The sequence below is a fragment of the Prosopis cineraria genome, unplaced genomic scaffold (assembly GCF_029017545.1).
Source record: "Prosopis cineraria cultivar Desert tree isolate PC_DT_omini unplaced genomic scaffold, ASM2901754v1 PC7, whole genome shotgun sequence".
Taxonomy (NCBI): domain Eukaryota; kingdom Viridiplantae; phylum Streptophyta; class Magnoliopsida; order Fabales; family Fabaceae; genus Prosopis; species Prosopis cineraria.
Window position 1 is genome coordinate 36,278,655 of NW_026555338.1, and position 228,342 is coordinate 36,506,996.

Below are 228,342 nucleotides of genomic sequence, written 5' to 3' on the forward strand. Positions count from 1 at the left end.
CAGGGACGGCTATAGAGTTTAGTGATTGGGGGGCTGAGTGAAAAATAAAATGAAGAATGTGGGGCCAAAATCTAATTTAGATTATTTTACAAATGAAAAAGGTAATTTTTAACAAGGCCATATGTTTTTTTAAATTTTTTGTTTGGGCGGGGGGGAGGAACCCCTCCTTGCCGTGGATCCGTCACTGCATATATGGTTGGTTTATAAACAAGGATCGGGTTTCCGACATAGTCATGGCATTGCATTATGGAAGTTAAAAACAATGAAAAATAAACACACGAAACGAACTAAATAAATAAGTATTTGCTTTCATCAGCATGTCAATATATATATATATATATGTCAAAAGAAAAATATAAAGCAGACAATATTATTTACCGTTTAACTCGTTTCAGACTTTATATAATCTATATACGAGGGCTTACGTTTAATTTTTAACTTCTACTTTGAATTACGTGCAGATACAAATGGTTTTTGCTCTCAATTATAAAACTTGCTTTTGGGAATTTCTCACAAGCTAATCCGAGCTTTATCAACGATTGATTTAGCTCTGCTGATTAAGTTTTTGTGCTTTTTCAATACGTCACATGACTTAGTCTGGAAAAGGTGAGATTATTTTAACGATCGAGATCAACTGACTCATCGGTTGGAATGAAGGACGAAGAGGCTTTGATTATTTTGTTTGTTTTTTGTTTTTTGTTTTTTATGAAAAAGAGACTTTGAATTTTATTCTTCAAAAAACGCCGAAGTAATGGCTATGCCTATAATACTATGAGAATTTCTTGGGTACCGTATCTCCCTTCCGCATGTAAAATGGATTAATCGATTCGCAGTTGACTCTAAGCCATTTTAAATTCTTACTTTTACGGAATCTGAATTTTACTTTTCAGTTCTGACCTTATTAATAACATATTCATATTGGCAGTATCATTACAATGGTCGTCACGGTGGCACTGGAATTGTATATCAGAGCTCGTTTTATATTCACAAGCACATCAGAGTTTGAGGCGCTAGTTATCTGATGCAATATTTAACCATCTTAATTTAGCCATATAATTAATTGATTTATTTTTATGTTAAGGATTCCGTCAACCTACGAGCTCTAAATGCTTCATTAGTTTTTATTGGAAAACAAAAAGCTTAATCGAACATCTGATGCTGACCGACAATTCCCTTTTAGCTATAGAAAGACGAATAACTTATTAGTAAGCAGGCGTCTGAGTCTGACCTATGATTAACAAGAGTAGCTATTTTTTTCATCCATTCCCGTGGGTCTTCTTTTCACGTCGTCAATGGTTTTCTTTCCCCATTTAGCATTTAGTACACTGAACACCTAATCAAGAATAACTCCTCTGGGAATTCATTCTTTTCCTTTTGCGTTACGAAACAACCGAATAATGATATTATTTAAAATTTATATAAAACCACCCGTTAGGCAGTGGAAGATAGCGTAATTAGAGTGCCTCATTTTGGACAATAATCTGGGTGTCCTGGACAATTAATGACTTGTGCACGTATATGGGTATATTATATACTAAATGCCTGTGAAAAAAGAATGAGAATTTCCCAGACAAGAATTTTACAGTTTCATGCTTTAATTTGTAAAACCTTGCCACACAATATACAATCAAACTAACGTTACAGTTAATCCTAACTAATGCACTCAACAGAGAATGGCAAAAGCCTCTGATCTCGTAATTCAAATATCAGTTTACACGCATTCAGCATTCTGAAGACTGACAGTGACTAAAGTTCTACTGATTAATTGATCAATGCATCCATACATATATAGTTAGTAGAAAATAACCTGTCTGCTATAAGAACAAATTAATACATAGTTTGTAGAATATTAATAAAGTTATTTAGAGGAAATGATACGTCCATGGAGTATTAAGAGGAATGGTAATGAAGAGGAGAGAGGGGAAACGAGTAAGGGAAAGAAGGCACTAGTTGGGTGAATAAACAAATGTCAGAAAAAGAGAGACCAATGGTTGTGGAAGATATGGAAAGCAAAGCATATGGTTCTGTCCCCATCCATCCAATTCCTCCACTTGGCCGCTCCTTACATGCAAACATAGTGGACATTATTCAATGTCTTTCTATCCACTGTAATTACCTGCACACTCCCTCACCATTTATACTTTCACTCCAATTCCCTTTGCAGTGGATTGGATTAATTTGGATAAATCTAAACTTGTAATGAGAAATCGAAAATGAGAAGCTGAAGTGGACAGAAAGCTAATCTAAAGTTATAGCAATTAGTGGCCATTGAGATTATAATGTTAATTAGTTTCATTTAGATTTTAAATAAACTAGGTAATGGCATGTAGTATATGTATAGAATTGAAAACAGAGTCTTCGAATAAGGTTGAAGTTCAGTGCATGTAGAGCAGTCATGATCAGCTCACGGTGACAATCAGCGATTCGTATGAATCAATCGTGTATTTCTTTTTTTATTTTTAACAAGGATGGAAAGAAAGTTTCATTTTAAGACATATTTAATAAGTTAGCTATCATTTCTTGATTCTAGAAAAATTGTTAAAAGCGTCTTATAATAAGGATCAAAGAAAGTACTTCTTATTCAATTTTCGGTCAATATATTTATTCGCTGAATGAATTTAATTTTCTTTTTCCAAATTATTAAGCTGCTCTCAAGCTGTGGTACTTGATTGCTCTCCCTAAATTTAATGGACTTGCTAAGGAAAACCCAAAGGGCTTCTGCTGACTGCCAATCTTTGCTCATCGATCCATGAATTGAAGTGAATACAAAGGTTACTTAATCACTCCAAATAAAACAAAAAAAAGGGGGATTGAAAACAACATGACAGGAGAAGAATAACCAATGATCTCACGCTACTTGTCCAATTTGAAGACTGCATTCTGCATATATCTAAATCTTTTAATTTTACGATTACAAATATACCCAAATATTAATATATATATATATATATATATCCTTCCCACTCACCCGCCATCATCTTATGAAGTTCGGTACTTTATGACATTCAACTTAACTAATTAAATTAAATTGTATATCAGTATACATAGAAACATCAAATTATTTATTTATCATCTACCACTCAGCCTTAAAGGCCGTAATTTATAGCCCTTCCATTTTTATATCAATTATTAAGAAAGTCATCTTCTGCACTCATTGTAACATCTTAATTTTTAATTTGAGATTTTAATGAAGGGATTGTGTTAATTTGAGGTTCATTAAGGTCAATGAATAAGTAGGAATCTAAATTTATTGGTTGTTTGGGACTTATAATGGTTAAGTTGATATTTAGTAATGAATTAGGTGATTCTATTCATCACCACCCCTGGTCAAGCCTCGTGGATTAACATAAGGCTCTCTGTTTGGAATTGTCTGGGGTTGAACAAAGAGGGTTGATTGGTTTAAGTGGCTTTAACATTCTGTGATTGTGAAATATATAGGATATGACCAGTCGTAGTTGAAAACATAAATAAAAGTTCCTATTTCAAAAATTAGATCAAAATGCGAGAGAGGGAGAGGAAAACACATAGAGATGCAATTTTGCTTTGCTAGGGTACAATTTCTTGGAGCTTTAGAAGAGTGGAGAGCTTGAAGATCACTTGTGGTAAGCTTTTGGCCTTTCCCTCTACCATTTTACTTATTTCTTTAGAGTTTGAGGATGATTTTCCTATGGGGTAATTAATCAAAATAGTTATGATAATTTATTATGTTTGTTGAGATCGTTGGGAATGTAATAAATGCTATAGAACATTTCTCTAAGGTTGAAATTTAAATTTTGAAATTTTGAGTCAAACACTAGACCTATATGTTGAGTTATGTTGAATATGAATTATTGGGATAAATTTTTGGCTACTACATGTTTATTTGAATATGAATAAATGTTTCTAAAACTTTGAAATGATGATTTAAGATTTGAGGATAATTTTTGAATTTTGAATGTATTTTTGGATGAATTTTTAGAATCTAGATTGATGAAATTGTGATATTATAAATAATTTGAGGCTTAGTTATGGTTTATTAGTGTATGAGAATTTTAGAAAAGAGTTTGAAAAGGTCATTTGAGGCATTAATCTTAAATTAATGCTAATATGAGTTTTTAAGCCTAAACTTTCTAACACTAAAATTAGGGTTACTTATTAATTTTAATGTAAAAATAATATTTAGTATTATGAAATAATGGTGTACATTATATTGACAGATAGAGTAAAGAAAGAGAAGTTGTGAAGAAAAACTTATTGTACCAACCATAAGGTAACTACTATTAATGTGTGATTATATATGTGTTATAACTAATTATGTATAATTTTATCTTGTTTGAAAAATTATATTATGTTTGAAAAGCATGTTTAATGTTTGAAAAATAATTGACAAGTGGGATACTGTGTATGAATATTATGTTAATATAAATATTGTTTGAAAGCATAAAAACTATTTGGTTATATTTTTGTCTACATAATGTTTGTTTGAAAAAATGTTTTGTATAACCCACTTGGTAATTACATGATTAGTTACATCACATACATTATTACATATTAATCTTGATTATAGGTATATTCGTTTCCCGTGGTTTAACATTTTTACAAGAAATGATTCAGCTAAAGAAGCAATGAATGAGTAATGCAATGTGTATTGTCACACCAGGAACTATTTGGCCTATTTTTATAGGGTTATATTTATATGTGCTAACTAGGGCATTTTTTAGAGTTATATAAGGATGTAGGCTTATTATTTTAATTAGCTTCTCATTGTTTGCCATGAGAATTCTTTCTGCTTCTCATGGAGATAGTTTAGACTTTCTATTTGAAAAAAAATATTCATTTACTAGCTATGAGACTTTTATTTGCCCCTCATAGCTTTGGTTGATTAGATTGAATATTTATACATGTGATTTGAAGTTTATATTGAAATGTGATATTTGCTGTTATGGTATTGTGATTAAGTGTACGCCACAGAGGACTTTGGTTGGATTGTAACTATGTGTTGAGAAAAGTGTTGTTCGGGCTTGAAATATGTCTCAATGGTTAAACTCATCTTTTTAAAGTATTGCTTGATCGGCTAAGATCTTTTATTCATGTCAAGGGCGTACACTTGACTTACTTAATTGATAAATATTTTAAGGATAATATGTTGTTTGGAAATAATCTATCATGAGAATCCATGCTTCAATAGTGTTTGTAATTTTTAAAAAATGTATTGAGTTTTAAATAATTGCTTTTATGATATCCTACTAGGTACACTTTAATGTAAATATTTTTTACATTACTATAGTAGAGTTATTTTATCATGTTTAATTCTGTTCTATCAATGGTAAAAGGTTTTTAAGTAAGAAAAGCTCTTTCAATCGTAATAATTTTATGAAATAGTTATATTTTTTAATTATCATGACAGCCTCTTTTTTACTATAACAAAGTTTTAAAATAATATATTAAGTTACTTTCTAGCATAGTAATTCTTTATTTACCATGTTAGTGTTTTAGAAAAGTAAGTTTAAAAGAGAATACTTTATTAAGACCATAGTAATCATTTTAATTGATTTAAATCTTTTTATTACCATGGTATTTGGTTAAATTTTTAGTTAGTAAAGTTATGATGCTACAAGTTTTATTCTTTATTACTTTGGTCATGATAAGAGTTTAATAACTTGAGTTTAATTAAATAAATCATAAATTTGAGAAAAATTGGTATGAACATTTTGGGCATTACACTCATGAAGATTGTGCTCATCAACTTAATACAATATAGCCATCCAAATTTAATCTAGATAGTCCAGATTTAAATTTTTTTTTTGTATTTTCATTTTATATGTATTTATTACAATAGAAATATACAAATTATAATATATAATAAATTTTTTATTACCAATTGGACGATCTATATTTTATTTGAATTGTTTAAACATAATATTTAAAAATTTATAATTTTATAAATGTATAATCCATATTTACTTTGAATAATTAAAACTTAAAATTTTAACCTGCAATTTTTCAAAACATGTATTTTTTAAAGTACCAGTTAGGATATTATCTTTATTTTTAATCTTATATGTATTAAAATAAAAAATTAATATTAAATATAAATTGTCCAGAGTACTTTTGCATAATCAATTTATAAAAATTATAAAAAACTTAATACTAAATTAGACCATCCAGGTTAAATGTACACTGTCCTAATTAGGAACAAACTATTTATTAAGAAATATAAATGTTTATTTTAATAAATATAAATATAAATATAAATATAAATAATAATTAAAAAAATAAAACCGGACCATTTGTATTAAAATCTATACCATCAGATCTCATCACTGTGAATTACCACGATGAGCATTGAGCACGGAACACGCGTTTTTAAGGGTCTGTTTGTTTTTTATTTTTAAAAATTATTTTTTATTTTTAAAAATAGAAAAATTTTAAAAATTGTTTGAATCTGTGTTTTTCGTTTAATTGTTTTCAAAACCGTTTTCATTTTTTATTTTTAAAAACAAAAAATGGAAACAACTTTAAGTTGTTTTCATTTTATTTTTTTATTTTTAAAATACATACATTTAATTATTAAAAATTATAATTACCTTGATCAATTTCTATTATTAATTGTTATCATTAATTATCTATAACCATCCCTATCAGTCTATTTTTTAATTCTAAAACTGTTTTTTAATTGACATATCTAAATAAATTTTCATTTTATTCTATTTAAAAACAATTTTAAAAACTATATTACAAAACAGTTTTAAAAAACAAAAAATAAGAACAGAGACCGAACGGGTCCTAAGTCACAGGGGTTTCACAAACCAAATCAAGTTCATTTACATTTGATGTCCTAACAGCTCAATTTACCAAAACCTTTAAGAAATATTATTTCAAAAATGGGAGGTTCTTACTACTCCTTATCTTCCGCGCAGTTTGCCCAGTTCCCAACTCATTGCATATTTAATGCATGTTAAATTTTTATGTTATTTATACGGCATACATATTTTGTAGATAATGTTCTAAATTAATTAAATGAATTTCATCTTGCTTTGGGTCTTAGTGCATACTCCATCTAATTCTATTTATAAGTCACTTTTCAAATGTTTTACTGAAATTAAGAAAAACCTTAAACCTCATTAAATTTATCTTAAAATTTAATAAATTTTTACCTTTATCCTTAATAAATATTTTTAAGCCTCATTGCTATATTTTCATTCGAAACATTTAATAACGAAAAAAATATAAAAAACAGTATTAAAAATTATCAAGTGTTCTATAAATAAAATTAAATTTTTTCTTCTCTTTTATCCTAAAAATAAGATTAGAGGAATACGATAAGAAATTGTGAATGACGAGAGGGAATAAACGCTCAAAGAAGCCCAAGTAATCAAGATTCGCGTTTATCAGAAATATCACCGTGGCTTTTAAATTAAAAATAAAAATATAATGCACGTCAGGAGATGCAGCACCTCTACTTTCCGAAACAACTTTCTGAGAAAGTAAATTTTAGCGGGAAAAATAAAACAGTGAACGTGAGAGGGAATTCAAGGGTGGGAGATATTCGCTGCCAGCAAATTACATTGTTGCTTTTTCTACAACACATTATTAAAGAGAGCAGAGTTATTCTCATCTGAAGGGGAAAATCTTCCCCATTATACCATTATTACAGTGATTGGATAATACGTTATGGTGGTGGCACAGAAACAAAAAGAAAGGGATAATTAAAAAGCGGAGAGAATATGTTTGGAAGCATTCCGTTTTCCTTCGCGGCCTTTTGCGTGCTGAATATTAGCCAGTGAGGCGGTGCCACGTGGTGCAATGGGTGAGCAGACACGTAGGTGGGTATAAATATCGCCGAGCCAGGTGGTCCAAGCCCCCGGAGCCCATTATATTGGCGCAGCTATGATGGTGAGACCAGCGGTGGCTTAGGCTTTGCTTTTATATTGATTGGATTATGGGAATGAACCACCACTCATGGTATTGGTAGCCAACCTAGCAGCATTTTTCATCGCATATTCCTACCCTTCTTTTCTGTCTGGACGTGCATGTGGATCTTTATTATTATCACTTTTTTTTCCCTTTTCTGGGGCATGATCTTCTGTGCTGTAACATTTCAAGGATGCATAAATCCAGATAGCCTCGAAAGAGAAAATTATAATGTGTGAATTTTTTAGCGTTTCAATATAACCCTATCCCTCCAGACTGTTCCTCAACGACGACTAGTACTGTATTCTCCTTTATTCCCCACCTGCTCTCTCTTCCCTTCTTGTGAGCACTGCTTCTCCAGCATTAATTCCTCTGTGTGTGTGTGTGTGTGTGTCTCTCTCTCTCTCTCTCTATTATTCATTCATTCATTTATATGTATGTATGTGTAATCCATTGCCTCATACTTCGTGTCACCTCATGATGAATTAATTGGGACTCCTATCAATCCATCACAAGCAAGCTTGCCAAAAGCATTTACATCATATTTTTAGTTAATATTAGCCTTCAAGAAGAATTATGAGAAATTTTATTCCAACAGTATTTTTGTCATGTGGAGATTTAAATGAATTTTTTTTCATCTGTTCTCCTCGATACAAACAAATTAAGATGGTTCAGGCTCTGTCAAAAATGATTCAAACTCTTTACATTAATTACATACACCACATCTTATGAATTACTAAGAAAGTACAAGTATTAGGTTTGATGAGTGTAATGAAATGTTAGACAGCAGGTGTGAATGAGTACTGGCTAAGGTAAGGAAATCGAAGTGGAAGAATATAAAGACATAATATGTCTGCGACAATTATAAACATGCAAGGATACGTGCGTCCACTCATTCTACGTAAGGCTCCAACTAGTTCGGTTTTTGGGTAAAAGGAGCCAATGTGAATGATTAAATATGCTGCCATGGATATGGGGATTGGCTGACGCAGGCAACATACGAAAAAGGTGGCCGACATTAGGAATGAATGCCCTCGCAATAAGCCTTTTTAGGGTTGGAAAAACATATGCTGGCTTATGGATTTGAGCCTTGAATGTGAAAGTAAAAAAAGGAACCAGTGATAACGAATATATAAACCAGTGGTTCACAAAATTGGTGTCGTGATATATACAACATGTGCTACGTCGATTTTGCACCGACTAATCAGGAGGAAATTAATGCAACAGGCGTACGGGAAATCCAATATTTCATGCGGAACGAAACGGTGCTACGTTACCTAAAATGGTGGTGAAAGAGAGACGTACATTGTTCACGGGAAAGTCCAGCGAAATCTATCATAATTGACTCTCTGCACAACAACATAAAACATTATCCGACATTCGCGACAAAGCCGTGAAATGACCATTCCTTGGGTACAGTGAAATGAACAAGAGGCGCTAACATGAACATTCATCGATGCTCAAAGGTATTGGATGGACGTTATTGCAGGAAGTAATAAATGAGCCGAGGTAAATAGATTTGTGGTACACGTTAGGGTTGGCAATTTGAAGCTAATAATAAGTTGGTGCTTGTATATTGGACGCCGCTTTAATTTGCTCTGCTTTCCGCAGCTTTTGGCTCTCACAATAACTACGCACGAAAAATTCATTTTAGTTTTGTATTTTGGCCCTCCCGTTAAGTTGATTCTATTTCGAGATCCATCCCTGCGTGCGTCTCTGCACCGCAGTCTCACACACACACACACACATTTAAAATACAAAAAACAAATAATGGAATAAGAGTCAGTGTTTAAACATTCTGGAATTTGGTCTTCTGCTATAATTAATATTTGTGGAGTAAGGCAGAAAATAATAGAGGTTCATACAGATGACGTTGGTTATTGCTCTTTTATTTATGGTTTAGCGGACAACAGAAGTTAGACCCAGAAGAAGTAAAAAAAGGTACAACAGGACAGGACCCCGAACAGCCGCAGTGGGCACACCTGGAGAAAGTTCTGATGACTAATTTAGCCTTGACACATGGATCTTTTTTTTTTTTTTTGGGGAGGGGGGGCGGGGCAGCAAATTAAAAGAAAAGGTATCCATGGATATCGATTTTGATTAAAGCTTGAGATGTACTTTTGTGTGTGTTTGTACAAAATGTCTCATTTTTTTAGGCCCCTTCTGTTTCTCATTTGATGCTTGGATTGCGAGAGGGAATAAAGTCTAATGGCTCGGAATTTTTTTTTTTTTTTTGAAAAAGCAATGTGATGCTCAACTGTGTCGTTTTGGATCAGTGTCCCGAAGGAAGGTCCATTGTTTTTTTTTTTGGATGTACAAGTAGGAAGTCCATGTACAGTTGGTAAGCCAGCTCAACCTGCAAATAAAAAAAAACGTGTTAGTTTTTTTTTTTTTAAGAAATGGTTCACTTATATACAAGGAACCCACGAGTTGATGGGTTGATCCGCTTATTTGGAAAAAAAAAAAACAAAAATCACATGATTGTTCTCTAAGTTATCAAACCCTTGCCATTATTTAAATTATGTGCTTATTATCTATTATCGTTATTACCTGTCACATTTAATTAGATGAAATAGTTATAAATCCATGATCAGTTGAGTGTATTAGTAATGTAAAATAGAAAAGAGTAAAGGGGAAGATAGATAAAGAGAAAGAAGGAGGAGAGAGAACGAGTGCGGGAGAAGGTTGAAACTATTATTCAATAATACTCAAAATCTAATATAAATAAAAACCTAACTATACTTACAGAGATCTAAAAATAATAAAATAATAATAATTTAAATTTCAATCACAAATCCTAAATTTAAATCAAATATTAAAAATATCGATATCTAAGATAACAATAAAATGAATAATCAAAGCTAAATTTAATAAATCAATATCCTTATTTAAATATCTCTATTGGATAATCCTAACATCCTAAATTAAACATAATTATATTTTATCCCATATTACACTAATTAGTATAGCATGTACCTAATCAAAGACTTTTTTACAATTTACTTTGAGTAAAATGTTTTCAAGCAGGAATAAGTAATACAGCCATCTATTTGATTCATATCAAAAGTTGAAAACTCAAACTAACACCAAGCATTGATGTGCAAGATGGTGGTCTAACGGAGAATCACCAGTTGAGCGTTACCTCATTACTGTTTGATTAATATTTCCTATCTCAAATTATAAGATATTTTTAAGAGAGATTTGTCTTCTCAAAATATAAAATACTTTAAGAAGATTAAGGTTTTATTAAATATTCTAATTTCAATAATACACTTTCTCTCTCTATTAATATTAATCAAGTGTAGAATCAAGGTTATTAAATGAAGGATGTTTTTGAAAGTTTATATTTTTTTTTAAAAAAGTTTGTTAGGTGTATTTAATGATATTTATTAGTGTGTGAGATTTTATCTAAAAATATCTTATAATTTAAAAGAAAAGAAGTATTTCTTAGGATGATGAAACTTATAATTTGTTTAAATTATCAATTTGATCTCTTAAGTTTAATTTTTATATTTTTTTAAATTATCATGTGAATCTTGAAAGTTTTAACACAGATATTGATTTTCAAAATAATATAATGTGAAAAGTATATTAATGATTTAACATGTATATATAATTAAATAATAACAATTTAACTCTCAAATAAGTTTAATTTTGTCAGTATAATCTCTTACAATTCGTTTTATTCTCTTATTTTTTAAGACTTCAAAATCTGTTTTTTCATACATAAATAATCATACTTATTTTTATTAATATAAACCGTTGCCATCAACATTATGTTATCCAAATTATCATATTTTAACAGTGTAAAGTTTTTTTAAATAATAAAGACTAAATTAATAATCAAAATAAACTTAAGAGACTAAATTGATATAAATTAAACTGGAGGACTAAATTAATAATTGAGATAAACATGAAGGATTAAAAATTACATTATTTCATATTTCTAATTCCATGAAATTTAATTCCTAGCATTTTACATTTAACTACTTAAATAATAACAATATTATTTCAAATAGGGGGAACTCCCGGCAAGTGCTTACACCAAATGACACTCTCTTCGTTTTAAATTACAAGACATTTTTAGATGCACATATCGATAAATCTCATTAAGTACACTCAACAATCTTATCTTTCTTTTAAAGATACTCATCATTTAATATATTAAAATAGAAGGGACGGAAATTAATTATAAAAAAAGAAATGATAATATTAAAATTAATGTATTTAATGAAACCTTAATATATTTAAAGTACCTTATATTTTGAGACAAAAAAACTCATTTAAAAGTGATTTACAATTCGGGAAAGAGAGAGTATTCAAAATGATGAACAGGGAGCATATCTTGTGGACAAATTTTAAATTCTTTTAAAATGGTCTGATTAGATGATGTTGAAACTTAAAAATCCAAGAGCCTTGCAATCTAAACAAAGACAGCTAATTACAATAATTTAATGCTCTGGAAATATGAGCAGCATTTTCTATCTTGTTCCCTAGCGAACTGAATGAATGAATGAATGAATGTGAAGAGCGCCGCGGGAAGCGGGCGAGAAAGCCGAGAATAGATAAATGTGCATCCATTCGTTGAAAACTGGGGGCGGCGGATCACATGCGTTGCCCGCCCCTGCTGTGATTCATTAAGCTACCAATAATAAAATACTAAATACAGATTCAACTTCCGGATCCATAGGTTATAGATAACGTTTTCACTTCTCAGTTCTCACGCAATTCATCCAACCTTTCCCCCCATATTATCTATACGCCCTCTACATTTAGTATGTACATACCAATCCCCTATAAGCAAAAAATTAAGAGTAAAGTATTCTGATTTCTCGTCTATTCTACCTTAATTACATAAATATTCCTTTTATTTTTTAAACTTATATGAACTTCCTCTAATACGACTATTTATAAAATACAAGCATCTACTCTATTGTTAATATTTTATTTTCATTCATCCAACCATTAATTAATTGTTAAATAACATACAAAATACCATCTTCAAATATATGTTGTTTTAAAATCATTTAAATTACCCAAAAAAATTAATGTATATTTTTCTACTTTTTCATTTATATTTTAAATTTTTTATTATGAAAAGTATTTATTTAGGAATAATTTTTAAAATATTAAATGCAAAAAGATGGATAAAATAATATTCAAACATAGTTTCAAAAAATTTAAGAAATATTTTCATAAAAAATTATGAAATGAGAATTTAATATAATAAATTACTCAATATAATTTATATGTTTATTTAAATATTGACAATCTTAATTATTTAAAGTATTTTTAAGGGATAATGGAATTTTTAATCTCTCACATTTTTCTCAATTATCCATTTGGTCCCTTAAATTTAAACTATGCCAATTTGATCTCACATGTTTTCTTAAATTATTATTATGTGAGTCTTTAAGTTTTAAAATACAAATTGATTATTAAAATAAACTAACGTGTAATGCATATTGATGATTTAAATGAGAATAAATCAACCATCAAATGTGTTTAATCTTTATCAATATAACAATGTGTTTTATTCTTTTATTTTTTTTTTAAATTTTAGATTTTTTTTCATATCTAAATAATTATACTCGTGTTCATTAATTTATATGGCTGTTATTATTATCATGTTATTCAAGTTAGCAAATTTTAATAGTGCAATGTTTTTTTAAATAATAAATACAAAATAAAAAATTAAAGTAGATTTAGAAGCTGAATTGATAAAAATTAAACTTAAATGATTAAATTAATAATTAAAATAAATTTGAGAGACTAAAGCTACATTGTCCTTTTTAAAATAAATTGGGAGAGAGGGTAGATAATTTTAAATTTGTTAACATAATTACAACTAAAAAATTAAGTATGTTAGAATCTTCAAGGGAATATGATTGGATTAAAGTATAGGTTTTGAATATAAAAAAAATCTGCAATTAAAACAGAAGGAGGTTACTGTATTTTACTCAAAAATTAACAAAACAAATCAAATTAATTAAATATGACGAGTTCTTTTCATGCGATAAATTCATCTCATTCCCCTGCTAGACGTTGCCACCGCGCGCGGCGCTGATCTGTTTTGCTTTCCATTATGTGCCACATTTTATTCCATTTCATTCATATTCAATCTTTTTTCTAATATATATATATTTTCATGTAAGTTTAATTATTATACAACAGCGATGCCAGCAATCAATTTCTTAGCAAAATAAAAAGTTGTACTTTAATGGAAGCCTGTATACTACAATTTTAGAGTGGGATGATGGACCCAGCATCTCGATGATTATTTCGATCGATAACCCAAATAATTTTATTATATTGAAGAAAATGCAAACGTGGAGATGGACTAGAACTTTCCGACTGCCTCACTATGAATAAGCTAAAAGCTTAAAAATCAGGGATGGAGCCAAGAATTATTATTAAGGGAGGCCGAAATAATAAAGTATATATAATAATTGAAAAAAAGTTATATATATATCACTGAGATAATATATAAATATTTTAATATATATATTATATTTATATTTAATTTTACACATGTATAAACAATATATATACATGCACATTAAGTTTTGCTCATTGATTTTTCATGGTATAAAAATCATTAGTTATCATATCTATGATAAATGTTTTAGTAATTTCTTTCTCAATAAATTACTATTAAATTTGTGAAAATTTTATCATGTCTATAAGCATTGAATGATTTAAGTACATTGAAATCTAAAATTTTGTTAATATAATAAATTATATTACTCACACGTTGAATTTATTATTTAATTCTTTCAATTAATGTTGTAATAAACAAATATAGCAACACATTAATAATGATCAATTATCATAAAATCTTTATGCCAGCGAGATCGAATTATATTAGAGTAAAAATTATTTATATAATAAATTTTAGTAACTTGATTATTTTAAAAAATATTTTTTTTACAAGAACATCTTCACCAAACCTCTTAACTTTTGGATAAGTAATTTTATGATAGATATCAAACACATATCATTTAGTATATCTTGAGATTTTTATTGCAATGTTTGACAAAGATTGTTAGTAATAATTCTCACAATTTCTTTCATTAAATATAAAATGAAAGTAAAATAAAATGACATCAATATTTTAAGAGTATGTATAACATTTTTGTTAAAAATAAGTAATTCTTTGACAATCATATATTTAAACTATTGAAATAGTTGGTCTAAACATACATAAAAGACTATATATAGAATTACAATGAAATTTTATTTAATATTTTATAATTTTTATAATGTGTTAATTCAGGGAAGTCAGAAATATATAATCTCTATATTTTACTAAAAAAAATTAAAAAGTTAAAGAGTTGTGGCTCTTGGTTCTCTCGCTTTGATATATACAAGTGGTTTGCCATTTTAAATGCAAATGAGATTCAGGCGGCGGCGTTGTTAAAAATAGTCGCGATCGAATGGCAACAGGAAGTGCTCATGCCTGGATTGTATTCTAGCTAATTGCTTTCGGGCGAAAACAGACGCGTCTCCAGCCAGTTATGTGGTGTGCGAGCGTGTTGTTTCTTTATCACATCTCAGCATCTCACAGCTGTGCCCGAGCAAATAAAAAGGTTGCTGCATTCAGATCTGGTGCGAACTGCAGCGACAAAAGTCCAGATTGATCAGCACTCTTTTGATTCACACCGGTCACCATCCCATTGATCAGCTGCTCTCAAAACGGAAACACGGAAAATGACACCCATAGGATTATAATTTATAACCCTTGCAGTCTAAAACGGCAAACTAAAGATGAAGAGCTCAGAAAATTAATTTAATTTATAGGATTATCAATCAATTATTTCCCATTACTAATGCGCCACTAAAGACCTGTAGTATAATTTTTAATTTTTTTTGGCAAAGAGCGCCTTGATCATAAATACTCCTATAAAATACTCCTTCCATCTCAAATTATAGAAAATTTTTGAAGGAGTTTTTTCATTTTAAATATAAAACGCTTTAAATAAATTAAGATTTCATTAAATGTATTAATTCTAGTATTATCTTTTTTTTATAATCAAGACGCTTTAAATAAATTAAGGTTTCATTAAATGTATCAATTCTAGTATTATTTTTTCTTTTTTTATAATTAATTTTCATTCTTTTTTTTAATGTATTAAATAATAGGTATTTTAAAAAATTTATATTTTTTATTTTAAAAATATAAGGTTGTTAAGTATATTTAATAAAATTTATTAATATATAAAAATTTTATTTAAAAATATTTTATAATTTAAATGAAGGGAGTAATTAAAAAGCGGCTAATTAAGCCCACAGTTTACAGCCACGCGTGGCAGCAACAGAAGGGAAATTGTAGGATGAAATGCTAGCAATTGAGAATGGGATGGGGAAGCAAAACGGTAAAAGAGGTAGGGTCAAACACCATAATGCTGGGGAAGCAATGGCCAGCTCCCACACACGCCATCAATTCTCGGGGGTAGAACCAAGGGGAGCATTAATAATTAAAAAGCGGCTAATTAAGCCACAGTTTACAGCCACGCGTGGCAGTAAACAGAAGGGAAATTGTAGGATGAAATGCTAGCAATTGAGAATGGGATGGGGAAGCAAAACGGTAAAAGAGGTAGGGTCAAACACCATAATGCTGGGGAAGCAATGGCCAGCTCCCAACACACGCCATCAATTCTCGGGGGTAGAACCAAGGGGAGCATTAATGGTGGAGGCCGAGAAATGCGTGAAGAGAACATCAGAATGCATGAGAGTCATCAGAAGCTGTCGCTCCCTGCCATGCATTAAAGCTATTCACGTCTCCCTTCACACTCCCTCTGATCTTATTTTATAAATTATTTTTAATATTTTTATTAAAATTAAAAAAATTAAACCTCATTAATTTTGTACTAAAATTTAATAAATTTTTAATTTTTTTCTATTAAATATTTATTTTAAAATAAAATATTCTAATATTTAATGATATTTTTAATGTTAGACAAAAATAAAAGAGTAAAAATAAATATAATAATTATTAAAATGTTTTATAAATAAAATTAAAATAATTTTTTTTTATATTTTATAAATAAGATAAGAGGAGTAACATATTTAACTCTCCAAAGTGCAAGTCAAAAGCCTACCAATTCAAGGCTTTAATTGCACTCCCCAACTTGCAACTTAAACAAAGTCAGACTCTAAGCTTGTCTCCTCCTTCCCAAACTTTGGAAAAGGTCCTTATTATTATATCCAACTCTCCTCCCTTTCTCTCTGATCTCAATTTCCGTGTGTTGACTTCATCGTTTGTCACTCCAATTCCTATTAAAAACCGTATCCCTTCCCGCTTCTTTCACAACATTAATGTCCCCTTCATCCCCTTTCCAAATTTCACTTCTCTCTCAACCACCCCACCACTTTCCGGTCTCTTCTTCCTCCTCCAAAAATGGATGAAATCGATGTTCCTTCCCATTTCCTCTGCCCCATTTCCCTGCAGCTCATGACGGACCCCGTCACGGTACGCACCGGAATCACTTACGATAGAGAAAACATTGAACGATGGCTGTTCTCGTGCAACAACAGAACCTGCCCTGTCACGAAGCAGTCCATCTTAGATATGGATCTCACGCCGAACCACACGCTTCGACGTTTGATCCAGGCTTGGTGCACCCTCAATGCCTCGTCCGGGATCGAGCGTATTCCGACTCCCAAGCCTCCCGTTGATAAAATCCGGATCGTCGAACTCCTCTCCGAAGCGAGCCGGTCCCCGCGCAGCCATCTCAAATGCCTTGGAATGCTTCGATCCATTGCTTTCGAAAGCGACAGGAACAAGATTTATCTGGAGTCTGCAGGGGCGATAGAATTCTTGGCTTCGACCTTGAAGTTTAGTAGTGGACACGCCCGAGTGGACGACGACAATGAACGCAGCGTCATGAGCATTGAAGCGGCACTCGAGGTTCTGTTCCATCTAAATCCTTCAGAATCTCACTTTAAAAATCTGGTCAGCAGCGAGGGAATTCAATTCATCCAGTCCTTGATCCGAATCTTGGGGAATGGGAACTACCAATCCCGAGCTTACTCGACAATACTATTAAAATCAGCGTTTGGAGTGGCGGATCCAACCCAATTGATGAATGTGAGAACAGAATTGTTCGCGGAACTCGTGAGAGTGTTGCGAGATAAGATTTCACAGCAAGCTTCAAAGGCAGCGCTGAAGCTAGTAGTGGAGCTGTGTCCGTGGGGGAAGAACAGAATCAAAGCGGTGGAAGGCGGCGTGGGTCTGGTGCTGATAGAGATGCTTCTAGAAGCAACGGAGAGGAGAGCGTGCGAGCTGATTCTCGTAGCGTTGGATCAGCTGTGCGGATGTGCGGAAGGAAGAGCAGAGTTGTTGAAGCACGGTGCAGGGGTGGCGATCGTGTCGAAAAAGATTCTAAGAGTATCACAAGTGGCAACTGATAGAGGGGTGAAGATATTGAGCTGGATCTGTAGGCATTCGGCCAACGCGAGGGTGCTTCAGGAAATGTTGCAGGTGGGCGCAGTGTGTAAGCTGTGTTTGGTGCTTCAAGTGGAGGCGAGCTTGAAGACGAAGGAGAGGGCCAAGGAGGTTCTGAAATTGCACTCCAACACTTGGAGGAATTCCGCCTGTATTCCTGCTCCTTTGCTCCAATCCTATCCTTCCTCTGATTCACTAGACAAGTAGCCATGGGCATCTTCTTTTTCTTTCTTTTATTTTTTTGCCTTTTGTATACGTGATACTTGGTCAGATTATAATAATTACCGTGGTGCCAGATAAGACATTTTTACACAACTTATTTTCGGAGTTGCGTACTCGCGAACGAACCTCAAAATCGATTTTTTTTTTTTTTTATGTTATTGATGTCGTTATTTGAGCTATCAGGTTATCAAAAAAAAAAAAAACATCGGGGCGATTAATAAACACTACAACAGCTATATATGCATAAGAATGTATGTAAAGTGTAAGAACAAAGACGTGCCCAGTTTGTGAATATCAGAGAAAGACGAAGGAAGAAAACCGGACGCCTTTCAAAAGCCTTCAAAGTAAAATTATAGCAGTGAATAATTAATTCTAGTATTTTTATTTTCTTGGCTACCCTTGAGGTTATATACAAAGGAAACGTTGGGGATCGCGGGTACCTGGCTTTGAAAAGAAAACATTTGTTATTATACGTCTATATAACTAACTAGAGCAATTGAATATTTGACTAATATATATATATATATATATATATATATATATATATATATATAAAATCTGTGTGTTGATATGCCCCTGAGAGAAGCATGATCCTGAAAGTAAGGATCTAACCCGGTCTACTCGTATTCGCCATGAAAGGCATTCTTTAACACGTTGGGGAGTATTAAACATTGTTTGAACTTTGAACTAATTATTCATGAGAGAACGTGGATTTGAATTTTATGATTGTATTTAACTCAAACACTGAGTATTTGTACTGTTTAAGTCATTAAAATTTAAATTAATAGTTTTAAATTTATATTCTACTAGAATTAATGAATGAGTAAATTTATCAAAATTATTAAAATAGGTTTTAATGGCTTAGATGATATAGTTACTTAATATCTGTATTAAATACAGTCACTAAATTCAAATTTAAAAGTACGTGCCTTTTATGGTTGCAGTAATTTAGTGACATGTGCATTAATTATTGCACCTTTGATTATTTCACTGCTGAATATATAGAACTGACCAGAACCAGCCAGAGGCAGCGTCGTGAGAGACTGAAAGGAGCGAAATGCCCGTGAAGGAATTAAAAACAGCCCTTCAATTTGTTGTATTAAACTTTTAAGTTTTAACAGATCTCTCCGATGTTTATAGCTCCATCTTTACAATATGTAAATAATATACTCGTGAGAGTCTCATGCAGCTACATTGATTTCCCTGAGTTCCAGATTAAACTATACTCCTTCATCTAGGCCACATAGTATATATCATTGATAATTAATTCACGTTATGTTAGTTCAAATTTTATTTTCTTAAAAATGTTTATATCTTTACAATTAATACTCTTAAATTTTCCTAGTAACACATATATGTTTTTAAAATATGGAGCATTTAAATATAAGAAATAAAAAAAGTAAGGGTATAAATAGTAAAAAACATAAAATTTATCCAATATCTTATATTTTGATTCAAGGTGTGTTGTTTGAAAGTGAATTATATTGTGATCCAGAGAAGGGAGTATATTATTTGTACATGGTTTGTGAAAAATATAGTTTACCACCCCAATAACGTGCTCGCGCGCGCTTTTTTTCCACACCAAAGGAGACATTTTGTTAGAAGGTAATGGGGGCAACATTAACCCAATATACCGATACTAACTAAATTCACCAAAAGCTCAAAGGAACCTGGCCATCGGTTCATATAAAATCAATTAGTTAATTAAGAATTTCTCGCGTTTTCGGGGACTCTTGACAAAATAAACTGACAAGACGTGGATTCATTAAAAGCCTTTAGATTACTTGAACAAACAGTAACACCGTTTCTAATTCATTGAACAGAATTATTTGAATGCAGGAACATCTGGTTGACGCAATCCGATATTGTGAGGATGAGATAACTAAGTATATGGAGATGCATGAAGAGTTGACTTTGGAATGTAATAAATGGCATTTTGATTAAATCAACAGAAATAACTGTGATTCAAACCAGAGAAGCGCGTTATTTGTGTGGTATTCTACGAGGGAGCAACGTGCTTTAATTATTCAACACATCACCCCCTCCGCAGAGAAAGCAAGAGTCTTGAATGTGGCCCAAATTTGATTGGCGGCTAGTTGGGCCCCAGTTCGACACTATCGCTTATATTTTGGGAAAATAACACTGAGGACCACCAAAGGTATTTTATACTCAAGAAGGACCTGAAATTTTGATTTTTCACGCCACCCCTTGTCCTTGACCTGAAAATATTTTTTTATAAAAAATAAATTAATTGCCCCTCTCAATCAAAGAGAAACAACTTAACAAGAATTGGTTGTTAACATTTAAATATGTTGTTATCAATCATGAATTTATTATTATCAAAATTGTTCCATTAAACATATACCACTAGCTTTTCAATTTTATCAATATTCAAATGTATTATTATTAATTACAAATTTGTTATTATCAAAACTTAAATTACTTATTGTTTATACAAAATGAATATTTGTTTAATTAAACTTGCACAATCATCAGTTTTTTAATAGTGTTAAATTTTAAATGTATTATTATTAATTACAAATTGGCTATTATTAAAACTTGAATAGCTTGTTGTTTATGCAAAGTAAACACTAATTTTATTAAACTTATGTTATATTTTAAATGTATTATTATTAATCACGAATTGATGGTTGTCAAAACCTAAATGATTTATTGTTTATACAATATTTGTTATTTTAAGCTTCAGAGATAATTTGGTTATTTCTCATAAAAATTATTTTCAGCCAAAAACCAAAGGGGTGCAAGGAAAAATTAGAAATTTAAGATCCTTTTTTGATATAAAATACCTTGGATGGTCATTTGGTGATATTTTCCCTTTAGGCTCATGCAGGTTGGTTCGTTTAACAAAATGAATTAACATTGCGCGACATTATTATTTTTTGAATACATTATATTAGACATTTTTTTTTTTACCAAAGAATACATTATATTAGACATTTATTGATTAAGTTTCGGGGGGGCCCCGGGGGTGGTGGTTGTAGGTGGCCGGAGGATGGATGGTAATCAACGTTCAAATGTTCGTGATCCAAATAAAAAATATATATACAAGAGTTTCTGTTGGGGGAATTTATGTAGAAAAGTTAGCTGGCAAAGAAATTAACATTATAAATTATTTATAAATTATAGATAGTGTATCTTATCTCAAAGTCTCAGACTTTAAATAAAACACTGATCCATGATCTAGGACTAGTTTGGTTTGTTATCTATTTTTTATGTTTTTAAAACAACTATGTAAAATAGCTTTTCAAATGAGTTTTGGAAACAAAAAAGGGAAAAAATTTTGTTTAAATGATATTTTGAAAAACATATATAACTTGGTCAAATGAAATGTGAAAGAATAATTTATTTTACTAATATAATTGTCAAAAATAAAAGCATGATATTTTCTATTTTTTCTCTAGTTTTGTAGAATAAAAGTAACAAAACATTTAAAAGATATTTTGGTGTTTTTAATTGTTTTCATAACAACTTTAATTTTTTTTTTAATTTTTCAGAATAGGTCATAGAAAAACACATTTTCAAACAATCTTTTTTCTTTTTTTTTCTCTTTTTCAAGGATAAAAACTGTACTGAAAACAACAGGTTGCTGATATCTTTAGTTCTTTACCATATATACATGGGAGTGATGATCATCAATGATCTCTATCACTATCTGTACATGAAAAATTAAAGGACGGTGAAGATCAGGGAGGGAGTGGGTTTGATCCAGGAATTAATGATCCATTCGTCCTACAAGTCGGCGGTGACTGCCGAAACAACCGGATTAATCTCTTCTAAAAGTCATCAGAGACTAATTATGCGATGATCATTTCAAATTAAGGAGTAAGGACAAATAAGAACAGACAATTATTGTTGTTCTATTATTTTCAGTTTACCACTTATTTGGTCCCATCCATGTGTATATTTCTTCTTACATATAACACATGACAGGCTTTGTATGACTATTTCAATTAAAATAGTCAAACTCAAACATAATTAAAAGGTAGGTACAAAGGCAAGACAAATATTTTTAAACTTGCTGATGATAGCCCGATAAGATTTAACAGGACAGAGTGTATGAATTCTAGTTTTTACTTTCGTTGAATAAATCATAATTTAGCGTATACAATTAAGTTTTATCCCCTTTCTAATTACTTTTACAATCTACTACTTGAATTTTTTTTTTGATGGAATAATACTTAAATTTTCTATAAATTAGATTTTACTTAAAAGAATCCTGAGACTTATTTTTCCCCCTATTGAATGCATGTAATGCAGACGAGATCAAATTTTCTTTACCCGCAATATAAATAAAATCCATGTGATATTTAAAAATTCAAATTTAAATCTAAACTGGAGATTTTCCAGTCGGAAGAGACTTGGATAAAAGGAAAAGGCTTGAGGAATCCATGAAATGAAGATGAGACAGGAACTATGCATTCAATGGGGGAAAATATGAAAAAATAATAATTTTTTTAATTTAAAGTTTATTAATAAAGAGGTCCTCAGTGGATGTCAGAGGAATTATGACATTTTGAGGGATTGAATTATCATTTATATAATTCAAAGAATTTTTATTGTCATTTTTTCAAAAAACAAATTGATTTTTAAGGCATGATTATATATTATTTAATATAAAAAAATTAGGAGTAAAAAATAATTAAATGCATTGGTATTATTATAGAAATATTTACTTATAGCTTATTATATTGAAATTTAATTATTTTTCTTGATTCTTGATATTATATACGCACAGTACGGCTCTTTATTAATTTTTTTTAACATATTTCGCAGAGTTATAATTTTAACCTTTTTCGATATTAAGATCACATGCGGAATATATTGTTATCTTTTTCTTTTAATTATAAACTTTTTTGGCGAGTATACCTTACAGGTCCTTTTCTTTTAATCATAACTTATTATACTACTGGTTTTCAGAATTATAGTGGCACTGATTAAAATATATATTTTAAAGGGGAAATCACGTCTTTAAGACTTTAAACCTCCTAACAAAATTATTTGTTATTAAAATGGTAATGGCAATTTTTTTTTTAATAAATGGTGACTTGTTGTTAAGTTTTATCTATGAATAATTTTTTTAAAAGATTTTTTGAACATGATTCTTTTGTATTTTTTTTTCAAATAGAATGACTAAAATGTGTTGATTCTTACCTTAGTCCCCAGTCCCCACTCCCAGGGAAAAAAAAATCACGTTGATTGAAATTCGAGCACAAGGGTGGAAAAGTTTAGAAACAAAAAATTGATGAGTGTGGAGCATAATTGGGCCCCAACCCTCTTGAACAGCGCTTCGTGACATGGGCTATGGGCCTTCTTTGGCGCCGCAAAAGCCGACTTCCGTTTGATTAGTCACGACTGGTTTGGTCTTTTTTGGTACAAGTCTGATTATACTTCGTGCAACAGTAGTCAAGGTGAGATGAAGAAAAAATAAGTGCAGGTATAGAAATAGAAGAACAAGTTTCAAATATCTCACTCAGCTTTATCCAAGCTTCATTATAATTACTCTTCAATACATGACATGTTTTTAGCGTTAACACTGGTACAGTTTTCCACCTTGGTGGTTTTTTCTTCGTGCTAAATGGCAATGCTATGTGCGAAACTGTCCCGTTAAAAAATATATGATATTTTTAATTCAATTACACTTTTCAATAAATAAATTAATTATTCTTAAATTGACATCATTTTTCTATGCAAGCCGTGTCTAACATGACGTCCCACTTAAAGGTGAAGGGTTCAGCATCTATTAAGAGTATTTTTTAAAAAAAAAATTAATTACATGTTGGAAATCAAAAAATGTCTTATGTTTTTCAACATCTAATCTCAAAAGTATAAATTTATATTTTTAAATGGATGAAGTATACGTTAACTATCACCATGGCATTAAAAGTCTTGTTGTTGATTTTCTTTTTCACCAAGTGCAGTTAACAAAAGAGTATTCATCGCGAGGCCATGCATAATGAGTGGTAAAATGTTCCAGGATCAATCGATGATTGTCTTTGTTAATTGTTATGAGGACGGTATTTTTGTAACATGATTATCGAGAAACGTTTTGCTACTGTTGCTATATTCGAAAAGATGGAGATTGACTGTCACTAGTCAAAGGCATGCCACATTCCGATTCCAAAGTTAACAAGAGTTCAATAACTCCAAACATAAGAGAACAAAAATGAACGGGAATCAATTTTTTAGTTTTCCAATAGAATAAAATTATTCACAACATTTTCCTGTTTAAAAATGATAATAGCTTTTGAAATAAGTGATGATTTAAAATTATTATCATCAAGAAAATTACAATGTATGTAAGAAGACATTTTTTTATTATAAAAAAATTACCATGTACATATGCGTTGATGTGAACAGGTTAACAGTGGCTTCGGCAAACTCAAGTTTATTTGTGAAAGCTTAAGATGGAAGGCTAGCTATAGTGCTAATATATGTGGATGATTTGATCATCACTAAAGACGAAAAAGAAGAAATTAATCGAACAAAAGTACATCTATCCGTCAGCTTCCTGATGAAGTAGCTTGGTGAGTTAAAACATTTCTTAAAACTCGAAGTAGATTATACCAAGGAAGGGTGATTCTTGTACCAGCACAAGTATGCTAGACATGTGTTGCAATAATTTGGCATGCTTGAATGCAAACCTATCTCAGTGCTATTGGAGCCTAATGTAAAGCTGTGTGCATATAAAGGCAAGAAGTTGGAAGATGCAACTATAGATAGGCAATTAGTAGATAGTCTTATCTATCTCACTCTAAGAAGGCATGACATATCCTATGCAATTAGATTAATCAATCGATTCATGCAGCACCTCAGGAAACCACATTTGGAAGTAGTGCGACGAATACTATTATATATCAAAAGGAAATCACATTTGGAAGTAGTGCGACGGATACTAATATATGTCAAAGGCACTATTGATTATGGCATCTTATACAAGAAAGGTGTTACATGTAGATTAGAAGGATATTGCAATGCCGACTATGTTGAAGGCTATGATACAAGGCATTCAACAATTGGGCACATCTTTAATATTGGATTTGGAGCTATCTCTTGGTTAAACAAGAGACAACCAACTGTGTCACTATCGAGTATAGAAGCAGATTATAGAGTAGCAATAATGGCAGCATAAGAAAGTAGCTGGTTAATGTAAATGATGAAAGACTTGCACCAAGAGATAAGTTATTTAGTGAAGCTGCATTGTGACAACCAGTCTACTATTCAACTTATAGAGAACCCGGTGTTCCGTGCTCGTACCAAGCATGTAGAGGTGCACTATCATTACATTAGAGAGGAAGTACTCGAAGGTGAGATCGAGATGAAAAAGTAGGTAGAACCAACAATCAAATTGCAAACATGTTTACAAAATCACTTAGAGGAGCCAAGATCAAAGACTTCATGAAGCAATATAGAATGATGAAGAGATCGAGAGAGTAGTCATAAAAGGGGAGTAAAAAATTTTCACCGACTCTCTCTCTCCCTAGAATTTTCCTTCTCCCTCCCTCTATATCCTTATATTATTTTGTGGACAAACATATTTCAAGGCGGTGAAACATATTTGTATGCCATTTCACCATTGTTAATTCCTCATCTATAAATAAGTGAGTGTGTGTCATTTGCGTGTGTGTGCAGAGAGAAAAAGAAGCCAAATAAGTAGAATTGAGCGACTGAAGTGTGTCGGAAACTTTGGTTGGGTGTGAGAAAAGACATTGTGTGGGTTTATCACGTAAAGGTGAAAAAGAAAAATGAGGAATAGAAAAATCAAAGAGTGAAGTGTGTAAATTATTACTAGAAATTGAAATAAAAGGTTTCTTGCATTCAAGTTCTTCATTTTTTATCCAAACCTTGCATCAATTACTTGGAGGTTCCACTCCAAATTCTAACAAATTCTCCAGATGATATTTCTCCCCATTTAAACGTATGACATTTACTCCTTGTTTTTTTTTTTGGCTTTTGGTTTTGAATAGACCTGATAACATTTATCTCTTTAAAAAAAATAAATAAAACATATTTTCCCTGTTCCTATATATATGATGTTTTTTAATCAAATTACGCAAATTAATAAAAATTAATTATTTAATTAAAAGCACAACAATATTTTAATTTTATCTTTAATTATTATAAATAAAAAATAAATTTTTTTAAATAAATTAATAAGAGTACTTATATTTTATCCTTTCCAACTTAATAAAAGTTTAACAGTCAATTCATTAAAAATATGTTAATAATTTTTTATAGTTAAAGATAAAAAAAAATTACAAAATTTTTTATACATAAAGACAGAGGCAGCGGACGGAGGAAGTACAATGGAGATATCCCTCGCGACCGCATATATTGCCAACTGTCCCGGCTCAACCGCAAAGGGACGGGTCAGGGACTTACTGCCATGCGCTCTTAATGACGTTTTTTGAATTTTAGTATCCAAAAAATTGAAGATACTAAACAGACACACTCTGCTGACACTCACACACACGTGCTGTTGCCATTTTAACAATTAAAATATTTTTTTAAAATTATCACCAGCCATGATAATATAGTTTGCGTCTTCATCAACACGAATTATGCTGTATAGTGTATGGAGAAGGAGAGAGACATTGGATAGGCCTCTGATGGTGGCTATTTGACTTAGACAGTAGGAATTGTTGAAGGGAGAAAAATCAACGCAGGGGAGGGAGCAGAGCAGCAATCTTGGAATAATGGAATGCATGCTTGGACTGAAGAATAACGAAAACAAACAAATTAAAAGGGGGAGTCGCTATCTCCAAATTAAAATGCTTCAAATGGAAAAATACTTGCTTCTTTAACTCCCCTCTGCACCCATTCTGCTTTGTTTACCATCCACTGTTGCCATACCATTCACTCCAACAAATCTAAAACTGACCAATAATTTTAATTAGTCAAAAAAAGCGAGTGCAGGAAAAAGATCGGCGTTAGTTTAATTTGAAGGGGGGATATTATTTATGACGTGATAATGTAATTTAAAAGATATAAACTATAAAGTAATGTTTCATTTTATACAAAAGAGATAACCTTGTTCTATAGGAAAAAGATGGGAGGGATACTATTCAGTTGGGTTTGAAGGATAATTTTAAATATACTTTTTAAATATAACCTAAAATATCATATCATAACTTATAAATAAGATTGAATGAATCTCTTAAAACATGTTCTATAAATAGTATAAGAGGGGATATTATCATTTGAACTATAATAATTGTCTGGTTACAAATTACTCACTTGTGTGCATTGCAAGGATTCGGTTTGGGTGCTCATTACAATCAAAGATTTGGATTATCCAAATTTTGATATAGATAGTCTAGATTTAACCCATTATTATATATTATATTTTTTAAAATCAAAATTTATACAAATTATAAAATAATTTAATAATTTTTTATTTTTAAATTTGACTTAAATTTAATCTGGAGAGTTTAATTTAATATAAAAATTTTTATAATTAATGTATATTTACTATTCAGGTATATTCTGGACAATCTAAATTTAATACGGTGTTAATTTGGACTGTGCAATCTACAAAGTACATCTAAATAATCCATATACATCAATTATAAAAATTTTAATATTAAATTAAACCCTTCAATTTAAATTTAGACCATAATAAAAATAAAAAATATTAAAATTATTTTATAAATTTTATAAATTTTTATTTAAACAATAATATATAATAATGGGTTAAATTTGAACCATCCAGATTAAAATTTAGATGATCTAAATCTCTCACTACTGTGATGGGCACTCAAGCTAAACTTGTGCCTCCAGCAACCACAATAAATTAATCTCTTTATTTCTATTTATAAGAGAAACTATGCCTTTTCACTTATTTTTTTATATAAATAAAATCACATATTTTAATGAATATTTATTACACATTTTTTAAATCGTCTCTTATAATTTATATTAATAAAAAATAATTAATATATGTTTATGTTGATTAACATGAAGTATTTTAATTTAATTTTTTTATTTTTAAATATTATTATTATTTTTAATTAATTATTTTTTTAAAATTACGTGATACAATTTTTTTATATATGTAAAAATGAAAGGAGCCCATGGCATCTTTGTTACTGAGAGAAGAATAATCCTAGCCTAGCTAGCTAGTGTGATACTACCACTCATCACATCGCTAGCATTGCACTTTTGTCTTTGCAATCAATTTGAATACCAATTCTAACCGTGCGTTTCTCTACCAACCAAATGCGCACGCTCGCTTTCTCAATCCAATAACATACCATATTGCAGTCTTCGACACTACTTCTGGCACTGCAAACAAACCTTATAAACTACGTATGGGCTACCGTATATAGCCGAGGGCTGTATACGAGCTTTAGATTAACTTTTTAATTTTTAATTTTTAATTTTCAATTTTCAATTTCCAATTAAATCAAAACAATTAAACTTATTCTCCATTATCTGGAACTAACTCGCATTGTCACGACTTTTAACTGATTGTTTTGATTTTTTTTTTGGATTATGATTGTTTTGAAAATAATTAGGTTAGTTATTTTTTCTCTTTTGATTGTTAACCAGACACCCTTTTCTAATAACGACACATATACTTAATTTAGCTTTTTTTTTATTGCATATGAATAATACAACTTTTTATAGTTTTTCTATTTTATATTAATTGAAAACTTAAATCACATATATTTCCATGCATGCCGGAAGGATTAGAAGTATTACCTATCTTTCAACCATAGAAGTGTTTAGATCTTTAAAGAGAAATATTAATAATTATATATATTACTTTGATTAGAGGGTAGCACACGAACTCATGAGCAAGGTTGTTAAACTTATAAGTTTAAATAAACTCATGATAGAAATATAAACTTGGATTGTAAATTCATAAAAGTTTGCCTCTATTAACAAATAGCCTTTAAAATATGATTGTAATTTAATTTAAATATATTAAAAATATAAATTATTGAAATTAAATCCATATATATGGATAAATCACCATATACAAGACATAAATATTTTAAAATAAAGGAACTTATTTTTTTGTATTTTTGTTTGCTTTTTTTATTAATATTATTTTTTACATTTTAAGTTTTTTTTAATCAGATTTTACAACTTTTATGAATTGAATTCTTTATAGTATATAATTAACTCACTCGACCAAAAAAAAAATTGACAAGCTTAATAAAGTTTAATTAAACTTACATCTAATCTAAATTTATAAATTAGTTGGCACGATTTTGTAAGTTAGAAGTGTAAAAATGGTAAACTCAAAAGTAAACTTGTGAGTTTAATTAAGTTTGTATCTAGTTCGAGTTCATGAAATGAGTTGACATAATTTTGTAAGTTAAAAATATAAAAATGTTAAACTCGTAGGATCAAGTTAAGATTACAAGAGCTTAATCCTCAAACGTTACGATTGGATCGCAAGAGTGAAATACCGACATATACATTATCAATAATATTCAATAGAGGACAAGATTATTTATGTTCTTAAGATTGTATACTTAATATAATTTTTATCCAATCAAATTAAGACATATATAAATTTTAATATATTAATATTATTATATCAAAATTTTTTTAAAATAAATAATTTATGAAAGATTCACATATATTAATTCAACTAAAAATAAGTTAATTAAATATATAAAACTAAGTACTCCCTTCATTAAAAAATGTAAAATATTTTTAACCGAATCACATTTCTCAATAAAGTTATTACCTACTTGTAAACTAATTCTATCTTTTTATATTTATCCTTATTAAATATCCTGCAATCAATCACAGTCACTATTGATAAGAATACTTTTGAAAAAAAGATAATAATTACATTTTAAAAGATCAAAAATATCTTATATTTTTAAACATTTAACTCTTTAAAAAATGTCACATATTTTTAAATGAAAGAAGTATATAATTATTTTTGTTTTCAAATTTTAACCTTCAATTCAAACAATTCAAATTTTGAAATTAACCACTTTATCCTCAACATTCTCCTCCAGTCATAGTTGTCGGCTGCGCATTTGCCTCTTAGACAGTACGCAAGTGCCTATGTTTACAGCAAAGTCAACTATAGGTAAGGGGCTGATTTATACAACATATTACGGACGCCAAGAAAGGTTCCGTTCTTGATGTACAGTGTCGACCAGCAAGGTGGAAAAATAAAGTAAACCAAGAGAAACTAGAGAGCAAGAGCAGACAAGCTATCTAGTCCTTCCTATAAAACTAAGCATATATTTTAGGGATGAAATTGGGTATTTTCACAAAAACAAAATAAAACGGAGATATATATTTGAGAGGCAAGGATCACCTTTGGTGCCTGGTCAGCAAATATACTTGAATGCAGGGAGAATTGTTCCAAGTTTTGGAGTGTAACCTAAGGATGCTTCTTGCTTTCTCCTTCAAATACGAAGCACAGTCAGCTTGCATCACCATGCAAAGCTTGGACACAGCTCCCACCCTCAACATCTCCAAAACGACATCATTCGATGACGAGTACTTAGCTATCAACGAAAATATTTGAACAGCTCTATCGTCAGTTGCATTCGAAACCCTCAGAATCCTCTTAGACATCACAGCGATTCCCGCTGCGTGCCGCAGAAACTGTTCTCTACCATCAGCACACGAACATAGATTTGCCAGAAGGTTGAACACGAGCTCCGTTATGTTCTTTGTCGGTTTTTCTAGCTCAAGATCAATTAATACAAAGACCGCTCCTGATTCTACGATTTTCATTCGGTTTCTTCCTAAGGGGCACGTTTCTATGAGCACCTGCAAGGCTGATTTGATAGCCTGCTCCGAGACTCTTCTGTTTTTTAGTACCTTCGTTATTTCTCTGAAAAATTCAACATTTAAGTTTCCCAGAAGGGTTGAATCTGCGGCTCCTGCGGTCGATTTCAAAATAGGCATTGTTTCGTTTACTATATTAACGTTGTTTCTCACGCCAATTTGCAATGCCCAGGCCAAAGAGGTGATAAAGTCCAAGTTTTCACAAACCAGAGGCTTCACGTGAGCGATGGACGATGCAGCCCAGAGTAAACGAAGAACTCTCAAAGCTTGTTCAAGGCAACTTGTTATACCTTCCTTGAATTTCTGGGTAATTATGGAGACCAAAGCTTCGAGTGCTCCAGATTCCACCATGCACCTTCTGTTGCTTTCGCTGCCTGCCAAAGCATCCATTTTTCTCAGTGTCGTTTGACACAGATGAGGAATCTGAAGATGAGAGATAAGTTTGTGAACGTGGATGGAGGAGAGGAGGGGTTTCGGGGCTGGAATCCGAACTGCGCCGTTGCGAGCCTTTTGTGAGGACCAAGCCTGGATTAGCCTGAGTAAGGTATGGTTGGGGGTCAAGGGCGAGTCGGTGGGCAACGGCTGCTTGGTGACCGGGCAATTCCTCTCCTTCGCCATGAGCAACCACTGCTCGATGCTCTCTCTGTCGTAGGTTATACCTGTTACGGTCGTCACAGGATCTTTCATGATCTCCAGAGAAATAGGACACAAGAAATATTGAGGAACGTCAATATCGGCCATTGATGGTGAATATGGGAGGAAAAAGAAGAAGGAGAAGGAGAAGGAGAAGGAGAAGAGAGGAAGAGGATGAAGCAAAGAGGGAAATTAAATGATTACTTGCTTTAGTGGGTAAAATATGGTGGCTATATTATATATACTAGGACGTTATACATATACAGGGTGAACCAGGGCCGAAGACATTTCTAGACGAAGTTAAAAATTGTTGGGTTTTCTTTTTCAGTCTTTGTTTTTCCCCCGGTTGGGTCCCTCGCTGATTCAATGAGTTTACCAGTCAGAGATATTGGTCAAACCGGCGAGCAGTAACCTTTTCAAATACGTTAACGTTGCTTTTGAATTATGGCTAAAAAGAATATAGCTAGCTTTTGAATATTGATATGTGAGCGGATGCTAGGCACAGTTTGAGTGCGTTGTTTAATTTTATTTTTCTGTTTTTGTCTTTTGTAACGTTGGTTAGGGGTGAAAAAGAGAGCAGACAGATTAGAAACTTCAGGAGTGAGTTTATATGGCGCCGTATATATTATTTTTTAAGAGTTTTATATTGTGGATATTTATGTTCAGATACTTTTAAAAATTATGTTCTCTGAAACATTCTCACAGACTAATTTGATTTTTTTTAAAAAAAAAAAGCGTATTCCGTTAAGTATTAGATATGTTTAATTTAAGATCGCCACTCACACATCCCTCTCGGCGGATCATATTTGGAAATAATGCTTGTATGTTTCGAGCTCAGTAACGGGGCCAAAAATAAAAAAAAGGGTGGCGTGTGAGCGAAAAGAAATACTGGTACAGTAATCAGTATCATATGACGAGGGGAAAATAAAATCAAATAACATGTCAACGCAACGCAGGTATTTTGTTTGGCTGGATTTGCATGTAATTATATGTAAGAAATTGAACATATGAGGATGCGGTGCGGGGGTGATGACTAAGTGGTGCATTTAATTACGGGCAGATAACCTCAGAGCATTTGACTTGAGATTTTTGGCTTCAAAGATTTTTTTTTTCACGTCTACCACGTCAGAATCAGAGTGGCATCCTTTGATTTTTGGTCTGTAACACAGATAGAGTATAACAAATAAATGATCAGTTTGTGGTGTGGTGTATTCTCATAAATGATCCATTTTAGTATTCAAAAAGTCCAGGACTTAGTTTGCCTGTAGTCTAAATAAAACTATACACCTGTCGCAGCACATTCAAGTCGTGGTTATCGTTCCAGCTAAATAATGCACCGGTCCTTTTTATAATAATTATTTTTTTGTTTGTAAATTATCTGGTACCTATTTATAAGAAACACCAACCACAGGTGTTTATTAATTTTTTTATATCCTCGTTAAAAAAGAGTCATTTATTAATGAGATCAATTATTAAAAATCACCAATTAATTATTAAATAGGGTATTTTGAATAAGAAATTAGCATTTGTAACGTAGTTATTAACTCAACTAACTTTAATTGCAATTCTTGATATTTGAAAATTAGTTATGTCTCTTATAATTAGAAAGACTGAAAGGAGTAGTATTAATTTATAAATTATAAATGCTTGGAATTTTCATCGTATAAATTCATTTTCTTTTATTATTTTTTTCGTTTTTTGGAAGAATCATGAATCATTTCATTAATTCTGAAATTAAGGGCACGTTTATTTATGCTTCATGAATTAAATACTGCATATCACTTGATGGTAAAAAAAGGGGGGCAAGACTTATGCAATTAATCTTATATACTTAATATACTTCTATCAAATCAAATCATGACATGTGAATCTTTATGTATTAATTTAATTTAATCAATAATAAGAATTTATTATAGAAAAAAATTATAAAAAATTTATATATCTTTGTTTGTAGTTGAACAACAAATACCAAAAGTAACGTTTCATATTTAGCCCAAACAATCTTAAAGCACATTGAATATATAAGTTTTTTTCCTTTGAGGGTTCACTCTCGAATTTTGTGAATGTTTTAATTTAAGATATTTACTCTCTAGTTTTAAAAAGCTATTATACGCGCCTAATATTTAACTTTAATTTTTATGATTTACGACCCCTCCATCAGTTTTGTTCTGCCCGAAATGAGACATCATCTTTTCAAATAGCTTAGAAGAAATTTAATTAGCAAAATACACGCACTCGACGGCATGACAAGTGACCAAAAAAAAAAAAACAAAGGAAATGTCTGGTCATTTTTATGATTTGCATGAGGCATGTATGGTCAGACCTATTGGGAACCTGTTGTGAATCGAATAGGGGTTGTGGGCTCAAGAGCAAATATGGGCCAGCCCCTTCAGTGGATGAGCCCAATAATTGCCCACTCATTTATTCAACATGGCTGCATCCGTATTCCATATCATGCCATGCATATTTTACTTCTGAATTACTTACTTCTTACCGTTATGTTTGAATTTTTTTCAAAAATATTTTAGAGTTGTTTTTTTTAATTTTTAAAATACATTACATTTGACTATTGAAAGCTACCGCCCACCAATATCAACTCCATTGCTAGCTATCATCAGTAGTCATCACTAATCCCTATCAAATACTATTATCCATTGTTGCCATTGGTCATTACTATTAACTAATTTTTTATTTTTAAAATTAGTGTAATCAAATAATTTTTTTGTTTTGTTGTTAAAAAAAGTAGTCTGTAGAACAGTTTTCAAAAATGAAAAATGAAAACGAAATTAACCGACTCTCAAGATAAAATAATTCATGTTTCATTCATTTATTTATTTGCCATTTAGCTCACACAAACACACGATACAAGTCTCAAGCAGAGAGAAGGGGCGGGAAGGCAATCAGTGAAAAGCATTGAAGCATGTTCTCACTCCAATTGATTAATTATTTACGGAGAACAACTTGTAGCTGCGCCTATCAAGCTCTGACTCACTTATGATGATGCAGCAACCTTTCTTCTTGATAACAAAACAAAACTGCTTCTCCCTTGACTTCTTGCACATCCAATAAGCTAGATAGTTCTTCAAACCATGTTGAAACTCGCTAGCTAATGCCAAAACCTGTATAGATATTTGCCGACTGATCGGCCATGTTTTCCACCCCTCTCTCTTGATTAATTCAAGACAGCTTTCATCATTCGTTCCTATTTATTGAAGCCGAGTTGTCTGCTCATCAGAAAATATTATCCTAACATTAGCACGTTTTGTTAATCAATTTCTGCCCATTGAAATTCAAGCATAGCCTTTTACTTTTGCATGCATGCACTGGCAAGTCCGAAAGCGAGTACCAACTCAATTAATATCCAATTCCTCAAATATTTTATATGCCCACATCGAAAGTCACGCCCATGACCGGTCATAAATAATTAAATCGACGCAATTAACATGCAAGCGCAAAACCCTTCAAATTTCAAACAAAAATAACAGAAAAAATACCCTAATTTTTTACAAACTAATTATTAATGCTTCTATATATACCATGCATATAAAATATTATCCCCTCCCCAACTATATAAATTCTATAAGCTGCTTGGCAATATATTGGCTGGCTACAACTTATAATATTAGCGAACGAAAATAACAAAAGGGATAGTAAAGGATCAACGCGCGGGTGTGCTAGCCGAGTGTTGTGCTAAGTCAGTGTGGAAAGAACACACACGGAAGCTAAGTGAAATCAGTCGTGGACGCGTCCTAGCTAGCCTGCCACGAACGGTCATCAGGCCACAAAATCTGGCAATAACTGGGCAGCAAACCTCTTTCTGCTCTGAATGGGATCCATATTGTCATAATTGGTGTTGGAATGAGGTTGTGGAGCATTGATTGCACAGAAGTCGGTTCCTTCAGCTGTCAAATTCATATTGTGCGACAGAAATCCATGGTGGGGAAGATTGTCAGTACTGTGAGGAAGTCCAAGAGTGAGAGACACTCCATTTCCGTGGAACCTCGGAGCCAGGTGGTCAGCCACACTGTACCTTCCCATGTCTTCCATGGTGAACCCTCCATATCCTCCTCCATTCCCATTACTTATCAACGGGTGCCTTTCCATGCCAAACTTTGCGGTGCCTTCTGATCTGTCTGTGTCTCCAGGCTTCATTTCCATGTCCACCGACAGGATACTGCTTGGAGAGTTGTTCATCACTTCTGAACTTCTTGGCTTTTTGGGGCTTCTTATTTGCATCTTGTCATGATGATGAGACGACGACCCTGCAGCTACTGGGAATCCTGAAGAATGTGGTTGAAGGTAGATTGAGGAATTTGAGGTGTTGGTTTGGGTAGTTATTTGTTTATTGAAGCTTTGATCTGGATTTGATTGGAAGCGTCTCATCTGATGTTCAAGCCGAAACCCACCTGATTCTTGTGGCTGTGAATCCTTACGGCTTGACCCCACCTCCTTATTCCCTTCTTGCTGATCTTTCATTTCTTCCACGTACATTTCTTCCACCATTGGTTTCCATAGCCGAACTCTTGCATTTATGAACCAGTTTGACACCTGCATTCATCCACCCACCTCTTTTCGCGTTATTCTAGCTACTACATAGGTGCATGTGAATGTGATCAATCATAAAAAACAAGAAATACCAAACCAAATGTACGTTGTCGTCTACATTGTTTTTGGAAGCATATATGCATAAGCTTTTCGATTTTTTCTATATTCCAAATTGGGTACCATCCCCGTCCTCTCCAGTAATGAGACGCCTATTGCTTTGTATTGATGACAAATAAACAGTTCTGATAGAACTAACACCTTAAGTATGCTATCGAGAACGATATCCATTATAGGCACATTATACATATGTATACCTGGCTACGAGTAAGTCCAGTTTGTTTTGCGAGCATAACTTTATCGGAGTCCTTGGGGTAGCTGCCAGCCACAAAAAGAAATGACTTGTTAATATATCTAAATAGAAGGCAAGAGGGATAATCATATCTGGAATATTGTAGTATCAGCGTGGAGAGTTTCTTACGGGTGAAGAAAATGCTCGAAGAGCCAAGCACGAAGAATGGAGACAGCTCGTTCAGGTAAGCCTCGTTGGGGTCTCCAAGCGTTGTGCTGGATCATTCCCAGCTGCTGCAAAGCCCGTTGCTGCCGAAGATGGTGGTCCACGAACCTCAGCCTCGAACCTTCTACCTTAGCTCCCAAGCAATCATCCTCACCCAAGGTCTTGCTTGTTGCTCTTATTTGTGAAGCGATTGCGTCTCTGAGACATCGAAACTGCTTTGAGATGGTCTTTAAGGCAAGGGACGTGTATGTTTTTGCTGCACCATATCCCGCTGCCTGCTCGAATGACGCTATCACTATCTGCATTTGGTGGTGATACTGTCTGTACCTCTGTTCCACCTGCAAGTTCAAAACAAAGCTGTCATTAGAAAGAAGAATGGACCCATCTGTATCTATAAAGTGCTTGTTATACTTTGAACCTCATTGCCCAATGTCAATCAATAAATATGGGCACTGCTGTGTTCTGAAATTCTGCAACTGACCAAATATGGGCCCAAAACCAAATTATTCTCTGACACCTCTTATACCATTCAGAATTTCAGGAGAGGATGGTAAGAATTGATAACTGAGAGACAGACTTACGCCTGTCAATTTCACAAACCCCTCTTGCAGTGTCACATTCTCAATTTCTATCCCTGTCACAGTTTTCCCAAATTACTGAATTTATAGCCCAGTCTGAATAACTGACAAAACCGGACCCCGATTAAAGTACAACGAGAAGATCGAACACAATTGCCTCGTATAATAGCTGATGGACGTTATATCTAAATCTCCTTGGCTTTAATTTTTTTTCCCTTTTAAATAGTGTAAAGTTAATTCTGGAAGTTGCATGTGTATATATAACGGTGCGTGCGCATAATATACCGTACCTCATCAAGTATGGCGACAAGCTTGGACTTCTTCATCTGAAGTTCTTGTCTCTGTGCCGCACCGAGCTCACTTCCTTGCTTCCCATTTTCACTATTTTCTCCTCCTCCTCCATCACCACCACTTGAACCGTCACGATGCCCACCAGATGTTGATTGTTTATTTGGTTCCGTCTTCTCTTTCACAGCCACCTCTTGGTTGATTCCCTTACCCACATTGACAACCTCATCCAAAACCTCCTGAGCTGCTTTCAAATACTTGGATCCCAAAACAAAACTCTGCACGCTAGAAATTCCATTTGAAGAAACATGATTACTCGGAACCAGAATCCGCACATCATCACAGTTCGAGGTCGATATGGCAGCAGCATGATGAGGGTGTCCGGGAACGTCAAGCTCGCCGGAAAGCGACCTATAAGCTGTTTGTTGAGACGAAAGGCTGAGGGACAGACCCTGCTGAGAAGGCCTCCTGAAACTCAAATGGGGCGACGCGTCTAGGGCGGCGGAGGCGGACTGAACCCCACCGGAACTGCTAGACGCTGTTGCCACGGCTGATGTCGGGTGGGGATCAATCATGGAGCCCCAGAGGTTGTAGTGGACCCGAGGAGGAGCAGCCGGGGCGGTGAAGCCGTGGAAGGAGGAGATTTCGTGTCCAAGAAAGGAAGGTCGGGAGGGATCGTGGTCGGAGGATGAAGGAGGCGGCGCGTTGGGGAGGGCGGCGAGGTTGAGGGCGTTTGGGGGAGAGCCGGGATTGAGAAGAAGCACGCCGGCCGTCGATTGAGGATGGGGGTTCGAACCGGAGTAGGGAACGTAGGGGCCGGCGGTGGCGGGGTTGAGAAGGTAAAGGGTGTGGAAGCCGTCTCCGGCGGCGGCAGGAGCACCAGAGGGTTGGATTTCTGAACTGCCTCCATGAAAGAACGTCCCCATATCTCACTATCAATTCCCACAAAGAAAAAGATGTTGAGTATATTATAATCAGTCTTCTCAAACGTCTACGCAAGCTAGACGACGACAAATCAAGTTGCTTTTGCGTGTTTGTCTGCGGAGAGCTTAATCAGCCCATGTGAAGCTGAAAGGGAAGGGAATTGGGAAATAGCGAGGGACACAAAAAGCCAGGAAGCTAGGAGAAATGAAGAGAAGAGAATTAGGAAGAGAATGATGAAAGGGATGGATGGATGCAGAAAGGAGCTCAGGAGCGTCCGTACGGAGGCCAATAATGGATAAAGGAGGAGACGCACGAGAGAAGAAGCGATGGCGGATGAGGGTATACAGCTTGCTGTCTATGCCCCTCCTCTGTCATTTAATTCTTTTGAAATAACCTCTGACTCCCATGTATATCCGAGTGCATGTGGTCCATTTTCTATCTCCTGTTCCTTCTTATTTAGTTCTCCCTCCTACTGTGGTGTCATTTTATATTATCATATATAGTTCTATGCATCTACTAGTTGCCCAGTAATTTTCTTGTTCTGCTGTACACACTCTCCCGCCAATCGTAAACACTATTTGGTGTTTGGTAAGCACGGAAACACATAGCTTCGGGATCACAAAGCCTCTTCTCCATCTTTTATGCAATCAACGACGCCTTCCTCACGCGCCCTAATAGGAGCCACCAAATTCAATTAAGATCGTCCAAATTCAGAGCGTCTACGTCTCCTTCCAGTTGAAATCGTCTAGGGATTCGAGAACCGCGAGCAGAGGAAAAGTGGTAATTTAGTAGGACCCCACACACAACAACACTCAAGAAAAGAGACCAACACCAACACATGGTGATTCAACAATGAGTTTAATTATTAAAAAATAGTTACATGTAACACTCATTCAATATAATTAATTATTTTTAAGTTTATTGATAATTGAAGTAAAAAAAAATATATTATTTTTTAAATTTAATTATTAATGAATCTCTGAATAATTAATTATATTGAGTGAGATTTTAAAATAATTACTCCTGATTCAAGTCTGGCCTTGCATTCCATTGCCATTCCTGTATCTAACCTAACCACGATACTCTGTTCCTCGTCTCTACGTACGTTGCTTCTACGTACTGTACATACATGAACCCTTTTCTCTTCTTCTTTTGACCTTTAATTTCCTTTTTCCCCCCATCATGGCAAAAGTCTCTTGTTCATACTTCGTTTTCTTCTTTTTCTTTGTCTGCAGGTCGATGTAGAGGTTAGGAAATAAAGCACTATAACTGAGTCTTAATGTTAAGATCTAGTGTACATGTATAGCAGTGCATAACCATCTGGAGAGGAATAAACAGCCCCATAACAATCATTAATATCTATTATTGGAAATTAAACTGTCTTGTCATGAATTGATTTTTAACTTTCGAAGCTGTATACATTTCAATGTGCAACGATCAATGATGTTGTAGACGCACTATACAGACACCACTAAGGCGGTGAACATGTACCACCCAAATTATATTGAAAAAAAAATTATGCAAAACATATCATCCTAAACTCCGAGGCCGTCCCCACCACATAATGTCTCCGTCGCTACATGAACGATCACACCCACCAATGAATTCTTATCTTTGCTTGGAAAGGTAAAATAGAAAGTTGGTTTCAATAAATTGCGATGGTTTAGGGCCACATCTAATAATTAATTACGTTGTCGGTCTCCACACAATAACATTATTGCTTATAGGTTTTGACGATGTGGGCACGTTAATTATTAGCTAAATTGAGTTTTTCTTTTCATTTGCAAGTGACAAATATAGTAGCATGGTACGTGATGATGATTGAACTCAAATAAATTAATAACTTAACGATGAAGATAGTAATTCATTAGAAAATAATACTCTTGCCGCGCATCATTATCCAGGTGACACCATGAAAAGTAGGGGAGCTATGTATGCATAAAGCTCACTGCTTGCTAAAAACTTTGCCCGGCTTATTGAATAGGGTGCCTTTTTACTGGAAAGCGACGCCTGGAAACCAACAGCAAAATATGCACTGTATAGAGTATAGACTCACATCATTCTATATACCCTCAGTCCCCTCATAAAATATACACAAAACCTTTCCTAATGGCTACCTAATTTTATATATATTAATCACGAGCTAGGTGCTGAGGTTAGCAAATCCATAATTTTACTTAAGAGCAATTTAAACTTTAAATTATAAGTTTTAAAATAATTTAAATTCTAAACAATTGAAGTTAAGATAAATTATAAGTTCTGAAATAATTCGAACTCTAAATAACTGAAGTTAGGATAATTTTTTTCCGATCATTAACATAAGATAAACGTCTTCAATATTAACCAGTGGGGCCTATCATCACCTGATATCTTTTCTTTCCTTCTCTCCTTTTCCACCCTCCCTCCCTCTCTTGTTCCTCTTTCTCTCTTGATCATCGTTCTGCTCGGTGGTGCGGCCAAGGAGCAAGCAACCCAATACCTGGAATGCCATTACTCCAAGTACATTTAAACGCCGAGATTAGCTACAGTCGCCTATCATAAAAACACAATGAGAGAAATCATGAACAGGTAATTAGAAAAGAAAAGAAATTGTAAACTGTAACTTCAAAAAGTCCTATGCATTTAAAAATCTACAAAAAAGAAAATATTGAGAATGGTAAAAATGACTTTCAACTAAGAAATTGCAACACCCATCTTGCTCACAACGAAAAAGATAACATGCAAGAGAAGTAAAATAGAGATCGAAGCAGCATACTAAATCATTGAGATCAATGCCTCCTTTAAGGTTTTCTCTTCCACTTTGCGAAACCACCAACACCTTTATCTTCAATCGGAAACAGCCCCGCTTAACGAAGCAATGTTAGCAACAAACTCAATCAATCTGTGAACAGTTCAACACGATCCTTGAGAAGCAATAGTTGGAAATACAGAATACAAGAAAAAAGATTCGTAGCCCAATGAACGAAGCAGTGGAAATACAAGCTACGCCGCACACAAATCTTAACAAAATATTTCTCCATCCACATCGCTCACATCGTAGAAATCATGCCCTCTGTTTTCTGCCACAGTGAGCTGGGCTAGAGTTGTCACACGAGCGAGCAAGATGATGATCATGAGAGGGAAGGAGGAGAGAGAGCGAGAGAGCAAGGAAGGAGAGAAGGGGAGAGAGGAAAATTAAGATGGGCCCGGTGGTTATTGAAAATTAACTGACGTTTATCCTATATTAATGGCAAGGAAAAATAATTCTAAATTTAATTGTTCAGAATTCAAAATATATTGAATATTAGTTTAAGATTCAAATCGTCTCTGAATTTAAATTATCATTTAACCCTTTTATTTATATATCAAGTGATTAATGTATATGTACTCGATGGCATTAGGCTGGGGTCTCACATACACACACTCGTGCGTGTATGCTTGTAAAGTGACATTTTGCTCTTATAATTTATAGTCGCTAAATACTCTTAAACCTATGAGAAATGTTTTGTAATTAAGATGTATATATGGAGTGTTGACAACAAACTAGCAATAAGAAACTCGAGTCCAGTTCCTTACGAGGGGGAAAAGTTTATAGCTTATACGTCCTAAGTAAAATCGAATGCATAGGTGGAGATGTGACTTTCACATTACAACAATCAACATGATTAACATCACTTATATTGGAAAACATCTAATCAGGAACCAAAATGGCTCATTGAGAAAAGGCATGTGTGAGTAATTATTAAAAAGTGGGTTAGAGAATGTGATTGAAAAAGAGAGACTCATGGAGGTATCGCATAATTTAACTTGAGATGCCCACGATGGGCACAGGGTACCTTTGTCTTTAATTTTCCCCCCTCGTTAAATACAACTTACCCATCATTCTCATGGATTCTCATTTATTTGCATAATCACCGATGCTGTTCCATTTATGATTTTATAAAATCATCATTGGTTCCTTCTTTGATATTTGTAACAATAACTTTTCTAATTTTTTTCCCCTCAAAAGTCTCTCGCTCTCTCTCCGTATTTTCTATTATTCATCATACAATCAACTTTGTCTCTCTTACTCTTGTTTACGCACTGATCTAGATAGGGTTCCCAAGCTAAGCAACCTTTCTCCTATTCACGCATGAATGAGGGATTATTAATGTAGAGGGATATTAGACTTTTTAGGCGTGTGTGTGTGTCTCATGCGTACAGCCCGCGGTGAATCAAGTTTCCTCGGCTCTTTATATATAAATCATGTCCATATTGAATGTCAATTATTCTCTAACAGGTTTATGTTCTGGAACCATTGAATTATTAGCTTAATCTCAAATGTTCCTGAAAGCATCCCCCTTCCTTTGAGTTGCTAGACAATCATTCACGGCCGATGTAACTTCATTTACTTACACAAGGGATTTTCTATATTTTCAGCCAGCCACCAAATTTATTAAACCGAGATGGGAACGATATACTGATCTTATTATATAACTTCTTCAATTTTCCTTTGAGGAAAATCATGCATGGTCCTTTCTAAATTATAAATGGACAGAGTGTTTTTTTATATAAATTAAATCACATTTTGTTAGAAACTGGAAAGGATCGGAATTAAAGAGAGTTCCTCGAAGTGGTGAAGTGGATATCTTGAGGCGGTGGCAGCAGGAAAAAACTTAAAATTACATTAAAAATAAGAAAAGGTTTGTATAAAAAATAGTTAAAATTAAAATTTGGGGCCAGTATAGAGGGTTTAAAATCATGGGAATAGGAAAATGTTAAAGTTATATTTACATATAACATTTTGGTTGACGATGGAGGGCGGACCCTGACGAAAATGCATCCCAAACTTTTTTGAAGTCGCGGTAACAGGAAAAGGTGCGGCAAGAGCAGCGAGTGATTGATAATTATAAGATTCCATTCATGATAAGTAAACATTCAATAAATTAAAATTGAAATAGATAGGCGTGCAAGACATCATGCAATTAGTAGTCACTTAAGTATAGAATTGAGAGGGTCGGGATGATGTGTGCAAAAACTCGAAAATGCGGATGTGATTGGGAGCAAAATGAGCAGTGAAGAAATCAGGTGCGATTGCAAAAAAATTAAAGAAGACTAGGGGGAGAGCCCAAAATAATCACTGTGTTATACATGCACTGGTCCACCAATTAAAGCGAATGAACAAATTAAAACAAACGCCTCTCTCTATATTATCTATCCCGAGAACAAGGACGCATCCACCACGCTTCACTCCCAATACACACACACACACACACACACACACACACACACATATAATGCAAGTATATGGATATTAGATTCTTCCGTGAAAGTAAATAAAAAAGAAAGAGGATTTGGGTCGGACAGCACTTGGGCAGATGGACCACCAGGTTAGTTGTTGGCTTGGCTCATTCATTGGCTACAACTAGTGGGTCTCTCTGTGGGGACGTCTATATGTATCTCATGTATGCCCTATAGGCCTACCCCTTTATATATACCCTTAATTAATTCCGCTCTTTGACGTCATTGAAGCTCTCATGAATGAGTTCTAATTGCTGCCGCTGCCCTATCCAGTCACGGTGGCAGCAACGAGAATGAACCCCATTTTTGTCCATCTGGTCTGCGTTACATAGCGTGGGCCATCTCCCTCATTATATTATTGTGCCCACCAGTGTTTGATAGGTCGGATTGGCGTTACCCCCCCCCCCCCAATAATCCATCTCTGGAGAGAATGAGAAAGCGCCTTCATTAAGCATGGCATCAAACAGCCTTCATCAGCTTCTATTGTCCCATAGTTATCTCAGACAACACGCATTTATAGGATAAAGGTTCGCCGGAGATTGCAAATTCAAAAGAAACCCCATTTTACTCTGCCCTTGGATTTACCTAAATCCTCCATACATGTGTCCCGTGTCCTGTTGCTACCTCCGGTATCTGTAAACTTTTAATTCTTCATTTGTATATATGGAAGTTGGCACATTGCTTTTTCGTGCAATCAACTTTGGAGAAACTAGCAGTAGCAGTAGCACTAGCTAGCCCTAGCCCTACAGCAGAGAATCCATTTTATCGAAGTTAGAAAAGGGTAAAGAAAAGTGCAGGAATATCTGCGTGCATGCGGTAAAATTCTTACCTTTCTGGAGGGAAGTCGCATAATCGTACCCTTTGGTTCCTCAACACTGACATGTCAGAGAAGCTGAATTGGAAAGCCATGTTCCATTTGGCTTCTCTTCTTCCCGTCTCCTCCTTCGGAGTAAAATTGTCCTTTCAGAGAGAATTGGCTGTTATCAAGTCCAGAGTTGGAAAGCCTCCCTGTACTGATCATTATAACTGGTGGCTTCATGTGTTGAAACGGGGATAAGGCTTCTGTTCATTTGAGATATCAATTGCACCGTTTTTTTTTTTTTTTAAACCACACAGATCAATTACAGTTATTATCCAATTTGATGATGTAATGAGAAGAACTCAAACGCCGCCACGCTCAAATACTTGGACCTATCACTTCATAGGGCATAAAAATGCAATTGAAAACGCTGATATTTAAGGGATTAATTACATTTAAGGATATCCTAAAATTATAAAATTTCACGAAAAACATACATAGTCTTTAATTGGAATTACAATTTTCTGATCGTTTCTTTTAATACTTTTTTTTATATTTTTAATAATAATCTTACACATTTTTAATGGTCATCTTTAGTATTATTAGTTATTTTATTTTATTTTTTAGTTTTTTAGTAGCTAGTCACCTTATAATTGTGTTTTCTAGACTCTAAAGAAATTATTTAAATATTTTTTTAAGTACTGAAAATATGAAAGATGAATATGGAAAGCATGTAGCATGATTGGTGAAAGATTGAAAAACTGAATACTGAAAATATTTAAGTTGAGTACTGAAAAACATTATTCACCAAAAAAATTTTTAATTCCAATTTAGGATTCTAATTAGTCCATCTTTAAAATTTCAAAATTTTAGGATCCTTAACTATAAATAATATCCTTAAGAGCTTTTTAAATATCATTCTTCTAATAAAATATTAAATTTAGGAAAAAATTAATATTTTAGTCTCTTAATTTTTAACTTACTTATAACCCAACCCTCAATTAGTTGCAACTCAATCTCTTAATTTTTGACTTACTTATAACCCAATCCTTCAACTTTTCAATGTCAATAAAGTTTTTCCTTTTCCGTTAGTTTTCTATTTTTATGTTAGCTCATATCCTACATCAAAAAGCAAGATAAAGGTATTTTATAGCAAAATATGATCATTTTTTATCCCCTTTATTTGATAAGGATAGTTTTTAGAAAATTGAAAAAAAGGACAGAGTCATAAGTAAACCAAAAGTTAAAAGATTTAGTCGCACTGAGTTATTATTGAGGAATTGAATCACAACAAATTATAATTGAAGAATTGAACTATAAGTAAATTAAAAATTAAAGAATTGAAGGATTAAATTTTCTTTAAATTTATATATATTTGTGTATGTATAGCAATAACCATTCACGTGATCTCCGAATCGTTAGTGTAAACAAAAGGGAAATTAAAAATGGCTGGCTCCTTGTTGGTCAAATGGTATCTAATTTGCATATGCACCACTCTGGTAGAGCTCGTGCATACAAATCACATCACGTCCTCCAAAAATTCCGATAGATTAATAATTATTAATAAAAGCAACGCAATTTTTTGATTAGTTATATAAGACATTTTTCATGTTTATTAATGTTGGGTCAAATATCCCACAAAAGAAGAAGAACACACTCGGAGCACGCACTCATGAGCGATGAGAGATGCGGTGAAAAATGGACTGAAGCAACAAGGAAAGAATTTGACTGGGAAATCAGATGGTGGTGGAGTGGTATGGGAACGAAAAAGTGTTGTAAAGAAGTCGTGTTTCTTTCACCCTTTATCAGTATGTATGTATGTATGTAGGAGCGTCATTCAATGCTGGGCGAATCAAGATGAGATTGAACCTATATTATCAATTTCAGGTTGAACTAGAAACATGAAATGTAATGAAAACATGAATCGGATACTGTGGTGATGCGCAGCTTCATTTACTATTCCCCTGGAATGGAGATGCCAAGTCGCCATGTAATTGATGCTGTAACAATTAATTAATTAGTCTCACTATTATTCTTTCAAGTGTACTACTATATACTATTGTGTTCATGAAGAATTGTAACTTTCAATTAGTTATTTTCCTAACAAATTGGAGATCTGTGCTCCCCCAACGCCCAACCCCCCTACAAGAAAATTTGCCCATACCTCTGAAAACTAACATCTCAAAAAACATTATAACTCAGACCTCTATATTCATTTAATTTGCTCCCAGCAATTCTTTTTCCAATTTTAAGAAGGCTGCTTGCTGTTTTGTGTGCCGTGGGTAATAATCACAAAAGTGATTGGATATACTTTCATGTCACGATTCAAGTAAGTGATACTCTCTCTTATTTTATTTATAAGTTATTTTTAATATTTTTTACCAGAGTAGTCAGGGAAAATTTCAAGTCTTATTAACTCTATCTACAAATTCATCAAATTTCTAACTCTACTTCTATTAAATATACATATTTTAAAAATAAAATGCTGTAACATTTAATACTTCATCTCTGCCTTATAAATAAAATTAGAGAAATAACTTTTCAATGATAATATTTTCTCTATTAAAAAAGTTAAAAATTTAATAGACAAGATATTTTTAATTACATTTTCATTATGCAATTTATAATTTTTTTAAAAAATATTTTTAATAAATAAATCACTCAACCCAAAATATTGCATTGAAATATTCTTAAAGAAAAAAATGGAAGTGTCAGACCACAGCCTCAGCTGTTAAAATGAATAGACTCATGAACTTTCATAGTTTTATCATCAAATGAATTCTCTGCTAAAAATATGATGACAAGTGTATAATTCATTCTCTGGCCAAAACAAAAAAGTGCATGATTCATTAACAATGCAAGGCATAATTGGGGAACCATTCGGGAAATTGCAAACATATATTATGTGTTATTGTGAGAGAATTCTGATATACAAGAGAGTTTGTCATCGTGAAATGATAAAGAAGCATGATGATGATATAAGTTTGAGAATGATTGTAATGAATTGAAATTGGAAAGATGAAATAAAAGGTTGAAAGTGAAGGAACGAGAATCGCTACAGAGTGGGGAGGATGACGAGGAAGAAGGAGAAGAGAAGGCAGAGGAGGGCACTCGTTGAAATATTCGCGGGGAGCAGTTGAGACGCGGTCACGCGCTCCACTCGCCACTCATGAAACAAAAAAGGAGGGCCCACTCTGTTCCCACCTCCACGTGCCCACCCTTTTAAACTTGCTGGACTTTGTCCCCCGGCCCCTTCCTGGACACGTGTCGCGCATACAAGCTCGGCTTTCCCTCCTGGGTTCCTTCTCACCCTCAATTAGGAGCCCTACTTTCAGATTCGTTGTGCCTGCCTCTCATTTTTTTTTATACATTTTTTGTAAAAAAAAAAAAAAAGTCTACCATTTTTTTACTTGGATATATAAAATAGATGTAAAAAAGTTTTTGATACACCAAAAGCTCAAATTTTCTTTAGAACTTGTGCGGATCTATATAAGCTAAAACCTTTATTGATTTAGAAGAGACAAGGCACCAAATGAACAGCTACATGTAGAAGTGATGCTATCAAACTCAAAGTGGACAGGTCCATGTTGTCGAATGATAATAGTGGATGTGAAGGAAACATGTAGGACTCTCAAAGTAATTGGGTCAAAAGTTTTAGCAATAAATTTACTACTGTTGCATTGGTGATTGTGGACTTACTGACTATCATTCATGATTTGATTCTTTGTTGGGATATCGGTTTGCACAATATTAATATTTCCTGCGATTGTCATGATGCTATTAGTTTGATTACTAAAGAATGTGAAGAATCACATCCTTTTTTGGACATATTTAAAGATATTCGTTTTTTGTTTCATAAAGATTGGAGTCTATTTATATACTTTGTTAGTTGAGACCCCAGTATCTACGTTGGTTATTTTGCTAAACTTGCTCCTAGATTAGATGTTAATTTTTGTACCTTTAATTACCTCTCACCTTTACTCCAATAGGTGGTGGATGATGTGAGTGTTCTTGGAAAACAACTTACCTTGATATAATTTCTTTTGATTTTTTAATACACTCATTTCAGTAAAAAGAAATGAAATATATTATGGTTTTTTTAAAATTTATAATTTACATGAGAATCATTGTAATTATAATAAAAATCGCCAAAGATGGTAATTTAGCGATTTTAGAAGGAGGAAAAGTTGACCACGAGAGAAATGAGAGCAGGGGAAAATAAATAATTAAACTTACGCTTCAAAGTTCAAACAACAGGTGATAATGTTCATTTTTCTTAAATTGAAAATTTTACAGTGAAAAAAAAATGAAGAGCTTCTTTATTTTGTAATTAGGAAGCTAAAATGAAATCGAAATTCCTGAACCTAAAGGTATCTTCTTTTTATTTTTAAAACTCACAAAGTTTGCTTTAATTACAGGTATCTTCTTTTTGTATTAAAATACTCTAATTTTCTCTTTATTTTATTTTAATTATAGGTATCTTTTTCTAATTTTTAAAACTTACGCGAACTTCCCTTACTAAGAATAATTACAAAACATAAATGTCTCCTATATTTTTAAAATTTCATTTTCTCCAACTCAACCATTAGTTATAAATAAATTGTAAAGCACCCCTATTTAAATAAATAAAACTTATGCGAACCTCCCCCTCCTTGGAATGGTTATATATTGTTACATATATTAGATCAAAATAGTCCTATTTAAATATAAATATTGTCTTAAAAATTATTCAAAAAAAATTAATCCATCTATTTTAAATATTTAAATTTATATTTTAATTTTGGGATTTTTGAAAATTTATTCCATATCATAGGAACAAATAATAATTGCCCAATCTTTCCTAAATTTAAATAATGGCCTTTTAATATTTATCTAAAATTTAATTGAAAAAATTTCCCTTTTAAAATTATAATGATATGGTTTCTACAAATGCCCGAAAACTCTAAATATAAGAGAGCAGAGAAGATGAATGAAGACTTAAATTGTTTATAATTTTTTACTTTATTAGTTTAGATATTTAATTTTTTATGATAAGTTAAAAATTCAAAAAAAAATTAAGAATATGATTCTTTTTGGACAATTCATTATGTACTTTTGGTGTTACTAACCCGCAATACTACACTTAAGGGTGGGGATAGTTTGTGTTCGATTGTCTGGATAGTAGATCAGTAATATAAAAAAATACATAATTATTTACCTAAAAATGATCAAACATAGTCTGCAAAAAATTTTAAACTTTTAGCTTATCACATAAAATCAATTGCCTAAATTAATAAAATAAAAAAATATAAACAATGAGAGAATAACCTGTGTTTTCTGGTAGTAATTTAAACAAAGTTTCATAATCAATGACAACAAATCACATATTATGAATAAATGAACAACTATTCGATAAAGATATTATCAAGAAATATGAAGATGGTGAACAATAGATAATAGATCTCAACCTATTATTCAATTATCAAAAACCAGAATCTAATGATCATGTTTGCAGGTATTGGATAATGTTGTTGAGAAATATTTGACAATGATCCTCATGAGGCAAGAAAGGAAAGGAATGATTGTGAAAGGGGAAGAAATAAGATGGTCGTGTGTGCAGGAAATCGATTCAATTAGCTGAAGGTTAAAGAATTTAGTTAAAAGTTAAAATCATTTTGTTACACGAGATATATTCCTGACCCAATTCATCTTAAAGTTATTGTTGTGTGTTTCATATATTTATTTTATGCATAAAAAGAAAAAAATTACTTTTAGCTAATTTTATGAATGAGTCATATTTTAAAATATTTAAAAATCTCATTCATAATTTTTGAAAACTCCATTTTTCACACCCATTGAGCCAATATTCTATTTAATTTTTTTTTTGTTATGCAAACATATTTATTTAGTAATTAAAATAAATAAATTTATAAATTGGTCAAAATAATATTTCAAATACATAGCTAGAAAAACTCGATGAAGTAAAGATTTTTTCCAAAATAGTAGTATTTAATATAATAAATTACTCAATATAATATATGTTTATTTTTATTTAATTTCCATATTTTTAACACAAAAAATTTAAATGATTTATTTTAATACCAACATAAGTAATTATTTAAAGTTTTTAAAATTAAGAGAGAAGATAGATGACTACTAGTCCCTATTTGAATACAAGAAAAATTACCATGTATCTCTTTGTTTTTATTTATAAATAAATTTACAAATTTCAAGAAGGATGTATCACATCCTTTCTAAATTATTCCTTGTAAAGTTAATATTTATTTTTACTAAATAAATGTGTTTCATTAATTATAAGAAAAATTTAGTCTAAATTTTTTAATTTCAAATGTAATTATTATATTTAACCAAATTATATGAATTAATTATTTTCTTCTATATTTAAAAGCAAAGAAAATAGATTATAAAGCCAAATTAATAATTTTAAGCTTTAAAAATAAATGCAAATTTAAAAGTTTAGTATTTTAAGATATTTAATAAAATATTTTTAATAACACTAAAAAGTAAACCAAAGTGTGGGTTTTAAAAATAGAAAATAAACCTATATATTATTAATAAAATGATGAGAGGAGATTATATTTTACTTTTATTTTTGTAACTATGTTATTTTGCAAATATATAATTTTGAGCTTGATTAAAAAAATAAAGAAAGGTTTAAGAGAATACTTTTAAAAGTTACTGAACGTGATCTCTTAATTAATAATACTTTTAAAAATTTAATAAATAATAAAATATAATAATATTTTGTAATTCATTTTACTTCATGAGATTAAGGTTTATTATTGTGGTTGTTATTTTGCGGACACTTTTCCTTGGGACCCATAGTTGGCCTCCTATTATTGCGTGACGTGTCATTTACGGAGACCGCTTCACCGAGGGCTGCTTTTCCTCGTATTACAGCACTGACACGTTACTCTGGTTCATCTTTTTCAGAAATTGACATTATCGACTTGCAGCAGTCTGGCCTTGTTTTTTCGAGCCCTTTAAATATTGTTGTCAATATTATATTAGAAAATCATGAATGCTTCAACTAATTTTCCAATTTCTATGTATGATATGTGTCTTGTGATTGGAAGGCGATTGTACGAGAATCGGCGTCGGGTCAAAAATCACATGGCATTATTAAACACGACTCTGGCAGAAGCAAAAATCAGGGTTTTGGAGAGGTGAAACGGCGACAAGTGAAGGGGGAGGGATGTTTGAGCACTTTATCGGATTTCTATTTCTCACTTGGTTTAATTCCCTCCACACTGGACTTGCTTAAGTTGTATTATTTGAATGATATCTAGGGAGGAATTAAAATGACAATTGTATATAAGTTTAAAATGGAATTAAAAAGTGGACCAGCTCAGTAATCACATTTTTAAATTTAATTTAATCAATATTTAATGAAGTAGAATGTTCCACTCTCGCTAACTTGGACGAATTTGATGTTTTAGCTTACGTGACTAATTTAGGATATGTTTAAATTTTAGTTAAATATAATTAATTATGAAAAATTGATTGAAATGATTAATTTTAATTATAATTATTTATATTATGTGATCGTATTTGAATATTTTTTATCTGAATTTGATTTTGATAGAATAAAAAATATTTAGATAATTTAATCAAAATTAATTTTAAAGGTTCAAATTGCTGTAAAGGGCATGAAATTTATAGTGTAAATATTAATAAAGCGACATATAATATTATTAAATTATTTTTATATATTCAACACATAAATATATAATAATAATTCATTTAATAGTTAAATTGCGTTATTTTGTAATGTTGACAATTTAATCATTAATAGTTGGTTGGCATTAAAACGATAGTAAACGAAAAAAATATAAAATACTAGACAAAACTTTAAGAAGGGAACGTATAAAGACGATTCTCCCGATATATAATAAAAAAATATTTATTGATAAAGGGAAAAATGTATACATGTATTTAGATAAAAAAAAATAGCACTTCTTGGTCAGATTAAACAATTAAAATGAGAACGTAGATTAAGAGTGGGCGATTAAGTAGAATGGTGATCAATTAAACAATTAAAATTTGTCGTGTTTCGCGCTACATAATTTAAGATGGTGATCAATTATGCAGAATGGTGATTAAGAGTGGGGCATCAAGAAATTAAAGAGATAACTAGCTACACTGGCTGCCCCGTGCAACTTATTTTCTTGAGGAAACACGGCATTTCTTTTTACTGTTTATTTCGTGCACTGTTCATTGAATTATTGACCATGGACACGATCATATAGTCTATCTATTACAATGCGCTTTATCTGATGTGAACGATGGTTTTTTTTTTTTTCTTTTGCATCATACCAGTACACGCTTCCTATCGCTTTGACGCTGTAATATAAGTCACTTTTTAAAATCACTTATTGCCATAAGACATAAGATATTGTGTAAATTTTATATCATTTACTATTTATACTTACTTTTTTTATTTATTATCTTTAAATCTTTAATATTTAAAAACCATGCACATGTTATTAAGAAAACTTAATGGTATAAATATAAAGATATTAATATTTTTAAGAAAATAAAATTTTAACTAACATTTTTTTATAAAATATGAATTAATTACTAATGACATTCCGTGGTTTATAAGGAGTATTCTATGACACCTCTTTTTTTTATTTTTAATATAATATATTTAATAAGGTATTAATTATATTTTTTGAATATTACAACTGTTTTTAATGTTATTAATTAAGAGAGAGAATGTAATATAAATTTTAAAATTTTTGATTTGAATAAAAATAAAAATAAATTTTGTTTTATTTTTAAATAAAATTAAAAATTTAACCACCTTTGATCAGTTCTGATGAAATAATTATAGAAACTGTCTTGTAATGATAGAGTACTGTTTTACACTCTTTAAAATAAGCACCTTGTTAACTAGCTAACCCTGCCTCCCAAGCTACATCAGTTATGCAGAGTCTATGGAATTTCCCTTTCAAAACTAGCCTAGCTACGCCTGTCGTCGTGCTTTACCAATTCCCGATAAAACTATCATTAATATATATATATATATATATACATACACACACTCCTTCCGTCCCTGTAGATATTTTTAATATGCAAATAAGTGGAAGTAGGATGTCTAATTAAAAACATCACAATATTTTAATTTTATTTTTAATTATTATAAATAAAAAATAAATATTTTTTAAATAAAATAATAAAAGTATTTATTTTTTTAATTTAATAAGAATATAATAGTTCATTCATTAAAAAAAATACTAATAGTCTCTTATATTTAAAGATAAAAAAATTTTAAAAGACTTTTTATATATAAAGACAGAAAAAGTATTTATCATTTTTTTGAGAAACCCACGAGATTTTTTTTTTTATTTTTTGAGCCAACTACTTGCGTTGTGCTTGAACCAGGACAGGATCATTTTATCATTCTAATAAGAAACTAAGAGCTGCTGGATGAATCCAACTATTAGTGAGGCCAAAATTAAAAAACTTACGAGTAAAAAGTAATTACAAGAAAAGTAAAAGTTGGGGATTGAGCTAGTGGCATTTATGGCAAGAGAGAGGAGAAGCGTAATGAAGAAATAGGAGGGGGTGATGGAGAAGGGGACCCAGAGGGTGTGGCAATGAATAGTTAAAATCAAAGACCTCACTGTCATTTTCCCGTTGATGGTGGCCTTGGGTGCATTCTCCAGATCCCACACACCATTTCTATGTTCGGTGTCATCAATTAATGCTCAGAGTCATTCCCCCCCTTTACTTTTCAATTAACCAAAATAAATTCTCAGCCTCCAAGGACATTATTAGTGAGGAACTACATATATGGATGGGTATTTGAGTTTGTATTCGACTAGCACACTGATTGTAAGTGCTAAAACCTCCTAGTGATCTGAAAGCGTGAAGTAAAAATGTTCACGTGCTTCTGTGTGTGAACATGCAAACAACAGTGGGGCCTGGCACTCGAATCGGATTAAAATCAATTGAATTGAAATGAATGCGTGACTGAACAGGTCAAATCTCAGAAACTGCATAATGCGAACAAGTTTCTCGTGTTGTCATCTTCTATTTGTACTTGTCCACTCAGGCGAAGTGATGCACTTGCTTGCCCTGTTCAGCTCTGCAATGATAGACACAGCCCTTGTATCCCAATGCACACCTTCTTTGCAGCATCAAGCTCAGAAAATTAGCCCCCTCAACTTTTCGTCCTCTCGGGGTCTTCTCTGCGGACTGTGATGCAGCCTCTAGTTCGAGCTCAAGTGACGAGAAAGTGAGTCATGAGAAAAAGTGAAAGCCATTTTATGTCGGATTGGATTAATTATTCATGGCCCAGTACATAAATTATTATATTCACAGGCATCCAAGGCCGTCCGCTAACAAATGGGAAGAGCTTCCATCTGCAGCTTTTTCCTTTTACCCGATACTCATAACCAATCCGAGTGAAAAATCAGCAAAAAGGACCAATCCTTGTCATGTAAATAAAATCCATGTACAGTATACAGCAAAAAGCGCAGACATGGAAAAGGGGAGAAATAGCAGAGGAATGATATAAATATATATAGAACCATCACTTGCTTGTTCTAGGGTCGCTTTACGTCGCGGTAGACATGAGATTGTTTTGCACACCTTTCAATTCAAGTGCCAATTAGAATCCGGGTCATGTCAATATATCTGGGCACATAGACTCATAGAGAGTGATGCACTAGGGATGGCCAATTCTGGTGCAGAATGAATGTGTAGCTGTTGGAGGTTCAAGTTCATGATGAGTGGAATTGCACATCAAGAATTCAAGATCGTTAGGGAATAGGGATGGAGCATACATATCTTACTTTGAACAATGACTCTCTTTATTTTATAGAGAGATTTTCCAGACGCACCTGGACAGGTGCGGTCGGAAAGTTGAAGGTTCCGCGGCCATTTACCATTATTTAATAGAACGTGCAAAGGATTCACTTATATAAAACAAGGAAAAGGTGGAGGGCAGATTCCCTTGTCTTCATCACCAACTTAATTGACGAGGGGCAAGGGTGGGGTTTCCGCTTTCCATCTATCCTATACTCATCCATCACGTGTTTATTTCTAATATGTGTAGGCTGGGATTATGATCACGAAATTCCCCTTCATTTGGTTCACAACACTGGTCGTGATTAGTGACTAAACCATGATAATTTAATATATGGTAGCAACCTACATGCACATTATTTATTATATATCTTACAAAAAAGGAAAGGTGGGGTTGGGAATGGGTATGATGACTGGCATCACCTGTGGGTGGCACAAATTGGGTAATAATCAAATACATCATCGAGTGCAGACGTTCTCACTGCCTCTGCTTCTGAAAGTGCTAGCATTACGCATATCCAAGATTCTCAACTCGTACACCCACTCGATGGGCTTATATTGATATCTCTGCTTCAATTCTAGAATCTTCATTGCCCCATCAGGCATCAACCACTAATTGAATCATCCTCCCAGCTACCCAAATTTCTGGTTCAGTGGGTAATTATCTTCCAATAAAATATACTTACACCTTAAGCTTATTTTTTATTTGTAGATAAACAATATGGGACAGAAGGAATTCTCAAGAGGCTCCTTAGAACATGTGGGCCCATACACCTGAGCCCAGTGGACTCATTTCATACTGGGCTCCCACTTTCAATTAACCTCCTGGCTACTCCTGGTTCAAAGTAAACCTCTTGCCCCCCCCCCCTTCTTTTTTTTTTTCATATCCATGCATCCCTCATTATTGAGACTGAGAAATGCTCCCTCTCTCCCGTTTTTATTATGAGTTACTTTCAGAACAAGGACCGGTTAACTTATTCAATCTATCTTGAAATTAAAAATATTCCAACTTTGCTCTTATAAGAGAGAGAAACACAATATCCGATGAGTCATATAGAAACATTAAATAAGAATTGAATTCTTTTTTAGTAATTTGCTAGAGATATAATTAAAAAATGTTAATTAATAATTTCCTATGGGACTCATATTAAGAACTAAAAAATTGTTCTAGAATGTGCTTAATGAAAGGGACAAAAGGGAGTACAAGAGAGTCCCATTTCGAGAGCTGGAGAAAAAGCTAGTAGTTGCTAACTTTTTTTGCCAGATGATGATAGGTTTTCCCTCGAGTAAATAACACTATTTTCGGTTCTTAATAAATATTATCTAGTTCTTAAATTATAAGTACTAAAAAGGCATTCCTTTCATTTTTTTCCGACAAGAGAAATCATTTGGGACAATAAATTAATCTCTTATCCACAACCAAGTGATGTTCAGCATTATTAACTAATCTACATTGGAATAGAATCAATCTGAATAAAAGCTGGATACTGCATTGATGAAAACTAAAGAAAGTAATTAAGTAGCACAAAGAGTATCTTTCCTATCATCTCAAGTAGGAGATTATTGTCTTGGCACGATTTTGTCTATCCATGACGCAAGGGAGGACAGTCAGCCAATGAGGCTAAGCTGGGTTGGGCCAGAAATTGCCTGTGGCTGTGGCTAGATTCTTGTCACAGAGTTCTTCTCTCAGCTGATGGAGCTGGCTTTACGTTGCTTAAGTTCTTACAGAGAACACAACAATGAAAGACCGTAAAAAAAAAAAAATTATATCAGTTAAAGATTAATTATTATCAAAATTTCAATAAAAAATTTTAAATAAACTGTTATTAATTTAAAATAAGTTGTTAAAATCTGAATAAATAATTGTTGATAAAAAAATTAATTCGAATTAACAAGCATCTATCCAAGTTTTAACAACAAGTAATCTTTAATTGATATAAAATTTTTTTTAACAGTCATTAATTGATATTTTTCCCTTCTTGTATATGACGATTGGAGTAAAGAAGACAAATATTTTTGTTTGAAGAAGTTCTATGACACCATTGACCTTTTAAAGTCAGTTTTCCTCCCATGAAGCCCAGGTTTTTCTTGGGCCAGATGTTATTGCTTCTTTTTTAAAATGTTAAGCCGAGATATTGCTAAAGTTGATAATTAAAGGCATATGTATTAGATTAAGCATGTTAATCCAAGCGTGAATAAGACGAAGTTATAGCAAAACGGGGATAACAAGTAGTTGGAGTTGGAGGACAGTTTGAAGTGGGAACACACGCAGCATAACAGGTTTGATTCCGAGTCCGAGATAATGTCAGCTGTCCGAGCCGTATCCCACTCTAACACGTCTATATCTGTATTGATATTTGGGACAATTTCATTAAAGGCTCTCAAGACCAGAATATTCACAAAAGAGAACCTAATAGAATCTAAATTATTCTGCAGGCTTAATGACCTCAATTGTAATTAAAATTTTCATAAAATTATACTGCAGTTCTGCCACTGCCAGCGGCAGGCAGCCTCCTAAGATTTAAGTCATTTGAGTCATTTCACTGAAATTTTAATTGCAATCATGGTCCTTGAGTTTTTAGAATAATATCAGATTCAGTTAAGCTCTCTTGGTGAATATCTTAGTTTTGGGGCCTTACGTGAGATTCTTCCATCTATGTTCCTCCGTTAGCACCCACGTTCATGAGCAGTACAAAACCTCTCATGTTTGTTGTTCCTGAATCATATCTGGTTTAGAGTAGTTTTTATATTGCATTTCGTGACTTTTTAAAATTTTCTTTGACCTTCTTTGCTCAGTTTCTTTTTATCTCTCTATCGATTTATTTACGTCTTAAATTTCAAATATTTTCCGTTTATTGTGTTCAAATCAATGTCTCTTCCTATTATCATTGTTGACTCCAATACATTACACCTGATGACTCTACTTGCCAGCAAATAATTTCTAATTTAATCTCCACTATGGATAAGATTTTGGATTTTCTTATTTTTTTGGGCTAGGACAAGATTCTGGGTTTCATATACTTATAAATTAATTAATATTCTAAGTAGAAACTTTTTTAGCTTTTTTAGAAGTATCTTTTTATTGAAGATAATATTTGAGATACCATTGAGAGCTGAATGTGTACATCTCTTTTTGAAATTTTAAACTTTAATTTTTTATAGCTCTTCCTACCTGACTTAACCCTGTTAATAATTAAGTAGATATTTTTGGTGAGAAAAGTTCAAAAGGTAGGTTCTTTACTACCACTCTATTCATAACAGGTTAAACCTTTTTTCTCTTGCGCGCACCCATATATACAGTTTGAGAAATGAGCTGCACTATAGTAATTAATATGGCTGGATGGGTGTCTATTTCATTTCATATACTTGATATATTGAATATTGATGACTGCAGATTATGTTATATTGATAGTCGCATTAGTTATTTATATAATATAATGACATATATAGCCATGATTTTCCCCCTTAAAAAATTGCAAATCCTAGAAGCAAGGACTGCGTGCAACGAATATAGCCTAGAATTTATTGGAGAGTTCACCGGTCCATCATCATTCAGGGAGCTAGTGGGGCTGCTGTTGGGAGCAATATCGGAGCTTGCTTGACCTTACTAGCCATCTCATCATGGGATTCCACTCCCAATTATTATCTGCCTCTTCGTACTGCTCCAGACAAGACAACACACACATGCACTTCGCTCAATTCTTACCAATTGACAAGTGTGTTGATGAATATTTCAACCATCTTAGCCAGACCCTGCATGCTGCTCTCTGCTTCAAAAGTTAAAAGTAAAGGCTTAGGTGTCCAAATAGTCATACCGAATTGAAGCATCCGGAACAATGATGAAGCCGTGAAAGTCAAACGAAGCGGCAACAAAAAGAGGCCCAAAACCCCCCTAAGCGATAAAGCTGAAGCACAATCATGCATGGTCATGTTACTATTCATTTTCTCGCAAAGGACCTTTCATTTACCAAAGTGTAACTCTTCCTCTCCTTTTTTTCCTTCCTTACTGTTCACTTCTCCTCCCTCCATTTTTAGTTGGGAAGACGAGTCTCTCCCCTTCTTTTCCCTCCCTTTCTCCATCCCTTTTAATTGATCCTCGAACGGGGAAATAGATTGTGTTTGGGATACTATGCTCCGATTCTGTTCACACATTAGCACCTAAACTAATTATTAATTAAAGCAGGAAAGATAAGACCATGAATCGATTGCAATATTGTAACTTAATCATGTACGACCCATGACGTGTGCTATGCAGGAGCGGATTTCCTTTTGCCCTCCCCATCATTGCACGGATTTTGTTTTCTTTTTAAACTCTCACGGGACAGATATCATTGATGACCCTCGATAATAATATCCACAATATTAACAAATAAACAAATCACTCAACGTATTGATAAATAATAATTTTATATATTTTTATTTTTTATTTAAATTTTTAAATATTTATTTAAGATTAATTGAGTGTAATGAGATATTATTTAATTTTATTAATTAATCTTTAATTTTAAAATTTTAACTAACTAAATCTTGAATTTTAATGCATAAATAATATTTTTAATACATTTGTAGAGTTGCTATTTTATTTTATTTATTTATTTAGATTTTTTGAATCTAATTTAAAAGATATTTATGGAGATTATTTAGATAGAAAAATATGAACATGATTGAAGATGAAGTCGAGAATCAAATTGTAAAAACTTTATTTATATTTATATTGAGTTTTTTAGTATAGATTTTATTGGGGTGGTTATTAGATATAGTTTTATTCTTTTATTAAAATATTAGGTTTTCTTTTAGTGTTGAGAAAAAGGATGGAGCGTGGGCAGCACAAAACAAGAAGGGAAAGGGAGCAGAGACGCGGCGCAGGCAGTGGCAGTCGATATTCTTCCTTCCTTCAATACAATTTCCTTAGGCAATGACTTCTCATACTCTCATCTCGTACTGTTTAATTTTTAATTTTATAAAAAATTAAATTTTTAGTATGATTAATCACAAATTATAATCCTAAATTATAATCAGAGTTTTTAATATTAAAAAATTATTTTAAATTTATTTTAATTTGTTCTTCTTTTTTTAGCTTTGAATTTTATACTTTAATTGCTATTGATAATTAGAATAGTTTTATTGCATGATTTTTAAATTATATATTTTATATAATATTTTACTTGCTATAATTAATTGATATAGTAATATAAAAATAATTTAAACTATTTTGAATAATTATTCATGCTTTGTTTCTGATGTAGTTAATATAAAAATGGTTAAGTTAGGCGGTTAAAGGAGATGTCAATTAATTTATAACTTAATTTCTTGTTTAATTTTTAAATGATAATTTAAAAAATATATAATAAAATTAAAATAATAAATTTAAATGAATTCAATTTATTTTATGAATGAGAAGAATTAAGTTTAGGTGATTGAATTGTGATTAATTGCACTGCTTGTACTTAGTAATTTTTTCAATTGAGCTTGCTTTATTTATTTAATTTTAATTTAGTTTTTTTAAATTAATTTCATTAAAAAAATTCCTCCCTTATTTAGTTTTTTACAATCCTAATTTAAATAATTAATTTATTAATTTTTGAGGAGACGACTTAAATTATATTTTACCATAAAATTTAATTTTTATTAATTTTAATGTTATTTGAAAGTCACGTACCATAGCCACACCTCCACTCTTTTCCATTTAATATGTTCTCTCTGCTGACTGGAAGCGTTGACGTTAAAAGAGAATGCCGTAATCATGTATTACATGCTAAAGCAATGCCGTATACTTGGATCTCTGCTTCAAGCTTCATACATATTAATTAAAAAATATAATAAAATATTTTTTAAATATATAAATAATAATTTAATCCCTTAAAATATCATAATTTTTCTGAAGCTTCTAAAAATTTTTATGTTATTAATAAATTTATATAAATTATTAAATTGCTCTTCTTATATTTGCAACTTTTTTTATTATATTCGCAACAATGCAACAATAAATTACAACTTCGCATGTTAAATTTTTTATTTACTGTTGCATTATTGTGAATATAAGAAGGAAAGTTGTGAATATAAGAAGAAAAATTATGAATCATTTATTTTCAAGAAGAACAATTTAATAATTTATATAAATTTATTAATGATAAAAAAAGTTTTTAGAGACTTTAAAAAAATTATGACATTTCGAGAAATCACATTATCATTTATATATTTTAAATAAATTTTATTATCATTTTTTCTATTACTTAATTAATCCTATATAGTTTTGATAAAACGTGCTACAAGTAATTTATAAATATGATCAAAGAGAATACTAATAAGACCCTCTTGAAGTGTGATTGTCATTAATATTATAGTTTTTTTTTTTTTTGGGACATCTTTTCTTTTTCATGCATGCGTGCTTAACTGTGACTGCAATGACTTAATTATTTTTTCCTTTTTCATTTCTGCTAGAATAAAATGTTGAAATGTATTCAAAATGAAAAGTTGTATGTATCTTAAAAAAAAATCATGTAATTATGAACCAAGGCATTTCTATATATAGAGGGTTGTGTCAGTAGTGACAATACTAGTTAACACAGTCCTGATTTTATAATACTCAGACAATTTAGAAGGTTACAAGGCTAAAAGAAGGAATGATTACCACTTGGTGAAAAGAAGTTTTAGTTTAAATAAATTCTACATGTCAAAACAATATTACTTTTTATTAAAAAATATTGTTTTAATAACCTAGCTTATTGATTATAAAACCATGTTGATTCATGAAATATGATGAAATTATGCCTTCTTAATTGAAACATTATAGTATTGCCCAAGAAGCACCACTTCGATTAAAACGCCACTTCATTATAAATGGCCCCATAATTAGTCTTTCTCATGTTATTTGACACTTATTATTCTATTTACCCGTAATTGTATTTTGTAAACATTGGAGGATGATAATTAATGAGAGAAATAGATTAATTAACTAATTAATTTAACTAGCAGGTGAATTTCTATATGGGTAAATTCGGAGGGCCAGGTAATTTTTGAAGAATGTTTAATATCATCACCTAATCAACTAATTTAACTAATTAACATCCGCAATCCTCGTAAATGGGTTAAAAGTGTTTTATGTTACATTACATAGGATTAGAGGGAGTGATTGATATACCATGCAAATTTAAATTAAATAGACACATCCCAGCAGTTATATATTTTTTGTTTTTTAAAGTTATCCTGTGCAGGAGTATGTGAAAGTTTTTTTGGGTTAATAGCGTCATCCGAACAGAAAGATTGCTATGCAGAACTGCACCAAGCAAACCGTTCTCACAGGTTTGGTGGTTGCAGTACAAATCGATTTTTAAAGTATGACATTTCATCTAAAGTAGAATAAAGAATTAGAGACTGCGTGAGAGGAAAAACAGACAGCGTGTGAGACGACATACATTTCTTTGTTTCAAAGAAACTTTTATAAAAGATGTGTGCGGAGTTCAAACCAAGAGGGTTTTATATTATCCAGACAGAATAGGCAAGATGAACGTGAAGAATATGGTGTTGGTTTTCTTTTCTGGCCTTCAATAATACGGTGCCGACTACAAAGATCGCACATGTGTTTATCAACAGCCACAAATGTATCTCAAATCCTTTCAGACCACCAGACTTGTAATCGATGTAGCAACTGGCAAAACTGTACTGCAGAACTCGCTATTCCCAATTTTCTTAAAAAAAAATAGAATATTCATAATTAAAGTCACAGAATGATAAACCATTGCAAGTTAAATATATATCTCGTTTATATCATAATACTATTTACAAATCAAATACACATCATTAAATAACTTTTTTTTAAGTTAAGATATCCCATAACTGGCAGTCATGAAATTGAAATCTAAAGATTGTTTAAGAGGTTGTCTGTAATAGCCCTCCGCTCATCCTGCCTCCCCGAGGTCTTTTGCGGCGCTGGACACTCTCCCTCCAGGCCCCACAACAGGGCGACCCCACCCCTTACGGTGAGCATCAGGAGACAAAGGTTTCCCCGCAGTATTATGCAGGATTATTCCCCTTGCGAAGAGCCTCCCCAGGTTCGATCCTCTAACCTCTCTTACATAACGAAGTTGAGGCTGAACCTGGTACCATTGAGTCAACTGACTCAGTGATACCAGACTTCGCCTCAACTTCGTTAAGGTGGTAGAGATTGGAGGTTCGAGTCTAGAGAGGTTTCAAAAGACCCCGTGAGAGTGGGGTGAGGAATAACCAGTGTACCACCAGTGAGAAAGCCAGCAATTATGTGGTGACATGTGTGTTGTCCAGCGTCTGGGAAAAGACCCTGGAGAGACAATGGTGACCCAGGATGGCTGTTATATAAAAGGCACCTTTTAATGTAATAACCCTCCGCTCATCCCGCCTCCCCGAGGTCTTTTGCGGTGCTGGACACTCTCCCTCCAAACCTCATAACAGGGTGACCCCACCCCTTACGGTGAGTATCAGGAGACAAAGGCTTCCCCACAATAGTATGCAGGATTATTCCCCTTGCGGAGAGCCTCCCCAGGTTCGATCCTCCAACCTCTCCTACATAACGAAGTTGAGATTGAACCTGGTACCATTGAGTCCGTAAAAGACCTTGAGAAGGCGGGATGAGCGGAGGACTGTTACATTGTCCGTTTTTAAAAAATATTTTCTTTCATACATACTTTTGCGAAAAATTGAAACTTGAAGTGATAGTTAAGGGAACTGCTTCATTTATGTCATGCTCACTTGTTCATCATTAGACAACTCTCTGCACAATGCGAGAAATTTGCTGTTGTTTACTTCGAAAGAAGAAAAAAGAATATAATTTGGAACGAGAGAGGAATAGTAATACCACATGTTACTGGTCCAGTCAGATCACCACTGTCATCTTCCTCCCTCGTCCCCTGCGGGACTCCACAATTTTCGCCTTCTTATCCACTCTGTACAGTCTCACATGCATATCGTTAATCACATAAAATTAAAACCACCCGTCTCTTTTATATGTTCCCACCATCAATTTCGTTCATTCATGCTTATCTCTAATGCTTGGTAGACGTTAATGCTTGAAATTACTTCAAAAAGTTTCTTGATATGATTTGACCTCCGAAAGAACCTCATCACAATCTCCTTCGCTCGTTAAATCAACCAATTACTTGATTAACTGCATGCAAGATTATTAGTTTTATGCTAAGAGATGACTATTACACATACACAGCATCTGAGAGGATATTTTTCAAACGCAGTAAATAAGAAAATAAACTCTATAATCCATAGTACATATTCTATGCATTTCTTATTATAAAATATTTTCAAACGTTTTATGCATATTAAGAAAGTTTATTTTTTTTTATATCATAAAAAATGATATAAACTTTTATTTTTATCATTGATTTTAGATAATGATACAATTACATAAAATACCTCTACGTTAATTTAAGAAGTGATAAAATTTAAAAAATAATTTAATACTTTAATTATTATAAAATATTTTATATTTTAAATTTAAAAATATTTTTAAAAAGCATCTTGTAAATAGAACTGAAGAAGCACAGCGTACTTAATAAGTAACTCAGTTGTTCTTCTCTTTGGTGTGTTTTTTGTTGAAAAGCTGAAAGCCTTGCCACGCACTGTTGGGTAAAGGGAGAAAGAAGGAGTGAAAAGCATGATTAGAGGATGACATCACATGGAAGCTATATAATATATGGGGTAGGATTAGGAGGTAGGATGATAAGTGGTCACCCGTTAAAACCGGACTGTAGGTCATTCCTTTCTCAGCCATGTCGTACAACACTCGCTCTGCCCGCCCTTTCTCTGAACCGTCTTCATTTCATTGAGAAGCAAGCTTAATGTTACGGGAGCAGTCTTTTCGACCCTCGTGCGGCACTTAGATAATTTCTATTAAAAATTATTAAGCAAGCTTAACTTATATGAAAAGAGTATGTTTGGCTAAATAGAGAAAAGGAAAAGCTTGAAGGTAAAGGAGAGTAGAGAGAGTTTGGAGAATGTGAGAGTTCTATTACTTTGAGAACTCAAGGATGATTTACAAATAGAACTCTTAGATTCTCCAAACTCAAGGTATTTATAGGCCCCCTCTTAGATTTAAAATGTTCCCACCTCCTTAATGGACGGTGGAGATTAAATCTATCCTACGATTACAATTGATTCTCTAGAATTCTCTTAACAAATATCTAGATATTTAAATGGAAGAATCTAGAGACAATATTAAAATATTGAGGCTAGAGTTGTGTAGGCTTCTCTAAAATGTTCTTGCATTCTCTAGCACTCTTAAAGTTAGCTGGGAGCCTTCTAGAGGGTTCTGGAGCATTCCGAACCTCTTTAACCTTGTGAAAAATGATGAAACGTGACATCAAGTTTACGAGAGCAAAACAAAAACAGCAAACAAAACATTGACCCATATAAAAATTCAATCTGACATTTGATTCTGTATCACAACCGACTAATTCGAATTCTCCAAATGGGGGTACGTAGCCTCTCTTCCAAATACTTGCTACTACGCCCTCCCCGAAATCCTTTTTTAACATATTTAAAAGAGATTTATGAATAATTTGACCATGAGGCTGAGCTTTCCTTGTATAGAGAATTTGATTGGAAGCAGCGGCGAAGAGAAGATGGTGGAAAATATAAAAAAGAGCGTAGTACCAATTTTGAAGCTTGTAACGGGCTAACGGGCAGCTGGGGCAAGCTATATTGGTCAACAGTATAGCGCTAGCTCACGTTGTCAGCAGCGTTCAATTTATCATGTCTGCATCCCATCCCCTGAGTAGGGGTTGAAATATATAAGTTGATCCAAATATTTTATTATGATGATTGGCTTGTGTTGAAAAAATATTAATTCAAATAAAATAATTTTTTTTATCCAAAATCATATAGCTCATGATTTGAATAGGTTAATCCCGATGGGTTATAAATAACTCATTTAATTTATATTATTTTATAAAAACAAAAAATGAAAAATGGAGGGAGTTTCAGCGCCACAACTTTATAAGACAAGTAAATTTTTGAAATAAATCATGGTAAAATTGATCAATCTCATATACACTTCTGTGCTGTAACTTTTTTAATTGCAAGAAATATCATAATTAGATAATGTCTTTCTTCATGACATGTAGGATTTAAATTCTCTAAAATTGACATGTGTGAAATTTTTTGTAAATTTTTAAGTATTTTTGTCATTTTATTGTTTTTTTATAAAATACAAAATATTATATTTCTTTTTTTAAAATAACAAACTTTATAGAAATTTAAACGTATCAACTTTAAAGGATTTAAATTTCGGAGGTTCATGAGTAATTATTATTGTCAATGACGGAGCCTACTTCCGTCCTACCCTTGAAGGCCTTCCTCCCCTCCTCTGTTTTAGTTTGATCCACTAAATCCAAGTACATGTCTTTGTTGTCTTTCCTTTTCCTCTTTCACTTTTGTGTGCTCTTTCCCGCTCTCTCTTCGGGAATATATGTAGCAGCAACAATACTAAATAGAAAACTTGGCCTCGGATCCTGCTCGCTTGCCTTTTCAGGGCTCCTTCCGTCATCAACCATGCATGTCCAGGGTGGGCACACAGTACACACTGCACACTACATTAGGGTTTTTATTTTCAGAAAAGAAATATCTGCCCCTCGTACGTGTCAAGTAAACGACAGTATATGACATGCTCACTCTACAACACTGGGTGTTGCTTTCGTTGCCGGAAACGCGGGAGAAAGACGCTGTGCCATCCTTTTCAACCAGCCAAGAACCATAGAAAACGACTCCACAAGATAAAACTCCTTATTATTAATGCATATACTATATATATCCCAACACGAAAGGCCACTCTCCACTGAGTTGCCAAAACTCTCTCTCAACACTGCTCCTTCATCGGCACAGCTTTGCACCGTATTCCCACAATTTCCTGAATTTTGTGTCCGCCACCACAATAACTCGCCCTAAGATCTTATAGCTAGTTACGGTCCTTATTCTCGCTTCCCTTTACAGCTGCTAAGGACCCTTCCTGAATTATTATTACAGCTATTATTCGTTAAGCTTCCTGTATACAGTGCGTGACTGGTGACTTCATGGTCCATGCATATCATCGCCCTTCCTTTTCTGCTTTGTCTTTTTTGATGCGATCATTTATCCCACCATTGTCACTTTTTATCATGGTATTGAAAACCGGACCGGACCGGCCGGGTCAACCCGAAAACCGGTGAACCGGTCCCCTGTCCGGTCTGGGTTTGCACTTAACCCGGTGAGGGAGTGAACCGGTGTAACCCGGTCAACCCGGGTTCAACCCGGTATAACCCGGATAACCCGGTGGGTTGACTGGGTTAACCGGGTTAATATTTTTTCAGACTTTTACCCCAAAACGACGTCGTTTTTGATTTTTTTTTTCATTTTTAATTTTTCAGAGCTCTGAGTTCGGAAAAAAATAACAAAAAAAAGTAAAATTGAAGTCAAAAAATAAAAAATTAGAGATAGAGCATGCTAAGTCCAAAAATATAGTATTTTATTATTGTTAGACTTTTGAGTGGTTGGATTTGGTTGAATTTTTTATGATTAATGTCTTTTTATTTAAATTGTATTATTTTAATAATGACCGGTTTGCCACCGGTTCAACCCCCGGTTCAACCCTGATTGAACCACTAACCCGTGACCCAGTGCCATGACCGGTTTAATGACCGGTCCGGTTTTACGTACCTTGCTTTTTATATCTACAGCGGCTCATCTATGCTGCACACGGATCAAATTTTAGAAAGAATGAGAGCAGCGGGATGAAACTATAAAGGACTAAAAATAAAATATAATCATCAAAGTACAGTCTATTATATAAATTCTCTTATATAAATTCTCTATATACTCATGGGAAAATTAATCTATCTGTTCTTCTAGTTTTCATCAACTTTGAAGTAGGTCCATATAATTTATTTTATTTTAATCAAGTCATTAAATGTTGAAATTATTAATGAATGATTCACGTTTTCTGAACTAAAAAAATTAAAATTTATAAAAAAATTGATTTAATACTTATACAAAAAAGGAAAATTGATTTAATAGAATGTTTACATTTTTATTAATTTTTTATGAAAATTATATGCACACACAATTATTTAGAAAATATAGTCTAATTACATAAATTTTGAGTTATCAAAATTATATAATTAGTTCCAAAGTTATATGATATTTTAATACAAATATAAAAGTGTTTTAATTTTAATTTTAAAGTGAACAATTTAAGAATTTTAACTCGCGGGATTAAGATATTTAATTGATCAAATTATAAAGATTTGATTAAAACATGACTTAATTTAAAAGTGAAAAAAACTAGAAGCACACGCAAATTAATTTTGTCTGTATTTCTTTACAGGCGTACTTAATATCATCAGTGAATTGAAAAATGAGAACAAGCTTTTTATCCTTGATTGGTAATTGATGTCCCGAATGGAATTACCGGGCGCACGTGCATTCATTGACCAGAGTACAGATGCAGAGAGATTAATGGGCATCAGTGGATACAGAAGAAGCAGTGAGCGTTGATGATTGCTGGCTTCTCCGTCCGTCCGATCTCGTGGAATGGTTTCTGGGACGATTATTATTCTGCTGGCGTCAAAAATTTTGGCTTTCGCTACGTTTGAGTAATCTCTACTCCACTCCTTTTTTATTTAATTTAGGTTTAAATGTATAAAATTTTCTTAACTCTGAAGCAGTTTTACAGGACTCCTCTTATATTTAAAAATTTAAAATTAATTCTTTAATTTTTAATTTTATTTTTTAAAATCTGTTACTGTTAATTATATTATTTTTTCATAAAAATTAAAATATTATTAAACAATATATTATATTATAGAACTATAATTAATTAATTTTTTATATTTTTTTAAATAGTTGAAGCATTGATAATAGTTAAAATAAATATTATTATCATTATATAAAATTTTAAATATATATTTTTATATTAATTTTATTTTTATTATTATTAATGATATATAATTTATTTTTTTTAAAAAAGTTAACCTATTATATTCAGGTGTGCAATATACTCATTCGTATAGTCAGCATTTTCTTTTAAGTCCCTTTGAGACACGACAAGGAGCTTTGAATGGGGGGAATCTTTGATTTTGAAAGGCGATCCCCACTAAAATTCCAACTATACCCTGCCACGAGTAGGGGAATGAATGAAATAGTAGACATACTCTTGCTAATTGCTACGTTTAATTTAACGAGCACAGGAATTAAAACCATTCATGATGACAAGCCTATTTTAGAGATTGTAATATAGCCCTGCCTAGGCTGGCATCTTTTATTGTTATCCATGATAGACAAGTTTACTGTGATAATCTTGGTAATCACTAACATTTTAAATTAAATTTTAAACAAATGACGTGCGCTGGTGCGGCAGTAGAACGGCTAGGTAGCGGACACATGGTTCACAATCACCCAGGAAAGTGCATTAATGGGGTTGATTAGCAAAACAATACCCTTATCTCAATAATTTAATCAAAAAGATTGGGACAATGACTGGCATGTCAGCCAACCAGCGTCTTGCCCCTCCTTTATTCAAAATTTGCACCGTGGACCACCAAAAGAATCACTTTCCGTATGATAAGCTCATGTTCCTTCCTTTGTTTTTTCTTTACCGTGTGCTATTATTTAGTTTCTTTTTATATTTAACTTTTTCTAAATATTAAAAATTTATTGTTTTAAATATAGAGTGGATAAAATAAAAAATTATTTCGATAAATCTTTTATTTTTTACATATTTTAATAATTTAAATATCTTTTTATTTTGACAAAATAATTAAAATTAGAAATACTCTACACTTAGAATCATAAGAGAAAGTAACATAGTCCAATATGTTACTGACTCTATTTCTATATATAAAATATTTTTAATTTAATCATTCAAGTTAATAAAAGTTAGTTATCTAATTAAAAATACAATAACATTCTAATTTTATTCTTAATTATTATAAATAAAAAATAAATATATTTTTTTAAAAATAAATTAATGAAAGTATTTATTATTTTTTTAATTTAATAACAGTATAATGATCTATTTATTAAAAAAATATTAACAAACTTTTATATTTAAGAATAAAAAGAGTTTTAGAAGATTATATACATATATATATATATATATATATAAAGGAAGTAATTCATAATTTTATAATTGTTATTATTCTTGCGGCTCCTGCTAGTATATAGTAAAATAAGAAAACCTACGCGGTCCTTTAATCTTCACTGTGTGCATGCACGGACTTTATTTCTCGTCGGAAAAAGAATAGAATTTTTGTTGTATTCCGCGGAGGCATAAAAATGCGAGAAAGAGGAGCGGAGCAAGAGAACAAAAAGTAACCCATTTTCCCACAAGAATGCGAAATCAATTGCTATGGCACATCCATCCTAAACAACGGTGCTTTCAATTTCACGATGCAAGGCAGGGGGATTATACGAGGTTCGTGCGCATTCTTGAAAGCACAGCTCCAAATTTATCTATGATGACTACAATAGACTACTTGAGTATCTCTAAGAAATCAACAAACGAGAAAAATTCAAGACAGGTTTATCGGTCACTGGGAATATATTAGAGCCCCCATTCGGGACAGCGCGTTTTTAGATAAGAGAGACAAATATTCCCATGATGAATAGCAATTATGCCGTGAGGTTTAAATTTGATCTCCCAGGTCCGAACCTACTGCAAGTTAACAAGGAAAGTGCCAGGTGTCTTTTCGTGCATTGTAAATTTAAAATCACATTAGTGTAATATTCGGTATAAAAAGACATTTCCTTAAAGAAGGAGAAATATGCATTAGTTAAAAGATGAGAATGGTGATGTTCCCATGTATAATTCTCCAGAACCTCTTAGTTTGTTGACACAGTTTAAACTCCCCGGGCATTGTACGGCACAGTTGAAATGTATGTAATTTGATTTAAATATCAATCCTAGTTTGTTGACACCAGGCTTTGGAAAGAAATTGCATGTCATCGAAAATACAGTCCATCTCACATTTCAAGGTCACCAAATTTTAATTTGCTTTTTGCGGAATGATATGTGAGTTCCCCTTTCGGTTTTGTAGCAGGCCAGGAATTTGCATTGTTTTTTTAATATCTGAAACATCTGAATTATAAATCTCTTTTTATTGCTCATAATGTCCTCATACTCCTACAAACAACCTTATTCGAGATGATTAGATATTAAATGCAGGGACTTTGTTTTTCTTTTAAGGTCAAGCGTTGTTAATGATTCGGTGGTGATTTTTGTTTTTGTCCGCGATATATTGAAAATTCACCCCAACGGATAAAACATTAAATCATATTGTTAATTGTACATGGTTGTCGCAATTTGACATGGGAGTTTTAATCTATGGCCCTCGCAAGATGACTTTCATTTTTTAATTGTCCATTCTAAAGAAATTACTACCCTGCAAACCCTTGTTCTGTATCCAAAATATATGTTATTGATGATCGACAAACACGCATGTTTTAATTTACAAATCTCATATCATAATTGAAAATATACAGTTTGTGGCAAAAAAAAAAATTGAAAATATACGGTTTGGTTTTGCAGTAAAGGCACGGGTTGTTTGATGCTTTTTATCTGAACGCTATGTTTAATTGCAGAGTTAGGAGCTGTTTTTTTTGTTTTTTTAAAGTAGATTAAAGGAACTGATGTTTCAAGCTGCGTCAATAAACAAATTAATTAAGGAAAGATTAGTCATGGATCCTCGCTTAAACTGTGAGAACTTATATATTAATAAAGACAAATTAAATGGTTCCCATCGGTCAAAACTCAAAAGTTTATATTTTCACCAGCAACTTAATCCACTTATCTTTATTTTATCGATAATTATAAGTAGTTAATCAAGACATTAATTGTAATATCAACATGGAAACGCATGGGAACAGAACGCTCAGACCGAGTAAAACATGTGAGGGCATGGGGGTAAAAATAGAGAAAAAGGGGGGGTAATTACAACTTACAAGGATGACGTGAGCAGGAGAGGAAGCCGCAATAGGTGAAGACCAGGAGACCACCACTCCAAACTCAGGACACTGTTTCAGAAACCGACAAAAGCAACCTGTGCCACAGCCTCCCACCTCGGTCTCTCTCTCCCTTTCTCTCCCCTCTGAGGCGCACTTCCTCTCTTGTTTATTTACTATTTTTCACAGAAGATTGAGAAGAAGACAGAATGTTATAGCTCACCAGAGGCAGCCCCCAATTGAAACCCCTGCTTTCTTCACCATCCTCCACCTTGCCCACAACACACTCTCCTTCTTGCTCCAACCAGTTTTTCCATTTCCCATCTTGCCTTCCTGGACAAAATGATAGCTCTCTACAAGCTCGAAGCTCGTGGCATGGTGTAGTTTACCTCTATCTCAAACCCCGCCTTCCATTCTCCTGCTCTCTCCCTCTCTCGCTTTTACTTTCCTTCGTTCTTTTCTTTACTTTCCTTTTATCTCTCTCATTGTCTGTCGGCAACTTCCTCTGCTGGAGGATGGCCTGCCGGATGCTGATCGCCGGGAACTTGGATCCAGAGAGAAAGAGGTGTGGCGGCTTGAGGACTAAACAAGCGGGCAGAGGATCGTGCCGCGGCAGTTAGGATTCCCAACCTGCAACTCCCCGGGAAATGCATGGTTTCCGGCTTTGACCTTCCCTTTTTCTGTTGATATTCCATTTGTTCGGAAGCTTTTTCGTCGTTTTTGAATCCCGTCGTTGAAAAGATGGGCCTTTTGTTGAAAGAAGTTCTCAAGAGTCTCTGCAGTCGGAATCGATGGTCTTACGCTGTCTTCTGGAAGATCGGCCGCCATAATCCCAAGTAAGGAAAGATTCAGTCTTTTTTAACGCCCTCTTTTTATCCACCTGCGAACTGATTTGTTCCTTGTTTCTTAAAATTTTTACTTGCATCTCAGTTCGGGTTTGGGGAAAAATTCCTTCTATCTCATTTGTAGTCTGCATTGCTCTTGTTCCTATTTTGGAGTTTTATGCTTTGATAGCTTCTGTTTTGTCTTGAAGAATCTTAGTAATATATATATATATGCAATGGGTTTGACAGGCTCACTGTTTGATTGTTTTTCTATGAAGTATGAAAGAATCTGTTAATTCAGAACTTGTCCTCTTCTTTTGATTCTATTCGGTCTTATTCTCATATTCCATTAATGAAAAGCTTTCCTTTTCTTTTCAGCTAGCAAGAGATTAATCTGCTGGCCTATCTTTGTCAAGATGAAATACGATGCGTCACGGGATATATTTTGCGGTTTTATTGAGAAAAATATTGTAGGAAACACTATATTATGTTTTTGTTCTCCTCAACCATGGGGAATTTGTCAGAATATATCATTGTTGCTTATCAGAGTCATACTCTTGCATTTAAACTATGCACTCAAGCTACAATGGACGTTGACAAATTATTATGCCTTCGACTTCTATAATTCTTTCTTTATAATATCTATTATTGAGTTAACCCAATATAATTTTGCTCGGCAGGCTGTTAATTTGGGAAGATTGCTATTATGAACCCTTGCCATATCAATTTCCTAGGCGCATCGCCCGAACAGAGACTTCTAATTTGCCTTTTGGGAGTGGGGAAGGCTTCTGGCGTTCCTCTGATGCTCCTTCTTATATTGGAACCCAAGAAGAGGACAGCGTCTGCGCTTTGATCAACAAAATGATGGCGAACAATTCGGTCAATGTCATGGGTGAAGGGTAGGTTTTATCTATGTTCACCCTCTCCTCATTCGCGGGGTTCCTATAGTTGAAGTGCTTTTCTTGTCATTCCCAAACATTTCAAGTTTTTATTTTGACTGTTATTCAGGATCATTGGACGGGCTGCATTTACAGGAAACCATCAGTGGATTCATTTGAACAATTTTAGAAGAGAAACCTATCCATTGGAGGTATGAAGTTAACGATTTGCTTCCACGTTGCTAAATAACATTTTTTTTTTTTGGGTAGAAAATGGGGCAAAGCCGGAATGATATTATTCGCTAGTACATAAGATGAGGGACTGAATTTCCCACGGAATCTCGATACATCAAAGAGACAAACTCATTAGGAGGCGTCTTAATGATAACAACATCGTTTTATTCCTGTGAAGAGTGAATGAACACTTTTCACTGTATAATTTGATCATTGTCGATGCTCGCTGAAGTGTAATGGAAATTCATCTGAAAAATTGAAACTTACAACTTGGTCTATGCATGTAAATGTGTGTGAATCTATTATAAAAACTAAGTGACATAAGGCCCTTGCATGAGAAAGATTTCCTGCGGAAGCTTCGAGGCTTGGAATGCGTATACAAATTAACTTCATTTTGATGGTTACATTTATTGATGTGTTCTTTTCAGGTGTGCAATGAGGTGCATCTCCAGTTTCTAGCTGGAATGAAGGTTTTGTGACTCTCTTTATGCTCTGCAGTTTGCTGTAAACTCTGTTTTGCTGTCTTATAATGCCATATCATGGTGATTTGCAGACCGTAGCAGTTATTCCTGTGCTTCCCTATGGGGTTGTTCAGCTTGGTTCTTTCTTGCCAGTAAGTCCTATTATCAGGTTCTTTAACCGTATATGCATGTGATGGCAATGTCTTCAAGTATTCCATATAGGTTATAAAATTTGTGGATCAAGAACGACTTCTTTAGATTAAGCATTTGAAAGTCTGTTGTGTCAAAGTTTGTCACTAGATCTTGCAAAGCTTTTTGTTATCACATGAGCTTTACCGGTTTATATTGGCTATTCTCTAGTTTTGAGAGTTCTGATAAAATGAAGCCAAATAAGTCAGTTGTTACATTCTGCTCAAAGGTTCTCAACTAATGTGACCATATTTTCTACTGTAGATAACAGAGAACATGGGATTAGTGAATGAAGTGAAGAGCTTTACTATGCAATTTGGGTTTGTCACTGATGCTCTTTCATCTGAAGACTTTTCGGCAAAAGCTTCTATTGAAAAATTTGGTAATCCTGTTACTGTTGGGGTGCCAGTGTCTGTTGATCAACCAGTAATTACCTCCTGTCCCACACCCTCAGAAACTTATGTCTCCAACCAAGAAATCAATTTGTCTCATACTTCAAGGCCTATTGTTCAACCAGCTCATCCTCGTAGGGGAGAGATAAATAACCACCAGTGTTCTGTATTGACACATCAAACCCCTAACATTACTCATGCATTATCCAATTACCATGGTAATCTTTGTGAAACTTCAGCAATGCCAATGATGAATCCAAGTTTTGATTTTCAGCCTGAGAATTTAGTTGTGGAGGCAGAGGGGATGCCTTTGAATCTTGACTCATGTCTGCAACAACATACTGCCTCATTGGATGCTAGGTCTGCACTTATTCACAGTCACAGCACTGTTAGTTCTTCATCAATTCATTGTGGAACGAGCAGACTTTTGAGGCCAAATCTCATTGCCAGCTCTGCTTCTAATCCTTCTAAAGTTGCCACAGCTGATTTTTGTGAAATCAGGAAAGCTGGGACTGGGCTTCAAAATGATGGTTTAACTAATGGAGGGGGCTACCCTCTACCTAACTTGACCAGTCAATTTGGTACTTGTCCCTGGTCTCTAGAAGATTCTGATCAGAAGAATATTCCTGAAGATTTAAAGCATGTTCATGATAAATCAGCTCTAACGGGCCAAAGGATGGATGATGATCAGCTGTATGGCATTAAGATCCCATCTTTTCATCTTGAGGAGCAGCAGGTGTCTATGAAACATCACTTCTCTCCTTGTCTTCCACCTCCATCAAGTGATGACCTATTTGATGTTTTAGGCGTGGATCTTAAAAACAAACTTCTGAATGAAAACTGGAATAAGTTGCTTGCCAAAGAATCAAATGCTGGTACTGAAATTCTGGATAACAAGGCAGCACGTTTGAGTGTGCTAGATGTGGATCCTGATGTTTGTTCAATCAAAGAGGCCATTTCAAACAGCGGTGTCTTCTCTGAGAGGGGAAATGACCATCTCCTGGATGCTGTGGTCTCAAGAGCGAAGTCTCTTGGGAACCAGGATTCTGATGATATGTCTTGCTGGACAACATTGACGGGGACTAGTAATGCTTCTGTACCCTCTCCTGCCTATTGTAAGGTTATATCTGATCATACTAGGGGTGAATTCTTTGGTTTTCCTAAAGATTTGGGTAAAGCAGGTGCCGCAGAAGCTAGTTCTCTTAGGTCTGGATGTAGCAGGGATGATGTTCGAAACTGTTCTCAAGCTAATTCCATTTATGGATCTCAACTGAGCTCATGGGTTGAGGATGCTACAAATGTAAAGCGTGAAAATAGTGTCTCAACTGGATACTCTAAGCAGCCTGATGAAGTTTGTAAATCAAATCGTAAAAGACTTAAGCCTGGGGAGAACCCTAGACCTCGTCCTAAAGATCGCCAAATGATTCAAGATCGTGTGAAAGAGCTACGGGAAATTGTGCCAAATGGAACCAAAGTAAAGCCTTTCCCTTGTCTTTTCTCCAATTTTTTCTTCTTAAAGTATCATATTCAGAATATTGAATTTATTCTTAAATCTTTTAATATGATGTCACAGTGTAGCATAGATGCACTTCTTGAACGTACTATCAAGCACATGCTTTTCTTGCAAAGTGTGACAAAGCATGCTGACAAGCTAAAACAAACACGGGAATCTAAGGTATGGAGTGTGGACACGATGCATATCTTTGTTTTGTTATGTCTGGCAACTTATCTAGTCATGACATATAAAAGTTTTCACTTTTATGGGCATTATGTTAATATATTAAATTTTTAAAATAGTGAACATAACGAGATAGTATATTTGGTATTTAATTGTCCTCTTGTCCTTATCCATATTATTCATATAAAGATATGCAGTGAAACAGTGGTTCACATAAATTACCATTCAGAAGTCAGAACCCTTAGAATTTAGAAACACTATAAAAACTTGGTCTTCTTCTTCCTTGATTCTCTGAAGCACTACTAATACGAACGAGAAGTTGAAATTAGAGGCTCTCAAATTATTGATTAGAGAAATTGAAGATATTGACGTTCTTTCTTCCTAAATATGCAGATTATGAGTAAGGAAGGTGGACTGCTTTTAGAAGATAATTTTGAGGGAGGTGCTACATGGGCATATGTGATTGGCTCACAATCAATGGTTTGCCCCATCATAGTTGAGGATCTGAATCCCCCTCGTCAGATGCTAGTGGAGGTAGTGTGTGGTTCTATAATAATCTATCATAGAATTCTTTTGGCACTATCTTATTTCTGGATCACCTCTATAATCTGTGTGGATGATTAATCTATACAGATGCTTTGTGAAGAACGAGGTTTCTTTCTGGAAATAGCTGACTTAATCAGAGGATTGGGGTTGACCATCTTGAAGGGGGTGATGGAAGCCCGAAATGACAAGGTCTGGGCATGCTTTGCTGTAGAGGTAATGCCGTAGAAAAGGACTTGCATTTTCTTATGGTCTGAACTGGATAATGAATTGTCCATATTGGATGAAAGTTGCTATGGGGAAACGTCGTGTTTTCTCCTAGGCATCCGGCGTGCTAGTATCTTTATGATTGTATGCTAATGTTGAAAATGCCAACGCTGAGAGAATGTTGGATAACATGAAAATTTTTAGAAATCTCATTCGTTGATAGCCCATGCATATTTGAATTATACTTAAATTTTTTATCGTAGAAAAATGGAGATTTAGAAATTGTTATCTCAAATGCTAATTTGAACTCGTTTAAGTATCCCAAATTCTCCTTTTCCGTAAAGTGTCAGTACTCAGGACTGTCATCCAACTGCTCATTTATGCACATTGATCATTAAAATAAAGATAGCATGCACAATTAACTGAGGATTTGTGCAGTCTCTTTTTTCAATGTTGGTTGTCCTTTTTTCTAAACGCCCTAAGGGTAAGGAGTCTGATGTGATTTATTTTTATTGGTTGGGCTATTTAATTACATGTAAGTTTTGCAGGCAAATCGGGACGTAACAAGGATGGAGATATTTATGTCACTGGTTCATCTTTTGGAGCAGACGGGGAAGGGCAGTGCATCTATATCAAACCCTATGTATCACTCCTTCCCTCAAGCCGCCAGATAGCAGCAGCTGGCGGACCTAGTAGTTTGCAGTGAATCGCCTGCACTCTGTTTTCTTGCTCTGGATGTGTTGAGAGCAACTATGCTTGCCGTGATTAACATCCAATCCAGTCTGAAGACTCCAGGCGGACTTAACTTTGTCTAACTGTCATCTTTCCTCATTTTGGAGGTGAATGTGTTTAGTTCCTAAAGAACACCTCAAGATAAGTGGTATTTCCACTGTTGCTAACTGGCGTCCGCCATGGTAACTTGTCATGTGTTGACTGTCTCCCCCAGTGCTGCTATTAGTGTGACTCTTGAGATGACTTGTATGGCTGTAACCAATTTTTATGGGGAAGCTTATTGGTGGGTGGTGTTATTCACGTGTATAGATAGATATTCTAGGTTGTGTAAGGGAATCATATTTACTAGCAACGCTAGGAACTTTCTGCTTGATTTATTGGCGTGGTGTTTTTTGATGTGTTAGATAAAACCCGTGTTAATATCAAAACCATTTGTGGCTTGTATCCTCTAAATACCAAACCCGTGCTGCTGTTTGTGAACAACCATCAAATTGTTTTTTGTACTTGGGCAACCTCAGTTTGGGTAATTACTCACGGCTTTTCTAAGATTCAGATCAAACTGTGAGCTTACTGATATTCAGATTTGTTCTCGGATTTACTTTGCGATGTCGATCATTGTCGCCCACGCCGCAAGGTTCCTTTTCTAGTCACAAAACCCGGGGTGAAAATTGACGCGTTTTTTATTTCTTCTCATCCACGAGTAACTATCGGATGCTTTCGGGGGCTCTGATTTGTTTTTCTTTTTGGTTATTTTTAACGCGTAATCTTCCGGCTCTGATTGGTTTTGGTTCAGTGAATTTCTTGCATAGGCTAAAAGTCTTGTGGTATTCATAATCCATTCAACAAAATTGTATTGATTTAATGAAATAAAATTTTAATCTCTCTTTATTTTTAATGATTTAATTTTCAAAATAGACAGCTGCTTTAACTTATTTCCTTTTTTTTTCTTTCTACTATTGACCATTATTGTATATTTTATTGGATAATTTACAGATAACGTGGTGCACTAAGTTTATAAGAATATCTCTCTGCTGCAACATTTGTGTTATGGAGCGTTTGGAGTTTAAGCTCTCACTACACCATGATATTAGATTATGATTGCAATTCAGATGATTAGATAGTTTGGTTAAATCCAAGGAAAAGTAATTTAGTTAGGTCCAGTTTAATTGCTAGAAAGAAAAAGAATTGAATGTGTAGATTTATGGAGTCCGAAGGCATACCTGTTAGTATACAGGTAATACTTCTATGCAAATGGCTGAGTTACTTGAATGTTGTCTCCAGTTCGTAGCAAATACACTACTACAAAGAAGAGGAGAAGAGAATGAAGTATTCATCGAGAGTAACCTTACGTAGCCAATTGTTCACATTTAATTATAGCCTCTAACACTATATGGGTAGTTTTCAAATGCCAGTCTCATAAAAATTGTTCCCACACACTAAAATGGAGATATTACGCTTAAGGACCCAAATAACTTATTAGTATCTAGTTGAGCCTCATTCAACAATATGGGCTTAGGTGTAGGCTAAAACTAGATCCACCAAAGGTGAACTTACTAAATCCAACAAAATGGATTGAAAAAATAAAAATAAAAAATATATGATCAAAATGTGGAAAAGGATAAGCGAACCATATTTATAAAGGAGAATGATAATTTAATTTATGGAGTTAGATTCATAAAATTTTTAAAAGATGTGATGATTTTCATACTTATTATATATAACATTGAGCTTTATCATGCTTATCAAAAATGAAAAGGGTGATTTATTTTTTTTTTCTCAATCCATTTTATTCTAATATTTTTTAGCAACCAAACGGGACCTTAGGTTTTATCAAGAGCAGTGCACTTAATTGCTTGGTGCACTAAGCCAATTCCTAAGGTCCTTAAAAAACTATGGAATTCTTAACTTTAGGAAATCTTGTCGTCCCCCATAAGCAACTTTTTAAGTTTTGACTTTTGGGATTCGAGTGTCCTACAAACTGCCAAGTACATGCCAAGTGAAATGAGAAGCAAAAAGGAGGATTTGTTGGTGGATGTCTTGATCATATAAATCCATCAAGCCTAAAGTAACTGATTTTCCGTGTATTTAATTAATGACCAAAGTGAGAGGTATTGTCAGTGCGTGTCACTATCTAGCGTAGACCACCAACACTTCGCAAGAAATTGATGCAGCTTCATCCTATTGCTGGAGCCACTAGTTGACCCTCTCAATATAGGTCTTTTAAGTTTTAACTATATGCCCGGTTAAGCAGGCTGTTATTTATTTAGTGCAGGCAAACAGGATAATAAGAATGCAATTATGTTGGACATATCATTGCAGCAAGCACCCCTAATACGACATCGAATATAGAATTTTCTCAAGGCATACATAATATACATTTTTTTAACAAGTACAGAACAACAAGAAATCTGACGTGCTAGCATCTTTTTGCATCTAACTATCAGTGGCCACAGTTTGATTTGAGAAAACCTGAACCAATTGAAATAGATGGAGACTGAGATGATGCTCTAGCCTGCATTTTCAGTGAGAAAACTAAAAGAAATATTCACTCACACAGAATATTTTAGTGAGGAACATATCTACTAGACATTCCACAGTACAACGGAAGAATAAAAAGATGGTGGCAGACACATCCCATGGACAGGAAGCAGTTTTAGGAAATAGCTAGGCTCTTCTTGTTTTTTGGCCAAAAATAGCTACGCTCTTCTCAAAGATCATTTTTCGTTACATAATCTTCTGATTACATGTCATTGGTTTTGATTATTCACATGCTTTTCATTCCTTGAGCTTTCCCATACATGTCTAATACAGCCGCCATTTGGCACTACTTTATTCTGATTGAGGCAAGTGGGGTGTTTTGTCAAGAATGATGGGTTTCGGCTATAAAATGAGATAGCAAACAAATGATGGGTTGAGCCTGTGATTTGAAGAGCCTCTCTGAAAGCTAAATCAGGGTTGTAATGCAGAAAACACCACGTGTGGACGGGCTTTCACTTTCACATTAAATAATCTTTTCTGAGAATATATCTAGTGGGGAGAGCTACTATCTGTAGATGGTCTGAAAATTGAGGTGCTATAATTTTTAGGTCGTACCAGAACCCCAAATCAAATGCATGATCGAGAACTGAACAAAATGAGCAAGAAACGTTTGTTTTGGAAGAGTGTGACCATCCATCCATGAGGATACAGAATTGTACTGTCACTGATAATTTCTTCTCTCTTATCAAAGACATGAAAAGGAATTTCATTTTCAGTCACTTGAAAAAAAAAAAAAGCAATAACCAACAGTGAAACTCATGATCGTCATTTTCACTTCACATCCGTTTTCATCCTTCAATAGAAGCATACACAGCGCGCTCGTGAACATGCTGGAAAGATACTTCTTGAGGAGAGAGAGGCGAAAAGACAAAGGGTATAAGCAGATTTGCAGATAAGGGCTCTTCGCGTCTAAGAACGATAATTCCTTAATCAAATAGTAGCTCGTATCTTTATAGAGGTTGCTAGCTTCTTTGAACAGGGATCAGAAAAAAGAGAGCTACATAAAAGATTCAGATATAAAATTGTTCTTTTCGGTTGCCAGCCATCTACATTTGGTTAGTTTTAACGCGGGGAGCCAGAGCCAGGGACCTACATAGCCACTTCATCAAGCAGTTACAAACAAGATGCAGATATGATCATAAGAAGATCCCCTTGTATTATAATGGATATGAGTTCACACTTGTCCCTTTCATGAAAAGTTATCCTTATCACTCGTGTCACCTAGGCTGATGCTTGAACCTGAGAAGCTATGGGAAATTGATAGTTAATTCACACGGTTATTTTGGGGTGATGTGAGGGGTTCTAATTGCTTGATGCAAGCCTGCTTCCATAAACTGAAACTGACACTGCCGCAGGACATGCTACTAAGAGTCCAGAAGATTGGAACTGAACTCAACCAAACTGAACAATTGAGTTCCTACGCATGTTCAAACATTATCAAACTTGATGCCTCACGTTTGATTATTAAAATGAAATGTAATGGAATGAGGGAAAAAATCAAGATAAAAATAAATTAAAAACACCCTTTCTTATACTAAAACTTATTAATATATACTACAAATGTGATTATCACACCTTTCAAAAATCTCATGAATTATAATTCTTAACTTTGTAAATTAAATTATCTCTTTCTTGTGAATGTACTCACTTATCCTCTTTGATCATATTATTTTTACATTTATTTTTTTAATACATTTTCTTCCAATTCTTTATAAAATGTGACCTTAGTTTTTAGATTATCCCTTCATACTTCACACTGATGCTAACTTTTCATCACATGAAACATAGGTAATGTGAATTAATGAGTTAACTCCGAAAATTCAGGAAATTGGATTGACCTCCTCAAAAGCAGGCCAAACATAATGGAATCGGTCGTAAGAAACATATCTTTCTTGTCACCTGCTTTAATTCATGTGGCTGCAGCTTTTGATTTCTGCGTTCATGTGAATTCACGTGGCTCTAGAGGACTCCAAGTGGCGCCTCCTCCGATCCTCTTCAATTTAGGAAAGTTTCTTAAATCATGAGAATTCATCAATTAAGAGTAATTAAGAGACCTTTTAAAAACTTTCCTAAAGCTAGAAACTTAAATCTCAAAACAAATAAACCCAAATAAGGAAACAAATAAAAAGTACTATTCAGCAGTAAAGTTAAAATATAAAATAGAGAACAAAATATAATCAAATCTCGTAAAATAGGAAATTAATTATTGTATATATCCACACCCTATTGAGATGCAACATTATTGACATCTTAGCAAAGAATTAAAAACTGAAGATCATTAAACCAATCAAAATTATTAAAGGTCAAATTGGATTTAAATCGGTCATAATAAAATAAAATAATTTAAATGAAAATAAAATTCAATTCAAATAACAATAAAATGTAAGTGACAAAAATTATATGCTTTTACAAGCACTCCTTCTTTAGCTGATAGTGTGAACTTAGGGACTCCATCTGACTAAGTTTCCTATTATGTTTATTTATAAAAAAAAACTATATTATACAATATAAAATTTCTACGGAAAGTACAATTTCATATATTCTTTTTGTTTTTATTTATAAAAGAAACTATCACTTTTTACTTTTTTTTATAAAGCAAAATCACATATTTCAATAAGTATTTATTACATATTTTTAAATCACTTCTCATAATTTACATTAACAAGAAATAATTAATACATATTTATGTTGATTAATATAAGGCATCTTAGTCTCATTTTTTTTATTTTCAGACATAATTATTATAGTTAATTAATTTTTTTAAATTGCGTGATGTAATTTTTTTTTATATAAAAATGGAGGGAGTATAATTCAAATTGAAAAGATGTTCCTCTCACCTCTTTCTTTGTTATTTTGTTTACTTTTCTTGACACTCAAAGGTCTCTTCTCCACCCATTTCGGTCTTCAATTTTCAGATTCATCTCTCTTCCCTCTGTTTTTACATTTTCTTCTCTAGGCAAGTGAGAATTGTGTCACAGATGGACAGAAGTCACAGAACGCCAAGAAGCTCAAAGCTTAAAGAAAGTTCATTGCTTAGGGACAATGGAGGAGTAGTGCTTTAGTGGTCACTGGTCAAGGATGAGTGAACGATGGGAGGAGAGGCAAGAAGAATCGAGAGGTGAGAACGCTAGCACGGGGAGAGGAAGATCGAAGATTAGAAAAAGTTTAGGGCTTTTAGTTACTTTTCTTCTTCATTCTCATTTTCTCACCCTAAATTATTTTAATAATTCTTTTTATTTTATGAACCATGTTTTAGGGTCAGAATATTTTAAAAAAATTTAACTTGTCTGATTCGTGGGATTGGGCGAGTTGATTTGGATTAATTTCAGGTCACTCAGGTTAACCTGAGTCATTTTGTGCCATACTGCCATGTCAAAATACAAAACCAGATGCACACATGGTTGGGTCTTCGATTTATTGGTCCAAGTTTAAAAACAATGTGTTTTAGCAATCAGTTTTATTAGGGAGAATTTTAGTTAAGAACTATTGTAAAGATTTAATTTCAGACGGGTTTAAAAAAATTATGAAATTTTAGTTTAATTTAGGGGAGAGAAGTTAAAAGAATTTTAAAGGTGAAGAGACCAAAATACCCTTCACTTATTATATAAAATCTCAAATTATTAATTTTCTTACTTCACTTGTTAATTTATGAATATAAATTGTAATTACATGAGTTGACATGTTAATGATTATATAAAGATTTAACATTAATTTTTCAATCATTAATTGAAAAAACTAATGTTAGTAAATTAATAAATGAAGTTAGCAAATTAATAATTAATATTACTGATTGTTTAACAAATAAATATAATTTACAAGTGATATTAATAAATTAAGAAATACAGTTAGAAAATTAATAATTAATGATTTTGCATGATAAATGAAAAATATTTTAATTTTTTTACTGTTGAAATTCTTTCGACTTTTCTCCCTTCAGCTAAATTGAAATTTTAAAAAAAAATTAGACCCACATAAAATTCAATATCTATAGTGGTTTTTAATTAAAATTTTCCCGATTTATTATTCCATCAAGTGTCCACGTCATAACTTCCCTTTACTGGGCCACATAACCGTACAAATCAAGTCCCAAAACATGTTTACAAGAATTTAAAATTATTCGTCGAATCTTCAGGGAGATGCTTTCCCCTATGCACCTATCTATAAATTAATAAAAGGTTCTGCGAGGCCTCAGTAAGCATCATCATCCACTATATCATTTTTCTCAGGTGCATGCATTATTAGTCTTACTTCCCAGTTTCCACCGTCAATTTTTCTGCAGAAGAGTTTTGCAAACCAGCACGCATCATCAAGTCTAATGGCTCGTGGATGGGTGAAGCTTAAGGCTATTCCCAAGGGTTTGAAGGAGAAGGTGTTCGATATTTATAGGACAACCAAAGACATAAGGCAAGACGACCCAAGAAGAGTCATTCATGCCCTCAAAGTAGGACCTATCCTCACGTTGGTGTCTCTATTTTGCCATTATCAGCCCCTGTATGACAGTTTTGATCTCTTGGCAATGTGGGCTGCTATGACTGTAGTCAGGTACTTACATTTATCATAGAGGGGGAAATTGCTCCCACCAACTCAAGAAAAAATTACTTAAGATAATCTTAAATAATTTAAGAAGAATTTCAATTGCCCCTCACTTTAAAAAATTTCACTTGTTCCCTTATAAAAGTGTACTTATCCCATTACCTAAAAGTATACGTATGTGTGTTTTATAAAATAAAATAGCAATAGTTTTAAAATGGAAAAGGAAAAAAATTTTAAAAAAATTGCTTATGAAAAATTTTATCTAAAAAAATTCTCTACCATATAAAAAAAGTATATCAGTTTTATTTAATAAAAATTAAAAACATGATTCTAATAGATATAAAAAATATCTATATAAAGAGAGTATTTTATGTATTTTAAAGTTATGTTTTATGCCTTTTTTAATAGTTAATTTTATTAACTTATACCATTAATATAATTTAATAGATATTTAAAATTATTTATTTTATAAAAATATTAATATTTATTTTAAGTAAAAATTATGTCCCCATTGATTAATTTTTTTGGGTTCGTCATCGACTATTGTTATTGTTTTTGAGTAGTCTATGGGTTAGGGACTTCAGTATTGGTAAACTAAAAGCATATTGGCATTTGCGTACTTATATGGTTTTTGTGACACTTTTCAGGTGTTGGAGCTCATTATTTGGCCAACCTATCTGGACAGACAATAGAACTGTGTTTCTTCAAGGCGAGTAAGCAGAAACTAACTCACGTTTAGCAGATAATATATAACTATGATCATTGAACTTGAAAATACTGACGAGGCTTTGGGTGATATTTAATTTTGTTATGCAACTCCATTACCAACATTTATTAGATTTTCCCCCTAAATCAAAGCAAGATACGATTATAGGCTGCTCATATTCATCTTGACATTCTCATTGATATTGTATCTGTTTTTCGAGAGGATGAAATAATAGAGATGGCACACAAGAGACTCTCCACCATTTTCATTAGGAGATTCGCATGTGTCGTGATATCCATTTTCGTTTGTCCTGTGTACGCCAATGAAGAATTCCACCACTTAATTACCCTCAACTTGGAAAGCCTCGCCAACTTCTTACAGGGTTAGATTTTAGGATAAATTAGCCCGCTGACAAAAAAAATTTTGTATTCAGAAAGTATAGACTAATTTTTTGGAAATCTGGGAGTATGGTTAGTTCCATTTATATACAAAGGGTTGATTATTAAAAATTTAAAAATTTATAAGAAGTTTATCATTAAGATGCAACGGTATAGCTTGGACAAATATAATAAATCAGTCAAATACAAAATATAATAAATTTGAGTCGTTTGTTTGATTTAATCTTATAATATAGGTTATATTTGCAAAAGCCTCTATATTTTATTGAATAAAAAACTTGCAAATAAATTAGTCCATTTGTTCAATGACGAATAATTATGATAATCAAAATTGCTAAAGCATCCTTATATATATATATATACATATATATATATATATATATATCTTGTAGCGTTTAAAGATGAGTATTTTAGAACACCGAAGGAAGGAGAGTCTAAAAATTGCTGGAGGAACATCCTCAATTCAAACAGTATAGAAGAGTTGTCTGTGGGTAAACTAACAAAAATGTTTTCTTTGACTTGCTTCTTTGAAATAAAATTCTAACACATGATCTAATATACATATATAATGTTCATTGGATAGGTTAATTTTGCAAGATGGGAACCAAGCCATGGGAGGTTCTAGTTCGTCATCTGTGGGACAGATACCTTAAAATTGGAACTCTCATCCACCAATGTGCCTATTGAATGCAAGCTCTAAATGCTCAATCGAACTCTAACTTCTAAGTATGTATATGAGCGCATGCGTGCATACACGCACACAATTTATATCTTCAGATTCTAGGTTTCTAGATATCCAACATTATTTAACACTAATATTGGTTGTTGCAATTTCTGTAGGCATCAATAGAGATTAGGAGTATGATCCAAGAGGCATGTTTAAAAATGAGTTTGGAATTAGGGAAAGCTCTAAAGGAGCTAGGAAAGGCAATGAGCATGGTAAGAAAGCCATGCTTTGCATACCCATATAGCCAACTCAAAATCTGCTGCCAAGAGCCTCAATTCATTGCTCCAAACAAGCTTGTGTAAAGAAATAGATCTTTTACCAATCCTACTAGCAGGCACTGTGGCTTCCTTGTGTGATATTGTTGCCTGCACAGAGGAAATTGCAGCTCCTGTGAATGAACTTCCCTCACTCACGGACGTCGAAACTGTAGAAACAGTTAAATCCCCAAGCAAAACACGGTCTACTCCATATAGTGATAGTAACTCCCACGTGGTGATTTTAGTTGAAGATTCAACTCTATCTGATTTACTACAATCTAAATCATTGTCTGATCAACATAACACCAATAGAGTGTGATCTATACATTTGTATATACGCGTGATTTCATTGAAGTGAATCATCCTTAACTTTAGATCATAACTTATCATATAACATAAAATTATCTGTAGTACCGTTCATTTAATTATTGTCTTTAATTTGTGAGTATCTAACTAGTAGTTATGCGATTATAAGGTCTTGTGCAAATAAGGTGAATTCCTCATGTGGTTTTCTTGATCTTAAATAACATTAATCTCATGTTCTGAATTTCAAAATCTTAGACAAGCCTTTCTTGCTCTAATTCCCTTTGGTCCTGATTGGTTTTTACTTTTATTTTTTGCTCATAACTGCCAATTATGAACAACTCACATAGAAATTAACCTGGAACAAAACATATACCTGTATAAGGCATTCGTTTTTAGCTTAGTGAGTTGCAATGATGCAGGAATTTTGAAACGTAAACATGAATGGTTAGCTTAGAGATTCTTCAGCGAAGATCAACATTCTAGAGGAAGAACTTTCATTAGAACTGGTGCAGGCTGCTAATTGATGTGATATTTGCATCTGAATGGGAAATCACGCAGTGGCTGTTTTATGTTATGGTAAGTGGTCCGTATCACAAAAGTGAAAAATTCATTAACCTTCGAATTGGATGTTCAAAATTAGACCTAACATGGGACAAACATCATGGTCAAGCTATAATATTTTAAATCTTGATCTCACAAAGCACTTATCATGATTTTGCATTAAATTAAACCAAACGAGGATTAGTTTATTTCTAGCCCGTAGGACATCTAAGTATGGTAATGAGTACGGCATATGCATGCTCTGTAATTTCAGGGTGCAATCTGTTATATACTTCTTTTCCGTTTTTATTTTAATGGCGATAAAGAAAAGTAAAGCCATCTCAGTCGGTTGATGCTTCTTTCAACACCCATTGATTGAAAATAAGTTTGCTTTTAGCATTGCTGTGATGGGAACTAACGTGAGAAAAAAGGGCAAAGCATGCTTTTGTGGAGAGTTAAGCATAAGAATATATTAAATAATTAAATTTCCACAATGTTAACCCTTCATGATAAATGACACCTTGAACGATTGACGATTGCGGTTACAGAAAACCGAGAAACTCTTAAGTTAATTTTCCAGTTACTAATATTTAAAAGTAAATTTAGCAAAGCAACAATAATTGAAGATAGCTTATTTATGACGAGCACAAATTTCATTATCTGTTATTTAAACACAAAGCAAGCAAGCAATTGCAGGTTAATACAGTTTTTATTTCATATCTACACTGACACGTGATTGTTGACCCAGTCTAGATAAGCGACTCGTTGCAAATAAATTAATTAATGTCCTCTTCTAAAATCATTATGATTTTTTTTCTTTTTTTAATTATTTAATAATAAATTCATTTAACCCTCCAGGGCATCATAAATGAAAGAGCTAGCGACTTGAGTTTTTGAATTTTGAAAGCTGCCTTGAAGACTTGAAGTGAGGTTACAGTTCTAAACGATTTAGAAATGCAACTTAAAGAATAAAGTTTCATTCAAATTGATTTGTAACAACACAAGTTGAACATGCGTGAGACTAATACACCAAGACCAAGTGGTGTTTGAGTTGTTTTCTACAATGATTTTCTACATTTGTCCACTAAAATAAAAAAGAAAGATGACTGTTTTTTCTTTTTGTTTGTTTGTTTGTTTTTTTTTGTTTTGTTTTGCAGCAGAGAGCAGTGAAAATGGAGTTGGAAAAATGGATTCAACCTTCCCGCCAGCCCATTTAACCAGCTAATTTTAGTGGTTGAGTTGCAAAAATGAGTAAACTAGGCTGAACCACAAAAACGACAAGCCCGAGTTGTCTTGGTTGTTTTTTATTTTTTACTTTTATTATTTTGTCAATTGTACACTCTCAATTCATGCAAAGCACGATTTAGAACACAGGGAGAATGGCATTTAAGACCCTCTCAAATAAATTTATTGCAATAAAGGTTTTTTAGTTTGCATTGGATATTGTTTTGTGAAAATTCATATATATTATTGTTAAAACTGAACTTTATTTTGTTAATGTTTTAAGAAAATCCTAACAAAAAATATAAATTAAAATTCAACTTTTAACATTACAAATATTTTTTCACCAGATAATATTTTTTTTTATGCCCAAGGTATCCCCACAGCTGACAACCATAATCCTCGAGCAAATTGAATACTATTTAAGGGGCTATTCTCTCCCAAGTAATTTTTTTTTATACACATCAGATAATATTAGATACAAAATTAATAGAATAATATCTTATTATGCTAAATTTCTTGGAGAAGGTTTAAATGTCATTTTAGAACAAAAGCAAGCCCTAGTTACTCTCATCTCCCTCCCTTACACTATGAGAGATTATTTTAGAAGGGAATGAAATGGAGTGCGATGGCTAAAAGACCTAACCATTGTTTGTGAGTTTTTTTATTTTTATTTTAAGAATGATGAAATGATAAAGAAAGGCCTCTGAAGTATTCCTTTGCCATCCATAGCTCAACATTTTTTGTTCTCCCAGATTAGAGGGTCAGGGATGGAATGGCACAATATAATTATTTCATTTGCAAAATTACCCCCAACTTTTTATCCTAATAAAACAAAATCTTATCTATTATTTTTATTCTCCAACCATCTCTCTTCTCCTACTAGAGTTGCATATAAGCAGGATTGAGCCAGGCATCACCCTTACTTGATGCCCAGCCCGATGTAAAGTTAGGCACCAAGTTAGTCTGGTTGACTAGAAATATTTTTACAAACTTTTTTTAAAAATATAAACAAAGGTTTCCTTGAAAAAATATTATTATTATTATTTAAAATATATTCTCTACAAAACTAATAGTAGAATCAAAAGTAATTTTTAAAAGTTCAAATGAAAAAACATTGTCAATTATTTTTACATAATAAGAAGTTAAAATTTAAATTTAAATTTTGAAAGAGATTTAAAAAATTGTAATGGTAAAAAATGTATAAAAAATCATAAAAATAATATAATATGATAACTTTTAATAAAAAATAATGACATAAGATAAATATTATTCACAAAAAATTAAAACATTTTCACATGTTCAGGTAAGGCAAGATTTGACCTCTGCTAATGTCTAGCCCTATGTGCTCGAATGTTTCAGGCATATCTAGGTTGACTAGGCATTTAGGCATAATGTATCGCCTTACTTCCTGACGTATCTCTCTCTCTCTCTCTCTCTCTCTCTTGCTTTTTAACACTATGACTCTGTTACTTGGTTTCTCTTTTTATTCTTAATTTTTAAGTATCTTGTTTGACTGTTAATTTTAATTATTATAATTTTTTATTGTATAAATATTATAATTATTTAATGACCATTATCATTTTCTTTAAATTTAGTCATATGGGTAATATTGGAAGAAAAAAGTTTTAAACTGTTTTGTTCCATCGATTTTATAATAATTTCCAAACAATGGTCATGTAAAATCATTTCTTCTCATCATAAAACTCCTAAATAGTGAAAACTTTTGTTCTATTCCACTCTACTTTGCTCCATTTTGTTCTATTTCATTAATGATCGTTCCTTTCTATTCAATCCTAAACTCTTAAACACACTCTTAACCTTTAAAATCAACTACGCGATCCCTTTCGAGTCTCGACTCTCTCATCGTCTTCGCTCCCTCTCTCCCTTTATTAGTTCAACCTTTGATAATCCTTAATGGCTCGACCTCTTCTCATCCTTTATTAGGAACTTCTTTAATCTTCATCTTCACATCCTTTCTCTTGCCAAATCAAAGACTTAGCCCTCGATCAGTCAATCTCATCTTGTCTGCGTTCAAGCTCAGTCACCATTTGTCGTTAAAGTCATCTTCGTGCCCTTATGAGTTGCAAGCACTTTCGAGCTCCGATCCTCATGGAAGTCTTCCTCCTCATTCATGGGTATCTCACTTCTCTGTCTTTTTTGGATTTTTTTTCTTCACTTAGTGAATCAAGTAGCTTGCTCCCTCTAGTCTTTAACTAATTTTTGGTCTAGAGATGCATATTGTGGACTCTAGTTTGGTTATTTTGTGTTTAATTTAATTAATTATTTGCATTGGTCATATGTGCTACTGTGGCAGACTTGGATTATGGATTATGGAATGTGGTTGAGTTGTGGATGTAAGATTTTTTGTAATGTGCTCTCAAGTTTGAAATTTGATCCAACTAAATGGAGTAGATGTATCTAATTTTAGTATGATTACACGGCTAATTCCTATAATATATATTATTTTGTGGCTAGTACAGGACATAATATTCTGTTTAAATTTAGTTTATATATTCTAAAAAAGATAGGGATATATGTTTTAAGAGCTAACCTGCTAATGTATGAGTTGAATTGGGATTATCAGCCTATCTCTTTAGTGGGTTGGCTAGGCGTATCAACCTGTGTGCTAGTTTGCAGCCCTTATGCCTAGTTATAGAAGAAATTTTTGAGCATTTATGATTTGTTGGAACGTGTATTACTTTGTCCATAAATAATCAACTACACTTATTATATAAAGAAGGTTTTCACTTTCTTATACTTAGCAATGCATTGCATTATGTATAATATGATTATTTGTAAGCTAGCAAGACGAAACAAAGAAGCAAAAGGGAAAAGCTTCAATGTAATTTTGCATTTGACTTGAGGTATTATTATAAACAATATATATATATATATATATAAAGACCTCTAAGGTTAGGTTGGTGATGACTTTGTCTCCCTCATTTCATTGTGGATTATAAATTTATAGACAATATTAGAGTTGCACAAAGGACTAACCCGACAAGATTTGGCCTAACCTAAAGTTTGGCCCTTTTCATAAAAATAACTGAGTTGAGTAACTCATAGTCCGATTTGATCTTATTATAACTCGAAGCTGAACAGGATCAGACTGGTCCAGTAGGACTAAGAGACTGGTCTCGATCTTGTCCAATATCTCACTTTGGTTTTTCCTTTTTCATCTATGAGATGTAGCAATTTATTTTAATATAATAAACTCAATTAATATAATAAAATTACTTATAATCATATGAAATTTATCATAACAATAATAATTATAAATCCGCAATAATATCTAACAAAAAAAGTATTCCAATTACAATACAAATGATTAAAATCAAATAACCTTCAATAATATTAAGCAACCTTTAATATGTCTAAAGTCCATTGCACTAAGTTAACAATAAATTTTATCAATAAAAGAAGAAGACTAAGGTTGGTTAATGCTGAAATTTTTCTCAATATTAATGACTTTGCAAGTATAAAACATAAAAAATTACTAATGATTATTATAAATTATCTTATTATAATATTAATAATAATTAATAAATTAATTATAGTTATATTAAATAAATTTATAGGACCAGACCTGAACATGTGATTCAGATACTGAATCTCTTGTTTAGTTTGTAAAATATTCAGGTTAGACAAATAAGGTTACCTTTACTAATCCTCCATAAGTTCCAAGCATCATGGTAATTACTAAATTTGTTAAATTTCACAAATGGGATCCTTAAGTTTATAATATTTTTATAACATCCTAACATTTCTTCATGAGTGAAAAATCAGGGTTCAATTTAACATACGAAAGTATAGGATCTCAAAAAGAATTAAGGCATTTGCTTAAAAATTTAAAAATAGTGAAACAATGTAGAAACAGAGGCATGCATCGTGGCTTGTCACATATGTGCCACAACTTATGAGCTTCTGTGCTATGTGTAACATCCCAATATAAATTTTAATAGTTAATTTGGGTTAATAGAAATTAAAAAAAATAATTTAAAAAAAAATAAAAAAAATAATTAAAAAAAATAATATTATTAAATTATTATTATAATAATAAAAAGGTGTAAAAACAAGAAAGAAAGGAAGAAAATGTGAACGCAGCCGCCGCCTCAACAGTAAAATATAATAATAATAAAAAAAAGAAGAAGAAAGAAAGAAGAGAGAGAAAAGAATAAAAAAAATGTGTGGGACCCACTGAGTTTTTATAAAAACTCACCTTCCTTCATTTCCTCATTCATTCCTTCGTGCGTGCTGAGGCAGAGAGAACGTGAGTCACCGGTGCGAAATATCTAAATTTTTAAGGTAAGAGTTTTTAATAGGATATTTAGGATGTGATTTTAAGCTTTTCAAGACTAAGTAAGTGTTCTAAAATTTTTTCTTAGTCATCCTTTTTCTTTAGTTTCTGAGTTTGTAGTGGTAGAAAATTTAAGATCTGGAAGAGGGATGAATTTATGTTGAATAAATATGGTTTTTGAGGTTGTCAGTAGTATAATAAATGTTATAGAGTATAAATTTGTTAATGATCTTTGAATTTATGGCTTATGGATCAAATTCTAAACTAGATCTAAAAATATATGTTGATTTATTGAGGTTTAGATGATTATTTGGGATGAGAAATGAATTATTATGGCTATAGGATTATGATTCTAAGCTAAAAACTTAATTTTTAATTTTTGGGTATTTTAGGTACGAATTTATGAAATAAAAAGAAAATTTTGATAATAAAAATTAGTTTAGAAGTTGATTTTTAGATTATTAATGTTTATTGATAATTAAAAGAGGAGTTAAAAATTATACTTAATAGTATTAACTATAGATTTGTATTAAGATTGAGATTAGGAATTATGTTATATTTTTAATTCTATTATTAGAATTATTTTATTAGTTTCAAAAATTGAAACTAATATTTATAAATAATATGTTATTTGTAGATTGTATTACTGGTGAAGATTGTGGTGAGAGAGAAATTTTAAGGAATAATTTATTGAAAAAGCCACAAGGTAACCATGCTTTTAATTTGTGATTAGTGTTACTTCATGTTAATTGGGTGATTATTAAGAAAATTATGAATTTTGTAATATTGCATAATTGTGCAATATTATTATGAATTTGTTTGATTATTTTGGGAGGTGTTGGGAGACTTGCTATTGTTGTTGTATTTATGTGCCACGTGGTACGCCCCTATTGGAGCTCAATAGGTGGCTTGTAAGGGCTCGGGCTAATCTACCTTTGGCCGGGTAATTTAGCACCGAGTGAGGGCTACGGCTCGAGGTTAATGGAGGGATATAAGGATGGTTGTTTATGTGTATTGTATTATTTCTTATATTTATTGGAATTATATTATTTTTAATTCTCACTTAGTAAGCACACAATTAACTGTTTGTATACACTATCATAAATTGGCTTTGGTTACTGGGACTTTTGAGTCTCATTATGTGGTTAACAATTTTCAGGAGAAGAGCCAAGAGTGACACGTGGAGGAGTCCCAGAGGCTTAGTGGTATAGATCCACTGTCTCTTTTGGGTATTTAATTTATGATTTATAATGTGTTATATTGCCAATATTAGGGCTTTTTGTTTATTGTCAATTATATGAATATATAAATGTAATCATGTCTTTCAAACTATTTCTATTTTTGGTACAATTTGGATGATTGTAATTTTAATATTTGGTTTACTTTGGATTGGTTAAAATGGCATGATTATAAGGCCAAATAATTGGCTTGTGTTGAAAATTGACTAAATTGCTTATTTTATTTGTTGGGAGTATAAGGATGGATAAATGTAATTTAGTTTACTTGTTGGGAGTATAAGGATGGACAAATGTGATTTAGCCTAATGGTATGTGGGAGGTAAAAATTTATCTGAAATGTTATAGTGTATGAGTTGAAGCCAATTATAAAATATTTTATATCGAAATTATTGATATAAAAATGTGTTGGGTGGCTGTAACCCAACTATGGTTGAGTTAAATTATTTTAAAAAAGAATTTGGTGTGTTACACTATGTGCCGTGGCTCAGGCACTATCAGCTTTTATGATTTTGACAGTAGATTTTTTTTGCTATCACTTGATAGAAATCGAGTGAACTTCCAACAAGCCCTATTTCTCCCTCTAACGTTTGATTGAGGCGATTTAGGTGGCTGCAGAGAGCTTTCTCCTATTACTAGCTAATTGCTTTAGTTTCACCCTTAAATTATTTTTCAATTAAAAGTTGGATACTCATTTCAAAATTAACTATTTTTCTCATTTACATATGACCTGAGTGCCTAAGACTCTAATCATAAATCAAAAGCTACAAACATCACTTAGATCATACTCGATCGACTAAAACGGACTTATACATTACACCACATTACTAACAATACTCATGAAACACATTTTCATTACTCATCCTCTTTATCTCAAAAATAAAAGGGGGCTCTAATCTTATATTTCAACAATTAATCATCATAATTCAAGTGCCATTACACAACTTTTATTTGTACTAGTATTTTGACCTTGCTCTAAGTCTCACAATTAATACATGCATACCCTCGAGCTTAAAATACACTATATAATTTAACAAAACACATGGTGTAAGTAAGTCACAACATGAATCATCCTTAATTGGCAATATCATGCAAGAATACGCGCATTAATACTTCAAAAAGAAAAGGAGGCCTACTTATAAGATATGAATCCTATGCCTCGAGCTTTTTCCCTCTGTCCTGTCTCTTTGATCTAGTTCTTGCAATATTGAAGATAGTAAGGTGAGTACAACTACTTAATAACTAAAGTCCATCTAACTCATATTAATGCATGTTAATTAATTTAAATGTGAGTGACAAATGTCTTATTCTCAATTCATTTAGCATGATCAAGAAACACTAAACTATAATTCTTACTCACATTAGCATGTTTTCATAAGGTAATGACTTATTAACACATTTTCACATAGATAAAATACTAAACTCATGATTTTCTTTACCAGAGTCACAATACAAATAACCATATGCTCTTTTATCACTATATGGATGATTACACCTCTCTTAAATCCTCCTCATTCCTCTAATATGAAACCGCAGGTTATAATACATTAGGATTGTTTATGAATTGAGATTATCCTAGCTAAATACGTGTGAGAGGTTACTCAATCAAGATTTTCTAACTCACTTGTGAGTTACAGTTTCCCCCATTTCTCACACTATGGGGTGCAATTCTCCCTATACTAGTTTTCTTGTTGAACAAGTGGATAACTAGCTAGGTTTGAATTTCTTATTGAATCAGTGAGACAATAAATATGATAAATTCAGATAAACCATCGATCTCTGATGGAAACCTTACCATATGAATTTAATTCTCTATTCTTTTTTCAAGGCAAACTCTTGCCTTTCAAGATCATGTGATGCATAAACATGCAATAACATCTAGCATGCAAGTGTTCACTACCTAAGCATGCTCAATTATCTCATTATACTTTCACTACACATATTTATCACATAATTTCATTTAATACGCATCATCGGACTCCACAACATGTTATGTCATCAAACTCCTTTATCACATGATTGTTGAACCTTACTTAACATATAATCATTGCAGTCCATCACAAATTACATTATTGAACTCCAAATAAAACAAGTCATGGAGCTTCACTAACATTATTTCATAGAACTTCACATTTTCACTATCATTGTACTCCACCTATTTACAATCATTGAATTTCACAAACCATGTCATTGAACTCTATGAAACTTTAATGTAAATTTTCAAACATTTCATGCCACGCTTGCATTAAGAAATTTCACACATTTCAATTGTAAAGCACAAATCAATAAATCCATTAACAGACAAGAGCACGAGAGAGAATTCACTTGGTTACCTTAAACCTTTGAGAGGTCAAATGTCTTACCTCTCAATTACATACTCCCAAAGCTTCCATGAAGCTTGAATGGTGCTAAAAATACTCATTCTACAATTAATCACAATATAATTCATCAATATCACTTTTTGGATAAATTTCACTATCAACTCAAACACTTCTTCACTGTTAAGATTCAATTTCTTCTCATACAAGGGTACTTATGGAGTTTCTTAACTCCCTCTAACTCACAATAAACTCATTAAACTCTTAAATAATTATTAATGGCGTCACATTACCCTAACTACCATATTTATAATGGGATTTTTGGGTATTTTTTGCCTCTAACTACCAACACTTACAAAACCATAAATGCTTATTTTTATTAGCTTAATCAACTCTTATTAACTCTATTTAACTCAATAGGTTCAGACCTATAATCTCTATGGACCAAAAATTATCCTTTTCAATCAAATCCTAACTTTTCAACTAGAGAAAATGGAAGAAAAAGAGAGATTCATGCTTTAAAAGCTTACCTCTAGGGTTTTGAAACTTTAAAACACTTCAAATGCTTGAATCCTTTAAACTCTAGCAGAGCTCTTTCGTTTTCTTTTACTTTTCTTCTATTTTTCATTAGTTTTGCCCTTTTATTTATGCAAAAAAGTGACTATGCGCCGCAGTGCATAGCATAAAGAAGCCCGTCTTTGGTTGTTAGGCACACATGCACCACAACAGATTAACCACAAGTTGTGGCGCGTGACACAAAATTCCATCCTTTAGACTTTCTCCCTCATTCATATTCGAGTAACCCGATTTTACTTTGAACCTGCATTTAGGGATAAAATTACAACCAAAGACGCCCATTAAATCTCTCTGCCCATACATCTCATTTAATAAACTTAATTACTCAAATCAGGTTTGGTTAATCAAGTTTAAATTTTAAGGATGTTACATAGTCCAACTCATATAAAGAGTATAGGTTTTTTGGTCCTGAAAAACTAACTTTTATTTAGATCGGACAGGATCGGGTTTGTCTAGGGTTTGAATCGAACTGAATTGGATTGAAAGATTTTTACACAACCCTAAACGATATGTTGTGAATAGCATGACATTTGCATTAAAAGGTATTTTCCCCACTCTAAATAGAGTAGTGGAGAGCCATCAGAGTCAAGTGACGTGGGAAACCCAACCAAAAAAGAATAAAAGAGTGGAGTTACATATTTACTAATCAATTAATTGGTTAGTGCTTACAACATCCTTATAAACCTTTATGCATATCCAATGTACAAGTGAATATCTGACCAGTTCGATTTGTGATTGTATATTCCTGTGTAAATAGCAGCTTATAATTATAGTCACAACCATTGCATTAAACTGATTTGTTGATGATTTTTCTTCCCGTTAAATGACTAACTTTCTATAACGTTGATCCTGTATTTAAATTATTCTACGAGGATCATACTCAGAATATTCAATGAAAAGCCACGGTTGAAGTTGGGAGGTGAAGATAAAGTCAAAGTGATGAAGAATTATAATCTTTGGGTGGGGAGAGAAGAGAATAGAAATCACAAATGAGTGTAGAACAGCCTGAGAAAAAAATGTTCGCATAATTCTTGACATGCTTCATCCAACCATCATCCTCAATTATTCCTCCCTACAATTTCTAACTCCTTCCAGATCATCCCAAAGCCCAATTTTCACATCCTATGGCCCATCCTCATAGTCCAAGCCCATATTATCATTAAGCCCATTCATCACGAAACGCTCATCTTCCCTGGCCTTGCCTCATACGCTGCAAGCGCTGGCTCCTCTAGTTAGCAGTCCCTTCTCCAACGTTTCGTCACGGCTTGGCGTGGACGTCCTCCTTATCTAAGAATGAAGCTTGAGCTGCAAGCTCCTGCCCTTCTCGTTGCAGTCACGCCATCCATAATATTGCCTCTCATTGCAGGCTTGGAGTTCTGCCCTTCTCTAGTTCTTCTATTGTTTTTTTGAACCCCGTGTTTGAATGATCCCTTCTCTGTTTCAAAGGTGAAAAATGGCAATATCGTTTTATGCGTCTCTTCTTGACGCTTGCTCCTCTCCAAAGCAGTTGCAGAACCTTAAACTAATACATGCACGCACTATTGTTTTAGGCATTTCTAGCCATGATTTCATTCGAATCAAACTTGTATCGTCCTATGCTTCATGCGCCCAATTGCGGCAAGCCAATATCCTTTTCTCCTTTACCAACCGTCGACCCACTTTCCTCTTCAACTCCCTTATCAGAGCTTACTCCTCTCTCAATTTATTCTCTAAGTCCCTCTCCATCTTCCATCAAATGTTGCTTGCCCTGAAACCCTTTGATTGCCGTACCTTACCAGCGGTCCTTAAATCTTGTGCAGGTCTGTCCGCTCTACTGCTTGGTCGGCAAGTCCACGGAGCTGTTGTTGTCAATGGGCTTGCCTCAGATTTGGGCAACTCAACCGCATTGATAAGCATGTATGCCAAGTGTGGTGATTTAGTTGGAGCACGTAAGGTGTTTGATAGAATGCATCAAAGGAGTATAGTGGCATGGTCTGCGATGATGTCGGGTTATGGAATGCATGGAAAATTTGATGAAGTATTTGAGTTGTTTGACAGAATGGTCGAAGAAGGGGAGAGTCCAGATAGTATGACTTTCATTGCAGTTTTGACGGCGTGTAGTCATGGGGGTTTGATAGAGAAGGGAAAGGAATATTTTGAGCTGATGCAGAGGAGGTTTGGAGTGAGGCCAGCGCTGCAACATTATACATGTATGGTAGATATGCTAGGGAGGAATGGTAAGGTGGAGGAAGCAGAGAAGTTGGTTTTGAGAATGGAGATTGAGCCTGATGAAGCTTTGTGGAATGCTTTGTTAGGGGCATGTAAACTTCATGGCAAGGTCGAGTTGGCTGAGAGAGTGGTAGAGAAGTTTTGTGCATAGGAATTTAGTGTAGAGTCGTCAATCTGATCATCATCAATTCATTCAATGTTTTCCTTCATTTGCGGTCACGTCGAGCCGGTCATGGGGCTCTTCTCACAATTTACTGTGCTGATAAATAGTGTCGGCTCAGATGAATAATGCTGGCTTGCATGGGGCCTTGTGCACATGTTTCCTTCCTTTTTTCCTCCCACACTCCGTAATTATCAAATTTCCCAGTCCCTGTGTCGAAATTGGTTGCCTTTTCATGCTTTCCTTCCTTTTTTAAAATTTCTTGTCAATTGTCATGTGCCTCAACACGCCTTCTCCCAGCCGCACTGTTGCCTGTTGTCTCTCCTTGGCTGAAGTGCCGTGCTTCTTTTTTCCGATGGTCTCCTCCCATTTATGTTTCCCAAGTGTGCTTGTCCGTGTGCTCTTAATTTGGTTTGCATTCATTCCTTGTGTGCTCTGTTTATTCGTTTTTCCTTTTCCCTTCGCACAATGCATCTCGATCCATGTGCTCGCCTCTTGTGACGGATGTGTTCTTTGATCTCTCGTCATTATCCCTGACGTTGGCATCACTTTGTTCGTCTCCAAATGCCAAAAATGTCGCGTCCCAGCGCAAAGGTCATTGGGTTAGGTATTTTACTCTTTTATGTTTTTTCCCCCCTGTATTTTTTAATCTGGATTTCTATGTCTTCCCTTAATTGCAACTGCACATGGTTCCTTATGTACGTGTTTAATTTTAATTTTTTGACTTCTTTTTCCCCTAACTTGAAGAGTATGAATTAGAGATTATTTATATAGGGGAGAAGTGCTATTGATAAACTCTCCAAATGACTGTTAATACTTGACATATGGAGAATTCAACTGGTGAATAAACTTGATGTGGTTGACTGTAACATAGATTTATTAAACACATTTGTCAGTGTACAGCTGCACATTCTCTTACATTTGATATTGGAAAAATAATACAAATGATTTGCATGCTCTAAGAGGATACGATGGTCCAGAGTAGGATGTTATTCTCTTGCTTTCAATAATTTCTTTGGAGGCTGGATCAAGATGTGCTCCTACAACGAGTTTCATTATTCTTAACTTTTTTCTACCCAAAAAAAAAAAAAAAATTCTTCACTTCTTGCTAGCGTAGTCATTAGTCCTGTACAACTACTAAAGGAGTAATAAAATTACCAACACTCTTCATAATGGTTGTTTTGAGGGATACAAAATGTATTTTAGTTTTTATATTGAGAAATGTTTGTTTCTTATGTTTGAGGGATATGACTTCTTCAGGGAATAGAGGGATATGGTTGGTGCAAACGGTAAGGCCAAATATACATGAATGTTCTGGTGAATGCTTTCCTTTGCTTTGAATTATATTTCTTCCCTTTCCTATTTTTTTTTTAATTCAAAAGGCAGCATTTTCAAGTAATTGAATGGGTCATAAAAAATGAATGAGTTCTCCATATTAATCTTTCCTAGTTTTAATTGTATCTCTTCGATAGTCTGATGTTCCGTTGGTGATGATTGAAATGAAAATATAAATTCACAAACAAAAGCCACAAGAGATAATATAAGAGAGGGAAGAAGAGACAATTAGATTTTGTAGCCTGGCTTTTTTTGCAGGATCTATCAAAATTGTTGAAACTTAACCTTGGACTTCCATTTCCTTTTAGCACTTTCCATTTTATTGTTCATCATGTGCTTCAACTTTTTCTGCTCCTCTGCATGTTTATAAAATATCATATCCTTGTTACAGTGTAGTACAAGGAGTGACGCAGAAAGAATCCCCATATTTAAGGATAAGAATCCTGTGCAAGTGATAATCCGGCAATGCTAATTATTTGACATGTCAAGGACCTTCTGGTTACATTCAACCACTAGACCTCCCAGTGTGCTTGGATCAATCTGTAATATATATATATATATATATATAAAGATATTTCATCACATAGTTTATCTGAAGAGGGAGAGGGGGGCAGAGAAAGATAATAAAAGAATGTTAACAATAAATAACACCTTCTGTTCAAGGTGAAATGCCATATTTAGGAATTGAAATTTTTTTTCTTCTGTTTTCATTTTGATAGGGAATATTGCTGTTATCAATTGCGATTAATTATTAAAAACATACCTCTTTTAGGTGGAGGAGTTGCAGGTTCTATTGGTATTAATTTTACCCCTCATGTTATTACCTCTAATTATGGGGAGGTGAGCATCTGAAACATTTACTTACTATATTGAGCTTCTGTTCTGCAATTCTAAGTTTTCTCCGTTTTTTTTTTTTTTAAGTGAGGAAAAGCATATCTATAATATTCTTAACCCTGCATGTCAAATTAACCTACGTGATCCTTCGTTTTTCTTCATCCTCTTCATCATCTAAAGTATCATGCTAAACTGTTATTCATGGGCCAAAAGTCTGCAATGCCTTTCAGCTATGGTGAAAAATGCTTTATTTCATACTTAATTTGCTGGCACTTCAAATACACGAAAGTTCAGTTCATTCTGGCGGTGTTGCTCTCCCACATCTATGGTTTCATTGTATTGTTGATTTTCTTTTCATCCTTTCACAAGAGCAATTTTTGTTCTCTTGCCTTTGTTCTAAGCAGATTTGGTTTATGGCTGAATTTCCACACAACTTTGTTGATTTTGATGAGGTGAGTTATTTAGTTGCTTAACCATGAAAACATTGTGATAGAGCTCATGATTTTACTAAGACCTATAAGAGGAAATCAAGGAAGGCAAGAGGTTAAAAGATAACATTATTGTTGGTTCAAATGTTTGCCCTTCGGATCCTAGTTATGAGGGGAAAAAGGAAAGTAATTGATGGCCTAGTGATGTGCTAGAGTCCCAGTGATGGTTAAGGGTCTTCTAGGGGTAAGGGCTGTGCTAGAGTCACTTTTTGGGTCTTTAAATCTTCCTCCTTGCCTAGAGAGAGGGGGGGATTATTTTGAATATTGAGAGCGGTGAGGAGAGCTCTGGCCTCTCGAATGCCAGGTTAGGGGTGGAGGAAGTCGTCTTTCTTCATCATTTTATCTTCTGCTTAGTGTATGTTTGTAAGTGAGTGACTTATATTTTGTGATTGTTGTTTGGTGGAGTGTATTTTGTGCTGTTTCTGTTTCAGTACACTGTAATTTTCAGTTCCTTATTTCGCTGTAATCCAACTTTGCTATTCGGTAATTGTAATTTTCAGTCCCCATTTTTGGTGTAGTTTCTGGTTTATGCTTGTTTAAAGCTTATTAGAATAGAGGGTTCCATCACATTGTGCCTGTTTTACGTAGCTTTTGCTAGTCATGCGCAAATATTATTGCTCTTACTCATACCTATGGCTTCTGCTGCATTAAACACTTTCTTTTAATCTATTTTTAACTTAATTGGTAAGGTTGTAATCATCATAGGCTAAGGCTGTAGTAATTGATGAATTGCCAGTGTCACATCAATTTCCTCTTTGTTGTTCTCTCTCTAATCTATACAACAGTTTTAATTTGCATTGACACTGTTGGTTTATTTTTTCTTTCCAGAACCATTCTGGATTCCAATGAGCTGATTCTCTTTTATCAGTAGGTTTTGCCGTTCTTTCTTTCAAAGATTTGGTTTTTTTTAGTTCTAAACGAGCATCACTATTATGTCTTAATCATTTGTGGGTATTTGTTGATGCTTACAACTTTCTGTTCATATTTCCATTGACAAAGATGCCACCACAGACTGTGTCCTTTTTTCCCTTCTGCATAGTTTTCTTCGTAAATGTAATTTTGATGAAGAGGTTTAATATGTGGTGGTTGGCACGGTATCTCACTAGTTGTTCTGGTTCCCATCATCACTGGCTTGCAATTTGGTGTAGATAAAGTCTCCGGAGCTCATTACCTCCTGTGTTGATAATGTTCTCTTTTTCTTCTTTTTAAAATGCTGAAAACTCTGGCTTCTTAGGTACATCAAGGATTATATATTTACACGTGAGACTGTGCGTTGGCATTTGCATCAGTATGTGTTTTTTATATTGCTCCTTTACTTGTAATTTCTTCACTTATAATATATTAATTGGTGGGAGTATGTTTCACTTTAACCCATTATTTCCCTAAATTTCTATTTGTTTTTTAAATTTTACCCACAGACAAGGACACTAGGATTTCACTCTATTGGTGTTTATCAATCTCTAAGCTAATGAAGAATGAAGGTTTGCCAGGATTATATAAGTAGGATTGAACTTCCTGTTTTCTACACCCTTTTTTATGTTTCTGTGGTCCACAGGTACTTTGTAGTTATGGTTTACCTATGCTTATTTGGTGGTTTCAGAGGAAATGGAGCAAGCGTCATTTGGATTATTAATTATGCTGCCTTGCATTTTACGACATGACAAGTATTGGATCTTGCAGAATTGTCCAATGTTAGGATCAGGTGCTGTTATTGATCTCTTAGCTGGATCTGCAGCTGGAGGCACTTCAGTTTTATGTACATATCCTTTGGACCTTGCTCAGGAAAAACTTGCTTTTCAGGTAGGGATCTCCGCCAACCATTTTGATTTATTTTAAAATATTTGAGCTAGATGCCTTCTCTCTTGCAAATCTATATTCAATTTCATATTGTGAATCCCTTATTTCCTTATATTTTTCTTTTTCTTCAAGTGGGGAAAAAAAGAGGTGACAGAGGAAGACATTTGTGGTAACTTCCAAAGTAGACCAGCAGAGAACTTATCATGGTGTCCGGTGTTTGTGGAACACTTAAAGCATGCCTGGATAGACTTCGGTAAAATTTAGCTTGATAAGAAATTGATCAGAAAGGACGCGGATGATATTTATGGTTTAAATATATATGCCCTTTGGTTTATCTCATAAAAGGTGACACAGTTAACTATGAGTAGCAATACATTCAATAACATGTTAAAGAATGTTGGCTTAAAGATTCATTCATATTTAGGACATTTTATTAGTAAATTTGTTTCAACTTAAGCCTCTTGAATGGAATGTGTCTTGTTCTCTTTAATTCTCTTCTAACCCACATATAACTCATACATACGTACGTACATACATATATATCATACATAGATAAAGTGGCTTACGTGTTCTCTATATTTTCCAATGAACTTGTGATATATGTGGATCGAATTTCTAAAAAGACCTAATTATGTGACATTTTCTTGTAACAATCCTCTTTAGTTCTTTTTTGTTCCTTTATTAAGAATATTTTCAAGTCACTTAAAATACGCACGTGTATCGACTTTAGATTTTTGTTTTAATTCTTGTGTCGTGTGTAACATCTTATTTCTACCTTGATATTAGTTGAACCTGTACCATTTATTTCATAAATTTATTCTGCAAGTGGTATTATAAAGGGTGTCCTAAATTAAAACTTGATCATCAGACTAATTATAATAAATAAAAGACTCACCCAAAAGGATTATCTTATAAGAGATTAACTTAAATAAATTCTTAACATATATTTTCACAAACGATTTAACATTAAGGGATTTCAAGTTTTTAAAATATTTTAAAAACTTATATCATTCAATTGAACGTGTGCAGAAGCATGATAAAAGAACACATCAATATGGGAGAAAAGTTTCCCCCTTTATTTTCTCTCTATGCTTTACTCTACAATACATATATACATATTTACAATATAACATTTGGCCACTCAAATTCTTTCATAACAGGCAGTGAGGGGCTAAGGTCTCAATTACATTTATCACAATGATTATTATCTAGTTATCATACTTTATATATCATCTATTCATCGATAGCCCATCATGTGCATGAATTTTTCTTTTCATTCATATATAATTAATATCAACTGTTCACCCTTGGACATCAAAAATACAAGGGAGGACCATAACAACATTCAAGTTCTCAAATTAAGCAGATAATAATTATTTTACTTGTATAAATATTTTGGCCCGTTAATATAGCACAAGCATCAAACCACATTCCCCAGGGCCCAAATACATTTCCACGCAATACAAAACCTATAATGCAAGTGGATCAAGAATATATTATCTTAGTTGGCAATATCATAAACTATATACACATATCAAAATAAAAAGAGAAAGGCCTATAGACGTGATTATTATCACTTGGCCTAATGCTCATTTCCTTTATTTTTCTGAGATGAGCTAGCTCCTGTAATATATTAAAAGAGAAAAGTGAGTATAACCACTCAGTAATCAAGGTACATCTAAGTTATACAAATACATGATAATTAATTATGAATGCAAGTAGCTAATAAATTTATCAAGGTGACCATGTAAATAATGACATTAATAACATGTTAATCATATTAGCATCTAACTCGTGTAAATAATCTCAAGAGTAAAGTCAAGTATAAAATTTGCACAAGTGGCCACTTATATATTATTTGCATAATTACTACATGTTTTCATTTCTACAATTATAATCATATTTTTAACATAGTCATCAATCATTCAAATGGCATGATAATAATAATATGCATGATCAATCTCTTCCTTATATCCCCCCTCATTTTCTCTGACATAAAATTCGTAGGCCAACAACTGGAAGGGATCGTCTATGTGGTGAGACTACGCAAGATCTTAATCATATTATGAGGGGTTATTGAGTCAGCGTTACCTTACTCACTTATGAACAAGGTTTCTCCCAAATTACACGCTATAGGGTGTCATATCTAAAACTAGCTTTACTGAAAACTTCAGGTAGGCCAATAGGGTCAAGTCCTTTAATGGGAACAATGCTACAGTACCTTATAAGGTAAATAACGACTATAACCCATAGGATTATTGATTAATAGCCAAGTACTATATGAATTTTGCATAACTGCTAACTCTTTCATTAAGGCGAACTCCCGTCATATGATCATACTTATGAGAAAATGCATTTTAAAAATTTATATATATAATTCATAATTATTCGACATGCTTATCAACTTTCTTGCTCAACAAATATCAAGAATCATCATATTTCAATCATGCCTCTTGTATCAATTTTTATATTATCACATAAAACTACATTAGCATCATATAAAATTCAAAATGCTTATATACAATTCATCACTGTGCATAATCCACAACTTATAACCAAGAGTGTACATACCAACAATCATCAATCTCATTACTCACACCAAGTTACAATTAACTTATTCACAAGTCATAGAGTATCAACAAAGCCACATGCATTACAAACAACCATTTCAAAATTTAGATATACATATACATACATATATATATATATATATATATTCTTTTGTTTCACCAACATAATTAATTAATTAATATATAAATACATAAAATAGATTTCCCCCAATTGTCTCAACCTTTGAGAGGTCAAAGGTTACCTCTCAAGTTACAACACTTCCAAAGCTTGAATGGTGTCAAAAAAAAAAAATTAATCTACAATTGATCATATCCTAATGTGTTCATAATATTATTAACACAATTTTCACTCATACTCTAACACTTAAGTATTTATTTTATTTTATTTTATTTTTTTAAGACCTTAGTCTTAGCCTCTTGAGTTTTAAAATTTAATTTCATGTATTTGAACCTATCTACTTAGTTTAATAGTCTCATTCATAATAATTTCATTGAAGTTTAGCTAAAAATATCATTCAAATAATTTTCTAATATCAAAATTTCTCTTTTTATTTTAAAAATTCACACATAAAAATATCCAAAAATTGCAAACTTGTTTTCAAGCCTAGAGTCATTATTCTATAGCCATAATAATTTATTTCTCATCTTAAATAATCATCTAAATATCAACAAATTAATTTATATTTTCAAATTAAATCAAAAATCTACTCATAGAAATCTAGGGATAAACTCAAATGCCTTAAATTTCAATTCTATTAACAAAATAATACTCTAGAATATTTATTATACTACTAACAACCTCAACAATCAGATTTACTCATCAAAAATTTATCCTTCTTTCAAATCCTAATGCTTCGTTTGGTATGATGGAAGAGTTTTTGATGAAATCGGAATTGAAATTGGAATTGGAATCGAAATTAGAATCAGAATAGAATTGAGTTATAAATGTATGTTTGGTATGAAGATGGAATCTGAATATAATATTAATAAATATATGTATTTAAAATAGATAAAGACCAAAATGCCCTTATAAAAAAATAAAAAACTCAGCCATCATGATGGAGTGTGTATGTGGGGCACTTATGACAATTCCATAGAATTGTGGCAATTCCATCATGATGGAGATGTAATTAAATTCTAGGTATTTCGGCAGAATTGGAATCCATAAAGAATTGGATTCATGCATACCAAACTATTGAAAGCATGATTCCAATTCCAATTCCATTTCTCTTGGATGCAATTCTAGTGTACCAAACATGACCTAAGTTTTTTAAAATTTTAAAATCTGCAGCTCAAAGGAAAAAACGATTAAGAAAAAAATGTTTAAAACACTTATTTACTTTTAAAATACTTAAAATCTTGGAGCTTTACCTTCTAAATCAGCTCCTACCACCGCAGCGTTGCTTGCTCTCTCACTCACTCTCTGAGCGCGGAAGAAGGAATGAAGAAAAGGGAAGAGAAATGAAAAGGGCAATAGAAGTATTGGTTTTAAAACACAGTGGGTCCCACATTAAATTCACGCCTCTCTCTCTTTCTTTTGTTTTCTTAAATTTGCGGAACACAAAACCGTTCCTTCCTTTTCTGTTTGTACTATTTACACATCAACACACACACAAAAGCAAAAATTACTTCCCCCCCTCCTCAATTTTTTTTTAAGTTCCTTTTCCTTCTTCTTTCTTTCTTCTTCTTTTTTTTAATATTATTATTACTATTTCTATTTACTATAAAATCATAATTTAGGATTTTAATCTAAATTAAATTCAATAATAACCTTTTAACTAAAATTATTTATATTTAAGTATTTTTTTAAAATTAATCATTTGCTCTAAATTAACTTAATTAATCTTAAGGTAATTTTTGAAATGTTACAGGTATTATATCCATTTCTTGGTACTTTAGTAAGTAGAGGTTGTCTTTTAAGGATGGAATAATTTGCGTCATGCAATCAAAGCCTTTGTCAAAATATTATAGGCGGTAGACGCAAGAGGAAGTATAAGAGACGGCATGAACGATGTTCTTTCTCAACCAGCACATAATGGAATTAACAGTGTGCTCACAAGTGCCTACAAGGAAGGGGGAGTTCGTGGTCTTTATAGAGGTGTAGGTGTGCATATCCTAGGATTTAGCCATAAAATTTTATTGGTCCATTTCATGTTAAGCATTAGTGGCTATTGATAAAGAATGCTTTTGTCTCTTGCAGTATCCACCTAAATCGTTTTGATGGTATATACAATTACAGGATTATTTTTTAGTGTTTATCTAGACAAATAGAATATGAAGAATTCGATGCGTTTGACTGCCTGGTTGTTTTGTCCGGAGTCTTCAACTATTTTTAGCTTGCACTTACATATCCCATGAATATGTTAGATTCCAAAGTACTTTACCACTTTCGATTTGTCATAAAGATACGATTTCCATGAATTTTTGCTTCCTACCTGGAATATCAGACTTGCAGTTTACGTCTACTTGCTTTTTTGGCTGTGAGACTATATGATATCTTTTGAAAGGTCTTGACTTCTTAGCATGAGTTTTCTGGTTTTTATTTATTTGTATAGATAATTGAAGATGACCTCGTGGAGACTCACGAATTGTGTACCAGAAAGGAATTTGCAGGATGACTGGTTAAATTAAATTTTTTTCTGGAATGGTTAGTGTCTAACCAAAAGCATGAACATGACTTTGTAGTTGGAAATGTTTTAGAGCTGAAACTTTTCTTTTTTTGTGATTTTTTTGCAAAGGATTTATTTATTTGTCTTTCACGAATCCAATACGCAGGATTGCCCCAGTTGTTACACTCGCTGGGTCACCGGTTATCAAAGTTGAAGACCCAGTTTTTGCGGCCATTCAAGGAAAAAGATGATTGATCTTTACTCCTAGAATAAAATTTGTTTTCTGCAAAATGAGAAACAAGATACTGCACGTATAAATATCCTCCTCCAAGCAAATGGCAAGCGGGCTAGATGACCTTGCAACTTTGCCAAGACCTACTTCACACTTTTATTTTGATGTTGGCAACCTTTTTTTGTTTTTTTTTTTTAAATGTATCAAATGTACACACCCTGACACACATCCATACACCTACCCCTTCCCCTGTAGAGAAGGGTGACCCTTTCCCTAAAGGAAACAATAACACAACTCACCTGCACTAAAACCATATGGGGTTAGAGCCGTCAATGAGGACTGAGCCTTTTAGGCTGGCCCTTTTAAGTTCAAAAAAATTTAGGGTTAGGTTGTTGCTTTGGTATGTAAAATAATAAATTGCCCTTTTGAGCCCTAAAATAAAAAAGGTCAACGCTCTTAAGCCCTAGCATCATTTCATTTGATTGTCAAGTGTGTTCTCATTCTTTCTTCCTTCAATTGATCCTTCAAGCTTCAATCTAAGGAGAAAGATTAAATTATATTGATATTGATGACAATGATGCTAGCAAAGTTTAATTGTTATAAGGATTAAAATGTGATTTTGCTATTTTTTTATTAAATTTAATTTTGTTGTTGTATGAATTATCTTAAATTTATTTTTTAAAACTTAATGTTATGTGTAACAATTTTTTTGTGGTTTTAAATATATATTTTTTAATTTTATTAAAATAATGAAAAAAATAAGGCAAAGGTCCTGAGAGTTAGAGTCGGGATGGCGAAAATAAACCCTTAAGATGTAACTGGCTTTACCGGTGCTAATCTTTTTAAGCCCTCACCTTTCAAAGGGCTGGGCTAGTCCTACTCTATTTAAGATATGAAATTCACAACCTTCCTCTTTCAAGAGGGTGTGGGGTGCTATTGAATCCAGAGATTCTTAGCAACTAAACATCTTACAAGAATTTAATGTTGACCAAGATGCATTGCAAGAAGAAGCTAACAAACTAATCACTTCATTGACCAATGAGTGCAGGTGCAAGATTATCTCTAATTCAATACTAACTCTAGTCTCATTAACAGGAGGCTTTTGCTAATTGAATGGATATGATCGACCAAGAAAAACTTTTCTTTGAAATGCATTGACTTTTGTCATTTGCACTTGAGGTGATATTGTTTTAATCCTTGTGTCAAGTGATATTGTAGCAAAACTATTGCTTAGTCATTCACATTTGGCAATCTTAATTTATATCAAGAGTGATTTGGCTTGTAACATTAAAGCAAAACTTTGTTGTCACAAATTAACACTAAAAATGAGAACACATGGTATGCTTGTGAGGAATATAGATGAAGTGTCAAAGCCTACGTAAATTGCACAAGATTACAATTACAAATCACATTTGTCAGAAAGCAGTTTTTGAAAGCAATCATCTTGATTGAATCAAACCTATAGGCCTTGAAGTGCTCTTCCATTGCATGGATATGAATTATTTTGAGAGAAAAGCAAGCATATTTCTTTAAATTAATTTACCGTTAATCAATTTAGTGAATCTCTTGATTTATATTGTTATTTTCACATCCATTAAATGTAACTATGCATAACTTGTATTATAAATTTCTACTGTCAATTCATTATTAGGATATCCTTCAATTGTAGCTCAACCCATATGTTACTGTGGACTCTATCAATTGCAACTCCATTGTACTTTCCTAAAATCCTATCTGAGGGAACGCATATGATGACTTGATTTACCATTAATCAAAAAACTAAAATCCTATCTTTTAAACTTTATCTTCATGTGAGTTGATTGTAACTGTGTATAACTTGTATTACACATATCTAAAGTTAAATTATTACTAATTTACCCTTGGCTTAGTTAACTTGTAGTATGGAAGGTATTATTTGCAACTTCATTATACTTTACCGTCAACCAGTTTACAAGATTTCTAAAATTTGAACGTCTTCTTCATGCTAGTTGACTGAAATTATAAGGAACTTGTATTGTCAATGTCTATGACTAAAATCATTATTAAAACATCCATTGCTCGACTCTTTTTGTAATATGGAAAGTATTATCCTAAACACTCAGACCATTGTAAGAGTTTATTTAAAAAAAAAAAAATCAATTACCCCTATTAGCTCAACAACGAGAGCAAGAGTAATTCTTTGATGATCGATTTTCAATAAGTTGCGTGAAGGTGCATTTTTTTCTCTGAATATTTTTTGAAAAGCACCTAATATCTTAAAGAATTTGTTATAATATTTTCGTTCTTAAAACAATTAATAGGAGCATTTTCTACCTTGAACGTTAAGAAATGTTGGCTAGGACTTCGAAAATGCCACATCTAATTCAGGTGGAAGTGAGCTGACTTCTTGACTGGAAGAAAAAGGGTAGAAAAGGAGTTTTGCTCGATTCTCTCTCTCCAGCGACCTACGCCACCTTTGATTTCTCTCTAAACTCTAAACCCAAATTTGGGTTGTCGAGTTTTGCGCTATGGAGGTGATCTGGAGATCTAACAGACGATGGAGGTGGAGAAGATTGGCCAGGCAACTGGGGACGAGCAAGACGGATCTGGAACAAGAACGCGATCTGGAACGAGAAGGCGATCTGATTGGGCAATGATTCCGGTAACGGTGGCGTTAGACGGCAATGACTCTGGCGAGGATGACAGTTTTCAAATCACTGTTTGAAATCGTTCCTCATGACCATTTTCTCCTTTGAATGATGATAACTGACGGCAATGCTATTTTGAACCCACGACGGACAATGGATGACAATGCTCCTTCGAACAATGGACAGTAATGCACCCCCAAAATGAAACCCACAACGGATGACGATGCTCCTTCGAATGACGATTTGGGTCTTCAATTCATGTAATTGGTTATCAATTTCTTTAAGATTTGGGTCCTCCATTTCTGTCTGTTGTTTATCGTTTTCTCGTTATGCCATGGATACAGATCCGGGTTGCTACTTTAATTTTTTAAACAAATTTGTATTTCTAGATTGTTTTTTCTGGATCTATATTCATAGGTTGCTATTGGGTTTTTACAATTCTCGTTATTTCTAGATTGATAAGTCAGATCCTGGTGGCAAACCATAAATAGTCAAACTATCTTCTCTCTTGTCAAATCCTTGTGTGCTCGTCTTCATTTCCTATAAAAAAAGGGTTAGATTATAGGTAAATTTTTTTAAAAAAACTATCTTCTATCACCTTATACTAACTATCAACATCTTTGTATTAAATGTTGGGATAAACAATACTCCTATTTAATTATTTTAAGGAAAAAAATTATAACAAATACTTTAAAATATTAGATATTTTTTAGAGAATATTTTAAAAGAAAAAATATACATTTATCCTTATAAATTTATCAAGTTTTAAAACTTCAGATAGTGTGTCCAAAATTTTTGGGATAAAGATACATTTTTGCACTTCAAATGTTCTCTAAAAAACACTTTACACCTTAAATTATTGGCTAGAAATAAAGTATTTTTGCTCTTGTAATCAAATTTTTAACATTAATCGTTAGAAAATGCTAGCTGAAACTATTATGTTGACCATTAGGAAATTTATTGACAAGGATAAAAATACTTCATTTTAATTACTTTAAGAGTAAAATTGTTTATGATATTAGGTGCTTCTCGAAAATAATTCAACAACAAAAATGCACCTCTACACTAATTTTTATAATAAGCTTTACCATATTCTACATTGAAAAGTAAAAATAACAACCTCATCATTGTTTTCTAAAAGCTCCTATGAGATCTAAATAATAATTATACTTTTTTTGTGTCGAGTTCAACTGATGAAATTGTTCCTTTTCATGCTGTCTTGATTATTTATCGACTCCCATGTTAATTTATTTTAAATTAAAGATTCTCAATACAATCTCATCATCAATACAAAAAAAAATTCTTTTCTCATTTGTAAATTGATTTTACGAGTATGCTAATACATTACTCAATGCCATAGCATCACACATCCATTTACCTTCAAAAACACGAACTGCTCGTGCACCGCACTGGGAGTAAGATCTAGTTAGTCTATATTCTACGTGCAGTTACTTGCCTTAGAACTGTGGTTCTTACTGCTAAGTGTCTCCCTGAGGATCAATTAAGAAGAGTTGCATTCTAGCATTAATCTACCCTCTCACTTCTTAGCAATGAAGAATTTAAAATTTTGACCCTAACATTTCTAACAAGCAAACCATGAGACTAAAAGGTGAGAAGGTCAACAAATAGTAAAGGATGAGGATGAGAGTGTCATAAGAGTGCTTCGGTAAGGATGAATAAAGGGGTCTCTTGTAAATTGAGAAGGATGCTCAAGATGTCTAAAATCCTGGTTGATCAGCAACCTTAGGTGTCAAGACTACCACTGGAAAATCACATTTGGTATAGCCATCAGAAGTTATGGGAAAAACGTAACTCATGTATTTTTGCGAATGAGGATTCCAGTGTGGATAGAACCATGTGGCATATCAGGGACCTGTCTGATGACGTAAGGAAGGCTAGCCTCAACCTATAGAGTATTCGCCATGCTACCTATACTTCTGAGGAGTTTGTCTCCTGGACTAAACCTCCTAAAATTAGTTGTGACGGGTCTAGAAGGCTAGATCACGGCATTACAGGGCCTAGTCCGTTGCCCAGGAATTCTGACAGCACTTGGTTGGGAGGAATTTGCAGAACTCTGGAGAATTCTTGATGGTTTGAAGCTAGCTTAGTCTAAAGGCTTTAGATTGGTGATAATTGAATCCAATTCACTGGAAGCAATTTAGTTAATCACTGATTTTTCACCCCAATCCAGCCCACATATGCAGCTAATCAGAAGTATCTGAAGGCTCCTCCAATATAACTAGCAAGTGATCGCAACTCACGTATTCAGGGAGGCCAACAATGCCGCGGACCATCTGGCAAATCGCCCTCCATAGGCTGCCACTTGGGGTGCATGATTTATCAGTTGCCCCCAAGTTCTATCGCTGTCATTCTATCTGATGATAAGGCGGTTCTCGCTACTCCTAGACTTATTTCGAACGAGGCCTTAGTCCTCACTCCTCTGCTTTTGTATTCCATGTTGATGCAACTTAAATCACTATATAATCAACTACAGGGACATCGAACAAATAAAGCTCCACTGATTTAATGGTACCAGAGAGATGCATCTTCTGACTCGTGCAAACAATCTCATCTTAATTAACAGCACTTGTAATATTCAAAATCTTAAAAGAAACATTATAGACAGCGTTTCTTTTTTTGTTGAAGACAAACTGAGAGTGAACGAAATAATCGACCTGGGGACATGACATTGAGCAAAGAGTTTAAGCAAATCTGTACACAACACACCACTCACAAATATCAACCTATTTAGGTTCCAACCCCAAATCCTTTCTTGTTTTCCCCACAAACAAATCACCAGACTTGATGAGGCCCGGGAATCTCCCAAGCAATGTTATGAAAGGGAAATGTGCAAGCGCCTGTTTCCTTCCAAGTGAAACAAATGCTATAGCAGGCCGTGCCTTATATTCTCCTAGTTTTTTTTCTTTTCCTTCCCCTGTCAATGCCCTTAAATTCTTTGCGACCACTTGAGCATGCTCTCCTGCATTCACCCCTTGTTTTAGTTCCTGCGCCACATAGATTTCTGTCAGTCAAAAGGACTGACCTTTGGCTCTTAAAGAAAGCTACTAAATCATTACTTAATTACACTTAATTACCAGAACATCTGTAATATCTCCTATTGCAAAAATGTTGCTTCGGCCCTTGACCCGTAAATTCTGATCAACCTGGATCCTTCCCCCAGCATCCAAGTGACCCCTTAACATAGTTTCTCTGAGCCATGCTGAGCCAAGTGGTTGCCCTGTGCAAAGAAAATGAACATCTGCTTCGATAGTTTCTCCACCGGATGTTTGGTATGCACTATTAGAAACCGACTCCAAATTGACTGATTGCTCTAGCTTCACTTCAACTTTCTTTGACTTCAACCACTTCAAGGCTTTCCCGGAAGCCTTAGGCCCAACGAATTCCAGCAACCTTGTTCCTCTGTGCACTAGAGTGACCTTCTTCTCGGGGAAATCAACAGCAATCTCCGCAGCAAGTTCAACACCAGTAGGTCCCCCTCCGACTATCAGAATTGAACTTGCTGATTTTATCTTTTCATGTTCTGCCATTGGAAAGATCCCTTGCAAGTAAATATTTATTCACTCGAAGGTATAGATTCTATGAGTAAAGGCTAAGAGATTACCCGCTTTATAATTGTCGAGTCTTTCAGTCCTAGTTTTTGGAAGAGGTTCTTTATGGCCAGTGGCAATAACAAGAAAGTCATAGTGAATCTGAGAACCATCTTCAGTGAGGACTTCAGTTTCTGTTATATTGACGGCACCGGATGTAACAAGGTTGCCTTTCTTGAAGTAATCTCTATGGTTGATCACTATCCTCTCTGGAAAAGATGGATCGACCAGGGCCCTCAAAGCCGCCCATGGAATCTCAAAATATTCCTTCCTGGGATCAATATCACTCAATCAGAAAGTTCCATGTCCATGCAGGGGAACGCTCTTCATTAAAGAACATCAAATAACTCGAAAAGCAGACTACTTGAACATCAAGTTTGAATGTTGATAAGTTGGGAACAAAGAAGTTTCATAAAAACTTGAAGAGCATGACATTAAACTAAAAGTAGAGGAGGGTTTAATCGAAGTAAGGTTCCGCGAAGAAAAACTTGACAACAGGGTGAACTAGCAAAAGACGGGGAGATTATCACTGTGCAATGGATTAAAAAAAAACAGAGAGAGCTTACGGATCAATAAGAGTGACGTTGGCATGATTTTGAAGAGTTTTAGCAAGGACAGCACCGGCAAAACCACCTCCGACGATGACAACTTTCTTCTCCATTTGTTGATGCTGTGTTTTGTTTAGCTGAATTTGGCTTTGCTGATGTTTTGCTCACAGAAGGAAATGAGGCAGCATTAATAGAGTACAATGTGCTTGCATCATTGCGTGTCCAAAGAAGTAATCGCGTTTTACAAAATTAAGAATATATAAACGGCAAATTGTGGGCGTAGAATTTGAACAAACAGTCAAGATGGCATCATTTGTATATTAGTGCATCCTTCCCGCTTTACAGCCTACATTAGCTTGCTACTTCTCCGTTTATATTATTTAAGTGGAAACATATAAATAAATAAAAAAATCGCGACATGGTTTTAATCCCAGGTAGTTCTGAGGATGCTTCCTTTACAACTGAAAATTGACAAATCTCCAGCTGTCAGCATTGCATCAGCCGTTACTTGATATCGCAGGTCAACAATCCCTGGCCAAAAGATATTCAAATAAGACGGCCAGCTGAAGAATTTTAAAGGAGAAATAATCCACCCAAGACCCAAACCAAGTTTTTGATTATGTTGATAAACGGGAATCCTCTCTCTACTTTCCTTTAGTTTAAAGGATCCTGTAATTTTGTCATCATGCTCATTTTCCCTTTGCAGTCTTGTTTATATGATTAGTTTCTTGGCGTGAAGGAGTTTGTCTAAATATAGCTTAGATTATCCGTCCCTTTCATCGGTGCTTTGACTAATGGAAAAAGCTTGACTTTTATTTTCCTTCGTAGAGGAACACTCATTATATCTTCAGCCTGTGTTTTAAAATTGATAAAACGAGCCGGAGAGTTATTCCCGAGGGAGGGGTAACAGGTGCGTGATGGTGGGTTCCAGATTCTTCAAGAACGAACAAGCCATCTGCAACATCCTTCATTGTCATGGACTTCATCATTCACATTTGTAGCTGTCACATTATTTACAGTGTGCAATCTCCCAACTACACTGTTTCTTGGTCCAACATGTCTACACAAGATGCGTTCAAGTCTGGGTGAAAATATTATATTATTTTTTATAAATAATAATAATGTAGAAATAAGAAATAACTCACAGCTCAAAGTTTAGGTCACTTAGTTTTGAACCTCTAACAGCCAAGTAATTCAATTTAAATGGCAAAAAATCTATTATTTTTATAAACGAAACATTAGACTATGAAAATAGAGGACATATATTGAAAATCAAACTCGTTCATCACGTCCCCAAAAGAAACAAAATCATTGAATCCTCCTGCATTTTAATATTAATTTTCACTCGTTATATAGTTTAGTTATTCACTTGATATCATATTTACCCGTAAATATAGGAGAATATGCATATAATATTTCCCGCTTCATTTCCCTTCTCTCTCTCTGATATAAAGACAATTATAGAAAGAAAAGATCACAATAAAAAAAACAAAAGGAAAGAAAAAGAACCTTATTCCTGAGAGGATAGGAATAAAACTCTAGTCTAAAAAAAGAGAAATTATTAGAAATAAAAACATCAAAATAAAAAAAAATACCTGAGAAAGAGATTGAATGTTTTGAACTATGACCTCTCGCTTCATTTTCAGTTTTCAGTAAACATTTTTTTCAACATTAAAAATAATATATATTTGACTCAATTATCCCACTACGGAACTTTAAGATGAGTTTTCACCGGTTTGGCTAGGCAAGGGGTAGCTGAATGAGTTTAATGACGGTGGTGGTGGTGGGAGGCTCCGAGTATAATATATCAAACACCCAAACATGAACGAATAAGCCGGCTGGGTTTAACAATCAATTTTAATAAAAGGGGAAAATAAAGAAAAAGAAAATGCTCCAATAACCCAATAATAAAACCTGCATACCGCTTCTCACTCACAATTAAATCTAGACAAGCCAGTAAGCCACTTATCAACATCAAAATAGTTCCATCATGGAAACAAATGCATTCCTTTGCTTTAATAAAGAGCATGATAAAAAAGGACAAGTAATGCACAATAAGCATGCGATAGGAGAGTGGGATCATTTGTATATACTAATACACCATCACCATTGCCTATATTTTACTCAAGTTTGTGTGACATGAGGTTCGAGTCCCAAACGCTTCCTTGTTTTTCCAACAAACAAATCTCTAGACTTTATCATGCCAGGAACTCTTCCACTGATTGTCATGAATGGCAACTGTGCCACCGCATCTTTCCTTCCAAGCGATACGATTGCCAATGCTGAATGTGGCTTGTAAGTTTTCATCTTATCTTCATTACCTCCTTCCATCAACAGCCTCAAGTTATTTACAACTATTTCAGCCCGCTTTTGTGCCAGAAACCCTTGTTTGATTTCCTGTTGTGCAGATTCCCATCATAGAATTTCTGTTGAGGTTGACTTACAAGGACATTTAAAATGCCACGGATTCAAATCAAAGACAGCAATTTTTTTTTTATATGGAACATATCTGAGACTCATGCAATAGACGGTCCAAGTACTACAATGACAGAAATGGGTAGGAGATTATGCATGTACATGTTTGAGTCTCTAGACTCACAGGTTTTAGACACTTATTTCTCCCCCAGCTAAGGCACAGCAAAGACCTAAAACCCAACCATGAAAGATACAGGCAGGCAGTGAAGCCTCCAGTCAACTGCTCAGGTAAAAGATGGGACCATGATGCAATGGTGCAAATGCCTCAAAATAGAATTGGAGGATCGGCGTTCATGAGTTTCGTAAGCAGTATTCAAATATTTTCATCACTGGCAATAGAGGACAATCTACAAACCTAGTTCATACCATCAAACATGCTGTAATGTATACATGACAAAACGTGAAGGAAAGAGCAAGGACACCAAGAGCAGAGAGCCAGGTTGAAAACTGAAATCAGTGCTAAACACGAATAACTCTGACACTGAGAATTTAGAGGTGACTGTTGAAAACGTACCAACTACTGACTACTGAAAAGTTTCGGCATATGAGAAGTCAGCCAAATAGCCTTAAATAGCAGGCCTCTCCTAATTAAATTTTTAAATGACAGTGGTTTCCTATAATACACATTTTGGACATAATATGAGGAAATCTTCGAACATAATAAATTTAGTGGCTAATTTTATCCCCAAAAGTTTCAGTGCTGAAATTCAGATAGAAAACTTTTCACTTACAAGATTACAACTAGGAAGTGATAAGCACTTACTGGAATATTTGTAATATCTCCAATAGCAAATATGTTTTTCCGACCCTTGACTCTCAAAATTTCATCTACCTTGATCCTTCCATAAGCATCCAAGTCATTCTTCAACACCGTTTCCTTAAGCCATGCTGTACCAAGTGGCTTTGCTGTGCAAACAAAATGACAATCTGCCTCAATGGTCTCTCCAAGTGAAGTTTGACATGTCTTGTTTCCATCTACAATGGAATTCAAGTCAACGTTTTGCTCTAGCTTCACCTCAACTCCCTTTGATTCAAACCATTTTAGAGTCTTATCAGCAGCTTTTGGCCCAATGAATTCCATCAGCCTGGATCCTCTGTGCACTAGAGTAACTTTTTTATCCGGAAAATCAACAGCAATCTCTCCAGCTAGTTCAACACCAGTCGGACCACCTCCAATAATCAGGATGGAATTTGCAGATTTTATCTTCTGATTTTCTGCCAGTATAAAAAGCTTTATGATTTGTGTTCTGGTTAGGTCAATGCATTACATGGCAGAATCTATTATATTAAACATTCACACAGCATAATGCCATAATCCACAATCGACACTATCAATGCACTATATGGCTGCCTCAAGAAAACGGTCAGAAAAAATTATCCCAGATAATGCGCTGTGCTCTAACATATCTTTCCATAGCTGTACAACAGTATCATGGTTCAATGGCAATACTTTTCTCCTCAAAAACGGTGTAATGCTGTCGAGTGTTCATGTTGGAACAGATTATTGCCTGCACATTTGCTAACGTTTCAATTTACAGATTTCTTTGTTCTCCATCTAGTCCAGTTAAATTTAAATTTACCTGATAAGTATTGATCAAGCCTGTCTGCCCTACTTTTAGCAACAGGATCTTTATGGCCTGTGGCAATAACAAGATAGTCATAGGGTATCCGATGGCCATCAGCGGTCAATACGTCAGTTTCTGCAATATCGGTGGCACTGGAGGTGACAACGTTGCCGTTGGTGAAGTAATCTCTATGGTTAATCAGAGACCTCTCTGCAAAGGATGGTTCAACCATTGCCCTCAAGCTTGCCCATGGAATCTCAAAATATTCCTTCCTGAATTCAGATGTACTCAACCAAATCAATGAAAATGACATTCGCTCCATTAAAAGATTTATGCATCAGTTAATCATGAGTAGGATATGAAATGATATAAACTCCCACTCCAGATTCCCTTAGACTATTCAATGAAACCAAATGAATAGGACAAGGGTTTCAAAGCCAAACAAGCCCCTCGAATAAATGTTCAACGGGCATAAAATGTAATTAAGACTGTCAACATAAAAATTTATGAGGATGAGGTTAACCAGAATATACTAAAATAACATATCAAAGTTCCACTGTTGGGAAATTGTGGGTAAAAAGATTATGGATTGAAGGATTATTAGTAGATGCAAAGAAGAAATGAAGAGGTGACAAAGAAGTAAAAGGAAAGCATACGGATCAATGAGGCTAAGATGAGCATTAAACTGGAGAGATTTAGCTACGACGGATCCAGCAACACCACCTCCGACAACCACCACTCTCTTTCCATCTTTCTTGTCCATGTTGATGTCGGGAGGACTGAGATTCTCCGATGATGATTTCTCTGGTCACGGAATCAGGATTGAGGGAAGCACAGAGAAGTTATTCCAATTACCCAAAAAAAAAATTAAAGAATTGCCATCTGGAGTCTGGGGACATCCAATTACCAAGGGCGCCAAAAGGTCAAACGGAAAGCGCAATGCAGGGAGGAACATGAGTTGCGAGGTGTCCAGTTGTTGTGGGCCTAGAACTAGAATAACGGGCCTTGTTCGTTTTAAATTTTTCAAATGAAAAAAATACAATCATCAGTTCTTATAATTTTATCTGCTTTTATTTTTAATTATTATAATTTTTTAAGTATTTTTAATTTTTATAATTTTAAAAAAATTGAGTGACATATATGACTCAGTTCCCTATAATTTTAGGGTTTTCAGAATTAAAATATTAAAAATAAAATTCAATAAAATTAGAAGGATGATAATTGTGTTTTCTCTATTTTCTACCGTCTGGGAGGCATGAATAGACCAGTAAGGTGAACAACAATTGAATATTATGCAATAAATATTTCATTTTAAACTATTTTATTTTATGAGATGTCGTCATTATTTGATAAATAAATAATGACATCATATAAATGTCAATAGATGGAGTAATTCCTTATTCATCGGACTTGGCAGGGGAGAGACTAGACAGACGGGATAAAGATAAAGGCACTTCTAACATAGTTATGAACAAAATGTTTATGATTTTTTATAAGACACTTGAAACATTACCATCAGAAAAGTTTATAACTTAATAATTCTGTTTGAAAAAATTTTAAAAAAATAATTTTTATTTTATTTAAATACGTAATGTGTAACTCTGAAAAAATAACTAATATTAAATAAATGTAATATGAAAAATCTGTAATGAATATTTCACATGTATCTTATACAGAAACGAAAAATGTTCCCTCAAAATATCTTATAAATAGTACTAAATTGAATAAATAAGTTCAAAAAAAAATCAACAAAGGCTGTGCAAATATAATTCAATTTATAATTATATTTATCTTGACGAATAAATTTCTGTATGAAATAAAAAATATATACATGCAATTTACCAAGTCCTGGCTCCATGCGAGAAGGACATGCTTGTCAATATTCGATGCTGGTGTTGAGGAAAATAATCCTTTCACATGGCCCGCGTTCGAACTGACACATTGACAGTGAGGAGAAGAATAGGACGTGCTGTTTTATTTTAAAAATAAATAAATAAATGCCCAGCGATGGGACATGCTCCTGCTGACTTGAGTCTTTTTTTAAGGTTGGTTTACTTTGGAACCGGTTCAGAGCACCGTGGTGCTCGTCATCGAACAAAATCTTTACCATCCAGATTGATTTATTTTGGAACCAGTTTCGGTGCCCTCCGTGGTACTCATCGTCCAGCAAGATTTAAATCATTCAGATTAAAATTTAAATAATTCAAATATTTTTAATTTTAATTTTAATTTTATATTTTATATTTTATAAAAATAAAATTTATAATTTTTTTATAAATATATTTATCATCAATCTGGACAGTATTGATTTAATTTAGATAGTTCAATTTAATGTTATAATTTTTATAAATTAACTATTTAAATGTATTCTGGACAATCCAAATTCAATATTAAATTTTTATCTATAAGGTCTAGGTTTAAAATTTTTATTTTTATTTTAATTTTATATTTATTAAAATAAAAAATATTAAAAATTTAATAAAATAAAAAATTATTGAAAAATTTAATATTAAATCTATCTTTGTCTAGAATATATTTAGATGGTCAGTTTATGAAAATTATAATATTAAATTAAATTACTCAGAATCTCAAATTGAATCAACACTGTCCAAATTGATGATGAATATATTTATTAAAAAAATTTATAAATTTTATTTCTATAAAATATAAAATTAAAATTAAAAAAATTTGGATCATTTAAATTAAAATTTGAACGGTTCAGATCTTGCTAGATGATGCGAAACCGGTTCCGCTTTTTATTTCTGCCAAGATTTCTTCTTGTCTGGGGTCCTCAAAGACTGACTGCCCCATCTCCCACCTAACAAGGCGATAACAAATGTTCTTCGAATTGGTAATTATTTTAGTGGTAAAGAATACGGCAAGTCACTTGATAAGAGAGTGTCTTTTTAATATTAGGAATCAATGGAATGCCCGCCAAGTCCGCTCACTTGATATTGATAAGAAAGCGTCCTTTTTTTTTTTGGTGGTCGAGAAATTGTCTTCTTAATATCACGTTAATTATCAATCACACAAACCATCAGTAACATAATTTCGACTATGTTTCGAACCAAAATTACAAACTCCAGATTCTCTCAATTGTGGGAATTATATTCACCAAATCGGAGGTCATGCCAATTCACATAAACAAACGCACGTCAATTTTCAAGGTGCCATGTTAGAATAAAAAAGGCGGGAAAGATTAACCAATAGCATTTGATATATATATTTAAAAAAAAAAAAAACTGTCTTCGCAATAGCAATAGCAGTACTATATATGAGGTGCATGCAACGTAGGAAGTGAAGACTAAACAATAATAATTAATAAGAACTGAAATTAATTAATCTGGCTTATTGGTTATCCATGGAAACATCGAGGACTCGACGAGATATATCGATTATCTCGCTCACGTGGAAGAAAATAAACAAGACGAAGAGTGTTTTAGGTCAAGGTAAATCACTCTCTGTCTCTCTCTCTATATATATCATCAACAGCTATTTTGATTATGACTACACTCTCACATGAAATGCATTAAACATCAACACCGCAACTTTGGATCCCATTGATCCGGCTACCGGCGAGCCTGATATAAGCGGGACAGTTGACATGGAGGTGGTACGTCCCGGATACCCACGAACCCACCTTCCATTTAACTCTTCCTTCGACCACCACCTTCAGCATCACCGCCCCAGCATTCTTATCCTGCTGCAGAGCGTCCACCGCGTATGGTGGCACGGTCACGGAGATGCCGTACAAGTAGGGCGACCAGAAGGTGATGTCGTGGTGGTCTTGGTAGGCGGGAGGGAGGAGCACGGTCAGCGAGACCTGCTGGTCGCGGTAGGTAACGTAGACCTCGAGGGAGCGGTAGAAAACGCCGATTCGGTCATTGGGATTTTGAGCAGAGAAAGTGGCCTGCATGGTGAGGTTGAGGGTGGGAAAAGGTGATTCGTTGGAGTTGAGGGCGTAAAGAGCTGCATCCTGGAGTGTGAAACGGGGTTTGGTGGGTCTCAAGATGATGAGTATCAAGATGATGATGAAAAGTATTAGGCCGGTTAGGGCCAGGATGCCGATGAGTATGCGGCGGATGAGCTGGCGGCGCTCATCGTCGTCGCAGCAGCGGTCCTGGAACATGATGTTTGTACTGGTTTCTCCACGTCCGGAGCGGGTCGAGGATAATGGTTTGCTTCAACCCTGCGAGTGCTTGGCATTTAATTTATAGAAAAACTTGATTGGCGATAGAATTCGTACCGAGTCTGAATAACACGAGAATAACATGGACCGGCCGGTCAAATTCCAATATAGTCTGTCTAGTATGGATTTTATAACCAATTAAATAATGAAAACGTATAAATTAAAAGTTAACTTTTTTTTAAATATCCTATTTAATCCTTCCCCAATAAGATCTCACACACGTACATTTCTCACACAACACACAACAACCCACGCACAAGATTTTTTCCGATAGTTTGTTCCTTCAATCTCTTACATCAAGAGATAGGATCATTAAAAAAAAGTTGATATATATGCTAAAACCAAGCAATAAATTAAAGTGCTAGATGGGGTATTTTTCTTTGATAAAAATTCTAAAAGCTTAGTTAATTTATTGTGGGAGGGATGACCCCCCAAAGTCATAAAAAAGGTATTAAAAAAAAAAAACCAAGGGACATGACTGTGGAGGGTCCCTCCCATAATAAATGGGAATTTTATTACCCGTCTGAAACGCAAGACTGCTTAGTTAGATTCAGCGACCGACCATTAGAGACAAAAATAAAGGTTGGGTCTGTAAATTCAATTTAAATAAGAGTTTAAATTTTAAAAATTATTTTTTTTAGAAGAAATGAATTTGAGGGCCTGGTCTTGATAAGCTCTGTAAAAAAAGACTCAGGTTCGGGCGACCCTTTAAATTTTAATAAACCTAGTTATCTTATATACACACACACAGAGTACATATATATATTTGATTGATAATAACACAATTTGATTAATATTTATTATAAGTGATGATGAAGAAGTTGTAAAGGTAATTGACATTGAATTTTTATTTTCATCTTCAACAAGTACACTTACATTCGAGGGATCTAATGTTTTATTCATTGACGATGAGGATGAGGAGGATTTGAGTTTTGATTGATAAATGTATGTTATTTAGATTTCTAAACATGTTTAATTTTTAAAATATTGTGAGAATTTTAATTTTTTTATTTTAAAATATTTTAATTAATTTATACTGTTTAATTTTATTTTAATTTTTTTAAGTTTTTAGAACAGGACTTTTAAATTCAATCTTGAGCCTTTTATATAAGAGTTAGATCTTAAAAAGAGATTGAAAATAAAAAATTTAACTTAAAAACTTAAGCCTTTAAAGTTTCGAGTTCATAAAAATTAAACTCACTTATATTCCCAACTATACCAACCATACGACTCAAATCTGAAAATGCAAGTAACTTTCCACGAAGTTGGCCAAAACAACAACAAAAAAAAGTAACTTTCCACGAAGACCTTGACTTGGTCCATCAATCAATCAATATCAATGATTTTGACAAATAACAACCCGTTTTGGATGCAAGAGGATAGAGTTTCTTCATTTCTTTACATTGTAGTTTTAAAACGATTGGAGATTAAATTTTAATGACATAACCTAATCTGTATTTTTAAAAATTATTAAATTCAATAGGTCCTAGACCAGAGAAAGCCACTTCCCGACCTATTTCATCGGAGCGGAAATGAGATAGTTCAATATTGCAAGATATTGGCTAGCTAGCTGGCATTATAACTTGAAAAGTCACAGCAGACCCGGTGAGATCAACTGCATGCACACGAAATTCCAAGCTGTATTGTTGCCTACGGTCCACAGGCTCGTACTCACAGCGAGATAAGGTTATCGTCGGTTAGTTATGGGAGATTAATAAGATGCTTCCTTCAAGTGGAAAAATACAAGCAACGTCAATATTGTAAGATAATGACTTGCATCATATTAAAAAAAAAAAATCACACAATACTAGTGAGATCAACTTCATACAACTTCAGGCACGTCTGGATTAGAAGTTATAAAATTAAAGAATAAATTGAGATCTACAAATTAAAGTTAATATAAGAAAATGACTTTCACGTATTTGTATTTGGATCAGCCACCTAAAGTAAAACGGGGAAAAAACAAACATATTTTAAGCTTTCATGTAAATGAGCGAGCTTCCAGATCAAGAACTCTTTTAATTATTCTTTTTTTATGCAAATAGATAAGGACTCAAAAGTCACAAACAATGATCCAACAAATTATAGAAAATGATCAAGAAATTTTTCTTGGTCCTTTTATATAATTTTTAATATCATTTTTTGATTAAACAATAATTAAAGTTGATTTTTGTCAATAGTAAGGGTTACATTCACTACAAAAAAAAATTAACTTTCAACAGTGACCAAAAGTCGTTACAATATCACAACGAGAGCTCTTGTCATTGATTTTATCTGCAGTGATAATAAAAGTTATTATTAAAAATATTCAATTAACGACAACAAATGTCACCATAAAAAGGAAAACTTGTCACTATAGAAAGATAGTTACCACTAAAAATTAAGAATTAGTAAAAATCATATATCAATGTTGACCATTTAGTTGTTACTGAATGTTGAACATTAGCGACAAACTTTGTTGCCACATAAACTACCAATCAAAAGCGATCGACAAACTGTTGCTGCTGAAAAACTCATTTAGCATCCTTCTCTCCTTATAGATTTAGCTTCTGGTCATCTTGGAACCCACTTGAGCACAATCCTTCCACTATGGTTGAACCATACTCATGAACACCTTGAGAATTTTGAAGCCAAATCAAGAAAATAAAGCTTAAGGTTTGAAGAGTGAGATGGAAAAATAAGAATGATGGAGTCGAATTAAAATTTTAATAGTTAAATCATCAGATATGAAGGAGAGAAGGTAAGATGGAGATGAAGAACATGAAGAACAATAGAGAGATAATGGAGAAGGTGGCTGCAAAATAAGAGTGAATAAAGAATGAATGCTGAAAAATAAAATTAGGATAGTTTAATTCAAGTATAGGGTGAATGAGCCCAACTCTAGTATTAAAAAATTAGTGAAAAATGACTCAAGATAAATTTATTCTTTATCATGGTAAAATGCACAAAAATTCAAAGTAACATGGTTTGAAAATTGAATTAAATAAAGCTAAAGACAATAGAAAATTAAGAGAGAGAGTGAGTGAAATCAAAATGTGATACAATGTGTATAAGATCATGCAAGGCTTGTAGTCTTACCCAAAATTCAAGAATTTTTTCTCTATACTCATCCAGTATTCCAATCCAATGGTCCTCGTATGCCAAATATAAAGTGTGTAACTCTACACAAATAAGTGTGACATACAAAATCAAAGTTCAAAGTATATGAATAATATTTACATTTTTCAATTAAAATTAATTTTTAAATATGTGGCACGATGTAAATTAATAATAAAAATCAATTATGACATTAAAAAAGGACAAAGGGGCATGCCAAATAGCCCAAAAATTATAAGCCACATATGCACAACAATGACCTAACCTAAGTGTAAGAAAGCAAGCCAACCCGAAACTTTGACTTTTCAAAATTGTCAACTTGTGAAATTAATTATTCTCAATCTAAAATTAGTTTAAGAAATCTAATTGAACCATTTTTATTCTAGACTACAAATATATCTTAACAAATTTTCTCAACCATTTTCTCAAAATTTTAATTTTATGATCAAAATGCTCCTAATGTATAGAATCTTATACTTAGATAATTTTTTTATGATTAATGCAATTGGGTAAATATAACATAAATATAACATAATTTTTGGTCAATAATAACAAGAAAAAATGTGAAATAAATGTAACTTATCAACATGTTATTGAATAACGTAAGTATGTTGCATGATCATGGATGGGTGAAAGTTTACCTAGTAAGTAAGGTGATAATACTCATTATTTACACATATTTCATAGCTTATTTGGATTACTTTACATGCCCAAATATATCCATAAGACATTCACTATGCATATTTGCCTAGATATAAATGTTACATGCATTAGGGATATTTTAGTCATAAAATGCACCTTTTCACAACTTTGATGTTAAACATGGAAATTATGTCTTTTAATAAGCTAAAATGATTGATCAAATTAGTTTTCATTATTTCATCCTTAATTAGGAGTTATCAAGAAAAGATGAATTTTAATGTTGTCTCTTTAACAAGTTTTTACTTAGCCTTAGGATTTAGTTTAAGTATGTGCATCTCTACATTTGTGTCTTGCAATGCTTTTCTATTCACATTTCCTTGATCATTTTATTACTCAGGTCTAATTAAATATTTCTTATCTCAATTTAATTAAATAAACTTTACACTCTGATAAATTAATTATTTAATTTAATTGTGATAAGAGTTAATGGTAAAAGGAATGCACATGCAGCACATAAATTATCAGATTTTTATTTATTTTCCTGAACATGTCCTAATTAGCATACTCTTCAAGTTTTGTTTCATTTTTCTCCGGTTCTATTGTCGATGTGTTTCCCAATCCTATTCCATTTCCATTCAAAAAAAAAAAAAAAAACAGAGAGAGAGAAGTCATTATTTGCCAATGGTGCCCTGCAATCAGTTATTTTTATCCCCTGGTTGCAGGCTCTTAAATCTACCTAGTCTTATTGGTACTTTATAACCTATCACAGTAAAAGGGCTATTTGGGCCTAAACTTTTGTGTTTTTTTGTTTGTTGGTTAATGCATATGACCTTGTGTTATTCACAAAAAAAACCAAGCGGCCTAAAGCCCATGAATACAGAGCCTGGTTGATTGAAATTATAAGCAGTCAAGATGATTTAAGACTTGACTAGGATGGATAAAAAAAGTGATAAGAAAATAGGGAGAGGGAAAAACTAATGGGAAAAATTTTCAAAAATAATGATTTTTTATTATTTTTGAAAGTTTTCCCCCTAATCTCTATTCTCTCTATTTTTTACTCCATCCAAACTAAAGATAAAACCCAGAAAATGTATTTGTGTATAATCTTTTGAAGTTTTGATTGTTTGCCATTAACAAATGCCATTGATATATGCTTCTATCTACGAAGCAAGAAGAAAATCTAGAATGTACTGTCTAAATAAAAGAAATGAGTCTCCTATATGAATATCTTTATTTATTTTGTATTGCTCTCCCCGCTACTACATATCAAAAATATTTAGAAATTCGAAATTCATTAGTAGAGTGCACGCGCTCGAACTCAGTTGTACAGAGTTAAAAACCAATCAGGGATGGACACAGTCACACAGACATCGTCTACGTGTAATTATAAATCACCTTGCCAGTAGCCAAGCCAGCGTCCGTCTGGCATAAAATAATATTCCTCCCATCTTGTCATACTTGTTATTTCAAGAAAAATTCTTTCGCGTGTCATTACTTTTTTGGCCAGAATCAATCAAAACATTACTTCAAAAACAACCTGTAGGCCATCATTACAGAAATTGAATCATTTTAAAATTTTACATTTTAAGAAACTAATCCAAAAACTTGTAACGTTGATAATTTATAATGGGAGAACGTCATTTAAATCTTAAAAAAAATTAAGACAATGACAGTTAAGTTTTCAATAAAATTATGAAAATGAGCTTTAAATATTGACTCATATATATAAACAAGAATGTCAATTGCAGACTACATAATATACTTTAGATTTAAATGTTTTACCTGCAAGTGAAACTCCTGCTGTCTTAATTGATATTCACAATCTATTTTTCAAAAAAAAAAGTGTTGAAAATTTAATTGTTATTAAATCTACTTTTTAAACTTAGCTATCGATTTAGCATTTATAATTCATAATAAGAGCACCGGTCTAGACAGTGCTATTTTTTCATGATTGATCTAAACTTTTTAGGACAACTAGAATGGATCATGTGTGTTACATGGGTTGAAATTAAAAAATTTAAAAGAAATATTATATATAACATTTACAAACTTCCAATTTAAGAAGTAACATTGCCTTGTTAGACAAAATTAAGACTTGTTAATATATATATATATATATATATTCAATTTCAAAATGTAAAAAAATGAGTGAATGTTAATTTTTTAAAAATTGAACATGTTCTGATAATAAATAATAGATTTTTTAATCACAATTCACGTTATAATGTGAAAGAAATATTTCATGTCACCTTCCTAAGAAAAATATATTTAATTAAATCAATCAATTAATAGGAGAATAATATTAATATTAGACTAAAATCTATCAACAAATTAGAGACAAGGTTTTTCTAGCCAATTAGGTTGATCCTACAAGATTTATATACTATAGTAGTTAGTAGTTAGTAGTTAGTTTGCAGTTGTACTGTATGATTAATTTTTCATTTCTATTAACATTTATAATTTATGGTTACCCGTCCTCCCTTCCTGACTAAACATGAGTGCTTACCACTATATTAAATGTAAATATTATAACTTATGAGTTTGAGAAGCAGCCTGAAACCTCCTGCAAAGTATAATCAGAAGCCACTCCCACCTTAATTCATCATCATGCTTTTAGTTTCAAGGAATCCAGAAGAACATGGGAAAATAATTATAATTAGGTGGAATTTTCCCTATGGACTTTCTGAGTAAGCAAAGACAAAAGCATTTTGAAGTTTCTTATTATTACATACTCCATCCGTTTTAAATTATAAAATACTTTTAAATAAAATTTTATACATCAATAAAACTCATTAAATATACTCCACAGCTTTATATTTTCAAGACAAAAATATAAACTTTTAAAAATGTCCTTCATTTAATAATCCATTAACAAAAGAATATTAAAGAGAGAGAATATATGATAACGATAATATTAAAAAAATTATTAATAAAATTTTATTTTTATTAAAATGTCTTATATTTTAAAATGTTAATTTTTTTAAAAAAATATTTTATAATTTAAAACAATGGGAGTATAAAAGAGGCTTAGATTAACGATTTTGAGGCCATGGTATTTTGCAGTCAGCTGATATTTGCAGGTTTCGGAGCAAGGAAAAAGGACTTTTCTACAAGAATCATCCGCACCGCATGCATTGAAAGAATAATTATCCTGCACTAATTGTGGTTAAAAATCCCAACATGATAAACATTGATTAATGATTAGAACATCAAAGTTCTACACAATTTATTGATGCGGCTAATATATAGGTTTCCATTAAATGCCACACTATACTAAAGAAGGTTGCTCTTTCCAAGACGAAAATAAAGAAGAATGTGGACGCTAGATGCCTTAGCATCATCATCAACGCTTTTGGAAATATCTGTGGTGCATAATTGTTTCCTCGAAAGTGAAAATTTTAATATAAAACTTAATGATGATGGTTTAAACTACCATCAGTAGATGATACTTTTAAATATGAATTAAAACAGTTGATACTTTTAAATATAAATTAAAACAGTTGCCGCATTTAAAAAATGTCATGTTTTTTTTTAATAACGGATTTATTGCGTAATTGTTGTGAGTCATGCATGAGAAATTGAATAGACTGAGAGGGAACACTTGCATAAAGAAATTGCAAATATTTTATCAAGAGATGTTATCTTGACATAATTGAAGGAGACCTTGATGTATGTCTCTGTTTAAAAATACTCACAATGCAGAAACATACTGCATAATTGAAGGTATTCCCACACGTCTCACCCTGCCTAAGAAATGATCCGTGACCTTGAATTATCTATTTGCATTATTAGGATAAAGGAACATTAACGAATAATTTGGTTTAGCATAGAATAGAGGTAATAAAATATAGCAACTATATATATAGGAAATATTTCAATACACTAAACAGATTAGTGTTCACCGTCTCCAGTACATAGCATATACTAATTCCACTGTTTTAATTCCCAGTTTCATCAGAAACGTGATGATGATCAAGCATGCCAAGTTGAATAACACGAAGTTGAAGCTAAACTAAGAACAATCTCAACCAAATTAGTAGGCTAAGAGTACAAGACACTGCAGTGACCAATTTCTTCGAAAGAATTGAACCGTTGCGTATTTTATGAATCTTATATGGAATGATGATTGCCAAGAAAAACAAACCAGCTTATATCCGCTTAGCATGCTTAAGCATACAAAAGTTGATCAACCAAACAAACTACAAAATAGCATCCAACCCCCAAAAGTCTTTTTGTGTATACTGCTACAAGGAATAACTTAACTGAGTGGAGGAACGGAAGGAGCTGAGCGATGCCAATGGGGGATCTTTGGAGATATTGAAACTTCCATCAAATGAAATGGAACGAGCAGGGAAATTGAAAAGGCATGAGAAAGTGTTGCGACTTGAGCCCAACAAAGCTCTCCCCAAATCTTCGAATCATGTTGCATCCCTGACATCTCTCAAATCTAAAGCATTATGGCTAAAGATGGAAAACTCCAAAGGGAAGCGAACTCAGATTCCGCTTGCCCGCATGGTTGGTGATTGAAAGAAGCATGAGTGAGAATAAACATACCTAACAAGATACTCGAGGACAGCCAAGAGATAAATAAGAGCTTCGCATCAACATGCTTGGCAAACTTGCAAACCTTGAGGAAGCAAGCGATCCTTCCAATGATGAATTGAAGGATGGCCTTCTGGGTCTTTGATAATGACTCAGAGGTCTTAGGCTTCCTCATGACACCCTTAGTCACACCACCAGCCGAATTCATGTCTTACCTTGATTTAACCATAATCTTTAGATTTTACTGAGGAAGCCTTTGGCTTCACATTGTCACTGTAATCAAAGGTGGAGCCAAAAAAAATTGTTAGGGGAGATCGAAAAACAAAGCATTTATGATAATAAAAAAATTAAATATATATAGATATACATATATTGTCACATCTGAAAAATGCGACGCTGACAACGAGCGAGCGGAGGTTTCGGCCTTCATGGCGGGAACTGGATGGAATGAGAGTCGCCACCAAAATTTTAAGAGAAATCTTGGGAAATCAATTAAAAAAGAACAAGGATGGTCTGCGAAAATAAAAAATAGGTTTGGGAGTCGATTGAGTGTGGAAAAGGTGTTAGGCACCCTACAACACCCATTCGTGAGAACTGTTACCTGAAATTTGTTGTGCTATATTAATGTAGTTTTAAAATTATTTTAATTATTCCTTTTATATTCATGTGTTTGATATAAAAATAATAAGAATTAAGTGGAAAATATTTATTTATTTATTTATGAGGGAAGACTTGACTCAAAATCTGACCTTGAGGCCTACGTACCCTGTGATAAGGATCAAAGTACATGTAGTTCGGGTTAAAAGTTTGTCAATGAAAATATTTTTTTTGAAGAGAAATTAATTAGAAATAATTCATTATTTTACAAATAAAATAATTTTTAAAATTTTGATGTGTGTTTTAAATTGTAAAAAGTAATTTAATTTTAATTATTTTCTTAATTTTTAAATTTTTGAAATAAAGAAAAGAAAAGGGTTTAAAATTATTATTTTTATATTTTATGATTGAAAATTTAAATGCTATACCTGCAGAACTTTATTGGTTCATACAGTAATGCAATCGTTCTAAATATCTGTGGAGATTTTAAAATCTCATACGATAAAAGAGTTTAATAACTCAATTTATTTATATTTTTGATTGTTAGTAATAAATTTTTAAGCATATATATGCTTTTAAAGAATCTTAATCGTCATACCTACAAAGCCTTATTAACTTATACAGTAATATGATTATCCTAAATATCTACAGAGATTCTAAAATATTACACGATAAAAGATTAAATAATATACACTTAAGTACACTTTAATTTGATTAATTTAATATAATATATATATATATATATTAAAAAACTTAATCATTATATCTGTAGAGTATTATTAACTTATATGATAATATGATGATCTTAAAAATCTATGAAGATTCAAGAACGTCACGTGACTAAAAGATATAATCGGTAAATATAATTACAATTTAAATATATTAATTTGGTTAATTAATTTTCTAAATTGTGTATTATATGATTATTTACAAAAATCCTTTATTTATTATAAAAAATTAAAAATCACTACATCTGTAAGGACTTATTATCCCACACAATGATGTGATTGATTTCAGTCTCTATGAAGATTCTGAAAATCTCACATGCGACTTAAATAAATTATTAATTTGGATTATAGAAAGAGAATTAATTTTAATAATGGGCCTTTGAAACCCATATTAACATATAAGTTTTACTCTCATATCTGCGAAACTTTATTAATTTATATGATACGACATTATCCCAAATATTTACAAAGATTCAAAGTCCCATACAATAAAAGGATTAAATAATATTAACTTTAAATATATTTTAATGCGTAATTATATAATGTATATTTTTAAATATATAAATCTTAATTGCTATACCTGTGAAGCTTTATCAACTTACACGGTAGTACAATTATTTTAAAGGTTTACGGAGTTTTAAAAATCTCACATAACCAAAAGATTTAATTAAAAAATGTGATTATAATTCAAATTTATTAATTTAATTAATTAAAATCATAAAAACATTTATTATTTTATTTACAAAATTCATTTATTTATTACCCATATAAATTGCAAATCATGATATCTGTGAGGATTTATTATCCTACATGATAGGGCAATTAATTTGAACATCTACGAAGATTCTTTAAATCTCACATGATACTGTTAAATATTTTATTGATTTAAATTATAAAAAAGAGAGTTAATTTTAATGGTGAGCCATTAGAACCCATCTTAAATATACAAGTTGAATATTCATACCTGTAAAATCTTATTAATTTACATAGTATGCAATCATTTTAAATGCCTATAGAGATTCTTAAAATCTCACGACAAATAGGTAATCAAAATATTTATATTTACAGTCGGTGCATAATATGAATTTAGCATTTAAAGGAATAGAGAAAAAAACCATTTTGACACTTCACCCCCTATTTTGACTTAAGGATGTATTCTTCAAGGTTTTTTAAATTGGCTTAATGCTCAGATATGGTTTTCGAAAGAAAATAATGAAAGTTGTGGTTATAGCATCTAACAATTAGAATAAGCAGGATTCAAATATTATCAATATCATTAATCACCCAATTTATTTCCCCTAAAAATCAAAATCAAATTGATGTCTAAAAATTCTTTGTGAATAAACAATAATCTCATATTAGACATATGCATACTCTTAAATTTCTCAAAATAATATGATCATTTGAATGAATGAAGCAAGCATATGAAATTTTTGAAAGAACTATAAAATTTTAAACAAGAAAGAGCCAAATCAAAGCCATGATCAAGTTGTGTGTGTAAAAAATGACTATAAAGAATGGAACAAAATTATACTTGACATTGTGCATCAATCCCACTCTATTTGTACTCTTGGCAGAATGTTGCTCCTTTCTCTTTAGCATCCATTACAAGACCTTCAATATAGTTTGCCGATGACTCTATCACAACTGGAGTGATATCACAGTTATTTTCAGGTGGTTCGACAGTCAGTTTTGCCACCTTAGCCTTAACTTTCTCCACTAAAGCATCGACGACAGATTCCATTACTAGGACAACCTTGACAGCAGTGCACCTCTGACCACTATAAGAGAAGCCTCCTTTTATAATGTTTGAAGCCACCAAATCAAGGTCAGCATCTTCAAGCACAATGAAGGCATCTTTTCCTCCCAACTCCATTTGCAAAGGGATCATGCCTAACTTCTTTGAAATTGAAATTCCAGTATCTCCACCAATAAAGCTTATACAGTTCGCTCTTGGGTGCATTGTGAGGAAGTCGCCAATTCCACACAAATAAATTCCTTCTCTTCCTCAGATCTCGTGATCCATTCTCTTTTTATCTGATATCTTTGGCGATGGCATCTTTAGAGCAGTTAGCCCCAGCTCAAAATCATCCTGCAACTAATATTATCGGTAATGCTTTTGTTGAGCAGTATTACCATATGCTGCATGAAAGCCCTGAACTTGTGCATAAGTTTTACCAAGATATTAGTAAGCTTGGTCACCCATCTCCTGGTGTGCTTTCCCTCAAACTCGAGAGCTGCCCTTTTGTTCACCTCTCGTCCGTCCTTGCCTCCAAGAGCTAGCTCTCTCTCCTCCTTGATTTTCCTCGCTCTCGTTCCCCTTCTCTCTCTCATTCTCCATCTCTGTTCAGGCTTCTTCTGTGCTCTATTTTTTTTCTCCGTGCTCTCTCTCTCTAGAAGTCCTCCCACATTCTAGTTTCTTCTTCATCTTTACATGGGAGATCCCTTTATCGCTGAAGCTCATGATCTCCCTCTTGTCTTGTCTCTATTCAGATCTCGCTCAAACGCTGTCCAGCTTTCCCTTTTTCCATTTTTCTCTCATCCATTTCCTTCTCTCGCTCTTCTCTTGTCCATTCCTTTGTGGTCTGTGTTTTTTTTTTCTTCGTGCTCTCTCACTCTCCCCTGTGTTCCTCTTCTCTCGGTCTCTTCTTAACTCCATTCTGACGTGCCCACCTTTGCATAGCTGTGTTTCTGTCTTTTATTTTGCTGTGCATGTCTTTTTTTCTTCCACCTGAGTGCATGCATGGCTGTGTTTTTGCTCTTCCTTTTTTGTTCGTGTGTCTAACTTCATTTCTATTTGCTTCTGCTGTTCTCTCTTTTTTTGCTGTGTGGCCGAAGCTTTGGGGCTGTGGTTGCTTGCTCTGCATTTCTCTTTGCGTGTGTTTCGTGTATGAATGCTGCTGCATCTGTTCTCTGGCATTTTCTTCGTGAAGGCTTGGCTATGTGTTTTGCTTTTCTGCCTCTGTGATTGTGTGTGCTTGCAACTCGTGTTTCTGTTTTCTGTTTGTGCGTTTTTCTTTGTGTGTTTTTGTGTTTCTGCTTCTTTTGTTTTTTTCTTGTGCTGTAACGTGCATTACACGAATGAAGGACCAGACTTAATTTATATATTTTAATTTTAATAACTCTTTTTTAATTATGTTTATTAATTTCTGGAATTGGATTAAGGGACTTAAAAATTTAATTTTGGATTAAACAAATATTTTTTAAAAATATAATTCTAAAAAAGATTAAATTTATTTTTGTATTTTTATATTTTTTTCTTTTGAACTAAAATCCTAACTAACAAAAAAATTATCTAAAATAAAATTAAATTTTATTAATTAATTTTTTTATTTTAAAAATATAATCATAAAAGGATTAAATTTTATTTTTATATTTTTTAGTTGAATTTATTTTTATTTTTGTTAAATTTAAACAATGTTTGGATAAAATGCATTATTTACATATGTATCACTAATATAACATAAAAACCTATGTATTTATATTCAATTTTGCATGCGCTCACGCACACATATATAACAAATATATATATTCATTTTGTAAATTTTGCTCGTTAATTTTATTATGGCATAAAAATAATTAATTATTATGCTTAAGATCAAATTTTTAAAAATTTCATCCTCAATATAAATTATCATTAAATTAAAAAAGATTTTATCTCTTTCATAAGTATTGAATAATTTGAATGCATCCTTAAAATATAAAGTTCTATTCAATATAAAAAATTTCATTGCCTGCTTATTAAATTAACTATTTAATTAATTTCAATTAATATGTTATTCTTTCAATATATTTTAGAATTTCTGATATAGTGTGTAACAGACTTGATTTTTATCGTAATTTTTTTTAAAAGAAAACCTTCCCCCCTTTTTTTCTTTATAAATAAATATTTTTTTAAAAAATATACCTATCCAAACAAAACGACATCAAAATTAACAATTACTATTGGGCTTAGGGCAAGTGAAGCCCAATAAATAATTTGCAGCAAGTTTAGGATCCAACAACAGTTTGTAGATATAATCAACTCTATTAAACACACATTTTTTATATCATTAATATGAACAATCCAAAATAAATAGGCTTGACCTAATAGAAAACCATGATCCAGATCGACACGTTTAAAAGTTATCCAGCTCAAATAAAAAGATTAAGTAGTTATAGTTGAATAACCTATAACAATTATTCAAAGTAAAATTTATAAAGGTCCCTAGGTCATGGCAACTATAAGTACGAAATAAATATAAAACCACGTGCCAAGTCGAAAGAAAGGAGCCTAAGCTCACTTTTTCGATGCCTTCCCTGTAGCTCCACTTGACTACTCACTTAAAAATAATAAGAAGTAACATGTGAGATCAAAATCTTAGTAACAGTTGATTATTTTAACATATACCAACATATTGTTTAAAACTAGTTCGCAAACATATTTATAGATATACATATGTATTTCACAACCAATGCAATATTCACAATTATATAACAATTTCTAAGTCAATATCAAATTAAAAGAATAGTGATACATTTCCCAATATCACCCTTATGGCTCCCAACTCTCTTATTATCGCTAGCTGGAGCTTAAACTGAAGTTATACCCGATCAAAGGTACATTGTCGTTAGAATAGGACTCCCCTCCTTAAAAAGGAGGTGCCTATCGTCCCAAAATATCAAAGACATTGGGAATTATAAGAAAAAGGTCAACCATTATATGTGTAGTGAAAAACCACACGGTATAATATTCAATCATCAATCCCAAATAAACAATCATATTACTGGTCATTTTTATTACCTCTTTTGCATCATATAAAACAAATGCCACATTCCACAATAAGATCACACAAGTATTAACACACATACACACACAAAATAATAAAAACTAGTTTCTCAATATATGAAAGGATATTCCAATGTTACCTCTTCTTTAAGCTATAACTAACTTAGACATGTAGAAAACTTCTTAACTACGATAACATATTAATTTACAACATCGAATGATATAAATACCATTAGATATATAGATATAGATATAGATATATATATATATATATATTGTAATTTATCAATAAAATATAAAATTCAAGTAAACTTTTCAAATTTATAATCATATCCTTCCAATCTAAATCCCTCCGATAAAAATTCAAAATTAAATTAAATTAACTTATCTAAATCCCAAAAACATAATTTAATCAATATAGATATCCTATACATAAAAAATCACAAATTTTATAGCTAAAAACTTAATTTTAAATCTCAAATCAGTTAATAGAATAAATCTAAACTGATAAAATTTAAGTACTAATGTATCTCTACTAATTAATAGTTTTTGTTATTAAAAGTCGATACTTGTTCTAAGTTCAAACTTTAAAATTTGCTCTAGTCATCAAAATTTTACTATCATTAGAGAGCTTTAGACCAATAAAAAAATATTTATAAAAATAGTTTTGATAATAAGAATAATTTTGAGCATTCAATCTTATTCAAAATCTCTTCAAATCCCTTATCTTATCCTTTCCCTTCTCTCTCTCTCTCTTGCACTCTCTTACGCACGTGTTTCTATGGGAAAGCAAAGAAGAGCACTTTTATATACTCCACCCACCGCTCGTTGTTCTCATTTATTATTACTATACTATAACTTAACAACTAAGTTAACAAGCCTTAGCTTCTTTTTTTTGTTAAAAAACACATCTTCATATAAAATTATATTCTATGTTACATTGAAAAATCTCCTAATTAATTAATTTATCTTCAAACATTCTTTCTATTTTTTAATAATTTTAATTAACTTTAAAAATTAAATTAGCATGTTACATAGTGCTTTATAAAATTTATCAATAATAATTCTCATAATTTCTTTCATCAAATATACAATGATATTAATGCTTTAAAAGAAACTATAATATTATCTTGTTGAAAATAAATAGATTTCATAACAACTATATCTTCAAGCTACTTCAATAATTGGATTAGACATGCATAAAAATTTCATCTAGTGTTTTAAGACTTGTATAATGTGCTAACTTAGGAGATCGAAAATATATAATCTCTATATTTTATTAAAAAAATTAAAAAGTTAAAAGCGGTTGTAGCCCCTACTAGTCTGTTTGTCTCCACGCCTGACTATAATGGCCCTATGAGTGGCTACTGAAGGAGCATATGAAGGAATGAAAGGCTTCCATTAACAAAAGTGATGAGAAGAATCATTTGAGTCGATGTGAAATTAATATTTCAGATAACAAATGAGAATATAAACTTCAAATTTTGAGAGCAGAGTGTCAATATTTCAGATAACAAATTGGAATTTAAACTTTGAATTTTGAGAGCAGAGTGTTGGGAGAAGGGACTCTCATTTTCTTTCTCTTCTTTTCTCTTCACTTTTCCCATCTCCACCCTTTGTATTATTTTATTAAATAGTTTTTTCAAAAGATAAGATTAATGAAGGGTGAAGATGGGGGAAGTGGAGAGAAAAGAAAACAAAAGAAAAGGAGAGTCCTTCCCGCAGAGTGTTAAGATCAGTCAGCAAAGCCTTAAGAATATATGCATTGAAAACTGAAACATCTCTCTCTTCATTGGTTGACATGCAGCATAATGGAGAAACTGGCAAATATTAATGCTCCCCTGATAACTTGTTGCTTAAAATTTGAATTTGAAATTAATGCTTTCATGGAGAGTGGAAAAAACAATTGAAAAATAGATCGAACCAATGGCAAAAGAGAATTAAAATTATAGCAAAATTGATTGACCAATGACATGGAATAGATTTTGGCCAATTAGTAGACTTCTAAGCATTTAGCACATACACACACTCCTATATGTTGGTGTCACGGTAGGAACTTGGATTTCTATTCAAGGGTACCCCAATCAGATTAATGAGAAAAGCAAACCGACTATTTTTTTATTAGTTTGAAATTTGAAATGATGAAAAGATAAATATAAGATTAAGTGTATTTTTAATCATCTAATTTTACATAAAATTTAATTTGATCTTTTAATTTTAAAGAGTATATTTTCAGTTATTTAATTCTAATATTGTTAATTTTAAATAATTATTTTTTGTGTAAATCCTTATTATTTTAGAAACTTAATACGTCAATACTTAAAAATATTTTGTTAATATCTAAAAGTTTAATGTATAAATTTTTTATGATGAATTTTAATTGTATTAGAACTAAAAGATTAAAAAAACACTTGATAAAATTAAAGGATTAAAATAAAATTTTATATTAAATTAAAGAAAAAATTAATCTTTTAGTCCTTCAACTTTTAAGTCACTTGTAACTCAGTCTCTTAACTATAACTCGCTTATGACTCAATCCCTCAACTTTTGAATCACTTACAAATTAATCCCTTAATCTTTGTTAATTTTTTTCATGTTAGTTTATATCTCACATTAATGAATAAGAAGAGGGTACTTTAAAATAATATATGAGTATTTTTTTATCCCTCTTATATGATAATTTTTTTAAAAAAAATAAAAATAAGGACCGAGTTATCGGTAAATCAAAAGTTAAGGGATTGAGTTGCAGCGAGTTATAGTTGAGAGATTGAGTCGCAATAAATCATAGTTGAGGAATTGAGTTACAAGTGAGTTAAAAGTTGAAGGATTAAAAGATTAATTTTTTTAAATTAAAATACTAAATGCATACTTTTTCTAAAATATAAAAAGAAAGAACAATAGTAGCAGTAAAAGCAACAACCAGTGACTGGTCAAACAAAAAAAAAACAAAAGAAAAAAAAGCAACAACCAGTGAAAACGATGGTAAGTGCAAAATTGAACGTTTGGAACATGGGAAAAGCAGGAACAACACGTCCCGCCAATGTGAACACTCGTGTAAAGGGAATTCTTCAATAAATAAATCCTCTGCCCCCGGATAAAGGACTTCGTAAACTGTGTCACAATAGCATCGATTCTTGGATTAATTTCCCCTATTTTTTACCTTAAAGCTCCATATTCTGCTGCTTTTCCAGCCATGGTATAAAGCATTGTCTCACCTGGCCTAGTTCAATTACTTAACAACGGGGAAAGCCAAGAGCCAAGAGTTTGGCAGGAGGATATGGGCGTGCCTGCATTCTACAAATGGCTGCTGAACAAATATCACAACGTCGCTGTGAAAGCCCGCCAAGACACAGGAGGAACCGTAGACACCACCAATTCTAACGCCGATGCTCTGGTCTTTGATAACTTGTACCTTGACTTGAATGGGGTCATCCACCCTTGCTTCCATCCCGATGATGATAAGGTAATCCATTGTTCTATGTTCTCTCTCTTCGTCTTCCTTTACGCGCGTGTGTGTAAGAGAGAGAGAGAGAGGGAGAGAGTGACAGAAAGTGAGTTGTGCGAACACATTATGATATAAACCTTGAACTGTACTGCAAAATTTGATATATAGCAGATCTTGCTGACAACGTTCGAAGACGTCTTCCACAATGTCTTTGAATACATTGATCAGCTTTTCAACATAGTCAGGCCTCGCAAGCTCTTATACATGGCAATAGGTGAGGGACATGATATTTCATCATCAGAACTAGCTAAAATGCTAGCTAAAAGAGCCTTGTCTCCTGATTCTGTGGTCCATCTGTGAATAATTTTATTCTAATTGATTAAGGACTAAGAAGATACTGTGCCTGTTTCTCATACAGACGGAGTAGCCCCTCGCGCCAAAATGAACCAACAGCGATCGAGACGTTTCCGAGCAGCAAAAGACGCGGAAATAAGGGTGGGTTTGATTAACGTGATTCGAATATTGATCACTTATGATGATCGAGGCTGGATAAATACTCTCTCTCTCTCTCTCTCTTTCGTTTTTCATAGGAATGCGAGGAAGACAGGTTGAGGAGGCAATTCGAATTGGAAGGCAAACAGGTTCTTCCAAAACGAGAATCGGACGTGTCAGACTCCAATCTGATAACACCGGGCACGGAGTTCATGCACAGACTATCTAGAGCCCTGCAAGACTTCATCTTTGAGAAGATAACCCACGATCCCTCTTGGAGGAATATTATTGTGCGTCTTGGGTTTATACACGTGAGCTTGGCATTTCTTTTTCATCCATGATGACTCCTCTCCTCATGACGTTCTTCACATTTGTCTGCATTTAGGTGATTCTCTCTGATGCCAATGTCAGTGGGGAAGGAGAACACAAGGTTATGTCTTTCATACGCAGGCAGAGGAGTTTGCCAGATTATGATCCAAATACTACACATTGCTTATATGGGCTGGTATAAAAATAAGAGTTTGATAAGTATTTTACCTAGTGAAAGCTTCTAACATCTTCCTCGTTAAAGTATTGATGTTGCCATGTTGGAAACTCGTGATGCAGGATGCTGATCTGATAATACTCGCCTTAGCAACACATGAGCCACATTTTTCAATACTACGAGAGGTGGTTTTGAATTTTGATACCTAGAAGGCTAGAAGTGTATTTATTGACTGATTATTGTGAGATCCATTACATTTTACCTTCACATTTGATATGCCATTTTCTAACCGGCGTATGCATGCGCTACACAGGATGTGCTCGCCCGAGAACAGCAACCAAAAAGTGAAGCTATACGTTTTGAGGTATCATATATAATTAAGTAATTGCTTTCACGTGTTTGGTGGATATCATCGGTGTTTATTAATTAGTTTCCTCAGTCCAATTTTCCTTTCTGCAGTTTCTGGACATCGGGTTGTTGAGGGAATATCTTGAACACGACTTGAACATACAAGATCCGCCCAAAGGCTTCAAAATTGAATTTGAGAGAATAATTGATGATTTCATCTTCATGTGCTTTTTTGCGGGAAATGATTTCCTGCCCCACTTGCCTTCTCTGGAAATTCGCGAGGTAATTTTGACCAAATTATTGGCTGTATATGTAATATATAGCTTCAACCCGCAGTTAATTCTTGTTGGTCCTGCAGGATGCTGTCGATTTACTAATCACGGTTTACAAGAAAGAGTTCAACAAAATTGGAGGCTATCTTGTTGATATGGGCAGGGTAAACTTGCTCTAATTTCTTTATATATATAATATAAATATAAATATAAGATTAAAGTATATTTTTAGTTTTCTAACTTTATAAAAAATTTTAATTTAATTTTTTAATTTTATAGAGTATTTTTTAATTATTTAATTCTAACATCGTTAATTTTAAATGCTTATTTTCATATTAATCATTATTATTTTAAAATAATTAAACTTAATATCTCAATGTTTGAAAATATTTTGTTATAAAACTCTTAGTATTTGGATTAGAGGATTAAAAAAATATTTTATAAAATTAAAGAATTAAAATGAAATGTTATATAAAATTAAAAGACTAAATATATATTTTAATCTAAATTTAAATATAATTAAATATAAATTAAATTTTGTTGATTCTGAATTTTTTTTGCGAGCGCTGCATGTGCTTGCGCTCATTATATGGGAACAGGTCGACGAGGGCAAAGCTGCTTTTGTGAAGTTATCTAGAGTCGAAAAATTCATACTCTTGGTTGGCACGTATGAAGAGAAAATTTTTGCAAAGAGGGCCGAAATTAGAGAGAGAGCATTGAGAAGACTTCTGAGAGACTATGAACAGTCTGTAAGTTGAAATGAAATACCTAAATTGGGAACATCCATACGTTCATTCACGGTTCACGACTTTAACTTAATCTTAAATCCACCTAATTCAATCATTCTTATCCAGAAACAGGAAGAAGAGAATGAAAGTTATATCACATATATCGATGAGGAAAGTAGCCCTGCATCTGTTTCCCTCTGTATGAAGCCATCCGTTTCTACCGAGTCAGAAGTAAGTCGACAAGCCTTCCCTAGCAGAACAATTTAGTTAATCTTTACAAATAATGAGAAAAAATGTATCTTGTGTGAAATAATATTTTTATCCAAAATGAAGGGGCAGCAGATTTTGCAGAACACACGGGAGTTAAAAGAAGAATTAAATAAATGCATCAAGCTCAAATCTGATCTCTTTAGGAGTGGAGAGTTCTCAAATGACAAGGCATAAACTCTTGCACAGAGAAGGCCCCTAATTAGTATTTTTGAATGATTCTTTTGTCTTTAGCAGCATTCTAATTTTAAGAAGTAGCAGTTCCAATTCATTGCAGATAAAATTAGGAACAAAGGGTTGGAAAGAAAGATATTATAAAGTGAAGTTCTCTGTGGAAAGTGTTACTGACATCGAATCTAAGAGAAAAGAAATAGTAAGTGTTTAATTATGGAACTTTGTCAGACCGGCGTCTCCCATGTTTGTATTATTTTTTAGTATTTATATTCTGCGGTCAATGGACTAAACTAATAATATTTTCCTTTAGGTCAGTAAGTACACAGAGGGACTGTTATGGGTACTTAAATACTATTATTCCGGTGTTCCCTCGTGGTCATGGTAAGCCCATCGATTTGGAGAAATACCGAACTATTGGCTCTGTAACATTACTTTTATTCATGAATTGTAAGAAATAAGAACTGTATCATGCAGGTTTTATCCGTACAACTATGCACCTTTTGCTTCAGATTTTAGAGGCATGGCTCAGGTAAGAACAGGCTTTCAGAAAGGTGTCCCGTTGAAACCATTTGATCAGCTCTTAGCTGTTCTGCCCCCAAGGAGGTAACTTTTTGATACCAAATTTGATTTTTCTTTCTTTTGAACAATGAGACTGATTTTACTTCTGGGGCAGCGCTCATGCACTGCCAAAATCCTTCGCACAATTAATGGTTGACGAGCGATCAAACATAATTGACTTTTATCCTCTTGGTAAGGTTTAAGTTGTTAATAATCAAAGGCATGCAAAATTTCATTGGCATTTATTTTCTTCAACTTATTTATCCATCTTTGAATTTGTAGAATTTGAAGTTGACGTGGAGGGAAAGCGGTTCGCGTGGCAGGTTTTATCTATGTTTTGATTTTTACTCACTACAGTCATCAAAATCTGTTTTTTGTCCATGTAGTGCAATATGTTTATAGAACCATATATTGCTTGATTCATTTCTGTCGAAGGGTGTCTGCAAACTTCCATTGATAGAGGAAGCGCGGCTTTTGACTGAATCCAGAAAACTTGAGAAGGAATTAACTGTATGGTTTACTTCTTACTCAGTTTTCAAGAACATGAATTGAATTAAAAGAACATTTCTCTCGTCGATTCTAGAGGAATATCCTTGAACCCGGATTCAACGATCGTGTTTTTCAGGAAGAAGAAGCAATAAGGAATTCAGCTGGTTCAGACCGATTATTTGTGGCAAATACCAGCAAGCTGGCGGCGAAAATTAGATCTGCCGGCCGGCAAAATGCAGATCGTAAAATTGAAATGAGCACAAGGTTTGTGGATTGTCACTTCAATGCTGTAATTGATCGATGAGATCCTTTGGATCCCATTACTTGACTCCTTTTTTTAATTCTTGATAGCGATGGAATCGGGGGCTTCATAACTCTCTGCACTGAGAGTGTTGAGGTTAATCCGGACGCTCGAGAAGAATCTGCCTTGTATGATCTCAAAACGTGTCCTTTTAATTTGCCTCTTTTTTTATTCAATTTCGTCAGGTTCCCTTGTCCCCCCATTTTCACGCTCGCTTGATGTTACTTTATCATACAGATGTGCGTATTACGAGCTGCCTGACGGCGGTAACTATATTCCTCGTTTACTTCCGGGCTTGAACCTACCGGAAAAGGTAAAAACCAGCAGACGTTATCTCGTTTAACAGAAGTTGCCACCTGTGCGTTTGACGTCTACGACATTATGCAGAAAATTTGCGAAGATGATATTATGGACACACCACTCTGGCATGAACGCCAATATCACAACGGAATGCAAAGGTAATAGCTAGCTCTTGTTTCGCCCTCAACCTTGATTCCTCCCTTTTCCAATCCACTCGGAATGCAGGGCCGGGAATGCAAACAAATACAAAACATGCAAAACTTATGAAGGAATCAGAAGCGGCTTTCAATGCTCCTCTCGTGCTGGCGCCACTTACAAAGGTGCAGGTGTTGGATGGAGTCCAGGTTCAGGTAGAGGCAAACAAGCCGATACTCCAAGCATGATTGACACGGGACTTATTCGGGAGACGCTATCTCTGGGAATTTCCCATTCAGAGTCCTATCAAAGTGCCAGTCGTTATGGGACATTGCCATTTGCGGCATCCAGAAACAGGTCTACGTGTCAGTCCAGCAACGCCAGTATCTCCACATACAATCATGGCTTTCAAGCTGACGAAAAACGTTTTGCTTGGGGTCGAGGCAGAGGCTCTTTTGCCTCCGATCGCGTGAATTCCTGGAAGTATGTTCCTGCCAAATCTAACGGCTCGAGAAAAGGATTTCCGGATCAATCATGAATATCTAGGGGGTAAAAAAAGTTGAAATGTTTCGTGCTCTTCTATTCACAAATGACTGCTCTTTTGGCTTGAGTTTTGCTATTGTATGATACTTTAAAGCTATGCTCTTGATCGGTAGAAAGCCGAACATAAAATTGGCAAGAATGCTTCGTGCTTGCTAGACTTAAAGAAGCACGCTGGCATATATTTAAGAGAAGTTTAGAGAAAGTAATCTTCGCATCTTTTTATATAAATATCTTGGTCTAGTGAAGCTAAACACATCTTCTCCCTCCACTGTTTCTGCCAGCCCTTGTTTCGATCTCCTTGGGCAAAACACATCTTCGGTTCATTGTGTTGGATATTGGATGGACTCAATTGAACAAGTCAAATTTAATTATCATAAGCTGTAAATAATACCAGTTGATGCATATTTTATACTATGCGCAATACGTTGATACGTTGATGATGATTCCTTGAGCTGAATTCAAGGCCCACAAGCACGTACGAGTTCTTCAGAAATGGGTGCAAGCTAACTTTGCAGAATCAGATTTTGGGCAGGGACAGCACAAAATCAGATGGGGTCCATTCCACAGCATCTATTATATCATAGAAGGAAAACACAATTATCAGCTCCTATAATTTTATTTAATTTTACTTTTAAATTTTATAATTTTTTTAATCTCTATTATTTTAAAAAGATTGGATGACATTTATTTTTTAAATTTCTATAATTTTTTTCTTTTTTTAATATTTTTAATCCCTATAAAAATTGAAAATATTAAAAAACTGTAGAAATTAAAAGCAAAATCTAATGAAATTAAAGAAATAAAAATTATGTTTTACCTATTATATATATAATGCAAACATAAATTTATGAAAAAACACATAATTGATGAGCCATTAAATAACAAGACGACCCGCTTTAGGCTCACGTCATAGTACATGTAACGTAAGTGGTTCATAAGCGCAAAGCAGAATGGCGAGGCGGGGCAACGAAGCGTCAAAAAAGCGCAACGTGCGGGTTCTTTGTTTCTGTTGTACTCTAACGGAAGGCGTGCATGACTGCCAATTCGAACCGACCCGCCTTAATGACTTCCATTGTGAATTACTGCCACTGGGAATCGCAGGTTCGTGTCCAGGACCAGGACGCTGGGAGCTGGGCAGCACTTGAATATTATTTTATCTTTATTATTTTTAATTTTGTTTATTTATTTATTTTTATCAAGCGCTTTCGGCTTCCCTCCACATCTATATCCGAACCAAATTCCCTCCTTCGTTCTGTCCCTGGTTTTTTCCCTCGTCTTCTGCCCCCCCCCCTCTCTCTTTTTCATTTTTCTTACTTCCCCCAAGGCACCCAGATCTCATCCTCTATCTTCCTTATCCAATTTGCCTTCCCCGATTTTGCTCTTCTCTCCTTCACCCCATGCACATCAACTCTTAATCCTCTAACCCCCTCCTCGATCCCCTCCATCCTTTTCCAACTCGATCTCTGCCCTGCATTTCTATCTCGCCTCTGGATGTCGGGTTCTCAACCTCCTTCCACCTCGTCTCAGCAGCCCCAGCAGACTGTGACCTCCGTGAAACGCCAATTCCCATTTTCGTCCCTGAGACCTCCCTTTGTAGCTCCCGCTGATTATCATCGCTTCACGCCCCACCATCGTCCACCGGCTGCCCAGCAAGTTGACCCCATCATTGTTCGCTCCCCTGTGAGTCTTTTATTTCTTTTACGCCGTTATTCTTTTCGGGCACTTCTTTTTCTTTATAATATTTTATTTATTTTTAAAGTTTTCAGTGGTTCTTTTTGGTTTTCTATTGAAATAACCGTGTGAAGGTCCGCTCTGTCTAGACTTCAGACGGTGTTTGAGTTATTATTTTTGTTTAAATGAGTCACTGAATTAGTTATTGGAGTTGGATTTTAACTTGCTCTCATCAAAGAAGGCCGTCCGTTTTTTCTCCCATTCTATGTATTTTTTTCAGGTATTAAAATTTTGGCTCTGATTTCAAGATCATGTTTCGGCTATACAATAAGAACTTCAGTTGAAGACCATTATTTGTTCGTATAATTTCCTCGCATAGACAACGATTTTCTTACATGTTCAAGGGTGTATGCCGTGAGGGCATACACTTTCTTGACAAACTCCTGTAACAATGACACTGCTGCGTGAATTGTAATTTTCACTTTTCAGCATTGGTTTCAGGAAACTCAGCAAATTGAGTGCAGAGGAAACCTTAAGAGTTGTTGAGAAACTATGAGATAAACATGTGTTCGGTTATGCTAGAAATTATTATTTTCACCCACCTGCATAGTTTGGATCACATGTGAAATCAATTTTGTAGTATTTTTTTTCAAAGACGGTTATTATATTAAAATACTTGCATTAAATAAAATGCTTATGGAAATGCAATTCTTGATAGTCCTCTCCTCTCCTGTATAGTCTTTGCAATAGTCTCTAACATGAGTCCTGAAACAAATTATATATACCAGCAATTAAAGCAGAGGAGTGACACAGCTGATTATGAAGCTGATTCTCATGGTCGGGTGACCTCTGGATCTGCTGAAGTTGCTAACAATCCTTTTCAGACACCTACATCAGGAAAGACAGGGAAGGCAAGAAAAGCCTCAAAGCCTCAAACTCCAGGTTCGATTATCGGTGAGTATTATCTATCAAATTTTGTGCAGTACTAGCCTTCTAAATTTATGGTTTTGGTATTTTTGAGGCTTTGTCAAGGTGAATGTTTTGTTTGCCAACTGATCTGCTGACACCTAACATTGCGCCTTCCTTCCTTGGCTTTAAACTGTTGCTTGCAAATAATTTGTATATATATTATTTAGTTGATGATATTTCTATAATTCTTTCAGGCTCTCCTTCAGGCAACAATCTCACTCCTGCTGGTCCTTGTCGTTACGACAGCTCATTATGTATAAATGCATTGCCCATGCCTTTGTTAGTTAATTGTCTATTACCAAGGTTACGATCATTCTAAGTCCTCAACCCTCCTTTCCCCTTGTGCACAAATGTTAGGTCTATTGACAAAGAAGTTCATCAATTTAATCAAGCAAGCAGAGGATGGTATTCTTGATCTTAATAAAGCTGCTGACACATTAGAGGTAACTTTTCTTTTTTGCGGTCTCTTCCAACTGATTCCATGCTGTGACATTTGATTACCTGGTGCTTTGTTATCTACAGGTGCAAAAAAGGAGGATATACGATATAACAAATGTTCTTGAAGGGATTGGTCTTATTGAAAAGAAGCTCAAGAACAGAATTCAATGGAAGTAGGAATTTTCATGATTTATTTTTTGGTTGTTCTGTTCTCATCCAATGTCACCCCGTATGATGAAGCCTATCTCACCAATTCAAAGTTACATCTTTGGTCAGGGGACTGGATGTTACGAGACCAGGAGAGGCTGATGATAATTTTGGTAGTTTACAGGTAAAGAGAGACATAATCTGCCACATAATCTATGCAGAAAATTGTCAATTAAAAATGCTGTGTCATTATATGATTTTTTTGGCCATCAATTAAAATGCTTTCAGTTTGCATCAAATTTGAGACAGACTGTGAAGTTGTGATTTTTATCTAACCTTGGTTCTAATAGCTGAGGGCATCCATGGCTGAATTCTTTTATTTTACTTTTCCTGGTATCCAGAAGCCATGCAAGACTCCGACTAATGCTGGCCTCTTTATTTTATTCTTTGAATGCGTGAAGATATATTTAATTTGTCACCTAAGAGACTTGAAGGTATTATTAATTCCTGCAGTTTTTGATAAGATTTTGCATCTGGTTATTTGTATCTCTCATCTGCAGGCAGAGATTGAAAATCTTACGTCGGAGGAGTGCCAATTAGATGGACAAATAAGGTTTTGAGTCCCATAACTTTCCTGATTCTTTCTCTGTGTTCCTTGTGTGCTATTAATTGAGCCTGAAGTTTTAATTGATTACTTCAGGGAGACGCAGGAAAGACTAATGGAACTTAGTGAAGATGAGAATAATCAAAAGTAATTTTATTTTCTTCACTCTACTCAGACTTGAATCATTATGCCAACTTTTTACTAATATACCTCAATTTGATGCGCTTGTCCGTCATTATAGGTGGCTTTTTGTCACTGAGGAGGATATAAAGGGCTTGCCTTGTTTCCAGGTTAGTTTCTTATCTTCATTAGTTGGAAAATCTCTGTGATGATTATATTCTCCTAGCATCTCATTATGCGCGCGCGCGCGCATTAGCTGTTACACTAAATATAGTTCCTTTTGTCAGAATGAAACCTTGATAGCCATTAAAGCTCCGCATGGCACTACTTTGGAGGTCCCAGATCCTGATGAGGTAATTTCAGTGGGTATGAAGATTTGCATTGGAGTAATTGGTCTCGCTTGTATCTTTCTCAATGTCAATTCCCCATGTACTATCAGGCTGCTGATTATCCCCAGAGGAGATACAGGATAGTCTTGAGAAGCACAATGGGCCGGATAGATGTTTACCTTGTTAGGTATTTTTTTTTTTTTTTTCTGGTGACCACTTCAAATTTAGTTAACAAGCTAGTAGCCTGTGGAAGTTATGCAGTTGGAAATTAGAAAAGTGCAATGAAATTGACATTCTTTACCTCCCTACTGTCCCTACCATACCATCTTAGTCAATTTGAAGAGAAGTTTGAAGAGATTAACGGGGTTGATGTGGCACCCAATCTTCCATCCAGTCCTGAGATCAACAAGCATCCAGCAACGGAAGCCAGAGAGGATGTGGGGAAGGACCTAGGGATGCAGGGACAATATGATCATGGAACTTTTTCAGATTATAGTGCCTCACAGGACTTTGCGGGTGGGATCATGAAGATCGTTCCTTCAGATATTGATGTGAGTGTGACCTGAATTTAAATTCAGTTTACTAGAAAAATCCTGGGTAGAAATACGTATATTACATATTATGAAGCATTAATGAATGAAAATATTTCTTTCTCCCTTGCAGATAAATGCTGATTACTGGCTTTTATCAGATGCCGATGTTAGCATAACAGACATGTGGAGAACAGAACGTATCCTTTCTGAACATCTTATAGTCTTTATCATAATGGGTTTTAGTAGTTTTAATATTAAGAAGAAGTAATTTTCAGCTTTGTTTTGAAATTCCTTGATGCATCTACAGCTGGAGTTGAATGGAGTGAACTTGATGCGCTGAATGAAGATTGTTGCATGAATCATGGGAGCTCACCACGACCCCAGACTCCTCCTTCAAACACAAGTGAAGCGCCGCCTTCTGCTAACCCCAAGGGAGGTTGAAGCTTGCAAAGGTTGGACACAAGGGCAAGTGCTATTTCCCGCCAAGAGAAGTGAGGGAGCCTATGACATCCAGGTTTGGATTAAGATTCCTTAAAGATGCTTGCTCAATGTTTGAGGTCAAAGAAAGGCCTGGCGGCGTCGCTCAATTCTTCTTTGTATGTCATTGTAAATTTTTATAACATGGTCAAAGATTAGGGTGCAAGCAGATAACTATGAAATCCCAAGTCTATCTGCTTGCATTCTAAATCTATCTGCTTGAACCCTGGTCCTTTAGTTTTCCAATATAATTTTGATTCCAATGAGAAACTTACTAGCAATTTTCCCTAAACACAAAGTGTGGAGTTAGATGGAAACAAATCATGTACAGTTAACAAATTCTACATATTTGAGCTATTTGTTTAAAGTTTATAGTTGTTTTTAAAAAAATATATCTACAGCTAACAAATTTGGAGAACTTTAACTCGGTTTCTTGTATGAATTCTCCAAACAGTGAAGTTATCATTGATATTAGAATTAGAATCTCTTTTCTCGACCTTGTTGTGCTTCATCGAGGAAGCACTCCCGTTCTCCGACTGTGGCTTACTTTGAGATGACACGTACAGCCTCCGGTTTCTATATCCTTGTTAAATTAGATTTTTTCCCCCCATCACCGTTTCACAAGTTCAAGTCAACAGTTCATGCCGTATTAACATATTGACATGATATTTTGTTGCATACCGCAAATACAAAATAAATAGCTGGAAAAAAAAAAATACTTTTATCATAAGGCAAGACGAGGATCGCGATTGGCAAAATAAATAAAAAGAAAACGCATGAAAGGTATAGAAAATTATATGCTGCGTGGGTTACACGCCAACCCTTTCGGTCTTTTGATCGTTTCTATTCATTCGGAAGTTGTTATTTTTTTTATTCTAGGGTTATCTTTTGATCTTTTTTTTTTTTGGTATAAAGATAAGTGTTGACTCTAAAAGCGATGAATTATTAGATATCAAACTCTTCCTTCGTTGACGTAGGACTATTACTTGGAAAACAAAAATAAATCTATTAAAGAAATATAGGTATTTATAATAAATCCAAGGAAGAATCTTATAATGGACAGCGCCTTCTCGAGGATTGTTCACACTTCACATAATGATGAATCCCTTGTCCAGCTTAAAAGCTCAACTCAAATGACTTCGGATATAAAACGCTTCCGAACTTGTGAGTCTACAAAAGTTCCTCTCCAGTTCCACAAGTATCTTAATTCTCACTATCTACACATATACCTTCATTTCCCACATAATCATCTCAGGCAAACACAAAGCCAGAGTCTCTGTAGTCATCAGTTAATGTCTCCAAATAAAAGAAAGCTTTTGAGAGCTCTTTTCTCAGCAAATGGAGGGTGTGGCAACTGCGGCACACCACAACCCTTTGACGTACACGACCCTACCCCTAAACCTAAAGTATCCTCCCATCCACACCCAAATCCCACCATCTTAGCTTCACCGTCCGTTTCCGATGAAAGCAACGGGCCTATCGTCTCAGTCTCAGTCGACGAAGATGACGTGAAATGCACTACCTCCACTGAGGATCAGAATAGGTCCGAGAATTCCATAAGCGGAAAACTGAGCGGCAGCATCGTGGTGGAGATGAAGTCGAAAAACCCTTACAAAGACTTCAGGGAGTCCATGATCCAGATGATAATGGAGAGAGATATATACTCTGCAAGTGAGCTTGCAGAGCTTCTCCAATGGTTTCTTAAGCTGAATTCCCCATGTTACCACCATCTCATCCTCCAGGCTTTCTCCCACATCTGCCAGGACGCTCAAAACTTCTCTCTCTCTTAACTCGCCTAGCTCATCCATGGCATTATTATGTTGCTTTTGTTCAAATCATTTTCATCCCTTTCCGCTTTTCTTTTCCTCTGCCGATGCTATGAACAATTCAGCTTGTTTTCAGTAAAAGCAATGGCTGAGAGAACCACCTTATAATAGGTATAAATAAATTCTTGATGCTTTGGGATTATTGTTCTTATTCTTGACTTGTTTTGTCAATGTGGCCAGTTTTAGGCTGAAGATGTATTAGGTTGCACCTCGATTTAATTGTGTGCATTTAGCGTATAAAAATAATTAATATATAGTTTGTAAATTTTTCTGTGTGATGAAAGATAACAGGATCATTATAAGCGTATTTCATTAATAGGTATAAAGATTTATAACTAACGGAATCTGCCGGCTGTCGATTTACTATTGTTGGTACTCAATCTTTTCCTACTTCTATTTGAACCGCCCACCTTGTCTTTGGACACGATACCTAAATTAATTTAATTCCACATTTTATTACCTTTGTAGATGAAAAAATAGTATAATTTCGTTCATTAACTTTATAGATTATTATATAGGGATCTTGTATTTAATTTTTATTTATTTTGAGTCATACATCAAGAAGTCTCACAATAGAGTTTATAAGTTTAAGGAATTCTCCTATCTAAAACAAGTTATTTTTTTAGAATGAGTTTTCGTTTTATTTTTATTCAAACATTAATATTTTTATTGAAAGGCTAATGTTATGGAAATGATTGCTTATAGAGGGTCCTAACTTCTAACCAACAGAAGACCAGATAAGGCATCATGGAATGGAATCAGCAAGGACACGATCTCTCAAATAGAATAGTCTCCCACTTAATAAGTTTTTTTTTTTAAATGAGTTCTCTCTTGATATTTTTATTGAAAAGTTAATGTCATGTGTAAAAGGCTATCTGCAAAGGATTTTAATTATCAAGAAACTCAGTGAAGTATCATGAAGTAAAGCCACCAAAAACATTAACTCTTGATAAAAATGCTCTTCTATCTAATAGGCTAGACTTATAACACAACTATAATTACTAACTTTACTCTGCAAGCATAAATCATAACTAGACAAATATGTAAGGGCCAGTCGAAGCGGTGTCAGATTATATAATCAATTTTCTTTTTAATATATTAACTATTACAAAAAGGCAGTTATTATTTATGAATATGACCCTTTTTTTTTTTGGTGCGCTAGAGAATATGACGTTATTATCATTAGAATACAAAATTTGAACCCACCCCCTCAATTAAAATTCCTAAGCCTCCAAACTCATAAAATCCGGAACTTGAAAAATTTTAAACCCGAAATCATAAACCTTAAATGCATAATCTCTAAAGCTAGATCCTATAACACTCATGAGATGAACTGATTTTTGGATGCCATAATGATATTATAACCTGAACTTTAACTTGTTCAAATCCAAAAACGGTACCAAAATCCTTTTTCCCCACTCACAGGCCCCCGGGGGAAGTTTGTCTGTAAAGATCAGAAGGAATGAACTTTGACTTGTGCCAGTAGAACAAAAAATTTTTGGCCGAAAAAAAACAATAGAACCAAAATTTTATTAAATCTCTTTTGGGATCTCTTCAAAGAGAGACTGGGATCGCTGCCCGGCCGGTGGCAAGAGAAGCGCTTAGCCCAAGTTATAGAAAACTGGACAGGTAATTAAATCGATTAAGAAAATAAGTAAGGATTATTAGTTCAATCAGGAGTTAACTTAGAGTCAAACTATTATTAATTAAAATAATATAATATAATTTATACATATAAAAATATTCATATTTAAATAAAAATAATTAGTTTTACTTAAATAACCCAACAAAAATTCAAACAAAGAAAGAAAAAATTTATACATGTAAGCACAATTTCAACCAAAATTTTGCAAATTCAGTAAAATCTCAGTAAAAATTAAATATTTTTTTTCAAATAAATTGATCGTGCTGGCCAGGTCATCTTCAAGTTACAACTAAATTGATCAGGTTACTTTTGGATCAATCGGATTAACACTACCTCAACTTAGATAATAAATCAGACTGATCAATTAATCGATTTATAGGGTTATCGATCGAACCAACTGATGCGGTATAAGTTTTCATTCATTGATTAGCCTACTAATTAATAGATAACAGCAAAAATGCACAAATTGGCCCATTTCTCTCTCATATTATAGTATTACACCCCTGGCAAGTCCCCAATTGAGGTGTTGTTGCCCTAACTTGATGAACGCCGCTTCCAATCCTCACTCTTTGTTCACTCTTTCTCAACCCAGAGAAACATACAATAATCATCCCATAATTCCGATTTCATAATTCATAGTTTCCATCAATTAATTGGAGTTGTTCATAAACTAATTTCACTATTTTCTGAAGCAACAATTGACAAACCAGTTTTGCTCATTTTTACCAAAAGAAAGGTTAATGACACCAATTTTCATTTCATATAACTAAACATACAAGGGGAGATGAATTGAATAAATTAAATTTGCTTTCTCATTGGCAGAAAACCGGCTCTAAGCCATACAGTACACCCGCATGTTTTTGGGGTCCTTCCTTCCCAAAGTAGATATCTCTCATTTTCTGAAAGGCGTGCCAGGTCAGTAAGCTGTCGGACCCGGCTTGGTGGCATTTCCCAACCGCCCGGTCCACATTGAGGGTCCGCGCCACCCGGTCCAACCCCCCGTACAGGCTCTCACTACAGAACCGCATCATTTGCTTCACGTCATATACACTGTTCCCAAAAAACGCCCTCAATACCAGCAAGAAATCTTCCAACCCGTTCGGAAGGACCCGGCGGGTCAGGATCTTCACCAAATACCCGAAATCATAGGCGCTGTGGAACGTTACCCAACTCACCGAGTGGTTACACACGAGGCCCGACGACATCATCAACTCGGCAAAGCGGGTGGAGTCGATCCCGTCCTTCGCGTTCCGATCGAAGTCAATCCCCTGCTGCCGGAGCAGGGCTATGGAATCGGGAGCGTACGAGTCACGGGCGACATCGAAGTCCTTAAAATTAAACTCCCAGATGTAGCGATTGGCTGATCCGAGGTGAGGAAGGTTGCCGTGGGCGTCGGAGAGGGTGAGGCCGAGTTGGATGAGGTTCAAGGCATCGACGTTGGACTTGAGGAAGCGGTAGTGATCGGACGGGTGAAGCTGACGGTGGCGAGCGGCGGGGTGGATGTTGGGACGATAGATGACGCCGGGGAATTCGGTGTCCATGGAGATGAAAGGGTAGCGATCAACGAGTTGGCGGATGAGGTGAAATTCGGAATCGAGATTGGAAGTCCATACTTGGCGGATCACAAGGGGTTTGGAATCGGGATCGAAGCCCATGGATCAGGAGAAGAAACAGAGATAGAAGTTGTTGTTAATGGAGACGCGAGTGTTGATTTTGGAAGCGGATAGAGGGAAGGAGTTTGATTTATAAGGAGGAGGTGGAAGTTACTTGGAAAGCTGGAGATCACGATTCAAGTGGATAGAGAGAGGGTGTCTAAATTCAACGCGTCAGAAACGGGCACTGATCCGTCTCGATGGCTTCGAGTTAAGTTGAGACTTGGTCCACCTTAGCGCTTCCTCCTTGACTCAACTTGATTGTTTTCATCTGTCTCTCGTATACTGCCTCTTTGTTCAGAGCTACGAAATATTTTTAATTAAATTTTATCTTTAATAAAATAATTATTTATTTTTAAATTAATTTTATTTTTTATATTTATTTATATTAAATACTTTACAATAAATATAAAATTATTATTATTAGAAATATTTTAAAAAAGACTAAAAATATTTTATATTTTTTTTAACATTCAGCTTTTTAAAAAATGTCTTGTATTTTTAAATGGAAGGAATAACTAATAATTTCATGATATTTTTTATTTCTTTTAATATTTTTGCATTTTGTAAAATTAAATTTTACAATTCATACATGACCATCTTATAAGCAAGCTAACGACTCGCAGTGGTTTCAATTTAATCGATGCTAGTTGCTGATCGTTTCTTCTTGTTTTTTCCTTGATTGGACAAAAAAAAAATGGATATTTATATCTATTAAATAATTCTTTAATTAATGATTATATAAAAAATAATTTTAATTAAAGGATAGTTGCATTTCAAATTAACAATACTAAATAAAAATAGTTTTTTTATTGCTGTGGTTACGGTTATTATTTTGTGAGTTTGGTGATTGATAGCCAAGCAGTGACCTAATGCGTGTTTATTTTTTGTTAGTTAAAAATAAGTTTGTCAAAAGCTCATTTAATAAGAGTTACTCTCTCATTTTTTATATATAAAAAAAAATTTTATACAATTTAAAAAAATTGGCTAATTCTAAAAATTATGTTTAAAAATAAAAAATTAAATTAAAATATTTTTTGTTAATCAACATAAACATGCATTAATTATTTTTTATTAATGTAATTTATAAGAGGTGATTTACGAAATGTGTAATAAATACTTATTGAAATAATTAATTTTACTTATATAAAAAAATAAACAAAAAGCGATAATTTTTTTTATAAATAGAAGAAACAGAGTACTTTAGTAAAAATTAGTTATTGTAAGAAAATTTATACTTGAATATATTTTTTAAAAAATTAATTTAATAAATTAAAAGTTGTTTAAATTATTAAAAGTGAAATGTAATTTTTAATATACAATTACTAAAAAAAATCATCAATTTATAATCACTTGCAAATTTTATTATATAAATATAGCATAGATGAAATGTTAAAAAATATGATAAAAACTTTGAATAACCTAGAATCTGATTTTTTATATAATAAGAATATAAATATAAAATTTGATTTATTTAAATATATAAAAAATAGTTCAACATATATTAATATTGAAAATTAACATGATTCAAAAAATATATATAATAATTTTTTATTCAAAAAATTTAACCAACTTGAAAAACTTAATAAAAATTTTAAATAACATAAATTTGATACATTAAACAATAAAAGTAAAAAATATAAAATTTGACATATTGAAAAAAATTAAATAAAATAGTTGAATATACATCATACTAAAAATTAACATAATTAAGTTGCTACTACTGCTAAATTAACATGATTATGCCGCCGCAACCACAACTATTACTACTACTAGTAGTATTATTATTTAAATGATGATTATATTTTTTAATGAATTAATAATATTGTTTAAATAAAAGAATAGTATATTAAAGAGATAGCATGATCAAATTTTCAAATTTACTTTTAGTAAAAAAAAAATCAAATTCACTTTTCCAATCCTTTTTAAAGTTACTTTGGTTAAATTCACTTGCAACAACATTTTAAATAAACTTTGGTGTTTTTACGTTATAATTTTTTTTCAAACAACTTTAAACTTTTAAAAAATGTTAAAAGAATTTTTTAAAGGGCACTCAAACACACCCAACTGAAGCTTTAGTCCACTTTTTGTTAACATTCGTTGGATGAAAACAGTCAAAGGGGGCTTGAATCCTCGCAGTGGTGTCTTTAAAAAGGTCCCACTAAATTAGTGGCATTTGTTAATGTGAAACTGACATTGTTTTAAGGGAATAGGAATAGGAATAGGAATTCCGTCCCCTGGCATTTGTTTTCTTTAACAGTGGAAATGGAATAATTAACAGGGCGCTTGTTTCGATTGTGTTAATGCAGCATTCCATAAAACAAGAGTACACGAGAGGGAAGTGATTCCCATTCCGTTGCAATTTCCACGTGAAAGACATGCCTGAGAAAAGGTAAGTGGCTGACTAAATTTCGACGGATGGTCCCTCCCCGTCCCAAAGGCGACCTTATGAATTTGATGCTGTCTCCCTATTGGCCATTAGATCTTGTTTCGTTGTTTTAAAAATCTATGAATTTTTGTCTTCAACCTGTGACCTTGATAATTAAAATATTCTATTTATAAATCATTTTTAATATATTTTATCATTATTAAAAAAAATTTAAAACATAAAACTCATTAACTATGTTTTAAAATTAAATAAATTTTTAATTTTATTTTTATTAAATATACATATTTCAATAACATATTTTCTCTCTCCAACATTCAATGAAGGATAAAAAAAAATTTATAATAAAAATTTAATAACGTAACTTATAAATAGGATAAAAAAATTCTTCTCTTTCTATCCTATAAATAAGACTAGAGGAAGTACATCCAAATTATATCTGAAATATACTTTTATTAAATTTAATAAAGAATTGGATTTTTCAAGCATACTTTTATTAAATATAAATTGAAATTTAAACAAGTAGTAAATCTCTGTCATCCCAATTCCGAACTTTAGATGACACAATTGGAAATTTTATGCATAATTTCCTAAACACATTATGGACAGTAATCCTTTTTTTGCCCCCTTCTCGCCTCATCTCTACTTTTAGATTAATAACTCAACGGTTAAAGTTTAATTGAATTCATTCATTAATTTTAATAATATTTTACAGTTAGTTTTTAACTGTTAATGTCAAATTTTAATAGTTTATATTTATTTACTTATTTATATTTTATTATAATAATTTTATAAAATATTAAATCCAAACCATTGAATTTTTATTCTCTAGTGAGATGAGATGAGATGAGATGAGGGGGAAAATGGGAGAGAAAAATACAAGGAGGGATACAAGCCTTGAGAAATGATGGACTTCGCAATTTATTTCAAGATAAGATAAGATTCGAAGGCTAATGGCGTAATTGGAAGGGAGGCCACGTAAGATACCCTAAATTTGCATAATGCGTTACTGATAATTTACAAACGAAACGGAATCTCTCACAGGTTTTCACTGGTCTGATACTCCCCAGACCGATTTGTTAAAACGATACTGTCCAGACCCAGTAAGCACAAATATAGGGCTATCAAAGTTAAAACGAAGAAAACACATAAAACCGTTCGTTTTGTTAATGTGCCCAAGAGGGTGGTAGTCTTGGAGGGGCGTTTTGAGCTTGGAAAACCAAGTCCTGCAGCAGCAGAACGCGTTGATGATTTATCCACCTTTAATCTAATTCTTCGTTGCGCTGTGCCTTGGAATGGAAATGTCTGAGGAGGATCCTGCGATCTTGTGTGAGCCTCTTGCGACGTCAGTGAAGATTCATCTAATTTGATGATATCATTCTTCAGTATCTCAGCATAACAATCCTCTTCATCCACCTCCTAAATTAAATATTGAACAAACAGTCTATTAGCATTCAAAAGGGCAAGAACTCGTTCATCATTCTTATTTAAACTACCTTTTGGTGACTCGAAGATTCTGTCACAGCAGCGTCATAATTGGCTGTCCTTTGATTGGATTCAGAGGCAGAATCAATTTGCTCCACTGAAGGAGAATCGTAACTGCAACTGCTGCGCTTTGAACTGCATCCGACCCCTTTATCTTGTTCGGACACACCCCTTTGATCTATCTCAGCTTCGGAGATAGCACAGTTGCTTTCATGAGAATTCACTGCCCGTTCTTGACTTGAAGATGCTCTGTTTGAAGCATCGTTCTGGCGAAACTGTGTGTTCCTCTTTAGCCGACAAACAACTAAAGAATCCTGAAACACAAACATTTCTAGAAGTCAGTTTCAAATAAATACGTCAGATGTGAATTTCGCTGAAAATTCTGCTATCCTGATTACGTGCATGTCCATTCAAAAGTTCCTCGTCTACATGGTAGCTTAAGAATATTTATCAAACCCATTCTCACAGCAAAAGGAAAGTGGAAACTAAAAACTGGATTTGATAGTCAATTGGTCACCTGAGATTTGTCATCGACGCAGTACTCGTGCATGATCCATTCAGTCCTTTCTCCTTTTGGGGCACGACCCATATGGAATACCAAAGTTCGCTTGGTGCCGATAACATTAGAACCTGACTTTACGTTGCGCTCTTTTCCAGTGGCCTTCCAATAGCCACATTCAGTTGCCCTCTTACTCTGTGAACCATTCGGGTACTTTCTTCCACGAGGGGAGAAGAAGAACCACTCGTTTTCTGATTGAATGAATGATTTGGCTGCTTACAAATCAACCAGCACTAATATGTCAGCAGGGAAATGAGGTTCGGTAATCTGGATACGGAACAATTCTGAACTTCATTGTACTTCGGTACTTTTTAATGAACACTATTGAATAGCCATGAGAATGAGTTACCAGTGGTTTGAAGTCAAGAGCATGCTACATATTCCTTTACTTTGCTATAATTTAATATCGACCTTGCTTTTCAATTAACATGCAAAAATATTAGGTCAGTCTTGTAATTTCATTTCAAGTTTATCTTCCTGAACTGTTAAAAATCAAGAGCTGACAATCTCTGGTTCCGATTGGCCAATCTATTGAAAGCACCAAAGTGGGAAGATAATTGAATTGAATCCCAAACACAAAAGAGAGAATGGGAGATTTTGATGTAAGAAAGAAGAAAGATAGAGAAATCTGACCTGGTAAATCCCAAGGCTCATATCTGCAAATCTCAACCTCAGAAATCACTTGAACGCTCTCTTCGTGTCCGCCCAGCTTCTTCCTGAGATAATAGGAGATCAACTCTTCGTCGGTAGGACAGAACCTGAATCCAGGAAACATGGACGAAGCAGCGATCGACATGTGCGATTCCCTGGAAACCACATCGGTCATTCTCTCCTGTCCTTGCATTATTTTATTTTTCCGCGGAGCAGCAATACTTTTAGGTTCAAAAAAGAAGGTGCTTCGGGAGGAGGAATCGAATCGGAAGAAAGGTGAGACGCAGGGACTCCGCTTGTGAGGGGTTATTCCTTAATTTGTCTGTATGGCTCTGCGTCAACTCTGCGATCGCGATTCGGGATTGTGCTTTGCTTCTGTGCGCCAAAACCAAGTTAACAACTGTGGCCTGCTTCTTCGGGAGTCGGGTAGAGGGAGGCCTGGGAGAGAGTCGGCGGCCGAATGATAATTTCACCGCCACGTAGGACGGGGGTTGTACGGATAGACATGGTTACGTGGCCCGTGCTTTTTGTGGGCCAAAAACTCATGTCCCTTGCATTGCTTCTCGCCTCGCTTTCCGAGGAATCCCACTGCTCTTCGCCATATCGTATAGGTCAAGGCACTACTATTTATCGATCATTGCTGCAACGCTTCCAAATACTGTCGGTACTCCCGGATGATTGAAACCGGAATTCGAAGGATCGTTACGGTGGGAAGGGGAGGCGGCTATATAGCCGTTGTTTTGTGAAACGTCTCGAACACGGGCGTGCTGTGCGGTCCTAAATTAATGTACCGTCGTGCTGTTGCAGCTGAACAGAGGCCACTATTCAGATGTTTGAGTCATTTGGAAGTATATGTAATAATGCTACGATCTGTCATGCTGCAAGGGCCGGTGCTATCTCACATAAATCATGCACCTCAAATATAATTGCTGTCGTTAGGTATCTGGCAACGTTCATTTGTAGATTGAGTGCATGTTGTGGTTTTTTTTGGTCAAAAATCACTTTGTTAGAAATTCGTTTAACAAAAATTAATTTAATAAAATTGATTGTTGTAAGAAAATTTATATTTAAATATATTTTTATTTTTAAAAATCAATTGAATCAATTGAAAATTATTTGAATTATATATAGTTAAATATGTTTTTGGATGTATAATTTTTTATTTATGATGATTTGAAATTTGTTTATACAGATATATGTTTAAAAATATAATAAAAATTTTAAATAACACAAAATTTGATATGTTAAAAAATAAAAAAATAAAATATAAAGTTTGCTATATTAAAAAGAAATATATAATAAATAATTCAACCTGCAATACTATTAAAAATTAACTTGATTAAAAAAATATTTATTATAAATTTTTTATTAAAAAAAGTTTAAATGGGTTAGGTCTCAAGGGCTTGACGGGAGTTAAAACATTCATCCAAAATCAAATAATGCTGAAAACTTAATCTCTAATCATCATTGTTGTTATTATTATTATTTAAATGATTTTTATGTTTTTAATGAATTAACATTATTTTTCGAATAAAAGAATAGAAGGTAGCATGATCAAATGCAAAATTAAGTGCATAGTCATTAATGATCCCAATGTCTATTGCGTTTTGAAAGAGTTTAAAAATTAACTTTCAATGATTCCTGAATGTACATTCCAAATATCCATTTTCCTCATAAAAAAAATATCCAAACAAGTGAACAACTTCTCACATTCAAAAAGTGATAAAGCGATATTGCAACAGGCCTGAGTAGCATGTTCTCAGGGCAAACGCCATGGGATCCAAGGGCTGGGACAAAAATTAACAACCAGCACAAACAAATAACCGGAGCCAAAATTGTCATTTATCTCTTTCTCGGGTATAGCACGACGCGAAGACAGGCGCTGTACTGATGAATGAACCTTTTTAAACACTTCAAAGAAGAAGGGGAAACAAGCATTATGAATTGAAAACATAAGCAATAGAACCTATATTGATATTCTGCCTGCAGCCTCTTGCTTTAACTGACCTCCTTCCAACAAAAAACTTATCTCGGCTTCGCCGCCACCATCCTGCAAAGGCCTTGATTTAGACCTAAAGTTCTCAAATTCATCGCTTTTATCAAGCATCTGAGCTCCTGAGAGCAATCCACTCGATCCTTCTTGTTCTAACTCATTAGAATTTTTCTGAATATTTTTGCCAAAATCCTTCTTGTTGAAGCAACTGCTCCCCCGCTGAATTTTTTCGAAGAAAGATTTCCTTCCAATACCATCAATTGAAACTCCTTTAAACTCTTCTCCTCCATCATCATCGCAAGCATAACTCCATTTGTAGCTTTTATTATTGTCCAGACTTAATTCAATGGAACGAATATCACTATCATCTGATTCATCTCCTTGCTTTACTCCATATCCAGCATCCGTATCGTCTTGTTTCTCTACAGGTTCAGATCCCCAACGGCTTCTATTCAAATAAGACTCGAGATCCTTAATTTTTTTCATCAGGGGAGAAACGTCACTGTTTTCACCTTCATTTTTGAGAAAGGCTTCAAGTTCATTTCTCAGCTTTTCCAACACGGCATTTTTCTCCTCAAATTCATACCTAGCCTCTAAAAGTTTCATCTGGACTCTTTCTTCACGCAAAACATTAGCAAACTGAAACATTTCTCGCTCCTTTTCCACCTCATCTCGAACTTTAGCCGACTCTCTTTTCAGTTCTTCTACCTCGGCTCTGTCTTCCTCAATACCTTTAGCTAGTTCATTGCAAATCTGCTCCAGAGTATTCCTTGCCCTTTTCTCTGTTTCCAGCTCTTCAGAAATTTTAAAATGGGAAGCTTTTACATCGGCCATTTCTTGAGCAATCTTCTTGTTTAACCTCTCAATTTGTCTTCTCAGTCTCTTCTCTACCTCAATCTCTTCTGCCATGCGTGACATGGCATGACGAACCTTTTCTCGCTCTCTTCTTTTCCAAGCGGCCTTCGCTTCAGCAAAATTCTTCAGGAGATGCTCTACATCATTCTGTTTTAATCCCTTTTCCTGGATTACTTGATCAATTTGGTTGCAGACTTGATCAAGCTCTCTGCGCAGGCCTAAGATCAGGGGCATGCTTGATGAATTATGTTTGTGAAGGCATATTTGATTTAATGCCTTGAGAAGCTTCTTCGATGTAGATAGGCCTGTTCGAGCTTTGTTCAAACGATTCTTAACTCTAACTGTGTCCTTACTATAAGCGCTATTTCTTGGTTGATCTCCTACCTGAATTTCAACACAAATGATTAGGTCCAATTTAATTTAATATTCAATTTTCACTTACTAAGTGATTAATCAGATCTAAATATTTTCATGTGGCACTGTTAAGTGTGGATCAAATTCATAAATGTTCAAAGACTAACTAAGGGTGAATAGTGGCGGCTTCATCTCAAACAAAGGTCAATGATGTTTCAGTATCAAAAGCCAAAACTTTGGTCTTTGCGAAGCGAAAGGCTACCCTCCATGTTTATGGAAAATTTGATCATTGCGGAACATTAGTCTATTTCCTGTTAGCACAAATCTTAGAAAAGGAAAAAAATGGAAATCAGAATCACGGCCCATATGATTGGAAAATTAATCTAGCCTCATTGAAATTGGCATTGCTAAGATCATCAAATCCTCCCAAGTAGTAATCAGCCAATTGAAGTTTGTGAGATCCTGTCGATACTCTTCTACTGCCCTCACCTTCAAACCCCTTCACTCTCTTCATAATTACTTGCAAAGCAGGTTATATATCAATATTAAGGCACTCCTCATATGGAACCGAGAAAAAAAAAAGTGATATAAAGTATAAACTGACCTCAGACTCACAGATGCGACTATATGATGAATCTGACATATTTGGCTTCGATGAGTCCGCAGCTTTCTGCTTCCACATCTCCTTCTTCTTGCTCCTCACCTTTTCTTCACCTATATCTTTCTTCGCTCTAGAGGTAGGCAAATCATTGATTTCCCACAATGTGGCAGCGAGCTTCCTCCCAAACACTGACAGGTCCTTCTCTTTACCACTTATCACAGAAGAAGACAAAGGCTTTGCGAGTTGGGTCGCCATAGAAGGAGACTTGGTCCTAGTGTTCCACATGGGCACCAAAATTGCTCGCTTAAATCGGTATTTTCGGACCAGAGAAGATGAGGAGGAGGAGGAAGAACCTCGCTTCCTGATCTTGTTGGGCTTGTCACTGATGACCGATTTGTCCAAATTGAGGGTCTGCTGCCGCGAGGACATAGTTGAAAATGATTGAGGGGACTGAACCCAATTTCCCGAATTTGTGAAATTGAGTTGGACGAAGGGCATACACAGACTTCATGGAAGTAGAGAAACAGTTGCGGTCAGCATCATCGTCTTTATTTTTCAGTGTTTCGGGGAGTTGGAAACTCTTAGGCCTTGAATTTAGCGAAGAAAGAAAAGGTGGGTCATGAAAGATCTTCTTCAATCTTGACTCTTGAGCCTCCTCATAGCATATTTCAATGTCTAAAGCGAATTGAAGGTCGACCAAGAAAGAAAGTAGAAACTGTCAGAAAATGAAAAGATACGTTAGAGATAAAAATGGAAGCTTTAGACTTGTCTTTGCTTTAAAAATCTTGAGAGGGAAGGGAAAAGTGGGGGAAAAAAACGATGAAGAGAGAGGGAGAGGACGGAAGAAAGGGACCTACTGCTACAAACATTCCGTTTGTTAAGAAAACGAACAATCCTAAAGCTAGATGTAAATGATAAAAATGGGCGCTCGAAGCTAAATTATGGAAGGAGTACCATAAGCTTTTGGTTCAAGAAGAACTCATTTGGTATTAAAAGTCTAGATGTAAATGGCTGAAATGGGGAGACAAAAATATCAAGTTTTTTCATACTGTTACTATCATTCAGAAGAGGAAAAAAAAGAATAGAGGCTATAAAATCTGAACAAGGTGACTGGATTTTCGATCAATCAATTTTGAAAACCATGGCTACAGACTTCTTTCAAAGGTTATACACTAAAGATGGACACTCTACTGATCCAACAACCATCCCTAGCACATTCCCTTGTCTATCTATTCCAGAGTTGCAAGACATCCATAAAATAATCACCGATGCTGAGATCAAGGAAGATGTCTTTTCAATGGGGGCCTTTAAAGCTCCGGGACCAAATGGTTTAACTGCCTTATTTTATCAGACTCATTGGGAAGCCATTGAAGAAAAAATTTGCAATTTTGTGAAAGAGATTTTTTCTAATCCTTGCAGAATTGAAGAGATCAATCAAACTAACATCTGTTTAATTCTAAAGGTTGATCAACCTTCATGCTTCAAAGAGTTTAGACCCATTTCCCTCTATAATGTAAGCCTGAAGATTGTGACTAAAATTCTTGCTAATAGATTTAAAGGGCATATGGATTTCTTGATCAAGCCAAATCAATGTAGCTTTATTGCGGGTCGTCAAAGTAGTAATAACATCATCATTGCCCAAGAAGCAATTCATGTGATGAGGAAAAAGAACAGACGAAAGAGCTACATGGCGATAAATGTAGACCTCGAAAAAGCTTATGATCGCCTCGATTAGAATTTCATTGCTCATACTCTTAGATGTGTTGGTCTAGGAGAACACCTCATAAATGTCATAATGGCTTGCATTAGTATAGCCTTGATGAAGGTGAATTGGAATGGTGAGCAGTCCCCTGAATTTAAACCCTCAAAAGGGATTAGGCAAGGTGACCCACTTAGCCCTTATATTTTTGTGCTGTGTATAGAGCGTCTGGGTATGATGATTCATCATTTGTGTGAGACTAAAAGGTGGAAACCTTTAAAGCTGTCCTTGAAAGGGCCACAAATCTCCCATCTTTTCTTTGCTGATGATCTCATTTTATTTGCTGAAGCATCATTAGATCAAGCATCCCTAATCAAACAGACCATGGAAAATTTTTGCAAAGCTTCAGGGCACCATATGAATTTGAATAAAACTAAATTGTTTTGCTCCAGGAATGTTTGCTACCAGCGTAGCTCAGAGCTAAGTCAAAATTTAGGAGTTGGACTAACGTCAGACCTTAGTAAATATTTGGGAGTCCCTCTTCTTCAAAAGAAAGTCAGTAAAGGTATATTCCTTCCCCTTCTCTAAAAGGTTCACCAAAGATTATCTTCTTGGAAGAGTACCTATCTCATTATGGCCGGGAGAACAATTTTAATCAAATCTGTCATTTCTTCCCTTCCATCTTACCTTATGCAAACCATATTGATTCCTAAAGGTATTTTGATGGAGATTGAGAAATATTGTAGGAAGTTTCTTTAGAAGAACAGGGAAGATCAAAGAAAGCTTCATCTATTCTCATGGAGCAAAGCAAAAGAACACAAGCACATAGGAGGGCTTGGCATAAAAGATCTTCATACCCAGAACAGAGCCTTCGTTATGAAACTTTGTTGGGCTCTACTCACTAAGCCTGAGTATTTATGGGTGCAATGCTTAAAGGCAAAGTATCAATGTGGAACGAGTAAATACCCAACAGTGATGAAAAAACGATCAGCGTCTCATATATGGAATAGTATCTGTAGAGTTTGGGAAACCTTTATGCAGGGGGTCAGAAGGAAAGTCAAGAATGGTACTACAACAAGTTTTTGGTGGGATCATTGGGCTCCGCTAGAGCAACCATTGATTACATATGTTTCAAGAAGGGATCATCATCTCGACCCACATGCTAAGGTGTGTGATTTTATTCTTCCTTCAAGCGCTTGGAATAGAGAGTTCTTACTCAGATTCTTCTCTATGGATATAGTTAACCGTATATCCACTGTCCAACCTTGTCTTAGCATACTTGAGGATGTGTTCTGGTGGAGAGCTAGTGGTGATGGTAACTTCACAGTAAAGTCTGCTTATAACTTCCTAGTTAGAAATATGGCTGCTAGTCGAAGTTTGGTTTGGAAATATCTGTGGAAATGGGATTTACCGAAAAAAGTAAAATTCTTCTTTTGGCAGGTTATACATGAGAGAATTCCTGGTAACCTTTTGAGAGCAAAGAGAGGGCTGACTTCGGATCCAAATTGTCCTTTCCAATGTGGCAGTGAGGAGAGCACTATACACATTTTGAGAGATTGCATGAGAGCAAAAAACACATGGAAGGAAATTATAAATCCTGTTTTTCATGACCACTTTTTCTCGTGCAGCTTACAGGAATGGATAGACTGGAATACTAAGCATCATATTGGTGGTAGACAAGTCCAAAAATAGCCATGGGTGAAAGTCTTTGGTCAAGTTTGTTGGTCATTGTGGACGCATAGATGTAAGGCAGTTTTCGAAGGAACACAATACAACACAGGGAATGTCTTGCATGCTTGCAGAAGGAAACTAATGGAGGAGAGAGATTTACAGACCCTTAATTTGCCGTATGGTACTACCAATGAATTGCATGAATACAAATAGACTCCACTACCACATGGGACACTTAGAATATGTAACACACCAAATTTTTTTTTTTAAATAATTTAACTCAACCATAGTTGGGTTACAGCCACCCAACACATTTTTATATCAATAATTTCAATATAAAATATTTTATAATTGGCTTCAACTCACACACTATAACATTTCGGATAAATTTTTACCTCCCACATGCCATTAGGCTAAATCACATTTGTCCATCCTTATACTCCCAACAAGTAAAATAAGCAATTTAATAAATTTTCAACACAAGCCAGTTATTTGGCCTTATAATCATGCCATTTTAACCAATCCAAAGTAAACCAAATATTAAAATTACAGTCATCCAAATTGTACCAAAAATAGAAATAGTTTGAAAGGCATGATTACATTTATATATTGATATAATTGACAATAAACAAAAAGCCCTATTATTGGCAATATAACATATTATAAATCATAAATTAAATACCCAAAAGAGACAGTGGATCTATACCACTAAGCCTCTGGGACTCCTCCACGTGTAACTCGTGGCTCTTCTCCTGAAAATTGTTAACCACATAATGAGACTCAAAAGTCCCAGTAACCAAAGTCAATTTATGATAGTGTATATAAACAGTTAAATGTGTGCTTACTAAGTGAGAATTAAAAATAATATAATTCCAACAAATATAAAAAATATTACAATACACACAAACAACCATCCTTATATCCCTCCATTAACCTCGAGCCGTAGCCCTCACTCGGTGCTAAATTACCCGGCCAAAGGTAGATTAGCCCGAGCCCTTACAAGCCACCTATTGAGCTCCAATAGGGGCGTACCACGTGGCACATAAATACAACAATAATAGCAAGTCTCCCAACACCTCCCACAATAATTAAACAAATTCATAATAATATTGCACAATTATACAATATTACAAAATTCATAATTTTCTCAATAATCACCCAATTAACAAGAAGTAACACTAATCACAAATTAAAAGCATGGTTACCTTGTGGCTTTTTCAATAAATTATTCCTTAAAATTTCTCTCTCACCACATTCTTCACCAGTAATACAATCTACAAATAACATATTATTTATAAATATTAGTTTCAATTTTTGAAACTAATAAAATAATTCTAATAATAGAATTAAAAATATAACATAATTTCTAATCTCAATCTTAATACAAATTTAGAGTTAATACTATTAAGTAAAATTTTTAACTCCTCTTTTAATTATCAATAAACATTAATAATCAAAAAAATTAGCTTCTAAACTAATTTCTATTATCAAAATTTTCTTTTTATTTCATAAATTCGTACCTAAAATACTCAAAAATTAAAAATTGAGTCTCTAGCTTAGAATCATAATCCTATAACCATAATAATTCATTTCTCGTCCCAAATAATCATCTAAACCTCAATAAATCAACATATATTTTCAGATCTAGTTTAGAATTTGATCCATAAGCCACAAATTCAAAGATCATCAATAAATTTATACTCTAGAACATTTATTATACTACTGACAACCTCAAAAATCATATTTATTCAACATAAATTCATCCCTCTTCCAGATCTTAAATTTTCTACCACTACAAACTCAGAAACTAAAGAAGAAGGATGACTAAGAAAAAATTTTAGAACACTTACTTAGTCTTGAAAAGCTTAAAATCACACCCTAAATATCCTATTAAAAATTCTTACCTTAAAACCCAGCACCGGTGAACTTGGCTCACAGATGCTCTCTCTGCCTCAGCTCACGCACGAAAGAAGGAATGAAGAAATGAAGGAACAGGTGAGTTTTTATAAAATTTCAGTGGGTCCCACACATTTTTTTTATTCTTTTCTCTCTCTTCTTCTTCTTTCTTTTTTTTTATTATCATTTTATTTTACTATTGAGGCGGCCGAAAGCATTCACGTTTTATTCCTTCTTCTTCTCTTTTTTTTTGCATACCTTTTCCCTTTTTTATTATAATAATAATTTAATAATATTTTTTTATTATTTTTTTTAATAAAATTTTTTTAAAAAATTTTTTTAATTTAGAATTATATCCTAAATTAGATTTAATAATCATTTTCTACTAATTTTCTTACCTCTAAATATTATTATTTATTTTTTTTAAATTTCTATTAACCCAAATTAACTATTAAAATTTAAATTGGGATGTTACAGAATAGATGTTGATGCTTCTACGCTTCAGTCCCAACTTTGTTCAGCATGTGGTGGACTAGTTCGAAACTCTGAAGGAAAGTGGGTAAGTGGATTTCTATATAAGCTGGGCTATTTACCAATTATCATTGCAGAAATCATAGCTATAAAGTATGGTACACAATTGAGTTTGAGCCTGAACATTGAACAGGCGGTTATATATTCTGATTCACTTAAAGCCATCTCTTATGTTTATCAAGGAGTTCATACTACTCATCCATATTATGAGAAAATATCTGAGGTGCAAAATTTGATGTCTAATCATAAAGATCTTAAACTTCTTTGTGCCCCACATGAGGCTCTGTCCTATGCAGAATTTTTGGCTTATATGGCTTATGAGTACTCAAATGAGTTGATGCTACTTCCTGACCCTCCCAGGGAATGTGTTCATTTGTTGATGCTTGACTATAGTGGGGGTTTGTCTCACTGATTTTTGGATTACTTCCTATGTAACTTATAATCCCCTCTAGCTTCGGCTAGCCTTTGGTATTAAAAAAAAAAGAAAACAAACAATCCCTTAAAAAGAAGAGAAGAGATGACATGGTAGGCACGTGAGATGCAGGTGCATGTCAAAGCGTTAACTAACGTCATCTTCCATCCTTGAAACTGATGCACCGAATGCAAAATCATCATGGTGATGTCGCTATCATGAGTCGAGTTAAGAAGATAACCTAAATATTAAAGTCAAATTAAGGCACTTTCTATCAACTTCTGTCCAGAATATAAAAAGCAGAGAAGATAGTTGAGAGGAGGCATACAAGAATTGGGCGCCACACAAACGTTGGGTACATAGAACCGTCATTGTTAATATTTGTGGCTTTCATTTAGTCCCTCAACCACACCATTTATAATACTTGGTAATCTTATATTCTCAATCATTTGGGTCAATCGAATCCAAACACTAATAGATAGGGAAGAAGGCCATCCAAAGGTGGAAGTGGAACCTGTAACATCCCAATTTAAATTTTAATAGTTAATTTGGGTTAATAGAAATTTAAAAAAAATAATATTTAGAGGTAAGAAAATTAGTAAGAGATGATTATTAAATCTAACTTAGGATATAATTCTAAAAAAAATTAAAAAAATAATTAAAAATAATAAAAAAATATTATTAAATTATTATTATAATAAAAAAAAGGGAAAACGTATTAAAAAAAAAGGGAAAGAAGAAGAAGAACAAATTGCTTTCGGCGCCGCGTCATGATTACATAAAATAATAAAAAAAAGGGGAGAGAGAGGAAAGAAGAAATAATATAAAAAAAGATGTGGGACCCACTGAATTTTTATAAAACTCACCCGTTTCCTTTCATTTCTTCAATTCTTTTCCTGCGCGCGAGCTGAGGTGGAGAGAAGCGAGTCGCCGGTGCGAAATATCTAAATTTTTAAGGTAAGAGTTTTTAATAGGATATTTAGGGTGTGATTTTAAGCTTTTCAAGACTAAGTAAGTGTTCTAAAAATTTTTCTTAGTCATCCTTCTTCTTTGGTTTCTGAGTTTGTAGTGGTAGAAAATTTAAGATCTGGAAGAGGGATGAATTTATGTTGAATAAATATGATTTTTGAGGTTGTTAGTAGTATAATAAATGTTCTAGAGTATAAATTTATTGATGATCTTTGAATCTGTGGCTTATGGATCAAATTCTAAACTAGATCTGAAAATATATGTTGATTTATTGAGGTTTAGATGATTATTTGGGATGAGAAATGAATTATTATAGTTATAGGATTATGATTCTAAGCTAGAGACTCAATTTTTAATTTTTGGGTATTTTAGGTACGAATTTATGAAATAAAAAGAAAATTTTGATAATAGAAATTAGTTTAGAAGTTGATTTTTTAGATTATTAATGTTTATTGATAATTAAAAGAGGAGTTAAAAATTTTACTTAATAGTATTAACTATAGATTTGCATTAAGATTGAGATTAGGAATTATGTTATATTTTTAATTCTATTATTAGAATTATTTTATTAGTTTCAAAAATTGAAACTAATATTTATAAATAATATGTTATTTGTAGATTATATTACTGGTGAAGATTGTGGTGAGAGAGAAATTTTAAGGAATAATTTATTGAAAAAGCCACAAGGTAACCATGCTTTTAATTTGTGATTAGTGTTACTTCATGTTAATTGGGTGATTATTGAGAAAATTATGAATTTTGTAATATTGTATAATTGTGCAATATTATTATGAATTTGTTTAATTATTGTGGGAGGTGTTGGGAGACTTGCTATTATTGTTGTATTTATGTGCCACGTGGTACGCCCCTATTGGAGCTCAATAGGTGGCTTGTAAGGGCTCAGGCTAATCTACCTTTGGCTGGGTAATTTAGCACCGAGTGAGGGCTACGGCCCGAGGTTAATGGAGGAATATAAGGATGGTTGTTTGTGTATATTGTAATATTTCTTATATTTATTGGAATTATATTATTTTTAATTCTCACTTAGTAAGCACACACTTAACTGTTTGTATACACTATCATAAATTGGCTTTGGTTACTGGCACTTTTGAGTCTCATTATGTGGTTAACAATTTTCAGGAGAAGAGCCACGAGTGACACGTGGAGGAGTCCCAGAGGTTTAGTGGTATAGATACACTGTCTCTTTTGGGTATTTAATTTATGATTTATAATGTGTTATATTGCCAATATTAGGGCTTTTTGTTTATTGTCAATTATATGAATATATAAATGTAATCATGCCTTTCAAACTATTTTTATTTTTGGTACAATTTGGATGACTGTAATTTTAATATTTGGTTTACTTTGGATTGGTTAAAATGGCATGATTATAAGGCCAAATAACTGGCTTGTGTTGAAAATTTATTAAATTGCTTATTTTACTTGTTGGGAGTATAAGGATGGACAAATGTGATTTATTTTACTTGTTGGGAGTATAAGGATGGACAAATGTGATTTAGCATAATGGCATGTGGGAGGTAAAAATTTATCTGAAATGTTATAGTGTGTGAGTTGAAGCCAATTATAAAATATTTTATATTGAAATTATTGATATAAAAATGTGTTGGGTGGCTGTAACCCAACTATGGTTGAGTTAAATTATTTAAAAAAAAATTTGGTGTGTTACAGAACCCCTCAAAATGCTCTTGTTACAGAGAATTCAGCGTTGGATATTTTAGCTTTATCAAATAAAGCCCTATGGTCCTAAAGAAATAATCTCATAGTGCATGTTGACGTTACATTGCGGCACCCCACCATAGGCCTTTTCGTCGCCGATTTGGTCAGCCTATTCTATGATTCTTTCACTTGGAACATCGCCCTTCGAATTCATTTGGCCATTGTATATCCCTTAAGAAAACATCATATGTGGAACCAAATGTTATTGTAGAAAATTAAACAATTATATGTAGAGAGAGAGAGATTAGTCATCATTGTTTGAATTTTTGTTTGCTGTGAAAGCCTATTGGTTTTTCCAATCTACTTCTGTTATATCCGCTTCACAGTCTCTTGATATACTTTGCAAGTAACCAATTTTTGAGAGCCTTCATGTAACATCTTGGAACTTAATTAGGAGTTAAATTAATTAACTAGAAGGTTTAGCTAATTAATTAGGATGATTAGGGCTTAATATTCGCGCTAAAATGGCCATTTACATCTATTAGGCTCCTAATAGAGTTGAAATTAGGTTTTTGGAGGTTGTTGAGCTAGTTTGGAGCCCAAATTTTTGGAATTAGTGATGCCGTCTGTTTTAGGTTGTTTATCAGGGTGAACAATGCTTTTAATAGCAGCGAGCATGCCAGAATTTTAAATTTAGATAATTGCTCAAAAATTAGACAAAGGGAGAGGTTTAAGGGTTTTGTTATAGCAAGTAAAGAGTGGCTTTGCTAGGGTTTCAACTAAGAGGAAGATTTTGAAGCATTTTAGGACTTTTATAGCACTGGGTCAGCTTCATTCACTACTACAAAATAAGAAATAAATGATAGTTATTTTAGTTCATAAATGATGGTTAATAAATGATAGTGGCTAATATTTAAAGTTCCTCCAATAAATAACATTATATAACCGTCATTTAAAATATAATTTTTTAATGATATGCTGCTCAAGGAAAAAAATAAATAATGAGTAAATGATTTAACCGTCACATAATGTAAAATAAATTGTGGTTATTTAAATAACCTTCATTTATTATGTGATTTTTTTAAATATGAATGCTATTATTTATACTAACCCTTTTGAACTCAAAATACCAGTAGACAGTCATTCCAACAATTACATATATAAATATCAATGGAATTTTATTGCATTCACTTGCAAAAAATTAATCAAACATCTCTTATAATAATCTATCAAGTAAACTAATGTATTTTTCTAAAGAAACTAATTTTTAAATAAACTAGCTAGTAAAACTATAAACGTCCTAGCTATTTCCTCTAGCTAGCTCTATTGATTTTCTTCATATGAGATCCACATTTGAAACATATATTAGTATCATTCTTCAGTTATCTCATTTATTTTTGCATTCTTGAATTCTTCAATATAAGAATCGTCATAGTACTGCAATATATAAATAATAATTTAATACAAATTAATTTTAATACATTAAATTTATTTTCAATTAAAAATGAATATTGTCGACGTACTATCTTAAAAATTATGCTCTTGTTATGGATAATGATATCTTTCGTGAACATCATCATGTAAAAGCCATAATCTAAGCCATTTTTTATTTGTCTCGGACACTATAAATTAAAAAACCAATGAATATTTTTTAATGCATTAAAAATTTACGAATTGTATATTTCAATTCAATAACAATTGTAATTACCTTTATTGTATTTTAAGTGCAGGTCGCATCAAAATTTGTAAACAATTTTAAAATTGATTATTTTGTGTTTGTGTAGTATAACACAATCACCCTAATAAAACAATCAAAAATATGTTAGTATAAAATTTAAATAAGTAAATAAATATATGAAATACTTTATGCATTTATATATTAATCAACTCCAATAAAATTTGCCAATTCTTTGGTTGCCATCCAAGATAATCAAGATAATATATCATTTGAGAGTTACTAAATGGTTTGATGGCGACCAACATTCAATAGTCTCTAATACTATTAACAAGTATTGCAAAATTATAATTAAATTTAAAAAAATTATTAAGATAAGTAAGAAGTAAGTTACCCTTGGTAGTATGGTATTATGAATAATGTTCCATTTTGTGCCCTTACTTTAAAATTTTCACTTAATGCATTTGCTTGCTATAAAATCTTATCTTTTTTAATTAAGTTATGTGCACTGACCTCATAGGGGCTAACAAAAACGAACTTCATTTGTATATTTAAAGGGACAATAAATTTTTCATACAAACACCTGCCATAAATATGTCAAATGGTCTTTGTAATTTCCTTCAATTTTATATTTCTATCCAATAGCCTTTCGTCTGTTCACTTCAACCATCTTAATCCTCTTATTATTTGATTTGCTCTTTGCAAAATTTGTTGGTCATTCATGTCAAACTAGGATCAGTACTACTAGGTCCATTGAGGCCAGTACTCCTTTGAGAAGTTATTTACTAGCAAAAGTAGAAAAACAAAATCAACAAATCAATTTTAATCATATACAATCCTAATGGGAATAAAATCTTCACAAAATAACATTTTCAAAACAATCGCAAGTAAATTACGATCAATTAAATTAGTTCTAATTATTATATAATTTGACTCACTAGTACATTTTAATATATAGTTTTCAACTTTATAATTATCTAAGTCAAATATAACAGAAAATTTAATTTATAAAATTATATCAAAAATTCATTAAAAATTACAAAAAAAAAGAAAAATATCATAAACATTATTTTCAAATATCCCATTGATTATTCTAAGGTTACAGATATCCTATATTGACAATCCCAAGCCAAGAAAACATCACTCATTAGAAAATGTCAAGATCTCAATAAAATAGTTATGATTTTTAGAGAAACTGCGTGTCAGTTTTGATCACCCAAATTAACTCCAATTGTAATAAAATTTGTCATACAAATACATTTTAATATGTAGTTTCTAACTATAAAGCTACTTTGATCAAACGAGGCATATAATTTAAATAAAAAATTATTCAAAAAATTCATTTAAAATTCATAAAAAAAATGCAATCATCATCAATATCCATTTTTTATTACTCATTTTCATCCTAATAATCATTCTAAGCCCACCTATATCATTCATTAGTATTTTAAAGTCAATAAATCATCAAACATTATCAAATTTGACACCCCACATTTCCAAAATAAGCAACACATGAGCAAAAATTTACACAACAAAAATCATCCAATAAAACAATCCACAACATTAAATAAATAATTCTTGTGACTAAGAAAACAATGGATATTGAAAACAAAGGAAGACAAAACAAAGAAGTCACGCCTTGAAGCAAAAAGGATTGAAACCTAAAGAAGAAGAACTTAAGACGGAGAATGATGGTATAGGCAACAGAAACTTCATGATAGAGGAACCCACGGTGGCCGACAATAGCAATGGAGGAAGTTTGTGAAAGTTTTTTCAATTTCATGTGTATATGGAGAAGAGAAAAGGAGAGGAAGATGATCGAGTGTGAATGAAAAATAAAGCCAAAGCAATACTTTAAAAGGGGATAAATGAGGGGTGTTTGAATGTTCGCCATTTATTCCTAAATAAATTATGAGTGTTTCAAACAATTATTATTTATCGTGAAGCAAATATCCATCATTTAAAATTTTAATTTTTTTTAATTTTTTAAAAATTAAAATATGAAAGGTTACATGATGAGTGTTTCAAACACTCGTCATTTAAAGGCTTCACAATAAATGACGAGTGTTTAAAACACCCGTTATTCATTATTTATCTTTTAAAATTTTTTAAAAACTTAGATTTAAAAATTTTAAATGATGAGTATTTCAAACACTCATTATTTTGTATTTAAAACCTATCATTTATTTTTTAACCATCACTCGCCTCACTTATATATGATGTATTTTTTTAACCATTATTTTTTGGCATCTTATATCGCGGTTTTTGTAGTAGTGATTATCTCTTTTCTACCTCTATTTCTCTTTGTTTTTCTATTTTAACCCATAAGGTAAAGGCTATTTAATGCTTATACGCCTTAGTTTTAATAACTGACAACCTTTATTGCCCATAAAGAGAAGTGTAGGATTGTATATAATGATAAATAATTCAATTCAAACTATAGGGGGTAATGACAGTAGTTATTGGGCCTAATAAAGGTTAAAAAAACTAACTTAGTTTTATAGTTAAAATGGATTAATTATACTTAATGTCATATTAGGCTTCAATCATGATTAAGAATTAATTAATGATGATTAGTCATTAATGCTGTGCTTTAATAATTTTATGTGTAAATCATAGTGTTCTTGAGTTTCGATTGGTGGGAAACTCCCTTCAAAATCCAAAGTTATAATCTTGAGGTGGTAAACATAAGAGTCAAGGTAGTTAAAAAACTAATAATTGCATATAATTATGTTTGCAATTCTTATTTGATTTATCATGCCTTTAATGATGTGTGTTGATTATCACGGTTTTGCTATAATCATGTAATGTTAAGTATATGGCTTAAATGATGATATAAGTTAGAGTATGATGCGGTTGTTGATTGTGTTGTCAAGCATGCAAAATTGTTATATGTTGCGCTATGTGATGTAGAATATGGCTTGATTGCAGTGGCAATAATTTGTCAATGCTAGTCGTTACTCTTACCATAAGGAACTAAACAATAGAGAGATAGTAGGGGTTTTACTCTTATATAAATCCAGTGATCTCAGCCATGATTCACAAAGTGAAAGCCCATTGCTCTTATTATAGGTGAGAGATTATTGTCAATCCGTGATTTTTCCTCCTTGTTAGTGATCAAGGCTCATCATCCTTACTATAGGTTGGTGTGCTTCTTCTTCCCCTCCCATTTTTTATCGATTATTGGGCGCTCGTTCTTCCTCTATTTTTGTTGATTTTATAGTTGGTGTGTTGAAGAGAGACCTAGTAGGTTTTTAGGATTGCTATTTGTTTCTAGTCCTATAAATGAAATTGATTTGCTTGTAGACCTATATTGATATGTTTTTTTAAGGGATAACCGGTTAAATTTATCACTTTTTTTATGAATTTGATTATACAAATATGTACAGGGGTAAATGGTTCTCATCTTCCCCCTTGTCTTTTCATCAATGGCAATAAAATGAAAATCATAGGAATTAAAATGAAAAAAAACAAGATGACAACATGGTTTGGGATATTGGCCTCTTAGCTCAAGAGACTAAACCTAGCCTAGTCTAGTATTAGGTTTGATTTGGATGATAAACTAGATTTCAAACCATAAGTTCTAGTCTACAGTATTTTCATACTATGTTTTAGGTTGATGCGCAACTCAATTTGGCATAGTATTTGCAAATACTGGGAGTACATCCAGTACTCATCAATCATTACTTTTGATATGATATAGACCATCAAAATTTAATCTAGAGGGTTTGAAATTAAAGTTTATTATCTTTATTTTTATTATTATTAAAATAAAATTTATAAAATTTTTAATAAATGTGTTTATCACCAACATGAGAAGTTTGTATTTAATCTGGACAATCTAAAGTCTAAGCAATCCATATTGATAATGAATAGATTTTGTTAACTATTTTAACAAATGTAAAACAAAAATAAAAATTTCAAGTTTGTGCTTTTACTGATTTGAAATAAATTTTACATTAGCCCCTCTTTCCATTGCAAGATCAATTTAATGGTAGATACCAACCTACTTCCCAACCACTATGTGCAATCCACAGTGGAACGGGATCTAAATCCTTCTTTTTTTGTGAGTATTTTCACCTCTTTCATTTCCTTAAAATTTCATAGTGCAATCCATTAACTTAAACTGGCATAGACAATTAGACAGCCACTCGATGAAGAAAGTAATTTGGTTCAACTATTTGGCTGGTTTTAATAGTTAATTTGGATTGACTCGCTTTAAACCAGCTAGTTTTGAAAGACCTAAGAAGAGACCAGAACCCAAAACAAGTTTTTATAGGTGAAAGCAAGTCTTCAAATTTGGCATTTGAAAAATAATAAACCCTTGATTTTTGTTCTTCAATCACTTGACAATTAACACTAGACAATTATAATCTTGTAGCCTTCAGCCTTCCACTTTATCTTTGTCTTCTTTATAGGTGAACGGTGGCATAGTAGCATGGTTCTATTTATAAGTCACAGTATGGCTTTTTAGATAATATTTGAAAGGTATTTCTAAAATTATCTTTTATGAGAGAGAAAATATAACATGATATTACTTTTTAGATTTGTTATATAAGGAAATATTTGAAATTCTATACACTTCATTCCTTGTACTTTTTTTTGTATTGATATTAATGAAGCTGGTATAAATGACTTATAAAGAGGACCAAAGAAGTACAAACTACAAGTTTTTTTAAAGCAACAAATAATTTTTTTAACAAACGAAAAAGAAAGGAAATGATGATCAATCAGAAGCTAGGAATTGTCAAGAAACTAGAGTTGGTAAATGGGCAGGCTGAGCCCATAACCAGCCTATATAGGCTCGGCCTTTATAGGCTTGGACCCTAAAGCTCGATTATCTCAATTTTACCCTGAAATTGAAGCCCAGCCCTTATTCAAAAGGCTCAAGGCTAAGCCTATAAGCCCTGATAGGAATAAAATAAAATAAATAAAATTTAATATTAAAATTTACTTAGAATATTTTAAAATTCAACATACATCCAACCAAAGTCTCACATAATCTAAAAAATAAATAAAAAATTTAAAAGTCTAAATAAGATGAAGGCAAACATCATCATCAATCCTAATGAAGATCCCCCTCATCATCATCCATAAATAAAATATTGAAACCCTCAGATGTAAGTCCACTTATGGAAGATGGAGGCTGAGGCTCAATATCAACTATCTCTGCAGCTTCTTCATCATCACCTACAATAATTAGCAATTAAATTGTGTCATTATGAAATATATATCTATGCATATATCACAAGATAAAATATAAAAATTATCATAAAATGGCACAAAACGATTCAAACAATTGCGGGTACAAATCAATACTTGCACATTATCCGGAAGGAGGCGGCAACGATACTTTGTGAGAACACGGGAGCCAATACTAAATGCCGATTCACTAGCTACTATAGTGATCGGAATACTCAGAACATCACATGCCATCCTTGAAAGATTGGGAAATCATTGTTGATTAATCTTCCACCAATGCAACACATCTAACTCTAAAAATTGATGACCATCAAGGGAAGCTTCTCCTAAATAATAATCTAATTTAGATTTTTCAATGGAAGAAGTATCCCTACTCTTGAAATTAAGGAAGTCTTGCATATAAAAAAAAATCCAAGTGTATCAAATAAGAAATTATAATTTATAAACTAACAACAATTAGATAAAAACTTACACCATAAGCTTGAGTCCAAGACATGGTTGGTTCCCTCTTCTTCTCTAACATCCTTCCACTAGTGCTTGAGCTTGGTTGACTTTGTATTGGAGTTGAACTTAGTGTAAGATTAATGGAAGATCCACCCATTTCTTTATATTGATCAAACATACAATACAACTTCTGCTTGATATTATCAACTTTCATGAAGTAATTTACAGGATCAATCAGTAAGTAAAAATAATTAATCACTTCAAGCTTTGCTCGTGGATCAAAAACACTTTCAATAGAAAGGATTACACTATAGTCACTCCAATACTTATCAAATTTCTCCTTCATTCTAACTGCCATACTAGAAATCACAGGATCACGATTGCTAGTGGCTTTATTCAACAAAATCTCAATTTTTGATATTTATCCAAAATACATATTTGAGGTAGGATAGGATGTGCCAGAAATTAAAGTTGTAATAATTGCAAATGGCTATAAAAAAGAACACATTTCCTTTGCTCTCCTCCACTCTTCATTTGACAAGCAATGTTTAAAGCTAGTGTCACAACAAGACATGCAAACAAAAGCTCTTTTATACCTTATTCCACTTTCAAGCATATCATAAGTAGAATTCTATCTAGTAGGCACATCTAATCGCAATCCTATTGAGGTGTCAATACCTCCAACTTGCTGAATACATTGCCTGAAAGTCTTCATCCTAGACTCTAACATCTTAATATACTTAATGCTTTCTCAAATTTTATTTATCATAATATTTGTTACCTTCAAACCTTCTTGAACTATTAAGTTCAAGATATGTGCACAACATCTCACATAAAAAAATTTCCCATCATAAATCAAGTTGTTTTGCAAAATCAACCTCTCTTTTAAGATTTTAGCCATACAATCATTTGCAGATGCATTGTCTAAAGTAATTGTAAAAACTTTCTTTTCAATGCTCCATTCACACAAGAACTCAAAAACTTTGCTAGCCAATTCATGTCCAGAATGTAAAGGCTCTATCTTACAAAAAGAAAGTATTATATTATTAAGTTTCCAATTTTCATCTGCAAAATATGCCGTCAAGCAAATAGAGCCTTCAGATGTTACAACAGTCCAACAATCAGAGGTCAAACATATTTTACTAGGAGTCTTTGACAAAATCACTTTCAACTTCTCTTTATGTAACTCATAAAATCTCCTAACATCTGACACAGCAGTTTTTCTACTCATAACCTTAACATCAGGATTACATTCCTTAAGTAATTGCCTTAAAAGAGGAAATTCAACAAAAGAATATGGCAAATCATGTTCAATAATCAACATTCATAACAACTCCCGAATACACAGATTATTGATTTGTTTAGGTCTAACATTACCTTCATTGTCTAACATCATCAAGCCTATGTTATAAAACTTTGGAAGAGCCACACACTATTTAATATGTCAACTTAGATGTGAAGTGCCATGATTTTCACCACATGCTAACAAAGTGCTACAACTATTACACTTTGCCTTTGTTGCTCCTTCTTCATTAACCGCTTTAGAAAAAGATTTCTAAACATCTGAGGTACAACTTTTAGCTTTCTTAGGTGGTTTCATGTTGAATGTAGTAAATTGGGAGGGAGTTGATTCTCTATTACTTTCCTCCTCAACTAACTTCTTATTAGTTTCACTACTCTTGGCATTAGATGATGACATACTGCAAATGAGCATAAATTATAAAATCAAGAAACCAAGGACAGTCGACAGAGCATTAATTAGAAATTCAAAGACAGAGCATTAACTAGGAATTATTACAACATAACCTCCCTAGGCACATTCAAAGTTATGACACATTAATCAGGAATTACAGCATAACTGCCAAGTATACAATCAAGAAACCGAGACAAAGCATTAACCAGATAAAAATCAAGACAGAGCATTAACCAGCATAACGCAAAATAGAATTTTTTGAAAAAAAATTGTTTGCAGACAGTTCCTGAGTTTCATCCAGCAGCAAACTAAATAAAGCTATTCTTCCAAGTTGAAATTGAGAATCAGAAGTAGATCTGAATTAGAATCAGTGTTGAAATCATACAACAGCGTTCAAGAATCAGAATCAGAAGCTGAAATCAAAATAGAGGCAAACCTAAAATTGAGAATCAGGAGGGAGGAGACACGACGTCAATAGGTTTAGACGAGTTGAGCCACACGACAAAGACAGTGAGAATTTGAGAGACAAAAACAAACTTGGACGCTCGACTGAGACGAAACCGAGACAAACAGACATTGATGATGGCTCGAGGAGGAGAGACTGAGAGAAGAGAGAAATTTGAGATCGAGAGTTGATACCGAAAGAGGGAAAGGGGGCTTGAGGCTCTGAGCTTGCCGGCTGATTTAGTGATTCTACTGTCCGCATGAGGCCGTGAGCATGAGCATGAGGGTTTTCATTTCTGTCATTCTGTGTAGTGCGTTTTAACTTTTTAAGATAGGTAAGGAAAAAAATAATAAAACGAGCTTCATGGGTCGCCCGAGCCCAAGCCCCTTTTTTAGGTCTTAAAAGGGCCAAGCTTCAAAGCCTGATTACCCCAAAAAATACTAAATTTTTAAACTCAAACTCTTATTAAAATGGGTTTAAACAGGCAGCCCGTCAAGCCCGGCCCTTATTCCCAACTCTACGAGAAACTCTCTAAACCAATGTTTTTAGAACTAGACCGGACATTGAACTAAAAAAGTCAGTGATTCATGGTTCGCATGATCCAATCAGTGACGTAATAATTAAATTAAAAAAAATTATATATGTATATAATAATCTAAATATAAGAAATACATATAAAATTGCTATTTAACTTAAAAAAATTAAATATTTTAAGTTTATCATGACTTAACAAGCCACATAATACGACATAATATCAAATGATTAAAAAAATTAGTCATTTTTTAAAAAAATTGATAAAAAAAGTTTTTTTTGAACAGTCCAGTTTTTAAAAACTGGATCCAGTTTTGGCTTGATTTTGATTCCCGGTCCAACCGCCAGTTCGAAACGGCTCAATCCTTAAAATAGCTTTTTTCTATGAACCAAACCGGAAATCAGATCGGTTGACGGTCGGATCGGTCTGGTTCAGTTTTAAAAACACTACTCTAAACACATTGTGGAGAGTATCACTAGGAGATTACTAAAGATATGTATAGATAGTATTGCTTAAGAGAGAATAATTTCTTAAATGAAATTCAAATTTCATGAGAGATTGTGATTCGATATCTAGGGATGTGTATAAAAAAAATCACTTAGGAAAAGATAACTTTTTAAATGAAGCTCAAATTTTTTCGGAGATTAATTTTGTGGTTACTTGCTATGCCTTGCAAAACCAAAAAAAAAAAAAAAAAGTCATGAAATGGAATTGCAGAACACATTGTAAGTGCCAAATTTGGAGTATTTTTTTCCTGATAAAAAAATGAAGCTTCCTGGTTTTTAAAAAGTTGTTGATGATGTGAATAATAGAAGGCATTTGTGTCTTTATTATTACGAATAATACATTTATTTTTAAAATAAAATCAACTCTGCGGAAAACAAAAGGTAAACAAACCCACTATACTTGAACTCTCTGGAAAATTTATTTCAATGACCATTGGTGGAATTTTTGAAGTTCTCGGCTACGTCAAACGGAAATGGCGTCCCAAATTGATTCCATGCTGACCTCACGATGAAAATCCTTTGCATTGTTTGTACCATCTACCAAGCCCGAGAAATTGGGCTACGCCTCAGGTAAAAGGATTTTGTAGTTTTAACATTTTTTAGTTTGCGATTTTGTAGTTTTAACATTTTTTCCTGCTTCTTTAGGATTTTGTAATTCAAACTTTTTTAATAATCTTTTGTAGTTTTAAATTGTAGATGGACCAAGTTTTACGTGCAAATGGTAAAGTTTTACTGTAAATAGATAAATTTTTATTTATAAATATTACAATGTTGATGTATTAAATTATTGACTTTTAAATTAGAGAGACTTGCTTGTAAATTAAGGATGTTTCAATTGTAAACCGTTAATTTTGAATTGTGAATTCAGTTAATAGTCATTGGTCATAGGAGGGTGGGTCAAGGAATATTTATATCATTTTACAAGAAAAATACTTACAACCAAGTATTAAGGGATTGGAAAATATTTTTTCAAATCCATTCCTTGATCTGGACTTGTTTATAATTTTCTCATATTTTTTCACCTAGGGTTATACACTGTACTGTTGGAATATTTTAAATATTATGGATTTGCATGGATTATTACTTAAATCCAGAATAAATTGACCTCTTACAATTTTGTGTATACTATGGCAAGGGAGTCATACAAGAGAGTTCATCTAGGCAATAGGGCAAAAGCCCCAACTTAACTTTTAGCTGTTAGCTACTTTTATTCCTATCACAAACTTGACTAGATGAGAGAACTTGTAAGAAAATTAATTAAGTAATTAAAGTTTTAAATGGTTATTTTGTTCAGTCTTCTTCAGGTTGAAACACCGTGCATTATAAGAAGTGGTTAATCTATCTAGTTTATCTAATGTACTCTCTATCTCCCTTTCTCTCTGCTCTCATGCTATGTGTTCTCCAAATAAAATTAAGAGAGTCTAGCAGGTTGTAAACATGCTCATTCTTGAAGCAATTGAAATTCTGAAGTCTATATTTTCAATTAGTTAATCAAGCTCGTTAAACTTTATTCTGCTTGTTTTATTTAATTATGGAGACATTTGTGGACTATATTTTGTACAAACAAAGAATCTCCAATTTAATATCTTTTTTCCATTATTCCATTCTGTTATCAAAAGGGGGACTTGAGGGGAGTGAGCGTTGAATCCTGACCTGTGATTGCGACGTACTCCTAATCCTACAGTGCCAGTGCCTAGAAAGCTTTGAGGTTCAAGTTCAACGAGCTCAATATTTTGGTTGGTAAACTAATTCATACTTTAAATCCTATTATTAGCTAACACCCCTATCAGCTGAATGCGATGTGCGATTCAAGAATATGACAATTCAATAGATTTTGTATATTTAAATTCAAGGCCAAATTCTGTGTTGAAATTCTAAACTGGGTGGGAAAAATTGATGATAACAACGAATCATAAGGATTTTCTTAAGGTAAAAAATGTATCTCTCTAAAGTTTAAACTATTTTCATTTCATATATAAGAGCAAGAACTTGAATTTCTACCGTTTGTTCAAGTAATGAAAACCTTACCACTTAATTTCCTTCATAAATTAAGCAATAAAAATAATCTTTGCCGTCTAAGGAAGTTGATAATTTTTTTTTAAAAAATACTATTTATTGGAGAAAACTATCAATCACTTGCGATGTCAGATCTGACTCTGAGTTAGTGGCTCAGTTGACTAATGGTAATTGGTCGTCCGAAAAAAAAACACTTTTTAACATTTTTGGCGGTCTAAGTCACGATCACGAATAACAAACTCAACCAGCTACATCACTACGTCAGGATTTTGTCTCTTTCCACGTCTCTAAAGTCTAAACTTTCCTAACTCTCGTGTTTGGACTTTCATTCCAGTTTAATTATTTTATTCTACAAAGAAGGCAAGTCCTAACTAATTCATGACACAACAAATTCTCGTGCAATGCGAATTAACACAGTTGCTAGGAGATAAGATCTTATTAGACGAGTAAATTGATAGTTGTGATCAACAGCAGACTGAAGATCTTTAACCAAAAGGATGAAAAAAATTTATTAATTAGCACGCCAAAAATAACGTATAGTCAACATTAATTATGATGAACAAGCGACTTGCCAGCACTACGAACATGAATTTACACGGTAAAAATGAGTAACTCAGGTTCTTGAGTCTTGATGCATCAAGCAATTAACGACGATAATGGTTGAAACCCAAGTTATGTCAGGAGAAGAAGCACCAAAATAAGAAAGCGAAGATGGTGATGACGGCGAAAATCAAAACCATGTCAAGTGTCTGATCGCTCCTCTCTCTTTTATCCCTCCTGTCTCTCTTGATGGACGAGAATTCCTCAAACCTCGCCTTTGCTTCCTCTTCGTTCACCATTTTCCTCCTCCCACGCTCAACCGCCCTTTGCAGAATCACCATACTCTGCTTCCCGTTCAGACTCCTTCCGTCCGTATCCTCCACCGTCAAGCTCACTTCCCTCACTCGCATCGCCCCTCCAACCTCCTCGCTGCACGTGCACGCCACCTTTATGTTGCACTGGACCCACTCCGACGGCCCTTCATCACACGCGATCACCGCCGCGTAAAAAAGTTCCAGTTCTCCAGTCAACCAGTGACGCTGCGCCGACACCGGCCTCCGGCTCGACAGATTCCCCGCTCGATTCCGGGCGGGGTCGATCAGGATCCAGCTGAGGCTCAAGGTGTCCTCCAGGTGCTTCATCCAATCCTCGTCTTTGCGCGCGTATTTAAGCGGCGTCGGAACCGATTCTTTCGGGCCAAGCAGGTCGATCCACAAAGGGGAACACTCGAACCAACCCGTGTGGGTCTGGGTCCGGTGGACCCTGGAGAAGATGGGCTTGTCATGATAATAAATATCCACGGCCGAAATCCACTCCTTTGCGGGGGCAAACGAGCGATCGAGATGATCGGGCCGGGAACAATGATGGAGGACGGGGAAGGAGTCGAGGAAAAGGGAACGGTGGCCGGCGGGGAAGTTGGAGATGACGGGGCGAAGAGTGGGATCACTGAGGGAGGGCCAGGTGGAGTTGCAGATATGACGCCAGAGAGGGTCGTGCAGGCAGAGGTTGCGGAACAGAGAGGAGGCAGAGGAGGCAGAGGCGAGAGACGGACCGTCGAGACGGCTGAGGACGTGAGCGTGAAAGAGGTCGGGGTGGAGAGTTGTGAGCGGTGCGTCGGAAGAAGAAGCCATGGCTGTGAGGTTCATGAGAGGAAATATCCGCTGGAGGGGCCTTTTACAGAGAGCTGATCCGTTGCATTTGGCGGCAGATAAAATCTAGATTCGGATAACACCGATTCAACGCCCTGCGCTATTGCTGAATCAGAGGCATGACTGTTCTTTCTTTTCTTTAATTTTTGTCTTTAATTATTGTTAAAAACATATATATTATTGTTCTTGGATAAGTTCAAATTTTAATCAAGTAATAACTAATTATTGATATTAATGTGGATATGCTCGGTCTCACGACACACTCGAGCATGCGGAGTCGTTTTGTCGTGAAGGTTGGATTTCGCCTGTGAGGGTGTTGATTTTTGTTCTCAATAAATGGAAATATAACTCATGGATAAAGTAAATAGAATCATGCAGTAAATGATTTTCAAGATTTTTTTTTTTTTGGACCAGCGATTTTCGAGAATATTAAATCCATAATATTTTACGTCCACGGGCGTTCCATCCTTCCAGGCCTTGCCAGCATGCTTCGACATGTTTTTCGAAATTTGAAAGAGGATGGAAGAGTATAAAGTGGGTGAGAAAGCACGAGGAAAAATTTCAATAAAGGCTTCGAGTCATATTTATTTAAATTTAAAATTTTTAAAATTTTAAAATTTCATTACAATTTAAGAGTATTAATTTAATATTAAATTTTTAAGTGAAATCACAAAAATATCCTCATTTAAATTAATATTAAAACATTTCTACGTTGCTTGTTATTTATACTTTTATATATATGCATTTCTTTGCTTGCTTTCGTGAGCTTTAACAAATATATTGTATTTTTCAACGGTTTTAAATGGTATAGCTTCTCCTACATTTAGTATGCTATCCGTGCAAGTTAGGTTGAATTACCTCTCTAATATCTTCTCAGAAAAATTATTTTTTCATCTGAACGAATTTAAGGTTTTGGTGCGACTTAAAGTGTGTTTGGATTAAAAAAATTTGCAATTGGAGTTGAAAGAAAAGCATGTAACTTAAATCTGATTTATGTTTGGATATATTTATTTAGAAGTTAGGTGAATAAATTAAAATTTATTTAAATAATTTGATTTAAAAACTAATTAAGATGTATAATAAAAAAATAAACATGAATTTTTCTTGTATGTTTTTTTGCAACTAATTTGATATTTATTTTAAGAAAATGTTAAACTTAAAATTATAATTTTTAAAAAACAGATTAAAAATAATTGTATTAAAATTAATATTTAATATATGGAGAAAAATAATTTTGAAGAAAAATATGTATAATTAATATACAATTGAGAAAAATTATAACAATTTTTTTTCAAATTTTATATGGGTTCAACATGATGTTGTTGCTTGTTTCTAACAAAATGGAATAGACTGAATAAAATTTATTTTTTTCACACACAAAAAAAAATACTCCTTTCGTTAAAAAATATAAGACATTTTTTGAGAAATTAGATAGTAAAAAATATAAGATATTTTTAATCTTACGAAATATAATCATTTTTTTTAAAAAAAGTGTTTATATTAATAAATAATTTTATATCTATTGTAGGGTGTTTAATAGAAATAAATATAAAAATATATAATTAGTTTGAAAGTAGATAATTACTTTTTAAAAATAAGATTTAGTTAAAAATATTTTATATTTTTAAAGGAGAGGGTATTAGTTTTCCTCCTACACCACTATCCATATTCATTTATCTCTCTCTCCCCCTCCACGTGACTGTCAACTTCTTCATCGGATTCTCTTTGCTTCCCATGGGATTTCCCCTCTCATAATTTCTCCCTTTTTATTTCTTTTACTTGTTCACTGGATTCTCCTTGCTTCCCATGGGTAAAGCAGCTTTGATCATGAACTTTCTATCCTCATTGGCGGCGTTGGCTGTCAGTTCGAACGGCAACGACGGCGAGAAGAAGGAGAAGCAACGGTTGTGCTTGTATAGACTGAACGACGGCAGCAAAGAAGACAAATGGGAGCTAAACACAAGAAGAAGACGAACAAGCAATCTGGTGATATGAGAGGATAGGAGGAGAGACAATTTCACAATTTTTAGCATCAAATATTCTCTGAGTGTTCTTGAAGAGTGTTGAAAAGCTCCTTCATATAATTTCAACCATAATGCTTGTTCTACTCGAAAGTTTGTTTGATTTTTTTTAATCCAAATAAAATATCATGTGTTGAAGTGAGCTTTTTACTCCTCAATTAGAGTCACCCAACGTTGGTTGAGAAGTAAATCGAACATATCCATACACAATTTTTCCCCCTAAAAAGGGAGAAGTGATATAGAGCCAACCATGAGTTTACCAGGCTTTTTCCACCAGTGCCAAGTTGCCAACTTGGTGCGGTCAGTGTATCGAGAATTTAGGGTGTTAATTGTTGGCCACTGATCCGACTTTTTCTTTCGCAATTGTCACAGGCTCTAATTGGATGCTGTTCCAACTAGAGGAAGCTCTAATTCTAATTATTTCTTTCTTCGTTTTCCCTTTCTATATATTCAAACTCAATTAATTCCACTGACCGCTTCAATGGAATAGCCTGTGCTTTCCCTTTCACTGTCCACATTATTCCTCCTTAAGTTCTCCCCACTCTCTCTAAACATTGCCTTCTCGATTTTCTTTCAAGTTAGTCCCCAGTGTTGAAGCCGTCATTGATTTGATTATACCATACCACTCTCCTGAAGCAGAATATAAGATATTGATAATTAATTTATGATTTATAAAAAATCCTAGTTAAAGCCTTAATTTTTTTTAATTTATATCTTTCTAATTTTACCTTCATTAAATATTATATATACGTGCTTTGATAATGATAGTTAAAATTTTAATATATTATTTCTTTAAAAAAGAATAATAAATGAAGTAGGAGTATAATTGAAAAAATAACTATAAAAATTACCTAATGCTTTTATATTTTGAACTAAGTAAAACTTTTAGAATTTGCAGAGGGTGTATGAGGATTTGCTTTGTCAATAACGGTGGGCGTGGCGGTTCTACCTGCGTCTATGGAGCCAACAAGTAGGATACCACGTCTTATTTTCTAAATTTTTAAAGTTCCCTTTATTGTCATTGAGAAAGCAATTAAATCAGCATAGAATATGGCAAAGTATAACTTGCTTTATTTGCCTAAAATGTCCCTGCATTAATGCTATGGCCATTTATTCAATTAACAGTTCTATAATTTTGGTGAATGGTTATGTTCGAGTGATATCCAATTACCATGGCCTGATCAGTCCAGAAGAAATATCATTATGCTTGTTATGAATTGGTGGAAATTAAAATTCGTCACATCTCAGTGAAACCACCACATGAGCTAATTTCGGCAGCATAGATGAAAATATAGAATTTAGATATGAAAAAAGGTACCTCAAGACTCTTCTCAATGCTCTCTTTCTTGATTATCGAAACCAACGCTGGCTTTCATTATTTTCATATAACGATCATTCCCGATCAGAATGTATCTAATCAATTTGCCGGATTCACTCAGTTTTGGTAGTTTTGCGGAGTCTTTTTATGATCACCATTTATTTCAGCAGAGTTTTACTTTTTCAAGACACTGGGCAAACAATATCAAATACAACAAGCAGCCTATGAATGTTTGCATGGTATTGGGGATTAAGATGACAAAGGAGAAATTACACGCTTAACCTTGTTCATGCAAGGTACTCTTTTACTATCAAATTGGAACAAGTAAATTTTAAATTTAAATTTAAATTTAAATAAAAAGTGATGATAGAATCAGTGAGAAGGCCGAGTAAGCAGTGGACCACCTCGGTGAATGACTGAATTCCCGAAAGAGCTGAACTCTTTTTTTTTTAAAAAAAAAAAGAGTAAAAACAGCGTCTCCATTGCACAGTTGGGACGCTTCTGACCGTTGTGCAGTGTTTTGGGCCTGATATACAGGCCCATCCAGGTTTGCTTTTGGAGAACGAATGCCCTGATGCAGCAAGATACTTTGGGATTCAATTCCCTTTCTAGTTTATTTTCGTTATGTAGCTTGGGCTTGCTCTACTTTTGGATCCAAATAAAATAGTCACTGACTGGGCTTGCCAGGGAAGCAAAATTGATGATTGGGTCTAAATATCTCATGGGCTCTTGCTCAGGGCTTGAGTCATGGCCTATATTGATGGCTGACTGACTATCCATTCCGCTCTGTATAAAATGCCTCGTTACACTCCGAAACCCTATCTCTGGGATTTCGCCTTCGTCTATCTGTGGTACTTCCTCTGCTCCTTGTCTCTCTCTGCGCCGAAACTTTGCCGTCGAGAAGCCTCACAAGTGGCACAAAAACACTTGGGAAAGCCCTTCCTATTTATATTTGATCATTTCTGTTCGCCCGATCCCAAATATGGGGTTCTTTGAGCGTCTTCTGTTTTATTCGATTTTTCTGAAACTGTAGGCGATTTGTTCGTGTTAGAATCATTGCATAGATATCTGGATATTTGGTTTTTATTTTTTATTTATTTCGATGCAATTATATCTACAGGAGCAAGATCTGGAGCCACTGCGGTGAAAGGGCGCAGCTGAGAAGATGAGGTATTTAGAAATTCATTTACCACTCGTGGCATGTCTTTTTTCATTTTTCTAGTTTGCCTTGCTAGTCTTCAAACGCGTGTTGTTCCAGTATCTGTTGGTTGCAACATCATGCTAACCTGTTTAGAACGTTTGTATAAGTTCTCTAATCTGCATTGTCGATTCGACCGTCTTTCTGTTCTGAGATCACTCTCTAAGTTCACTTTCTGCAATGCTAGTTCCAAACTTTAATTTTGGTATCCATTTACGTCTTAGGTCATATGTTGTAACATGAGAAGCATAATAGGACTGAGAATTTTTCAGTGTGAATTGTTGCCCTTGAATGTTTGGTTACCTTTTATGCCGTGGAGATATCCTGGGTTTCAATTTTTGGTTCGACTATGCAGTAAGCTTCAGAGTGATGCCCTGAGGGAAGCTATCGCACAAATCATGAATGATTCCAAGCAGGCAGACCGCAAATTTGTTGAGACCATTGAGCTCCAGATTGGTCTGAAGAACTATGATCCACAAAAGGATAAGCGATTCAGTGGTTCTGTGAAGTTACCCCACATCCCTCGCCCTAAGATGAAAATATGCATGCTTGGAGATGCTCAACATGTTGAAGAGGTATTAATTTCTTTTACTTGAATCATTATTTAGGTCCTGCGGCATTTACTCTTAAGTTTAGCAGCATGTCTTTACCTTTTATTCCTTTTTTTTCTCGTTACATTGTCTGAGAAGGATGATACTTGGGATGCGTGTTTAGTGCTGTTGTAACTCAAGTAGTTCTTTGTTTGTGTACAATTGGATGTCTGGTTCAGTTGCATTTGACACTCTTCTGTTTGTTTCAGGCTGTTTTAATTTGCAGTCGATTTCTTTTTGTTTTTGCTACTGGCTTTTCCTTTGTAGCACAGTGGTGAATTTTGTACTCTACGTGTTTGTTATAACCAATATAATTTTGTAGGCTGAGAAGATTGGTTTGGACTGGATGGATGTGGAAGGATTGAAGAAGCTAAACAAGAACAAGAAATTAGTTAAAAAACTAGCCAAAAAATACCATGCCTTTTTAGCATCTGAAGCAGTCATAAAGCAGATTCCTCGTCTCTTGGGTCCAGGTCTTAACAAGGCAGGCAAGTCTCTTTTCTGAACTTGCAAGAATAAGTCTTGTGACTTTTGATTGCGTGAAAGTCCGTGCTATCCTATTAAGTTCAAGGTTTTTTATGCATACACATCACTAATTGTATGTAATATTTGTATGACAATGTAGGGAAATTCCCTACACTTGTTACTCACCAAGAGTCCCTTGAGTCAAAGGTTAATGAAACGAAGGCCATGGTAAAATTTCAGCTAAAGAAGGTTTTGTGCATGGGAGTTGCTGTGGGAAATGTTAGTATGGAGGAAAAGCAAATCTTCCAAAATGTGCAACTCAGCGTTAACTTCCTTGTCTCCTTGTTGAAAAAGAATTGGCAGAATGTGAGCCGTCTTTTCCCCCTTGCCCAAACTAGATAACTGGTTTGCAATGTGGTGCATCTGTGTATTATCATAAGATTACTTGCAAGTTAAAGGTTTACTTTGCAGTGATCTATACTTTGAGCTTGACTGCGTCATCTGATGAGTTGAACCGACATGTATTTCAGGTTCGTTGCTTGTATCTGAAGAGCACTATGGGGAAGTCGTACCGTGTCTTTTGAGGGTTTTGCTTTTTGGAGGCTGCTGTGGCGCTCAAGATTTTTACCCCCCTAGTTTAAGTCAATAGAGGGACAATTATTTAAATTTTAGTTCTATTTGAAGAAATACTTTGTATTTGGATTATCGTTTCTTTTGATGAAATGCTTGCTAATTTTTGGTGTTGATGTCTTTATAATTAAATTTTTTATGAAAAACTGTCGTTTACTCGATCTTCGCCCCCCAAGTTCTTCGGGATTATGCTAATAAAAATTTTATTTAGGTATATTTATTTAAATTATTATAGTTATTTTAAATTTTATATTATTTAGCTGTTAACCAAATTTTTATCATTTCGATGAAAAGATTTTCGGCCGAGTGAATAATTAGAGAAAATTAAACTCATCATCTATTTTTTTAATTATGAATTAGATTTTATAATATAAAAAATTGACTATGTTAATTTTTTAGAGTTAAAATGTTTTAATTTTCTTTAAAAAAATAAAATTAAGAATTTTTATATTGCTGCTAAAGATTTTATAATTTTAAAATTAATTACTTAATTTTTATAACTAAAAAATTATACAATCACTCAAATGACATTTGTACATATAAAATTTTTATTAAAAAATTAATAAAAATATAAACATTGTATTAAATTAATTAAATCAATTTACATTTTTCTTTTTAGTCAAGAGTGTCAAATGAATAATTTTATAATAAATTTTTGAAGTTTTTTTTTTAAATTAATCATTTAGCAATAATTTCAGAGTAAAAGTTCATTTTATAGTATTTTAATAAAAACATTTAATGATTTAAAGTTCTTGTTTTAGTAATATTGTCCTCTAAGCAATTAAAGCAAAAAATTTTGCTCTCCACTTTAAAGTCCTATTTAATTTAAAGGAAAGGGAGGAGGGGAAAGGGAGGTGAGAATTCCCACCAAATTGGAGGTGGGTGGAGGGAGGAGGGAAATTTTTTTTTTCCTTGCCTTCTAGCTAAATAAGGTGAAAGTCTTTGCAAATGGCCGTTAGTCAATGTTAATGGGATCTATTTTTGGAAATGTGTGACAATGACTTGGCCTATTACATCTACATCGTCTATTTTACTACTATTTTTACTCTTTTTTCTTCTCCCTTTTCCCTTAATTCTCCACCAGTACTCTCTCTCTCCTCCTCCAGTTGTCTCTCCTCCCTTTTTTGAGTTCTCTTCTCATTCGTTCACTCTCTCCTAAAGAAAGGCAGCCATATGGAAATTAGAACAAAAAATAGCAAATGAAAGAGAAAGAAAGCAAAAAAGCTAGGCACAATCGGGGGATTAATGTTATAAATCAGGTCACCTACCACATGAAGAAGAAGAATCTAGTCACCAGTGCTAGATACTTATTGAAAAAAACCAACCAGAGCCACTTTTGCCTCCCTATAAGACAAAAAGGAAAGAAAGAAACAAAACAACAACAGCGTCAATAAAGGCATAGACAAAAACAAGAGGATCGAGTTAGAACAAAGGGAACAGACCTCACCTGGCAGAATCACATCCCTCAGCAAAAGAGGAGGCAACGGTGAGGCAAAGTGTCTTTGCTCAACACCAATGAGCAAAGCACGAGATGAAGCTGCCTTTTCCAAAAGGTTGCTGCGATCAGCAACAACTTTCATAAGCTTAATGAAGAGGAGGGAAGCATTGTGAGAGTCAAGCAAGAGCCTACGGATGGAAGGAAGGGAGAAGGAGGAGAAGGCGGCGGCGCGTGATACTTGTGACTACATGAAATAAGCTGTGAAACAAAGAGGTAGAGGGAGAGCCTCATAAATGATTCCTTTGACCCTCCTTGCTCATCTAAGTTGCCTCTTTCTTATCTTTATAAACTCTATTTGACTGATTCATAGGCAGAGCCATTATCTTCTTCATAGCTATTTGCTAGAGTTCTGCAAATCTTGTTAGCGAGTAAGGAGATAAGGGGAATGGTCAGGCAAAAGAGGAGTCAAATGACATGGTTAGGTCAAACTTTTTCCTCTCTTACTAACTTAACAGTCAACGTCTGAGACTTAATGTTAGGGTAAAATTACTCCATTTTAATTACTTGAAGGGCAGCATCACTATGATAAGAACTTTAAGTTACTGGATGCTCCTATTGAAATACTTTAATGACAAAAATGAACCTTTACTCATCTCCAAGAACTAATATATTTAATTAATTAAAGTATAAGAGCTTGACTAGAATAAAATAAATTATGATAATCTAATTCAAAATCAAGAAGAATTATAAGGATTTTCAATTAATTTTTTTCAAATAATATATGAAAATTAGTTTGAATCAAATTAATATAACTATAATTATATCTTTTAGAATAAATATTCTTAATGATGATTTATTGAAATGCACCTTTTTTAGTGGCTGATTATAATACATCTTTTCATTTTAATGGGGGAAATTAATTATTTAATACTTGTAGTTTTAACTTGATATAACTCAAATTTCATAGTTTTAATAGGGTTATAATCTAATCCTTAATCTTTAATTCAATATAATGTAATCCTTGTAATATTAATAATTTAAAAGATTAAGGGGTAAAACTATTCCAAATAATTTTTTTCAAAAAAAAAAGTTATCAATAACCTTATTCTTTTGAAAGAATAATATTTAGAGTCTAGAAAACAAGCCGTGCCCATAGGGCCTGTTCATTTAAGCTTGATAATTACTAAAGTTAGACTTAGAGTTTTAGAGCTTCAAAACAGAACACAAACTTATAAGGGCTATTTTTAATGGGCCGAAGGCCTAAACAGGCTGGTTCTGTAGGGCTGAGGGCTAGTTTGTTTAAGGGCATTTATTTATTTATATTTTAAAATATTATTTATTATGATAATATTATTGATATTCTTGATAATGTTTTAAATATTTAGTTGTTATAATATTTTTTTTAGAATTAAAATTTACTTAATACTTTGATTTGCTAATATTTTTTTGGATAAAATTTGGTTTGTTTAATTCTAGACAATAATTTCTTTGGACAAAAAAATAATTGTTTGATCTAATTTAGGTTTGAGACAATAATTTAATTCATGTTAAGTATGTGTGTTGATATTTTTTGATAATAGAGCATTTTTATATTTATATAATTTGGTATTGTATAACTTGAATTAGGAATTTATAAATTTTAATGTTTTATTATTTGAAATAAGGGTATTTTTACATAATCAAAATACTATTGATATTAAAAATTAAGATATTGCCTATGTGATTTGACATTGAAGTATAATTTTATGTTATAGTGAAATGAATGAATTATTTTTAATTTTAAAAAATAAAATAAAAGTAAAAAGGTTTGAAACTCGTAAGGTCAACCTTAAACCCAATATGCTTAAGAATAAGTTTTAAATATGAGCTTTTCAAATGGTACTGGAAGTTAAACGGGCTAATTTTTTTTAAGCATGAGCCCATTGAAGATTGGGCCAGCTCATTTTTTTCATCTCTAATAACACTGCGAAGTGTTAAAAGTGAAACAAAGAATGCTTTCTTTTTTGGCCCGAAGGAGCTTCTATTAAGTGAAAGGAAAATAAGCCCAACAGAGCAACAACAGTGTACGAAAAAAACAACCAAACTTCCAAGGTTGACTGATGGAAGTTCACTTTTTTTTTTTTTCAAGTGTTTGGCAATTGATTTGTTGTTGTATTTTTTTAATTTTTTTAATTATTTTCAATTGCCATTCTTTTAATTTGTGTTTTGGACAAATCTCTCTTCGATCGTTTTGTTTTTAAATAATTCTTCTATTCTTCAATTATTTTTAATTCTGAATGTTTTTAGTCCACATGTCCTCAACATCTTCAAATCCTTGGTGATAATGCCCTTTAATAACAGGTCAACAGATTCCTTCTCCACTGTCTGCAACGACAGCATCGTCGACTGCCTCTCACCACCCTTCAACCACTGCGCCCTCATCTTCTTCCTCACCTCCGGCAGCATCTGGCACAAAGCCTCCGGAAACAACTTCAAGTTCTGGGTTTTAGATGGCACTACCTCTCACCAATGGCTTGACTGAGAACATGAAAACTACACAACAAGATTTTAACCAAGCCACTATCTCCTACTCAGCATTTGCAAATCAGCGAGGTCCACCAAATCATCGGTACTTTCTTCCATTCCCCATATATATGCAAATTAATTAAATATTTACAAATCATCTTCATCGCAGTAACGGCAGAGCACCAACAAGACAGACGGCAACTTACCTTCAGCTTCATGAGAGGCTTCGGCTTTCTAGTTTCCCTCTTCCTTGAGTCCTTCCTATAATCCCCGCCGTTTGAAAGCTTGGGCATTCTGTATCTGTACTGCGAAGCTTCACCGCCGGCCTCCTCCCAATCGTTTCATTTGTCGCTCCCGTCGTCATCGTTATCAAATCCGTAGACTTCAATGATCTCGCCTACCAGTTCCGACGGCGCGAGCGTGACAGCGGAGTAGAAGGAACGAGGTGCGCAGTTCTGGCGAAGGTGGTGGTGGGGGCCCGAGATCGACTGGTGATGATCGTCACTTAAGGGGAGAAAGGAACAGAAGACGACGAATGATTAGCAGTTTAGCACATCAAGGTGACAACTCAGTGTGTGTTTGGATATGGTGCATAATCGATTTTTGGGTAAAAAAAAATGATTCTCCACAGAATTATTCAAACACTCAGTTTTTTGGTTAATCGATTTTTAAACTAAAAATTAATTTTTTTGGTAGCTGAGAATCCAAAACTTTTGCCAAAAAACTTTTCAAAAACGTTGACAAAAATGATAAAGAAAGACTCAAAAAAATAAAAATAAAAAAACACTTAATTTAATAAAAATAAAATTAAATTCTCTTCTCTTCTCTTTTTTTTAATAAAATTTAAATTTTATACTCTTAAAAAATTGATATTTAATATTTAAAAATTAATTTTTTCTTTTATTAAATTTATTTCGATATATTAAGTTATTTATTTACATAAATTAAATTTTTAATATTAATATAATTTAAATTTTTATAATTAATCAGATATATGATTTAAATAATATATTTTAATTTTTAAATAAAACTTAAAAAATTTAATAATATTAGATACAAATATATTAATAACTTAATTTTGAAAAGCAATGTCCTTTTAGTAATTTATATACCTAAAACTGATTCTGATTAAATTATTCAAACATCTTTAATTCTGTTAAAATTAATTTTAAAAAAATAATATCCAAATAGATTACGTTATAACATAATCAATTATTATTAAAATTTATTACTTAATTAATTATTTTCATAATATATTATATTTAACTGAAACCTAAATGGGCACTAAGGTAGTGCAAAATTCCCTTGATCGTCGGTCCAATTCAAAATAACGTGACCCAATCAAGTTAGGATAAAAACTAGTTTTTTAGGATAAAAAAGATCATACTTTTTTTGTTGAGTTGGATTGAACAAGAGACCGAACATCTAGATCACTTGATTTGGTCCGGTCTTCTAAACTTATTTAATATAATTATAATTAATTTATTAAATATTATTACAATAAGTTAATTTATAATAATAATTAATAATTTTTTTATTTTATACTTGTGAAGTCATGAATATTGAGCAAAATTTTAGTATTGACCAACCTCAATCTTTTTCTTTTATTAGTGAAATTTTTTGTTAACTTAATGTAATAAACTTTTTGACATATTAACAGTTATTTAACTTGAATCATTTGTGTTATAACTAAAATACTTTTTGTTGTTATTAGAGATTATTGTGGATTTATAATTGTTGTTGTTGTGATAAATTTTATATGATTATAAGAAGTTTATTATATTACTTGAGTTTATTATGTTGAAATAAATTACTGCCTCTCATACAGTTTTTTTTTTCCAAAGCTAACTCTTATTAATAAAAAAGGAAAAAAAAACAAAGTGAGATACTAGACAAGACCATGACCAATCTCTTAGTTCTACTAGATCAGTCTGATCTTATTCAACTTTAGGTTATACCAAAACCAGACCAGACCATGAATTATCTAACTTAATCTTTTTCATAAAAAAGATCAGATTTCGAGTTAAGTTGAAATTCTACCGGATCAATCCTTGTGCAATCCTAGTAACAATTGTATCATCTTCATTGGTAAACAATGTTACTTAGTTAAAGGTTAAGAAAGGACAAATTATTCTACATTTTAATAGTTCCAACTTGGCAACACATTGAGTGCTCATCATATAATTTTTAGGTACTCATCATCATTGAAATAATCTGAATTGTTTAAATTTAAATATTTTTTTTATTTTTTTAAAAAATTTATAAAATTTAATAAAGCTACTAATTACTAATATTGGGTGGGTCCAAATTTAATATTATTTTTTTATAATTTTTATAAATTGATCGTACAAATTTAATCTGGATTATTTTGAATCTAATAGTATTATAGATTAAAAATTTTGAATTTGAACAATACAGAGTAAATTTGTATGATCATTTTATAAAATTTATAAAATAATAATATTAAATTTGAATTGATCTCATTAAATATAAACGATACATATTGATAATTAATAAATTTATTAAAAAATTTATAATTTTCATTTTAAAAAGAATAAAAAATAAAAAATTACTTAAATATTGTTAGTCCAGATTAAATCTAAATGACTCAAATTATTTTAAAAGTGATGAGCATGAATGTGCTCCCATTCTAATTCCAAGAGAATATCACTCCATCTAAAAGTAAAGATACTTATAACTTTGTTAAAAAAACTTTCGACATCTTTATGTTCTTTAATCCTCATTTAGAATATTAGTTCTTATATTTTTTTTAAATAAAATTATAAAAACTATACTTATTTCAAAATTTAAGATCTAGTATTTAAAATTTTTATAAATTGACCATGAAGATATAAGGTGGTTTGTTTATAACTTAAAAATTTGTTAGAGAATAAATTGCATATAATCATGGTAAATTTAACTTTTTTTTTAAAATTTACATCTTATATGTATTTATTTTTTATAGAATTTGTATAACTTTGTTCTAATTATCAATATGTCATACAAATAACGATGCATTGAAAATATCAACTTTTTATACGTTCCATTTGACCCAAATTATAAAATAATTTTAAAAAAAATTCAACATCTCAAAATATAAAATATATAAAGAAGATTAATATTTTATTAAATAAATTTATTTTAATATTATTATTTTTCTCCCTATTTGATTCTTGTCTCTCTCTTTTTCAAGATATTAAATGAAGAGTATTTTTTAAAATTTTTATTGTTATTTTTTTAAAAAATATTGTTAAGTATTTTTAATGAAGTTTATTGATATATGAAATTATTAAAAAATATCTTATAATTTGGGGTGGAGAGAGTATTGTTTATGGAAAAAAAAATTGATAATTTTTATAAGTTACTTTGCACAAAATGATAGACTATTAATTACTTTTTTCTCTCAAATTTTACTCTCTTTTAATTTTCTATAAGTAGAGTAAGATGTTACATATAAGAGAAAATAGTATTTTAAAGATGGCTCATTTAATAATGATAAACTAGAAATTTTATTTCTTTTTAAAATAATATCAATAATTTAATTATCTCTTCTTAAATTCAGTGAAGTAATTAAAAGTGACTTATATACAATGTAAATGTATGTACGTGAGTGTATAATATTTAGGGAGACCATGCACACACACGAGATATGTGTGTGCAGCTTATACGTGTGTTTTTATAACATCACAGTGGGCGAAAGGCATTCATGTGAAAGGACGTAGGCAGTTTGGAGTGAGTTGGCTTGGATACTATATACTCCATGTGATGGCAGAAGTTGGGAACTTGGATATAAGAATTAGGATACAAACAATGTGTAATTTCAAGCTCCTAACATTGTGCAATTGCATGTTTTCAAAATTATGCAATTATGTGCTTTCAACGTTGTCTTTCTCATAAACGTCGTAAATAAAACTTGACTCTCATATTATTTGTTATGAATTGAGACTCAAACATGTATGTAATTACTGACTTTTAACATTGCTTTTTTTTTTTATAAGATTCTTCAATGAGACTTGATTGTGATATTGTTTTTTTAAAAATTAGAACTTATAAACGTATTTGCAATTATAAGTGTTTGAACATTGATAATACATGTCTGAATATGGACCACATATTGTTCAGATGTTAACAACTTGTCCAAAATTGAAAGGGGCCATAGAAATGCTTTAAAACTAAATTTATAACATATATTATTTTATTTAGCATAATATTAAAAACCTTTCTGCTAAAAAAAAAGCATAATATTAAAAACCTATCACTGATCAAGGAACTAGTTTTTGAAAATTAATAACTTATTTTTTGAATATTGACAAGTCAAGGTGATTGTTCATAATAACCCGACTAGAATTAACAACGGCCATGGAAATGTTTAGAAACTAAATACATAACATATACATTATTTTATTTAGCACAATATTAATAATCAACAAGTTGGTCTTTGAAAATAAACAATTTGTTTTTTGAATATAGAAAGGTTAAACCCAAATGTGAACAATTAATTGTTTAAATATTAACAACTTATTTAAAATTAACAACAACAATAAAAATGTTTAAAAACTAAATTTATAACACACACATATATTATTTAATGTAATATTGATAAATTGCCAATAATCAAGGAATCAAGCGGTCTTTAGAAATTAACAACTTGCTTTTTGAACATTGACAAATCAAATTCAAATATTAACCAGTGATTGCTCACATATTAACAACTTATTATACATCTTAAAATATTAGTTGGCTCACTAGTCTTTAATGTTTTGGAGAACCAAGGAGTCTTGAATTCAACTTCCCTTGACCACCTTTTAGAGTTTACCACTATTGATTACGTGGCTACCATCGGAGCTCCAGCAATCAGCGACGGTGGTCAGGTTACACCATCGCATGAATTTCAAATTCATTTACCATGCTCCTCCATTAACACTCTGAAAACTGCACGTTAAGAGGGCAAAACATGTCCTGATTTGTCACCAATGTTTGCTTCTCAGACGCAATAAAAAATGAGATTGGTTATATATACTAGCATTGTGCAGTATCGTTTTCTGTGGATCTAGTAACTGTAGCTCTATACACGTCTTGCACGGGGGAAAAAACCAGGCTCAACAACACTTGACACATGTAAATTAGAGAACTGTCGCCGTGAAGCACCACAATTTGCGAAATCAATTCAGTAAAATGCTCTTACAGTCAGGGTCCCCCTATTTCCCAGCAAATCATATGTCACTGCTGATATGGCAGCTTTTCGCAATAAAATTTGTCCCACGAGCTTCTTTTTCTTCTTCTGACTATCACAACAGTCTAGTAAAACCATGGTGACCCAAATAATCATCAGCCATCGCGTTCAGCACTTAACCAAACTTGCGAATTAAAGTTCTTGACCGAACCATTTGAAGCGTGGGACAAGATTGATGCCTGGCCCGCATACCCAGAAAGTCACGATTCGTGAGCATTCAGCAGCGCTTTGTAGACCATGTCAATGAATTGATTGTCCTAATCACAGCAAGAAAAAAACCAACCAAAAAAAAAAGAGGAGACAATAAAAGAGACAAAAGGATATGAGTACACGTCAAGTAGAATGCAAGAAAAGGATATACAGGCTCATTTCACATATCTACATTCAGATATTCTTATTTGAGATAATAGCAGTCAGAAATTAAGAATATCATAGACTTTTACAAGAAAGCGAACTCACCTGAATAAGCACCAGAAGCGCATCTCGGACCTTCTCTCTGGTAATAACTGGCCCGTAGTTTGTATGGGGTACAGAAGTAGGAGTAAGAGACGGGGGTGGAGTTGGTGCTGGGAATGGCTGTAGCAGTGGAGGACCATATGGGCGCTGCATGCTGAGAACAGTATGAGGTGGAGGGACAGCTGGTGTGGACAAAGACACAGGAGGGATTATCGTTGTTGAAGAAAGGGTAGGGACAAAAAATGAAGGCTTCACAAGATTGGTGGCTTGGTTGCTGCTGTTGCTGGAATCAGGAGAGTCATGACGAGACCTTAGAGATTTAGATGATAAATGAGATAAATGAGAGGGGAACTGCAAGGAAGGAGCAATGGGAGTAGCTTCATTGACCGGCAGAGATGTAGAAGGAATTGTGGCAGAAGACTGGTAAGGTGGTGCGGTAATTGGAGCATTTGTAGTGTTCCCAATGGTCACAGCAGCCTGCAATAGAGAAACAGAAAAATATATCCTAATCTGAACCGAGATCTAGATGTTCAACTTCTAACGAAAAACTGTCACAATACTCAAGGGCTGAATAATTCTTATAAGTAGCCTATACAGGAAAGAAATCCACAACAATGTCAGGTCAATTTCCAACATAATACATCTAACTAATATTGATATCTTATGAAGATGTTTAGGTTAACCTGAACCACTTTTACCCTCAAATACATACACCGCTGGATGCTAAGTTAAGGAAATGGAGTCTCTACAAGGAAAAACAGATAGTTTGAGTGAGAGAGAGAGAGAGAGAGAGAGAGCCCAACGGATTTTGGGATTTCCAGTTTCAAACAATTATCTTAAAGTCTTTTGTACCACAGCTGAACTTAAATCAGCAGCTGCAGTGAAAGATAAGAGTTCAAAATATCTGTAGGTCCTAATTAAATAACTAATCCAGAAGAACCAGAACAAGTTTCCTGACAGATATTCATATATTCACCATGCATTTGTAAAGAAAATTGTAAGGTCGCTAAAGGAACAAAACCAATAATGAAAATATCCATCCCCACTCGGTTGGCATCAAATCAACAGAAATGCAAAGGAAGTTCGAAAAATGAATGAAAGGCAGCCATAACAAATACTGAAAGGGAAGTTTCCTATGATACATACACCGAAGAAGTTCACAAAGGAAGGACCATCCGATACAACAGCTGCATTCAAAGCAGTTGAAGGTGATGATACTAGAGGACCATCCATAACTGCCATAGTTGGCACAGCTTCCAGCTCCTCAAATTCACTGCAAGAAGATGCCCAAAGAATATACATTATCAAGTTTTAAGTCCAAGATATGGGCGAATTAATGATGATCATGATGATGATGATGAGGGGAAAACTTAAACCCAATTCTTAGGTATTTGCTATCACATTTTCCAATTAAAATATGATGGTTAAGTTTTCTATAGCCCTGCACATGAATTTGATTCCAAATTAGCTTTTTGTCCAATACTTCATATTTCAAATTTAAGGATATCAACCCAACAAAAGTCACTTCGAAACCTAAACAAAACCTTGGTCAAGTTAATACTGATGTATATCAATAGCAATTATAGTCTAATTAGAAAATAGTAAACTGGCAAAAATTGACTATCTATAGAGACGAGATAAACATATATATATATATATGATAGGTTAGAATAATTTGGAATGATAGAAAATTGAGAGAGAGAGCGGAAATGGATGAGAGAAGAACAGGAAGGTAGAGAGAGCAGAGAAGAAAGAGAGATTAAAGAGGAGAAGTTGAGAGAGATTGAGAAGTAGCAGTGTCACTGAATAATACGTCTTCTTTCATAAAACATCAAAATACAATTATCAGCCTATATATAGACATCCCTTCCCAACGCTCTTCCCAATGGCTATATTAACCAACTAACTAACCAATTATATCCTAATTACAATTTTATAACAACATATATATATATATTGCAATCACGGTGAAGGAAGGTAGGTATATTGATGTTTATCAAAGATATGTTTGGGATACAGGTTAAAATTAATCAATTTGCTTTGAACACTTGGAAGTCAAGAAAGAGGAGGGGTTGAATTAAAACCAACCTCTACCTTCAATAGAATTAGAGGAAATTTTCATTAATGATGTACTGATATTTCCTCTGATTGCACATACTTTGTCAAATGGCAAACCAGGTAACACCTTTTATCATATCACACACCATATTATAAACTGCGTATACATTAATAGTGTACAAGTTGACTTGAGGAGAACTTTTTTGTTTTATTTAAATGAATTAGACCACCTACCCCACACCTTGGGGGACACATTGAGAAGTGGCAGAGGTTCATCTGAATAGGAAAAACACATTACTACCTCTTTGTAGAAGAAACCTTAGACTTTTGAGGAACCTTGGAATAGGCATTAAGGATCCTGAAAAATATCCAAATATAAGTGAATATCCAGGGTACATGAGAATTAAAGGTTGGGGGGATATTTATAAAAAGTTTACCAGATACAAATCAACAAATATTCTTGATAACATCACCAAAGAATGCTATTATTAACAATTATGAAAACTTATTCTTCATATCATCTTCCCCCGCTTACCATTCACCAATATCCTTTGATCAATAACTTCTGTTTCTCAGACAAAATGCCAGGTGGTATAGGTCATCATTTCCATGGATGAGGTTACCAGTTGCTAGCAAAAATTGTTTTTCATCATTCATAACTGTATAAGATACATTGTTGTCATTTATAGAAATTATCTTAAGGCTAACATTCTCCATATACATTGCTGATATTGTTAAAAGCTAAATCTTTCGCATTTCAAGTAACTGACACTGTACCTTTGTCCCCTTATACATTATGCATTAGAAAATATAACTCTATCAGTCAGCAACTCAGCATAAATCTATAATCCACAAAAAGGAGCGAAGAACAGGCACCATGAATCAAATTATTAAACAGAACAATGATATCTACTATTTTCAAAACCCCCCCCCAAAAAAAAACAAAAAAGTGAGTGAGAAAATTGAAATTGAATGTAATACAAACACCCCATTTGGTCAATAACCTCAGTTGAACTACCTGTTCTATCAGGAACTGGGACTGGCCAGAACTCCAGAAGTCATTACATTAGTGGTTGACTTTCAATAGTGAAAGGGGGGGCATGCTCTTGTTACAAGAAGCAGGCACACGTTCAATCTACAAGGACCCCATAGAGATTGGGCATTTGAATGCATCCAAAGTATGAATGATACCTGTTAAAAAGAGTTGCCACCTCTTCACATTCATGAGCATCATAGAACCATATACCATTCACTTCTTGATTAGCATTTCTATACAGCAGATATGGAACCTGAACTTCATACTCAAAATCTCCCAAAAGATTCTCCACCAAGTTTTCTGTTTAAGACAACACAAACCTCTTATTCGAGCATTATGCCAGAGTTAATTCCAAGTAGCATATAGAGAGACGTAGCATATATTGTACCACTGAAACAAAATATACATTTTTGCAAGCCACAAATATATTGTTTTACAATACTCATGACATTGAGTATAACAAGGCAATTGTGGGGTTCTAAATTCTAATAGCAAAAACCTAGTCCTATTCCTAAAATTTTAGGCCAAGAGGAAATTCTACTACACAAATGTCATACCTTTCACTAGCAAAGGTAGAGCAACAGCTAGCAAGTTCAATCAAGACAAGAATATGCCCAGTGCATGACACTAAGAACCCTAACTTTCTGACTACTAATGCAACAAGTTGAACTTTTTCCGGTGAATGGGAGGTCATTGCATTTTATATTTATATACTATTTAGCATCGAATTGAAGCGCACACAGCCGAAGAACAAATATCCAAAGTACATTGTTTGTCTTCCTATAGGTTAGTTTACAAACTGAATCCCGTAGATGCAATGCAGGAGCATGCACACTAAGCAAAATGTAAATTTCAATCCAGAATCCCCATTACGGTCATCATTTGAAGACACATGTGTTGTACATTCTTGCCATCCCTAAAGACATCACGCATTATGACTCAGTGCACAATGACAAGTTGAGGGGGAAAAAAAAATTTGAACTTGCAATGTAGAAAGCACGTAAAGCAAAGGTAACGAGTACAAAGAAACGCACATCTTCTCACTAACCAGTATTACGACGATTCATCACAATAAATTGAAATCGAGGTTGTGTGGTCCTGAAATACAATAAAATTTAAGATGAAGACATAAGAAATTAATAAACCATAGAGAAACGTGAACCACAAAGTAAAGGCAACATAACACAGTCCTCAGTTTTTCATGGAGCTTTTTAATAAAGCTCATGAAAGTTGGAAAAGAGGACCATAATAATAACATATAAATAGACAATTAACCTCTTAACAACAAATAGTGATCCTTCGACGTCCTTGCGGCTCTGCAAACCAATCAAATAGAAATCAGAGGAAAAGAATTAAGAGAGGAATCAGATGGAGTGCAAGAACAAAATTCAAGAATCGCAGCCTTAAAGGATGTGAAGTTGGCGAACCCATCGGCTGAGATCGATGTTAAACTCATAGAAGGTAACGTGCGCAGCGGTTATGAGAATTTCCTCGACAAAGGGGTCAATTCTTTGCAGAACAGTGAGGTTGAGAAGCTTGGTACTCTGCTGGTCCAGATTCGGCATCAGCTTTCCGTTCTGAGACATTTTCGTATATCTCTACAGCACAAACCCTAGAATTGGGAGTTCGGAGACGTCGAAACCAAGGTAGAAAGGAAAGAGAGAAGCAATGCAATTGAACGATTTGAGTCGAGCCGACTCAGGTTCTCGTCGACGAGCTGCATTGACGGCGACGAAAATTACAAAATTTTTTTCTTAAAAATTAATCATCCATCCACTTATCTGTTAGCGAGGAGAATGGCAATAAATTCCAAATTTTAAAATTTATGATAAAATGGTTAGGTATTATCTCTAATTTTATTTATAAATTATTTTTAATATATTTTATTAGAATTGAAAAAAAAATTTAAACTTCATTAACTTAAGTTTGTCTAAAAATTTAATAAATTTTTTCATTTATCATTAATAAGTATCCTTAAATTTTATTACTAATATTTTTATTAAAAGAATTTAATAAAAATATAAATATAAAGAAGAATATTAAAAATTAATAAATGTCTCATAAATAAAATTAAATTTTTTTATTTATTTTATAAATAAGATCGGAGGAGTATTTAATAATTTTTTTACAAAATAAATTACAATAGTTATAAACTAGACTCTCAATCGTAAGTATGTAAATTGAAAATTATATTTAAAATTTAAATATTTTATTTGCAGTTAAAATTCTTAAGTTTATGACTATATGAGTTAATATTTACAATTAATTTTTTAAAACTTTTTGTGAAAACCAACTATTGTTTTGAGACTTTAATGTCATTTTTTCTTTGATCTATTACTTCATGTTAATTTTTTAAATGGAAAATAACAATCATCAACCTTATAAAAGAAACTAATGATAATTAAATACCTCCAAACTATTGAAATATCATTTAAAATATCACAATTTTTATTTGCAATAAAAATACTTTTAATTATTGAAATAATCAATACAGGTCACTTATGAGTTTAAGAAAGATTACTTATAAATATATAAAAAGTCAACTGTGAATTAATAAATAATTATATATATATATATATATTGTGACAAATTTTAAGGGTAACTTTTTGAACATAAGCTATGAGTTAGCCATAATTTAATGTTCATATGGAATGATTCTGTTGGCTTAGTTTCTAATTTTCTCCTTAACCTTGTCTTTTAAGGATTTTGGAAGATCAAATAGGAAGTTTTCTTTTCAAAATGGTTGTTCATTATCCTCACAAGTATATACTCTTGTTAAAAAGATGTCTTTGTACCGTCACAAATTAGAAAGAGTCCTACATTTAAGGTTTGAAAGTAGTTCAATAGATCTATCTTTTCGTAAGGAAGGATCGCTAATGAAATGTCAAACTATGGTAAATATTTAGGTATTTATAGCATTAGGAATGAGTTCTCCATTATGGATAATGGGGGTCCCATCAATCTCTACTTTAATGACTCTAAAGATTTGATCTTTTTCTTTTTAAGAGATATAATTATCTCATCATCCTTTAAGTTATCTAGAAATCTTGCAATAAGGATGTTAACTATGACTTTTTCAATATAGTTGTAGGTTGTTTGATAAGCAATGCTTACCATGGTCATATGTTGGAGGTGCTGAGAACAATATATTTAGTTCGGCCATTTATATTTAATTCATAATTATTATTGACACTAAAATATTTAAAAGTTTAAACCTGACATTCTCCCAATAAAAAGTTAGGAGCTGTGGTTTTTGGATAATAATATTTTAAGGGTATTCTCCACCTAAAAGAGGTTTAGTTTATTTCAAGATTTTTATCTAATTATGATGAAAATGCTTCTTCTTGATTTGATAAAGCATTAGTGGTTAAATTTTTCAGTGCTAATAATTTAGAGGTTTGGGTAAGACTATCTAAGATAACTAATGTCTTAACTTGTTCTTTTGTTTTTTTTTTTAGGTGGTTGGAGGGCAAAGCTTCAAATTCTTTTTTAATTTTAAGTGATACATGGAAAGATTTGAATAAAGGGCCTCAATATTAAGTTTTGATGAAGGTGATGGAAATTTAATAGAATTATTGGTAAAGGGTTCTCCTTTAATGTTTGGAGGTACTTATATGTATAACCATTTTGTTCCATAACATTTTAAATATCTTTAAAACTAATTTGCCCATCAAAATATTTCCATTTGGAAGGAGATGCCAAAAGAGATGTTCTTTTATCATTATGAAGATTTGGGAGTTAGAAAGTTCTTTAAAAAGGAAGTTATGAAACTATTATGAGTATGCAATGATTTTCTTACATTGATTGATTTAACAAATGAATATTTCAATTTCTTGTCCACAGCATAAGGTTCAAATCATTTAAAAAATAGAACACTCACTTGCAATATTTCAAGGAAGCTATAAGATTTTTCTTGGATTTGTTTTCTTCTTGCCCTTTTGAAATGCTCAAAGAACCAAGTCCTCGCAATCTCTTTTTCTCTTGAATAAAAATATTTTTGTAAATATTTTTTATCAATTTAAAAGTCAATTAAAATAACATTAATTTCATAAAGCTCGTTTGAAAATGTTAGAGATAATATAGATCTTTGATCTTCCTTATCTCTTTGATAGGTTGGCCTTAGAATATTCGATGATGTGTCTAGGCCATGTAGTTGTATCGTTGAAGTTATGGATAGGGGTATGGAAGAATTTGAGTGCCTAGATAATTTTGAAAGCACAATTCTAAAATCATTAATGGTTCTTGATCATGTCCTTAAAGAAGTTTCACTAAAGAAATTTCTTCTATCAAACACTAATCCCACAATTCTTATAAGTGTTTACATAATATTCCTAAAATTAGGAGTTGGTTGTGGCATAGTAGGGGTTGCATTTTCATAGCCCCATTCTTCTAGCAAGATAATGGAAGGATGATGTTTGATTTGACTCTATTTATTAAAATTTAGGAATATAGTAGTATAACTATCTTCCCTCAGTATTAAAACTTTAGAGCTTAAAGAGTTTATAACTTTATATTGGATCTTATAAAGCAAAGTTATAGGGATAGATTTTGGTTTCATACGAATGTCATGTAGTCTTTTGTTTAATTTTAAGACATTAATAATGTTTGTATCTATAAAACTAAAGGTCTTATTTGGATAATTATTGAAATAGATTAGTTCTACATGCAACCCAACTTCCACAGTACCTAATAATGAGTTAAAAAATAACTCATGTCAAGTATCCCTAAGGCAAAGGAGACAAGAACATTTAATCCCTCTCTAACTGCTGGTGGTTTAATGACAACTTGGACACATTCAATGTATAAAAATTTATAGCTTTCTTGGTAGTGTTTAATGGATTCATCACATAGGGGAAAAAAAAATTCTTTCTTTAAAGGGTTTACAATAATTAATCTTCAACAAATCTAATAATATAATTAGATTTGGAAAGAATTTTTCTTTAGCTTATAAAGGGTATTTTTATCAACTTTTAAAAATTTTTAGTCGTTAATATTTTAGTTAATTTCATAGAAGTGGATTTTTTCCCCTAAAAATGATGTTTAAAGAAGATGATCCTCTGTCATAAAAGGAGGAGGAGCCACAGATAGAAGATCAAAGGGAAAAGAAAACATTTCTAAACATTTTTTTAAAGATCTCTTTTTTTATATCATTACCTTCAAATTCTATAGAAATGTGAAAGAAAAATAATAGTCGAGATTTAAAAATCAAACTAGATGTCAAGACATTAATATTATTCTTAACACTTTATCCTAGCCAACGATTTCAAAATGATTAATACCTGCAAAATATTCATGCATGCAAGTTTCTATTAAAGTCAGGACTTACACCCTGTTCATCTGAATATTGCCATAATCTTACAATGATAATGATTAATTTGTAGATATTCTAATTATAAGATCACTTTAAAAGTGATACAAACTATCAGATTAAGTAAGAAAATAATATTAATATATTAATATAAGACTTAATATAATAAATCTTAGCTTACAATTTATCTATACATTTCTACTTTCCCTTCTAGTTCTGATATGAAGTGAAGGATGTATATATATATATATATATATATCAGATTTAAGGATAAACAGTAAACACTCATGAGTTTTAAAAAAATTATTTGTAAATTCATGTAAAATCAATTGTAAGTAGAAAATACATATTTAAAAAATGAGTGTTCCTGAATCAAGTAGCAATGGATTCAAATGAAACGACTATTTAACAATTATATTGTGTATGTATCAATAAATCAATATTTGAAATTATTAGTCTAAAATAAGACAGGTTATAATCTGAATCTATAATGGCATATAAAATTTTATTTAATTAAATCTGAATCTATAATATAAAAATAGAGAAATTATAACTTTACTTCAAAAATAAAATCATTAAAAATAATGACATATAAAAATTTATTTAATTAAATTAATAAAATTTTATTTAATGAAGTAATTCCATGCAAGAATTTTTCATGCATAATGTGTGGCTTGTTAAGTTTGTTCTTAAAAATATAACTATGACACTTCGGATAATTTAATTTATCAGTCTAAATCAGCAGGGGTAGCTTCATAGAAGTCACTAAGCTAGTATAATATAGCTGTTTTTTTTTTAATTTCAATTTTCAGGGGCGTAGTTGAATAAGCGACTAGAAGAAAAGTTTGAGCATCATATGCCTTGGCATTGTGATTTACTAGTTATTGACAAAGGGATTGCGCTTCAGTTAAACCAAGGCTACGTTGATCTCTTTCTCTACCTGATGAAGATTAGCAAATACGAAATCAACTAGTGTGTTAATCAACTAGGGAAATTAAGGGTAGAAACAATAGCTTCGCCCTCCTCCACCGAAAAAAGAAAGAAAGAAAGAAAAAGAAACTAACTGGTATGCTTGGGAAGTAGGACGTTACTACAAGGAAATTTATTGAAGCGGTGGCATTTGAAGACTAAAGTTTAAAAGAGATGAGGAGAGGGATATCACAAGTTCACTACAATTGAATTGATCCACTTAAACTAGGATCGCCAATTATTCGGTGGCCTTGCCTTTTCGTCTGCTCTTGCTGCCAGTTTCCAAGAGGTAACAGACCACAGAATCAACATCATCCCCAAATATGCTAAACGCCTCAATCGCTTGCATATAGCTAAATCCCATCGATAGCACCATCTGCATACTGCTGCTGATATCAGTATCATCTAGCTCTTTTCCGCCATCCATCGTGCCATCACTTCCAGATGATCCTGCCATTCCCATTATTTCGCAGTTAGCTACAATATATTTCAGATTATAATGAATAAACATAAACTTCGAATAGAATAGACAAACTTTTATTGGGATAATAGAGATACTAACTTGCGCCAGAAGATGACGGCTCTGCTTTTGAGGTTGAGAATCCTCTGCGGCCAAGCTGTTCATTTGCAAGATACTCAGCCCGAGAAACTTCCATCACCATACGCTCTATTTCCTTCTCTGTGAGCTCAAGATCAGAGTAAAACCGCCCCTCAGCCATAAGTGCCTGTTAAAATAACGCCCAAGAAAATCATGTCACCAAAATCAAATTATGCAACCCCACGCTGACCCCGTTAAAATTTGAAGTACTTACATTATCGATCTGCTGGTCTTGTTGAGCTTTGATGGCAGCCTTGACTTGATCTTTGTCTACAGTTGTCTGCATTGTAAAAAACAGATTCAAATCATTGGCCAAAAGTTTATCAATGGAATATTTAATGATGCGTCATTTTCCCAAGTTCAAGTACGGCCCATTCCATGAGGTGTTTTATATAATTTAACGCAGGGTATGGTTTTCCAATAGGCCGAGGAACCTATATTAAAATTTTATTGAAGCAATCATAATACTAATGCAAAGTTAAGCTTCACACACACCCCTCTAAGGCAGCTGAATCCAAGTCCTGCACCAATTGTCAAGAGTCGTGGGTCAACAAGAGAGTTGTAGTGATTCCCTTGATGATAACTCAATCGTATTGGTGGCATGTCAGTGTTATAGCTTCCTTGGAAGATATTAATAGGTTCTGCACCAAATGGTTGACATCATGATATAGTACATGACGGACTAAGGACAATTACATCCAAAAAAATCACTATTACAGAGACAAGCTTTACCAGTACTGTATGAATATATGTGAATGGGCCGATTATACATTTCACACATGGCTTGAATCTCAACGTTGTTTCCATAGACCTGTCAAGCCAAACAAGGTGAACACATAACTATATGCAACTCATAAGATTCAACCATTTATCAATCAACACATGAAACCAGCTAAAAAACTGGATATTGTAACAGATTAAAAATATATTCATGAGAGGCAGTAGAGGCGACTGACTTTAAGAGAAATCATAAGATGCGCTAACATGTACAAATGACAAAGGAAGATTGTATTTTCATCTTCCCATATTTAAATCTTGCTTGTAATGATGCAGCATCAGCATTATCATTTGAACATCATATGTTTTGGGCACTTTAACATGACACGGCCAATTTGCATGCATCTTTCAAGGCATACAAACTACATATAAGCAAGCCACCTATAATTTAAGCTGCCAGAAAGCATGCGGCAAAGGACCAAAACAGAATGGTTCCACAAGCCTAAGATACTTTAACTAGGCCATTAAAGTAATGGCTATGTGAAAATTCGTCTTCGTAAATGATAAACCATCAGTTCTATAATTTTTAGAAAAGTTAACTCTTCTAGAATTGAACACATCGAATTGTATCTATCAAAGAACACCCTCCACCACCACATAATGTTACTGATATAGATTATATCTGCTTCTTCTGTTTGTACAAATAGAATTCTTCATCATTAACTAAACACGTCTTCCGAATTGAAACTACAGGCAAAACTTTTTGTCCTAAATTGCGGTAAAATCAGTTGCAAGCATTGCAAATACAAATCAAATTGGCCTGCATGTTCCTTAAGCAATGCTCCACATAATACATGGTGAAGAATAGAAGAGAGAAGCCAAATCAATCAGATCAAAAAACAAAAATTAAGACCACTGCCTGTTCAATGACATATATAGAATCAAGAAAAAATAGTTGCCTGAATCATGCTTTGATGTACCTTATCTCTTCTCTTCCTTTTACAGTAAGACATAAAGCCTTCAGTGATAAATTGGGAAAAGTGGTCTCTTTCACGCTCCTGATACAGGAACAGAACCAGAAATTTTAAGTTCAATAAAGCTGCCATCAATATGGGTTAGAAACATGGATAAGTGTAATCCATGCAGTGAAAATATGGTGATGTGCAACAATTGAAGGGAGTTCAGCCAGAACGAGTAATCTGCATATCTACCTGCTAGTAAACAGAAATTTGAAAAAAAAAATTAAAAAGAAAAAAATTACAGAAGTCTCTTGAATTAGATTTATATCTGATTCCATCTGCTCCCACTAAAGTATGCTGTATTATAAAACTGTCAAAGTTTCCCCACTATTGTTCATCATATTGTTACCATTTACCACACTACTACAGATATAAAGCAGTCAAAGCCCTGATCTTGCCTTCTACAATCCAAAAAATTATAAAACCCCATCTTTTCTTATGCATTTGATGGTCTTGAAATCTTATTGTCTTGCCCCCAAAAAGAATGAAATAAATAAATTTTTTGATGTCTAGAAAGTCAAGCGCACACATTGCACAACCTGAAACCTGAAAGCCCATAAAACCCTCAGTGACCAGATAAGTAGTCAGTATACCCTACAACAAACCTTCTCAAATTACATATCATAATAGTATAACTTTGGGACCCTAAAATAAACCAATTAAAGGCAGCTCATATTTATAAATTTGAGTGTGCATTATAAAGCCATCATACCATGTAATCCATGCACATCTGTCTGGTCAAATCATACAATTCAGGGTCCCCATACACCTGATCTGCAACTGAACGGAAAAGACAATTTCCATCCCCTACCATTCTTTTTACTTCATAACCTTTTGCCCTTCTGATATCAATTTCAAACTGTCGCTCTCTTTCCTGAATAGATGGCAATATCGCTTCAATATCAAATAATAATTTTTTGGGTAAAAGCTGTCAAACAATGAATGGTTTTATTAAGGAGCCGAGAAGATTTATTTACTTCTCAAGACGTACTATAGTGAACTTACTAAATCATCATATGACGATACAAAGCATGGACTCTGTTCGTCAGCACTATTGTACCCCTCATTCTCATTATGAGACCTGGGAGAAGATGGACGGGACCCAGCAGGTGAAGTCCTAGCTGAAACAACAGGTCGAGCAGATACTCTTCTAGGTGATCCTATATGGACAGAATTTGAATTTCCTGACGCATTTCTCCTTGAATTCAAGTTAGCAGCAGAAGGTCTTGGAGGTGGAACAGGAGGAGGTGGCGGATATGAGCTACCACTTGCAGTTGGCGAACAATCCTCCTTTGAGACCTCATCTTCTGATAAATTTCTCAGTCCACTCAACCCTTTTATTAGTTCTCCTAGGCCAGAAACCTCCTCTTTAACAGCCTTGTTATCGATCGTTTCATTGCTTAAGATGTCATTCTGATCATTACGAAGACTTTCCGTTAAGAAGTCATCACTTTGAGGCTTACTATCGTCAGTTCCAGGACACTCGGTAATCTCGTCACCAACGACTAGGTCATGTGCCTCCTCTCCACTGTCCTCATCTTTCCCGGTTGAAGAAACGGAAGGAACGGTAACCTGTGGCTCTGCTCGAGCTGATGAAGACCCAGGCGAGGAAGAAGAACGACCAGAGCTTGAAGAAGAACTCCCAGAGGAACCCCGCTGAACCAGAATGCGAGTCATTGTATTTGATTTTTCTTGTCTCCAACCAACCTGAGCTCAATCTCCAGACGAACTTAGAGACGGAAAACCCTACACATCAGTTTGTCGCGTGTTCTCGCCTTAGGCACAGTGATACCAATCCCTCGGCTGAATGATTTCTTCCAGCCCAGTGCGTTCAGCTCCTTGCAAAGCGATCTCTGCATTCCCCTAACAATTCTCATGAGACCCAGACCTCGAACTTTAAACAATAAAACCTTCTTAAGTAGTCGAAATTACCCAAAAATAGCGACAAGAAACAGTAACCTTCACAAGCTTTATCTGCATAAACACCATCAATTTCCCAAGAAATCAAGACAGAAGAACATTTTACCATCAAACCACATATTATTCGATTTAAAAGGAAAACACGGAGTAGGGGAAAAAAGCTTAAAGAGCATTGCTTGAAAACATCGCGGCAAAAGAGGGAATAAACAACGAAGCCCGGGCTTCTGTTCCTTCTAACCGCAGCGACCAAACAAGGGCCAGCACAAGCAATTGGAATGAGAAAGAAAACAGGAATGACCCCGATAATAATGAATATCACGCCATCGATAAAAGGAAAAACGAACACAATCAGGAACAAGAAAAAGAGGTGAGCATAGAGGGGGAAACCTCTATGGTTCACTGTGCAAGGCAAAAGGCAACTCACCCGAGGGGGGGAGAGAGGGAAGACGGAGGAACCCGGAAATGCGAGAGGAAGAAGCGAAGAAAGGAGGGGAAAAAGAGTGAGAGCATGAAATGGAATAATAATTAGGGTTTTGCAAGAAGGGGAGGGAGGGAAAACGAGAAAACTTGGAGGGTAAGGATAGAATTGTAGAGAGGGAAAGGAGTTGGGGCTTGGGAGGTTGGAATTTAACGGTGAGGGAAGAGAGAGAGAGAGAGAGAGAGAGGCACGTGAGATGGGAACAGAAGAGGAACGGCAGCTTGAGGAGGAGCTTCCAGGTGGCGATGGAAGAATGGTTTGTTGCACGTGCCAGGCTTCCCATTGGTCCTTGGCGTGGGAGCATTTTGTCGTTTCCTTCCCTTCTTTGATAATTTGCTCTCCTCTCCATTATCATTGGAATCCGAATTGGTTTCTATCATTGTAATACTGTAGTAACGTTTTTATGGCCACATATGAAGATGTAGTTTTATACATCTTCAAATATTTGAACAGTATCAAAGATGACATCATCACAGGAGGAGAGACAAAATGCCCCTCTTTCCATGAGCCCCGCTCACAAACAAGGATTCTCGGCTTTCGTTGGGCTCCATGTTTAGCTTGGTTTTAATGGAATACTATTATTTATAAAGATATTAATTTTGCCGTGTTAAACATAAGATTTGTGAAATTATCTCTAGTTTTGATTTAACCAGTTGCACGAATCATCCCTTTTTCCTCAGGAGCAAACCATGAGAGTATGAAACCTCGTCTAATACACAACCAAATGATTAAAAAAAAAAAGGCGAATAATAATTACACGGTCGGAGTAATAATCTCAAACCTCAAGCGTGCGCTGCTCCGCACAAGAAATAAGACCTTAATAAACACAACAATCCACACTGAAGGCAAATTCAAAGTGACACTTGAATCAACAACACCACCATTGTAACGAAGGTCCAATGGCAATGGATGTATTGTACACACAGAGTGGGGTGGAGGCAGAGTGGTGCAAGGGAATTCAATTCAGTGTCTCTTGAGAGCCAACGAGGAGACAAGGATCAGGCAGAGGAAGAAAAGGGCGGCGATGAAAGAAACCACCACAGCCATGCTCGCTCCCTGGCAGAAGTCTGTGAATTGCGAGCATACCGCCATCCAATTTGCATCTTCGCTCCCGTTATGTGCCAAGTATGTCGTCGCCGCCGCCGTCGAAGCACCCGCCGTCACTAACGCCATCATCACCTGCATGCATGCGTTGCCTTTTCTTTTTAGTCGTCACGTTACTTGGTTTAAAATTCCTCCGTTAATAACACTTAATTGTTTCGAGTTCTGATAACTCTGTTACAACAGTATTCTGGTTAATTCGCTGCTACTATAGTACATGTAACTTAAGTTCTCAGCGACACGAGGATGATAATGAGACTAGTAAAGTCAAGAGAGCACCGTGTGTTGAACTAAATTATGAATCTTACTGTGTCCAAGATTATAAGTAGAAGCCTGGGTGCCACAGCCAGGGGTCGAACGATGCACACGAGTGAGAATGCCAGGGAGAGTACAAGGTATCCAGCTGCTGCTCCATTTGCAACCACGAAAAACCTGCATATGTGTCATCAGATTGAATGGTGAACCTCAAATAGGATAATAGAATTCATATGTTGGAATTCCAACACCCTAGAAGAAATAAAATAAATTTTGTGAGTGAGTCGGTGAATCCATGAAAGAAAGATGAAGTTACTGGAACATGCGAAACTGGTTCCACTCAGCGTGGAACTGAAGGAACTGAGTGAAAAATGGAAGCATCTGCTCGTTGTTCCCCATGATGGCGGCGGCGCCCATGGTTGCTCCGATGCCGCCGAGTCTAAGGACGAAATCAACGATGGCAAGGCCCTTTTTCCATTTGGCTAACGGGAGAGGGGCAGCTTCGGAGCGAGGAGGAGACCCTGCAAATGCAACGGCCTTGCCTCTGGACTTAGATTCCGAGTCCATATCAGGTGTGCGTGCGCTCGCGCAGATTCTCTTTTACTTTGAAGATTGGATATGAATATGGATAAAGCCTTATGAAATGGGCAGAGTCAGAGCTTGTGCTTATATGAAGGCATGAAGGTTAAGGAGAGAGTCGTGTCGTTAATGGGGTTGTTGGTTTCTCAAGGTGCTGAGGAGTTGTTTGTAAACTAAAATCTGACTAACTCCACCATGGCACTAAGACGTCTTCAGATTCCCTGGGCCAAAGCGACAAATTCACCAACTAAACTAAACTGGTGATTTATGGATATGATTGTTTGCCTATGTTGTAGCATTCCTCTCTTAGCTCTTGGTTTTGTGATCACTATTGAGGAACGCGATCAAAGAGGGCACCATCAGCTTCCAAAATGATATATTCATTTAGGTTTTTTGAACTTTATTACTTAGTGTGAATTGAGGACAAATGATTAAATAAAACACAAAACTAAAATACTAAATTTAAATACAAGAAATTAAAAGAAAAGTTCCAAGATCAAGAGCTACCTATCCCAAAGTTAAAGCCAACTCCCTTACTTAAAAGAGTCCGAACCAAGATGTCGACATGCTTATGTGCGCGCAAGAATGTGTGTATGTCCCTTCCTTGAAAAATAATTAGATTAAGGATATCTTAAAAATAAAAAATAAAAAATCTAAGCAGTCAATGAAGGGAATACTATGCTACATGAAACTAGCTTAAGCCTACCTGCAGTGATTTGGCTCAAGTTCACTTAATGTAATGGACAAATAAGTTTGGGATAAAAAAATGGAAAAATAAATTAAAAATTTAAGAAGAAAAATTTGAATCAAATGAAAATTTTATTTACAAATTTTTATATTTTGGTTGAAATTTAATTATGTTTTGAATCGTCGAAAAAAACTTCATAATTTGCCTAATGAGAACGTTGAGACAATTCACAAATTAAAACTGACGAATATGATTATTAATATTTGTTTACGAAAAAAATGATGCTGGCAAAGTGGGGGTTGGTTCACACTTTATAAGGCTCCACCACAGCCAATCTTCGACTACAAATTTTGTTCTAGTTATAAAATATAAATGGTACAAGTGGAAACTAACGGATGAATGTTATCGCATTAGATACAAACAATTTATTACTAACATTCAATATAAAAAAAAATTCAAGTTGCATGATGTTTGGAGATAGGCAAGCTAAGTACATCCATGCATTATGGGCATAACTGGCCATCCAGTGCTTGATGGTTGCAGCCCAGTTTCTCCCAAGCAACTAATTACCACGCATGATCTCCTAGTATCAGGTTGACAGCTTCCCATACACTTCAACCTAGATCATCAACCTTCCAAATCATGCCCATCAGATAGACAACACCACCATCAAATTGCAACCCTGAAAGCTATTCCAGACCTTTTATTCATCCGGATGCTTGGCTGCATTCATATGTTCAAGACTGAGGAAGGAGAGATCCAGGAATTCTGCAGAACCACCAAGGTAAAAAAAAAATGTAAAATGAGCAGATTAGAGATAGAGATCACAATAAGAAGCAATTAGTTCATAATGTCTTACAGACACAACTACTTTACATAGTTGTATCTAGAACCCAATATTGATGAGAATAACTTTAAGAAAAATCATGTTGATAAAAGGCTCACATTACAATCAAATAAAGTAAATCATTGAGTGAAAGATCAATGAGAAGAAAAGGAAATAGATGGAAAAGGAGTGTTATTAACAAAAGTAAAAGAAGAATAAGCATATCTGCCTGCATGCGTGTGTATAATGGGGTCTCAAAGCACCATTAGTTAACATGGTGGGAGTTAAAGATTAAATACCTTTATCATCAGCTAGTCTTCAAATTTTGAACGGAACTGTTCCTTGATGGTCTGGTCATCCCACTCTAAATTGTCCCACCATAGTTTTTCTCCCCAAATTCCCTTAATTTATTTCTTGCATTCTACAATAAGATAATCAAGGACAACAGCATACTTGAGCCATGTCAAATGAGTAGTGTTATGACAACCCGAAATTGTGACCCATCGGAGCTTGCGAAAAGGGTATGTCTGATTGACAGAGGACCCTGACATGTTGTCTTGTAATCCAACTAAAGTTATACGCTCCAGATGTTGCATACTTGTTACAGATGGTAACAATGTCGTGGTGCTTGCAGCCATCTTGTATTGATAAAGTCCCATTAATCTCACACAAGCTTTTAATTTAGTTGAGCTAAGCAATTTCTTGATACCTGTGGCAGTCTCCAGGGTGATGCTTAGATCCTCCAGAAATGGCAGTAACTCTAGCTGCTCCAAAAATGATTTCTCCATAGTATGGGTGAAGTGAATGGCAGCAAGGAATGAGGACTTTATCTTTTGTAACGATGATTTCCATTCTTTGAATCTACTTTCGATAAATGAGAAGACTCTTAATTCCTCAAGATTTGATATTACCTCCAAAGGAATGATTTCAAGACTGAAATGAACATACTCTAGGAGGAATACCCTCAAGTTCTTTAGATTTTTCATCTGAAGCGGTAATTTTTCTTTAATGCGCATTTCAGATAGCTCAAGATATTCCAAGTGAATTAGTTGACCTATTTCAGCTGGGATTGCCGAAATCCTCTCCATCCTTAGACTTAAAACTTTCAAATTGCTTAAGAATTGGGCATTTGCAAAATCTATTTTGCAGTCATTGCCCCACACAATTAGTGTTAAAAGGTTTGGACAAATTGGAACTTGCCAGTCATCTCCTTTTGCATATATTATTGAAATCCTTTCTACCATCATCGATCCTTCAAGATTATCAATTTGTGATGATCTTAGTGCTTCACCTTTCACTAGAACTTTGTTTTTCTCTTGATCTTGATTACGAGCTAACCATAGTGCCATGTCTCGAACCACATCATGCATCTTAACCCAAAGAAATTCCTCACCTTCCAATAAACATGCTAGCTTTAATCTTTCAACTATATCTTCCCCATGATTATAGGCATCATACAAGCTATAATGCTCCTTGAGAAATCCCTCCCCAATCCAAAAGCGAATTAAACAAGGGACGTAAATTGTTCGATCCTCTGGGAATAATGCACAATATAAGAAACACTTTTTGTCTATGTCAGTAGGAAGGCTATCATAGCTGAACTTGAGAGTGTTGAATACTTCTTTCTCTATACCAGAAACCCCTGAAGGGAAACTTTGTAGCTCCCTTATAGCATGTTTCCATGCCTGTGGATTTTTCCGGCCAGCCATAGCTCGTCCTACTGTTATCAATGCAAGCGGTAATCCTTTGCATTCTTGCACAAGCTCTTGTGCTAGCCCTTCCATACTTGGGTGTGAACTTAGAGTTTCTGCACCTACTTTCATGCAAAACAAATCCAATGCTTCTTTCTCTGTCAAACATTCCACTTTGAATTTTCTTGCTTGCATTTGGTCACATACATTTTCAAGACGTGTTGTGAACAAAATTTTTGATCGATTGACCTCATTTGGTAGTGGAACTCCAACACCTTGTAAGTCTGGCTCCTCCCATAGATCATCTAACAGCAAAATGAACTTTTTCTGCTTCATGACCCTATAGATTTCTATGGCTTTCTCATCTTTACTTTTGTTCTTCTATTTCACGTCACCGATCCCACATTTTTGTCGGATATCTTCTATAATTTGATCAATATTATAGTCCTTAGAAACAACCACCCATATCACTAACACAAAATCATGGCTTCTCTTTACTAACTCATTATTGAGTTTCCTCATTAGTGTTGTTTTCCCCGAACCACCCATCCCATATAGACCAATGAGACCCACATTTTCATCTTCAATGCTATCCCATACCTTCTTTAACATCAAATCCATACCCACAGTCTTCCTAACTGGCATCTCATTCACAGGCTCCCATGGCAGCTGATAAGCAATATTAGCATCATTATCAAATTTTCGTCCTCTAGCCATCAATTCTCTGACACGATCCATCATTTTAGCAATCTCTTTTCCCGTGGTGTAGCTTGAGAAATAATTCTTTGGACATCGGCTGCCCAAACACTTGACCTGGATTATATTAGCAGCTTGCTGCATGATATCTTGGATTACCTGTAGAAACGTGCAGGAAGTCTTTCAGCTGAAAGTTACTTTCATTTCGTTGTAATTTTCTTTATCCGTTTATTTTCTTGATGCTTTTGAGCTCTGTTCAATCCATATGGTCTATATTATGCATTAGAGTTTCTCCATTTCATCTCGTTAATATATCTGGTATGCAACGAGCTCTAAATCCGTGAAACAAGAATTTGATCCGATGATGTATAAGCAATTTAAACTTGATTTGAATATATGATATGCCTAAACGTAGGTTGAGATTACCTGTTCTATAGCGTTTACACTTTGCAATCAACCATCAACTTCTCTGGTCCTTCGCATATGAGCCATACTCTCAGTTTGCTGGATTCTTGTATTTACGTCTTGGCTGAGGCTTCGGAGCTCTGCCCATTGACCCCTCAAAGATCCCAGGTTGTCCTCCAAATGGCAAATGATAGCAGCATATTTGGCTGTGCTGCCACATAAGCACTTCGATGCATCCCAGATTACCGTCGCTGCTTCCATGCCTTTGATATTAGTTCGATAAGACGATAAGCGATTCAACTTCTAGTTTTGGATAAGGATCCGAGCAGGAAAAACACTTGCAGATCAGACAACAGGAAAGTGATAAACCAAGAGTCAGTTGACCTGGGATCCATTTCTATTGCACTTCAAATGCCGCTATCAGAGGATAATTGTCAACATTTTTTTTTAGAAGTTAGCTGTGTTAATTTTATTTGAATTTTATTAAAATAATTAATAATTAATCCGTTTCTATTAGATAACTGCACAGTGCAATTTTCCTGTTTAGGGTCCTGCATTTAATAATTAATTCAGGGCTCTCGCAACTAAGCAAATTTCATGGGGTTATAATTTATTAAAATAAGATTAAATTAATGTTTACTTTTTTAAAAAATATAACCCTTCAGAATTACTACTCCCTTGATTTTTAAATATTCTTTTGATTTTATTTATAAAATAAAAAGAATATTTACTTTGGTCATTTTTATGAAACATCCCAATAATTATTATCTTCGTTGTTATCATTTCACCTACATTAAATGTCATAGAATGATATTAAATATTAAAATATTTTATTTTTAAAGTATATATATTAATAAGAGAAAAATTGAAAAGTCATTGAATTTTTAGATTAAATTAATAAGATTTAAAGTTACACCTCTCTAGTTACACACCACATTAATTAACTCAATTATTATAATTAAATTTAATCAATTAGGGTTAAATTTTTTTTAAGATATTACACTTATCAGTGTTTTGCATTAAAATAATTGAGGCATCAACTTTTAACCTTATTTCATAATTGGATAGGTCTAACATTATAATTGAATTTAAAAAAAAATCTATAGATTGTAAGTTGTAATGACCTTAAGTTAAAAAAAAAATCCTCCTAATTTATATTTTATTTAAATTAATATTATGACAGA

General features: G+C 33.3%; 21 protein-coding genes, 1 long non-coding RNA gene and 1 pseudogene across 51 annotated transcripts; 9 read left to right on the forward strand and 14 right to left on the reverse strand.

Moving 5' to 3' along the window:
- The first annotated feature begins 17,197 nt into the window (after nt 1–17,197).
- LOC129316200 (E3 ubiquitin-protein ligase PUB23-like) lies at nt 17,198–18,667 on the forward strand. The gene has a single exon (XM_054960500.1). It carries the CDS (start codon nt 17,294–17,296, stop codon nt 18,545–18,547), a length of 1,254 nt encoding a protein of 417 aa, XP_054816475.1. The 5' UTR covers nt 17,198–17,293; the 3' UTR covers nt 18,548–18,667.
- An 11,896-nt stretch (nt 18,668–30,563) lies between these two features.
- LOC129316287 (E3 ubiquitin-protein ligase PUB24-like) lies at nt 30,564–32,471 on the reverse strand. Its single transcript, XM_054960629.1, has one exon. It carries the CDS (start codon nt 32,090–32,092, stop codon nt 30,869–30,871), a length of 1,224 nt encoding a protein of 407 aa, XP_054816604.1. The 5' UTR covers nt 32,093–32,471; the 3' UTR covers nt 30,564–30,868.
- Nucleotides 32,472–35,422: 2,951 nt separating this feature from the next.
- LOC129315941 (BEL1-like homeodomain protein 1) lies at nt 35,423–39,294 on the reverse strand. The gene is made up of 4 exons (XM_054960112.1): nt 37,912–39,294; nt 37,008–37,381; nt 36,844–36,904; nt 35,423–36,532 (listed from the first exon to the last, which is right to left on the reverse strand). Exons 1-4 carry the CDS (start codon nt 38,833–38,835, stop codon nt 35,759–35,761), a joined length of 2,133 nt encoding a protein of 710 aa, XP_054816087.1. The 5' UTR covers nt 38,836–39,294; the 3' UTR covers nt 35,423–35,758.
- Nucleotides 39,295–72,782: 33,488 nt separating this feature from the next.
- LOC129315676 (transcription factor LHW-like) lies at nt 72,783–79,374 on the forward strand. Of its 3 annotated transcripts, none has more exons than XM_054959576.1 (11): nt 72,783–73,498; nt 73,865–73,956; nt 74,167–74,385; nt 74,495–74,576; nt 75,027–75,068; nt 75,152–75,211; nt 75,513–77,114; nt 77,214–77,315; nt 77,712–77,852; nt 77,952–78,077; nt 78,617–79,374. In XM_054959576.1, exons 2-11 carry the CDS (start codon nt 73,913–73,915, stop codon nt 78,740–78,742), a joined length of 2,544 nt encoding a protein of 847 aa, XP_054815551.1. In that variant the 5' UTR covers nt 72,783–73,498; nt 73,865–73,912; the 3' UTR covers nt 78,743–79,374. The 3 variants fall into 3 exon arrangements, with proteins under 3 accessions (XP_054815551.1, XP_054815552.1, XP_054815550.1); XM_054959577.1 differs by lacking the exon at nt 73,865–73,956 and having other exon boundaries at nt 75,513–76,725; nt 76,822–77,114; XM_054959575.1 differs by lacking the exon at nt 73,865–73,956 and having other exon boundaries at nt 72,784–73,498.
- Nucleotides 79,375–85,653: 6,279 nt separating this feature from the next.
- LOC129316802 (aluminum-activated malate transporter 2-like) lies at nt 85,654–88,278 on the forward strand (annotated as a pseudogene).
- An 11,406-nt stretch (nt 88,279–99,684) lies between these two features.
- LOC129315496 (pentatricopeptide repeat-containing protein At4g16470-like) lies at nt 99,685–105,743 on the forward strand. 18 transcript variants are annotated; one of them, XM_054959231.1, is made up of 8 exons: nt 99,685–101,430; nt 102,931–102,998; nt 103,397–103,444; nt 104,309–104,347; nt 104,715–104,768; nt 104,899–104,980; nt 105,081–105,280; nt 105,410–105,743. In XM_054959231.1, the coding sequence occupies exon 1, from the start codon at nt 99,909–99,911 to the stop codon at nt 100,812–100,814; it is 906 nt and encodes a 301-aa protein (XP_054815206.1). In that variant the 5' UTR covers nt 99,685–99,908; the 3' UTR covers nt 100,815–101,430; nt 102,931–102,998; nt 103,397–103,444; nt 104,309–104,347; nt 104,715–104,768; nt 104,899–104,980; nt 105,081–105,280; nt 105,410–105,743. The 18 variants fall into 18 exon arrangements, 16 of the variants coding, with proteins under 16 accessions (XP_054815206.1, XP_054815202.1, XP_054815204.1 ...); XM_054959227.1 differs by having other exon boundaries at nt 102,931–103,444; XM_054959229.1 differs by lacking the exon at nt 104,309–104,347.
- Nucleotides 105,744–115,886: 10,143 nt separating this feature from the next.
- On the reverse strand, nt 115,887–117,648 carry LOC129315035 (uncharacterized). The gene is made up of 4 exons (XM_054958541.1): nt 117,490–117,648; nt 116,938–117,194; nt 116,411–116,856; nt 115,887–116,320 (listed from the first exon to the last, which is right to left on the reverse strand). The coding sequence occupies exons 1-4, from the start codon at nt 117,582–117,584 to the stop codon at nt 116,060–116,062; spliced, it is 1,059 nt and encodes a 352-aa protein (XP_054814516.1). The 5' UTR covers nt 117,585–117,648; the 3' UTR covers nt 115,887–116,059.
- Nucleotides 117,649–119,368: 1,720 nt separating this feature from the next.
- On the reverse strand, nt 119,369–122,471 carry LOC129315180 (uncharacterized). Of its 2 annotated transcripts, none has more exons than XM_054958744.1 (4): nt 122,168–122,466; nt 121,527–121,783; nt 120,710–121,161; nt 119,369–119,868 (listed from the first exon to the last, which is right to left on the reverse strand). In XM_054958744.1, the coding sequence occupies exons 1-4, from the start codon at nt 122,272–122,274 to the stop codon at nt 119,596–119,598; spliced, it is 1,089 nt and encodes a 362-aa protein (XP_054814719.1). In that variant the 5' UTR covers nt 122,275–122,466; the 3' UTR covers nt 119,369–119,595. The 2 variants fall into 2 exon arrangements, with proteins under 2 accessions (XP_054814719.1, XP_054814721.1); XM_054958746.1 differs by having other exon boundaries at nt 119,677–119,897; nt 122,168–122,471.
- Nucleotides 122,472–124,835: 2,364 nt separating this feature from the next.
- Nucleotides 124,836–125,679, reverse strand: LOC129314991 (NDR1/HIN1-like protein 1). Its single transcript, XM_054958483.1, has one exon. The coding sequence runs from the start codon at nt 125,638–125,640 to the stop codon at nt 125,041–125,043; it is 600 nt and encodes a 199-aa protein (XP_054814458.1). The 5' UTR covers nt 125,641–125,679; the 3' UTR covers nt 124,836–125,040.
- An 11,184-nt stretch (nt 125,680–136,863) lies between these two features.
- LOC129316803 (NADP-dependent glyceraldehyde-3-phosphate dehydrogenase-like) lies at nt 136,864–137,646 on the reverse strand. Its single transcript, XM_054961174.1, has 2 exons — nt 137,559–137,646; nt 136,864–137,303 (listed from the first exon to the last, which is right to left on the reverse strand). Exons 1-2 carry the CDS (start codon nt 137,644–137,646, stop codon nt 136,864–136,866), a joined length of 528 nt encoding a protein of 175 aa, XP_054817149.1.
- Nucleotides 137,647–143,299: 5,653 nt separating this feature from the next.
- LOC129315798 (5'-3' exoribonuclease 3-like) lies at nt 143,300–148,849 on the forward strand. 4 transcript variants are annotated; one of them, XM_054959857.1, is made up of 23 exons: nt 143,300–143,536; nt 143,687–143,792; nt 143,937–144,013; nt 144,109–144,300; nt 144,396–144,515; nt 144,617–144,679; nt 144,808–144,858; nt 144,954–145,124; nt 145,201–145,278; nt 145,714–145,863; nt 145,969–146,073; nt 146,176–146,280; nt 146,387–146,482; nt 146,594–146,664; nt 146,758–146,886; nt 146,957–147,033; nt 147,124–147,164; nt 147,277–147,351; nt 147,467–147,594; nt 147,682–147,759; nt 147,869–147,944; nt 148,019–148,089; nt 148,157–148,849. In XM_054959857.1, the coding sequence occupies exons 1-23, from the start codon at nt 143,351–143,353 to the stop codon at nt 148,602–148,604; spliced, it is 2,694 nt and encodes an 897-aa protein (XP_054815832.1). In that variant the 5' UTR covers nt 143,300–143,350; the 3' UTR covers nt 148,605–148,849. The 4 variants fall into 4 exon arrangements, with proteins under 4 accessions (XP_054815832.1, XP_054815834.1, XP_054815835.1 ...); XM_054959859.1 differs by having other exon boundaries at nt 146,182–146,280; XM_054959860.1 differs by having other exon boundaries at nt 146,185–146,280.
- Nucleotides 148,850–149,635: 786 nt separating this feature from the next.
- Nucleotides 149,636–154,267, forward strand: LOC129315902 (transcription factor E2FB-like). The gene is made up of 14 exons (XM_054960055.1): nt 149,636–150,289; nt 151,069–151,234; nt 151,444–151,503; nt 151,607–151,692; nt 151,772–151,860; nt 151,964–152,018; nt 152,395–152,447; nt 152,535–152,585; nt 152,680–152,728; nt 152,846–152,911; nt 152,998–153,074; nt 153,219–153,438; nt 153,551–153,617; nt 153,728–154,267. Exons 1-14 carry the CDS (start codon nt 149,642–149,644, stop codon nt 153,859–153,861), a joined length of 1,821 nt encoding a protein of 606 aa, XP_054816030.1. The 5' UTR covers nt 149,636–149,641; the 3' UTR covers nt 153,862–154,267.
- A 776-nt stretch (nt 154,268–155,043) lies between these two features.
- Nucleotides 155,044–156,021, forward strand: LOC129315062 (transcription repressor OFP6-like). The gene has a single exon (XM_054958576.1). The coding sequence runs from the start codon at nt 155,190–155,192 to the stop codon at nt 155,685–155,687; it is 498 nt and encodes a 165-aa protein (XP_054814551.1). The 5' UTR covers nt 155,044–155,189; the 3' UTR covers nt 155,688–156,021.
- A 2,045-nt stretch (nt 156,022–158,066) lies between these two features.
- Nucleotides 158,067–159,205, reverse strand: LOC129315960 (probable CCR4-associated factor 1 homolog 11). The gene has a single exon (XM_054960147.1). It carries the CDS (start codon nt 159,021–159,023, stop codon nt 158,181–158,183), a length of 843 nt encoding a protein of 280 aa, XP_054816122.1. The 5' UTR covers nt 159,024–159,205; the 3' UTR covers nt 158,067–158,180.
- Nucleotides 159,206–162,303: 3,098 nt separating this feature from the next.
- Nucleotides 162,304–164,873, reverse strand: LOC129316008 (NAC domain-containing protein 40-like). The gene is made up of 4 exons (XM_054960236.1): nt 164,084–164,873; nt 163,409–163,662; nt 162,903–163,205; nt 162,304–162,825 (listed from the first exon to the last, which is right to left on the reverse strand). Exons 1-4 carry the CDS (start codon nt 164,292–164,294, stop codon nt 162,445–162,447), a joined length of 1,149 nt encoding a protein of 382 aa, XP_054816211.1. The 5' UTR covers nt 164,295–164,873; the 3' UTR covers nt 162,304–162,444.
- Nucleotides 164,874–165,771: 898 nt separating this feature from the next.
- Nucleotides 165,772–168,659, reverse strand: LOC129316889 (uncharacterized). Of its 2 annotated transcripts, XM_054961270.1 has the most exons (3): nt 167,908–168,659; nt 167,692–167,811; nt 165,772–167,333 (listed from the first exon to the last, which is right to left on the reverse strand). In XM_054961270.1, exons 1-3 carry the CDS (start codon nt 168,400–168,402, stop codon nt 166,068–166,070), a joined length of 1,881 nt encoding a protein of 626 aa, XP_054817245.1. In that variant the 5' UTR covers nt 168,403–168,659; the 3' UTR covers nt 165,772–166,067. The 2 variants fall into 2 exon arrangements, with proteins under 2 accessions (XP_054817245.1, XP_054817246.1); XM_054961271.1 differs by lacking the exon at nt 167,692–167,811.
- A 21,290-nt stretch (nt 168,660–189,949) lies between these two features.
- On the reverse strand, nt 189,950–190,942 carry LOC129316804 (probable F-box protein At2g36090). Its single transcript, XM_054961175.1, has one exon. The coding sequence runs from the start codon at nt 190,940–190,942 to the stop codon at nt 189,950–189,952; it is 993 nt and encodes a 330-aa protein (XP_054817150.1).
- Nucleotides 190,943–195,046: 4,104 nt separating this feature from the next.
- LOC129315913 (60S ribosomal protein L10a-like) lies at nt 195,047–197,285 on the forward strand. The gene is made up of 6 exons (XM_054960068.1): nt 195,047–195,150; nt 195,420–195,469; nt 195,853–196,072; nt 196,410–196,575; nt 196,713–196,918; nt 197,083–197,285. Exons 2-6 carry the CDS (start codon nt 195,465–195,467, stop codon nt 197,134–197,136), a joined length of 651 nt encoding a protein of 216 aa, XP_054816043.1. The 5' UTR covers nt 195,047–195,150; nt 195,420–195,464; the 3' UTR covers nt 197,137–197,285.
- A 1,306-nt stretch (nt 197,286–198,591) lies between these two features.
- On the forward strand, nt 198,592–201,937 carry LOC129314851 (uncharacterized). 2 transcript variants are annotated; one of them, XR_008594298.1, is made up of 3 exons: nt 198,592–198,893; nt 200,961–201,228; nt 201,295–201,937. It is a non-coding gene; the product is annotated as an uncharacterized LOC129314851 (long non-coding RNA). The 2 variants fall into 2 exon arrangements; XR_008594299.1 differs by having other exon boundaries at nt 200,961–201,212.
- Nucleotides 201,938–205,706: 3,769 nt separating this feature from the next.
- LOC129315544 (mRNA-decapping enzyme-like protein) lies at nt 205,707–211,644 on the reverse strand. 3 transcript variants are annotated; one of them, XR_008594524.1, is made up of 9 exons: nt 211,336–211,644; nt 211,184–211,224; nt 210,957–211,006; nt 210,064–210,208; nt 209,174–209,230; nt 207,961–208,087; nt 206,818–207,291; nt 206,146–206,615; nt 205,707–206,057 (listed from the first exon to the last, which is right to left on the reverse strand). XR_008594524.1 is itself a non-coding variant. In XM_054959330.1 (8 exons), exons 1-8 carry the CDS (start codon nt 211,492–211,494, stop codon nt 206,559–206,561), a joined length of 1,110 nt encoding a protein of 369 aa, XP_054815305.1. In that variant the 5' UTR covers nt 211,495–211,644; the 3' UTR covers nt 206,102–206,558. The 3 variants fall into 3 exon arrangements, 2 of the variants coding, with proteins under 2 accessions (XP_054815305.1, XP_054815306.1); XM_054959330.1 differs by lacking the exon at nt 205,707–206,057 and having other exon boundaries at nt 206,102–206,615; XM_054959331.1 differs by lacking the exon at nt 205,707–206,057 and having other exon boundaries at nt 206,102–206,615; nt 211,311–211,527.
- A 4,659-nt stretch (nt 211,645–216,303) lies between these two features.
- LOC129315687 (OVARIAN TUMOR DOMAIN-containing deubiquitinating enzyme 6-like) lies at nt 216,304–221,037 on the reverse strand. Of its 3 annotated transcripts, none has more exons than XM_054959602.1 (10): nt 220,864–221,037; nt 220,452–220,493; nt 219,525–220,372; nt 219,232–219,393; nt 218,481–218,558; nt 217,516–217,594; nt 217,279–217,424; nt 216,998–217,063; nt 216,748–216,910; nt 216,304–216,635 (listed from the first exon to the last, which is right to left on the reverse strand). In XM_054959602.1, exons 3-10 carry the CDS (start codon nt 220,194–220,196, stop codon nt 216,424–216,426), a joined length of 1,578 nt encoding a protein of 525 aa, XP_054815577.1. In that variant the 5' UTR covers nt 220,197–220,372; nt 220,452–220,493; nt 220,864–221,037; the 3' UTR covers nt 216,304–216,423. The 3 variants fall into 3 exon arrangements, with proteins under 3 accessions (XP_054815577.1, XP_054815578.1, XP_054815579.1); XM_054959603.1 differs by having other exon boundaries at nt 219,525–220,382; XM_054959604.1 differs by lacking the exon at nt 220,452–220,493.
- A 499-nt stretch (nt 221,038–221,536) lies between these two features.
- Nucleotides 221,537–222,943, reverse strand: LOC129315688 (casparian strip membrane protein 5-like). Its single transcript, XM_054959605.1, has 3 exons — nt 222,590–222,943; nt 222,327–222,450; nt 221,537–222,096 (listed from the first exon to the last, which is right to left on the reverse strand). Exons 1-3 carry the CDS (start codon nt 222,838–222,840, stop codon nt 221,881–221,883), a joined length of 591 nt encoding a protein of 196 aa, XP_054815580.1. The 5' UTR covers nt 222,841–222,943; the 3' UTR covers nt 221,537–221,880.
- Nucleotides 222,944–223,833: 890 nt separating this feature from the next.
- Nucleotides 223,834–227,550, reverse strand: LOC129315294 (disease resistance protein RPS5-like). The gene is made up of 3 exons (XM_054958899.1): nt 227,180–227,550; nt 224,666–226,912; nt 223,834–224,308 (listed from the first exon to the last, which is right to left on the reverse strand). The coding sequence occupies exon 2, from the start codon at nt 226,391–226,393 to the stop codon at nt 224,774–224,776; it is 1,620 nt and encodes a 539-aa protein (XP_054814874.1). The 5' UTR covers nt 226,394–226,912; nt 227,180–227,550; the 3' UTR covers nt 223,834–224,308; nt 224,666–224,773.
- Between the last annotated feature and the right edge of the window lie 792 nt (nt 227,551–228,342).

Bases quoted from the DNA above. Each gene is read 5' to 3' on its own strand.
- LOC129316200 (XM_054960500.1), top strand. From the start codon at position 17,294: ATGGATGAAATCGATGTTCCTTCCCATTTCCTCTGCCCCATTTCCCTG.
- LOC129316287 (XM_054960629.1), bottom strand. From the start codon at position 32,092: ATGGCCGATATTGACGTTCCTCAATATTTCTTGTGTCCTATTTCTCTG.
- LOC129315941 (XM_054960112.1), bottom strand. From the start codon at position 38,835: ATGGGGACGTTCTTTCATGGAGGCAGTTCAGAAATCCAACCCTCTGGT. The intron at 37,382-37,911 runs GTACGGTATATT...TTGAACTTGCAG, and splicing joins TTGTCGCCATACTTGATGAG to GTGGAACAGAGGTACAGACA. The intron at 36,533-36,843 runs GTATACATATGT...GGATGAATGCAG, and splicing joins CTGGACTTACTCGTAGCCAG to GTGTCAAACTGGTTCATAAA.
- LOC129315676 (XM_054959575.1), top strand. From the start codon at position 73,404: ATGGGCCTTTTGTTGAAAGAAGTTCTCAAGAGTCTCTGCAGTCGGAAT. The intron at 75,212-75,512 runs GTAAGTCCTATT...TTTCTACTGTAG, and splicing joins AGCTTGGTTCTTTCTTGCCA to ATAACAGAGAACATGGGATT. The intron at 77,316-77,711 runs GTATGGAGTGTG...CTAAATATGCAG, and splicing joins AACAAACACGGGAATCTAAG to ATTATGAGTAAGGAAGGTGG.
- LOC129315496 (XM_054959220.1), top strand. From the start codon at position 99,909: ATGGCAATATCGTTTTATGCGTCTCTTCTTGACGCTTGCTCCTCTCCA.
- LOC129315035 (XM_054958541.1), bottom strand. From the start codon at position 117,584: ATGGAGAAGAAAGTTGTCATCGTCGGAGGTGGTTTTGCCGGTGCTGTC. The intron at 116,857-116,937 runs GTAATCTCTTAG...TTCCAATGGCAG, and splicing joins ACTCGACAATTATAAAGCGG to AACATGAAAAGATAAAATCA. The intron at 116,321-116,410 runs GTAATTAAGTGT...TATGTGGCGCAG, and splicing joins GAGATATTACAGATGTTCTG to GAACTAAAACAAGGGGTGAA.
- LOC129315180 (XM_054958744.1), bottom strand. From the start codon at position 122,274: ATGGACAAGAAAGATGGAAAGAGAGTGGTGGTTGTCGGAGGTGGTGTT. The intron at 121,784-122,167 runs GTATGCTTTCCT...ATCTGAATTCAG, and splicing joins CATCTTAGCCTCATTGATCC to GAAGGAATATTTTGAGATTC. The intron at 119,869-120,709 runs GTAAGTGCTTAT...TCTGCACAACAG, and splicing joins GAGATATTACAAATATTCCA to GAAATCAAACAAGGGTTTCT.
- LOC129314991 (XM_054958483.1), bottom strand. From the start codon at position 125,640: ATGTTCCAGGACCGCTGCTGCGACGACGATGAGCGCCGCCAGCTCATC.
- LOC129316803 (XM_054961174.1), bottom strand. From the start codon at position 137,646: ATGGAGAATGAGAGAGAGAAGGGGAACGAGAGCGAGGAAAATCAAGGA. The intron at 137,304-137,558 runs GTGAACAAAAGG...GAGGAAGAGAAG, and splicing joins GAGGCAAGGACGGACGAGAG to GAATTTATTTGTGTGGAATT.
- LOC129315798 (XM_054959857.1), top strand. From the start codon at position 143,351: ATGGGCGTGCCTGCATTCTACAAATGGCTGCTGAACAAATATCACAAC. The intron at 144,301-144,395 runs GTGCGTCTTGGG...GTCTGCATTTAG, and splicing joins CCTCTTGGAGGAATATTATT to GTGATTCTCTCTGATGCCAA. The intron at 146,665-146,757 runs GTAAGCCCATCG...TGTATCATGCAG, and splicing joins GGTGTTCCCTCGTGGTCATG to GTTTTATCCGTACAACTATG.
- LOC129315902 (XM_054960055.1), top strand. From the start codon at position 149,642: ATGACTGCCAATTCGAACCGACCCGCCTTAATGACTTCCATTGTGAAT. The intron at 151,504-151,606 runs GTATAAATGCAT...CACAAATGTTAG, and splicing joins TCGTTACGACAGCTCATTAT to GTCTATTGACAAAGAAGTTC. The intron at 152,448-152,534 runs GTTTTGAGTCCC...TGATTACTTCAG, and splicing joins CAATTAGATGGACAAATAAG to GGAGACGCAGGAAAGACTAA.
- LOC129315062 (XM_054958576.1), top strand. From the start codon at position 155,190: ATGTCTCCAAATAAAAGAAAGCTTTTGAGAGCTCTTTTCTCAGCAAAT.
- LOC129315960 (XM_054960147.1), bottom strand. From the start codon at position 159,023: ATGGGCTTCGATCCCGATTCCAAACCCCTTGTGATCCGCCAAGTATGG.
- LOC129316008 (XM_054960236.1), bottom strand. From the start codon at position 164,294: ATGCAAGGACAGGAGAGAATGACCGATGTGGTTTCCAGGGAATCGCAC. The intron at 163,663-164,083 runs GTCAGATTTCTC...ATTTGTAAGCAG, and splicing joins TGAGCCTTGGGATTTACCAG to CCAAATCATTCATTCAATCA. The intron at 163,206-163,408 runs GTGACCAATTGA...TTTGTGTTTCAG, and splicing joins GCGTCGATGACAAATCTCAG to GATTCTTTAGTTGTTTGTCG.
- LOC129316889 (XM_054961270.1), bottom strand. From the start codon at position 168,402: ATGCCCTTCGTCCAACTCAATTTCACAAATTCGGGAAATTGGGTTCAG. The intron at 167,812-167,907 runs GTCAGTTTATAC...GTAATTATGAAG, and splicing joins GTCGCATCTGTGAGTCTGAG to AGAGTGAAGGGGTTTGAAGG. The intron at 167,334-167,691 runs GCTAGATTAATT...GTTGAAATTCAG, and splicing joins GCAATGCCAATTTCAATGAG to GTAGGAGATCAACCAAGAAA.
- LOC129316804 (XM_054961175.1), bottom strand. From the start codon at position 190,942: ATGGCTTCTTCTTCCGACGCACCGCTCACAACTCTCCACCCCGACCTC.
- LOC129315913 (XM_054960068.1), top strand. The intron at 196,073-196,409 runs GTATTAATTTCT...ATAATTTTGTAG, and splicing joins ATGCTCAACATGTTGAAGAG to GCTGAGAAGATTGGTTTGGA. The intron at 196,576-196,712 runs GCAAGTCTCTTT...ATGACAATGTAG, and splicing joins TCCAGGTCTTAACAAGGCAG to GGAAATTCCCTACACTTGTT.
- LOC129315544 (XM_054959330.1), bottom strand. From the start codon at position 211,494: ATGTCTCAGAACGGAAAGCTGATGCCGAATCTGGACCAGCAGAGTACC. The intron at 210,209-210,956 runs GTTAGTGAGAAG...TGTCTTAAACAG, and splicing joins GATGAATCGTCGTAATACTG to AAAACTTGGTGGAGAATCTT. The intron at 207,292-207,960 runs GTATGTATCATA...TCTCTATTGCAG, and splicing joins CCTTTGTGAACTTCTTCGGT to GCTGCTGTGACCATTGGGAA.
- LOC129315687 (XM_054959604.1), bottom strand. From the start codon at position 220,196: ATGACTCGCATTCTGGTTCAGCGGGGTTCCTCTGGGAGTTCTTCTTCA. The intron at 216,911-216,997 runs GTAAGTACTTCA...TTATTTTAACAG, and splicing joins AAGACCAGCAGATCGATAAT to GCACTTATGGCTGAGGGGCG. The intron at 216,636-216,747 runs GTTAGTATCTCT...TGGGAATGGCAG, and splicing joins GCCGTCATCTTCTGGCGCAA to GATCATCTGGAAGTGATGGC.
- LOC129315688 (XM_054959605.1), bottom strand. From the start codon at position 222,840: ATGGACTCGGAATCTAAGTCCAGAGGCAAGGCCGTTGCATTTGCAGGG. The intron at 222,451-222,589 runs GTAACTTCATCT...ACACATATGCAG, and splicing joins AACCAGTTTCGCATGTTCCA to GTTTTTCGTGGTTGCAAATG. The intron at 222,097-222,326 runs GTAAGATTCATA...GCATGCATGCAG, and splicing joins TACTTATAATCTTGGACACA to GTGATGATGGCGTTAGTGAC.
- LOC129315294 (XM_054958899.1), bottom strand. From the start codon at position 226,393: ATGAAGCAGAAAAAGTTCATTTTGCTGTTAGATGATCTATGGGAGGAG.